The sequence below is a fragment of the Pristiophorus japonicus genome, chromosome 12 (assembly GCF_044704955.1).
Source record: "Pristiophorus japonicus isolate sPriJap1 chromosome 12, sPriJap1.hap1, whole genome shotgun sequence".
Lineage (NCBI taxonomy): Eukaryota > Metazoa > Chordata > Chondrichthyes > Pristiophoridae > Pristiophorus > Pristiophorus japonicus.
The window spans coordinates 69,663,549-69,884,655 of record NC_091988.1 but is presented as its reverse complement, the minus strand read 5'-3'; the positions used below and the strand labels follow the sequence as shown (position 1 = coordinate 69,884,655).

The 221,107-nt window shown below is 48.0% G+C and overlaps 1 protein-coding gene across 3 annotated transcripts; it reads right to left on the bottom strand.

Annotated features, from left to right (window-relative positions):
* Positions 1–8,458: 8,458 nt before the first annotated feature.
* LOC139277320 (cytosolic 10-formyltetrahydrofolate dehydrogenase-like) lies at positions 8,459–216,016 on the bottom strand. Of its 3 annotated transcripts, none has more exons than XM_070895630.1 (23): positions 215,928–216,016; positions 212,995–213,145; positions 209,097–209,331; positions 206,592–206,757; positions 137,967–138,068; positions 135,147–135,236; positions 134,352–134,486; positions 132,984–133,109; positions 125,988–126,079; positions 121,705–121,852; positions 121,023–121,142; positions 119,695–119,822; positions 118,253–118,403; positions 117,328–117,398; positions 115,047–115,152; positions 108,369–108,456; positions 34,646–34,739; positions 27,801–27,900; positions 24,754–24,864; positions 23,205–23,370; positions 22,116–22,221; positions 12,372–12,571; positions 8,459–10,742 (listed from the first exon to the last, which is right to left on the bottom strand). In XM_070895630.1, exons 2-23 carry the CDS (start codon positions 213,119–213,121, stop codon positions 10,687–10,689), a joined length of 2,718 nt encoding a protein of 905 aa, XP_070751731.1. In that variant the 5' UTR covers positions 213,122–213,145; positions 215,928–216,016; the 3' UTR covers positions 8,459–10,686. The 3 variants fall into 3 exon arrangements, with proteins under 3 accessions (XP_070751731.1, XP_070751733.1, XP_070751734.1); XM_070895632.1 differs by having other exon boundaries at positions 24,766–24,864; XM_070895633.1 differs by lacking the exons at positions 8,459–10,742; positions 22,116–22,221 and having other exon boundaries at positions 12,469–12,571.
* Positions 216,017–221,107: the final 5,091 nt, after the last annotated feature.

The following is a 221,107-nucleotide window of genomic DNA, read 5'->3' as shown; positions in this document are numbered from 1 at the left end:
TGCACCCACATAATACAATAGTTATCGACTGATAATTCATTCCTACGAATGAAGAATGGATGTGTATCTTTGTCTGTTACCTGGTTTGTACAGCCATTTGCAATATAATCATACACCTTTGATATAACTGGGTCACGTTTGGTTGCTTGACCAATCTCTTCAGCTGTGACTAGGTTCATCAATGTATGAAAAATAGAACACTTCTTCCCTATCGGGTGTAACTTGTGATGGGGAAGGCAATCTAGACATAACATCAGCATTACTGTGATCAGCTGATCATCTGTATTCAATATCATATGTATATGCTGACAAAATCAAAGCCCATCTCTGCATTCGGGCTGCAGCTAATGTTGGAACTGGGGACTTTGGATGGAGGATTACTGTCAGGGGCTTATGGTTTGTAATGATGGTAAACTTATGACCATACAAGTATTTGTGAACCTTCTTGACCCCAAAAATTAATGCCAAAGCTTCCCTTTCGATTTTGCGCATAATTACTCTCACTGGCACTGAGAGTGCATGAAGCAAAAGCAATTGGTCTCTCCTCCCCACTATGTGGTACATGAGAGATCACTGCCCCAAATCCATACAGAGAGGTGTCACATGCTAGCTTAATCTCCTTAGATATGTCATAGTGAACTAACATGGTACTCTCTACCAATTGGCTTTTAACCTCCTTGAATGCTGTGTCGCATTCTTCTGACCACTTCCAATGGACCTGTTTTTTTCAATAGTTCATTCAGTGGATGTAACACTGTAGCCAAATTTGGTACGAACTTCCCATAATAGTTCAAAAGACCCAAAAATGATCGAAGTTCAGTGACATTCTTGGGAGTAGGTGCATTTCTGATTGCACCCAGCTTTCCCTAGGTTGGATGTAAACCATCGTTGTCCACTTTGTGCTCTAAGTATTCCACTGAGTTTTGAAATAACTCACACTTGCGAGCAGACACTCGTACTCTGTGTTTCTCTAGCGGTTTGAGGACTTCATTCAATATGTTATTATGAATTTGCCTATTTGGTGCTGAAATTAGTATGTTATTTAAATAATATACTATCCCTTCAATGCCTTGCAAAATCTAGTTCATCACCCCTTGGAACATGGCAGGGGCAGAAGACACTCCAAATGGTAGCCTATTAAATTGATATTGGCCTGGATGAGTATTTATCGTCAAGCATGACTTGGACTCCTCATCTAGTTCAAGTTGTAAGTAGGCCTTCGTAAGATCCAATTTTGAGAAGATCTGACCACCTGTCAGTGTTGTGAACTAGTCTTCCACATTTGGCAATGTATTGGGGACATAAACTCCTGGAACCTGGTTTACGGTTACTTTATAATCACCACACAATCTTACCGTACCATCAGATTTAGGTAAAACTACAATAGATGTAGCCCAATTACATAGATCTATCTTAGAGATAATGTTCTCAGTCTCTAGTCTTTTGAATTCTTGCTCAACTTTCTCCTTGAGCGCATATGGTACGGAACGTGGCTTGTAGTAAACCGATCTGGAGTCATTTTGTGCTCTGACAGTCGCCTTGAAGCCTTGGATCGGACTGCCTGTTTCACAGAACACCTTCGGATAATTCTTATTGACAAGATCCTTTGATGCAAATCTCATTTCAACACGAAAAATCTCACTCCAATCTAGCTTCAGTGATCCCAACCAATTTCTTTTTAGTAAGGCAGGCTTGTCTCCTGCCACTACTAATAGAAGCAAGCTCTGAAATTGATCCTTGTATTTAACCGGTACAGTGATATGACCTACCACAGGAATGTTCTCTCCCGAGTAGCCTCGCAGCTCTATCTTGGATTTCTCCAAGGGGAAATGATGCAATTTGTCGAAGGATAGCGACTCCGGTACTACTCTCACGGATGCACCAGAGTCGATTTCCATGGGTATCTTGGTTCCTGCAACATCTATGTGGATTATGATACTTTTCGAATCGTGCTCCTGATGATGTGTAGCTCTAAAACCTCCACGTCCTGTTGTTTTTCTTCCATGCTATGTAGTCTCTGGGGATTTCTATTTATAGTTTTGAAAGTTGGTTTACCCTTCAGCTGGCATGCCTTCGCGAGATGCCCAGTTTTCCTGCCGATGAAACACTCTGCCTTCACATATGGACAACTTTGAGCAATGTGTTGTCCCAGGCACCGATAGCATGACTTCAATGCTCTGTTACCATTGGCAGTTTCTGAGACCTTGGGGCCCAACTGTATTTTACTTTTAACCTGCAGGTGATTCACCTCGGTTGTCTGACGACTGGAAATAGTATGAAATTCTCAGGAATATTGGTCAGTCATGTTCATTGACATAGCTGTCTGACACGCTAAATCAAAAGTTAAGTTAAGCGTTGTCAATAACTTTCTTCTGATCACATCATTTTTCATCCCACAAACAAAACGGTCACGCAATGCTCGGTCCTGAAAGTTTCCGAAATTACAGTGAATAGATAGCTTTTTTGATGATACAATGTACTCACTGATATTTTCTTCGGTTAACTGATCTCGCATTCCGAAATGATAATTTACAGGGGCTCAGGACTGTAGTGCTGTTCTAATTTAGTTAGAATCTGCTTAAGAGTTGTGTCCTTTGGCTTGACAGGCACAAGCACATTTTTCAGGGTTTCATACACCTCGGGCCCTGCTTCAGTTAAGAAAATCGCCCGTTGTCTTTCCGACACCACCCGGTTATGGTTTTCATCATTGGGGACTTTGATGATATTATTTGCGGTGTAAAACAGTTCTAGCCGCTCCACATATGCTCCGAAACATTCACGATCGCGTTGAAACTCCCCCCAAATGCCCTATTATTCCCATAGGCATGGCCATCTGGACTCTGGCAGTTCGGACAAGTGTGCTTGTAATTTACCTTGGATTTGTAGCTGTTAATCAAAACAGAGACGCACTCAAAGTCTCTCTGTCGGTTGACTGAATCCTCCACCAACAAAAATTGCAGCTTTTCCCCCCCGATTATCCCATTCTCATCGCCATTGTTATATCTTCAGTACAACTCACAAACACACATAAGCCTTAAGATGGCAGAACACTCCAAAACTCTAGTCAGGTGACCTGTTCCCTCTTTATTTGTACACAGCACTGACTGCAGTGCCACAGTAGTCAACAGGTGGAGCTATATATATTACAACAGTGAACCAACATGGTGCTCTCTACCAATTGGCTTTTACACTCCTTAAATGCTGTGTCGCATTCTTCTGACCACTTCCAATGGATCTGTTTTTTCAATAGTTCATTCAGTGGATGTAATACTGTAGCTAAATCTGGTAGGAACTTCCCATAATAGTTCAAAAGACCCAAAAATGATCGAAGTTCAGTGACATTCCTGTGAGTGGGTGCATTTCTGATTGCATCCAGCTTTCCCTTGGTTGGATGTAAACCATCTTTGTCTACTCTGCGCCCTAAGTACTCCACTGAGTTTTGAAATAACTCACACTTGCGATCAGTCACTCATACTCTGCTTCTCTACCTATTTGAAGATTTCATTCAATATGTTATTATGAATTTGCCTGTTTGGTGCTGAATTTAGTATGTCATCTAAATAACAAACTACCCTTCAATACCTTGCAAAATCTGGTTCATCATCCCTTGGAATATGGCAGAGGCGGAAGACACTCCAAATGGTAGCCTATTAAATTGATATAGGCCAAGATGAGTATTTATAGTCAAACATGACTTGGACTCCTCATCTAGTTCAAGTTGTAAGTAGGCATTCGTAAGATCTAACTTTGAGAAGATCTGACCACCTGTCAGTGTTGTGAACAAATCTTCTATATTCGGCAATGTATTGGGGAGATTACCCTCTTGAACCTGGTTTACGGTCACTTTATAATCACCACACAACCAGTGGTCCACTGGGTGGAGCTATATATATTACATCCCCTCCTCCAGCGGGCGGGGATAGGGAGGGGCCGGGGGGAAGGGGAGGGGCAGGGGCAAGTGGAGGAGGCAGGGGAGAAGGGGAGGGGCCGAGGGGAGGGGTGGAGGGGGCCGGGATGGGGAGGGGGGAGGGGCCTGGGAGAGGCCGGGGGGGGATGGAGGGGGCTGGGATGGGGAGGGGCCGGGGGGAAGGGACTGGGCGACGAGGGGTGGAGGGGGCCGGGATGGGGAGGGGCCGGGGGGGGGAAGGGGAGGGGCCGGGAGGGTGGAGGGGGCTGGGATGGGGAGGGGCCGGGGGGGAAGGGGAGGGGCCGGGGGGTGGGTGGAGGGGGCTGGGATGGGTTGGGGCCGGGGAGGGGGGGTGGAAGGGGCTGGGGGGAAGGGACTGGGCGGGGAGGGGTGGAGGGGGCCGGGATGGGGCCGGGATGGGGAGGGGGCCGGGGGGGAACGGGAGAGCCAGGGGGGGTTGTGCCAAGCACCTCAGGCACTGCCGCCCCGCTCACATGTATCCGCCGTTAATCACCTGTACCTGCAGTGACCAGCGAGCAATGGTCAATGACGGACCTGCTCTTCAGCCTCACACTGAAGTCTGTTTTACTTTGCCTCCTCCACCTTCCCACCCAGAACCTTCCGGCTCCATTGCCCCTATTGCCAGCACGACTCTGAACCGCTCTCTCCTCCTTTCAGCCGCTCCCTAAAACCTACCTCTTGGACCAAGCACTTTTGGCCACCTGTCCTAATAGCTCCTTATGTGGCTCGGTGTCACATTCTGTCTAATTTACGCTCTTGTGAAGCGCCTTGGATCTTTTTACTCCGTTAAAGGTGCTATATAATTGCAAGTAGTGGTTGGATTGTGCTGCTTGATTCGTGGGGGATTTGAGGTTCACACTTATGCCAATGAGGCTGTGCGGAAACCTCGGCGCAGTATCCACTGCGTTCCGGGCGCCTTTTGCCGACCGTGCCTCTCACAGTAATGCCAGGCAACGTTCTGCCCCGGCGTCTCGCACACATCGCACACCTGCCATCTGGTGCTGGAGCAGTGGTATTACAACACACAGTAAATCCTCTTCAATTGTGATTGTAAGGTTGCATTAGAGGGAGCAGGGTGCGGTGGTGTGGTCCCAGCCTGCAAGACCATCAGCTGGTCTCCAGTCACCTTGGGTAATCCTCGCCACTGGACCAAGACCTAGCTCTGTCAAGCCCGTGTGGTGGCTGGTGTGCAACGGCCACCACACGTTAAAAAAATCCACGCACAGGCATCTTCCACCCTTCAGCATGTAGTTCGGGATCTGGAATATTAGGTCCTTCATTGAAACACCTGTGAACTCATCCTTTTTGGCGTGGAAGCAAGTCATCCTCGCTTCGAGGGACTGCCTATGATGATGATGATTACAACACACCGAAACCACAGGCTTCAAGACCACAAACTCCCCGACGCGCAAAAAGCTCATCATTCGTCTGACGGTTTCATGAAGAAAGTCAGAATCTGTCACCTCGATTTTCTAACCAGTGGAAGATGAAGCATTGTGGGTCATTGCAAGAGGAGCGTCTAGCAGACCCATTTCCCTTAGCAGAGGGGTCAACTAACAGGGGGCATAGATTTAAAGTAATTGATAAGAGGATTAGAGGGGAGTTGAGGGGAAATGTTTTCACCTAGAGGGTGGTGGGGGGTCTGGAACTCACTGCCTGAAAGGGTGGAGAAGGCAAAAACCCTCACCACATATAAAAAGTACTTGGATTTGTATTTCGCCCATCTCCGTCCCTGCCCCAGCTCATCTGCTGCTGAAACCCTCATCCGTGCCTTTGTTACCTCTAGGCTTGACTATTCCAGTGCACTCCTGGCTGGCCTCCCACATTCTACCCTGCATAAACTAGAGGTGATCCAAAACTCAGCAGCCCGTGTCCTAACTCGCACCAAGTCCCGTTCACCCATCACCCCTGTGCTCGCTGACCTACATTGGCTCCCGGTTAAGCAACGCCTCGATTTCAAAATTCTCATCCTTGTTTTCAAATCCCTCCATGGCCCTCACCCCTCCCTATCTCTGTAATCTCCTCCAGCCCCACAACCCTCCGAGATGTCTGCGCTCCTCTAATTCTGCCCTCTCCCGCACCCCTGATTATAATCGCTCAGCCATAGGTGGCCGTGCCTTCAGCTGCCTGGTCCCAAGCTCTGGAACTCCCTCCCTAAACCTCTCCGCCTCTCTACCTCTCTTTCCTTCTTCAAGATGCTTCTTAAAACCTACCTCTTTGGTCACCCACGCTAATTTCTACTTATGCGGCTCGGTGTGAAATTTTTTATCTCATAATACTCCTGTGAAGCGCCTTGGGACGTTTCACTACGTTAAAGGCGCTATATAAATACAAGTTGTTAGATATGCACTTGAAGTGCCGTAACCTACAAGGCTGCGGATCAAGAGCTGGAAAGTGGGATGAGGCTGGATAGCTCTTTGTCGGCCGGCACGGACACGATGGGCCGAAATGGCCTCCTTCCGTGCTGTAAACTTCTATGCTTTCTAAGATTGTATGATCTATGTGTGTGTGTGCTGCAGCAGTGTGTCATTCTGAGATCAGCCTCATAACTGCAAGTACATGCGTTTCCAACACTGCCAGTACCTGTGATCGGGAGCTCGGCCATCGCGGGGAGAGGGAAATGTAATGTTGCTGCACTAATTAAAGGGCTGCTGCAGCTTAAAGGGACAGTCCTTACAGTAAACGAGGGGAAACCTTCATCCACTGGAACCCTTCCCAACTCTCGTAAAGCAACGTGCATTTACACAGCGCTTTTCACAACCTCAAGACCTCCCAAAGTTCTTTTTGGAGTGGAGTCACTGCTGTAATGTGGGAAATGCGGCAGCCAATTTGCACACAGCAAGATCCCACAAACAGCAATGTGATAATGACCCAGATAAATTTTGTATTTTGTTATGTTGATTGAGGGATAAATATTAAATCGGGACACCGGGGATAACTCCCCTGCTCTTTCTCAAAATAGAGCAATGGGATCTTTTACGTCCACCTGAGAGAGCAGATGGGGCCTCGGTTTAATATCTCATCTGAAAGACGGCACCTCCGACAGTTCAACACTCCCTCAGTACTGCTCCTCCGACAGTGTATCACTCCCTCAGTACTGCCCCTCCGACAGTACGGCGCTCCCTCAGTACTGCCTCTCTGACAGTGCGGCACTCCCTCAGTACTGCCCCTCCGACAATGCGGCGCTCCCTCAGTACTGCCCCTCTGACAATGCGGCGCTCCCTCAGTACTGCCCCTCTGACAGTGCGGCACTCCCTCAATACTGCCCCTCCGATAGTGCAGCTCTCTCTCTGTACTGCCTCTCCGACAGTGCGGCACTCCCTCAATACTGCCCCTCCGACAGTGCAGCTCTCCCTCAGTACTGCCTCTCCGAAAGTGCAGCGCTCCCTCAGTACTACCCCTCTGACAGTGCAGCGTTCCCTCAGTACTGCACTGGAGTGTCAGCTTAGATTATGAGCTCAGCTCTTTAGAGTGGGACTTGAACCCACAATCTTCTAACTGAGAGGCGAGAGTGCTGTCCACTAAGTCACGGCTCACTCTTGTCTTGCTATCATACAAATGATCACATGGGACTGTGAGAACAATCTATAACCCCTTCATTCCCGTCCAATCCCCACACTGGGCTGTGCCTGTACTCACCAGCAGGGGGCAGAGCGAGTCACTCCAAGTCAAGCAATAATCGTTCCCAAGGCAACGTTTGACGACAATTAGCGGCATTTACTCTGTTTGTGATCGGCTGGTGTCGAGCTGGAGGTTACCTTGGGCCAAGAGCAGTGGGAAGCAGTGACCTTGTGTGAGAGGCAGAACATGTTGTACATTAACCGCAGTGATTGCCGTGTTGGAGTCAGTCCAACCACCAAACCCATTCACAGGCCTCAGCTGGCAATTTGCCTCCCCCACCTCCCGTCCTCTTCCCCTGAAGGTGCCAACTCCTGCTGGGCCCAACTCCTTCCCCCAGTCACCCCACCAGAGCTGCTCGACCATGGTGTGATCACGGTCACTCCTGAGCAAACCCTCCCCCAAAACACCCAGCACACCCCCATCCAACCACCCCGTTCAACCACCCTTCCCCATCCACCCATCCATACCACAATTCCGTCTCCCCTGCCCCAATCACTATTAAACACAGTCTAAAGCTCCCTCTACACTGTCCCATCAAACACTCCCAGGGCAGGTACAGCACAGGGTCAGATACAGAGTAAAGCTCCCTCTACACTGTCCCATCAAACACTCCCGGGGCAGGTACAGCACGGGTTAGATACGGAGTAAAGCTCCCTCTACACTGTCCCATCAAACATTCCCAGGGCAAGGTTGCTGATCAGCACTCTGGGAAAGATTGAATGAGATTGGGAGAGGGTGCGAGGAATCTTGATTTGAATACAGTGAGGATGGAGGGAGAGGTTGGATGACGGGATTTTGTAAATTTAAGAGAAACAAGCAAGAGAAATTGAGCACGAGAGAGCGAGATTGGAGGGAACAGTTGAGATAATTCCAAGCATTTCTAACCTTTAATAAATTAAATGTACATCATTTCTGATTCAACAGCATTTATTCAGCATATATTAAACTTCACTTACATATCATATTTGCCAATCGCGACTGCAAAGTGCAAAAGATGGATCGTGGCGAGGGGCTGAGATCATCGAAATGTAAATACATTTCTACACATGACCCATACCCTCCAATGTGAAAGCAGGAGAGGAGAAAGAGTTTTGTAAATCCTCTGATACTGAGTGTAATGTATTTGCTTCATGGGTTCATTGCTAAAGAATTCATAGCAACACATAGCTATTAAGAATTAGTTGGTTTATTAACAAAGGTTTAACTATCACACTACACATTACCAGTTCATCCACCAGGCTCACAACCATCTGTCTCATCGTGGATCCCCTGAACCCAACTGGCTGAGGTTTTATTGAGTCTTGTGAGCACCACGTGATGGGCTAAGCCACTCCCAACTCAACAGCTCTACAAACCTGTGAGCATCCTCACAGGCGCATACATTACACAGCACTGGTGAGTTCAGAGAAACTGTCGCGAGATACGAACGGCCAGTTTATTTGGGGTAAGGAACACGGATTGACCCCTCTTTCTATATATAGGAAGATGTTGATGATGGCTTGGAGTTTGGCCTCTGAGTATGCACAGACACAAGTGTCGTCCGCATACTGTAGTTCGATGACAGAGGATGCGACGACCTTGGATCTGGCCTGGAGGCGACGAAGTTTGAACAGGTTTCCACTGATTCTATAGTTTAGTTCCACTCCAGCGGGGGAGTTTGTTGAGCGTGAGATGGAGCATTGCAGTGAGGAAGATCGAGAACATCGTTGATGCGATGACACAGCCTTGCTTGAGCCCGGTCTGGATGCGGATTGGGTCTGTGATGGACCCGTTGGTCAGGATCATGGCCCGCATGTCGTCGTGGAGCAGGCAGAGGATGGTGAAAAACTGTTGGGGGCAGCCGAAATGGAGGAGGACGCTCCATAGTGCCTTGCGGTTAACAGTGTCAAAGAAGGTCATGTAAAAGGGTCGGTGCTGGACCCTGCATTTCTCTTGTAGTTGTCGGGTGGTGAAGATCATGTTCGTTGTACCCCGTAGTGGGTGGAATCCGCATTGTGACTCCGGGAGGAGCTCTTCAGCCACAGGGAGAAGACGATTGAGAACGATTCTTGCGATGACTTTCCCAGTGGCTGACAGCAGAGAGATTCCTCTGTTGTTGCTACAGTCGGACTTGTCCCCTTTTTTGAAGATGGTCATAATTACTGCATCTCTGAGATCCCCTGGCATGCTCTCCTCCCTCCAGATGAGAGAGATGAGGTCATGCATTCGTGCCAATAGTGGTTCTCCACCATTCTTTAGGCAGAGTCAGCATGGATTTATGAAGGGGAAATCATGTTTGACAAATTTGCTGGAATTCTTTGAGGATGTAACGAACAGGGTGGATAAAGGGGAACCAGTGGATGTGGTGTATTTGGACTTCCAGAAATCATTTGACAAGGTGCCACATAAAAGATTACTGCACAAGATAAAAGTTCACGGAGTTGGAGGTAATATATTGGCATAGATAGAGGATTGGCTAACTAACAGAAAACAGAGAGTCGGGGTGAATGGGTTGGTAACTAGTGGGGTGCCGCAGGGATCAATGCTGGGAAACCAACTATTTACAATCTATATTAATGACTTGGAAGAAGGGACTGAGTGTAAAGTAGCCAAGTTTGCTGATGATCCAAAGATGGGAGGAAAAGCAATGTGTGAGGAGGACACAAAAAAATCTGCAAAAGGACATAGACAGGCTAAGTAAGTGGGCAAAAATTTGGCAGATGGACTATAATGTTGGAAAGTGTGAGGTCATGCAGTTTGGCAGAAAAAAATCAAAGAGCAAGTTATTATTTAAATGGAGAAAAATTCTCATTGATTGTAAAATGCAAATGATTTAAGTTGAGAGTTTCTTGTTCCAGATCAGAAGCAATGATTACAACAGTCGTGTCTTTCATAGAATGGTAAAGCACAGAAGGAGGCCATTCGGCCCATCGAGCCTGCACCGGCTCTTTCGAAGAGCAACCCCGTCAGTCCCACTCGCCCGTTCCGTCTGTGATTGTAGCTCGGTGGGCGAACGCCTGGGGAATGGGAGCAGAAAGATCATTTGTTGATTATTGGCAAATGTCCACCTGATTATTTGTTACATTCGAGAAAACCTCATGGTCGGTGAGTCTCCAGGGCAAACGATCTTGGCTTCCTTTCCCGCTCGCGCTCCTCTGCTAATACTCCACGGTCACTGTTTTGGTCCTCAGATACTCGTTCAAAGCTTCCTGCCCTGTGGGGTAAGGGAGCAGCAGTTAGTGCACTGTAACCAGCGGCTGGTGTGTGGGCAAGAGCGATGCCACCTCATCCTAACCCCCTTCCACCACCAATTGGAGGAGGTTATTCAGCCTTTCGAGCCTGTTCCACCATTCAATTAGATCATGAATGATCTGTGTCTTAACTCCATCCACCCGCCTTGGTTCCGTAACCCGTAAGACCCTCTTCCCCCCTCAATCATTGTGGGTGGGAGGTGGATCTAGCTACAGGGAGGGGGAGGGGGCTGGGTACAACCATCCAAGTAGCCAGTCATTTGAGACAATGAAGGGGTAAATATCCCTGAGGTTGCTCTCAATCGCCCCCCTCGGCCCCCCCACCGATCCTCTGCCTCCCCGCAGCTTCCCAGCCCCCTCCCCACGACCCCCCCACTGCCCCGTAACTTTAATGGAAGAAACCCCGGGAAATATCAATTCTTGCAGGGCTTCCCTAGATTTTCCACCGACGTTCCGCGGGACGATTCCATCCCCTACCCCTCATGGAGATTCACCGCCTGAGTGTCTCCAGGCTATTCGATTGTGTGTGGCATCACAGTGGAGTTTGAGCTCGTTCTTGCCGGCCACCACACACAACCCAGCCGGAGTCACTGGTTAAACTATCCCCTTGGCCAGGCGATCTCAGACAGCACCTCCCAAACCCACGAACTCTACCACCGAGGACAAGGGCAGCAGGTGCATGGGAACACCACCACCTCCATGTTCCCCTCCAAGTCACACACCAGCCGCACTTGGAAATATATCGGCCGTTCCTTCATCGTTACTGGGTCAAAATCCTGGAACTCCCTCCCTAACAGTACTGTGGGAGCACCTTCACCACACGGACTGCAGCGGATCAAGAGCCACCTTCTCAAGGGGCAATTAGGGATGGGCAATAAATGCTGAGCCTTGTCAGCGACGCCCACATCCCGATAACAAATATTTAAACAGGTTGCGTTGTACCTACCGCAGCTCAAATCCCTCCATGGCCTCGCCCCTCCCTATTTCTGAAACCTCCTCCAGCCCCACAACCCTCCGAGATCTCTGCGCTCCTCCAATTTTGCTCACTTGTGCACATTGATTTCCATCGCTCCACCATCGGTGGCCGTGCCTGGGCCCCAGGCTCTGGAACTCCCTCCCTAACCCTCTCCCCCTCTCCACCATCGGCGGCCGTGCGTGGGTCCCAAGCTCTGGAACTCCCTCCCTAACCCTCTCCCCCTCTCCACCATCGGCGGCCGTGTGTGGGTCCCAAGCTCTGGAACTCCCTCCCTAACCTCTCCCCCTCTCTCTCCTCATGAAAGACACTCCTTAAAACCTCCCTGTTTGACCGAGCTTTTGGTCGCCTGCCCTAATATCTCCTTTTGTGGCTCAGGTGTCAAATTTCGTTTGATAAATGCTGCTGTAAAGCACCTTGGGACGTTTTACTCTGTGAAAGGCGCTATATAAATGCACCTCGTTGTTCTTTCCCTGGGCCGAGCTCCGCTGAGTTGAGACAAAGCGAGGATGGAAGCTGAGACCGGCCATGGTGTGTTGGGCCGGGAGCCCTGGGGGGAAGCACTGTGACCCAGCGAGCCAGGAGCGGGGCCTGGCAGTCTCCCGCGCCGATGTCCTACCTAAGTCCTTGCCGAAGCCGGATTGCTTGAAGCCCCCGAACGGCGCTGCCACGTCGGTCTTGTTGTATGTGTTGATGAAGACGGTGCCGGCCTGAAGTTTCTCGCTGACGTACAGGGCTTTGCCGATATCGCGGGTGAACACGCCCGAGGCCAGCCCAAACTCCGTGTCGTTGGCCCGTTTCAGCACGCCATCGAGATCCCTGTGCAAAAAACACACGGTCAATACCGTTCTTCCAACAGTCGGATCATTACAGAAAATTACATCGAGTGTACAGCACAGAAACAGGCCATTCGGCCCATCCGGTCCGTGCTGGGGTTTATGTTCCACTCCAGCCTCCTCCCACCCCTCTTCATCTCACCTCATCAACATATCCTCCTATTCCTTTCTCCCTCATGTGTTTATCCAGCTTCCCCTTAAATGCATCTCTGCTATTCGCCTCAACCACTCCCTGTGGCAGTGGGTTCCACATCCTCACCACTCTCCGGGTAAGGATGTTTCTCCTGAATTCCCAGTTGGATTTATTGGTGATGATCTTATATTGTTGGCCCCGAGTTCTAGTTTCTCCCACAAGTGGAAGAATCTTCATATCACTAAAGGTCTGCACGGGAGAGTGAAAGGTGTCTCCTGGCTCGGTGAGTAACTGTACTGCCCCCGGGGCTCAGAGCCACCCAGACACACAAGGAGGTTATGGTAAACCTTTATAAACACCTGCTTAGGCCCCAGCTGGATTACTGTGGCCAATTCTGGGCACCGCTCTGTAGGAAGGATATGAAGGCCTTGGGGAGGGTGCAGAGGAGATTTACGAGAATGGTCCCAGGGCTGAGGGACTTCAGTGATGTGGAGAGACTGGAGAAGCTGGGGTCATTCTCCTAAGAGCAGAGAAGGTTAAGGGGAGATTTAATAGAGGTGTTCAAAATCAGGAGGGGTTTTGATAGAGTAAATAAGGAGACACTGTTTCCAGTAGCAGGAGGGTCAGTAACCAGAGGACACAGATTGAAGGTAATTTATGAACCAGAGCGGGAGTTGAAGAAACAATTTTTTACGCAGCGAGTTGTTGTGATCTGGAACGCGCTGCCTGAAAGGGCGGTGGGAGCAGATTCAATAATAACTTTCAAAAGGGAATTGGATAAATACTTGAAGGAGGGAAAATTACTGGGCTGTGGGGAAAGAGCGGGGGAGTGGGACTGATTGAATCGCTCTGTCACAGAGCCGGCACAGGCTCGATGGGCCGAATGGCCTCCCTCTGTGCTGTGTGATTCTATGATATCTTCCAATCCCACTGACCCATCTGCTGAGATGTTAAACCGAGGCCCCTTCTGCTCTCTCAGGTGGACGTAAAAGATCCCATGGCACTATTTTGAAGAAGAGCAGGGGAGTTATCCCCGGTGTCCTGGCCGATATTTATCCCTCAATCAACATCACTAAAACAGATTACCTGGTCATTATCACATTGCTGTCTGTGGGAGCTTGCTGTGCGCAAATTGGCTGCTGTGTTTCCCACATTACAACAGTGACTACACTTCAAAATGGACTTCATTGGCTATAAAGCACTTTGGGACATCACTAAATCCCAGATTTTAAGGATGGGTTTTGTTATGTATAGAAGAACTCCACGAGGCTGAGTACTGTGAGCTAAACTTAGTGTGACCTTAGTCTTCTTTATTACAACTCCAGAGTGTCTAAACAACATGGCAGCCAACCTTTTATACTGGCCCTGCATGTGTGTGCAGGTGACCATTAGGACTCCAACAGTCACGCCCTCTGGTGGTAAGTGTTACATAGTTACATACATAACATCACTCCCCCCGCAAAGTCTTTGGTACAAGTTATTTACAAGTTGAGGTGATCCGGTGCCCTTCGCTCCCTGGTTGATCGTCTAAGTTCAAACCCTGGCGTATGTGAGTTGGCCGAACCATTGCTGCACTGCACCGCAGCTGGTCTGACCGGACTCTCAGGAAAGGTGGGTTTATCCTCGTGATTGACAGCGAGGTCGATTGCTGGTTGGGTGTGTGTTGGTGGATCGTCGATGGTGATGTCCTCTTCAAGTCGTTCCTGGTTGTTGGTAAATCGCAATTTGGTCTGATCTAAATGCTTTCTGCACGTTTGGCCATTTAACAGTTTGATTATAAACACCTTGGCCAAAACAGTGCCAGCAACCCACTTGGGACCATGACCGTAATTCAGGACAAACACCGGGTCGTTAACATCAATGTCACGTGAAACAGCCGCGCGATCATGGTACATGTTCTGCCGGTGTCACCGGGTTTCCTCGTGATCATTAAGATCCGGGTGGACTAGGGAGAGCCTGGTTTTGAGGGATCTCTTCATTAACAATTCTGCCGGGGGAACCCTGATGAGCGATTGGGGTCGCATCCGGTAACTGAGCAGAATGAGAGACAAGCGGGTCTGCAGGGAGCCGTCTGATACGCGTTTCATGTTCTGTTTGATTGTTTGGACTGCCCGCTCTGCTTGACCGTTAGACACGGGCTTAAACGGAGCAGACCTGACATGTTGATGCCATTGCGGGTCATAAACTCGTTGAATTCCGAGCTGGTGAAACACGGTCCATTGTCACTGACAAAGACATCGGGCAAGCCATGGGTGGTGAACATGGCCCGGAGGATTTCAATGGTGGCTGTGGTCGTGCTGGATGACATGATTGTACATTAAATCCATTTGGAGTAAGCGTCCATAACTACTAAAAACATCTTTCCTAGAAAGGGGCTGGCAAAATCTACGTGGATCCTGGACCACGGTTTGGAGGGCCATGACCACAGACTCAGTGGAGCCTCCCTTGGTGCATTGCTCAGTTGCGAGCAAGTGTTGCACTGACGCACGCATAACGTCAATGCCGGGCCACCAAACATCCGACCTGGCAATTGCCTTCATCATGACAATGCCTGGGTGGGTACTGTGTAGGTTGCATATAAACGTTTCCCTGCCTTTTTTTGGCAAAACCAAGCGATCACCCCATAAGAGACAATCCGACTGGATGGACATTTCGTCTTTGCGTCGGTGGAACGGCTTAATTTCATCTTGCATTTCCCTGGGAACGGCCGACCAGTTCGCATTTAGGATGCAACTCTTTACTAATGATAGTACAGGATCCTGGCTGGTCCAGGTCCTGATCTGGCGAGCTGTGATGGGTGACCCTCGCTCTCAAAAGCATCCATTTCAACCCCAGTGGTGGGTAATGGTAGCCAGCTGAGAGCATCGGCGCAGTTTCCAGTGCCTGGTCTGTGGTGGATAACATAGTGATAAGCGGATAATGTTAGTGCCCATCTTTGATGCGAGACGAAGCATTGGTATTTATACCTTTGCTCTCTGAAAACAGCGAAATGTGCAGCTTGTGGTCTGTTTCAAGCTCAAACCAATGTCCAAATAGGTGTTGGTGCATTTTCTTAACCCCATTATACCTCTTTCTCGACCATACTATAGGCTCTCTCAGCCTTAGACAGACTTCTAGACACGTATGCAACTGGTTGGAGGTTGCCTGATACATTGGCTTGCTGTAACACACAGCCGACCTCATACGATGAGGCATCACAAGCTAGCACTAAACGTTTACATGGGTCATAGTGTACAAGTAACTTATTTGAACAGAGCAGGTTCCTGGCCTTCTCAAAGGCTGTGTCTTGAGATTTGCCCCAAACCCAGTCATCACCCTTACGTAGCAACATGTGCAAAGGCTCTAACAATGTGTTCAACCCGGGTAGAAAGTTACCGAAATAGTTGAGGAGTCCCAGGAACGAACGCAGCTCCGTCACATTCTGTGGTCTGGATGTATTCTTGATGGCCTCTGTCTTTGAGTCCATGGGCCTGATGCCGTCTGCTGCAATCTTTCTCTCCAAAAATTCGACTTCTGGCGCCAGGAAAACACACTTGGAGCATTTCAGCCTGAGTCCCACTCTGTCTAGACGACTTAAAACCTCTTCCAGGTTGTGTAGATGTTCGATGGTGTCACGACCAGTGATCAGGATGTCATCTTGAAACACAACGGTGCGATGAACAGATTTCAGCAAACTCTCCATGTTTCTCTGGAAAATGGCTGCAGCCGAGCGAATCTCGAAAGGGCACCTGTGGTATATAAACAGCCCTTTGTGTGTGTTGATGCACGTCAGTCTTTTCGAAGATTCAGCTAGCTCCTGTGTCATGTAGGCGGAGATTAGGTCCAACTTGGTGAACGACTCCCTCCCCCCCCCGCAGCTAACATTGCAAACAGGTCATCCGTCTTGGGCAGCAGGTACTGGTCCTGTAGTGAGACTCAGTTAATCGTTACCTTGTAGTCTCCGGAGATTCTGACCGTGGCATCGCTTTTCAACATCGGAAAAAGTGGACTGGCCCACTCGTTGAACTCGACTGACGATATGATTCCTTCGAGTTGGAGTCTGTCCAGTTCGATCTCAACTTTCTTCCTCACCATGTACGGAACCGCCCAAGCCTTGTGATGGACGGGTCATGCATTGGGGCCTAGATGGATCTGTACCTTGGCGCCTGTGAAGTTGCCGATGCCTGGTTTGAATAGCGAGGAAAACTTGCTCAGCACTTGAGCATACAAGGCGTCATCCACTGAAGATAGTGCTTTGATGTCATTCCAATTCCATCTAATCTTTTCTAACCAGCTTCTGCCGAACAGCGTTGGGCCATTGCCTGGAACAATCCACAATGATAGGTCATGCACAGCTCCATCATACGATACCTTCATTGCCGCACTTCCAATGACTGGTATGAGCTCTTTGGTGTAGGTACGCAGCTTTGCATTAATCGGGCTCAGTTTGGGCCTTTGTGCTTTATTGCCCCACAGTTTCTCGAAAGCCTTCTGGCTCATTATTGACTGACTCGCACCAGTGTCCAACTCCATGGATACTGGAACTCCATTTAATTTGACTTTCAGCATTATGGGAGGGCTCTTGGTGGTGAAGGTATGTACCCCATACACTTCTTCCTCGAGTAGAGTTGCCTGTGCTGTGTGATCCGCGCCGGATCGATCATCCTCTGCTACATGGTATGTTTGCAGCGTGTTTGCACATTTGCTGGAGGTGCCCCATTGTTGTGCAGTCTTTGCACACGTAGTGCTTGAATCGACATTGATGGGCCTGATGATTACCCCCGCAGCGCCAACACGGTGCTAATGGATTCACATTCACCCTGATGGCAGACTCTGAGTCATCACAGGTCTTGCAGCTGCAGACGTATAGGTCCTGCCATATGCAGTTCGGCCTGCTAGCGACGTCATTTTATGCACAGTACTTGCCGGTGAGCTTCGATGTTGGGAAGGTATCTGTTTGGTGTTATCAACCGTGGCCATGCATGCCTGGGCGATCGCGATGGCCCTGCTCAGGTCGAGGGTTTCGGCAGCCAGCAGCTTTCAAAGAATGACCTCGTGGCTGATGCCTCGCATGAAAAAGTCCCGCAGCATTTGCTCCAGCGCAGCTCCAAAATTATCCTGGGCCCCGGAGCGATGGTGCGTATAAAAACGATATCTGGCCATGAGGATACTCTCCTTCGGCTTGAGGTGGTTCCGAACCAGCGAGCACAACTCTGTATATTCCTTCTCCGTTGGTTTTGTCTGTGTGAGCAGATTCTTGATGAGGCTGAATATTTTAGGCCCACAGATGGTGAGGAGAACCGCCCTGTGCTTGGCCGCATTAGTGTCTCCTTCCAGCTCATTGGCCACGAAATACTGGTCGAGACACTCGACAAAGGCTTCCCAATCATCACCCTCTACGAATCTCTCTAATATTCCAACGGCAGCCATGGTTGCGTGAAGGTTCGTATTCTGTTACTCGTCGCCAACTGTTATGTATAGAAGAACTCCACGAGGCTGAGTACTGTGAGCTAAACTTAATGTGACCTTAGTCTTCTTTATTACAACTCCAGAGTGCCTAAACAACATGGCAGCCAACCTTTTATACTAGCCCTGCATGGGGTGTGCAGGTGACCATTAGGACTCCAACAGTCGCACCCTCTGGTGGCAAGTATTATATAGTTACATACATAACAGTTTTATAGAAGGAGACCTTTAGGGGATGCTGCACTGTCGGAGGGGCAGTACTGAGGGAGTGCTGCACTGTCAGAGGGACAGTACTAAGGAAGCGCCGCACTGTCGGAGGGGCATTACTGAGGGAGCGCTGCACTGTCGGAGGGGCAGTACTGGGAGAGTCATCATCATAGGCAGTCCCTCGAAATCGAGGAAGACTTGCTTCCACTCTAAAAGTGAGTTCTTAGGTGACTGAACAGTCCAATACGGGAATTAAAGTCTCTGTCACAGGTGGGACAGACAGTGGTTGAAGAAAAGGGTGGTTGGGGAGTCTGGTTTGCTGCACGCTCCTTCCGCTGCCTGTGCTTGGTTTCTGCATGCTCTCGGCGACGAGACTCGAGGTGCTCAGCGCCCTCCCGGATGCACTTCCTCCACTTAGGGCGGTCTTTGGCCAGGGACTCCCAGGTGTCGGTGGGGATGTTGCACTTTATCAAGGAGGCTTTGAAGGTGTCCTTGAAACGTTTCCTCTGCCACCTTGGGCTTGCTTGTCGTGTATGAGTTCTGAGTAGAGCGCTTGCTTTGGGAGTCTTGTGTCAGGCATGTGAACAACGTGGCCCGCCCAACAGAGCTGGTCGAGTGTGATCGGTGCTTCGATGCTGGGGATGTTGGCCTGATCGAGGACGCTAACGTTGGTGCGTCTGTCCACCCAGGGGATTGCAGGATCTTGCGGAGACATCGTTGGTGGTATTTTTCCAGCGATTTGATGTTCTACTGCATATGGTCCATGTCTCTGAGTCATACAGGAGGGCGGGTCCCACTACAGCCCTGTAGACCATGAGTTTGATGGCAGATTTGAGGGCCTGGTCTTTGAACACGCTTTTCCTCAGGCGGCCAAAGGCTGCGCTGGGGCACTGGAGGTGGTGTTGAACCTTGTTGTCGATGTCTGCCCTTGCTGATAATAGGCTCCCGAGGTATAGAAAGTGGTCCACGTTGACCAGGGCCCCGCCGTGGATCTTGATGACTGGAGGGCAGTGCTGTGCGGTGGGGTAAGGTTGGTGGAGGACCTTTGTCTTACGGATGTTTAGTGTAAGGCCCATGCTTTCGTACGCCTCGGTGAAGACGTTGACTATGACTTGGAGTTCAGTCTCTGAATTTGCACGGACTCAGGCGTCGTCCATGTACTGTAGCTCAATGACAGAGGATGGAACAGTCTTGGATCTGGCTTGGAGACGACGAAGGTTGAACAGGTTCCCACTGGTTCTGTCGTTTAGTTCCACTCAAGCGGGGAGCTTGTTGAGCATGAGATGGAGCATTGCAGCAAGGAAGATCGAGAAGATTGTTGGCACATTGACGCAGCCCTGTTTGACTCCGGTCCGGACGTGGATTGGGTCTGTGATGGATCCGTTGGTCAGGATCGCGGCCTGCATATCGTGTGGAGCAGGCGGAGGATGGAGCAGCTGAAACGGAGGAGGACGCTCCATACTCCCTTGCGGTTAACAGTGTCAAAGGCCTTTGTAAGGTCAAAGAAGGCCATGTACAAGGGTTGGTGCTGTTCCCTGCATTTCTCTTGTAGCTGTCGCGCCGTAAAAATCAGGTCCGTTGTACCCTATGGTGGACGAAATCCGCACTGTGACTTCGGGAGGAGATCCTCAGCCACAGGGAGAAGACGGTTGAGGAGGACTCTAGCGACGACTTTCCCAGTGGCTGATAACCTTGCTGCAGTCGGACTTGTCCCTTTTTTTAAACACGGTTACGATTACTGCATCTCTGAGATCTCCCGGCATGCTCTCCTCCTTCCAGATGAGAGAGATGAGGTCGTGTATTCGCACCAATAGTGCCTCTCCACCATACTTTAGTGCCTCAGCGGGGATTCCACCCGCTCCCGTTGCCTTGTTGTTCATGAGCTGGCGGATGGCCTTTTCTACCTCGTGCAGGGCTGGGGTTTTGCTGAGATGGTGGCGGGTCGCATGCTGCGGGATGGAGTCGAGGTCACTCGAGTCAAAGGCAGAATCTCGATTAAGGAGATCTTTGAAGTGCTCCTTCCAGCAGATCCTGACTGCCTCAGTGTCCTTGATGGGTTTTTCCCACTTCTTGGCCAGCAGTGGGGTGGGGCCTTGAGTGCTTGGGCCGGAGGTGGACTTAACTGCGGTGAAGGATTTAGAGTTAGGGTTAGGGTTATTGGCCAGCTGCTGACACTCTTGTGCTTTCTTCACCCACAATCTATTCTTTAGGTCGCGGGTTTTTTGTTGGACCTCGGCCTTAATCCGTCTGTAAAGCTGCTTTGCTGCTCCCAAGTTGGATTGTTATTTTAGCTTCATTTTTCTGATTTTTTAGTTCTTGGATCTCCTGGGGGAGTGCTGCAATGGCTGAGGGGCAGTACTGAGGGAGTGCTGCAATGGCTGAGGGGCAGTACTGAGGGAGCGCTGCACTGTCGGAGGGGCAGTACTGAGGGAGCGCCGCACTGTCGGAGGGGCAATACTGAGGGAGCGCCGCACTGTCGGAGGGGCAGTACTGAGGGAGTGCTGCACTGTCGGAGGGGCAGTACTGAGGGAGCGCCGCACTGTCAGAAGGGCAGTACTGAGGGAGCGCTGCACTGTCGGAGGGGCGGTACTGAGGGAGTGCTGCACTGTCGGAGGGGCAGTACTGAGGGAGTGCTGCACTGTCGGAGGGGCAGTACTGAGGGAGTGCTGCACTGTCGGAGGGGCAGTACTGAGGGAGCGCCGCACTGTCGGAGGGGCAGTACTGAGGGAGCGCCGCACTGTCGGAGGGGCAGTACTGAGGGAGCGCTGCACTGTCGGAGGGGCAGTACTGAGGGAGCGCTGCGCTGTTGGAGGGGCAGTACTGAGGGAGCGCCGCACTGTCGGAGGGGCAGTACTGAGGGAGCGCCGCACTGTCGGAGGGGCAGTACTGAGGGAGCGCTGCACTGTCGGAGGGGCAGTACTGAGGGAGCGCTGCACTGTCGGAGGGGCAGTACTGAGGGAGCGCCGCACTGTCGGAGGGGCAGTACTGAGGGAGCGCCGCACTGTCGGAAGGGCAGTACTGAGGGAGCACTGCACTGTCGGAGGGGCAGTACTGAGGGAGCGCCGCACTGTCGGAGGGGCAGTACTGAGGGAGTGCTGCACTGTCGGAGGGGCAGTACTGAGGGAGCGCCGCACTGTCGGAGGGGCTGTACTGAGGGAGCGCCGCACTGTCGGAGGGGCAGTACTGAGGGAGCGCTGCACTGTCGGAGGGGCCTTCTTTTGGATGAGATGTTAAACCGAGGCCCGGTCTGCCCTCTCAGGTGGACGTAAAAGTTCCCATGGCACTATTTTGAAGAAGAGCATGGGAGTTCTCCCCTGTGTCCTGGCCGATATTTATCCCTCAATCAACATGACTAAAATAGATTATCTGGTTATTATCACATTGCTGTGTATGGGAGCTTGCTGTGCATAAATTAGGTGCCGTGTTTCCCACATTACAACAGTGACTAAACTTGAAAAAGTACTTCATTGGCTGTAAAGCACTTTGGGACATCCTGAGGTTGTGTAAGGCGCTATAGAAATACAAGTTCTCCTGCTAACCTACCTCAAGGGATCCCGAGACGCAACGACCCGTGACCCCAATCATACACTAAGTGGCTGACTTGCCCCGGGACAGTAAGCTGTGCCTGAAGAGGTTTAATGGCCGTGGTTATTTACACAGAACTTCATTCTCCATCCTGCCCTGAGCTTTCTGCAACGATCCAGAGTCTCATTAACGGTAGCGGGTGTTTGAGGGAACCTACCCGTTTTGGAACTTGGAGATGATCATGATGGGCCCAAAGGATTCCTCCTTCGCAATGAACATCTCGTCTTGGACATCGATAAACACGGTCGGCTCAAAGAAAAACCCTGCAATGGAAACAGCACGTGACAGGGCAACGGTACGTGAAATATACTGTACCTGCCCCGGGAGTGTGTGATGGGACAGTGTAGAGGGAGCTTTACTCTGTATCTAACCCGTGCTGTATCTGCCCTGCAAGTGTTTGATGGGATAGTGTAGAGGGAGCTTTACTCTGTATCTAACCCGTGCTGTACCTGCCCTGGGAGTGTTTGATGGGACAGTGTAGAGGGAGGTTTACTCTGTATCTAACCCCGTGCTGTACCTACCCTGGGAGTGTTTGATGGGACAGTGTAGAGGGAGCTTTACTCTGTATCTAACCCCGTGCTGTATCTGCCCTGGGAGTGTTTGATGGGACAGTGTAGAGGGAGGTTTACTCTGTATCTAACCCGTGCTGTATCTGCCCCGGGAGTGTGTGATGGGACAGTGTAGAGGGAGCTTTACTCTGTATCTAACCCGTGCTGTACCTGCCCTGGGAGTGTTTGATGGGACAGTGTAGAGGGAGCTTTACTCTGTATCTAACCCGTGCTGTACCTGCCCCGGGAGTGTTTGATGGGACAGTGTAGAGGGAGCTTTACTCTGTATCTAACCCGTGCTGTACCTGCCCCGGGAGTGTTTGATGGGACAGTGTAGAGGGAGCTTTAATCTGTATCTAACCCGTGCTGTACCTGCCCCGGGAGTGTTTGATGGGACAGTGTAGTGGGAACTTGACATGTAATTGCCGGAGATGTGCGAAATGGAAAGCGTACCAATCCACAGAGCTGAAATTGAGATATTCCATTCCTGATGACTCTCGGGTTAAATTTTTACGTTACTGTAACTCAACTCTCTCCTTGTTGATCTCACAGTCTGGGGAAATCATAGCTGTGGTTGTGAAAGGCACTATATAAATGCAAGTTCATCCTTTTCTTTCTCACTCAACACTCAATCAGACTACGAGGGCCTGGGATACTGAGATTGGTGTCCGTGTGAACTCAGGGCTGGGATCACCTACCAGGCCTGGGAACCTGCTTCCCTCCATAGGCCAGAGTGGCCCCTTCCTTCACCCCCGTAGCACAATACTCAATTAGCTTGTCCAGGTGGGCCTTATGATTCTGGGGCCCATGGTCCGTAGACCTGTCCAAGGGGTCACCAATCTTCATTTTCTTCACCTCTTCTATCTGTGAGGAAATGAAAACAAGAAAGAAATAGAGAAAGGAATTGCATTTATATAGCATCTTAGAGAGCATACGGGGTTGAGTTTTATATCTCATCTGAAAGATGGCCCCTCCAACAGTGCAGTGCTCCCTCAGTACTGCCCCTCCGACTGCCCATCCGATAGTGCAGCGCTCCCTCAGTACTGCCCTCCGACAGTGTAGCACTCCCTCAGTACTGCCCCTCCGACAGTGCAGCACTCCCTCAGTATTGCCCCGCCGACAGTGCAGCACTCCCTCAGTACTGCCCTCCGACAGTGCAGCACTCCCTCAGTACTGCCCCTCCGACAGTGCAGCACTCCCTCAGTACTGCCCTCCGACAGTGCAGCACTCCCTCAGTACTACCCCTCCGACAGTGCAGCGCTCCCTCAGTACTGCCCTCCGACAGTGCAGCACTCCCTCAGTACTACCCCTCCGACAGTGCAGCACTCCCTCAGTACTGCCCCTCCGACAGTGCAGCGCTCCCTCAGTACTGCCCGCCGACAGTGCAGCACTCCCTCAGTACTGACCCTCTGACAGTGCAGCTCTCCCTCTGTACTGCCCCTCCGGCAGTGCAGCACTCCCTCACTATTCCGCCTCTGACAGTGCAGCACTCCCTCAGTACTGCCCCTCCGACAGAGCAGCGCTCCCTCAGTACTGACCCTCTGACAGTGCAGCACTCCCTCAGTACTGCCCCTCCGACAGTGCGGCACTCCCTCAGTACTGCCCCTCCGACAGCGCGGCGCTCCCTCAGTACTGCCCCTCCGACACTGCAGTGCTCCCTCAGTACTGACCTTCCGACAGTGCGGCACTCCCTCAGTACTGACCTTCCGACAGCGCGGCGCTCCCTTAGTACTGCCCCTTCGACACTGCAGCGCTCCCTCAGTACTGCCCCACCAACTGCCCCTCCGATAGTCCAACGCTCCCTCAGTACTGCCCTCCGACAGTGCAGCACTCCCTCAGTACTGCCCCATTGACAGTGCAGCACTCCCTCAGTACTGCCCCTCCGACACTGCAGCGCTCCCTCAGTACTGCTCCTCCGACAGTGCGGCGCTCCCTCAATACTGCCCCTCCGACAGTGCGCCGCTCCCTCAGTACTGCCCCTCCGACAGTGCGCCGCTCCCTCAGTAATGCCCCTCCGACAGTGCGGCACTCCCTCAGTACTGCACTGCGAGTGTCGGCCTGGAATCTGGGCTCAAGTCTCTGGAGTGGGGCTTTAGAATGCAAAAGCGCCTGGCTCAGAGGCGAGAGTGTTACCCACTGAGCCAAGGCTGACAGGGAGTTGGGTTTGATAGGCTGCACGGGTCAGTCTGCCTCCGCACTGCCATACGTGCACATGTATCTGATGCTGAATGTCCTTCAGACACGTACTGCCAGACTCACCACTTTGTGGAGAAACTGATCGTGGATAGATTCTTCGACAAACAGCCGTCCTGCAGCAATGCAGTTCTCTCCCTTATTGAAGAACACAGCCCCCATCCCCTGGGAAGACAAAGCAAGGGTTAAATGTACGTAACATTATTGGTTCTCGGGGTGCAGATGGGATTCATTGCTCAGCCCCAGCTGCCCCGAGGACATTAAGTGCCGACCACATAGTGTGGGATTGGAGTCACCTATAGGCCCAGACCGGGTAAGGACGGCAGGTATCCTTCCCCAAAGGGACATCAGTGAACAGCTTCATGGTCACTGTTACTGACCCCAGATTTTCATTTCCAGATTTATTGAGTTCCATTTCATAATCTGTCCAACTGCCATTCGACCTCAGATCCTCTCCCCCTGTTCTCTCTCCCCTCCTCTCCCCCTGTCTCCCTCCTCTCCCCCTCCTCTCCCCCATCTCCCTCCTCTCCCCCTGTCTCCCTCCTCTCCCCTGTCCCCTCTTCTCCCCCTGTCCCCTCCTCTCCCCCTGTCTCCCTCCTCTCCCCCTGTCTCCCTCCTCTCCCCCTGTCCCCTCCTCTCCCCCATCCCTCTCCTCTCCCCCTGTCTCCCTCTTCTCCCCTGTCCCTCTCCTCTCCCCCTGTCTCCCTCCTCTTCCCCGTCCCTCTCCTCTCCCCCTGTCTCCCTCCTCTCCCCGTGTCCCCTCCTCTCCCCCGTCCCTCTCCTCTCCCCCTGTCTCCCTCCTCTCCCCCGTCCCTCTCCTCTCCCCCTCCTCTCCCCCTGTCTCCCTCCTCTCCCCCTGTCTCCCTCCTCTCTCCCTCCTCTCCCCCTGTCCCCTCCTCTCCCCCTCCTCTCCCCCTATCTCCCTCCTCTCTCCCCTCCTCTCCCCCTGTCCCCTCCTCTCCCCCTGTCCCCTCCTCTCCCCCTCCTCGCCCCCTGTGCCCCTCCTCTCCCCCTGTTCCCCTCCTCTTCCCTGTCCCCCTCCCCTCCCCCTGTCCCCCTCCTCTTCTCCTCTCCCCCTCCTCTCCCCCTGTCCCCCTCCTCTCCCCCTGTCCCTCTCCTCGCCCCCTCCTCTCCCCCTGTCCCCCTCCTCTCTCCCCTCCTCTTCTCCTTTCCCCCCGGTCCCCCTCCTCTCCCCCGGTCTCCCTCCTCTCCCCCTGTCCCCCTCCCCTCCCCCTGTCCCCCTCCTCTTCTCCTCTCCCCCTCCTCTCCCCCTGTCCCCCTCCTCTCCCCCTCCTCTCCCCCTGCCCCCCTCCTCTTCCCCTGTCCCCCTCCTCTCTCCCCTCCTCTTCTCCTCTCCCCCCGGTCCCCCTCCTCTCCCCCTGTCTCCCTCCTCTCCCCCTATCCCCCTCCTCGCCCCCTCCTCGCCCCCCTCCTCTCCCCCTCCTCGCCCCCAGTCCCCCTCCTCTCCCCCTGCACCCTCCTCTCCCCCTGACCCCCACCTCTCCCCCCTCCTCTCTCCCTGTCCCCTCGAGCAGTGGGTGTCTGACGAGACTCCCAGCAAAGGCAATGAGCGGTGCGTCATCAAAGGAGATGGATAAATATTCTGCGTGTACTTGGTGTTCCCCAGGGTCGGTGTTGGGACCACTGCTCTGGTTGATATATATGAGTGACCTGGTCTTGGGTATACAGGGCATCATTTCAAAGTTTGCAGATGATGCATCAGAAGTTTACATACATACAAAATTTACATCAGAAATGTAGGAAACAGTGAGGATGACAGTAACAGAGTTCAGGAGGACACAGACAGACTGGTGAATTAGGCCGACATGTGGCCGATGTCATTTAACACAATAAGTTTGAAGTGATATATTTTGGTAGAAAGAATGAGGAGAGGCAGTATACACTGAAGGGTATAATTTTAAGGGGGTTGCAGGACAGCTTGATTCGCTGTTAGAAAGTATATAGGATCCTGAACTTTATTAATAGAGGAACAGCGTACAACAGCAAGGAAGTTATGCTAAACCTTTATAAAACACTGGTTAGAATTCATAAGAACATAAGAAATAGGAGCAGGAGTCGGCCATATGGCCCCTCGAGCCTGCTCCACCATTTATTAAGATCTTCGACCTCAACTCAGCTTTCCTGCCTGATCCCCATATCCCTTGATCCCGACAGCCTTGAATATACTCAACGATTCAGCATCCACAGCCCTCTGGGGCAGAGAATTCCAAAGATTCACAACCCTCTGAGTGAAGAAATTCTCCTCATCTCAGTCCTAAATGGCCACCCCTTATCCTGAGACTGTGCCCCCTGGTTCTCGATTCTCCAGCCGGGGGAAACAACCTCTCAGCATCTGCCCTGCCAATCCCCCTCAGAATCTTGTGTATGTCAATGAGATCACCTCTCATTCTTCTAAACTTCAGAGAGTATAGGCCCAGATTCCTCCATCTTTCAGCTGGAGTATTGTGTCCAAATCTGGGCACCACACTTTAGGAAGGTTGTTCATGCGTTGGAGATGGTGCAGAGAAGATTTACGAGAATGGTCCCAGGGATGAGGGGCTTCAGTTACTGGAGAGACTGGAGAAGCTGGGGTTGGAGCAGAGAAGGTTAAGGGGAGATTTAATAGAGGTGTTCAAAATGATGCGGGGTTTTGATAGAGTAAATAAGGAGACATTGTTTGCAGTGTCAGGAGGGTCGGTAACCAGAGGGCACAGAGTGAAGGTAATCACAAAAGAACCAGAGGGGGAGTGGAGGAGAATTTGTTTAGCAGCGAGTTGTTGTGATCTGGAACGCGCTGCCTGAAAGGGCGGTGGGAGCAGATTCAATAATAACTTTGAAAGCACAGGAGGCCATTCGGCCCGTCGAGCACCTCAGCCAGTCCCGCTGCCCCGCCCTTTCCCTGTAGCCCTGCGAAATTCTTTTCCTTCAGGTACTTAACCAACATCCCTCCCCAGTGACTTCAATACAGAGTACGGTCGGACAGGGTGTAAAACCAGCGTTGCACCCCGTCCCGTGGCTTCCTGATGGGGGCAGGTTGGGTTACAATGACATCCAATTGTTTCCAACGCTTCAGAGCACAGATTCTGGGCGTTCCTCCTCACCATGCGCACTGCCTTGTCTAGGTCGCAGTCGCTGAAGATAATCAGCGGCGATTTCCCTCCCAGCTCCAGAGACACTTTCTTCACGTTCACCACCGCACAGCTACAGGGAAACAAGTGCACAATTTACAATACAGGGCCAGCCCACGTCAATGTTAAAATTCTCATCCTCGTGTTCAAATCCCTCCGCACCCCTCCCTATCTCTGTAACCTCCTCCAGCTCCACAACCCACCCCCGACCTCTCTGTAACCTCCTCCAGCCCTGCAACCCCCAACACCACATCTCTGTAACCTCCTCGAGCCCCACAACTCCTCCCTATCTCTGTAACCTCCTCCTGCCCTGCACCCCTCCCTATCTCTGTAACCTCCTCCTGCCCTGCACCCCTCCCTATCTCTGTAACCTCCTCCAGCCCCGCAACCCCTGTCATGTATTCAACTATCATTGTAACCCATGTATAAGCTGACCTAATTTGTACACCTTGAGAACATTGACCACAAGGGGCGAACTTGTGGGAAACACTCCTAACCTGGACTTTCAGGTGACCACCCACCTTCATCACTTGAGGTCTTGGTAATAAAAGTAACTGGTCACAGAGTGACCTTCTCTCAAGTATGGGCCTCGTGTGCATTTATACTGTATAATAAGGACATATCATTGGCGACGAGAAACTGGGATTTAAACCACGCGAGCATGGCCACTAGCAGCACAGAAGAGAGGTAATGTGTTGGTGATAATTGGTACGACTTTATTGAGAGACTACAGCAAAGTTTTGTCACTAAGGAATGGTGGGGACAGGATTCGGCCGACAAACGCAGGGCTCATCTCCTGACGGTTTGTGGATCCAGGACGTACTCCATGATGAAGGACCTTCTAGCGCCAGAGAAGCCGGCAGACAAGACGTTCGAAGAGCTCAGTAAGTTGATCGGGGAACACCTTAAACCAGCGAGCAGCATGCACATGGCGAGACACCGGTTTTACACGCACCGGCGGCGAGAAGGGCAAAGCGTTCCAGACTTCGTGGCAGATCTCTGGCGACTGGCGAGCCTATATAAGTTCCCAGATGCATGCAGAGCGGAGATGCTGCGAGAATCTTTTATTGAGGGCATCGGGCATGCTGGGGTTTTCAGGAAACTGATTGAGACCAAAGACTTGACCTTGGAAGCGGCGGCTCTGATAGCCCAGACATTTATCTCAAGGGAGGAAGAGACCAGAATGATGTATGACAAAAATCTTGGCTCAAATGCGTCAGACGACAAAATTGTTAACGAGGCAGACGCCCCAGCATGTAGTTGAACCCAAAGGGGGAAGCCATGATGGTCAGTCGTGGATTGCTGGGCCTCACACTCTTTCTCTCGCCTCTGAGAGGCAATAGGGAACAGAGAGACAACTTTCTGGAGTCCATTTATTTCCTTGGGATCTCTGGGCAGCCTGGTCTGTTCTCAGCAGGTGTATGTTCTGCTGGGCCTATTAGGGGAGAGTGGGTCAGTATTCTGGGGCACCCTGAAACTCAGCAGACACTGAACCACAGATGTCTGGGGATGTACCGGGACTGGGCTCGTGAACACCGACCCCTCTCTCCACACGCACAATCTGTGGGGTATATATAAAATGTGACCCACTTCCCCACCGGAATCATGTGGCGTTGATACCCTTGCCCCACTCTCCCAGGTTCTGAGGGGGATTGACGGTCGATGCTGAGAGGTTGTTTCCCTCTGGTGGGGGAATCTAGAAACATAGAAACATAGAAAATAGGTGCAGGAGTAGGCCATTCGGCCCTTCGAGCCTGTACCACCATTCAATAAGATCATGGCTGGTCATTCACCTCAGTACCCCTTTCCTGCTTTCTCTCCATACCCCTTGATCCCTTTAGCCATCAGGGCCATATCTAACTCCCTCTTGAATATATCCAATGAACTGGCATCAAAAACTCTCTGCGGTAGAGAATTCCAGATGTTAAACAACTCTCTGAGTGATGAAGTTTCTTCTCATCTCGGTCCTAAATGGCTTACCCCTTATCCTTAGACTGTGACCCCTGGTTCTGGACTTCCCCAACATTGGGAACATACTTACTGCATCTGTCCAGTCCCGTCAGAATTTTATATGTTTCTATGAGATCCCCTCTCGTTCTTCTAAACTCCAGTGAATACAAGCCCAGTTGATCCAATCTTTCTTGATATGTCAGTCCCGCCATCCCGGGAATCAGTCTGGTGAACCTTCGCTGTACTCCCTCAATAGCAAGAATGTCCTTCCTCAGATTAGGAGACCAAAACTGAACACAATATTCCAGGTGAGGGCTCACCAAGGCCCTGTACAACTGCATTAAGACCTCCCTGCTCCTATACTCAAATCCCCTAGCTATGAAGGCCAACATACCATTTGCCTTCTTCACTGCCTGCTGTACCTGCATGCCAACTTTCAATGACTGATGAACCATGACACCCAGGTCTCCTAATATGCTGCCATTCAGATAATATTCTGCCTTCATGTTTTTGCCACCAAAGTGGATAACCTCACATTTATCCACATTATACTGCATCTGCCATGCATTTGCCCACTCACCTAACCTGTCCAAGTCACCCTGCAGCCTCTTAGCATCCTTCTCACAGCTCACACCGCCACCCAGCTTAGTGTCGTCTGCAAACTTGGAGATATTACACTCAATTCCTTCATCTAAATCATTGATGTATACTGTAAATAGCTGGGGTCCCAGCACTGAGCCCTGCGGCACCCCACTAGTCACTGCCTGCCATTCTGAGAAGGACCCGTTTGTCCCGACCCTCTGCTTCATGTCTGCCAACCAGTTCTCTATCCACGTCAGTATATTACCCCCAATATCATGTGCTTTAATTTTGCACACTCATCTCTTGTGTGGGACCTTGTCAAAAGCCTTTTAAAAGTCCAAATACACCACATCCACTTGTTCCCCCTTGTCCACTCTACTTGTTACATCCTCAAAAAATTCCAGAAGATTTGTCAAGCATGATTTCCCTTTCATAAATCCATGTTGACTTGGACCGATCCTGTCACTGCTTTCCAAATGCGCTGCTATTTCATCTTTAATAATTTATTCCAACATTTTCCCCACTACTGATGTCAGGCTAACCAGTCTATAATTCCCTGTTTTCACTCTCCCTCCTTTTTTAAAAAGTGGTGTTACATTAGCTACCCTGCAGTCCATAGGAACTGATCCAGAGTTGATAGACTATTGGAAAATGATCACCAATGCATTGACTATTTCTAGGGCCACTTCCTTAAGTACTCTGGGATGCAGACTATCAGGCCCTGGTGATTTATTGCCCTTCAATCCCATCAATTTCCCTAACACAATTTCCTGACTAATAAGGATTTCCTTCAGTTCCTCCTTCTCGCTAGACCCTCGGTCCCTTAGTATTTCCAGAAGGTTATATATATATGCCTTCGTGAAGACAGACCCAAAGTATTTGTTCAATTGATCTGCCATTTCCTTGTTCCCCATGATAAATTCACCTGATTCTGACTGCAAGGGGCCTACGTTTGTTTTCACTGATCTTTTCCTCTTCACATATCTATAGAAGCTTTTGCAGTCAATTTTTATGTTCCCAGCAAGCTTCCTCTCATGCTCTATTTTCTCCCTCCTAATTAAATCCTTTGTCCTCCTCTGCTAAATTCTAAATTTCTCCCAGTCCTCAGGTTTGCTGCTTTTTCTGGCCAATTTATATGCCTCTTCCTTGGATTTAACACTATCCCCAATTTCCCTTGTTAGCCACAGTTGGGTCACCTTCCCCGTTTTAATTTTACTCCAGACAGAGATGTACAATTGTTGAAGTTCATCCATGTGACTTTAAATGTTTGCCATTTCCTATCCACCGTCAACCCTTTAAGTATCATTCGCCAGTCTATTCTAGCCAATTCATGTCTCATACCATCGAAGTTATCTTTCCTTAAGTTCAGGACCCTAGTCTCTGAATTAACTGTGTCACTCTCCATCTTAATAAAGAATTCTACCATATTATGGTCACTCTTCCCCAAGGGGCCTCGCACAACAAGATTGCTAATTAGTCCTTTCTCATTACACATCACCCAGTCTAGGATGGCCAGCGTTCTAGTTGGTTCTCGACATATTGGTCTAGAAAACCATCCCTAATACACTCCAGGAAATCCTCCTCCAACGTATTGCTACCAGTTTGGTTAGCCCAATCTATATGTAGATTAAAGTCGCCCATGATAACTGCTGTACCTTTATTGCACGCATCCCTAATTTCTTGTTTGATGCTGTCCCCAACGTCACTACTACTGTTTGGTGGTCTGTACACAACTCCCACTAGCGTTTTCTGCCCTTTAATATTCCGCAGCTCTACCCATACAGATTCCACATCTTCCAAGCTAATGTCCTTCCTTACTATTGCGTTAATTTCCTCTTTAACCAGCATAAGAACATAAGAACATAAGAATTAGGAACAGAAGTAGGCCATCTAGCCCCTCGAGCCTGCTCCGCCATTCAATAAGATCATGGCTGATCTGGCCGTGGACTCAGCTCCACTTACCCGCCCGCTCCCCATAACAGTTAATTCCCTTATTGGTTAAAAATCTATCTATCTGTGATTTGAATACATTCAATGAGCTAGCCTCAACTGCTTCCTTGGGCAGAGAATTCCACAGATTCACAACCCTCTGGGAGAAGAAATTCCTTCTCAACTTGGTTTTAAATTGGCTCCCCCGTATTTTGAGACTGTGCCCCCTAGTTCTAGTCTCCCCGACCAGTGGAAACAATCTCTCTGCCTCTATCTTGTCTATCCCTTTCTATTAGATCACCCCTCATCCTTCTGAACTCCAACGAGTAAAGACCCAGTCTACTCAATCTATCATCATAAGGTAACCCCCTCATCTCCGGAATCAGCCTAGTGAATCATCTCTGTACCCCCTCCAAAGCTAGTATATCCTTCCTTAAGTAAGGCGACCAAAACTGTACGCAGTACTCCAGGTGCGGCCTCACCAATACCCGATACAGTTGCAGCAGGACCTCCCTGCTTTTATACTCCATCCCTCTCGCAATGAAGGCCAACATTGCATTCGCTACCCCACCTCCTTTTCCTTTCTGTCTATCCTTCCTGAACGTTGAATACCCCTGGATGTTGAGTTCCCAGCCTTGGTCACCCTGGAGCCATGTCTCCGTAATCCCAATTATATCATATTCATTAGTTCCTGCCTGCGCAGTTAATTTGTCCGCCTTATTACGAATACCCCTCGCATTGAGGCACAGAGCCTTCAGGCTTGTCTTTTAACACACTTTGTCCCTTTAGAATTTTGCTGTAATGTGGCCCTTTTTGATTTTTGCCTTGGGTTTCTCTGCCCTCCACTTTTACTTTTCTTCTTTCTATCTTTTGCTTCTGCCCCCATTCTACTTCCCTCTGTCTCCCTGCATTGGTTCCCATCCCCCTGCCATATTAGTTTTACCCCTCCCCAACAGCACTAGCAAACACTGCCCCTAGGACATTGGTTCCAGTCCTGCCCAGGTGCAAACCGTCCGGTTTGTACTGGTTCCATCTCCCCAGAACCGGTTCCAATGTCCCAGGAATTTGAATCCCTCCCTCCTGCACCACTCCTCAAGCCACGAATACATCTTAGCTATCCTGCGATTCCTACTCTGACTAGCACGTGGCACTGGTAGCAATCCTGAGATTATGACCTTTGAGGTCCTACTTTTTAATTTAACTCCTAGCTCCCTAAACTCAGCTTGTCGGATCTAATCCCATTTTTTACCTATATTGTTGGTACCTATATGTACCACAACAACTGGCTGTTCACCCTCCCCTTTCAGAATGCACTGCAGCCGCTCCGAGACATCCTTGACCCTTGCACCAGGGAGGCAACATACCATCCTGGAGTCTCGCTTGCGGCCGCAGAAACGCCTATCTATTCTCCTTGCAATTGAATCCCCTATCACTATCGCTCTCCCACTCTTTTTCCTGCCCTCCTGTGCAGCAGAGCCAGCCACAGTGCCATGGACTTGGCTGCTGCTGCCTTCCATTGATGAGTCATCTCCCCCAACAATACCAAGGTGGTGTATCTGTTTTGGATGGAGATGCCCACAGGGGGCCCCTGCACTACCTTCCTTCCACTGCTCTTCCTGATGGTCACCCATTCCCTATCTGCCTGAGTAACCTTTATCTGCGGTGTGACCAACTCTCTAAACGTGCTATTCACGACATCCTCAGCATCGCGGATGCTCCAGAGTGAATCCATGCGCAGCTCCAGTGCCGCAATGTGGTCTGTCAGGAGCTGCAGCTGGATGCACTTCCCGCACATGTAGAACCAGGGGGCACAGTCTCAGGATTAGGGATCGGCGATTTAGGACTGAGATGAGGAGAAATGTCTTCACTCAGAGGGTGGTGAATCTTTGGGATTCTCTGCCCACAGACGGCTGTGGATGCTCAGTCGATGAGTATATTCAAGGCTGAGATCGCTAGATTTTTGAACTCTAGGTCAATCGAGGGATATGGGGATCAGGCGGGAAAGTGGAGTTGAGGTCGAAGATCAGCCATGATCTTATTGAATGGTGGAGCAGGCTCGAGGGGCCGAATGGCCGACTCCTGCTCCTAATTCTTGTGTCCTGATGTACTTATTCACTACACCTTTCCTTATATTGACCGGGGCAGGGCCGGAACTCTGGGAGCACTGCGCGGCTAGACAAGCTTGCATCCTAAAGGGAACTGTGGTCCAGTAACAGAACCACGACACCACAAACCGACTTCACTGGCTGTGAGGTGCTTTGGGATTTCTGGAGATGGGGAAAGGTGCTATCGAAATGAAAGTCTTTCTGTCGTTAATGAAGTAAAGATGATTTGTTGGTCACAATCTGTTACTTCACCTTTTCATGATGTGTTTGCCGACTGGAGTTGATCCGGTGAAGCCAAGCTTTCTCACATCCGGATGGTCAGCTATTCTCTGTCCAATCAGTGAACCTGCCACACAACAATAATCTCTCAGTCCAAGCCCAAAGCAGAACCAAACCCCACCACATCGCGACAGCGACACCAGGCACCAGGGTCAGAACTGGTCACTGGCCCAGGGGGCTTCACATTGGATTCAAGCTCGGTTTATTTTTAACTGTTTTGAGCAGCTGACCAGCTCCACGTATCTCTGTTGTGAGGCTCCCGTCGTTTGTCAAGCTACTTCCCATGGATTGGGTGGCTGTCTGTGTGTGAGAGCGTGAGCTGGATGTATGAGTGTGTGTGAGTGTGTGTGAGACAGTGAGAGTGTGTGTGAGTGTGTGTGAGAGTGTGTGAGAGTGTGTGTGAGTGTGTGTGAGAGAGTGTGAGACAGTGAGAGTGTGTGTGCGAGTGTGTGAGTGTGTGTGAGTGTGTGTGAGACAGTGAGAGTGTGTGTGAGTGTGTGTGAGAGTGTGAGAGTGTGTGAGAGTGTGAGAGTGTGTGAGAGTGTGTGAGAGAATGTGTGCGTGTGTAAGAGTGTGTGTGAGACAGTGAGAGTGTGTGTGAGTGTGCGTGAGAGTGTGAGAGTTTGTGAGAGAGTGTGTATGTGAGAGTATGTGTGAGAGTATGTTAGAGTGTGTGTGAGAGTGTGTGAGAGTATGAGAGAATGTGTGAGTGTGTAAGAGTGTGTGTGAGTGTGTGAGAGTGTGCTGGGCTTGTGAGCATGTGAGAGTGTGTGAGAGAATGTGTGTTAGGTGTGTCAGAGAGTGTGTGAGAGTGTGTGGGAGAGTGTGAGAGTGTGAGGGAGAGTGTGAGAGTGTGTGGGAGAGAGTGTGTGAGAGTATGAGGGAGAGTGTGAGAGTGTGTGTGAGAGTGTGTGGGATAGAGTGTGTGGGATAGAGTGTGTGAGAGTGTGTGAGAGTGGGTGAGAGTGTGTGAGAGAGTGTGTGAGTGTGAGACAGTGTGAGAGAGTGTGTGCTAGGTGTGTCAGTGAGTGTGAGAGAATGTGAGAGAATGTGAGAGTGTGAGAGTGTGTGTGTGAGAGTGTGTGTGTGAGAGTGTGTGTGTGAGAGAGTGTGTGTGAGAGAGTGTGTGTGAGAGAGTGTATGTGAGTGTGTGTGTGAGAGTGTGTGCGGGTGTTTGTGAGTGTGTGTCAATGTGTGTGAGAGTGCGTGAGAGTATGTGTGTGAGTGTGTGTGAGTGTGAGAGAGAGTGTGAGTGAGTGTGTGAGAGTGTGAGAGTGGGTGAGAGTGGGTGAGAGAGTATGTGAGAGTGTGATGAGAGTGTGTGAGATTGTGAGAGTGTGAGACAGTATGAGAGAGTGTGTGCTAGGTGTGTCAGAAAGTGTGTGAGAGTGTGTGAGAGAGTGTGTGAATGTGTGTGAGAGTGTGAGAGTGTGCGATTGTTTGTGAGAGTGTGCAATTGTGTGCGATTGTGTGTGAGAGTGTGTGAGAGTGCGTGAGAGAGCGTGAGAGAGCGTGAGAGTGCGTGAGAGTGCGTGAGAGTGCGTGAGTAAGTATGTGAGTCAGTGTGTGGGATTGTGTGAGAGAGTGTGAGAGAGTGTGAGAGAGTGTGATGAGAGAATGTGAGATTGTGAGAGTGTGTGAGAGTGTGAAACAGTGTGAGAGAGTGTGTGCTGGGTGTGTCAGAGAGTGAGTGAGAGTATGTGAGAGTGTGTATGAGAGTTTGTGAGAGTGTGCTGGGCATGTGAGAGTGTGTGTGAGAGAATGTATGTTAGGTGTGTGAGAGAGTGTGACAGAGTGTGAGAGAGTGTGTGTGAGAGAGTGTGAGAGAGTGTGAGAGAGTCTGCGTGCGAGAGTGTGAGAGTGTGTATGAGAGTGTGAGAGTGTGTGAGAGTGTGTGAGGGTGTGTGCTGGGTGTGTGAGAGTGTGTGAGAGAGAGTGTGAGTGTGCAAGAGTGTGTGAGAGTGAGAGAGTATGAGAGAGTGCATGTGAGAGTGTGTATGTGTGTGATTATGTGAGACTGTGTGAGGGGTGGGCTTGGAGTGTGAGAGTGTGTGAGAGTTTGTGAGGGTGTGTGCTGGGTGTATGAGAGTGTGTGAGAGAGAGTGTGAGTGTGTGAGAGTGTGTGAGGGTGTGTGCTGGGTGTGTGAGAGTGTGTGAGAGAGGGTGTGAGTGTGCAAGAGTGTGTGAGAGTGTGTGAGAGAGAATTTGTGAGGCTGTGTGTGAGCGTGTGAGGCTGTGTGTGAGTGTGTGAGAGTGTGTAAGCGAGAGTGCGTGAGTGTGTGAGGCTGTGTGACAGTGTGTGAGGAAGTGTGAGAATGTGTGAGAGAGTGTGAGAGAGTGTGTGAGAGTGTGTGAGAGTGTGTGAGAGAGTGTGATGAGAGTGTGTGAGAGTATGTGAGAGTGTGTGAGAATGTGTGAGAGTGTGTATGAGAGTGTGTGAGAGTGTGAGAGAATGTGTGAGTGTGTAAGAGTGTGAGTGAGTGTGTGAGAGTGTGCTGGGCATGTGAGCATGTGAGAGTGTGTGAGAGAATGTGTGTTAGGTGTATGAGAGAGTGTGTGAGAGTGTGTGGGAGAGTGTGAGAGACTGTGGGAGAGTGTGGGAGAGAGTGTGTGAGAGTGTGTGAGAGTATGTGAGAGTGTGTGAGAGTGTGTGAGAGTGTGTGAGAGTGTGTGAGAGTGTGTGTGAGTGTGTGAGAGTGCGAGAGTGTGAGAGTGTGAGAGTGTGAGAGTGTGCGATTGTGTGTGAGAGCGTGCGATTGTGTGTGAGAGTGTGAGAGTGTGCGATTTTTTGTGAGAGTGTGCGAGAGTGCGTGAGAGTGTGATGAGAGTGCGTGAGAGTGTGAGAAAGTATGTGAGTGAGTGTGTGAGAGAGTGTGAGAGAGTGTGAGAGAGTGTGAGATAGTGTGATGAGAGTGTGATGAGAGTGTGTGAGAGTGTGTGAGAGTGTGAGAGTGTGTGAGAGTGCGTGAGAGAGTGTGAGAGAGTATGAGAGAGTGCATGTGAGAGTGTGTATATGTGTGATTATGTGAGGCTGTGTGAGGGGTGAGCTTGGAGTGCGTGAGAGTTTGTGAGGGTGTGTGCTGGGTGTATGAGAGTGTGTGAGAGAGAGTGTGAGTGTGTGAGAGTGTGTGAGGGTGTATGCTGGGTGTGTGAGAGTGTGTGAGAGAGAGTGTGAGTGTGCGAGAGTGTGTGAGAGTGTGTGAGAGAGAATTTGTGAGGCTGTGTGTGAGTGTGTGAGAGTTTGTGTGAGCGTGCAAGAGTGTGTGAGTGTTTGTGAGGGTGTGTGAGGGTGAGTGAGGGAGTGTGTGTGAGAGTGTGTAAGAGAGAGTGCGTGAGTGTGTGAGGCTGTGTGACAGTGTGTGAGGAAGTGTGAGAATGTGTGAGAGAGTGTGTGAGAGTGTGTGAGAGTGTGTGAGAGAGTGTGATGAGAGTGTGTGAGAGTATGTGAGAGTGTGTGAGAGTGTGTGAGAGTGTGTATGAGAGTGTGTGAGAGTGTGAGAGAATGTGTGAGTGTGTAAGAGTGTGAGTGAGTGTGTGAGAGTGTGCTGGGCATGTGAGCATGTGAGACTGTGTGAGAGAATGTGTGTCAGGTGTGTCAGAGAGTGTGTGAGAGTGTGAGAGACTGTGGGAGAGTGTGGGAGAGAGTGTTTGAGAGTGTGTGAGAGTGTGTGAGAGTGTGAGAGTGTGTGAAAGTGTGTGAGAGTGTGTGAGAGTGTGTGAGAGTGTGTATGAGAGTGTGTATGAGAGTGTGTGAGAGTGTGTGGGAGAGTGTGTGGGAGAATGTGTGAGTGTGTGAGAGTGTGTGAGAGAGTGTGTCAGAGTATGTGAGAGTGTGTGAGAGTGTGTGAGAGTGTGTGAGAGTGTGAGAGAGTGTGATGAGAGTATGTGAGATTGTGAGAGTGTGTGAGAGTGTGTGAGAGTGTGAGAGTGTGAGAGTGTGCGATTGTGTGTGAGAGTGTGCGATTGTGTGTGAGAGTGTGAGAGTGTGCGATTTTTTGTGAGTGTGCGAGAGTGCGTGAGAGTGTGAGTGAGTGTGAGAGAGTGTGAGATAGTGTGATGAGAGTGCGTGAGAGTGCGTGAGAGTGTGTGAGAGTGTGTGAGAGTGTGTATGAGAGTGTGTATGTGAGTGTGTGAGAGTGTGTGAGAGAGTGTGAGAGAGTATGAGAGAGTGCATGTGAGAGTGGGTATGTGTGTGATTATGTGAGACTGTGTGAGGGGTGAGCTTGGAGTGCGTGAGAGTTTGTGAGGGTGTGTGCTGGGTGTATGAGAGTGTGTGAGAGAGAGTGTGAGTGTGTGAGAGTGTGTGAGGGTGTATGCTGGGTGTGTGAGAGTGTGAGAGAGACAGTGTGAGTGTGCGAGAGTGTGTGAGAGTGTGTGAGAGAGAATTTGTGAGGCTGTGTGTGAGTGTGTGAGGCTGTGTGTGTGTGTGAGAGTTTGTGTGAGTGTGCAAGAGTGTGTGAGTGTTTGTGAGGGTGTGTGAGGGTGAGTGAGGGAGTGTATGTGAGTGTGTGTGAGAGTGTGTAAGAGAGAGTGCGTGAGTGTGTGAGGCTGTGTGACAGTGTGTGAGGAAGTGTGAGAATGTGTGAGAGTGTGTGAGAGTGTGTGAGAGAGTGTGATGAGAGTGTGTGAGAGTGTGAGAGTGTGTGAGAGTGTGTATGAGAGTGTGTGAGAGTGTGAGAGAATGTGTGAGTGTGTAAGAGTGTGAGTGAGTGTGTGATAGTGTGCTGGGCATGTGAGCATGTGAGAGTGTGTGAGAGAATGTGTGTTAGGTGTGTCAGAGAGTGTGTGAGAGTGTGAGAGACTGTGGGAGAGTGTGGGAGAGAGTGTGTGAGAGTGTGTGAGAGTGTGTGAGAGTGTGAGAGTGTGTGAGAGTGTGTGAGAGTGTGTGAGAGAGTGTGAGAGTGTGTATAAGAGTGTGTATGAGAGTGTGTGAGAGTGTGTGGGAGAGTGGGTGGGAGAGTGTGTGAGAGTGTGTGAGAGTGTGTGAGAGAGTATGTGAGAGTATGTGAGAGTGTGTGAGAGTGTGTGAGAGTGTGTGAGAGTGTGAGAGAGTGTGATGAGAGTATGTGAGATTGTGAGAGTGTGTGAGAGTGTGTGAGAGTGTGTGTGAGTGTGTGAGAGTGCGAGAGTGTGAGAGTGTGAGAGTGTGCGATTGTGTGTGAGAGTGTGCGATTGTGTGTGAGAGTGTGAGAGTGTGCGATTTTTTGTGAGAGTGTGCGAGAGTGCGTGAGAGTGTGATGAGAGTGCATGAGATTGCGTGAGAGTGTGAGAAAGTATGTGAGTGAGTGTGTGAGAGAGTGTGAGAGATTGTGAGAGAGTGTGAGATAGTGTGATGAGAGTGTGATGAGAGTGTGTGAGAGTGTGTGAGAGTGTGAGAGTGCGTGAGAGTGCGTGAGAGTGTGTGAGAGTGTGTGAGAGTGTGTATGAGAGTGTGTCTGTGAGTGTGTGAGAGTGTGTGAGAGAGTGTGAGAGAGTATGAGAGAGTGCATGTGAGAGTGTGTATGTGTGTGATTATGTGAGACTGTGTGAGGGGTGAGCTTGGAGTGCGTGAGAGTTTGAGAGGGTGTGTGCTGGGTGTATGAGAGTGTGTGAGAGAGAGTGTGAGTGTGTGAGAGTGTGTGAGGGTGTATGCTGGGTGTGTGAGAGTGTGAGAGAGGAGTGTGAGTGTGCGAGAGTGTGTGAGAGTGTGTGAGAGAGAATTTGTGAGGCTGTGTGTGAGTGTGTGAGGCTGTGTGTGAGTGTGTGAGAGTTTGTGTGAGCGTGCAAGGGTGTGTGAGTGTTTGTGAGGGTGTGTGAGGGTGAGTGAGAGAGTGTGAGAGTGTGTATAAGAGTGTGTATGAGAGTGTGTGAGAGTGTGTGGGAGAGTGGGTGGGAGAGTGTGTGAGAGTGTGTGAGAGTGTGTGAGAGAGTATGTGAGAGTATGTGAGAGTGTGTGAGAGTGTGTGAGAGTGTGTGAGAGTGTGAGAGAGTGTGATGAGAGTATGTGAGATTGTGAGAGTGTGTGAGAGTGTGTGAGAGTGTGTGTGAGTGTGTGAGAGTGCGAGAGTGTGAGAGTGTGAGAGTGTGCGATTGTGTGTGAGAGTGTGCGATTGTGTGTGAGAGTGTGAGAGTGTGCGATTTTTTGTGAGAGTGTGCGAGAGTGCGTGAGAGTGTGATGAGAGTGCATGAGATTGCGTGAGAGTGTGAGAAAGTATGTGAGTGAGTGTGTGAGAGAGTGTGAGAGATTGTGAGAGAGTGTGAGATAGTGTGATGAGAGTGTGATGAGAGTGTGTGAGAGTGTGTGAGAGTGTGAGAGTGCGTGAGAGTGCGTGAGAGTGTGTGAGAGTGTGTGAGAGTGTGTATGAGAGTGTGTCTGTGAGTGTGTGAGAGTGTGTGAGAGAGTGTGAGAGAGTATGAGAGAGTGCATGTGAGAGTGTGTATGTGTGTGATTATGTGAGACTGTGTGAGGGGTGAGCTTGGAGTGCGTGAGAGTTTGAGAGGGTGTGTGCTGGGTGTATGAGAGTGTGTGAGAGAGAGTGTGAGTGTGTGAGAGTGTGTGAGGGTGTATGCTGGGTGTGTGAGAGTGTGAGAGAGGAGTGTGAGTGTGCGAGAGTGTGTGAGAGTGTGTGAGAGAGAATTTGTGAGGCTGTGTGTGAGTGTGTGAGGCTGTGTGTGAGTGTGTGAGAGTTTGTGTGAGCGTGCAAGGGTGTGTGAGTGTTTGTGAGGGTGTGTGAGGGTGAGTGAGGGAGTGTATGTGAGTGTATGTGCGAGTGTGTAAGAGAGAGTGCATGAGTGTGTGAGGGTGTGTGACAGTGTGTGAGGAAGTGTGAGAATGTGTGAGAGAGTGTGTGAGAGTGTGTGAGAGAGTGTGATGAGAGTGTGTGAGAGTATGTGAGAGTGTGTGAGAGTGTGTGAGAGTGTGTATGAGAGTGTGTGAGAGTGTGAGAGAATGTGTGAGTGTGTAAGAGTGTGAGTGAGTGTGTGAGAGTGTGCTGGGCATGTGAGCATGTGAGAGTGTGTGAGAGAATGTGTGTTAGGTGTGTCAGAGAGTGTGTGAGAGTGTGAGAGACTGTGGGAGAGTGTGGGAGAGAGTGTGTGAGAGTATGTGAGAGTGTGTGAGAGTGTGAGAGTGTGTGAAAGTGTGTGAGAGTGTGTGAGAGTGTGTGAGAGTGTGTATGAGAGTGTGTATGAGAGTGTGTGAGAGTGTGTGGGAGAGTGTGTGAGAGTGCGTGAGAGTGCGTGAGAGTGCGTGAGTAAGTATGTGAGTCAGTGTGTGGGAGTGTGTGAGAGAGTGTGAGAGAGTGTGAGAGAGTGTGATGAGAGTATGTGAGATTGTGAGAGTGTGAAACAGTGTGAGAGAGTGTGTGCTGGGTGTGTCAGAGAGTGAGTGAGAGTGTGTGAGAGTGTGTATGAGAGTGTGTGAGAGTGTGCTGGGCATGTGAGCATGTGAGAGTGTGTGTGAGAGAATGTATGTTAGGTGTGTGAGAGAGTGTGACAGAGTGTGAGAGTGTGTGTGAGAGAGTGTGAGAGAGTGTGAGAGAGTGCGTGCGAGAGTGTGAGAGTGTGTATGAGAGTGTGAGAGTGTGTGAGAGTGTGTGAGGGTGTGCGCTGGGTGTGTGAGAGTGTGTGAGAGAGAGTGTGAGTGTGCAAGAGTGTGTGAGAGTGTGAGAGAGTATGAGAGAGTGCATGTGAGAGTGTGTATGTGTGTGATTATGTGAGACTGTGTGAGGGGTGGGCTTGGAGTGTGAGAGTGTGTGAGAGTTTGTGAGGGTGTGTGCTGGGTGTATGAGAGTGTGTGAGAGAGAGTGTGAGTGTGTGAGAGTGTGTGAGGGTGTGTGCTGGGTGTGTGAGAGTGTGTGAGAGAGAGTGTGAGTGTGCGAGAGTGTGTGAGAGTGTGTGAGAGAGAATTTGTGAGGCTGTGTGTGAGCGTGTGAGGCTGTGTGTGAGTGTGTGAGAGTGTGTAAGAGAGAATGCGTGAGTGTGTGAGGCTGTGTGACAGTGTGTGAGGAAGTGTGAGAATGTGTGAGAGAGTGTGAGAGAGTGTGTGAGAGTGTGTGAGAGTGTGTGAGAGAGTGTGATGAGAGTGTGTGAGAGTATGTGAGAGTGTGTGAGAATGTGTGAGAGTGTGTATGAGAGTGTGTGAGAGTGTGAGAGAATGTGTGAGTGTGTAAGAGTGTGAGTGAGTGTGTGAGAGTGTGCTGGGCATGTGAGCATGTGGGAGTGTGTGAGAGAATGTGTGTTAGGTGTGTGAGAGAGTGTGTGAGAGTGTGTGGGAGAGTGTGAGAGACTGTGGGAGAGTGTGGGAGAGAGTGTGTGAGAGTGTGTGAGAGTATGTGAGAGTGTGTGAGAGTGTGTGTGAGTGTGTGAGAGTGCGAGAGTGTGAGAGTGTGAGAGTGTGAGAGTGTGAGAGTGTGCGATTGTGTGTGAGAGTGTGCGATTGTGTGTGAGTGTGAGAGTGTGCGATTTTTTGTGAGAGTGTGCGAGAGTGCGTGAGATTGCGTGAGAGTGTGAGAAAGTATGTGAATGAGTGTGTGAGAGAGTATGAGAGAGTGTGAGAGAGTGTGAGAGAGTGTGAGATAGTGTGATGAGAGTGTGATGAGAGTGTGTGAGAGTGTGTGAGAGTGTGAGAGTGTGTGAGAGTGCGTGAGAGTATGTGAGAGTGTGTGAGAGTGTGTATGAAAGTGTGTATGTGAGTGTGTGAGAGTGTGTGAGAGAGTGTGAGAGAGTATGAGAGAGTGCATGTGAGAGTGTGTATGTGTGTGATTATGTGAGACTGTGTGAGGGGTGAGCTTGGAGTGCGTGAGAGTTTGTGAGGGTGTGTGCTGGGTGTATGAGAGTGTGTGAGAGAGAGTGTGAGTGTGTGAGAGTGTTTGAGGGTGTATGCTGGGTGTGTGAGAGTGTGTGAGAGAGAGTGTGAGTGTGCGAGAGTGTGTGAGTGTGTGTGAGAGAGAATTTGTGAGGCTGTGTGTGAGTGTGTGAGAGTTTGTGTGAGCGTGCAAGAGTGTGTGAGTGTTTGTGAGGGTGTGTGAGGGTGAGTGAGGGAGTGTATGTGAGTGTGTGTGAGAGTGTGTAAGAGAGAGTGCGTGAGTGTGTGAGGCTGTGTGACAGTGTGTGAAGAAGTGTGAGAATGTGTGAGAGAGTGTGTGAGAGTGTGTGAGAGTGTGTGAGAGAGTGTGATGAGAGTGTGTGAGAGTATGTGAGAGTGTGTGAGAGTGTGTGAGAGAGTGTGAGAGAGTATGAGAGAGTGCATGTGAGAGTGTGTATGTGTGTGATTATGTGAGACTGTGTGAGGGGTGAGCTTGGAGTGCGTGAGAGTTTGTGAGGGTGTGTGCTGGGTGTATGAGAGTGTGTGAGAGAGAGTGTGAGTGTGTGAGAGTGTGTGAGGGTGTATGCTGGGTGTGTGAGAGTGTGTGAGAGAGAGTGTGAGTGTGCGAGAGTGTGTGAGAGTGTGTGAGAGAGAATTTGTGAGGCTGTGTGTGAGTGTGTGAGAGTTTGTGTGAGCGTGCAAGAGTGTGCGAGTGTTTGTGAGGGTGTGTGAGGGTGAGTGAGGGAGTGTATGTGAGTGTGTGTGAGAGTGTGTAAGAGAGAGTGCGTGAGTGTGTGAGGCTGTGTGACAGTGTGTGAGGAAGTGTGAGAATGTGTGAGAGAGTGTGTGAGAGTGTGTGAGAGTGTGTGAGAGAGTGTGATGAGAGTGTGTGAGAGTATGTGAGAGTGTGTGAGAGTATGTGAGAGTGTGTATGAGAGTGTGTGAGAGTGTGAGAGAATGTGTGAGTGTGTAAGAGTGTGAGTGAGTGTGTGAGAGTGTGCTGGGCATGTGAGCATGTGAGAGTGTGTGAGAGAATGTGTGTTAGGTGTGTCAGAGAGTGTGTGAGAGTGTGAGAGACTGTGGGAGAGTGTGGGAGAGAGTGTGTGAGAGTGTGTGAGAGTGTGTGAGAGTGTGTGAGAGTGTGAGAGTGTGTGAAAGTGTGTGAGAGTGTGTGAGAGAGTGTATGAGAGTGTGTATGAGAGTGTGTATGAGAGTGTGAGAGTGTGTGGGAGAGTGGGTGGGAGGTGGGAGAGTGTGAGAGAGTGTGTGAGAGTGTGTGAGAGAGTGTGTGAGAGTATGTGAGAGTGTGTGAGAGTGTGTGAGAGTGTGTGAGAGTGTGAGAGAGTGTGAGAGAGTGTGATGAGAGTATGTGAGATTGTGAGAGTGTGTGAGAGTGTGCGATTGTGTGTGAGAGTGTGCGATTGTGTACGAGAGTGTGAGAGTGTGCGATTTTTTGTGAGAGTGTGTGAGAGTGCGTGAGAGTGTGATCAGAGTGCGTGAGATTGCGTGAGAGTGTGAGAAAGTATGTGAGTGAGTGTGTGAGAGAGTGTGAGAGAGTGTGAAAGAGTGTGAGAGAGTGTGAGATAGTGTGATGAGAGTGTGATGAGAGTGTGTGAGAGTGTGTGAGAGTGTGTGAGAGTGTGAGAGTGCGTGAGAGTGCGTGAGAGTGTGATGAGAGTGTGTGAGAGTGTGTATGAGAGTGTGTATGTGAGTGTGTGAGAGTGTGTGAGAGATTGTGAGAGCGTATGAGAGAGTGCATGTGAGAGTGTGTATGTGTGTGATTATGTGAGACTGTGTGAGGGGTGAGCTTGGAGGGCGTGAGAGTTTGTGAGGGTGTGTGCTGGGTGTATGAGAGTGTGTGAGAGAGAGTGTGAGTGTATGAGAGTGTGTGAGGGTGTATGCTGGGTGTGTGAGAGTGTGAGAGAGAGAGTGTGAGTGTGCGAGAGTGTGTGAGAGAGAATTTGTGAGGCTGTGTGTGAGTGTGTGAGGCTGTGTGTGAGTGTGTGAGAGTTTGTGTGAGCATGCAAGAGTGTGTGAGTGTTTGTGAGGGTGTGTGAGGGTGAGTGAGGGAGTGTATGTGAGTGTGTGTGAGAGTGTGTAAGAGAGAGTGCGTGAGTGTGTGAGGCTGTGTGACAGTGTGTGAGGAAGTGTGAGAATGTGTGAGAGAGTGTGTGAGAGTGTGAGAGTGTGTGAGAGAGTGTGATGAGAGTGTGTGAGAGTATGTGAGAGTGTGTGAGAGTGTGTGAGAGAGTGTATCAGAGTGTGTGAGAGTGTGAGAGAATGTGTGAGTGTGTAAGAGTGTGAGTGAGTGTGTGAGAGTGTGCTGGGCATGTGAGCATGTGAGAGTGTGTGAGAGAATGTGTGTTAGGTGTGTCAGAGAGTGTGTGAGAGTGTGAGAGACTGTGGGAGATTGTGGGAGAGAGTGTGTGAGTGTGTGTGAAAGTGTGTGAGAGTGTGTGAGAGTGTGAGAGTTTGTGAGAGTGTGTGAGAGTGTGTGAGAGTGTGTAGGAGAGTGTGTATGAGAGTGTGTATGAGAGTGTGTGAGAGTGTGTGGGAGAGTGGGTGGGAGAGTGTGTGAGAGTGTGTGAGAGAGTGTGTGAGAGAGTGTGTGAGAGTGTGTGAGAGTGTGTGAGAGTGTGAGAGAGTGTGATGAGAGTATGTGAGATTGTGAGAGTGTGTGAGAGTGTGTGAGAGTGTGTGAGAGTGTGTGTGAGTGTGTGAGAGTGCGAGAGTGTGAGAGTGTGAGAGTGTGAGAGTGTGCGATTGTGTGTGAGAGTGTGCGATTGTGTGTGAGAGTGTGAGAGTGTGCGATTTTTTGTGAGAGTGTGCGAGAGTGCGTGAGAGTGTGATGAGAGTGCATGAGATTGCGTGAGAGTGTGAGAAAGTATGTGAGTGAGAGTGTGAGAGAGTGTGAGAGAGTGTGAGAGAGTGTGAGAGAGTGTGATGAGAGTGTGATGAGAGTGTGTGAGAGTGTGTGAGAGTGTGAGAGTGTGTGAGAGTGTGAGAGAGTATGAGAGAGTGCATGTGAGAGTGTGTATGTGTGTGATTATGTGAGACTGTGTGAGGGGTGGGCTTGGAGTGTGAGAGTGTGTGAGAGTTTGTGAGGGTGTGTGCTGGGTGTATGTGAGTGTGTGAGAGAGAGTGTGAGTGTGTGAGAGTGTGTGAGGGTGTATGCTGGTTGTGTGAGAGTATGTGAGAGAGAGTGTGAGTGTGCGAGAGTGTGTGAGAGTGTGTGAGAGAGCATTTTTGAGGCTGTGTTTGAGTGTGTGAGGCTGTGTGTGAGTGTGTGAGAATTTGTGTGAGCGTGCAAGAGTGTGTGAGTGTTTGTGAGGGTGTGTGAGGGTGAGTGAGGGAGTGTATGTGAGTGTGTGTGAGAGTGTGTAAGAGAGAGTGCGTGAGTGTGTGAGGCTGTGTGACAGTGTGTGATGAAGTGTGAGAATGTGTGAGAGAGTGTGTGAGAGTGTGTGAGAGTGTGTGAGAGAGTGTGATGATAGTGTGTGAGAGTATGTGAGAGTGTGTGAGAGTGTGTGAGAGTGTGTATGAGAGTGTGTGAGAGTATGAGAGAATGTGTGAGTGTGTAAGAGTGTGAGTGAGTGTGTGAGAGTGTGCTGGGCATGTGAGCATGTGAGAGTGTGTGAGAGAATGTGTGTTAGGTGTGTGAGAGAGTGTGAGAGAGTGTGTGTGAGAGAGTGTGAGAGAGTGTGAGAGAGTGTGCGTGCGAGAGTGTGAGAGTGTGTATGAGAGTATTAGAGTGTGTGAGAGTGTGTGAGAGTGTGTGAGAGAGTGTGTGAGAGAGTGTGTGTGAGAGTGTGTGAGAGAGTGTGAGAGAGTGTAAGATTGTGAGAGAATGTGAGAGAGTGTGAGAGAGTGTGAGAGAGTATGAGAGAGTGCATGTGAGAGTGTGTATGTGTGTGATTATGTGAGACTGTGTGAGGGGTGGGCTTGGAGTGCGTGAGAGTGTGTGAGAGTTTGTGAGGGTGTGTGCTGAGTGTATGAGAGAGTGTGAGAGAGAGTGTGAGTATGTGAGAGTGTTTGAGGGTGTGTGCTGGGTGTGTGAGAGTGTGTGAGAGAGAGTGTGAGTGTGCGAGAGTGTGTGAGAGAGAATTTGTGAGGCTGTGTGTGAGTGTGTGAGGCTGTGTGTGAGTGTGTGAGAGTTTGTGTCAGCGTGCAAGAGTGTGTGAGTGTTTGTGAGAGTGTGTGAGGGTGTGTGAGGGTGAGTGAGGGTGAGTGAGGGAGTGTATGTGAGTGTGTGTGAGAGTGTGTAAGAGAGAGTGCGTGAGTTGTGAGGCTGTGTGAGAGTGCGTGAGGAAGTGTGAGAATGTGTGAGAGAGTGTGTGAGAGTGTGTGAGAGTGTGTGAGAGAGTGTGATGAGAGTGTGTGAGAGTATGTGAGAGTGTGTGAGAGTGTGTGAGAGTGTGTATGAGAGTGTGTGAGAGTGTGAGAGAATGTGTGAGAGTGTGCTGGGCATGTCAGCATGTGAGAGTGTGTGAGAGAATGTGTGTTAGGTGTGTCAGAGAGTGTGTGAGAGTGTGTGGGAGAGTGTGAGAGACTGTGGGAGAGTGTGGGAGAGGGTATGTGAGAGTGTGTGAGAGTGTGTGAGAGTATGTGAGAGTGTGTGAGAGTGTGTGAGAGTGTGTGAGAGTGTGAGAGAGTGTGATGAGAGTATGTGAGATTGTGAGAGTGTGTGAGAGTGTGTGAGAGTGTGTGAGAGTGTGTGAGTGTGTGAGAGTGTGTGAGAGTGCGTGTGAGTGTGCGATTGTGTGTGAGAGTGTGCGATTGTGTGTGAGAGTGTGCGATTGTGTGTGGGAGTGTGAGAGTGTGCGATGTTTTGTGAGAGTGTGCGAGAGTGCGTGAGAGTGTGATGAGATTGCGTGAGAATGCATGAGTGTGCGAGAAAGTATGTGAGTGAGTGTGTGAGAGAGTGTGAGAGAGTGTGAGAGAGTGTGAGAGACTGTGAGAGAGTGTGATGAGAGTGTGATGACAGTGTGTGAGAGTGTGTGAGAGAGTGTGTGAATGTGTGTGAGAGTGTGAGAGTGTGCGATTGTTTGTGAGAGTGTGCAATTGTGTGCGATTGTGTGTGAGAGTGTGTGAGAGTGCGTGAGAGAGCGTGAGAGTGCGTGAGTAAGTATGTGAGTCAGTGTGTGAGAGAGTGTGAGAGAGTGTGAGAGAGTGTGATGAGAGTATGTGAGATTGTGAGAGCGTGTGAGAGTGTGTGAGAGTGTGTATGAGAGTGTGTGAGAGTGTGCTGGGCATGTGAGCATGTGAGAGTGTGTGAGAGAATGTATGTTAGGTGTATGAGAGTGTGTGAGAGAGAGTGTGAGTGTGTGAGAGTGTGTGAGGGTGTGTGCTGGTAGTGTGAGAGTGTGTGAGAGAGAGTGTGAGTGTGCGAGAGTGTGTGAGAGTGTGTGAGAGAGAATTTGTGAGGCTGTGTGTGAGTGTGTGAGGCTGTGTGTGAGTGTGTGAGAGTTTGTGTGAGCGTGCAAGAGTGTGTGAGTGTTTGTGAGAGTGTGTGAGGGTGTGTGAGGGTGAGTGAGGGAGTGTATGTGAGTGTGTGTGAGAGTGTGTAAGAGAGAGTGCGTGAGTGTGTGAGGCTGTGTGACAGTGTGTGAGGAAGTGTGAGAATGTGTGAGAGAGTGTGAGAGAGTGTGTGAGAGTGTGTGAGAGTGTGTGAGAGAGTGTGATGAGAGTGTGTGAGAGTATGTGAGAGTGTGTGAGAATGTATGAGAGTGTGTAAGAGTGTGAGTGAGTGTGTGAGAGTGTGCTGGGCATGTGAGCATGTGAGAGTGTGTGAGAGAATGTGTGTTAGGTGTGTGAGAGAGTGTGTGAGAGTGTGTGGGAGAGTGTGAGAGACTGTGGGAGAGTGTGGGAGAGAGTGTGTGAGAGTGTGTGAGAGTGTGTGAGAGTATGTGAGAGTGTGAGAGAGTGTGATGAGAGTATGTGAGATTGTGAGAGTGTGTGAGAGTGTGTGTGAGTGTGTGAGAGTGCGAGAGTGTGAGAGTGTGAGAATGTGCGATTGTGTGTGAGAGTGTGCGATTGTGTGTGAGAGTGAGAGTGTGCGATTTTTTGTGAGAGTGTGCGAGAGTGCGTGAGAGTGTGATGAGAGTGCGTGAGATTGCGTGAGAGTGTGAGAAAGTATGTGAGTGAGTGTGTGAGAGAGTGTGAGAGAGTGTGAGAGAGTGTGTGAGAGAGTGTGAGAGAGTGTGAGATAGTGTGATGAGAGTGTGATGAGAGTGTGGGAGAGTGTGAGAGTGTGTGAGAGTGCGTGAGAGTGTGTGAGAGTGTGTGAGAGTGTGTATGAGAGTGTGTATGCGAGTGTGTGAGAGTGTGTATGAGAGTGTGTATGCGAGTGTGTGAGAGTGTGTGAGAGAGTGTGAGAGAGTGTAAGATTGTGAGAGAGTGTGAGAGAATGTGAGAGAGTATGAGAGAGTGCATGTGAGAGTGTGTATGTGTGTGATTATGTGAGACTGTGTGAGGTGTGAGCTTGGAGTGCGTGAGAGTTTGTGAGGGTGTGTGCAGGGTGTATGAGAATGTGTGAGAGAGAGTGTGAGTGTGTGAGAGTGTGTGAGGGTGTATGCTGTGTGTGTGAGAGTGTGTGAGAGGGAGTGTGAGTGTGCGAGAGTGTGTGAGAGTGTGTGAGAGAGAATTTGTGAGGCTGTGTGTGAGTGTGTGAGGCTGTGTGTGAGTGTGTGAGAGTTTGTGTGAGCGTGCAAGAGTGTGTGAGTGTTTGTGAGAGTGTGTGAGGGTGTGTGAGGGTGAGTGAGGGAGTGTATGTGAGTGTGTGTGAGAGTGTGTAAGAGAGAGTGCGTGAGTGTGTGAGGCTGTGTGACAGTGTGTGAGGAAGTGTGAGAATGTGTGAGAGAGTGTGTGAGAGTGTGTGAGAGTGTGTGAGAGAGTGTGATGAGAGTGTGTGAGAGTATGTGAGAGTGTGTGAGAGTCTGTGAGAGTGTGTGAGAGTCTGTGAGAGTGTGTATGAAAGTGTGTGAGAGTGTGAGAGAATGTGTGAGTGTGTAAGAGTGTGAGTGAGTGTGTGAGAGCATGTGAGAGTGTGTGAGAGAATGTGTGTTAGGTGTGTGAGAGAGTGTGAGAGAGTGTGTGAGAGAGTGTGAGAGAGCGTGAGAGTGTGAGAGAGTGTGCGTGCGAGAGTGTGAGAGTGTGTATGAGAGTGTTAGAGTGTGTGAGAGTGTGTGAGTGTGTGTGAGAGAGTGTGTGAGAGAGTGTGTGTGAGAGTGTGTGAGAGAGTGTGAGAGAGTGTAAGATTGTGAGAGAGTGTGAGAGAGTGTGAGAGAGTGTGAGAGAGTGTGTGAGAGTGTGTGAGTGTGTGAGAGAGTGTGATGAGAGTGTGTGAGAGTATGTGAGGCTGTGTGAGAGTGTGTGAGAGTGTGTATGAAAGTGTGTGAGAGTTTGTGTGAGCGAGCAAGAGTGTGTGAGTGTTTGTGAGAGTGTGTGAGGGTGTGTGAGGGTGAGTGAGGGAGTGTATGTGAGTGTGTGTGAGAGTGTGTAAGAGAGAGTGCGTGAGTGTGTGAGGCTGTGTGACAGTGTGTGAGGAAGTGTGAGAATGTGTGAGAGAGTGTGTGAGAGTGTGTGAGAGTGTGTGAGAGTGTGTGAGAGAGTGTGATGAGAGTGTGTGAGAGTATGTGAGAGTGTGTGAGAGTCTGTGAGAGTGTGTGAGAGTCTGTGAGAGTGTGTATGAAAGTGTGTGAGAGTGTGAGAGAATGTGTGAGTGTGTAAGAATATGAGTGAGTGTGTGAGAGCATGTGAGAGTGTGTGAGAGAATGTGTGTTAGGTGTGTGAGAGAGTGTGAGAGAGTGTGTGTGAGAGAGTGTGAGAGAGTGTGAGAGAGTGTGCGTGCGAGAGTGTGAGAGTGTGTATGAGAGTGTTAGAGTGTGTGAGAGTGTGTGAGAGTGTGTGAGAAAGTGTGTGAGAGAGTGTGTGTGAGAGTGTGTAAGAGAGTGTGAGAGAGTGTAAGATTGTGAGAGAGTATGAGAGAGTGTGAGAGAGTGTGAGAGAGTGTGAGAGAGTGTGAGAGAGTGTGAGAGAGTATGAGAGAGTGCATGTGAGAGTGTGTATGTGTGTGATTATGTGAGACTGTGTGAGGGGTGGGCTTGGAGTGTGAGAGTGTGTGAGAGTTTGTGAGGATGTGTGCTGGGTGTATGAGAGTGTGTGAGAGAGAGTGTGAGTGTGTGAGAGTGTGTGAGGGTGTGTGCTGGGTGTGTGAGAGTGTGTGAGAGAGAGTGTGAGTGTGCGAGAGTGTGTGAGAGAGAATTTGTGAGGCTGTGTGTGAGTGTGTGAGGCTGTGAGTGAGTGTGTGAGATTTTGTGAGGGTGTGTGCTGGGTGTATGAGAGTGTGTGAGAGAGAGTGTGAGAATGTGTGAGAATGTGTGAGGGTGTGTGCTGGGTTTGTGAGAGTGTGTGAGAGAGAGTGTGAGTGTGCGAGAGTGTGTGACAGAGAATTTGTGAGGCTGTGTGTGAGTGTGTGAGGCTGTGTGTGAGTGTGTGTGAGTTTGTGTGAGCGTGCAAGAGTGTGTGAGAGTGTGTGAGAGTGTGTGAGGGTGTGTGAGGGTGTGTGAGGGTGAGTGAGGGTGAGTGAGGGAGTGTATGTGAGTGTGTGTGAGAGTGTGTAAGAGAGAGTGCGTGAGTGGTGAGGCTGTGTGAGAGGGTGTGAGAGAATGTGTGTTAGGTGTGTCAGAGAGTGTGTGAGAGTGTGTGGGAGAGTGTGAGAGACTGTGGGAGAGTGTGGGAGAGGGTATGTGAGCGTGTGTGAGAGTGTGTGAGAGTATGTGAGAGTGTGTGAGAGTGTGTGAGAGTGTGTGAGAGTGTGTCAGAGTGTGAGAGAGTATGATGAGAGTATGTGAGATTGTGAGAGTGTGTGAGAGTGTGTGAGTGTGTGTGAGTGTGTGAGAGTGTGTGAGAGTGTGTGAGAGTGCGTGTGAGTGTGTGAGAATGTGTGAGAGTGTGAGAATGTGCGATTGTGTGTGAGAGTGTGCGATTGTGTGTGAGAGTGTGAGAGTGTGCGATGTTTTGTGAGAGTGTGCGAGAATGCATGAGAGTGTGATGAGAGTGCGTGAGAATGCGTGAGTGTGCGAGAAAGTATGTGAGTGAGTGTGTGAGAGAGTGTGAGAGAGTGTGAGAGAGTGTGAGAGACTGTGAGAGAGTGTGAGAGTGTGCGATTGTGTGTGAGAGTGTGCGATTGTGTGTGAGAGTGTGCGGGAGAGTGTGAGAGACTGTGGGAGAGTGTGGGAGAGAGTGTGTGAGAGTGTGTGAGAGTGTGTGAAAGTATGTGAGAGTGTGTGAGAGTGTGATGAGAGTATGTGAGATTGTGAGAGTGTGTGAGAGTGTGTGAGAGTGTGTGTGAGTGTGTGAGAGTGCGAGAGTGTGAGAGTGTGAGAGTGTGCGATTGTGTGTGAGATTGTGCGATTGTGTGTGAGAGTGTGAGAGTGTGCGATTTTTTGTGAGAGTGTGCAAGAGTGCGTGAGAGTGTGATGAGAGTGCGTGAGATTGCGTCAGAGTGTGAGAAAGTATGTGAGTGAGTGTGTGAGAGAGTGTGAGAGAGTGTGAGAGAGTGTGAGATAGTGTGATGAGAGTGTGATGAGAGTGTGGGAGAGTGTGAGAGTGTGTGAGAGTGCGTGAGAGTGTGTGAGAGTGTGTGAGAGTGTGTATGAGAGTGTGTATGCGAGTGTGTGAGAGTGTGTTAGAGAGTGTGAGAGAGTGTAAGATTGTGAGAGAGTGTGAGAGAATGTGAGAGAGTATGAGAGAGTGCATGTGAGAGTGTGTATATGTGTGATTATGTGAGACTGTGTGAGGGGTGAGCTTGGAGTGCGTGAGAGTTTGTGAGGGTGTGTGCTGGGTGTATGAGAGTGTGTGAGAGAGAGTGTGAGTGTGTGAGAGTGTGTGAGGGTGTATGCTGTGTGTGTGAGAGTGTGTGAGAGGGAGTGTGAGTGTGCGAGAGTGTGTGAGAGTGTGTGAGAGAGAATTTGTGAGACTGTGTGTGAGTGTGTGAGGCTGTGTGTGAGTGTGTGAGAGTTTGTGTGAGCGTGCAAGAGTGTGTGAGTGTTTGTGAGAGTGTGTGAGGGTGTGTGAGGGCGAGTGAGGGAGTGTATGTGAGTGTGTGTGAGAGTGTGTAAGAGAGAGTGCGTGAGTGTGTGAGGCTGTGTGACAGTGTGTGAGGAAGTGTGAGAATGTGTGAGAGAGTGTGTGAGAGTGTGTGAGAGTGTGTGAGAGTGTGTGAGAGAGTGTGATGAGAGTGTGTGAGAGTATGTGAGAGTGTGTGAGAGTGTGTGAGAGTGTGTATGAAAGTGTGTGAGAGTGTGAGAGAATGTGTGAGTGTGTAAGAGTGTGAGTGAGTGTGTGAGAGCATGTGAGAGTGTGTGAGAGAATGTGTGTTAGGTGTGTGAGAGAGTGTGAGAGAGTGTGTGTGAGAGAGTGTGAGAGTGTGTGAGAGAGTGTGCGTGCGAGAGTGTGAGAGTGTGTATGAGAGTGTTAGAGTGTGTGAGAGTGTGTGAGAGTGTGTGAGAGTGTGTGAGAGAGTGTGTGTGAGAGTGTGTGAGAGAGTGTGAGAGAGTGTAAGATTGTGAGAGAGTGTGAGAGAGTGTGTGAGAGTGTGTGAGAGTGTGTGAGAGAGTGTGAGAGAGTGTGATGAGAGTGTGTGAGAGTATGTGAGGCTGTGTGAGAGTGTGTGAGAGTGTGTATGAAAGTGTGAGAGTTTGTGTGAGCGTGCAAGAGTGTGTGAGTGTTTGTGAGAGTGTGTGAGGGTGTGTGAGGGTGAGTGAGGGAGTGTATGTGAGTGTGTGTGAGAGTGTGTAAGAGAGAGTGCGTGAGTGTGTGAGGCTGTGTGACAGTGTGTGAGGAAGTGTGAGAATGTGTGAGAGAGTGTGTGAGAGTGTGTGAGAGTGTGTGAGAGAGTGTGATGAGAGTGTGTGAGAGTATGTGAGAGTGTGTGACAGTGTGTGAGAGTGTATATGAAAGTGTGTGAGAGTGTGAGAGAATGTGTGAGTGTGTAAGAGTGTGAGTGAGTGTGTGAGAGCATGTGAGAGTGTGTGAGAGAATGTGTGTTAGGTGTGTGAGAGAGTGTGAGAGAGTGTGTGTGAGAGAGTGTGAGAGAGTGTGAGAGAGTGTGCGTGCGAGAGTGTGAGAGTGTGTATGAGAGTGTTATAGTGTGTGAGAGTGTGTGAGAGTGTGTGAGAGAGTGTGTGAGAGAGTGTGTGTGAGAGAGTGTGAGAGAGTGTAAGATTGTGAGAGAGTGTGAGAGAGTGTGAGAGAGTGTGTGAGAGAGTGTGTGAGAGAGTGTGTGTGAGAGAGTGTGAGAGAGTGTAAGATTGTGAGAGAGTGTGAGAGAGTGTGAGAGAGTGTGTGAGAGAGTGTGTGTGAGAGAGTGTGAGAGAGTGTAAGATTGTGAGAGAGTGTGAGAGAGTGTGAGAGAGTGTGAGAGAGTGTGAGAGAGTATGAGAGAGTGCATGTGAGAGTGTGTATGTGTGTGATTATGTGAGACTGTGTGAGTGGTGGGCGTGGAGTGTGAGAGTGTGTGAGAGTTTGTGAGGGTGTGTGCTGGGTGTATGAGAGTGTGTGAGAGAGAGTGTGAGTGTGTGAGAGTGTGTGAGGGTGTGTGCTGGGTGTGTGAGAGAGAGTGTGAGTGTGCGAGAGTGTGTGAGAGAGAATTTGTGAGGCTGTGTGTGAGTGTGTGAGGCTGTGTGTGAGTGTGTGAGAGTTTGTGAGGATGTGTGCTGGGTGTGTGAGAGAGAGTGTGAGTGTGCGAGAGTGTGTGAGAGAGAATTTGTGAGGCTGTGTGTGAGTGTGTGAGGCTGTGTGTGAGTGTGTGAGAGTTTGTGAGGGTGTGTGCTGGGTGTATGAGAGTGTGTGAGAGAGAGTGTGAGAATGTGTGAGAGTGTGTGAGGGTGTGTGCTGGGTTTGTGAGAGTGTGTGAGAGAGAGTGTGAGTGTGCGAGAGTGTGTGACAGAGAATTTGTGAGGCTGTGTGTGAGTGTGTGAGGCTGTGTGTGAGTGTGTGTGAGTTTGTGTGAGCGTGCAAGAGTGTGTGAGAGTGTGTGAGAGTGTGTGAGGGTGTGTGAGGGTGTGTGAGGGTGAGTGAGGGAGTGTATGTGAGTGTGTGTGAGAGTGTGTAAGAGAGAGTGCGTGAGTGGTGAGGCTGTGTGAGAGTGTGTGAGGAAGTGTGAGAATGTGTGAGAGAGTGTGTGAGAGTGTGTGAGAGAGTGTGATGAGAGTGTGTGAGAGAATGTGAGAGTGTGTGAGAGTGTGTGAGAGTGTGTATGAGAGTGTGTGAGAGTGTGAGAGAATGTGTGAGAGTGTGCTGGGCATGTGAGCATGTGAGAGTGTGTGAGAGAATGTGTGTTAGGTGTGTCAGAGAGTGTGTGAGAGTGTGTGGGAGAGTGTGAGAGACTGTGGGAGAGTGTGTGAGAGTGTGTGAGAGTGTGTATGAGAGTGTGTATGCGAGTGTGTGAGAGTGTGTTAGAGAGTGTGAGAGAGTGTAAGATTGTGAGAGAGTGTGAGAGAATGTGAGAGAGTATGAGAGAGTGCATGTGAGAGTGTGTATGTGTGTGATTATGTGAGACTGTGTGAGGGGTGAGCTTGGAGTGCGTGAGAGTTTGTGAGGGTGTGTGCTGGGTGTATGAGAGTGTGTGAGAGAGAGTGTGAGTGTGTGAGAGTGTGTGAGGGTGTATGCTGTGTGTGTGAGAGTGTGTGAGAGGGAGTGTGAGTGTGCGAGAGTGTGTGAGAGTGTGTGAGAGAGAATTTGTGAGACTGTGTGTGAGTGTGTGAGGCTGTGTGTGAGTGTTTGAGAGTTTGTGTGAGCGTGCAAGAGTGTGTGAGTGTTTGTGAGAGTGTGTGAGGGTGTGTGAGGGCGAGTGAGGGAGTGTATGTGAGTGTGTGTGAGAGTGTGTAAGAGAGAGTGCGTGAGTGTGTGAGGCTGTGTGACAGTGTGTGAGGAAGTGTGAGAATGTGTGAGAGAGTGTGTGAGAGTGTGTAAGAGTGTGTGAGAGTGTGTGAGAGAGTGTGATGAGAGTGTGTGAGAGTATGTGAGAGTGTGTGAGAGTGTGTGAGAGTGTGTATGAAAGTGTGTGAGAGTGTGAGAGAATGTGTGAGTGTGTAAGAGTGTGAGTGAGTGTGTGAGAGCATGTGAGAGTGTGTGAGAGAATGTGTGTTAGGTGTGTGAGAGAGTGTGAGAGAGTGTGTGTGAGAGAGTGTGAGAGTGTGTGAGAGAGTGTGCGTGCGAGAGTGTGAGAGTGTGTATGAGAGTGTTAGAGTGTGTGAGAGTGTGTGAGAGTGTGTGAGAGAGTGTGTGATAGAGTGTGTGTGAGAGTGTGTGAGAGAGTGTGAGAGAGTGTAAGATTGTGAGAGAGTGTGAGAGAGTGTGAGAGAGTGTGTGAGAGTGTGTGAGAGTGTGTGAGAGAGTGTGAGAGAGTGTGATGAGAGTGTGTGAGAGTATGTGAGGCTGTGTGAGAGTGTGTGAGAGTGTGTATGAAAGTGTGAGAGTTTGTGTGAGCGTGCAAGAGTGTGTGAGTGTTTGTGAGAGTGTGTGAGGGTGTGTGAGGGTGAGTGAGGGAGTGTATGTGAGTGTGTGTGAGAGTGTGCAAGAGAGAGTGCGTGAGTGTGTGAGGCTGTGTGACAGTGTGTGAGGAAGTGTGAGAATGTGTGAGAGAGTGTGTGAGAGTGTGTGAGAGTGTGTGAGAGAGTGTGATGAGAGTGTGTGAGAGTATGTGAGAGTGTGTGACAGTGTGTGAGAGTGTATATGAAAGTGTGTGAGAGTGTGAGAGAATGTGTGAGTGTGTAAGAGTGTGAGTGAGTGTGTGAGAGCATGTGAGAGTGTGTGAGAGAATGTGTGTTAGGTGTGTGAGAGAGTGTGAGAGAGTGTGTGTGAGAGAGTGTGAGAGAGTGTGAGAGAGTGTGCGTGCGAGAGTGTGAGTGTGTATGAGAGTGTTATAGTGTGTGAGAGTGTGTGAGAGTGTGTGAGAGAGTGTGTGAGAGAGTGTGTGTGAGAGAGTGTGAGAGAGTGTGAGAGACTGTGAGAGAGTGTGAGAGTGTGCGGGAGAGTGTGAGAGACTGTGGGAGAGTGTGGGAGAGAGTGTGTGAGAGTGTGTGAGAGTGTGTGAAAGTATGTGAGAGTGTGAGAGAGTGTGATGAGAGTATGTGAGATTGTGAGAGTGTGTGAGAGTGTGTGAGAGTGTGTGTGAGTGTGTGAGAGTGCGAGAGTGTGAGAGTGTGAGAGTGTGCGATTGTGTGTGAGATTGTGCGATTGTGTGTGAGAGTGTGAGAGTGTGCGATTTTTTGTGAGAGTGTGCGAGAGTGCGTGAGAGTGTGATGAGAGTGCGTGAGATTGCGTCAGAGTGTGAGAAAGTATGTGAGTGAGTGTGTGAGAGAGTGTGAGAGAGTGTGAGAGAGTGTGAGATAGTGTGATGAGAGTGTGATGAGAGTGTGGGAGAGTGTGAGAGTGTGTGAGAGTGCGTGAGAGTGTGTGAGAGTGTGTGAGAGTGTGTATGAGAGTGTGTATGCGAGTGTGTGAGAGTGTGTTAGAGAGTGTGAGAGAGTGTAAGATTGTGAGAGAGTGTGAGAGAATGTGAGAGAGTATGAGAGAGTGCATGTGAGAGTGTGTATGTGTGTGATTATGTGAGACTGTGTGAGGGGTGAGCTTGGAGTGCGTGAGAGTTTGTGAGGGTGTGTGCTGGGTGTATGAGAGTGTGTGAGAGAGAGTGTGAGTGTGTGAGAGTGTGTGAGGGTGTATGCTGTGTGTGTGAGAGTGTGTGAGAGGGAGTGTGAGTGTGCGAGAGTGTGTGAGAGTGTGTGAGAGAGAATTTGTGAGACTGTGTGTGAGTGTGTGAGGCTGTGTGTGAGTGTGTGAGAGTTTGTGTGAGCGTGCAAGAGTGTGTGAGTGTTTGTGAGAGTGTGTGAGGGTGTGTGAGGGCGAGTGAGGGAGTGTATGTGAGTGTGTGTGAGAGTGTGTAAGAGAGAGTGCGTGAGTGTGTGAGGCTGTGTGACAGTGTGTGAGGAAGTGTGAGAATGTGTGAGAGAGTGTGTGAGAGTGTGTGAGAGTGTGTGAGAGTGTGTGAGAGAGTGTGATGAGAGTGTGTGAGAGTATGTGAGAGTGTGTGAGAGTGTGTGAGAGTGTGTATGAAAGTGTGTGAGAGTGTGAGAGAATGTGTGAGTGTGTAAGAGTGTGAGTGAGTGTGTGAGAGCATGTGAGAGTGTGTGAGAGAATGTGTGTTAGGTGTGTGAGAGAGTGTGAGAGAGTGTGTGTGAGAGAGTGTGAGAGTGTGTGAGAGAGTGTGCGTGCGAGAGTGTGAGAGTGTGTATGAGAGTGTTAGAGTGTGTGAGAGTGTGTGAGAGTGTGTGAGAGAGTGTGTGATAGAGTGTGTGTGAGAGTGTGTGAGAGAGTGTGAGAGAGTGTAAGATTGTGAGAGAGTGTGAGAGAGTGTGAGAGAGTGTGTGAGAGTGTGTGAGAGTGTGTGAGAGAGTGTGAGAGAGTGTGATGAGAGTGTGTGAGAGTATGTGAGGCTGTGTGAGAGTGTGTGAGAGTGTGTATGAAAGTGTGAGAGTTTGTGTGAGCGTGCAAGAGTGTGTGAGTGTTTGTGAGAGTGTGTGAGGGTGTGTGAGGGTGAGTGAGGGAGTGTATGTGAGTGTGTGTGAGAGTGTGTAAGAGAGAGTGCGTGAGTGTGTGAGGCTGTGTGACAGTGTGTGATGAAGTGTGAGAATGTGTGAGAGAGTGTGTGAGAGTGTGTGAGAGTGTGTGAGAGAGTGTGATGAGAGTGTGTGAGAGTATGTGAGAGTGTGTGACAGTGTGTGAGAGTGTATATGAAAGTGTGTGAGAGTGTGAGAGAATGTGTGAGTGTGTAAGAGTGTGAGTGAGTGTGTGAGAGCATGTGAGAGTGTGTGAGAGAATGTGTGTTAGGTGTGTGAGAGAGTGTGAGAGAGTGTGTGTGAGAGAGTGTGAGAGAGTGTGAGAGAGTGTGCGTGCGAGAGTGTGAGTGTGTATGAGAGTGTTATAGTGTGTGAGAGTGTGTGAGAGTGTGTGAGAGAGTGTGTGAGAGAGTGTGTGTGAGAGAGTGTGAGAGAGTGTGAGAGACTGTGAGAGAGTGTGAGAGTGTGCGGGAGAGTGTGAGAGACTGTGGGAGAGTGTGGGAGAGAGTGTGTGAGAGTGTGTGAGAGTGTGTGAAAGTATGTGAGAGTGTGAGAGAGTGTGATGAGAGTATGTGAGATTGTGAGAGTGTGTGAGAGTGTGTGAGAGTGTGTGTGAGTGTGTGAGAGTGCGAGAGTGTGAGAGTGTGAGAGTGTGCGATTGTGTGTGAGATTGTGCGATTGTGTGTGAGAGTGTGAGAGTGTGCGATTTTTTGTGAGAGTGTGCGAGAGTGCGTGAGAGTGTGATGAGAGTGCGTGAGATTGCGTCAGAGTGTGAGAAAGTATGTGAGTGAGTGTGTGAGAGAGTGTGAGAGAGTGTGAGAGAGTGTGAGATAGTGTGATGAGAGTGTGATGAGAGTGTGGGAGAGTGTGAGAGTGTGTGAGAGTGCGTGAGAGTGTGTGAGAGTGTGTGAGAGTGTGTATGAGAGTGTGTATGCGAGTGTGTGAGAGTGTGTTAGAGAGTGTGAGAGAGTGTAAGATTGTGAGAGAGTGTGAGAGAATGTGAGAGAGTATGAGAGAGTGCATGTGAGAGTGTGTATGTGTGTGATTATGTGAGACTGTGTGAGGGGTGAGCTTGGAGTGCGTGAGAGTTTGTGAGGGTGTGTGCTGGGTGTATGAGAGTGTGTGAGAGAGAGTGTGAGTGTGTGAGAGTGTGTGAGGGTGTATGCTGTGTGTGTGAGAGTGTGTGAGAGGGAGTGTGAGTGTGCGAGAGTGTGTGAGAGTGTGTGAGAGAGAATTTGTGAGACTGTGTGTGAGTGTGTGAGGCTGTGTGTGAGTGTGTGAGAGTTTGTGTGAGCGTGCAAGAGTGTGTGAGTGTTTGTGAGAGTGTGTGAGGGTGTGTGAGGGCGAGTGAGGGAGTGTATGTGAGTGTGTGTGAGAGTGTGTAAGAGAGAGTGCGTGAGTGTGTGAGGCTGTGTGACAGTGTGTGAGGAAGTGTGAGAATGTGTGAGAGAGTGTGTGAGAGTGTGTGAGAGCATGTGAGAGTGTGTGAGAGAATGTGTGTTAGGTGTGTGAGAGAGTGTGAGAGAGTGTGTGTGAGAGAGTGTGAGAGTGTGTGAGAGAGTGTGCGTGCGAGAGTGTGAGAGTGTGTATGAGAGTGTTAGAGTGTGTGAGAGTGTGTGAGAGTGTGTGAGAGAGTGTGTGATAGAGTGTGTGTGAGAGTGTGTGAGAGAGTGTGAGAGAGTGTAAGATTGTGAGAGAGTGTGAGAGAGTGTGAGAGAGTGTGTGAGAGTGTGTGAGAGTGTGTGAGAGAGTGTGAGAGAGTGTGATGAGAGTGTGTGAGAGTATGTGAGGCTGTGTGAGAGTGTGTGAGAGTGTGTATGAAAGTGTGAGAGTTTGTGTGAGCGTGCAAGAGTGTGTGAGTGTTTGTGAGAGTGTGTGAGGGTGTGTGAGGGTGAGTGAGGGAGTGTATGTGAGTGTGTGTGAGAGTGTGTAAGAGAGAGTGCGTGAGTGTGTGAGGCTGTGTGACAGTGTGTGATGAAGTGTGAGAATGTGTGAGAGAGTGTGTGAGAGTGTGTGAGAGTGTGTGAGAGAGTGTGATGAGAGTGTGTGAGAGTATGTGAGAGTGTGTGACAGTGTGTGAGAGTGTATATGAAAGTGTGTGAGAGTGTGAGAGAATGTGTGAGTGTGTAAGAGTGTGAGTGAGTGTGTGAGAGCATGTGAGAGTGTGTGAGAGAATGTGTGTTAGGTGTGTGAGAGAGTGTGAGAGAGTGTGTGTGAGAGAGTGTGAGAGAGTGTGAGAGAGTGTGCGTGCGAGAGTGTGAGAGTGTGTATGAGAGTGTTATAGTGTGTGAGAGTGTGTGAGAGTGTGTGAGAGAGTGTGTGAGAGAGTGTGTGTGAGAGAGTGTGAGAGAGTGTAAGATTGTGAGAGAGTGTGAGAGAGTGTGAGAGAGTGTGAGAGAGTGTGAGAGAGTATGAGAGAGTGCATGTGAGAGTGTGTATGTGTGTGATTATGTGAGACTGTGTGAGTGGTGGGCGTGGAGTGTGAGAGTGTGTGAGAGTTTGTGAGGGTGTGTGCTGGGTGTATGAGAGTGTGTGAGAGAGAGTGTGAGTGTGTGAGAGTGTGTGAGGGTGTGTGCTGGGTGTGTGAGAGAGAGTGTGAGTGTGCGAGAGTGTGTGAGAGAGAATTTGTGAGGCTGTGTGTGAGTGTGTGAGGCTGTGTGTGAGTGTGTGAGAGTTTGTGAGGGTGTGTGCTGGGTGTATGAGAGTGTGTGAGAGAGAGTGTGAGAATGTGTGAGAGTGTGTGAGGGTGTGTGCTGGGTTTGTGAGAGTGTGTGAGAGAGAGTGTGAGTGTGTGAGAGTGTGTGAGAGTGTGTGAGAGAGAATTTGTGAGACTGTGTGTGAGTGTGTGAGGCTGTGTGTGAGTGTGTGTGAGTTTGTGTGAGCGTGCAAGAGTGTGTGAGAGTGTGTGAGAGTGTGTGAGGGTGTGTGAGGGTGTGTGAGGGTGAGTGAGGGTGAGTGAGGGAGTGTATGTGAGTGTGTGTGAGAGTGTGTAAGAGAGAGTGCGTGAGTGGTGAGGCTGTGTGAGAGTGTGTGAGGAAGTGTGAGAATGTGTGAGAGAGTGTGTGAGAGTGTGTGAGAGAGTGTGATGAGAGTGTGTGAGAGAATGTGAGAGTGTGTGAGAGTGTGTGAGAGTGTGTATGAGAGTGTGTGAGAGTGTGAGAGAATGTGTGAGAGTGTGCTGGGCATGTGAGCATGTGAGAGTGTGTGAGAGAATGTGTGTTAGGTGTGTCAGAGAGTGTGTGAGAGTGTGTGGGAGAGTGTGAGAGACTGTGGGAGAGTGTGTGAGAGTGTGTGAGAGTGTGTATGAGAGTGTGTATGCGAGTGTGTGAGAGTGTGTTAGAGAGTGTGAGAGAGTGTAAGATTGTGAGAGAGTGTGAGAGAATGTGAGAGAGTATGAGAGAGTGCATGTGAGAGTGTGTATGTGTGTGATTATGTGAGACTGTGTGAGGGGTGAGCTTGGAGTGCGTGAGAGTTTGTGAGGGTGTGTGCTGGGTGTATGAGAGTGTGTGAGAGAGAGTGTGAGTATGTGAGAGTGTGTGAGGGTGTATGCTGTGTGTGTGAGAGTGTGTGAGAGGGAGTGTGAGTGTGCGAGAGTGTGTGAGAGTGTGTGAGAGAGAATTTGTGAGACTGTGTGTGAGTGTGTGAGGCTGTGTGTGAGTGTGTGAGAGTTTGTGTGAGCGTGCAAGAGTGTGTGAGTGTTTGTGAGAGTGTGTGAGGGTGTGTGAGGGCGAGTGAGGGAGTGTATGTGAGTGTGTGTGAGAGTGTGTAAGAGAGAGTGCGTGAGTGTGTGAGGCTGTGTGACAGTGTGTGAGGAAGTGTGAGAATGTGTGAGAGAGTGTGTGAGAGTGTGTGAGAGTGTGTGAGAGTGTGTGAGAGAGTGTGATGAGAGTGTGTGAGAGTATGTGAGAGTGTGTGAGAGTGTGTGAGAGTGTGTATGAAAGTGTGTGAGAGTGTGAGAGAATGTGTGAGTGTGTAAGAGTGTGAGTGAGTGTGTGAGAGCATGTGAGAGTGTGTGAGAGAATGTGTGTTAGGTGTGTGAGAGAGTGTGAGAGAGTGTGTGTGAGAGAGTGTGAGAGTGTGTGAGAGAGTGTGCGTGCGAGAGTGTGAGAGTGTGTATGAGAGTGTTAGAGTGTGTGAGAGTGTGTGAGAGTGTGTGAGAGAGTGTGTGATAGAGTGTGTGTGAGAGTGTGTGAGAGAGTGTGAGAGAGTGTAAGATTGTGAGAGAGTGTGAGAGAGTGTGAGAGAGTGTGTGAGAGTGTGTGAGAGTGTGTGAGAGAGTGTGAGAGAGTGTGATGAGAGTGTGTGAGAGTATGTGAGGCTGTGTGAGAGTGTGTTAGAGTGTGTATGAAAGTGTGAGAGTTTGTGTGAGCGTGCAAGAGTGTGTGAGTGTTTGTGAGAGTGTGTGAGGGTGTGTGAGGGTGAGTGAGGGAGTGTATGTGAGTGTGAGTGAGAGTGTGTAAGAGAGAGTGCGTGAGTGTGTGAGGCTGTGTGACAGTGTGTGAGGAAGTGTGAGAATGTGTGAGAGAGTGTGTGAGAGTGTGTGAGAGTGTGTGAGAGAGTGTGATGAGAGTGTGTGAGAGTATGTGAGAGTGTGTGACAGTGTGTGAGAGTGTATATGAAAGTGTGTGAGAGTGTGAGAGAATGTGTGAGTGTGTAAGAGTGTGAGTGAGTGTGTGAGAGCATGTGAGAGTGTGTGAGAGAATGTGTGTTAGGTGTGTGAGAGAGTGTGAGAGAGTGTGTGTGAGAGAGTGTGAGAGAGTGTGAGAGAGTGTGCGTGCGAGAGTGTGAGAGTGTGTATGAGAGTGTTATAGTGTGTGAGAGTGTGTGAGAGTGTGTGAGAGAGTGTGTGAGAGAGTGTGTGTGAGAGAGTGTGAGAGAGTGTAAGATTGTGAGAGAGTGTGAGAGAGTGTGAGAGAGTGTGAGAGAGTGTGAGAGAGTATGAGAGAGTGCATGTGAGAGTGTGTATGTGTGTGATTATGTGAGACTGTGTGAGTGGTGGGCGTGGAGTGTGAGAGTGTGTGAGAGTTTGTGAGGGTGTGTGCTGGGTGTATGAGAGTGTGTGAGAGAGAGTGTGAGTGTGTGAGAGTGTGTGAGGGTGTGTGCTGGGTGTGTGAGAGAGAGTGTGAGTGTGCGAGAGTGTGTGAGAGAGAATTTGTGAGGCTGTGTGTGAGTGTGTGAGGCTGTGTGTGAGTGTGTGAGAGTTTGTGAGGGTGTGTGCTGGGTGTATGAGAGTGTGTGAGAGAGAGTGTGAGAATGTGTGAGAGTGTGTGAGGGTGTGTGCTGGGTTTGTGAGAGTGTGTGAGAGAGAGTGTGAGTGTGCGAGAGTGTGTGACAGAGAATTTGTGAGGCTGTGTGTGAGTGTGTGAGGCTGTGTGTGAGTGTGTGTGAGTTTGTGTGAGCGTGCAAGAGTGTGTGAGAGTGTGTGAGAGTGTGTGAGGGTGTGTGAGGGTGTGTGAGGGTGAGTGAGGGTGAGTGAGGGAGTGTATGTGAGTGTGTGTGAGAGTGTGTAAGAGAGAGTGCGTGAGTGGTGAGGCTGTGTGAGAGTGTGTGAGGAAGTGTGAGAATGTGTGAGAGAGTGTGTGAGAGTGTGCTGGGCATGTGAGCATGTGAGAGTGTGTGAGAGAATGTGTGTTAGGTGTGTCAGAGAGTGTGTGAGAGTGTGTGGGAGAGTGTGAGAGACTGTGGGAGAGTGTGTGAGAGTGTGTGAGAGTGTGTATGAGAGTGTGTATGCGAGTGTGTGAGAGTGTGTTAGAGAGTGTGAGAGAGTGTAAGATTGTGAGAGAGTGTGAGAGAATGTGAGAGAGTATGAGAGAGTGCATGTGAGAGTGTGTATGTGTGTGATTATGTGAGACTGTGTGAGGGGTGAGCTTGGAGTGCGTGAGAGTTTGTGAGGGTGTGTGCTGGGTGTATGAGAGTGTGTGAGAGAGAGTGTGAGTGTGTGAGAGTGTGTGAGGGTGTATGCTGTGTGTGTGAGAGTGTGTGAGAGGGAGTGTGAGTGTGCGAGAGTGTGTGAGAGTGTGTGAGAGAGAATTTGTGAGACTGTGTGTGAGTGTGTGAGGCTGTGTGTGAGTGTGTGAGAGTTTGTGTGAGCGTGCAAGAGTGTGTGAGTGTTTGTGAGAGTGTGTGAGGGTGTGTGAGGGCGAGTGAGGGAGTGTATGTGAGTGTGTGTGAGAGTGTGTAAGAGAGAGTGCGTGAGTGTGTGAGGCTGTGTGACAGTGTGTGAGGAAGTGTGAGAATGTGTGAGAGAGTGTGTGAGAGTGTGTGAGAGTGTGTGAGAGTGTGTGAGAGAGTGTGATGAGAGTGTGTGAGAGTATGTGAGAGTGTGTGAGAGTGTGTGAGAGTGTATATGAAAGTGTGTGAGAGTGTGAGAGAATGTGTGAGTGTGTAAGAGTGTGAGTGAGTGTGTGAGAGCATGTGAGAGTGTGTGAGAGAATGTGTGTTAGGTGTGTGAGAGAGTGTGAGAGAGTGTGTGTGAGAGAGTGTGAGAGTGTGTGAGAGAGTGTGCGTGCGAGAGTGTGAGAGTGTGTATGAGAGTGTTAGAGTGTGTGAGAGTGTGTGAGAGTGTGTGAGAGAGTGTGTGATAGAGTGTGTGTGAGAGTGTGTGAGAGAGTGTGAGAGAGTGTAAGATTGTGAGAGAGTGTGAGAGAGTGTGTGAGAGTGTGTGAGAGTGTGTGAGAGAGTGTGAGAGTGTGATGAGAGTGTGTGAGAGTATGTGAGGCTGTGTGAGAGTGTGTGAGAGTGTGTATGAAAGTGTGAGAGTTTGTGTGAGCGTGCAAGAGTGTGTGAGTGTTTGTGAGAGTGTGTGAGGGTGTGTGAGGGTGAGTGAGGGAGTGTATGTGAGTGTGTGTGAGAGTGTGTAAGAGAGAGTGCGTGAGTGTGTGAGGCTGTGTGACAGTGTGTGAGGAAGTGTGAGAATGTGTGAGAGAGTGTGTGAGAGTGTGTGAGAGTGTGTGAGAGAGTGTGATGAGAGTGTGTGAGAGTATGTGAGAGTGTGTGACAGTGTGTGAGAGTGTATATGAAAGTGTGTGAGAGTGTGAGAGAATGTGTGAGTGTGTAAGAGTGTGAGTGAGTGTGTGAGAGCATGTGAGAGTGTGTGAGAGAATGTGTGTTAGGTGTGTGAGAGAGTGTGAGAGAGTGTGTGTGAGAGAGTGTGAGAGAGTGTGAGAGTGTGCGTGCGAGAGTGTGAGAGTGTGTATGAGAGTGTTATAGTGTGTGAGAGTGTGTGAGAGTGTGTGAGAGAGTGTGTGAGAGAGTGTGTGTGAGAGAGTGTGAGAGAGTGTAAGATTGTGAGAGAGTGTGAGAGAGTGTGAGAGAGTGTGAGAGAGTATGAGAGAGTGCATGTGAGAGTGTGTATGTGTGTGATTATGTGAGACTGTGTGAGTGGTGGGCGTGGAGTGTGAGAGTGTGTGAGAGTTTGTGAGGGTGTGTGCTGGGTGTATGAGAGTGTGTGAGAGAGAGTGTGAGTGTGTGAGAGTGTGTGAGGGTGTGTGCTGGGTGTGTGAGAGAGAGTGTGAGTGTGCGAGAGTGTGTGAGAGAGAATTTGTGAGGCTGTGTGTGAGTGTGTGAGGCTGTGTGTGAGTGTGTGAGAGTTTGTGAGGGTGTGTGCTGGGTGTATGAGAGTGTGTGAGAGAGAGTGTGAGAATGTGTGAGAGTGTGTGAGGGTGTGTGCTGGGTTTGTGAGAGTGTGTGAGAGAGAGTGTGAGTGTGCGAGAGTGTGTGACAGAGAATTTGTGAGGCTGTGTGTGAGTGTGTGAGGCTGTGTGTGAGTGTGTGTGAGTTTGTGTGAGCGTGCAAGAGTGTGTGAGAGTGTGTGAGAGTGTGTGAGGGTGTGTGAGGGTGTGTGAGGGTGAGTGAGGGTGAGTGAGGGAGTGTATGTGAGTGTGTGTGAGAGTGTGTAAGAGAGAGTGCGTGAGTGGTGAGGCTGTGTGAGAGTGTGTGAGGAAGTGTGAGAATGTGTGAGAGAGTGTGTGAGAGTGTGTGAGAGAGTGTGATGAGAGTGTGTGAGAGAATGTGAGAGTGTGTGAGAGTGTGTGAGAGTGTGTATGAGAGTGTGTGAGAGTGTGAGAGAATGTGTGAGAGTGTGCTGGGCATGTGAGCATGTGAGAGTGTGTGAGAGAATGTGTGTTAGGTGTGTCAGAGAGTGTGTGAGAGTGTGTGGGAGAGTGTGAGAGAGTGTAAGATTGTGAGAGAGTGTGAGAGAATGTGAGAGAGTATGAGAGAGTGCATGTGAGAGTGTGTGACAGTGTGTGAGAGTGTATATGAAAGTGTGTGAGAGTGTGAGAGAATGTGTGAGTGTGTAAGAGTGTGAGTGAGTGTGTGAGAGCATGTGAGAGTGTGTGAGAGAATGTGTGTTAGGTGTGTGAGAGAGTGTGAGAGAGTGTGTGTGAGAGAGTGTGAGAGAGTGTGAGAGAGTGTGCGTGCAAGAGTGTGAGAGTGTGTATAAGAGTGTTATAGTGTGTGAGAGTGTGTGAGAGTGTGTGAGAGAGTGTGTGAGAGAGTGTGTGTGAGAGAGTGTGAGAGAGTGTAAGATTGTGAGAGAGTGTGAGAGAGTGTGAGAGAGTGTGAGAGAGTATGAGAGAGTGCATGTGAGAGTGTGTATGTGTGTGATTATGTGAGACTGTGTGAGTGGTGGGCGTGGAGTGTGAGAGTGTGTGAGAGTTTGTGAGGGTGTGTGCTGGGTGTATGAGAGTGTGTGAGAGAGAGTGTGAGTGTGTGAGAGTGTGTGAGGGTGTGTGTTGGGTGTGTGAGAGAGAGTGTGAGTGTGCGAGAGTGTGTGAGAGAGAATTTGTGAGGCTGTGTGTGAGTGTGTGAGGCTGTGTGTGAGTGTGTGAGAGTTTGTGAGGGTGTGTGCTGGGTGTATGAGAGTGTGTGAGAGAGAGTGTGAGAATGTGTGAGAGTGTGTGAGGGTGTGTGCTGGGTTTGTGAGAGTGTGTGAGAGAGAGTGTGAGTGTGCGAGAGTGTGTGACAGAGAATTTGTGAGGCTGTGTGTGAGTGTGTGAGGCTGTGTGTGAGTGTGTGTGAGTTTGTGTGAGCGTGCAAGAGTGTGTGAGAGTGTGTGAGAGTGTGTGAGGGTGTGTGAGGGTGAGTGAGGGTGAGTGAGGGAGTGTATGTGAGTGTGTGTGAGAGTGTGTAAGAGAGAGTGCGTGAGTGGTGAGGCTGTGTGAGAGTGTGTGAGGAAGTGTGAGAATGTGTGAGAGAGTGTGTGAGAGTGTGTGAGAGAGTGTGATGAGAGTGTGTGAGAGAATGTGAGAGTGTGTGAGAGTGTGTGAGAGTGTGTATGAGAGTGTGTGAGAGTGTGAGAGAATGTGTGAGAGTGTGCTGGGCATGTGAGCATGTGAGAGTGTGTGAGAGAATGTGTGTTAGGTGTGTCAGAGAGTGTGTGAGAGTGTGTGGGAGAGTGTGAGAGACTGTGGGAGAGTGTGGGAGAGAGTATGTGAGAGTGTGTGAGAGTGTGTGAGAGTATGAGAGAGTGTGAGAGAGTGTGATGAGAGTATGTGAGATTGTGAGAGTGTGTGAGAGTGTGTGAGAGTGTGTGAGAGTGTGTGTGAGTGTGTGAGAGTGTGAGAATGTGAGAGTGTGAGAGTGTGCGATTGTGTGTGAGAGTGTGCGATTGTGTGTGAGAGTGTGCGATTTTTTGTGAGAGTGTGCGAGAGTGTGTGAGAGTGTGATGAGAGTGCGTGAGATTGCGTGAGAGTGTGAGAAAGTATGTGAGTGAGTGTGTGAGGGAGTGTGAGAGAGTGTGAGAGAGTGTGAGAGAGTGTGAGATAGTGTGATGAGAGTGTGATGAGAGTGTGTGAGAGTGTGTGAGAGTGTGTATGAGAGTGTGTATGCGAGTGTGTGAGAGTGTGTGAGAGAGTGTGAGAGAGTGTAAGATTGTGAGAGAGTGTGAGAGAGTGTGTGAGAGTATGTGAGGCTGTGTGAGAGTGTGTGAGAGTGTGTATGAAAGTGTGAGAGTTTGTGTGAGCGTGCAAGAGTGTGTGAGTGTTTGTGAGAGTGTGTGAGGGTGTGTGAGGGTGAGTGAGGGAGTGTATGTGAGTGTGTGTGAGAGTGTGTAAGAGAGAGTGCGTGAGTGTGTGAGGCTGTGTGACAGTGTGTGAGGAAGTGTGAGAATGTGTGAGAGAGTGTGTGAGAGTGTGTGAGAGTGTGTGAGAGAGTGTGTGAGAGTGTGTGAGAGTATGTGAGAGTGTGTGACAGTGTGTGAGAGTGTATATGAAAGTGTGTGAGAGTGTGAGAGAATGTGTGAGTGTGTAAGAGTGTGAGTGAGTGTGTGAGAGCATGTGAGAGTGTGTGAGAGAATGTGTGTTAGGTGTGTGAGAGAGTGTGAGAGAGTGTGTGTGAGAGAGTGTGAGAGAGTGTGAGAGAGTGTGCGTGCGAGAGTGTGAGAGTGTGTATGAGAGTGTTATAGTGTGTGAGAGTGTGTGAGAGTGTGTGAGAGAGTGTGTGAGAGAGTGTGTGTGAGAGAGTGTGAGAGAGTGTAAGATTGTGAGAGAGTGTGAGAGAGTGTGAGAGAGTGTGAGAGAGTATGAGACAGTGCATGTGAGAGTGTGTATGTGTGTGATTATGTGAGACTGTGTGAGTGGTGGGCGTGGAGTGTGAGAGTGTGTGAGAGTTTGTGAGGGTGTGTGCTGGGTGTATGAGAGTGTGTGAGAGAGAGTGTGAGTGTGTGAGAGTGTGTGAGGGTGTGTGCTGGGTGTGTGAGAGAGAGTGTGAGTGTGCGAGAGTGTGTGAGAGAGAATTTGTGAGGCTGTGTGTGAGTGTGTGAGGCTGTGTGTGAGTGTGTGAGAGTTTGTGAGGGTGTGTGCTGGGTGTATGAGAGTGTGTGAGAGAGAGTGTGAGAATGTGTGAGAGTGTGTGAGGGTGTGTGCTGGGTTTGTGAGAGTGTGTGAGAGAGAGTGTGAGTGTGCGAGAGTGTGTGACAGAGAATTTGTGAGGCTGTGTGTGAGTGTGTGAGGCTGTGTGTGAGTGTGTGTGAGTTTGTGTGAGCGTGCAAGAGTGTGTGAGAGTGTGTGAGAGTGTGTGAGGGTGTGTGAGGGTGTGTGAGGGTGAGTGAGGGTGAGTGAGGGAGTGTATGTGAGTGTGTGAGAGTGTGTGAGGGTGTATGCTGTGTGTGTGAGAGTGTGTGAGAGGGAGTGTGAGTGTGCGAGAGTGTGTGAGAGTGTGTGAGAGAGAATTTGTGAGACTGTGTGTGAGTGTGTGAGGCTGTGTGTGAGTGTGTGAGAGTTTGTGTGAGCGTGCAAGAGTGTGTGAGTGTTTGTGAGAGTGTGTGAGGGTGTGTGAGGGCGAGTGAGGGAGTGTATGTGAGTGTGTGTGAGAGTGTGTAAGAGAGAGTGCGTGAGTGTGTGAGGCTGTGTGACAGTGTGTGAGGAAGTGTGAGAATGTGTGAGAGAGTGTGTGAGAGTGTGTGAGAGTGTGTGAGAGTGTGTGAGAGAGTGTGATGAGAGTGTGTGAGAGTATGTGAGAGTGTGTGAGAGTGTGTGAGAGTGTGTATGAAAGTGTGTGAGAGTGTGAGAGAATGTGTGAGTGTGTAAGAGTGTGAGTGAGCGTGTGAGAGCATGTGAGAGTGTGTGAGAGAATGTGTGTTAGGTGTGTGAGAGAGTGTGAGAGAGTGTGTGTGAGAGAGTGTGAGAGTGTGTGAGAGAGTGTGCGTGCGAGAGTGTGAGAGTGTGTATGAGAGTGTTAGAGTGTGTGAGAGTGTGTGAGAGTGTGTGAGAGTGTGTGGGAGAGTGTGTGGGAGAGTGTGTGAGAGTGTGTGAGAGTGTGTGAGTGAGTGTGAGTGAGTGTGAGAGGATGTGAGAGTGCATGAGAGTGTGTGAGTGAGTGTGTGTGAGTGTGAGAGAGAGTGTGAGTAAGTGTGTGAGAGCGGGTGAGAGTGGGTGAGAGTGTGTGAGAGTGTGTGTGAGTGTGTGAGAGTGTGAGAGTGTGCGATTGTGTGTGAGAGTGTGCGATTGTGTGTGAGAGTGTGAGAGTGTGCGATGTTTTGTGAGAGTGTGCGAGAGTGCGTGAGAGTGTGATGAGATTGCGTGAGAATGCGTGAGTGTGCGAGAAAGTATGTGAGTGAGTGTGTGAGAGAGTGTGAGAGAGTGTGAGAGAGTGTGAGAGACTGTGAGAGAGTGTGATGAGAGTGTGTGAGAGTCTGTGAGAGTGTGAGAGTGTGTGAGAGTGTGTGAGTGTGTGAGAGTGTGTATGAGAGTGTGTATGAGAGTGTGTGAGAAAGTGTGAGAGTATGTGAGAGTGCGTGAGAGTATGTGAGTGAGTGTGTGTGAGTGTGAGAGAGAGTGTGAGTGAGTGTGTGAGAGTGGGTGAGAGAGTGTGTGAGATTGTGTGAGATTGTGAGTGTGTGAGAGTGTGAGACAGTGTGAGAGAGTGTGTGCTAGGTGTGTCAGAAAGTGTGTGAGAGTGTGTGTGAGAGAGTGTGTGAGAGAGTGTGTGAGAGTGTGTGTGAGAGTGTGTGCGCGTGTGTGTGAGAGTGCGTGAAAGTGTGTGAGAGTATGTGTGAGTGTGTGTGAGTGTGAGAGAGAGTGTGAGTGAGTGTGTGAGAGTGGGTGAGAGTGTGTGAGAGAGTGTGATGAGAGTGTGATGAGAGTGTGATAGTATGAGAGTGTGAGAGTGTGAGAGTGCGTGAAAGTGTGTGAGAGTGTAATGAGAGTGTGTGAGAGTGCGAGACAGTGTGAGAGAGTGTGTGCTAGGTGTATCAGAAAGTGTGTGAGAGTTTGTGAGAAAATGTGTGAGAGTGTGTGAATGTGTGTGAATGTGTGTGAGAGTGTGAGAGTGTGCGATTGTTTGTGAGAGTGTGCGATTGAGTGTGCGATTGTGTGTGAGAGTGTGTGAGAGTGTGTGAGAGAGTGTGATGAGAGTGTGTGAGAGTATGTGAGAGTGTGTGAGAGTGTGTGAGAGAGTGTGTGAGAGTGTGTGGGAGAGTGTGTGTGAGAGTGTGTGAGAGTGTGTGAGTGAGTGTGAGAGCATGTGAGAGTGCAAGAGAGTATGTGAGTGAGTGTGTGTGAGTGTGAGAGAGAGTGTGAGTGAGTGTGTGAGAGTGAGTGAGAGTGGGTGAGAGAGTGTGTGAGAGTGTGATGAGAGTGTGTGAGATTGTGAGAGTGTGTGAGAGTATGAGACGGTGTGAGAGAGTGTGTGCTAGGTGTGTCAGAAAGTGTGTGAGAGTGTGTGTAAGAGAGTGTGTGAGAGAGTGTGTGAGAGAGTGTGTGAGAGTGTGTGTGAGAGAGTGTGTGAGAGTGTGTGCGCGTGTGTGTGAGAGTGCGTGAAAGTGTGTGAGAGTGTGTGTGTGAGTGTGTGTGAGTGTGAGAGAGAGTGTGAGTGAGTGTGTGAGAGAGTGTGAGAGAGTGTGATGAGAGTGTGATGAGAGTGTGAGAGTGTGAGAGTGTGAGAGTGCGTGAAAGTGTGTGAGAGTGTGATGAGAGTGTGTGAGAGTGTGAGACAGTGTGAGAGAGTGTGTGCTAGGTGTATCAGAAAGTGTGTGACAGTGTGTGAGAAAGTGTGTGAGAGTGTGTGAATTTGTGTGAATGTATGTGAGAGTGTGAGAGTGTGCGATTGTTTGTGAGAGTGTGCGATTGAGTGTGCGATTGTGTGTGAGAGTGTGTGAGAGTGAGTGAGAGAGTGTGATGAGAGTGTGTGAGAGTATGTTTGAGTGTGTGAGAGTGTGTGAGAGTGTGTATGAGAGTGTGTGAGAGTGTGAGAGAATGTGTGAGTGTGTAAGAGTGTGAGTGAGTGTGTGAGAGTATGTAAGATTTTGAGAGTGTGTGAGAGTGTGTGCGCGTGTGTGTGAGAGTGCGTGAAAGTGTGTGAGAGTATATGTGTGAGTGTGTGTGAGTGTGAGAGAGAGTGTGAGTGAGTGTGTGAGAGTGGGTGAGAGGGTGTGAGAGAGTGTGATGAGAGTGTGATGAGAGTGTGAGAGTGTGAGAGTGCGTGAAAGTGTGTGAGAGAGTGTGATGAGAGTGTGTGAGAGTGTGAGACAGTGTGAGAGAGTGTGTGCTAGGTGTATCAGAAAGTGTGTGACAGTGTGTGAGAAAGTGTGTGAGAGTGTGTGAATTTGTGTGAATGTGTGTGAGAGTGTGCGATTGTTTGTGAGAGTGTGCGATTGAATGTGCGATTGTGTGTGAGAGTGTGTGAGAGTATGTTTGAGTGTGTGAGAGTGTGTGAGAGTGTGTATGAGAGTGTGTGAGAGTGTGAGAGAATGTGTGAGTGTGTAAGAGTGTGAGTGAGTGTGTGAGAGTATGTAAGATTGTGAGAGTGTGTGAGGCTGTGTGTGAGTGTGTGAGAGTTTGTGTGAGCGTGCAAGAGTGTGTGAATGTTTGTGAGAGTGTGTGAGGGTGTGTGAGGGTGAGTGAGGGAGTGTATGTGAGTCTGTGTGAGAGTGTGTAAGAGAGAGTGCGTGAGTGTGTGAGGCTGTGTGACAGTGTGTGAGGAAGTGTGAGAATGTGTGAGAGAGTGTGTGAGAGTGTGTGAGAGTGTGTGAGAGAGTGTGATGAGAGTGTGTGAGAGAATGTGAGAATGTGTGAGAGTGTGTGAGAGTGTGTATGAGAGTGTGTGAGAGTGTGAGAGAATGTGTGAGAGTGTGCTGGGCATGTGAGCATGTGAGAGTGTGTGAGAGAATGTGTGTTAGGTGTGTCAGAGAGTGTGTGAGAGTGTGTGGGAGAGTGTGAGAGACTGTGGGAGAGTGTGGGAGAGAGTATGTGAGAGTGTGTGAGAGTGTGTGAGAGTATGTGAGAGTGTGTGAGAGTGTGTGAGAGTGTGTGAGAGTGTGAGAGAGTGTGAGAATGTGAGAGTGTGAGAGTGTGCGATTGTGTGTGAGAGTGTGCGATTGTGTGTGAGAGTGTGCGATTTTTTGTGAGAGTGTGCGAGAGTGTGTGAGTGTGTGATGAGAGTGCGTGAGATTGCGTTAGAGTGTGAGAAAGTATGTGAGTGAGTGTGTGAGAGAGTGTGAGAGAGTGTGAGATAGTGTGATGAGAGTGTGATGAGAGTGTGTGAGAGTGTGTGAGAGTGTGTATGAGAGTGTGTATGCGAGTGTGTGAGAGTGTGTGAGAGAGTGTGAGAGAGTGTAAGATTGTGAGAGAGTGTGAGAGAGTGTGAGAGAATGTGAGAGAGTATGAGAGAGTGCATGTTAGAGTGTGTATGTGTGTGATTATGTGAGACTGTGTGAGGAGTGGGCTTGGAGTGCGTGAGAGTTTGTGAGGGTGTGTGCTGGGTGTATGAGAGTGTGTGAGAGAGAGTGTGAGTGTGTGAGAGTGTGTGAGGGTGTATGCTGGGTGTGTGAGAGTGTGTGAGAGGGAGTGTGAGTGTGCGAGAGTGTGTGAGAGTGCGTGAGAGAGAATTTGTGAGGCTGTGTGTGAGTGTGTGAGGCTGTGTGTGAGAGTGTGAGAGTTTGTGTGAGCGTGCAAGAGTGTGTGAGTTTTTGTGAGAGTGTGTGAGGGTGTGTGAGGGTGTGTGAGGGTGAGTGAGGGTGAGTGAGGGAGTGTATGTGAGTGTGTGTGAGAGTGTGTAAGAGAGAGTGCGTGAGTGTGTGAGGCTGTGTGACAGTGTGTGAGGAAGTGTGAGAATGTGTGAGAGAGTGTGTGAGAGTGTGTGAGAGTGTGTGAGAGTGTGTGAGAGTGTGTGAGAGAGTGTGATGAGAGTGTGTGAGAGTATGTGAGAGTGTGTGAGAGTGTGTATGAGAGTGTGTGAGAGTGTGCTGGGCGTGTGAGCATGTGAGAGTGTGTGAGAGAGTGTGAGTAAGTGTGTGAGAGCGGGTGAGAGTGTGTGAGAGTGTGTGAGAGTGTGTGTGAGTGTGTGAGAGTGTGAGAGTGTGCGATTGTGTGTGAGAGTGTGCGATTGTGTGTGAGAGTGTGAGAGTGTGCGATGTTTTGTGAGAGTGTGCGAGAGTGCGTGAGAGTGTGATGAGATTGCGTGAGAATGCGTGAGTGTGCGAGAAAGTATGTGAGTGAGTGTGTGAGAGAGTGTGAGAGAGTGTGAGAGAGTGTGAGAGACTGTGAGAGAGTGTGATGAGAGTGTGTGAGAGTGTGTGAGAGTGTGAGAGTGTGTGAGAGTGTGTGAGAGTGTGTGAGAGTGTGTATGAGAGTGTGTATGAGAGTGTGTGAGAGAGTGTGAGAGTATGTGAGAGTGCGTGAGAGTATGTGAGTGAGTGTGTGTGAGTGTGAGAGAGAGTGTGAGTGAGTGTGTGAGAGTGGGTGAGAGAGTGTGTGAGATTGTGTGAGATTGTGAGTGTGTGAGAGTGTGAGACAGTGTGAGAGAGTGTGTGCTAGGTGTGTCAGAAAGTGTGTGAGAGTGTGTGTGAGAGAGTGTGTGAGAGAGTGTGTGAGAGTGTGTGTGAGAGTGTGTGCGCGTGTGTGTGAGAGTGCGTGAAAGTGTGTGAGAGTATGTGTGAGTGTGTGTGAGTGTGAGAGAGAGTGTGAGTGAGTGTGTGAGAGTGGGTGAGAGTGTGTGAGAGAGTGTGATGAGAGTGTGATGAGAGTGTGATAGTATGAGAGTGTGAGAGTGTGAGAGTGCGTGAAAGTGTGTGAGAGTGTAATGAGAGTGTGTGAGAGTGCGAGACAGTGTGAGAGAGTGTGTGCTAGGTGTATCAGAAAGTGTGTGAGAGTTTGTGAGAAAATGTGTGAGAGTGTGTGAATGTGTGTGAATGTGTGTGAGAGTGTGAGAGTGTGCGATTGTTTGTGAGAGTGTGCGATTGAGTGTGCGATTGTGTGTGAGAGTGTGTGAGAGTGTGTGAGAGTGTGTGAGAGAGTGTGATGAGAGTGTGTGAGAGTATGTGAGAGTGTGTGAGAGTGTGTGAGAGAGTGTGTGAGAGTGTGTGCGAGAGTGTGTGTGAGAGTGTGTGAGTGAGTGTGAGTGAGTGTGAGAGCATGTGAGAGTGCAAGAGAGTATGTGAGTGAGTGTGTGTGAGTGTGAGAGAGAGTGTGAGTGAGTGTGTGAGAGTGAGTGAGAGTGGGTGAGAGAGTGTGTGAGAGTGTGATGAGAGTGTGTGAGATTGTGAGAGTGTGTGAGAGTATGAGACGGTGTGAGAGAGTGTGTGCTAGGTGTGTCAGAAAGTGTGTGAGAGTGTGTGTAAGAGAGTGTGTGAGAGAGTGTGTGAGAGAGTGTGTGAGAGTGTGTGTGAGAGAGTGTGTGAGAGTGTGTGCGCGTGTGTGTGAGAGTGCGTGAAAGTGTGTGAGAGTATGTGTGTGAGTGTGTGTGAGTGTGAGAGAGAGTGTGAGTGAGTGTGTGAGAGGGTGTGAGAGAGTGTGATGAGAGTGTGATGAGAGTGTGAGAGTGTGAGAGTGTGAGAGTGCGTGAAAGTGTGTGAGAGTGTGATGAGAGTGTGTGAGAGTGTGAGACAGTGTGAGAGAGTGTGTGCTAGGTGTATCAGAAAGTGTGTGACAGTGTGTGAGAAAGTGTGTGAGAGTGTGTGAATTTGTGTGAATGTATGTGAGAGTGTGAGAGTGTGCGATTGTTTGTGAGAGTGTGCGATTGAGTGTGCGATTGTGTGTGAGAGTGTGTGAGAGTGAGTGAGAGTGTGTATGAGAGTGTGTATGAGAGTGTGTGAGAGAGTGTGAGAGTATGTGAGAGTGCGTGAGAGTATGTGAGTGAGTGTGTGTGAGTGTGAGAGAGAGTGTGAGTGAGTGTGTGAGAGTGGGTGAGAGAGTGTTTGAGATTGTGTGAGATTGTGAGTGTGTGAGAGTGTGAGACAGTGTGAGAGAGTGTGTGCTAGGTGTGTCAGAAAGTGTGTGAGAGTGTGTGTGAGAGAGTGTGTGAGAGAGTGTGTGAGAGAGTGTGTGAGAGTGTGTGTGAGAGTGTGTGCGCGTGTGTGTGAGAGTGCGTGAAAGTGTGTGAGAGTATGTGTGAGTGTGTGTGAGTGTGAGAGAGAGTGTGAGTGAGTGTGTGAGAGTGGGTGAGAGTGTGTGAGAGTGGGTGAGAGTGTGTGAGAGAGTGTGATGAGAGTGTGATGAGAGTGTGATAGTATGAGAGTGTGAGAGTGTGAGAGTGCGTGAAAGTGTGTGAGAGTGTAATGAGAGTGTGTGAGAGTGCGAGACAGTGTGAGAGAGTGTGTGCTAGGTGTATCAGAAAGTGTGTGAGAGTTTGTGAGAAAATGTGTGAGAGTGTGTGAATGTGTGTGAATGTGTGTGAGAGTGTGAGAGTGTGCGATTGTTTGTGAGAGTGTGCGATTGAGTGTGCGATTGTGTGTGAGAGTGTGTGAGAGTGTGTGAGAGAGTGTGATGAGAGTGTGTGAGAGTATGTGAGAGTGTGTGAGAGTGTGTGAGAGAGTGTGTGAGAGTGTGTGCGAGAGTGTGTGTGAGAGTGTGTGAGTGAGTGTGAGAGCATGTGAGAGTGCAAGAGAGTATGTGAGTGAGTGTGTGTGAGTGTGAGAGAGAGTGTGAGTGAGTGTGTGAGAGTGGGTGAGAGAGTGTGTGAGATTGTGTGAGATTGTGAGTGTGTGAGAGTGTGAGACAGTGTGAGAGAGTGTGTGCTAGGTGTGTCAGAAAGTGTGTGAGAGTGTGTGTGAGAGAGTGTGTGAGAGAGTGTGTGAGAGTGTGTGTGAGAGTGTGTGCGCGTGTGTGTGAGAGTGCGTGAAAGTGTGTGAGAGTATGTGTGAGTGTGTGTGAGTGTGAGAGAGAGTGTGAGTGAGTGTGTGAGAGTGGGTGAGAGTGTGTGAGAGTGGGTGAGAGTGTGTGAGAGAGTGTGATGAGAGTGTGATGAGAGTGTGATAGTATGAGAGTGTGAGAGTGTGAGAGTGCGTGAAAGTGTGTGAGAGTGTAATGAGAGTGTGTGAGAGTGCGAGACAGTGTGAGAGAGTGTGTGCTAGGTGTATCAGAAAGTGTGTGAGAGTTTGTGAGAAAATGTGTGAGAGTGTGTGAATGTGTGTGAATGTGTGTGAGAGTGTGAGAGTGTGCGATTGTTTGTGAGAGTGTGCGATTGAGTGTGCGATTGTGTGTGAGAGTGTGTGAGAGTGTGTGAGAGTGTGTGAGAGAGTGTGATGAGAGTGTGTGAGAGTATGTGAGAGTGTGTGAGAGTGTGTGAGAGAGTGTGTGAGAGTGTGTGCGAGAGTGTGTGTGAGAGTGTGTGAGTGAGTGTGAGTGAGTGTGAGAGCATGTGAGAGTGCAAGAGAGTATGTGAGTGAGTGTGTGTGAGTGTGAGAGAGAGTGTGAGTGAGTGTGTGAGAGTGAGTGAGAGTGGGTGAGAGAGTGTGTGAGAGTGTGATGAGAGTGTGTGAGATTGTGAGAGTGTGTGAGAGTATGAGACGGTGTGAGAGAGTGTGTGCTAGGTGTGTCAGAAAGTGTGTGAGAGTGTGTGTAAGAGAGTGTGTGAGAGAGTGTGTGAGAGAGTGTGTGAGAGTGTGTGTGAGAGAGTGTGTGAGAGTGTGTGCGCGTGTGTGTGAGAGTGCGTGAAAGTGTGTGAGAGTATGTGTGTGAGTGTGTGTGAGTGTGAGAGAGAGTGTGAGTGAGTGTGTGAGAGTGGGTGAGAGGGTGTGAGAGAGTGTGATGAGAGTGTGATGAGAGTGTGAGAGTGTGAGAGTGTGAGAGTGTGAGAGTGCGTGAAAGTGTGTGCGAGAGTGTGATGAGAGTTTGTGAGAGTGTGAGACAGTGTGAGAGAGTGTGTGCTAGGTGTATCAGAAAGTGTGTGACAGTGTGTGAGAAAGTGTGTGAGAGTGTGTGAATTTGTGTGAATGTGTGTTAGAGTGTGCGATTGTTTGTGAGAGTGTGCGATTGAATGTGTGATTGTGTGTGAGAGTGTGTGAGAGTGTGTGAGTGTGTGTGAGAGAGTGTAATGAGAGTGTGTGAGAGTATGTTTGAGTGTGTGAGAGTGTGTGAGAGTGTGTATGAGAGTGTGTGAGAGTGTGAGAGAATGTGTGAGTGTGTAAGAGTGTGAGTGAGTGTGTGAGAGTATGTAAGATTGTGAGAGTGTGTGAGGCTGTGTGTGAGTGTGTGAGAGTTTGTGTGAGCGTGCAAGAGTGTGTGAATGTTTGTGAGAGTGTGTGAGGGTGTGTGAGGGTGAGTGAGGGAGTGTATGTGAGTGTGTGTGAGAGTGTGTAAGAGAGAGTGCATGAGTGTGTGAGGCTGTGTGACAGTGTGTGAGGAAGTGTGAGAATGTGTGAGAGAGTGTGTGAGAGTGTGTGAGAGTGTGTGAGAGAGTGTGATGAGAGTGTGTGAGAGTATGTGAGAGTGTGTGAGAGTGTGTGAGAGTGTGTATGAGAGTGTGTGAGAGTGTGAGAGAATGTGTGAGTGTGTAAGAGTGTGAGTGAATGCGTGAGAGTGTGCTGGGCATGTGAGCATGTGAGAGTGTGTGAGAGAATGTGTGTTAGGTGTGTCAGAGAGTGTGTGAGAGTGTGAGAGACTGTGGGAGAGTGTGTGAGAGTATGTGAGAGTGTGTGAGAGTGTGTGAGAGTGTGTGAGAGTGTGAGAGTTTGTGTGAGTGTTTGTGAGATTGTGTTAGGGTGAGAGAGAGTGTGTGTGAGAGAGTGTGTGTGAGAGAGTGTGTGTGAGTGTGTGTGAATGTGTGTGTGAGTGTGTGCGTGAGAGTGTGTGCGGGTGTTTGTGAGTGTGTGTGAATGTGTGTGAGAGTGCGTGAGGGTGTGTGAGAGTGTGATGAGAGTGTGTGAGAGTGTGAGGAGAGTGTGTGAGAGTGTGAGACAGTGTGAGAGAGTGTGTGCTAGGTGTGTCAGAAAGTGTGAGAGTGTGTGAATGTGTGTGAGAGTGTGTGAGAGTGTGAGAGAGTGTGATGAGAGTATGTGAGATTGTGAGAGTGTGTGAGAGTGTGTGAGAGTGTGAAACAGTGTGAAAGAGTGTGTGCTAGGTGTGTCAGAGAGTGAGTGAGAGTGTGTGAGAGTGTGAGAGAGTGTGAGAGAGTGTGTGTATGAGAGTGTGTGAGTGTGTGGGAGAGTGTGGGAAAGTGTGGGAGAGTGTGTGAGAGTGTGTGAGAGTGTGTGTGAGAGTGTGTGCGAGTGTGTGAGAGTGTGTGAGAGTGTGTGTGAGTGTGTGTGAGTGTGTGAGAGAATGTGAGAGAGTGTGAGAGAGTGTGTGAGTGTGTGTGAGTGTGTGCGTGAGAGTGCGTGAGAGTGCGTGAGAGAAAGTATGTGAGTGAGTGTGTGAGAGTGTGTGAGAGAGTATGAGAGAGTGTGATGAGAGTATGTGAGATTGTGAGAGTGTGTGAGAGTGTGTGAGAGTGTGTGTGAGTGTGATGAGAGTATGTGAGAGTGTGTGAGAGTGCGTGAGAGTGTGTGAGAGTATGTGTGTGAGTGTGTGTGAGTGTGAGAGAGAGTGTGAGTGAGTGTGAGTGAGTGTGTGAGAGTGGGTGAGAGTGTGTGAGAGTGTGTGAGATTGTGAGAGTTTGTGAGAGTGTGTGAGAGTGAGTGTGTGTGAGTGTGTGCGCGTGTGTGTGAGAGTGCGTGAAATTGTGTGAGAGTGTGTGTGAGTCTCTGTGAGTGTGTGAGAGAGTGTGTGAGAGTGTGTGAGAGTGTGTGAGAGTGTGTGATGAGAGTGTGATGAGAGTGTGTGAGAGTGTGAGACAGTGTGAGAGAGTGTGTGCTAGGTGTGTCAGAAAGTGTGTGAGAGAGTGTGAGAAAGTGTGTGAGAGTGTGTGAATGTGTGTGAGTGTGAGAGTGTGTGATTGTTTGTGAGAGTGTGCGATTGTGTGTGAGAGTGTGTGAGAGTGTGTGAGAGTGTGAGACAATGTAAGAGTGTGTGTGCTAGGTGTGCCAATGTGTGTGTGAGAGAGTGTAAGAATGTGTGAGAGTGTGTGAGAGAGTGTGTGTGAGAGAGTCAGAGAGTGTGAGAGTGTGTGGGAGTGTGTGAGAGTGTATGAGAGTGTGTGAGATTGTGAGAGTGTGTTAGAGAGTGTGAGAGTGTGTTAGAGTGTGTTAGAGAGTGTGAGAGTGTGTTAGAGAGTGTGAGAGAGTGTGAGAGAGTGTGATGAGAGTGAGTGAGAGTGTGAGAGAGTGTGTGAGAGTGTGTGAGAGTGTGAGAGAGAGTGTGTGAAAGTGTGTGAGAGAGAGTGTGTGTGTGAGAGTGTTTGTGAGAGTCCGTGAGAGTGTGTGAGAGTGCATGAGAATGGGAAAATATGTGAGTGAGTGTGTGAGTGTGTGTCAGAGAGTGAGTGAGAGTGTGAGAGAGTGTGAGAGAGTGTGATGAGAGTATGTGAGATTGTGAGAGTGTGTGAGAGTGTGTGAGAGTGTGAAACAGTGTGAGAGAGCGTGTGCTAAGTGTGTCAGAGAGTGAGTGAGAGTGTGTGAGAGTGTGAGAGAGTGTGAGAGAGTGTGTGAGAGTGTGTGAGAGTGTGTGAGAGTGTGTGAGAGTGTGTGAGATTGTGTGAGAGTGTGTGAGAGTGTGTGAGAGAGTCCGTGTGAGATTGTGAGAGTGTGTGAGAGTGGGAGACAGTGTGAGAGTGTGTGCTAGGTGTGCCAATGATTGTGTGAGAGTGTGTGAGAGTGTGTGAGAATGTGTGAGAGTGTGTGAGAGAGTGTGTGTGAGAGAGTCAGAGAGTGTGAGAGTGTGTATGAGTGTGTGAGTGTGTGTGAGTGTGTGAGAGTGTGTGAGAGTGTGTGAGAGTGTGAGAGTGTCAGAGTGTCAGAGAGTGTCAGAGTGTGAGAGAATGTGAGAATGCGTGAGTGTGTGTGAGAGTGTGTGAGAGTTTGTGTGAGTGTGAGAGAGAGTGTGTTGTGTCTGAGAGAGAGTGTGTGAGTGTCTGAGAGTGTGTGAGAGTGTGAGAGATTGTGTGAAAGTATGTGGGAGAGAGTGTGCGAGAGAGTGTGCGAGAGAGTGTGCGAGAGAGGGTGCGTGAGAGTGTGTGAGAGTGCGTGAGAGTGTGTGTGTGAGAGTGAGAAAATATGTGAGTGAGTGTGTGAGTGTGTGTGAGAGAGTGTGAGAGAGTGTGAGAGTGTGAAACAGTGTGAGAGAGTGTGTGCTAGGTCTGTCATAGAGTGTGTATGAGAATGTGTGAGAGTGTGTGAAAGTGTGTGAGTGTGCGATAGTGTTTGTTAGGTGTGTCAGAGAGTGAGTGAGAGTGTGTGAGAGTGTGAGAGAGTGTGTGTATGAGAGTGTGTTAGAGTGTGTATGAGAGTGTGTGAGAGTGTGAGAGAATGTGTGAGTGTGTAAGAGTGTGTGTGAGTGTGTGAGAGTGTGCTGGGCATGTGAGCATGTGAGAGTGTGTGAGAGAATGTGTGTTCGGTGTGTGAGAGAGTGTGGGAAAGTGTGGGAGAGAGTGTGTGAGAGTGTGTGAGAGTGTGTGAGAGTATGTGAGAGTGTGTGAGAGTGTGTGAGAGAGTGCGTGTGAGATTGTGAGAGTGTGTGAGAGTGTGAGACAGTGTGAGAGTGCATGTGCTAGGTGTGTCAATGAGTGTGTGTGAGAGTGTGTGAGAGTGTGTGAGAATGTGTGAGAGTGTGCGATAGTGTGTGAGAGTGTGTGTGAGAGAGTGTGTGTGAGAGAGTCAGAGTGCGTGAGAGTGCATGTGTGAGTGTGAGAAAGTATGTGAGTCAGTGTGTGGGAGTGTGTGAGAGTGTGTGAGAGTGTGAGAGAGTGTGAGAGAGTGTGAGAGAGTGTGATGAGAGTATGTGAGATTGTGAGAGTGTGTGAGAGTGTGAAACAGTGTGAGAGAGTGTGTGCTGGGTGTGTCAGAGAGTGAGTGAGAGTGTGAGAGTGTGTGTAAGAGTGTGTGTGAGAGTGTGAGAGAATGTGTGAGTGTGTGTGAGCGTGTGTGAGTGTGTGAGAGTGTGCTGGGCATGTGAGAGTGTGTGAGAGAATGTGTGTGAGAGAGTGTGAGAGAGTGTGAGAGAGTGTGAGAGAGTGAGTGTGAGAGAGTGAGTGTGTGAGAGTGTGAGAGTGTGTATGAGAGTGTGTGAGATTGTGAGAGTGTGAGACAGTGTGAGAGAGTGTGTGGTTGGTGTGTCAGAAAGTGTGTGAGAGTGTGTGAGAGTGTGTGAGAGTGTGAGAGTGTGAGATTGTTTGTGAGAGTGTGTGAGAGTGTGTGAGTGTGTGTGAGAGTGTGTGAGAGAGTGTGAGTGAGTGTGTGAGAGTGTGCGAGAGTGTGAGAGTGTGAGAGTGTGAGATTGTTTGTGAGAGTGTGTGAGAGTGTGTGAGAGTGTGTGAGTGTGTGTGAGTGAGTGTGTGAGAGTGTGTGAGAGTGTGTGAGAGTGTGAAACAGTGTGAGAGAGCGTGTGCTAAGTGTGTCAGAGAGTGAGTGAGAGTGTGTGAGAGTGTGAGAGAGTGTGAGAGAGTGTGTGAGAGTGTGTGAGAGTGTGTGAGAGTGTGTGAGAGTGTGTGAGATTGTGTGAGAGTGTGTGAGAGTGTGTGAGAGAGTCCGTGTGAGATTGTGAGAGTGTGTGAGAGTGGGAGACAGTGTGAGAGTGTGTGCTAGGTGTGCCAATGATTGTGTGAGAGTGTGTGAGAGTGTGTGAGAATGTGTGAGAGTGTGTGAGAGAGTGTGTGTGAGAGAGTCAGAGAGTGTGAGAGTGTGTATGAGTGTGTGAGTGTGTGTGAGTGTGTGAGAGTGTGTGAGAGTGTGTGAGAGTGTGAGAGTGTGAGAGTGTCAGAGAGTGTCAGAGTGTGAGAGAATGTGAGAATGCGTGAGTGTGTGTGAGAGTGTGTGAGAGTTTGTGTGAGTGTGTGAGAGAGAGTGTGTTGTGTCTGAGAGAGAGTGTGTGAGTGTCTGAGAGTGTGTGAGAGTGTGAGAGATTGTGTGAAAGTATGTGGGAGAGAGTGTGCGAGAGAGTGTGCGAGAGAGTGTGCGAGAGAGGGTGCGTGAGAGTGTGTGAGAGTGCGTGAGAGTGTGTGTGTGAGAGTGAGAAAATATGTGAGTGAGTGTGTGAGTGTGTGTGAGAGAGTGTGAGAGAGTGTGAGAGTGTGAAACAGTGTGAGAGAGTGTGTGCTAGGTCTGTCATAGAGTGTGTATGAGAATGTGTGAGAGTGTGTGAAAGTGTGTGAGTGTGCGATAGTGTTTGTTAGGTGTGTCAGAGAGTGAGTGAGAGTGTGTGAGAGTGTGAGAGAGAGTGTGTATGAGAGTGTGTTAGAGTGTGTATGAGAGTGTGTGAGAGTGTGAGAGAATGTGTGAGTGTGTAAGAGTGTGTGTGAGTGTGTGAGAGTGTGCTGGGCATGTGAGCATGTGAGAGTGTGTGAGAGAATGTGTGTTCGGTGTGTGAGAGAGTGTGGGAAAGTGTGGGAGAGAGTGTGTGAGAGTGTGTGAGAGTGTGTGAGAGTATGTGAGAGTGTGTGAGAGTGTGTGAGAGAGTGCGTGTGAGATTGTGAGAGTGTGTGAGAGTGTGAGACAGTGTGAGAGTGCATGTGCTAGGTGTGTCAATGAGTGTGTGTGAGAGTGTGTGAGAGTGTGTGAGAATGTGTGAGAGTGTGCGATAGTGTGTGAGAGTGTGTGTGAGAGAGTGTGTGTGAGAGAGTCAGAGTGCGTGAGAGTGCATGTGTGAGTGTGAGAAAGTATGTGAGTCAGTGTGTGGGAGTGTGTGAGAGTGTGTGAGAGTGTGAGAGAGTGTGAGAGAGTGTGAGAGAGTGTGATGAGAGTATGTGAGATTGTGAGAGTGTGTGAGAGTGTGAAACAGTGTGAGAGAGTGTGTGCTGGGTGTGTCAGAGAGTGAGTGAGAGTGTGAGAGTGTGTGTAAGAGTGTGTGTGAAAGTGTGAGAGAATGTGTGAGTGTGTGTGAGCGTGTGTGAGTGTGTGAGAGTGTGCTGGGCATGTGAGAGTGTGTGAGAGAATGTGTGTGAGAGAGTGTGAGAGAGTGTGAGAGAGTGTGAGAGAGTGAGTGTGAGAGAGTGAGTGTGTGAGAGTGTGAGAGTGTGTATGAGAGTGTGTGAGATTGTGAGAGTGTGAGACAGTGTGAGAGAGTGTGTGGTTGGTGTGTCAGAAAGTGTGTGAGAGTGTGTGAGAGTGTGTGAGAGTGTGAGAGTGTGAGATTGTTTGTGAGAGTGTGTGAGAGTGTGTGAGTGTGTGTGAGAGTGTGTGAGAGAGTGTGAGTGAGTGTGTGAGAGTGTGCGAGAGTGTGAGAGTGTGAGAGTGTGAGATTGTTTGTGAGAGTGTGTGAGAGTGTGTGAGAGTGTGTGAGTGTGTGTGAGTGAGTGTGTGAGAGTGTGTGAGAGTGTGTGAGAGTGTGTGAGAGAGTGTGAGAGAATGTGTGAGTGTGTAAGAGTGTGTGTGAGTGTGTGAGAGTGTGTTGGGCATGTGAGCATGTGAGAGTGTGTGAGAGAATGTGTGTTAGGTATGTCAGAGAGTGTGAGAGTGTGTGGGAGAGTGTGAGAGACTGTGGGAGAGTGTGGGAGAGAGTGTGAGAGACTGTGGGAGAGTGTGTGAGAGTGTGTGAGGGTGTGTGAGGGTGTGTGAGTGTGTGTGAGTGTGTGCGTGAGTGTGTGTGCGGGTGTTTGAATGTGTGTGAGAGTGCGTGAGAATATGTGTGTGTGAGTGTGAGAGAGTGTGTGAGAGTGTGTGTGAGAGTGTGTGAGAGTGTGTGAGAGTGTGTGAGAGTGTGTGAGAGTGTGTGTGAGAGTGTGAGAGTGTGTGTGAGAAAGTGTGAGAGAGAGTGTGAGAGAGAGAGTGTGAGAGAGAATGTGAGTGAGTGTGTGAGAGTGTGTGAGAGTGTGTGAGAGAGTGTGAGAGAATGTGTGAGTGTCTAAGAGTGTGTGTGAGTATGTGAGAGTGTGCTGGGCATGTGAGCATGTGAGAGTGTGTGAGAGAATGTGTGTTAGGTGTGTCAGAGAGTGTGAGAGTGTGTGTGAGAGTGTGAGAGACTGTGGGAGAGTGTGGGAGAGAGTGTGAGAGACTGTGGGAGAGTGTGGGAGAGTGTGTGAGAGTATGTGAGAGTGTGTGAGAGTGTGTGAGAATGTGTGAGGGTATGTGAGGGTGTGTGAGAGTGTGTGAGAGAGAGAGTGTGTGTGAGTGTGTGTGAGTGTGTGCATGAGTGTGTGTGCGGGTGTTTGAATGTGTGTGAGAGTATGTGTGTGTGAGTGTGAGAGAGTGTGTGACAGTGTGTGTGAAAGTATGTGAGTGTGTGAGAATGTGTGAGAGTGTGTGAGAGTGTGTGTGAGTGTGTGTGAGGTGAGTGAGAGAGTGTGTGTGAGAGTGTCTGAGAGAGTGTGTGAGAGTGTCTGTGTGTGTGAGAGTGTGAGAGAGAGTGTGTGAGAGTGTGTGAGAGAGAGTGTGTGTGAGTGTGTGCGAGAGAATGTTTGTGAGAGTGTTTATGAGAGTGTTTGTGAGAGTGTGTGAGAGTGTGTGAGAGTGCGTGAGAGTGCGAGAAAGTGTGTGAGAGTGTGTGAGAGTGTGATGAGTGTATGTGAGATTGTGAGAGTGTGTGAGAGTGAGTGGGAGTGTGAGAGAGTGTGTGAGAGTGTGATGAGAGTATGTGAGATTGTGAGAGAGTGTGAAACAGTGTGAGAGAGTGTGTGCTAGGTGTGTCAGAGAGTGAGTGAGAGTGTGTGAGAGTGTGTGAGAGAGTGTGAGAGTGTATGTGAGATTGTGAGATTGTGTGAGAGCGTGTGAGACTGTGTGAGAGTGTGTGAGAGTGTGTGAGGGTGTGTGAGGGTGTGTGAGAGTGTGTGAGAGAGAGAGTGTGTGTGAGTGTGTGTGTGAGAGTGTGTGAGAGAGTGTGAGAGAGTGTGAGAGAGTGTGAGAGAGTATGAGAGAGTGCATGTGAGAGTGTGTATGTGTGTGATTATGTGAGACTGTGTGAGGGGTGGGCTTGGAGTGTGAGAGTGTGTGAGAGTTTGTGAGGGTGTGTGCTGTGTGTATGAGAGTGTGTGAGAGAGAGTGTGAGTATGTGAGAGTGTGTGAGGGTGTGTGCTGGGTGTGTGAGAGTGTGTGAGAGAGAGTGTGAGTGTGCGAGAGTGTGTGAGAGAGAATTTGTGAGGCTGTGTGTGAGTGTGTGAGGCTGTGTGTGAGTGTGTGAGAGTTTGTGTGAATGTGCAAGAGTGTGTGAGTGTTTGTGAGAGTGTGTGAGGGTGTGTGAGGGTGAGTGAGGGAGTGTATGTGAGTATGTGTGAGAGTGTGTAAGAGAGAGAGCGTGAGTGTGTGAGGCTGTGTGACAGTGTGTGAGCAAGTGTGAGAATGTGTGAGAGAGTGTGTGAGAGTGTGTGAGAGTGTGTGAGAGTGTGTGAGAGTGTGCTAAGAGTGTGTGAGAGTATGTGAGAGTGTGTGAGAGTGTGTGAGAGTGTGTATGAGAGTGTGTGAGAGTTTGATAGAATGTGTGAGTGTGTAAGAGTGTGAGTGAGTGTGTGAGAGTGTGCTGGGCGTGTGAGCATGTGAGAGTGTGTGAGAGTGTGTGGGAGAGTGTGTGGGAGAGTGTGTGGGAGAGTGTGTGAGAGTGTGTGAGAGTGTGTGAGTGAGTGTGAGTGAGTGTGAGAGCATGTGAGAGTGCATGAGAGCATGTGAGTGAGTGTGTGTGAGTGTGAGAGAGAGTGTAAGTGTGTGAGAGTGGGTGAGAGTGGGTGAGAGTGTGTGAGAGTGTGTGTGAGTGTGTGAGAGTGTGAGAGTGTGCGATTGTGTGTGAGAGTGTGCGATTGTGTGTGAGAGTGTGAGAGTGTGCGATGTTTTGTGAGAGTGTGCGAGAGTGCGTGAGAGTGTGATGAGATTGCGTGAGAATGCGTGAGTGTGCGAGAAAGTATGTGAGTGAGTGTGTGAGAGAGTGTGAGAGAGTGTGAGAGAGTGTGAGAGACTGTGAGAGAGTGTGATGAGAGTGTGATGAGTGTGTGAGAGTGTATGAGAGTGTGAGAGTGTGTGAGAGTGTGTGAGAGTGTGTATGAGAGTGTGTATGAGAGTGTGTGAGAGTGTGTGGGAGAGTGGATGGGAGAGTGTGTGAGAGTGTGTGAGAGTGTGTGAGAGAGTGTGAGAGTATGTGAGAGTGCGTGAGAGTATGTGAGTGAGTGTGTGTGAGTGAGTGTGTGAGAGTGGGTGAGAGTGGGTGAGAGAGTGTGTGAGATTGTGTGAGATTGTGAGTGTGTGAGAGTGTGAGACAGTGTGAGAGAGTGTGTGCTAGGTGTGTCAGAAAGTGTGTGAGAGTGTGTGTGAGAGAGTGAGAGAGTGTGTGAGAGAGTGTGTGAGAGTGTGTGTGAGAGTGTGTGCGCGCGTGTGTGAGGGTGCGTGAAAGTGTGTGAGAGTTATGTGAGAGTTATGTGTGAGTGTGTGTGAGTGTGAGAGAGAGTGTGAGTGAGTGTGTGAGAGTGGGTGAGAGTGTGTGAGAGAGTGTGATGAGAGTGTGATGAGAGTGTGATAGTATGAGAGTGTGAGAGTGTGAGAGTGCGTGAAAGTGTGTGAGAGTGTAATGAGAGTGTGTGAAAGTGCGAGACAGTGTGAGAGAGTGTGTGCTAGGTGTATCAGAAAGTGTGTGAGAGTTTGTGAGAAAATGTGTGAGAGTGTGTGAATGTGTGTGAATGTGTGTGAGAGTGTGAGAGTGTGCGATTGTTTGTGAGAGTGTGCGATTGAGTGTGCGATTGTGTGTGAGAGTGTGTGAGAGTGTGTGAGAGAGTGTGATGAGAGTGTGTGAGAGTATGTGAGAGTGTGTGAGAGTGTGTGAGAGAGTGTGTGAGAGTGTGTGGGAGAGTGTGTGTGAGAGTGTGTGAGTGAGTGTGAGAGCATGTGAGAGTGCATGAGAGTATGTGAGTGAGTGTGTGTGAGTGTGAGAGAGAGTGTGAGTGAGTGTGTGAGAGTGAGTGAGAGTGCGTGAGAGAGTGTGTGAGAGTGTGATGAGAGTGTGTGAGATTGTGAGAGTGTGTGAGAGTATGAGACGGTGTGAGAGAGTGTGTGCTAGGTGTGTCAGAAAGTGTGTGAGAGTGTGTGTAAGAGAGTGTGTGAGAGAGTGTGTGAGAGTGTGTGTGAGAGAGTGTGTGAGAGTGTGTGCGCGTGTGTGTGAGAGTGCGTGAAAGTGTGTGAGAGTATGTGTGTGAGTGTGTGTGAGTGTGAGAGAGAGTGTGAGTGAGTGTGTGAGAGTGGGTGAGAGGGTGTGAGAGAGTGTGATGAGAGTGTGATGAGAGTGTGAGAGTGTGAGAGTGTGAGAGTGTGAGAGTGCGTGAAAGTGTGAGAGTGTGATGAGAGTGTGTGAGAGTGTGAGACAGTGTGAGAGAGTGTGTGCTAGGTGTATCAGAAAGTGTGTGACAGTGTGTGAGAAAGTGTGTGAGAGTGTGTGAATTTGTGTGAATGTGTGTGAGAGTGTGAGAGTGTGCGATTGTTTGTGAGAGTGTGCGATTGAGTGTGCGATTGTGTGTGAGAGTGTGTGAGAGTGTGTGAGAGTGAGTGAGAGAGTGTGATGAGAGTGTGTGAGAGTATGTTTGAGTGTGTGAGAGTGTGTGAGAGTGTGTATGAGAGTGTGTGAGAGTGGGAGAGAATGTGTGAGTGTGTAAGAGTGTGAGTGAGTGTGTGAGAATATGTAAGATTGTGAGAGTGTGTGAGAGTGTGTGCGCGTGTGTGTGAGAGTGCGTGAAAGTGTGTGAGAGTATGTGTGTGAGTGTGTGTGAGTGTGTGTGAGTGTGAGAGAGAGTGTGAGTGAGTGTGTGAGAGTGGGTGAGAGGGTGTGAGAGAGTGTGATGAGAGTGTGATGAGAGTGTGAGAGTGTGAGAGTGTGAGAGTGTGAGAGTGCGTGAAAGTGTGTGAGAGTGTGATGAGAGTGTGTGAGAGTGTGAGACAGTGTGAGAGAGTGTGTGCTAGGTGTATCAGAAAGTGTGTGACAGTGTGTGAGAAAGTGTGTGAGAGTGTGTGAATTTGTGTGAATGTGTGTGAGAGTGTGAGAGTGTGCGATTGTTTGTGAGAGTGTGCGATTGAGTGTGCGATTGTGTGTGAGAGTATGTTTGAGTGTGTGAGAGTGTGTGAGAGTGTGTATGAGAGTGTGTGAGAGTGTGAGAGAATGTGTGAGTGTGTAAGAGTGTGAGTGAGTTTGTGAGAGTATGTAAGATTGTGAGAGTGTGTGAGGCTGTGTGTGAGTGTGTGAGAGTTTGTGTGAGCGTGCAAGAGTGTGTGAGTGTTTGTGAGAGTGTGTGAGGGTGTGTGAGGGTGAGTGAGGGAGTGTATGTGAGTGTGTATGAGAGTGTGTAAGAGAGAGTGCGTGAGTGTGTGAGGCTGTGTGACAGTGTGTGAGGAAGTGTGAGAATGTGTGAGAGAGTGTGTGAGAGTGTGTGAGAGTGTGTGAGAGTGTGTATGAGAGTGTGTGAGAGTGTGAGAGAATGTGTGAGTATGTAAGAGTGTGAGTGAATGTGTGAGAGTGTGCTGGGCATGTGAGCATGTGAGAGTGTGTGAAAGAATGTGTGTTAGGTGTGTCAGAGAGTGTGTGAGAGTGTGAGAGATTGTGGGAGAGTGTGGGAGAGAGTGTGTGAGAGTGTGTGAGAGTGTGTGAGAGTATGTGAGAGTTTGTGCGAGTGTTTGTGAGATTGTGTTAGGGTGAGAGAGTGTGTGTGTGAGAGAGTGTGTGTGAGAGAGTGTGTGTGAGTGTGTGTGAATGTGTGTGTGAGTGTGTGCGTCAGAGTGTGTGCGGGTGTTTGTGAGTGTGTGTGAATGTGTGTGAGAGTGCGTGAGGGTGTGTGAGAGTGTGATGAGAGTGTGTGAGAGTGTGAGGAGAGTGTGTGAGAGTGTGAGACAATGTGAGAGAGTGTGTGCTAGGTGTGTCAGAAAGTGTGAGAGTGTGTGAATGTGTGTGAGAGTGTGTGAGAGTGTGAGAGAGTGTGATGAGAGTATGTGAGATTGTGAGAGTGTGTGAGAGTGTGTGAGAGTGTGAAACAGTGTGAGAGAGTGTGTGCTAGGTGTGTCAGAGAGTGAGTGAGAGTGTGAGAGAGTGTGAGAGAGTGTGAGTGTGTATGGGAGTGTGTGAGTGTGTGGGAGAGTGTGGGAGAGTGTGTGAGAGTATGCGAGAGTGTGTGAGAGTGTGTGAGAGTGTGTGAGAGTGTGTGAGAGTGTGTGAGAGTGTGTGTGAGAGTGTGTGTGAGTGTGTGAGAGTGTGTGAGAGTGTGTGAGAGTGTGTGTGAGTGTGTGTGAGTGTGTGAGAGAATGTGAGAGAGTGTGAGAGAGTGTATGAGTGTGTGTGAGTGTGTGCGTGAGAGTGCGTGAGAGTGCGTGAGAGTGCGTGTGAGAAAGTGTGTGAGAGAGTGTGAGAGAGTGTGATGAGAGTATGTGAGATTGTGAGAGTGTGTGAGAGTGTGTGTGAGTGTGATGAGAGTATGTGAGAGTGTGTGAGAGTGCGTGAGAGTGTGTGAGAGTATGTGTGTGAGTGTGTGTGAGTGTGAGAGAGAGTGTGAGTGAGTGTGAGTGAGTGTGTGAGAGTGGGTGAGAGAGTGTGTGAGAGTGTGATGAGAGTGTGTGAGATTGTGAGAGTGTGTGAGAGTGTGTGAGAGTGAGTGTGTGTGAGTGTGTGTGAGTGTGTGTGAGTGTGTGCGCGTGTGTGTGAGAGTGCGTGAAAGTGTGTGAGAGTATGTGTGTGAGTCTCTGTGAGTGTGAGAGAGAGTGTGTGAGAGTGTGTGAGATTGAGTGAGAGAGTGTGATGAGAGTGTGATGAGAGTGTGTGAGAGTGTGAGACAGTGTGAGAGAGTGTGTGCTAGGTGTGTCAGAAAGTGTGTGAGAGAGTGTGAGAAAGTGTGTGAGAGTGTGTGAATGTGTGTGAGTGTGAGAGTGTGTGATTGTTTGTGAGAGTGTGCGATTGTGTGTGAGAGTGTGTGAGAGTGTGTGAGAGAGTGCGTGTGAGATTGTGAGAGTGTGTGACAGTGTGAGACAGTGTGAGAGTGTGTGTGCTACGTGTGCCAATGAGTGTGTGAGAGAGTGTGAGAATGTGTGAGAGTGTGTGAGAGAGTGTGTGTGAGAGAGTCAGAGAGTGTGAGAGTGTGTGGGAGTGTGTGAGAGTGTATGAGAGTGTGTGAGATTGTGAGAGTGTGTTAGAGAGTGTGAGAGTGTGTTAGAGTGTGTTAGAGAGTGTGAGAGTGTGTTAGAGAGTGTGAGAGAGTGTGAGAGAGTGTGATGAGAGTGAGTGAGAGTGTGAGAGAGTGTGTGAGAGTGTGTGAGAGTGTGTGAGAGTGTAAGAGAGAGTGTGTGAAAGTGTGTGAGAGAGAGTGTGTGTGTGAGAGTGTTTGTGAGAGTCCGTGAGAGTGTGTGAGAGTGCATGAGAATGGGAAAATATGTGAGTGAGTGTGTGAGTGTGTGTCAGAGAGTGAGTGAGAGTGTGAGAGAGTGTGAGAGAGTGTGAGAGAGTGTGATGAGAGTATGTGAGATTGTGAGAGTGTGTGAGAGTGTGAAACAGTGTGAGAGAGCGTGTGCTAAGTGTGTCAGAGAGTGAGTGAGAGTGTGTGAGAGTGTGAGAGAGTGTGTGAGAGTGTGTGAGAGTGTGTGAGATTGTGTGAGAGTGTGTGAGAGTATGTGAGAGAGTCCGTGTGAGATTGTGAGAGTGTGTGAGAGTGGGAGACAGTGTGAGAGTGTGTGCTAGGTGTGCCAATGATTGTGTGAGAGTGTGTGAGAGTGTGTGAGAATGTGTGAGAGTGTGTGAGAGAGTGTGTGTGAGAGAGTCAGAGAGTGTGAGAGTGTGTATGAGTGTGTGAGTGTGTGTGAGTGTGTGAGAGTGTGTGAGAGTGTGTGAGAGTGTGTGAGAGTGTGAGAGTGTCAGAGAGTGTCAGAGTGTGAGAGAATGTGAGAATGCGTGAGTGTGTGTGAGAGTGTGTGAGAGTTTGTGTGTGTGTGAGAGAGAGTGTGTTGTGTCTGAGAGAGAGTGTGTGAGTGTCTGAGAGTGTGTGAGAGTGTGAGAGATTGTGTGAAAGTATGTGGGAGAGAGTGTGCGAGAGAGTGTGCGAGAGAGTGTGCGAGAGAGGGTGCGTGAGAGTGTGTGAGAGTGCGTGAGAGTGTGTGTGTGAGAGTGAGAAAATATGTGAGTGAGTGTGTGAGTGTGTGTGAGAGAGTGTGAGAGAGTGTGAGAGTGTGAAACAGTGTGAGAGAGTGTGTGCTAGGTCTGTCATAGAGTGTGTATGAGAATGTGTGAGAGTGTGTGAAAGTGTGTGAGTGTGTGATAGTGTTTGTTTGGTGTGTCAGAGAGTGAGTGAGAGTGTGTGAGAGTGTGAGAGAGAGTGTGTATGAGAGTGTGTTAGAGTGTGTATGAGAGTGTGTGAGAGTGTGAGAGAATGTGTGAGTGTGTAAGAGTGTGTGTGAGTGTGTGAGAGTGTGCTGGGCATGTGAGCATGTGAGAGTGTGTGAGAGAATGTGTGTTAGGTGTGTGAGAGAGTGTGAGAGAGTGTGGGAAAGTGTGGGAGAGAGTGTGTGAGAGTGTGTGAGAGTGTGTGAGAGTATGTGAGAGTGTGTGAGAGTGTGTGAGAGAGTGCGTGTGAGATTGTGAGAGTGTGTGTGAGAGTGTGAGACAGTGTGAGAGTGTATGTGCTAGGTGTGTCAATGAGTGTGTGTGAGAGTGTGTGAGAGTGTGTGAGAATGTGTGAGAGTGTGCGATAGTGTGTGAGAGTGTGTGTGAGAGAGTGTGTGTGAGAGAGTCAGAGTGCGTGAGAGTGCGTGTGTGAGTGTGAGAAAGTATGTGAGTCAGTGTGTGGGAGTGTGTGAGAGTGTGTGAGAGTGTGAGAGAGTGTGAGAGAGTGTGAGAGAGTGTGAGAGAGTGTGATGAGAGTATGTGAGATTGTGAGAGTGTGTGAGAGTGTGAAACAGTGTGAGAGAGTGTGTGCTGGGTGTGTCAGAGAGTGAGTGAGAGTGTGTGTGAGAGTGTGTGTGAGAGTGTGAGAGAATGTGTGAGTGTGTGTGAGCGTGTGTGAGTGTGTGAGAGTGTGCTGGTCATGTGAGAGTGTGTGAGAGAATGTGTGTGAGAGAGTGTGAGAGAGTGAGTGTGAGAGAGTGAGTGTGTGAGAGTGTGAGAGTGTGTATGGGAGTGTGTGAGATTGTGAGAGAGTGTGAGAGAGTGTGATGAGAGTATGTGAGATTGTGAGAGAGTGTGAGTGTGAGATTGTTTGTGAGAGTGTGTGAGAGTGTGTGAGAGTGTGTGAGTGAGAGTGTGAGAGAGAGAGTGTGAGAGAGAGTGTGAGTGAGTGTGTGAGAGTGTGTGAGAGAGTGTGAGAGAATGTGTGAGTGTCTAAGAGTGTGTGTGAGTATGTGAGAGTGTGCTGGGCATGTGAGCATGTGAGAGTGTGTGAGAGAATGTGTGTTAGGTGTGTCAGAGAGTGTGAGAGTGTGTGTGAGAGTGTGAGAGACTGTGGGAGAGTGTGGGAGAGAGTGTGAGAGACTGTGGGAGAGTGTGGGAGAGTGTGTGAGAGTATGTGAGAGTGTGATGAGAGTGTGTGAGAATGTGTGAGGGTATGTGAGGGTGTGTGAGAGTGTGTGAGAGTGTGTGAGAGAGAGAGTGTGTGTGAGTGTGTGTGAGTGTGTGCATGAGTGTGTGTGCGGGTGTTTGAATGTGTGTGAGAGTATGTGTGTGTGAGTGTGAGAGAGTGTGTGACAGTGTGTGTGAAAGTATGTGAGTGTGTGAGAATGTGTGAGAGTGTGTGAGAGTGTGTGTGAGTGTGTGTGAGGTGAGTGAGAGAGTGTGTGTGAGAGTGTCTGAGAGAGTGTGTGAGAGTGTCTGTGTGTGTGAGAGTGTGAGAGAGAGTGTGTGAGAGTGTGTGAGAGAGAGTGTGTGTGAGTGTGTGCGAGAGAATGTTTGTGAGAGTGTTTGTGAGAGTGTTTGTGAGAGTGTGTGAGAGTGTGTGAGAGTGTGTGAGAGTGCGAGAAAGTGTGTGAGAGTGTGTGAGAGTGTGATGAGTGTATGTGAGATTGTGAGAGTGTGTGAGAGTGAGTGGGAGTGTGAGAGAGTGTGTGAGAGTGTGATGAGAGTATGTGAGATTGTGAGAGAGTGTGAAACAGTGTGAGAGAGTGTGTGCTAGGTGTGTCAGAGAGTGCGTGAGAGTGTGTGAGAGTGTGTGAGAGAGTGTGAGAGTGTATGTGAGATTGTGAGATTGTGTGAGAGTGTGTGAGAGTGTGTGAGAGTGTGTGAGGGTGTGTGAGGGTGTGTGAGAGTGTGTGAGAGAGAGAGTGTGTGTGAGTGTGTGTGTGAGAGTGTGTGAGAGAGTGTGAGAGAGTGTGAGAGAGTGTGAGAGAGTGTGAGAGAGTATGAGAGAGTGCATGTGAGAGTGTGTATGTGTGTGATTATGTGAGACTGTGTGAGGGGTGGGCTTGGAGTGTGAGAGTGTGTGAGAGTTTGTGAGGGTGTGTGCTGTGTGTATGAGAGTGTGTGAGAGAGAGTGTGAGTATGTGAGAGTGTGTGAGGGTGTGTGCTGGGTGTGTGAGAGTGTGTGAGAGAGAGTGTGAGTGTGCGAGAGTGTGTGAGAGAGAATTTGTGAGGCTGTGTGTGAGTGTGTGAGGCTGTGTGTGAGTGTGTGAGAGTTTGTGTGAATGTGCAAGAGTGTGTGAGTGTTTGTGAGAGTGTGTGAGGGTGTGTGAGGGTGAGTGAGGGAGTGTATGTGAGTGTGTGTGAGAGTGTGTAAGAGAGAGAGCGTGAGTGTGTGAGGCTGTGTGACAGTGTGTGAGGAAGTGTGAGAATGTGTGAGAGAGTGTGTGAGAGTGTGTGAGAGTGTGTGAGAGTGTGTGAGTGTGTAAGAGTGTGAGTACGTGTGTGAGACTGTGCTGGGCATGTGAGCATGTGAGAGTGTGTGAGAGAATGTGTGTTAGGTGTGTCAGAGAGTGTGTGAGAGTGTGAGAGACTGTGGGAGAGTGTGGGAGAGAGTGTGTGAGAGTGTGTGAGAGTGTGTGAGAGTATGTGAGAGTGTGTGAGAGTGTGTGAGAGTGTGAGAGAGTGTGATGAGAGTATGTGAGATTGTGAGAGAGTGTGAGTGTGAGATTGTTTGTGAGAGTGTGTGAGAGTGTGTGAGTGTGTGTGAGAGTGTGTGAGAGAGTGTGAGAGTGTGTGTGAGAGAGTGTGAGAGAGAGTGTGAGAGAGAGAGTGTGAGAGAGAGTGTGAGTGAGTGTGTGAGAGTGTGTGAGAGTGTGTGAGAGAGTGTGAGAGAATGTGTGAGTGTGTAAGAGTGTGTGTGAGTGTGTGAGAGTGTGCTGGGCATGTGAGCATGTGAGAGTGTGTGAGAGAATGTGTGTTAGGTATGTCAGAGAGTGTGAGAGTGTGTGTGAGAGTTTGAGAGACTGTGGGAGAGTGTGGGAGAGAGTGTGAGAGACTGTGGGAGAGTGTGGGAGAGTGTGTGAGAGTATGTGAGAGTGTGTGAGAGTGTGTGAGAATGTGTGAGGGTATGTGAGGGTGTGTGAGAGTGTGTGAGAGAGAGAGTGTGTGTGAGTGTGTGTGTGTGTGTGAGTGTGTGTGCGGGTGTTTGAATGTGTGTGAGAGTATGTGTGTGTGAGTGTGAGAGAGTGTGTGAGAGTGTGTGTGAAAGTGTGTGAGTGTGTGAGAATGTGTGAGAGTGTGTGAGAGTGTGTGTGAGTGTGTGAGTGTGTGTAAGGTGAGTGAGAGAGTGTGTGTGAGAGTGTCTGAGAGAGTGTGTAAGAGTGTCTGAGTGTGTGAGGTGTGAGAGAGAGTGTGTGAGAGAGAGTGTGTGTGAGTGTGTGCGAGAGAGTGTTTGTGAGAGTGTTTGTGAGAGTGTTTGAGATTGTGTGAGAGTGTGTGAGAGTGCGTGAGAGTGCGAGAAAGTGTGTGAGAGTGTGTGAGAGTGTGATGAGTGTATGTGAGATTGTGAGAGTGTGTGAGAGTGTGTGAGAGTGTGAAACAGTGTGAGAGAGTGTGTGCTAGGTGTGTCAGAGAGTGAGTGGGAGTGTGTGAGAGTGTGTGAGAGTAGAGGAGTGTATGTGAGATTGTGAGATTGTGTGAGAGTGTGTGAGAGTGTGTGAGAGTGTGTGTGATTATGTGAGACTGTGTGAGGGGTGGGCTTGGAGTGTGAGAGTGTGTGAGAGTTTGTGAGAGTGTGTGCTGTGTGTATGAGAGTGTGTGAGAGAGAGTGTGAGTGTGTGAGAGTGTGTGAGGGTGTGTGCTGGGTGTGTGAGAGTGTGTGAGAGAGAGTGTGAGTGTGCGAGAGTGTGTGAGAGAGAATTTGTGAGGCTGTGTGTGAGTGTGTGAGGCTGTGTGTGAGTGTGTGAGAGTTTGTGTGAGCGTGCAAGAATGTGTGAGTGTTTGTGAGAGTGTGTGAGGGTGTGTGAGGGTGAGTGAGGGAGTGTATGTGAGTGTGTGTGAGAGTGTGTAAGAGAGAGAGCGTGAGTGTGTGAGGCTGTGTGACAGTGTGTGAGGAAGTGTGAGAATGTGTGAGAGAGTGTGTGAGAGTGTGTGAGAGTGTGTGAGAGTATGTGAGAGTGTGTGAGAGTGTGTGAGAGTGTGTATGAGAGTGTGTGAGATTGTGAGAGAATGTGTGAGTGTGTAAGAGTGTGAGCGAGTGTGTGAGACTGTGCTGGGCATGTGAGAGTGTGTGAGAGAATGTGTGTTAGGTGTGTCAGAGAGTGTGTGAGAGTGTGAGAGACTGTGGGAGAGAGTGTGTGAGAGTGTGTGAGAGTATGCGAGAGCGTGTGAGAGTGTGTGAGAGTGTGAGAGAGTGTGAGAGAGTGTGATGAGAGTATGTGAGATTGTGAGAGTGTGTGAGTGTGAGATTGTTTGTGAGAGTGTGTGAGAGTGTGTGAGTGTGTGTGAGAGTGTGTGAGAGTGTGTGAGAGAGTGTGAGAGTGTGTGTGAGAGAGTGTGAGAGAGAGTGTGAGAGAGTGTGAGAGAGAGTGTGAGTGAGTGTGTGAGATTGTGTGAGAGTGTGTGAGAGTGTGTGAGAGAGTGTGAGAGAATGTGTGAGTGTGTAAGAGTGTGTGTGAGTGTGTGAGAGTGTGCTGGGCATGTGAGCATGTGAGAGTGTGTGAGAGAATGTGTGTTAGGTGTGTCAGAGAGTGTGAGAGTGTGTGGGAGAGTGTGAGAGACTGTAGGAGAGTGTGGGAGAGAGTGTGAGAGACTGTGGGAGAGTGTGGGAGAGTGTGTGAGAGTTGTGAGAATATGTGAGAGTGTGTGAAAGTGTGTGAGAGTGTGTGAGAGTGTGTGAGGGTGTGTGAGGGTGTGTGAGAGTGTGTGAGAGAGAGAGTGTGTGTGAGTGTGTGTGTGTGTGTGAGTGTGTGTGAGTGTGTGTGTGAGTGTGTGTGAGTGTGTGCGTGAGTGTGTGTGCGGGTGTTTGTATGTGTGAGAGTATGTATGTGTGAGTGTGAGAGAGTGTGTGAGAGTGTGTGTGAGTGTGTGAGAGTGTGTGAGAGTGTGTGTGAGTGTGTGTGTGAGTGTGTGTGAGGTGAGTGAAAGAGTGTGTGTGAGAGTGTCTGAGAGAGAGTGTGTGAGAGTGTCTGAGTGTGTGAGAGTGTGAGAGAGAGTGTGTGAGAGAGAGTATGTGTGAGTGTGTGCGAGAGAGTGTTTGTGAGAGTGTTTGTGAGAGTGTTTGTGAGAGAGTGTGAGAGTGTGTGAGAGTGTGATGAGTGTATGTGAGATTGTGAGAGTGTGTTAGAGTGTGTGAGAGTGTGAAACAGTGTGAGAGAGGTGTACTAGGTGTGTCAGAGAGTGAGTGGGAGTGTGTGAGAGTGTGTGAGAGTGTGTGAGAGTGTGATGAGAGTATGTGAGATTGTGAGAGAGTGTGAAACAGTGTGAGAGAGTGTGTGCTAGGTGTGTCAGAGAGTGAGTGAGAGTGTGTGAGAGTGTGAAACAGTGTGAGAGAGTGTGTGCTAGGTGTGTCAGAGAGTGAGTGAGAGTGTGTGAGAGTGTGTGAGAGTGTGTGAGAGTGTGATGAGAGTATGTGAGATTGTGAGAGTGTGTGAGAGTGTGAAACAGTGTGAGAGAGTGTGTGCTAGGTGTGTCAGAGAGTGAGTGAGAGTGTGTGAGTGTGTGAGAGAGTGTGAGAGTGTGTTAGAGTGTGTATGAGAGTGTGTGAGTGCGTGGGAGAGTGTGGGAGAGTGTGTGAGAATATGTGAGAGTGTGTGAGAGTGTGTGAGAGTGTGTGTGAGAGTGTGTGTGAGTGTGTGAGAGTGTGTGAGAGTGTGTGAATGTGTGTGAGAGTGTGTGTGAGTGTGAGAGAGTGTGAGAGTGTGTGAGAGTGTGTGTGAGTGTGTGAGTGAGTGTGAGTGAGTATTGTGAGAGTGTGTGAGAGAGTGTGAGAGAGTGTGATAAGAGTATGTGAGATTGTGAGAGTGTGTGAGAGTGCGTGTGAGTGTGATGAGAGTATGTGGGATTGTGAGAGTGTGTGAGAGTGCGTGAGAGTGTGTGAGAGTGTGTGAGAGTGTGTGAGAGTGCGTGAGAGTGTGTGAGAGTGCGTGAGAGTGTGTGAGAGTATGTGTGTGAGTGTGTGTGAGTGTGAGAGAGAGTGTGAGTGAGTGTGAGTGAGTGTGTGAGAGTGTGTGAGAGAGTGTCTGAGAGTGTGATGAGAGTGTGTGAGATTGTGAGAGTGTGTGAAAGTGTGTGAGAGTGAGTGTGTGTGAGTGTGTGCGCGTGTGTGTGAATGTGTGTGAGAGTGTGTGTGTGAGTGTGTGTGAGTGTGAGAGACAGTGTGTGAGAGTGTGTGAGAGTGTGTGATGAGAGTGTGATGAGAGTGTGTGAGAGTGTGAGACAGTGTGAGAGAGTGTGTGAATGTGTGTGAATGTGTGTGAGAGAGGGAGAGTATGCGATTGTTTGTGAGAGTGTGTGAGAGTGTGTGAGACAGTGCGTGTGAGATTGTGAGAGCGTGTGAGAGTGTGAGACAGTGTGAGAGTGTGTGTGCTAGATATGCCAATGAGTGTGTGAGAGAGTGTGTGAGAGTGTGTAAGAATGTGTGAGAGTGTGTGAGAGAGTGTGTGTGAGAGAGTCAGAGAGTGTGAGAGTGTGTGGGAGTATGTGAGAGTGTGTGAGTGTGTGAGAGTGTGTGAGAGTGTGTGAGAGTGTATGAGAGTGTGTGTGATTGTGAGAGTGTGTTAGAGAGTGTGAGAGTGTGTTAGAGAGTGTGTTAGAGAGTGTGAGTGTGTGTTAGAGAGTGTGAGAGAGTGTGATGAGAGTATGCGAGAGTGGGTGAGAGAGTGTGTGAGAGTGTGATGAGAGTGTGTGAGATTGTGAGAGTGTGTGAAAGTGTGTGAGAGTGAGTGTGTGTGAGTGTGTGCGCGTGTGTGTGAAAGTGTGTGAGAGTATGTGTGTGAGTGTGTGTGAGTGTGAGAGACAGTGTGTGAGAGTGTGTGAGGGTGTGTGAGGGTGTGTGAGGGTGTGTGAGAGTGTGTGAGAGTGTGTGTGTGTGTGAGAGTGTGTGAGAGAGTGTGAGAGAGTGTAAGATTGTGAGAGAGTGTGAGAGAGTGTGAGAGAGTGTGAGAGAGTATGAGAGAGTGCATGTGAGAGTGTGTATGTGTGTGATTATGTGAGACTGTGTGAGGGGTGGGCTTGGAGTGTGAGAGTGTGTGAGAGTTTGTGAGAGTGTGTGCTGTGTGTATGAGAGTGTGTGAGAGAGAGTGTGAGTGTGTGAGAGTGTGTGAGGGTGTGTGCTGGGTGTGTGAGAGTGTGTGAGAGAGAGTGTGAGTGTGCGAGAGTGTGTGAGAGAGAATTTGTGAGGCTGTGTGTGAGTGTGTGAGGCTGTGTGTGAGTGTGTGAGAGTTTGTGTGAGCGTGCAAGAATGTGTGAGTGTTTGTGAGAGTGTGTGAGGGTGTGTGAGGGTGAGTGAGGGAGTGTATGTGAGTGTGTGTGAGAGTGTGTAAGAGAGAGAGCGTGAGTGTGTGAGGCTGTGTGACAGTGTGTGAGGAAGTGTGAGAATGTGTGAGAGAGTGTGTGAGAGTGTGTGAGAGTGTGTGAGAGTATGTGAGAGTGTGTGAGAGTGTGTGAGAGTGTGTATGAGAGTGTGTGAGAGTGTGAGAGAATGTGTGAGTGTGTAAGAGTGTGAGCGAGTGTGTGAGACTGTGCTGGGCATGTGAGAGTGTGTGAGAGAATGTGTGTTAGGTGTGTCAGAGAGTGTGTGAGAGTGTGAGAGACTGTGGGAGAGAGTGTGTGAGAGTGTGTGAGAGTATGCGAGAGCGTGTGAGAGTGTGTGAGAGTGTGAGAGAGTGTGAGAGAGTGTGATGAGAGTATGTGAGATTGTGAGAGTGTGTGAGTGTGAGATTGTTTGTGAGAGTGTGTGAGAGTGTGTGAGTGTGTGTGAGAGTGTGTGAGAGTGTGTGAGAGAGTGTGAGAGTGTGTGTGAGAGAGTGTGAGAGAGAGTGTGAGAGAGTGTGAGAGAGAGTGTGAGTGAGTGTGTGAGATTGTGTGAGAGTGTGTGAGAGTGTGTGAGAGAGTGTGAGAGAATGTGTGAGTGTGTAAGAGTGTGTGTGAGTGTGTGAGAGTGTGCTGGGCATGTGAGCATGTGAGAGTGTGTGAGAGAATGTGTGTTAGGTGTGTCAGAGAGTGTGAGAGTGTGTGGGAGAGTGTGAGAGACTGTAGGAGAGTGTGGGAGAGAGTGTGAGAGACTGTGGGAGAGTGTGGGAGAGTGTGTGAGAGTTGTGAGAATATGTGAGAGTGTGTGAAAGTGTGTGAGAGTGTGTGAGAGTGTGTGAGGGTGTGTGAGGGTGTGTGAGAGTGTGTGAGAGAGAGAGTGTGTGTGAGTGTGTGTGTGTGTGTGAGTGTGTGTGAGTGTGTGTGTGAGTGTGTGTGAGTGTGTGCGTGAGTGTGTGTGCGGGTGTTTGTATGTGTGAGAGTATGTATGTGTGAGTGTGAGAGAGTGTGTGAGAGTGTGTGTGAGTGTGTGAGAGTGTGTGAGAGTGTGTGTGAGTGTGTGTGTGAGTGTGTGTGAGGTGAGTGAAAGAGTGTGTGTGAGAGTGTCTGAGAGAGAGTGTGTGAGAGTGTCTGAGTGTGTGAGAGTGTGAGAGAGAGTGTGTGAGAGAGAGTATGTGTGAGTGTGTGCGAGAGAGTGTTTGTGAGAGTGTTTGTGAGAGTGTTTGTGAGAGAGTGTGAGAGTGTGTGAGAGTGTGATGAGTGTATGTGAGATTGTGAGAGTGTGTTAGAGTGTGTGAGAGTGTGAAACAGTGTGAGAGAGGTGTACTAGGTGTGTCAGAGAGTGAGTGGGAGTGTGTGAGAGTGTGTGAGAGTGTGTGAGAGTGTGATGAGAGTATGTGAGATTGTGAGAGAGTGTGAAACAGTGTGTGAAAGTGTGTGCTAGGTGTGTCAGAGAGTGAGTGAGAGTGTGTGAGAGTGTGAAACAGTGTGAGAGAGTGTGTGCTAGGTGTGTCAGAGAGTGAGTGAGAGTGTGTGAGAGTGTGTGAGAGTGTGTGAGAGTGTGATGAGAGTATGTGAGATTGTGAGAGTGTGTGAGAGTGTGAAACAGTGTGAGAGAGTGTGTGCTAGGTGTGTCAGAGAGTGAGTGAGAGTGTGTGAGTGTGTGAGAGAGTGTGAGAGTGTGTTAGAGTGTGTATGAGAGTGTGTGAGTGCGTGGGAGAGTGTGGGAGAGTGTGTGAGAATATGTGAGAGTGTGTGAGAGTGTGTGAGAGTGTGTGTGAGAGTGTGTGTGAGTGTGTGAGAGTGTGTGAGAGTGTGTGAATGTGTGTGAGAGTGTGTGTGAGTGTGAGAGAGTGTGAGAGTGTGTGAGAGTGTGTGTGAGTGTGTGAGTGAGTGTGAGTGAGTATTGTGAGAGTGTGTGAGAGAGTGTGAGAGAGTGTGATAAGAGTATGTGAGATTGTGAGAGTGTGTGAGAGTGCGTGTGAGTGTGATGAGAGTATGTGGGATTGTGAGAGTGTGTGAGAGTGCGTGAGAGTGTGTGAGAGTATGTGTGTGAGTGTGTGTGAGTGTGAGAGAGAGTGTGAGTGAGTGTGAGTGAGTGTGTGAGAGTGTGTGAGAGAGTGTCCGAGAGTGTGATGAGAGTGTGTGAGATTGTGAGAGTGTGTGAAAGTGTGTGAGAGTGAGTGTGTGTGAGTGTGTGCGCGTGTGTGTGAAAGTGTGTGAGAGTGTGTGTGTGAGTGTGTGTGAGTGTGAGAGACAGTGTGTGAGAGTGTGTGAGAGTGTGTGATGAGAGTGTGATGAGAGTGTGTGAGAGTGTGAGACAGTGTGAGAGAGTGTGTGAATGTGTGTGAATGTGTGTGAGAGAGGGAGAGTATGCGATTGTTTGTGAGAGTGTGTGAGAGTGTGTGAGACAGTGCGTGTGAGATTGTGAGAGCGTGTGAGAGTGTGAGACAGTGTGAGAGTGTGTGTGCTAGATATGCCAATGAGTGTGTGAGAGAGTGTGTGAGAGTGTGTAAGAATGTGTGAGAGTGTGTGAGAGAGTGTGTGTGAGAGAGTCAGAGAGTGTGAGAGTGTGTGGGAGTATGTGAGAGTGTGTGAGTGTGTGAGAGTGTGTGAGAGTGTGTGAGAGTGTATGAGAGTGTGTGTGATTGTGAGAGTGTGTTAGAGAGTGTGAGAGTGTGTTAGAGAGTGTGTTAGAGAGTGTGAGTGTGTGTTAGAGAGTGTGAGAGAGTGTGATGAGAGTATGCGAGAGTGGGTGAGAGAGTGTGTGAGAGTGTGATGAGAGTGTGTGAGATTGTGAGAGTGTGTGAAAGTGTGTGAGAGTGAGTGTGTGTGAGTGTGTGCGCGTGTGTGTGAAAGTGTGTGAGAGTATGTGTGTGAGTGTGTGTGAGTGTGAGAGACAGTGTGTGAGAGTGTGTGAGGGTGTGTGAGGGTGTGTGAGGGTGTGTGAGAGTGTTTGTGAGAGTCCGTGAGAGTGTGTAAATATGTGAGTGAGTGTGTGAGTGTGTGTCAGAGAGTGAGTGAGAGTGTGAGAGAGTGTGAGAGTTTGAGAGAGTGTGATGAGAGTATATGAGATTGTGAGAGTGTGTGAGAGTGTGTGAGTGTGAAACAGTGTGAGAGAGTGTGTGCTAGGTGTGTCAGAGAGTGAGTGAGAGTGTGTGAGTGTGTGAGAGAGTGTGAGAGTGTGTTAGAGTGTGTATGAGAGTGTGTGAGTGCGTGGGAGAGTGTGGGAGAGTGTGTGAGAATATGTGAGAGTGTGTGAGAGTGTGTGAGAGTGTGTGTGAGAGTGTGTGTGAGTGTGTGAGAGTGTGTGAGAGTGTGTGAATGTGTGTGAGAGTGTGTGTGAGTGTGAGAGAGTGTGAGAGTGTGTGAGAGTGTGTGTGAGTGTGTGAGTGAGTGTGAGTGAGTATTGTGAGAGTGTGTGAGAGAGTGTGAGAGAGTGTGATAAGAGTATGTGAGATTGTGAGAGTGTGTGAGAGTGCGTGTGAGTGTGATGAGAGTATGTGGGATTGTGAGAGTGTGTGAGAGTGCGTGAGAGTGTGTGAGAGTATGTGTGTGAGTGTGTGTGAGTGTGAGAGAGAGTGTGAGTGAGTGTGAGTGAGTGTGTGAGAGTGTGTGAGAGAGTGTCCGAGAGTGTGATGAGAGTGTGTGAGATTGTGAGAGTGTGTGAAAGTGTGTGAGAGTGAGTGTGTGTGAGTGTGTGCGCGTGTGTGTGAAAGTGTGTGAGAGTGTGTGTGTGAGTGTGTGTGAGTGTGAGAGACAGTGTGTGAGAGTGTGTGAGAGTGTGTGATGAGAGTGTGATGAGAGTGTGTGAGAGTGTGAGACAGTGTGAGAGAGTGTGTGAATGTGTGTGAATGTGTGTGAGAGAGGGAGAGTATGCGATTGTTTGTGAGAGTGTGTGAGAGTGTGTGAGACAGTGCGTGTGAGATTGTGAGAGCGTGTGAGAGTGTGAGACAGTGTGAGAGTGTGTGTGCTAGATATGCCAATGAGTGTGTGAGAGAGTGTGTGAGAGTGTGTAAGAATGTGTGAGAGTGTGTGAGAGAGTGTGTGTGAGAGAGTCAGAGAGTGTGAGAGTGTGTGGGAGTATGTGAGAGTGTGTGAGTGTGTGAGAGTGTGTGAGAGTGTGTGAGAGTGTATGAGAGTGTGTGTGATTGTGAGAGTGTGTTAGAGAGTGTGAGAGTGTGTTAGAGAGTGTGTTAGAGAGTGTGAGTGTGTGTTAGAGAGTGTGAGAGAGTGTGATGAGAGTATGCGAGAGTGGGTGAGAGAGTGTGTGAGAGTGTGATGAGAGTGTGTGAGATTGTGAGAGTGTGTGAAAGTGTGTGAGAGTGAGTGTGTGTGAGTGTGTGCGCGTGTGTGTGAAAGTGTGTGAGAGTATGTGTGTGAGTGTGTGTGAGTGTGAGAGACAGTGTGTGAGAGTGTGTGAGGGTGTGTGAGGGTGTGTGAGGGTGTGTGAGAGTGTTTGTGAGAGTCCGTGAGAGTGTGTAAATATGTGAGTGAGTGTGTGAGTGTGTGTCAGAGAGTGAGTGAGAGTGTGAGAGAGTGTGAGAGTTTGAGAGAGTGTGATGAGAGTATATGAGATTGTGAGAGTGTGTGAGAGTGTGTGAGTGTGAAACAGTGTGAGAGAGTGTGTGCTAGGTGTGTCAGAGAGTGTGTGAGAGTGTGTGAGAGTGTGTGAGATTGTGTGAGAGTGTGTGAGAGTGTGTGAGAGAGTGCGTGTGAGATTGTGAGAGTGTGTGAGAGTGGTAGACAGTGTGAGAGTGTGTGCTAGGTGTGCCAATGATTGTGTGAGAGTGTGTGAGAGTGTGTGAGAATGTGTGAGAGTGTGTGAGAGAGTGTGTGTGAGAGAGTCAGAGAGTGTGAGAGTGTGTGGGAGTGTGTGAGTGTGTGTGAGTGTGTGTGTGAGTGTATGAGAGTGTGTGAGAGTGTGTGAGAGTATGTGAGAGTGTGTGTGAGTGTGTGAGAGAGAGTGTGTTGTGAGTTTCTGAGAGAGAGTGTGTGAGTGTCTGAGAGTGTGTGAGAGTATGTGAGAGTGTGAGAGAGTGTGTGAAAGTGTGTGGGAGAGAGTGTGCGAGAGAGAATGCGAGAGAGTGTGCGTGAGAGTGTATGTGAGAGTGTGTGAGAGTGTGTGAAAGTGCGTGAGAGTGTGTGTGTGAGAGTGAGAAAATATGTGAGTGAGTGTGTGAGAGAGAGTGTGAGAGAGTGTGAGAGTGTGAAACAGTGTGAGAGAGTGTGTGCTAGGTGTGTCATAGAGTGTGTATGAGAATGTGTGAGAGTGTGTGAAAGTGTGTGAGTGTGCGATAGTGTGTGTTATGTGTGTCAGAGAGTGAGTGAGAGTGTGTGAGAGTGTGAGAGAGAGTGTGTATGAGAGTGTGTTAGAGTGTGTATGAGAGTGTGTGAGAGTGTGTGAGAGTGTAAGAGAATGTGTGAGTGTGTAAGAGTGTGATGTGAGTGTGTGAGAGTGTGCTGGGCATGTGAGCATGTGAGAGTGTGTGAGAGAATGTGTGTTAGGTGTGTCAGAGAGTGTGTGAGAGTGTGGGAGAGTGTGGGAGAGAGTGTGTGAGAGTGTGTGAGAGTATGTGAGAGTATGTGAGAGTGTGTGAGAGTGTGTGAGAGTATGTGAGAGTGTGTGAGAGTGTGTGAGAGTGTGTGAGAGTATGTGAGAGTGTGTGAGAGTGTGTGAGAGTGTGAGAGTTTGTGTGAGTGTTTGTGAGATTGTGTGAGGGTGAGAGAGAGTGTGTGTGAGAGAGTGTGTGTGAGAGAGTGTGTGTGACTGTGTGTGAATGTGTGTGTGAGTGTGTGCGTGAGAGTGTGTGCGGGTGTTTGTGAGTGTGTGTGAATGTGTGTGAGAGTGCGTGAGAGTGTGTGAGAGTGTGATGAGAGTGTGTGAGAGTGTGAGGAGAGTGTGTGAGAGTGTGAGACAGTGTGAGAGAGTGTGTGCTAGGTGTGTCAGAAAGTGTGTGAGAGTGTGTGAGAGAGTGTGTGTGAATGTGTGTGAGAGTGTGAGATTGTTTGTGAGAGTGTACGATTGTGTGCGATTGTGTGTGAGAGTGTGTGAGAGTGTGTGCGAGTGTGTGAGAGAGTGTGTGAGAGTGTGTGAGAGTGTGTGAGAGTGTGTGTGCGAGTGTGTGAGAGTGTGAGAGTGTGTGTGAGAGAGTCAGAGATTGTGGGAGTGTGTGAGTGTGTGTGAGTTTGTGTGAGTGTGTGAGTTTGTGTGAGTGTGTGAGAGAGTGTGAGAGAGTGTGAGAGAATTTGTGAGAGTGCATGTGAGAGTGTGTGTGTGTGTGTGAGTATGTGAGACTGTGTGAGGGGTGGGCTTGGTGTGTGAGAGTGTGTGAGAGTTTGTGAGGGTGTGTGCTGGGTGTATGAGAGTGTGTGAGAGAAGTGTGAGTGTGTGAGAGTGTGTGAGGGTGTGTGCTGGGTGTGTGAGAGTTTGTGAGAGAGAGTGTGAGTGTGCGAGAGTGTGTGAGAGTGTGTGAGAGAGAATTTGTGAGAATGTTGAGAGTGTGTGAGGCTGTGTGGCAATGTGTGAGAGTTTGTGTGAGCATGCAAGTGTGTGTGAGTGTTTGTGAGAGTGTGTGAGGGTGTGTGAGGGAGTGTATGTGAGGGTGTGTGAGAGTGTGTAAGAGAGAGTGCGTGAGTGTGTGAGGCTGTGTGAGTGTGTGTGAGAGTGTTTAAGAGAGAGTATGTGAGAGTGTGAGGATGTGTGAGAATGTGTGAGAGTGTGTGAGAGTGTGTGAGAGTGTGTGTGAGAGTGTGTGAGAGTGTGTGAGAGTGTATGAGAGTGTGTGGGATTGTGAGAGTGTGTTAGAGAGTGTGTTAGAGAGTGTGAGAGTGTGTTAGAGAGTGTGAGAGAGTGTGAGAGAGTGTGATGAGAGTATGTGAGAGTGTGTGAGAGTGTCTGAGAGAGAGTGTGTGAGAGTGTGTTAGTGTGTGTGAGAGTGTGAGAGTGTGTGAAAGTGTGTGAGAGAGAGTGTGTGTGTGAGAGTGTTTGTGAGAGTCCGTGAGAGTGTGTGAGAGTGCGTGAGAATGAGAAAATATGTGAGTGAGTGTGTGAATGTGTGTCAGAGAGTGAGTGAGAGTGTGAGAGAGTGTGAGAGAGTGTGATGAGAGTATATGAGATTGTGAGAGTGTGTGAGAGTGTGAAACAGTGTGAGAGAGTGTGTGCTAGGTGTGTCAGAGAGTGTGTGAGAGTGTGTGAGAGTGTGTGAGAGTGTGTGAGATTGTGTGAGAGTGTGTGAGAGAGTGCGTGTGAGATTGTGAGAGTGTGTGAGAGTGGGAGACAGTGTGAGAGTGTGTGCTAGGTGTGCCAATGATTGTGTGAGAGTGTGTGAGAATGTGTGAGAGTGTGTGAGAGAGTGTGTGTGAGAGAGTCAGAGAGTGTGAGAGTGTGTGTGAGTGTGTGCGTGTGTGTTTGTGTGTGAGTGTGTGAGTGTGTGTGAGTGTGTGAGTGTGTGAGTGTGTGAATGTGTGTGTGAGTGTGTATGTGAGAGTAAGTGTGTGTGTGTGTGTGTGAGTGTGTGAGTGTGTGTGTGAGTGTGTGAGTGTGTATGTGAGAGTGAGTGTGTGTGTGTGTGTGTGTGAGTGTGTGAGTGTGTATGAGAGAGTGTGTGAGTGTGTGTGTGAGTATGTGAGAGTGTATGAGTGTGTGAGTGTGTATGAGAGAGTGTGTGAGTGTGTGAGTGTGTGTGTGAGTATGTGAGAGTGTATGAGAGTGTGTGTGAGTGTGTGAGTGTACGCTGTGTGCCATACTGCCAGCCTACCTGCCCCTGGGAGGATGTTCATGACGCCCTTCGGAAATCCCGCCATGGCTGTCAGCTCCGCGAATTTTAGCGCCGTCAGGGGAGTAACCTTTGGGAATGAATCAGACGAGCCCTGCGTCATTAAACATCCCTGAGGTGCCTCACACACCCTGCACACCCCACCCACCGGCCACAACCCAAGGGCCAAATCACCTACACACCCAGCCTGCCCACTGGCTTCAGACAAAACCCGCACCTTATCCCCAGACCTTGCCCAGAGGCCTCACCCTCGGGCCTCATCCAGTCTGGTAATCTGGGCCCCTCACCCCAAATCCTCAGTCAGCCACGTTGCCAGCGAACATCACCCAGATGCCCTGACAAGCTGTGTACCCAGCTGTGGCACACCGTGACCCCCCAGCAAGGAAAGCCGCCTGTGATTAAGCCCGCTCACTTCGAAGGAAATTTGGGGACAATCTGTCATAAATCTGTGTCCACTTTTCAGCCTCTATGTGGCCAATTGGAACGCTTCAATGATCCTTATGGGGAACGGTAGCACAGCTTATGTTACGAGACCAGTAATCCAGAGGCCTAGACTAATGATCCAGAGACACAAGTTCAAATCCCACCACAGCAACTGGGCAATAATTAAATTACTCTGGAATAAAAAGCTCGTGTCAGTAACGGTGACGGTGAAACTGGATTGTCGGAAAAACTCAACTGGTTCACTGGTGTCCTTTAGGGAAGGAAATCTGCCGTCCTTACCCGGTCCGGGCCTATATGTGCCTCCAGACCCACAGCAATGTGGTTGACCCTTAACTGCCCTCTGAAATGGCCCAGCAAACCTATGGCAGAGTCAGCACTGTGGGAGCACCTTCACCACACGGACTGCAACGGTTTAAGAAGGCAGCTCACCACCATCTTCTCAAGGGGGATTAGGGGATGGGCAATAAATGCTGGCCTTGCCAGTGACACCCACATCCCATGCATGAATAAATTAAATAAAAAACTACTGGGCCCCGTTACCTCACTGAGAGCTGGGCTCAGGAACAACACCCTTTCACTCATATATTGGAGGTTCTGAAGTCAATTGTCTCCACAGTGCCAGAGATTCAACCCTGTGGCCTTTGGGGGCATTTCCAAGCCAGTTATTCCATATCCCATGTTGGTCATTGGCTGTCTGTTCTTACAGGGCAGTAACAGCAAGTCTGCCGTGTGTTTGTAAAGTTGTCAGGTGGAAGGTTTACACACTTTCACAAAAGGCACAGGAAGAGGCCATGAACTAAAAATGGTTTAAAACAAACTTTTGGGACTGCCTGAGCGGGAAAATGGGCGCCAGCCTGGGGCAGGTGGTGACTCATCACCGATTAAAAACAATCTCTGCGGTCAGGAGCTAGACATGGTTATACATCGAGACAAAGGGATTGATACAATCTAGCAGAAGAGCCCCTGGATTGATTGGCCAGAGGGGGAAACAAGTTCCCTATGGAGATTACAAGTCTACGAGAAACCAGGACAACAAAGGATCCCACAAGGCGTTATCTTTTGCCCTGTCGACTCCGAGTGCAAATTGTGATTATCCAAACTGATCACCACAGCCATCTGTAAAGTCCTGTCCCCTCAGTACAGATTCACACGAGGCATGTAGTGAAGTCAAGGTCACTCTGGACCTGCACCTTTATTTCACAGCTCTGGAATGCTGCACTTGCCTGAGACCTGTCCTTGTATACCTGTCTCTTGCAAGTGCACCCCTGGTGGTAAGGTATGCTGGTGATTACAGGTCATATCTTATTACAGTCATGTATAGCATGTTAGGATACAGTTATATATAATAATGTAAGATACATGACATCACCCTCCCCCAAGGTCTTATTGTCTTTATAGGTTCAGTCTCTCAGGTGATCTACGCTCTCGCGTGGAGCGTCTGAGTTGTGGTTCAGTTGTTTGCCTTGGTGTCTGTTTTTCTTTGGGTGTGGTTGCTGGTATCTCGCCTGGGCTGTTTGTTTCGATTGGTGTGATTGTTGTTGACTCGCCTGGGCTGTCTGTTGGGATTGCCCTTTCCTCAGGTTGTTCCCTCTGTCTGTCCACAAGGTGTGGTGCGAGTTCCACATTGTAGTCTGCCTCTGATTCCGCAGTGTTTTTGGTAAATCTGCTTTTGACTTGGTCTACATGCCTCCGGCAGGTTTTGCCATTGTCCATTTGTACTACCAGTAGCCTGTTTCCTTCCTTGCCCGTTACTGTCCCTGCAAGCCATTTGGGACCCCTGCCATAGTTTAATACAAACACTTTGTCCCTATCTCATTCCATCTCCCCCTCGAATTTCTGTCATGGTACTCAGTCAGCTTACGGCGCGTTGCCTCAATGATTTTGTGCATGTCTGGGAGGATTAATGAGAGCCTTGTTTTTAAAGTCCTTTTCATCAACAGTTGCTTGGGGGGGGATCCCAGTCAATGAGTGCGGATGAGATCTGTATGACAGCAGCAGTCACGACAGGCGACCCTGCAACGTGGGACCTTGGATTTTAAGCATGCCTTGTTTAATGATTTGCACTGCTCTCTCCACCTGGCCGTTGGAGGTCAGCTTGAACGGTGCCATCTTGACGTGATTTATGCCGTGGTCAATTATAAAGTCTTGGAATTCTGCGCTGGTGAAGCACGGACCATTGTCTCTGACCAATATGTCAGGGATTCCGTGCGTTGCAAAAATGGTTGCGAGGCTCTCCATAGTGGTGGAGGTTGTGCTCGAGTTTAAAATGGTGCATTCGATCCACTTTGAAAATGCATCTACAACTACGAGGAACATTTTGCCCATGAATGGGCCCGCATAGTCTACGTGCACCCGCGACCACGGTTTGGTAGGCCAGGGCCAGGGGTTCAGTGGAGCCTCCCTGGGGGCATTGCTGAGTTGGGCACAAATGGTGCACCTTCGGACACAGAGCTCCAAGTCCGCGTCAATACCAGGCCACCAGATGTGGGATCTGGCTATGGCCTTCATGAGAACGATCCCCGGGTGCTCGCGGTGGAGCTCCCGGACAAATGCCTCTCTGCCTCGCAGAGGCAGGACTACTCAGCTGCCCCACATCAGGCAGTCTGCTTGTAGTGATAGCTCATGCATGCGCCTGTGAAAGGGTTTTAATTCCTCGGGGCAGGCATCGCGAGCCTCTGCCCAGTCACCGATTAGGGCACACCTTTTTACTGAGGATAACGTGGGGTCGCTGGCCGTCCAGGCTCTGATTTGGCGAGCCGTCATGGGCGAACCTGTGGACTCAAAGGCATTGATTGTCATGACTATCTCACAGTCGTATTCGTCAGACCCTTCCGTGGTCGCCAGGGGTAGCCTGCTGAGCGCGTCGGCACAGTTGTCTGTGCCTGGTCTGTGCCTTATGGTATAGTCGTAGGACGCCAGCATGAGTGCCCACCGTTGAATTCGCGCCGAGGCGTTGCCGTTTATTGCCTTGCTCTCGGATAGGAGAGACGTGAGGGGCTTGTGGTCGGTTTCTAACGCGAACTTGGCCCCAAAAAGGTATTGGTGCATATTTTTGACACCGTACACACACGCGAGTGCCTCCTTCTCTACCATTCCGTACCCGCGCTCCGCCCGCGAAAGTGACCTGGAGGCATAAGCTATGGGTTGTAATTTGCTCGCACTATTGACATGTTGTAAAACGCACCCGACCCCATACGCTGACGCATCGCATGTGAGAACTAGCTTTTTACCTGGGTCAAAGAAAGTCAAAACACTGTTGGAACATAGAAGGTTGCATGCCTTATTGAAGTCACGTTCCTGGGCGTCTCCCCAAAACCAATCGCACCCCTTTCTGAGTAGCACGTGGAGAGGCTCCGGCAGCGTGCTTAAGTTCTGCATAAAGTTCCCAAAGTAATTGAGTAGCCTGAGAAAGGCACGCAGTTCTAAGACATTCCGGGGCCTGGGTGCCAGGCGAATTGCTTCTGTTTTGGACTCTGTTGGGCGGAATCCATCAGCGGCAATCCTTCTGCCCAAAAATTCAACCTTCGATGCGAGAAACAGGCACTTGAATTTCTTGACTCGTAGGCCTACCCGATCCAACCGCTTTAGTACTTCCTCCAAATTACGGAGATGGGAGTCGGTGTCCCTGCCCGTGATAAGTATGTCGTCTTGAAATACAACCGTCCCCGGGATGGACTTGAGCAGACTCTCCATGTTGCGCTGGAATATGGCAGCTGCCGACCTGATGCCGAATGGGCATCGATTGTACATGAAAAGGCCTCGATGTGTGTTAATGGTGGTGAGTAGCTCGGATTCCTCGGTCAATTCTTGCGTCATATACGCAGATGTGAGGTCTAATTTTGAGAAAAGTTTACCTCCAGCCAATGTGGGCAAATAAGTCCTTTGCTGGGCAGCGGGTACTGGTCCTGTAGGGAGACTCTGTTTATGGTAGATTTGTAATCCCCACAGATTCATACGGTCCATCAGGCTTCATGACTGGGACGATGGGACTTGCCCAGTCGCTAAATTCCACAGGTGATATAATGCCTTCCCGCAGAAGCCTGTCTAGTTCGTGTTCAATCTTTTCCCTCATCACATAGGGTACAGCTCTGGCCTTGTGATGGACCGGTCTAGCATCCTGTGTGATGTAGATTTTGACTTTGGCCCCTTTGAAAGTGCCCACACCTGGCTGAAAGAGATGTTCAAATCGCTTTATAACTGTTGAGCAGGAGGTCCGTTCCTCTAATGACATGGCATGGACATCATCCCATTTCCAGCTTACTTTTGCCAGCCAGCTTCTCCCCAGCAGTGCTGGGGGGTCTCCGGGGACAATCCACAGGGGAAGTCGGTTCACTGTCCCTTTGTGTGTGACAGAGAGCATGGCGCTGCCGAGGACTGGTACGATTTCTTTGGTATAGGTCCTTAGAGTTTTGGTCTGTCTCTTTTATGCGGCCACAGTTGTTCAAATTGTTGAGCGCCTATGAGAGATTGACTCGCTCCCGTATCCAGCTCCATGTTGACAGATGTCCCGGGTACTGTCCCCACCATCTTCTGGTCCGCTTTCCGATCCATCCAATTCGTATACCAGCCGAGCTGCCATTTTTTTGCACATGCGGGCCAAATGCCCTGTATATTCACAATTTCTGCAAACAGCCTGCTGAAATTGACATACCCTTGCCGAGTGCCCACCCCCACACCTCCAGCACAGACCTGTTCCATTGTTCAAAGAGTTTCCAAAGAATGAGCTGCGTCTGGCTGATCTCTCTTGAGCTTCTCTCAGTTTGTAGTTGATTGATCGCATTGTGGGTTGATGAGGTGTGAATGGCCGTTCCTGTGGCCCTTGATGGCTTCTGCCTGCTGTTGAGAACCTGTTCTCCCGGTTTTGTCTGTGTGTGGGGGTAGCAGCTTGTTTAGTGCTGTGAACTTCTTGTTCCAATATTTCGTTAGTTGTCGTATCTGCATTGTAAATCAACCTCGTTTCTTCTTCCCCTGCCAAGAATGTCTGTGCAACTCGTGCTGCTGCCTCTAAGGTCAGGTTCTTGGTCTCTATGAGCTTTCGGAATATGCCTGCGTGGCCTATTCCTTCAATGAAAAAGTCTCTCAGCATTTCTCTCCTCAGTTCATCGGAGAACTCACATAAACTAGCCAACCTCCGAAGTTCCGCCACGAAGTCGGGTATGCTCTGGCCCACACAGCGTCTGTTGTTGTAGAACCTGTGTCTGGCCATGTGTAAGCTGCTCGCTGGCTTCAGGTGGTCTCTCACCAGTGTGCTCAATTCTTCAAACGACTTGCTTGCTGGTTTCTCGGGTGCCAACAGATCCTTCATTAAAGCGTATGTTTTCGAGCCACAGCTGGTCAAGAGATGGGCTCTTCCTCTTGTCTGCCGTATTGTCGCCTAACCAGTCTTTGGTTACAAAGCTTTGCTGGAGTCTTTCTATAAAGTCCTCCCAATTGTCTCCCGCATTGAACTTTTCATCTGATCCGTTGTTCGCCATTCTGTGGATTCTGTAATCCCGTAACCCGTTGCCACTGTAAAGTCCTGTCCCCTCAGTACAGATTCACACGAGGCATGTAGTGAAGTCAAGGTCACTCTGGACCTGCACCTTTATTTCACAGCTCTGGAATGCTGCACTTGCCTGAGACCTGTCCTTATATACCTGTCTCTTGCAAGTGCACCCCTGGTGGTAAGGTATGCTGGTGGTTACAGGTCATATCTTATTACAGTCATGTATAGCATGTTAGGATACAGTTATATATAATAATGTAAGATACATGACACCATCCAAACTGATCACCACAAAACATCGAGACCGATCCAGACGCGTTAACGGAAAACCCAGCCCAGCAGGAGATATACTCATGAAACGGATATATATGTACGAGCTGAGAACAGCAGCTCAACGGGACAGAAGGAAGAAAACAACGGAACGAGAAGAACAGAGCAGACCATCAGGATGAGAAGGAGGGAACATCGGAGAGGAACAACCGGTCAAGGAACCATCGACCACGAGCCTACAATCGACAACAACAGCAACTAACTGGACGGGTGATTGTATGTCTTCGGTCAATTCTCTCAGAAGTCATGTCCTGTAATTTTTAATTGGCTTTTGTGCAATAAAAGTAACAGTTGGGTTATACCTAAACTTTGCGATATGTGGAGTCCTTTCCTGTAATTCCCGAGGTCTATGACTCAAAGTAGAGTTGAAAACGAACACCCTACAGAGGTGGCCAACTTGCCTGTGCCGGTTTCAGAACCACGGTGTTACCAGCAGCGAGACAGGCTGCGGTCTTCCACGCCAACATCATCAACGGGTAGTTCCACGGGATCACAATGCCGCACACCCTGTTTCAATAGAAAGCCAAGAGTGTATCACAGCTCTGTATCATTGTACAAATCTCACAATTAACCAATATAAACTTCAGTGTCAGCCGTGCCTCAGAGGGTAGCACACTCACCTTGGAGTCAGAAGGCCGTGGGCTCAAGCCCCACCCCAGAGACTTGAGCCCCATAATCCAGACCAACACTCCCAGTACAGTGCTGAGGGAGCGCCGCACTGTCAGAGGGGCAGTACTGAGGGAGTGCTGCACTGTCGGAGGGGCAGTACTGAGGGAGCACTGCACTGTCGAAGGGGCAGTGCTGAGGGAGCACTGCACTGTCGGAGGGACAGTACTGAGGGAGCGTTGCACTGTCAGAGGGGCAGTACTGAGGGAGCACTGCACTGTCAGAGGGGCAGTACTGAGGGAGTGCTGCACCATCGGAGGGGCAGTGCTGAGGGAGCGCCACACTGTCGGAGGGGCAGTGCTGAGGGAGCGCTGCACTGTCGGAGGGGCAGTTCTGAGGGAGCGCTGCACTGTCGGAGGGGCAGTACTGAGGGAGTGCTGCACTGTCGGAGGGGCAGTACTGAGGGAGCGGCGCACTATCGGAGGGGCAGTATTGAGGGAGCGCGGCACTGTCGGAGGGACAGTACTGAGGGAGTACTGCACTGTCGGAGGGGCAGTACTGAGGAAGCACTGCACTATCGGAAGGGCAGTATTGAGGGAGCGCTGCACTGTCGGAGGGGCAGTACTGAGGGAAAGCTGCTCTTTTGGGAGGGAGGGGGCCTACCTTCGGATGAGATGTTAAACGTATGCATTTTCAGGTGGACATAAAAAGTCCCATGGCAACATTTCGAAGAAGAGCAGGGGAGTTCTCCCCGGTGTCCTGGTCAATATTGATCGCTCAATCAACATCACTAAAACAGATTCTCTGGTCATTATCACATTGCTGTGTGTGGGAGCTTGCGGCCGCGTTTCCTACTTTACAACTGTAACTAAAGTTCTAAAATACTTAATTGGCTGTGAAGTGCTTTTGGATGTCCAGAGGTCGCTAGATACAAAACAAAACTTTCTTCTTTCTTTCAGTATATATAGTGGGCGATGTTCGTGTAGTGGTTCTGTCACTGGATGAGTGATCCAGAGGCTCGGAATTATAATTCAGAGAACGTACATTGCAACATACACAATTCTTACAGGGCTTGACAGGGTAGATGCAGGGCGGATGTTTCCCCCTGGCTGGGGAGTCGAGAACCAGGGGTCACAGTCCCAGGATAAGGGATTGGCCATTTAGGACTGGGATGAGGAGAAACTTCTTCGCTCAGAGGGTGGTGAATCTTTGGAATTCTCTGTCCCAGAGGGCTGTGGAGGTTCAGTCTGAGTATATTCAAGATAATAGATCGATAGATTTTTGGATATTAAAGGAATCAAGGGATATGGGGATAGTGCAGGAAAGTGGAGTTGAGATCGAAGATCAGCCATGATCTCACTGAATGGCGGAGCAGGCTCGAGGGGCCGAATGGCCGACTCCTGCTCCAAATTCTTAAATCCCAAGTACAGTTTGAAAATTTGAATCATTTCAATAAAAACCTGGTATCAGTAAAAGTGAGATTATCAGATTGTCGTTAGAAACCCAAGGGGTTTATATTGGAGTTATGTGTAGGCCCAAACCAGGTAAGGCCAGCTGGTTCCCTTCCCTGAAGGACATCAGTGAACCAGTTGGGTTTTGCCTCAGTTTCATGGCTATTTACCTGATGCCAGGAATTTATTGAATTCACTTTAACAATTTACTGCAGTGGGATTTGAACTCATGACCTCTAAGCTACTGGGGATCGGACGGAAAGTGGAGTTGAGGTCGAAGATCAGCCATGATCTCATTGAATGGCGGAGTAGGCTCGAAGGGCCGAATGGCCGACTCCTGCTCCCAGTACTTATGTTCTTATGTACTATAGTACCAATGAGGTAGAGAGTTGGTAGAGGGGAGAGTTCAAGGGGGAGGGCTTGCTGCCTTCATGATCAGCCAGCATTAATCAGTTTGGCATAGATTGCGGGTTTTTGTGAACCCCTGTTCACTGTGCATTGTGTTCTGGGCCCCTTCACTGCCCATTGCTACAGCGGCACTGGGCTGAAGTTACACACTAGGCCGCACATTTCTCCTCCCCATGAAAATAAAAAATCAATGTTCAAGTGTAGGTCAAACTCTTACCCAATCGGCTCCCTCTTAGTAAAGGTTAAGTTGCGATTAGGCCGAGCTTGGTTAATGGGGATGGTGCAGCCCTACAGAGAGAGGGATAGGCAGCATTAGTGAGTCAACAAACCCTTTCCCTTCACATAGTGGGATAGGTGTACAGGTGTGTGCAAGTGTACAGGTGTTTGCAGGTACACAGGTGTGTGCTGGTGCACAGATGTTTGCAGGGGTACAGGTTTGTGCATGTGTATCGGTGTGTGCAGGTGTACAGGAGTGTCCAGGTGTACGGGGTGTACAGGCGTGTGCATGTGTACAGGTATGTGCAGGTGTACAGGTGTGTGCAGGTGTACAGGGGTGTACAGGCGTGTGCATATGTACAGGTGTGTGCAGGTGTACATGTATGTGCAGGTGTACAGGTGTGTGCAGGTGTACAGGTGTGTGCAGGTGTATGCAGGTATACAGGCATGTGCAGGTGTACAGGCGTGTGCATGTGTACAGGTGTATGCAGGTGTACAGACATGTGCATGTGTTCGGTGTGTGTATGTGTACAGCGTGTACAGGTATGCACATGTGTACAGGTATGTGCAGGTGTACAGGGGTGTACAGGCGTGTGCATTTGTACAGGTATGTGCAGGTGTACAGGTGTGTGCATGTGTACAGGACTGTGCAAGTGTACAGGTGTGTGCTGGTGTACAGGGGTGTACAGGTGTGTGCATGTGTACAGGTGTGTGCAGGTGTACAAATGTGTACAGGTGTGTACAGGCATGTGCATCAGTCCAGGTGTGTGCATGTGTACAGGTGTGTACAGGTGTACAGGGGTGTACAGGTGTGTGCATGTGTACAGGTATGTACAGAGGTGTACAGGTGTATGCAGGTGTTTTGTGAACCATGCGTGGGTCTGCAGAAGGTGGTTGAGGAGCTGCCGGTGAAGACTGCCACAAACCTGAATCTTGTCGCACCATCCGGCGAAGTAGCGGAATGTCTGGATGGACATGCCCACGTGGGTTTTCAGCGCCAGTGTGTAAACGGCTCCCGAGTCGATGGCTTCAATTGTCGCCAGTTCCTCCTGGTGCTGCTCCATCAGGTCCGCCAGCCTACAGGCCCCAAGAATTCAGATCCCACAATCAATCTAAATTCAATTCAGGCAGCGAGCTCCATCCGAGAGTGCAGGATTTAACACACTGCTTGAAATAACATGCGTCTACATCTCAAAACACCTGGGCCGAGCTAATCGATGCCGCCTTGACGCGGGTTTTCCCACTCGCCAGCTTCCTCCTGTCCTCTCCTCTCCCGCGGAGTATAGCCGCTCTCGGACGCCCGACCCGAGGGACCATTCTCCAATTCTAAGTTTGGACACTAAGAATGCCTTAGCACTTCCCTGTGCTCGCGGACCTACAGTGGCTCCCAATCCGACAACACTTCGAATTTAACATTTTCATCTTTGTTTTCAAATCCTCTGCCTCTCCCTATCTCTGTAGCCTCCTCCAGCCCCACAAACCTCTTGCCCATCCCTGATTTTAATCGCTCCACGATTGGCGGCCATTCCTTCAGTTCCCTGGGTCCCAACTCTGGAATTCCCTCCCTAAACCTCTCCACCTCTCCACCTCTCTCTCCTCCTTTAAGACGCTCCTTAAAACCAACTCCTTTGACCAAGCTTTTGGTCTCCTGATTTAATATCTCCTTAAATGGCTTGGTGTCAAATTTTGATTGATAATCGCTCCTGTGAAGCATATTGGGCCATTTTATTCTGTTAAAGGTGCTATATAAATGCAAGGTGCTGTTGTTTTGTCGCTGTATCTAACCCCGTGCTGTACCTGCCCTGGGAGTGTTTGATGGGACAGTGTAGAGGGAGCTTTACTCTGTATCTAACCCGTGCTGTACCTGCCCTGGGAGTGTTTGATGGGGCAATGTAGAGGGAGCTTTACTCTGTATCTAACCCGTGCTGTACTTGCCCTGGGAGTGTTTGATGGGACAGTGTAGAGGGAGCTTTACTCTGTATCTCAGCCATGCTGTACCTGCCCTGGGAGTGTTTGATGGGACAGTGTAGAGGGAGCTTTACTCTGTATCTAACCTGTGCTGTACCTGCCCTGAGAGTGTTTGATGGGACAGTGTAGAGGGAGCTTTACTCTGGGAGTGACTGATTCTGATTGATGTTCGATTCTCCAATATTTCCATCCCCCCGCAAGGGGACTATATGGGATATTCCTGAGCCTATTTCTATAGTATTGCAGAACCTTGCGTACTGTATCCATTGGAAGCGACAGTCTGTTGGTACTTCGAGCTGTGATTGAAGCCAGTCTCTAGTTTTTGTCTGTGTTTATTATTGATGCGAGGTGCTGATTCTGTCTCTTTAAACGGACGATGTATTCTTGCTTCAGTACTGACCTGTAGATCAGTCGGCCTCGGTCCCTGGGGTTCATCCTCCCCCATTCCCCGGTCTCAAACGCCTCCTTCGCTGCTGCCACAGCCCTGTCCACGTCAGATACCTGGGCCAAGGACACACGGCAGATCACCTGGGAGAGGAAACAGTGAGAGAGTGAGGGGGAGAGAGGGAACCAGGGAGTGAGAGAGAGAGGGGGAAAGGGGAGGGGGAGAGAGAGAGAGAGAGCGAGAGAGAGAGAGAGAGGGGGCGGAGAGAGAGAGGGGGAGAAAAGAGAGAGGGAGGGAGAGAGAGAGAGAGAGCGAGAGAGAGAGAGAGAGAGAGGGGGTGGAGAGAGAGAGAGGGAGGGAGAGAGAGAGAGAGAGAGGAAGAGGGGGGGAGAGAGATAGATAGAGAGGGGGAGAAAGGGGGGAGGAGAGAGAGAGATAGATAGATAAAGAGAGAGAGACAGAGAGAGGGGGGAGAGAGAGAGAGAGGGGGAGAGAGAGAGAGGGGGGAAAGGGGAGAGAGAGAGAGAGAGAGGGGGGGAGAGAGAGGGGGAGAGAGAGAGAGAGATAGATAGAGAGAGAGAAAGATAGAGAGAGGGGGGAGAGAGAGAGAGGGAGAGAGAGAGGGGGGAGAGAGAGTGAGGGAGGGGGAGAGGGAGAAATAGAGAGAGAGAGAGAAGGGGGGACGGGGGGGAGAGAGAACCAGGGAATGAAAGACAGTGTGGGAGAGAGAGATAGATAGAGAGAGAGAGGGAGAGAGAGAGAGAGAGAGAGGGAACCAGGGAGTGAGAGAGAATGTGAGTGTGAGAGAGAGAGAGATAGAGGCCCAGGGAATGAGAGAGTGAGTGAGAGAGGAGAGCGAGAGAAAGAAGAGATAGAGGCCCAGGAAATGAGAATGAGAGAGAGAGAGAGTGGGAGACCCAGGGAATGAGTGAGAGAGAGAGAGTCAGAGAGAGAGAGGGAGTGTGTGTATGAGAGAGAGAGAGAGAGAGAGAGACGGAATGTGTGTGTGTAAGAGAGAAGAGAGAGAGAGAGGCAGGCCCAGGGAATGAGAGAGAGAGAGTAGGAGGGGCAAGGAATGAGGGAGAGAGAAAGAGAGAGAGAGAGTGAGTGTGAGAGGGAGAGAGAGAGAGATAAAGGCGCAGGGAATGAGAGAGCGAGTGAGAGTAAGAGAAATGGAGAGATAGACTGAGGGAGAGAGGGATAGAGCGAGGGAAAGAGTGAGAGAGAGAATGAGACAGTGAGCGAGAGATAGGTGCAGGGAATGAGAGAGCGTCAGGGAACATCGCTCTCTCACTAGAAGCGGTTTCACTGGAGATCGTGCACCAAACATAAGCAGAACTCACGGAGCCATCTGTTGGGTTGATGGAGTTATACCACTTCCCTCCTTCCGCATCTACAAACTGCCCGTTGATGAAGGCTTGGTGTGGCATTCGGAGACTCAGGTTATTGACGTTCATCTCAAACTGTAATGTAATTCAAAAAACAGGAGCCATTTTCAGTCAAAGCTGATCATCCTGGAACATGGAAAAAGATAGCAAACATGTGTTTGGTTAGTTGGGTGTCCAACAGGAGAGTGGGATTAGACTGGGTGGGATAATAAAGGGTGCGGGGAGTGAGGGGCAGAGTGGGATTAGACTGGGTGGGATATTAAAGGGTGCGGGGAGTGAGGGGCAGAGTGGGATTAGACTGGGTGGGATATTAAAGGGTACGGGGAGTGAGGGGGAGAGTGGGATTAGACTGGGTGGGATATTAAAGGATGCGGGGAGTGAGGGGCAGAGTGGGATTAGACTGGGTGTGATCTTAAAGAGTGCGGGGAGTGAGGGGGAGAGTGGGATTAGACTGGGGAATATTAAAGGGTGCGGGGAGTGAGGGGGAGAGTGGGATTCGGACAGAGAGAGTCACAAACTGGCTGAGACAGTGATCTTATCTTGTTTTGTTCTTATGTTCTGGAGGTAATTCTACTTTTAGAAATGAGGTTAATCTTTCATGTTTAATGTATGGATTATCAATGCAAAATCTGCATACATAGTCTATCACCAGCTCCTCTTCCTCATCTTCCCCTCGAAGTTTTCTCACGAGCATCTGAATGAAGTCCTCGAATGTGGTGGCCATGTAGACATCTTCATTCTGCAGCTGAAGACCAGCACACTTCAGCTTGATCTCTTCCACCAGTCTGCGGGCAACAACAACACAGAAGGTACCGACATTTTTCTGGCGATCTTGAAGCCTGGAGTCGGACGCCCGATTTACAGCCCCCCTCCCCTCCCCCCCCCCACCCCGATTTTACAACTCGCTGAAGTCAATGAAGAGTAAAATCAAGCTCATCCGCTGCTGAAACCCTCATCCATGTCTCTGTTACCTCCAGACTTGACTATTCCAACGCACTCCTGGCTGGCCTCCCACATTCTACCCTGTGTAAATGAAAGGTGATCCAAAACTCGGCTGGCAGTGTCCTAACTCGCACCAAGTCCCGCTCACCCATCACCCCCTGTGCTCACTGACCTACATTGGCCTCCAGTTAAGCAACGCCTCGATTTCAAAATTCTCATCCTTATTTTCAAATCCCTCCATGGCCTTGCCCCTCCCTATCTCTGTAATCTCCTCCAAACCCACAACCCCGCCCCAACCGCAGAGATGTCTGCGCTCCTCTAATTCTGCCGTCTTGAGAATCCCTGATTATAATCGCTCAACCATTGGTGGCCAAGCCTTCTGTTGCCTCGGCCCCAAGCTCTGGAACTCCCGACCTAAACCTCTCCACCTCTCTACCTCTCTTTTCTCTTTCAAGACGCTCCTTAAAACCTATCACTCACCTGCGCTAATTTCTACTTCTGTGGCTCGATGTCAAATTTTTATCGCATAATACTCCTGTGAAGCGCCTTGGGACATTTGGTTACACTAAAGGTGCGATATAAATACAAGTTGTTGTTGTTATTGAGTTAAATAAGCGTCCAACTCAAAACTGTCACAATCCCGTCGAGTGGGTTGTTAAAATGGGTCGGGGGCAGTGGAGGGGGACGCTTACTATCTGTCTCGGTTTGGAACAAGAGGAATGCACAATGGCTCCTTCTTTCTATTGTGCTTGTGTTCAACTCCCTCCATGGCCTCGCCCCTCCCTATCTCTGTAATCTCCTCCAGCCCCACAGCCCTCCGAGATCTCGGCACTCCTCCAATTCTGCCCTCTTGCCTGTCCCCGATTTCCATCACTCCACCATTGGTGGCCGTGCCTCCAGCTGCTGAGGCCCCAAGCTCTGGAACTCCCTCCCTAAACCTTTCTGCCTCTCTACCTCTCTCTCCTCCTTTAAGATGCCGCTTAAAACCTCCCTCTTTGCCTGCCCTAATATCTCCTTATGTGGCTCGGTGTCAAATTCAGCCTGATTTATGCTGCTGTGAAGCGCCTTGGGATGTTTTACTATGTTAAAGGCGCTATATAAATGCAGGGTGTTGTTGTGCGTTGAACACCAGTTCAAGGACTCTCAGAACTGCACTCGAGCCAAGAATGTGTTTCACTGCATTCCTCTACTGACGGTGCAGTTGATGGTTCAGATTATAATTAACCAGTAAACGTAAGACTCCGATCAATGATTCAGCAAGGAGCAAAGGAGCTGTTAACCTTACTGTTTATAACTCTCCTGTATCAGTGTTGCATCTTTCGATTCCGTGTGTCTGAGAGTTGTACTTCACCACGCTCGATGTTGGGAATCTCCTTCCAGCTATAATTGGTCCATTATACTTTATTCATTTGGTGGTGAGCTTTGCTGGCAAGCCCAGCATTTATTCCCCATCCCTGAGTTGCCCTGAGCAGGTGGGGGTGGGCCTTCTTCTTCAACCGCTGGTAGCGGGTTTGATACAGTCTCACTTGGCCACTTCAGAGGGCAGTTCAAAGAAGGTGAGCAGCACCCTCACCTCTGAGTCAGAAGGTCGTGGGTTCAAGTCCCACTCCAGCACAAAAATCTCGGCTGACACACCCAGTGCAGTACTGAGGGGGCGCTGCACTGTCGGAGGGGCAGTACTGAGGGAGCGCGGCACTGTCGGAGGGGCAGTACTGAGGGAGCGCGGCACTGTCGGAGGGGCAGTACTGAGGGAGCACTGCTCTGTCGGAGGGGCAGTACTGAGGGAACGCGGCACTGTCGGAGGGGCAGTACTGAGGGAGCACTGCTCTGTCGGAGGGGCAGTACTGAGGGAGCGCTGCACTGTTGAAGGGGCAGTACTGAGGGAGTGCTGCACTGTTGGAGAGGCAGTACTGAGGGAGCGCTGCACAGTCGGAGGGGCAGTACTGAGGGAGTGCTGCACTGTCAGAGGGGCAGTGCTGAGGGAGTGCTGCACTGTTGGAGGGGCAGTATTGAGGGAGCACTGCACTGTCAGAGGGGCAGTACTGAGGAAGCGGTGCTCTGTTGGAGGGGCAGTACTGAGGGAGCGCTGCACTGTCGGAGGGGCAGTACTGAGGGAGTGCGGCACTGTCAGACGGGTAGTACTGAGGGAGTGCTGCACTGTTGGATGGACAGTACTGAGGGAGCACTGCTCTGTCGGAGGGGCAGTACTGAGGGAGCGCTGCACTGTTGAAGGGGCAGTACTGAGGGAGTGCTGCACTGTTGGAGAGGCAGTACTGAGGGAGCGCTGCACAGTCGGAGGGGCAGTACTGAGGGAGTGCTGCACTGTCAGAGGGGCAGTGCTGAGGGAGTGCTGCACTGTTGGAGGGGCAGTATTGAGGGAGCACTGCACTGTCGGAGGGGCAGTACTGAGGGAGCGGTGCTCTGTTGGAGGGGCAGTACTGAGGGAGTGCTGCACTGTCGGAGGGGCAGTACTGAGGGAGCGCGGCACTGTCAGAGGGGCAGTACTGAGGGAGCGCTGCTCTGTTGGAGGGGCAGTACTGAGGGAGCGCTGCACTGTTGAAGGGGCAGTACTGAGGGAGTGCTGCACTGTTGGAGAGGCAGTACTGAGGGAGCGCTGCACTGTCGGAGGGGCAGTACTGAGGGAGTGCTGCACTGTCAGAGGGGCAGTGCTGAGGGAGTGCTGCACTGTTGGAGGGGCAGTTTTGAGGGAGTACCGCACTGTCGGAGGGGCAGTACTGAGGGAGCGGTGCTCTGTTGGAGGGGCAGTACTGAGGGAGTGCTGCACTGTCGGAGGGGCAGTACTGAGGGAGTGCTGCACTATCGAAGGGGCAGTACTGAGGGAGTGCTGCACTGTCAGAAGTGCCGTCTTTTGGATGAGATGTTAAACCGAGACCCCGTCTGCTCTCTCAGATGGATGTAAAAGATCCCAGTGTTACTATTTCAAAGAAATAGTGGGGCCAATATTTATTCCTCAATCAACATCACTAAAACTGATTATTTGGTCATAATCACATTGCTGTTTGAGGGAGCTTGCTGTGCGCTAATTGTCTGCCGCGTTTCCCACCTTACAACAGTGACTACACTTCAAAGGTAGTTCATTGGCTGTAAAGCGCTTTGGGACGGCCCGAGGCCATGAAAGTCTTTCTTTCTTTAACCAAACTCTACCTACAATGGTGAGCCCATGGTCCAGGTTCTCTCCTAAACCTGAAGAGTGTATTTGCCCCGGTTCGCACAGCTGTGCTTTGTTTCAATGCAAACTGCGGCACTTTATGTTTAAAGTCGACATGCCCTGCTCAATGCAACCGCGGTGACATTACTCAATGTACCAGAGCTGAACAGGACAGGAACATCTAACAACACAACTGCTGCTGGTGGCTGTGATTACATCGAGTGTACGGCACAGAAACAGTCCATTCGGCCTATCGGGTCCGTGCCGGTGTTTATGCTCCACACCAGCCTCTTCCCACCCCTCTTCATTTCACTTTATCACCATATCCTTCTATTCCTTTCTCCCTCGTGTGTTTATCCAGCTTCCCCTTAAACACATCGCTGCTATTGGCCTCAACCACTCCCTGTGGCAGCGAGTTCTACATTCTCACCACTCTCTGGGTAAAGAAGTTTCTCCTGAATTCTCAATTGGTGATGGTCTTATATTGATCGCCCCTAGTTCTGCTCTCGTCCACAAGTGGAAAGATCTTCTCTACGTCTATCCTATCGAATCTTTTCATTATCTTAAAGACCTCCATCAGGTCACCCCTGAGCCTTCTCCTTTCCAGAGAAAAGTGCCCCAGCCGGTTCAGTGTTTCCTGATAGTTAGACCCTCTCATTGCTGGTATCATTTTAGTATTGGGCCACCAGTTTTGGCAAAGGAGTTTTGCACCAGGAGCCATTTGTAAAATTGTTTCCCCACAACTCTGAGTCTTGGAGGAGTGCAAAGGTCACCGAACACCTGCAGTAACTCTGGGGCAGGGATATTACCTGACCACATCCATCGAAGCTGCTCCTGACTTGAAAAAATCAGTTGATGCCACAATTTCTGCGACGTTGGAGAGGATGCTCTTCCAGACAGCCTGGTCCAATCAAAACATACAACACATTAAAGGCTGGGAGGAGATACAGAACGCAGCATCAACCAGCAGCAGAGTGATCAACCAGCAGAATTTTCTCACTGATCGAGCTGAATTTCGAACATATTTTTAACTCTTTTGCTTAATTTTGTGCCTTTGACATTAGGATTTCAGTGCTGGGAATCGGAGGTAACCAGTGCACTTCACTGTCCCATCAAACACTCCCAGGGCAGGTACAGCACGGGTTAGATACAGAGTAAAGCTCCCTCTACACTGTCCCATCAAACACTCCCAGGCAGGTATGGTATGAGGTTAGATACAGAGTAAAGTGCCCTCTACACTGCCCCATCAAACACTCCCAGGGCAAGTACGGTACGGGGTTAGATACAGAGTAAAGCTCCCTCTATACTATCCCATCAAACACTCCCAGGGTATAAAAACATAAGAAATAGGACAGGAGTAGGACATTTGTCCCCTTGAGCCTGCTCCGCATTCAATAAGATCATGGCTGATCTGATCTTGAGCTCAGCTCCAACTCCCTGTCCACTTCCCATAACCCTTGAGTCCCCTGTCTACGTCCGCCTTAAATATTCAATGACCCAGCCTCCCCATCTCTCTGGGGCAGTGAATTCCAAAGATTTACAACCTTCTGAAAGAAGAAATTCCTCCTCATCTCAGTTTTAAATGGATGACCCCTTATTCTGAAACGATGCCCTCTAATTTTAGATTCCCCCACGAGGGAAAATATCTTCTCTGCATTGATCCTGTCGGGCCCCCTCAGTATCATATATGTTTCAAAAAGACCACCTCTCATTCTTCTGAGCTCCAATGTGTATCAGCCCAATCTGCTCAACCTTTCGCTTTAAGACAACCCCCTAATCTCTGGAATCAACCTCATGAACCTTCTCTAAACTGTCTCCAATGCAAGTATATCTCTCCTTAAATAAGGCGAACAAAACTGTCCACAGTACTCTCGATGTGGCCTCACCAATACCCTGTACAGTTGTAGCAGGACTTCTCTGCTTTTATACTCTATCCCCCTTGCAATAAAGGCCAACATTCCATTTGCCTTCCTGATTACTTGCTGTACCTGCATACTAAATATTTGTGTTTCATGCACAAGGACCCCCAGGTCCCTCTTTTCTGCAGCATCTTGTAATTTCTCTCCATTTAAATAATAATTTGCTTTTTTATTTTTCCTGATAAAGTGGATAACCTCACACTTTCCCACATTATACTCCATGTGCCAGATGTTTGCCCACTCACTTAGCCTGTATCCCTTTGCAGATTTTTTGTGTCCTCCTCACAATTTGCTTTCCCACCCATCTTTATAACATCAGCAAACTTGGCTACATTACACTCAGTCCCTTCATCTAAGTCATTAATATAGATTGTAAATAGTTGAAGCCCCAGCACCGACCTCTGTGGCACCCCACTAGTTACAGTTTACCAACTGAAAAATGACCCATTTATCTCTGTTTTCTGTTAGTTAGCCAATCCTCTATCCATGCTAATATATTACCCCCAACCCCGTGAACTTTTATCTTGTGCAGTAACTTTTTTTGTGGCACCTTATCGAATGCCTTCTGCAAATCCAAATACACCACACCCACTGGTTTCCCCCTCGTTACATCCTCAAAGAACTCCAGCAAATTTGTCAAACATGATTTCCCTTTCATAAAACCATGTTGACTCTGCTTGATTGAGTCATGCTTTTCCAAATGTCCCACTACTGCTTCCTTAATAATGGACTCCAGCATTTTCCCAACGACAGATGTTAGGCTAACTGGTCTATAGTTTCCTGCTTTTTGTCTGCCTCCTTTTTAAAATAGGGACATTACATTTGCAGTTTTCCAATCCGCTGGAACTGCTCCTGAATCCAGGGAATTTTGGTTGATTACAACCAATGCATTCACTATCTCTGTAGCCACTTCTTTTAAGACCCTAGGATGTAAGCCATCAGGTCCAGGGGATTTATCCACCTTTAATCCTATTATATTACGGAGTACTACTTCATTAGTGATAGTGATTGTATTAAGTTCCTCAATCCCTATTGCCCCTTGATTATCCATTATTGGGATGTTTTTTGTGTCTTCTACTGTGAAGACCGATACAAAATATTTGTTCAACGTCTCTGCCATCTCCCTGTTCCCCATTATTAATTCCCCAGTCTCATCCTCCAGGGGACCAACATTTACTTTAGCCACTCTTATCATCTGTTTTTATATTTTGTGCTAGTTTACTGTCATAATCTATCTTCCCTCCCTTTATCATTTTTTTAGTAATTCTTTGCTGGCTTTTAAAAGTTTCCCAATCCCCTGGCCTCCCACTAGCCTTGGCCACATTGTATGCCTTTGTTTTCAATTTGATACCATCCCTTATTTCCTTAGTTAGCCACAGATGGTTATCCCTTCCCTTACAGTTTTTCCTTCTCATTGGGATATATTTATGTTGCGAATTATGGAATATCTCCTTAAATATCTCCCACTGCTCATCAACTGTCCCATACTTTAATCTATTTTCCCAGTCCACTTTAGCCAATTCTGCCCTCATACCTTTGTAGTCTCCTTTATTTAAGCTTAGGACACTGGTTTGAGAACCAACTTTCTCACCCTCCAGCTGAATTTGAAATTCAACCATATTATGGTCACTCATTGCTAGAGGATTCTTTACTCGGAGATTGTTTATTAATCCTGTCTCATTACCCAAGACTAGATCTAAGATAGACTGCTCCCTGGTTGGTTCCACAACGTACTGTTCAAGGAAACTATCCCGGATACACTCTATGAACTCTTCCTCAAGGCTGCCCTGGCCAATTTGCTTTGTCCAATCAATATGAAGGTTAAAATCGCCCATGATTATTGCCGTTCCTTTATTACAAGACTCCATTATTTCTTGATTTATACTGCGTCCAACAGTGTAGCTACTGGTGGGGGCCTATAGACTACACCCACCAGCAATTTTTTCCCCTTAATATTCCTTATCTCCACCCAAACTGATTCAATATCTTGTTCTTCTGAGCCAATATCATTTCTCACTAAGGCACTGATCCCATCCTTTATTAACAGTGCTTCCGAATTGTCAAATACCCCTGAATATTTACTTCCCAGTCATGGTCACCTTGCAACCACATCTCTGTAATGGCTATCAGATCAAACCCATTTGTATCTATTTGTGCCGTCAACTCACCTATTTTGTTATGAATGCTACGTGCATTCAGATAAAGAGCTTTCCAATGTGTTTTTTTACAATTTTTTCCTGTTTTGACCCTACTTCCTGATTCATCTTTATGCTTATACACTCTGTCCCTTCCTGTCACACTTTGGTTTTCATTTCCCCCAGTGCTACCCAGATCTATTGCCTTCTCCTTGTCATTTGACTTTTTAAATTTTCGCTCAGCTGAATCCTCACCCTATTAATTAGTTTAAAGCCCTCTCGATGGGCTCAATTTTCCCCAGTATTTGCGCCGTTTTTTTTGGAGCAGGCTGCTTTTTCTGTCCTAACTTAAAAATCCCTCATTTCCCCAATCAATTTGCACCAGCATAACTCAGTTAGTTACAAATTTTTTTAATCAGTTTTTTTTCAGCCAAAGGGGGCGTAACCAGCCACCTACGCCACTTCTGGCCATTTAGGGAAGTTTGGCCAGCTGAGAGTTACTCCAGTTCTGATTTGGCCAGCGTATGTGGCCTGTCCTGAAAAACCTTCCCTAGAGTTAAGGAAATCGGTGGAGGCAAGAAAAGTGGCGCAGCAGATGCCTGGACACACGGAAAGAATTGAAAAACACAGAGCAGCAATTTACCTCCAACCCCGCCCAAAGGCTGTCCGGTCCCAGGTTCACACACACAGTCCGGTCCCATTCTCAGTCCCAGGTTCACACACACAGTCCGGTCCCATTCTCAGTCCCAGGTTCACACACACAGTCCGGTCCCATTCTCAGTCCCCGGTTCACACACACAGTCCGTTCCATTCTCAGTCCCAGGTTCACACACACAGTCCGGTCCCATTCTCAGTCCCAGGTTCACACACACAGTCCGGTCCCATTCTCAGTTCCAGGTTCACACACACAGTCCGGTCCCATTCTCAGTTTCCGGTTCACACACACAGTCCGGTCCCATTCTCAGTCCCCGGTTCACACACACAGTCCGGTCCCATTCTCAGTCCCCGGTTCACACACACAGTCCGGTCCCATTCTCGGACCCCGGTTCACACACACAGTCCGGTCCCATTCTCAGTCCCAGGTTCACACACACAGTCCGGTCCCATTCTCAGTCCCCGGTTCACACACACAGTCTGGTCCCATTCTCAGTCCCCGGTTCACACCCACAGTCCGGTCCCATTCTCAGTCTCCGGTTCACACACACAGTCTGGTCCCATTCTCAGTCCCCGGTTCACACACACAGTCCGGTCCCATTCTCAGTCTCCGGTTCACACACACAGTCCGGTCCCATTCTCAGTCCCCGGTTCACACACACAGTCCGGTCCCATTCTCGGACCCCGGTTCACACACACAGTCCGGTCCCATTCTCAGTCCCCGGTTCACACACACAGTCCGGTCCCATTCTCAGTCCCCGGTTCACACACACAGTCCGGTCCCATTCTCGGACCCCGGTTCACACACACAGTCCGGTCCCATTCTCAGTCCCCGGTTCACACACACAGTCCGGTCCCATTCTCAGTCCCTGGTTCACACACACAGTCCAGTCCTATTTTCGGTCCCAGGTTCACGGAGAGAGAAAGAGAGAGAGAGAGAGAGAGAGAGAAACCGGTGACCGAGAAGCCCGAACAGCCTTCAGTGGGGTTGGCGGTAAGTTGGTGCTATGTATTTTTCAATTATTTTAATGTGTTGGGAGGTGGCTGTATGTTTCACCTTGCAGCCTCAGCTCGCATTGTGTCCCTGGTTACCATGGTAGCCTGATCTTTTTGGTGCAGATCAAGACTCCACCCGCCTCGAGTTAGGCCACGCCAATATGAAGAGATGCAATGGGGAAACTTACAACACTTTTTTTTTGGTGTACTTGGGCCCCAAAAAATCGGACGTAATTCTTCAAGTCCACCAAAAAAAAGTTTTGGGGAAAATTGAGCCCTACAGCCCTAATTATTTGATTCGCCAGAACCCTAGTCCCAGCACGGTCCCATTGGAGCCCATCCCAACGGAACAGCTCCCTCTTACCCCAGTATTGGTGCCAGTGTCCCACGAACCAAAACCCACATCAGTCTTTGAGCCACATGTTTAACTCTCTGATCTTATTTACCCTATGCAAATTTGTTTGTGGCTCGAGTAGTAATCCAGAGATTATTACCTTTGTGGTTCTGCTTTTTAATTTGGCCCCTAGCTGCTCATACTCTCTCAGCAGAACCTTCTTGACTGTCCTATCTATGTCGTTGGTACACACATAGACCATTACAACTGGATCTTCCCCCTCACACTCCAAGTTCCTCTGCAGCCCTAAGGAGATGCCCTTAACCCTGGCACCGGGCAGGTAAAACAGCCTTTAGGACTCACGCTCTCGGCTGCAGAGAACTGTATCTATCCCCAGAATGATACTGTCCCCTACCACTACAAAGTAAAGCTCCCTCTACACTGTCCCATTAAACACACCCAGAGCAGGTACAGCACGGGGTTAGATACAGAGTAAAGCTCCCTCTACACTATCCCATTAAACACACCCAGAGCAGGGACAGCACGGGGTTAGATACAGAGTAAAGATCCCTCGACACTGTCCCATCAAACACTCCCAGGGCAGATACAGCACGGGGTTAGATACAGAGTAAAGCTCCCTCTACACTGTCCCATCAATCACTCCCAGGGCAGGTACAGCACGGGTTAGATACAGAGTAAAGCTCCCTCTACACTGTCCCATCAAACACTCCCAGGGCAGGTACAGCACGGGTTAGATACAGAGGAAAGCTCCCTCTACACTGTCCCATCAAACACTCCCAGGGCAGGTACAGCACGGGGTTAGATACAGAGTAAAGCTCCCTCTATACTGTCCCATCAAACACTCCCAGGGCAGGTACAGTACGGGTTAGATACAGAGGAAAGCTCCCTCTACACTGTCCCATCAAACACTCCCAGGGCAGGTACAGCACGGGGTTAGATACAGAGTAAAGCTCCCTCTATACTGTCCCATCAAACACTCCCAGGGCAGGTACAGTACGGGTTAGATACAGCTTCCCCTTAAATGTATCTCTGCTATTGGCCTCAGCCACTCCCTGTGGCAGCGAGTTCCACATTCTCACCACTCTCTGGGTAAAGAGGTTTCTCTGAATTCCCTGTTGGACATGATGCTACTTAGGGGGAGAAACTGCATAGCGCCCCATTTGAGGGACACTAAATATGAACGCGCGGGAAATCAAGCGCGACCAGTTCCCTCGGAGCACTAAAGCCGGCAGGAGGGGCGGTCGCGGTACAACGTTACAAAATTTCCCGAGCAGCGCTGCCGGGATCGGAGTCTCCCACCCTCCCGTAAAGGGAAGGGCCATGGCTGCAGGTTCTGCAATGAAAAGCTGTCCCTCGTTGGCAATGGCAACCGCGAGCCCCCACGATCAGCCGAGTGCAGGGCTGATCGATGGCGGCCATCACGCCCTTTATACAGCGCTCCCTGAGCGCCCGGCCTCCATAGCAATGCCTCCCTAGCAACGCCTCGGTGTTGTCGCCCGGCGATGCTGCAGGGGGCGGAACCCAAGCTCGGGTCCGAGGCGAGGTGCAGCACGATGACATCACGATCTCCGGGCGCAGGGGATGGGGAGCTCGGGGTTACCGGCACCGTAAACCTCGACGGGAAGTCCGCGGGCGTCGGTACTCTCGCCGCGCCCGGTCGCGGAGCCCATAGCGCCCCGTCATCGCCCCCCGGAGGCACTGACGGGAGGCGCAAAGGAGGCAAATTTCTAGCCCTGAATCACTTACTCTGACTTCCTCTTTGACTTTCTTCTCCTCTTCGGTCAACTCCAAAGAAGAACTTTCAGAGGAAGAGAAGTACTTGGAGGCTGGGATCATTTTGCCGTCTTCAAACTGGACATTCTTCACCAAAACCTGAAAGGAAAGCACACGCTTTGAGGAATCATCACCCCAATATGATATTGGAGGGAAATAGAAACATAGAAACATAGAAAAATAGTTGCAGGAGTAGGCCATTTGGCCCTTCGAGCCTGCACCACCATTCAATAAGATCATGGCTGATCATTCACCTCAGTACTCCTTTCCTGCTTTCTCTCCATACCCCTTGATCCCTTTAGCCGTAAGGGCCATATCTAACTCCCTCTTGAATATATCCAATAAACTGTTATCAACAACTCTCTGTGGCAGAGAATTCCACAGGTTAACAACTCTCTGAGTGAAGATGTTTCTCCTCATCTCAGTCCTAAATGGCCTATCCCTTATCCTAAGACTATGTCCCCTGGTTCTGGACTTCCCCAACATCGGGAACATTCTTCCCGCATTCAACCTGTCCAGTCCCGTCAGAATCTTATATGGTTCTATGAGATCCCCTCTCATCCTTCTAAACTCCAGTGTATAAAGGCCCAGTTGACCCAGTCTCTCCTCACATGTCAGTCCCGCCATCCCGGGAATCAGTCTGGTGAACCTTCGCTGCACTCCCTCAATAGCAAGAACGTCCTTCCTCAGACTCGGAGACCAAAACTGTACACAATATTCCAGGTGAGGCCTCACTAAGGTGCAACATGGGCGGGGACACAATACTCGCGATATCATTTTATCCGCCCGTTATACACCTCGCCCGATTATTGATTTCCACTGAGTAGATTGGGCCTATGCTTTCTGGAGTTTAGAAGAATGAGAGGTGATCTCATTGAAACATAAGATTCTGAGGGGGATTGACAGGGTAGATGCTGAGAGGTTGATACCCTCTGACTGGAGAGTCTAGAATTAGGGAGCACAGTCTCAGGATAAGGGGTCGGCCATTTAGGACTGAGATGAGGAGGAACTTCTTCACTCAGAGGGTTGTGAATCTTTGGAATTCTGTGCCCCAGAGGGCTGTGGATGCTGAGTCATGTTGAAGACTGGACGCGGGGGGAATCGAGGGATATGGGGATCGGGCGGAAAAGTGAAGTTGAGGTCAAAGATCAGCCATGATCTGATTGAATGGCAGAGCAGGCCCGAGGGGCCATATGGCCGACTCTTGCTCCTAATTCTTATGTTCTTATGAATTTTATCCCTAGTGTGTAACATTTATAGTTCTTCTTGCCTTAATCAGACAATGCAGCAGAGAGGTTTCCGATAACGCAGAATTCAGTGTTTGCATCAAAGGTTTGTTACCGTTTTACCATCATTCCCAAACAGGACCAGGCCATTTCTGCCAACGATGGCGGGTGTGTGAGCACCAGGAATGTCCAGGGTCTTCCCCTGGGGAGGAGGGCTCTCCGTTAGCGTCGAGCCAAAAAACGTCAGCTTCTGAAATAAAGGTGAAAAGATGACGTCATGTTTTGCTGCATATCCCTCCTCCCGACTACCCGTCACTGCTGATTGGTGCAGGCCTCCCTCGTCAGTTGGTGTCACTCTCCCCGTGAATCAGAAGGTTGTGGGTTCAAGCCCCACTTCAGCCTGTAACCCAGACTAACACTGAGGGAGCGCAGCACTGTCAGAGGTTGCTGTATCCTTCAGATGAAACATATAAATTCAGGCCCCGTATAAATGTCCAGGTGGATGTTAAAGGTCCCACGGGCATTATTGGAAGAAGAGCAGGGGAGTTCTCCTGGTGTCCTGGGGCCTCAACCAACATCACTCAAAGCAGATCATCTACTGATGAATTTCATGAACTTGTGGGATCTTGCTGTGTGCAAATTGTCTGCCATGATTGCCGGCAAAACAAGTGAGCACACTTCAAAAGTAATTGGTTGGTTGTGAAGTGTTTAGGGACGTCCTGGGGATAAGTGAGAGGTTTTATTTCCTCCATCAACCATTTTGATTCCCTTCCTCTTAAAATGATGGTTGAGTGACGATCTCCTTAAAGAGCAAGGGAGCCCAGTACAGTGCTCCCATTGCCCACCGACCCGCTCCCGGTCACCCATGAGTTGGATTATTACCATTGCTGTTATTCCGCTCAACACTTACTTGTCCATTGACCTCTGACCAGGCTCCAGGGACGTTATCGTTGCCTCGGATCCAGTTGTGAATGGCCTCCGCTGGTTGATCCCAGTTAATCTGAACAGCAATGCAATGAATCAGTCAGTTGTCCGCGGGGCGGCTAATCGCCCTCACCCACCCGTGTCCCAACTCGCACCGAGTCCCGCTCACCCATCACCCCCTGTGTCCTCACTTGCACTGAGTCCCGCTCACCCATCACCCCCCGTGTCCCAACTCACACCAAGTCCCGCTCACCCATCACCCCCCGTGTCCCAACTCGCACTGAGTCCCGCTCACCCATCACCCCCCGTGTCCCAACTCACACCAAGTCCCGCTCACCCATCACCCCCCGTGTCCCAACTCACACTGAGTCCCGCTCACCCATCACCCCCCGTGTCCCAACTCACACTGAGTCCCACTCACCCATCACCCCCTGTGTCCCAACTCACACTGAGTCCCGCTCACCCATCACCCCCCGTGTCCCAACTCACACTGAGTCCCACTCACCCATCACCCGCCCGTGTACTAACTTGCACCGAGTCCCACTCACCCATCACCCGCCCGTATCCGAACTTGCACTGAGTCCCGCTCACCAATCACCCCCTGTGTCCCAACTCGCACCAAGTCCCGCTCACACATCACCCCCTGTGTCCCAACTCGCACCGAGTCCCGCTCACCAATCACCCCCTGTGTCCTCACTTGCACTGAGTCCCGCTCACCCATCACCCCCTGTGTACCCACTCGCACCAAGTCCCGCTCACACATCACCCCCTGTGTCCCAACTCACACTGAGTCCCGCTCACCAATCACCCCCTGTGTCCTCACTTGCACTGAGTCCCGCTCACCCATCACCCCCTGTGTCCCAACTCGCACCAAGTCCCACTCACACATCACCCCCTGTGTCCCAACTCACACTGAGTCCCGCTCACCAATCACTCCCTGTGTCCTCACTTGCACTGAGTCCCGCTCACCCATCACCCCCTGTGTCCCAACTCGCATCGAGTCCCGTTCACCTATCACACCCCGTGTCCTAACTCGCATTGAGTCCCGCTCACACATCACCCCCTGTGTCCCAACTCGCACTGAGTCCCGCTCACCCATCATCCCCTGTGTCCCAACTCACACTGAGTCCCGCTCACCCATCACCCCCTGTGTCCTAACTCGCACTGAGTCCCGCTCAACCATCACACCCCGTGTCCTAACTCGCACTGAGTCCCGCTCACACATCACCCACCGAGTCTTGCTCACCCATCATCCCCTGTGTTCGCTGACTGACATTGGTTAAGCAATGCCTCGATTTCAAAATACCCATTCTTATTTTCAAACCCCTCCATGGCCTCGCCCCTCCCTATCTCTGTAATCTCCTCCAGCCCCACAACCTCCCAAGATGTCTGCGCTCCTCTAATTCTGCCCTCTTGAGCATCCCTGATTATAATCACTCAACCATTGGTGGCTGTGCCTTCTGTTGCCGAGACCCCAAGCTCTGGAACTCCCTCCCTAAACCTCTCCGTCTCTCTACCTCTCTTTCCTCCTTCAAAACGTTTCATAAAACCTATCTCATCACGTGCGCTAATTTCTACTTATGCAGCTCGGTGTCAAATTTTTCATCTCATAACACTCCTGTGATGCACCTTGGGATGTTTTACCACGTTAAAGGCGCTATATAAATACAAGTTGTTGTTGCGTCACTGACTGCATCTCTACTGATTTTAATCCAGCTCCCTCACACTGTCACTCAGCAAACCCTCTCCCCCAGCGCCCTGTGTTATTGACTATATCTCTACTGATTTTAATCCAGCTCCCTCACACTGTCACTCAGCAAACCCTCTCCCCCAGCGCCCTGTGTTATTGACTGTATCTCTACTGATTTTAATCCAGCTCCCTCACACTGTCACTCAGTAACCCCTCTCCCCCAGCACACTGTGTTACTGACTGTATCTCTACTGATTTTAATCCAGTTCCCTCACACTGTCACTCAGTAACCCCTCTCCCCCAGCGCCCTGTGTTATTGACTGTATCTCTACTGATTTTAATCCAGCTCCCTCACAGTCACTCAGTAGCCCCTTCCCCCAGCGCCCTGTGTTACTGACTATCTCTACTGATTTTAATCCAGCTCCCTCACACTGTCACTCAGCAAACCCTCTCCCCAGCACCCTGTGTTATTGACTATATCTCTACTGATTTTAATCCAGCTCCCTCACACTGTCACTCAGCAAACCCTCTCCCCCAGCGCCCTGTGTTATTGACTATATCTCTACTGATTTTAATCCAGCTCCCTCACACTGTCACTCAGTAACCCCCCCCCCCAGCACACTGTGTTACTGACTGTATCTCTACTGATTTTAATCCAGTTCCCTCACACTGTCACTCAGCAAACCCTCTCCCCAGCACCCTGTGTTACTGACTATCTCTACTGATTTTAATCCAGCTCCCTCACACTGTCACTCAGCAACCCCTCTCCCCCAGCACCCTGTGTTATTGACTGCATCTCTACTGATTTTAATCCAGCTCCCTCACACTGTCACTCAGTAGCCCCTCCCCCCAGCGCCCTGTGTTATTGACTGTATCTCTACTGATTTTAATCCAGCTCCCTCACAGTCACTCAGTAGCCCCTCCCCCCAGCACACTGTGTTACTGACTGTATCTCTACTGATTTTAATCCAGCTCCCTCACACTGTCACTCAGTAACCCTTCCCAGTCAGTTTTCTCGAATGATTTCAGCGCTAGCAGTTTTTCCAACACAAAAGAAAACAAGGGAAAATAACACAATTGGGCTTTAACAGTTTCTAACTAAAAAGGATTCATTACCTTTGCATTTTCTTTCTTCTGAATTCCCTCGTATGTGACTCCGTCTGTTGGCTGTGTGATTCTTGTGGCTTTCCCAGCGGCGATGAGCTGCACAGATTCCACCTGTGAGCCAGTCAAACACAGGTTACATATTGTCCATGCCAACTATCGGACTAATGCTGATACCCTCTGTCTCAGGACAGCCAAGGTCAACCCTAGGTGTCTGCCTGGCTCAGTGGGTAGCACTCTCGCCTCTGCGTCAGAAGGACAAAGGAATATAGGAACAGGAGGAGGCCATTCAGCCCCTCGAGCATATTCCGCCATTCAATGAGTTCATGGCTGAACATGCAACTTCAGTACCCCATTCCTGCTTTCTCACCATACACCTTGATCCCCTTAGTAGTAAGGACTACATCTAACTCCTTTTTGAATATATTAAGTGAATTGGCCTCAACAACATCCTGTGGTAGAGAATTCCACAGGTTCACCACTCTCTGGGTGAAGAAGTTTCTCCTCATCTCAGTCCTAAATGGATTACCCCTTATCCTTAGACTGTGACCCCTGGTTCTGGACTTCCCCAACATTGGGAACATTCTTCCTGCATCTAACCTGTCTAAACCCATCAGAATTTTAAATGTTTCTATGAGATCCCCTCTCATTCTTCTGAATTCCAGTGAATACAAGCCCAGTTGATCCAGTCTTTCTTGATATGTCAGTCCCACCATCCCGGGAATCAGTCTGGTGAACCTTAGCTGCACTCCCTCAATAGCAAGAATGTCCTTCCTCAAGCTACAAGACCAAAACTGTACACAATACTCCAGGTGAGCCCTCACCAAGGCCCTGTACAACTGCAGTAACACCTCCCTGCCCCTGTACTCAAATCCCCTTGCTATGAAGGCCAACATGCCATTTGCTTTCTTAACTGCCTGCTGTACCTGCATGCCAACCTTCAATGACTGATGTACCATGACACCCAGGTCTCGTTGCACCTCCCCTTTTCCTAATCTGTCACCATTCAGATAATAGTCTGTCTCTCTGTTTTTACCACCAAAGTGGATAACCTCACATTTATCCACATTATACTTCATCTGCCATGCATTTGCCCACTCACCTAACCTATCCAAATCACTCTGCATCTTCCTCGCAGCTCACACTGCCACCCAACTTAGTGTCATCCGCAAATTTGGAGATATTACATTTAATCCCCTCATCTAAATCACTAATGTACAATGTAAACAGCTGGGGCCCCAGCACAGAACCTTGCGGTACCCCACTAGTCACTGCCTGCCATTCTGAAAAGTCCCCATTTACTCATACTCTTTGCTTCCTGTCTGCCAACCAGTTCTCAATCCACGTCAGCACACTACCCCCAATCCCATGTGCTTTAACTTTGCACATTAATCTCTTATGTGGGACTTTGTCGAAAGCCTTCTGAAAGTCCAAATATACCACATCAATTGGTTCGCCCTTGTCCACTCTAGTGGAAACATCCTCAAAAAATTCCAAAAGATTTGTCAAGCATGATTTCCCTTTCAGAAATCCATGCTGACTTGGACCTATCATGTCACCTCTTTCCAAATGCGCTGCTATGACATCCTTAATAATTGATTCCACCATTTTACCCACTACCGATGTCAGGCTGACCTATTTTCTCTCTCTCTCCTGGAGTAGTTCTCAGAAGGGGACAATTGGGAAGCCTTCGTGGAGAGACTTGACCAATAATTCGTGGCCAACGAGCTGGAAGGGGACGAGAACGCTGCCAAGCGACCCTCCCTACCGTCTGCGGGGCAACAACCTATGGCCTCATGAAGAATCTTCTAGCTCCGGTAAAACCAACAACTAAATCCTATGAAGAATTGTGTATGCTGGTCCGGGAGCACCTAAATCCTAAGGAAAGCGTTTTGATGGTGAGCTATCGGTTCTACACGTGTCAATGGTCGGAGGGCCAGGAAATGGCGAGCTACATCGCCAAACTAAGGCGCCTCGCAGGACATTGTGAATTTGATGGATTCCTAGAACAAATGCTCAGAGAATTTTTTGTGCTTGGCTATTGAAACTCCGAATCTGAGCAAAGCCATAACGATAGCCCAGGCATTATGTCCAGCAGCGACAACACCAAACAAATTTTGCAGCATAAAGAGGTTTCGGCCAGTACTGTGCACAAAGCAACGTCATTTTCAAGCAGAAATATACACGACAGACTGGCTGCTGCATGACCTCAGATGCCCCAGAGTCCGCCATCAATCGTTAATGCGAGGCAGTTAACACCCGGTTGGCGTTGTGGAGGTGATCATCGGGCCCATCAATGCCGCTTCAAACACTATACATGCAGCGGCTGCAGAACAATGGGACACCTCCAACGAATGTGCAGGCGAGCTGCAAACCCTGGAAACCCTGCAAACCACCACCACGTTGCAGAGGAAGATCGATCTGTGGATCAGACTGAATCGTAGACTCGAACCAAGGAGGCAGAAGTGTACGGTGTACACATCTTCACCACGAAATGTCCACCAATAATGTTAAAAGTTGAACTGAACAGAATTCTAGTATCCATGGAACTGGACACGGATGTGAGTCAGTCCAAAATGAGCAAAAAGGCCTTCGACAGGCTGTGGTGCAACAAGGCACACAGGCCCAAGCTCAGCCCCATTCACACCAAACTAAGAACGAACACCAAGGAACTGATCTCTGTAATTGGCGGTGCAGAAGTCAAAATCTCCTATGATGGAGCAGTGCACGAACTCCCACTGTGGATTGTGCCAGGGGATGGCCCCACACTGTTCGGCAGAAGCTGGCTGGGAAAAATCCGCTGGAACTGGGACGACATCCGAGCGCTTTCGTCTGTCGACGACGCCTCATGTGCCCAGGTTCTGAGCAGATTTCCATCGTTGTTCAAGCCAGACATTGGGAGCTTCTCGGGGGCGAAAGTGAAGATCTATTTGGTTCCGGTTACGTGACCCATCCACCACAAGGCACGGGCAGTATCATATATGATGCGAGAGAAAGTCGAGATTGAGCTGGACGCCTGCAGCTAGAAGGCATCATCACGCCGGTGGAATTCAACAAGTGGGTCAGTCCGATTGTCTCAGTACTTAAAGGTGACGGCACGGTCAGAATTTGTAGGGATTATAAAGTAACGATTAACCGTTTTTCGTTACAGGACCAGTACCCGCTACCCAAGGCAGACGACCTATTTGCGACCCTGGCTGGAGGGAAGACATTCACCAAGTTGGACCTGACTTCGGCCTACATGACGCAGGAGCTGGAGGAATCTTCAAAAGGCCTCACCTGCATCAACACACACAAAGGTCTGTTCATCTATAACAGATGCCCGTTCGGGATTCGGCCGGCCGCAGCAATCTTCCAACGGAACATGGAGAGCCTGCCAAAGTCGGTCCCTCGCACCGTGGTCTTCCAGGAGGACATACTAGTCACAGGTTAGGACACCATTGAGCTCTTGAAGAATCTGGAAGATTCTTAGACAGTTGGATCGCGTGGGGCTCAGGTTGAAATGCTCGAAGTGTGTTTTCCTTGTTCCAGAGTTCGAGTTCTTGGGAAGAAGAATCGCAGCAAAAGCCATCAAAACAGAGGCCATCAAGAACGTGCCGAGACCACAGAACGTGACTGCGGTCTTTCCTGGGACTCCTCAACTATTTCGGTAATTTCCTACCCGAGTTAAGCACCTTGCTAGAACCCCTACATGTGCTGCTACACAAGGGAGATGACTGGGTATGGGGGAATTCACAAGAGACTGTCTTTGGGAAAGCCAGAAATCCATTCTGTTCAAACAAACTGCTTGTCCTGTATAACCCATGTAAACAATTAGTGCTAGCTTGCGATGCGTCGTCATACGGGGTCAGGTGTGTGTTACAACAGACTAGCGAATCGGAGATTTTTCAACCGGTCGCTTATGCATCCAGGAGTCTGTCCAAGGCCGAAAGGGCCTTCAGCATGATTGAAAAAGAGTCTCTGGCGTGCGTTTACGGGGTGAAAAAAATGCACCTGTACTTGTTTGGCCTCAAGTTTGAGCTGGAAACTGACCACAAGTCGCTCATATCGCTATTCTGAGAGCAAAGGGATTAACACCAATGCCTCTGCCCGCATCCAAAGGGCGTCACGCTGTCGGCATACTATGTAATCTGCCACAGACTGGGCACAGAGAACTGTGCTGATGCCCTCAGTCGGCTACCATTGCCCATCACCGGGGTGGAAATGGCACAGCCTGTGGACTTGCTCACGGTAATGGATGCAGTCGAAAATGAAAAGTTACCCTTTACGGCCCGCCAGATCAGACCCTGGACCAGCCAGGATCCTTTACTGTCCTTGGTAAAAAAAACTGTGTCCTCCATGGGAGCTGGTCCAGTTTTGTGGTCCCATATTCCTGGAAAATGGAAGGATCTTGCCCATGCACAAGCCCATGCAGATTCACAGATGAGGTCATGTTGCATGAAGTGAGGGAAAGGAAGGCTGTTCTGTTTGGCACTGAAGAGCACCCTCCCCAGAAAGGAGTGGTCCAACAAGCCTAGCAGCAAATACCTGACATGGTGGGCCCAGTGGAGATGCAGGAGGCAATTAAGCCGTTTCATAGGCACAAAGACGAAATGTCCTTGCAGGCGGACTGTCTGTTGTGGGGTAATCGTGTGGTCTTGCCCAAGAAAGGCAGAGAAACATTAATTTGTGATCTACACAGCACCCACCCAGGCATTGTAATGATGAAAGCCATTGTCAGATCCCCTGTGTGGTGACTGGCATCGACTCATGTGTGCGCCAGTGCAACACTTGCACTCAGCTGAGCAATGCACCCAGAGAGGCACCGCTAAGTTTGTGGTCGTGGCCCTCCAAACTGTGGTCGAGGATCCACGTGGACTCTGTGGGCTTTTTTCTAGGCAAAATGTTCTTGGTTGTCATGGATGCTTACTCAAAATGGATTGAGTGTGTAATAATGTCTGTAAGCACATCCACTGCCACCATCGAAAGCCTACGAGCCATGTTTGCCACACACGGCCTGCCTGATGTCCTAGTCAGCGACAATGGGCCGTGTTTCACCAGTGCTGATTTCAAGGAATTCATGACCGCAATGGGATCAAGCACATCACATCTGCCCCGTTCAAGCCTGCATCCAACGGCCAGGCAGAACGGGCAGTTCAGACCATCAAGCAAAGTTTGAAACGCATGTCAGAAGGCTCCCTGCAGACCCGGCTGTCCTGAGTACTGCCCAGCTACCGCACCAGACCCCACTCGCTCACCGGGGTTTCCCCAGCCGAGCTGCTCATGAAAAGGGTGCTCAAAACAAGGCTCTCTCTTGTCCACCCTGATCTCCATGATCACGTCTAGGGCAGGCGGCATCAACAAAGTATGTACCATGACTGCGCAAATTTGTCACGCGATATTGAGGTCAATGATCCTGTGTTTGTACTCAATTATGGACATGGTCCCAAATGGCTCGCTGGCATGGTCATAGCCAAAGAAGGGAGTAGGGTATTTTAGGTCAAATTGGCCAATGGACTAACATGCAGAAAACATTTGGACCAAATCAAATTGCGATTCACCAACAGCTATGAACAACCCGAAAAAGACACCACCAACTTTGATCGTCCAACACACACACAAGTGGCAACCGACATCATGGTTGACCATGAAGCCGAACTCACCATCCCCAGCAGCCCGACAAGGCCTGTTGCCCAGCAGCCTGTGAAGAACCAACCAACTCACCCACACCTGCATTTGTACCGAGATGATCGACAAGGGAGCGAAAAGTCCCAGATCGTCTCACCCTGTAAATAAGTGTACTATTGACTTTACAAGGGAGTGATGTTATGTATGTAACCCTTGGCAACCTGTATTACCACCACCACCAGAGGGCCTACCTGTTGGCTTCCCAAGGGATCCCAATGTCCCTTGCAAGCACGGTATATAAGCAGGCCACCCACCTGGTACCTGCAATCTGGAGTCTTATTAAAGGAGCTAAGGTCACACTTACTCATTGCTCACAGTACTCAGCTTCATCCTTTATTATAAACTTATCAGCTTTCTATGCCATCATCAAAGTCATTAATAAATACTATGAATAGTTGAGGCCCCAACACAGATTCCTGCGGGACCCCACTAGTCACATCCTGTCAATGTGAGTACCTGCCCATTATCCCGACTCTCTGTCCCCTGCCGCTCAGACAAATTCATAACCAGGTCAATAATTTACCCTCAATTCCGTGGGCTTCTAACTTCTACATTTAACAAGCTCTGATGAGGGACTTTATTCATTGTCTTCTGAAAATCCAACATTCCCTGTCCACTACTTTTGTCAACTCCTCAAAAAATTTAATCAGGTTTGTCGGGCATGACCGACCTTTCACAAATCCCTGCTGCTCTCTCTGATCAGCTGAACATTTTTGAGGTGTTCAGTCACCGTATCCTTAATGATAGACTCTAGCAATGTCCCCACTATAGATGTTAGGCCAACTGGTCGATAATTCCCTGGTTTCCCTCTCTCACCATTCTTAAATAGCGGAGAGATTATGTGCAATATTCCCATCTAAAGGAACGGTTCCTGAATCGAGAGAACTTTGAAAGATTATAGTTAAGGCAGGGATCGGTGCTGGGGCTTCAACTATTTACAATCTATATTAAAGACTGGGATGAGGGGACCGAGTGTAATGTAGTCAGGTTTGCTGATGATACAAAGATGGGTGGGAAAGCAAGTTGTGAGGAGGACACAAAAATTCTGCAAAGGAGTATAGACAGGTTAAGTGAGTGGGCAAACATTTGGCAGATAAAGTATAATGTGGGAAAGTGTGAGGTTTTCCACTTTGGCAGAAAACATATCAAAGTAAATTATTATTTAAATGGAAAAACATTACTAAATGCTGCAGTACAGAGCCCTGGGGGTCCTTGTGCATGAAACACAAAAAGTTAGTATGTAGGTACAGCAAGTAATCAGGAAGGCAAATGGAATATTGGCCTTTATTGCAAGAGGGATACAACTGTACAGGGTATTGGTGAGGCCACACCGAGAGTACTGCGTACAGTTTTGGTCTCTTTATTTAAGGAGGGATATACTTGCATTGGAGACTATTCAGAGAAGGTTCACTAGATTGATTCCTAAGATGAAGGGTTTGACTTATGAAAATAGGTTGAGTAGGTTGGGCCTGTACTCATTGGAGTTCAGAAAAATGAGAGGTGATCTTATTGAAACATATAAGATAATGAGGGGGCGTGATAGGGTAGATGCAGAGGATGTCTCTACTCATGGGGGAATCTAGAACAAGGAAGCATAGTTTCAGAATAAGGAGTTGCCCATTTAAAACTGAGATGAGGAGGAATTTCTTCTCTCTGAGGGTTGTAAACCTGTGGAATTCTCTGCCCAGAGAGCTTTGGAGGCTGGGTCATTGAATCTATTTAAGCCAGAGATAGACAGGTTTTTGTTTTGAGAAATGAGGGAGTAAAGGGTTATGGGGAGAGGGCAGGGAAGTGGAGCTGAGTCCATGATCAGATCAGCCATGATCTTATTAAATGGCGGAGCACGCTCGAGGGACCAAATGGCCTACTCCTGCTCCTATTTCTTATGTTCTTATGTTCACTTGCAATGTGTTCACCGAACTGGTGCAGGAGAGCAACGACTTGGTGAAGGTGGACTGGATTGGGTGTCAGCAAAATCAAGGTCACTGATTGGAGCGTGGGCAGGTTCAGCAGGAGAGGCAGCAAGCAGCAGAGGAGCGGTGAGGTCGGGGCGAAGGAGTGGTGAAAGATTGCAGACTGACGTGATCGGGGCCCAGGAGAGGCGAGGGCCTGGGGCAGCACGGGCCAGCCCACACTCAAAATGTGTACACAATAGGTCCGTGCAGCAGGGCTAGTCTCCGGTGTCTTGGTTAATCCTTGCCACTGGACCAAGACCGAGCTCTGTCAAGCCCGTGTGGTGGCTGGTGTGCAACGGCCACCACACATTAAAAAAATCCAGGCACTGCCATCTTCCACCCTTCAATATGCAGTTCGGGACATGGAGTGTCAGGTCCCTCATTGAAACACCTGTGAACTCATCGCTTTTTGGTGTGGAAGCAAGTCATCCTCAATACGAGGGACCGCCTAAGATGAAGAAGCTCACCCACTTCCTTTAAACCCTGGGATGGAGATCATCTGGTCCTGGGGATTTGTCACTCCTTAGTGCCATTACTTTCTTCATTACTGTTAATTTGCTTATGTTCATTTTATCGAGTCCCTGTCCCTGATTCAGTATTAGTTTCTTTGGGATGTTCGGCATGCTTTCCTCCTCGTCTACTGTAAATACCGACGCAAAGTAATTATTCAACATGTCCACCATTTCCCCATTGTCAGTGACAATATCACCACTTTCAGTAATTAAGGGGCCAGCATCGCTCCTGACCACCCTCTGTATCCAAATGTAACTGTAAAACTTCTTTGTGCTGATTCTGACATCCCTTGCGAGTTTCTTTTCATGCTCCCATTGTGTAACTCTTACTCTCTGTTTTGTGCCCCTTTGTTGTTCTTTGCATCTCTCCCATTGGCCAGGATCGGTGCTGGTTTTTGCGTGTGTGTGTGTGTGTGTGTTAGTTTCATGCTGTCCCTCACCTCTTCCGTTGTCCATGGCTGTTTTATTCAGCAAGTTGAGCTCTTGCCCCTAAGGGCTATGAACTGGCTCTGTATCACATTCAATTATTTTTGAACATCTCCCACTGATCTTCTGCCGATTTACCCATGAACAGATTTACCCCGTTGAAGTCGGCCTTACCCAAGTCTAGAATCTTAGCAGCTGTTTCGTGTTTCTCCCTTTCAAATGCTACAAAACTTGAGAGCATAATCCAGGCTGACAATCCCAGTGCAGTACTGAGGGAGTGCTGCACTGTAGGAAGGGCAGTATTGAGGGAGTGCAGCACTGTCAGAGGGTCAGTAGTGAGGGAAATCCGCACTGTCAGAGGGGCAGTACTGAGGGAGCGCTGCACTGCCGGAGGGGCAGGACTGAGGGAATGCTGCACTGCCGGAGGGGCAGTACTGAGGGAGGGCTGCATTGTTGGAGGCACAGTACTGAGGGAGTGCTGCACTGTCGGAGGGGCAGTGCTGAGGGAGAGACACAATGCCGGAGGGGCAGTACTGAGGGAGGGCTGCATTGTTGGAGGCACAGTACTGAGGGAGTGCTGCACTGCCGGAGGGGCAGTACTGAGGGAGCGGTGCACTGTTGGAGGCACAGTACTGAGGGAGTGCTGCACTGCCGGAGGGGCAGTACTGAGGGAGCGCTGCAAAGTCGGTCGGATGAGACGTTAAGCTGAGGTCCCGTCTGCTCTCTCAGGTGGGTGTAAAAGATCCCATGGCACTATTTCAAAGAAGAGTAGGGGAGTTCTCCCTGGTGTCCGGGACCAATAATTATCGCTCAACCAACGTCACTAAAAATAGATTTTGTTGACATTGTCACATTGCTTTTGTGGGAGCTTGCTGAGTGAAAATTGACTGCTGCGTTTCCAACATTACAACAGACCTCAGTCTCTCAGTGTATCTATCAATCTGCCTGTCTCTCAGTGTATCGATCAATCTGCCTGTCTCTCAATGTATCTATCAATCTGCCTGGCTCTCAATGTATCTATCAATCTGCCTGTCTCTCAGTGTATCGATCAATCTGCTAGTCTCTCAGTGTATCGATCAATCTGCCTATCTCTCAGTGTATCGATCAATCTGCCTGTCTCTCAATGTATCGATCAATCTGCCTGTCTCTCAGTGTATCTATCAATCTGCCTGTCTCTCAGTGCATCGACCAATCCGCTTGTCTCTCAGTGTATCTATCAATCTGCCTGTGTGTCTCTCAGTGTATCTATCAATCTGCCTGTCTCTCCGTGTATCTATCATTCGGCCTGTCTCTCAGTGTATCTATCAATCTGCCTGTGTGTCTCTCAGTGTATCTATCCATCTGCCTTTCTCTCAGTGTATCTATCAATCTGCCAGTGTGTCTCTCAGTGTATCTAGAAATCTGTCTGTGTGTCTCTCAGTGTATCTATCAATCTGCCTGGCTCTCAGTGTATCGATCAATCTGCCTATCTCTCAGTGTATCGATCAATCTACCTGTCTCTCAGTGTATCTATCAATCTGCCTGTCTCAGAGTGTATCGATCAATCTGCCTGTCTCTCAGTGTATCTATCAATCTGCCTGTCTCTCAGTGCATCTACCAATCTGCTTGACTCTCAGTGTATCTATCAATCTGCCTGCGAGCCTCTCAGTGTATCTATCAATCTGCCTGTGTGTCGCTCAGTGTATCGATCAAACAGCCTGTGTGTCTCTCATTGTATCTATCAGTCTACCTGTGTGTCTCTCAGTGTATCGATCAATCTGCCTGTGTGTCTCTCAGTGTATCTAGCAATCTTCCTGTGTGTCTCTCAGTGTATCTATCAATCTGACTGTTTCTCAGTGTATCTATCAATCTGCCTGTGTGTCTCAGTGTATCTATCAATCTGCCTGTTTCTCAATGTATCTAACACTCTGCCTGTGTGTCTCTCAGTTTATCTATCAATGTGCCGTGTGTTTCGCAGTGTATCTATCAATCTGCCTGTCTCTCGATATATCTATCAATCTGCCTGTCTCTCAGTGTATCAATCAATCTGCCTGTGTGACTCTCACTGTATCTAACAATCTGCCTGTCTGTTTCTCAGTGTATCTAGCAATCTGCCTGTGTGTCACTCAGTGTATATATCAATCTGCCTGTCTCTCAGTGTATCCATCAATCTGCCTGTGTGCCTCTCCGTGTATCTATCAATCTGCCTGTGTGTCCCTCAGTGCATCTATCAATCTGCCTGTGTGTCTCTCAGATTATCAATCAAACCGCCCGTGTGTCTCTCAGTGTATCTATCAATCTGCCCGTGTGTCTCTCAGTGTATCTATCAATCTGTCTGTCTCTCAGTGTATCTATCAATCGGCCGATCTCTCAGTGTATCTGTGAATCTGCCTGTGTGTCTCTCAGTGTATCGATCAATCAGCCTGTGTGTCTCTCAGTGTATCTATCAATCTGCCTGTGTGTCTCTCAGTGTATCGATCAAACTGCCTGTGTGTCCCTCAGTGCATCTATCAATCTGCCAGTGTGTCTCTCAGTCTATCTATCAATCCGCCCGTGAGTCTCTCAGTGTATCTATCAATCTGCCCGTGTGTCTCTCAGTGTATCTATCAATCTGCCTGTCTCTCACTGTATCTATCAATCTGCCTGTGTGTCTCTCAGTGTATGTATCAATCTGCCTGTCTCTCAGTGTATTTATCAATCTGCCTGTCTGTCTCTCAGTGTATCTAACAATCTGCCTGTCTCTCAGTGTATCTATCAATCTGCCTGTCTGTCTCTCAGTGTATCTATCAATCTGTCTGTCTCTCAGTGTATCTATCAATCTCCCTGTCTCTCAGTGTATCTATCAATCTGCTTGTCTCTCAGTGCATCTATCAATCTGCCGATGTGTCTCTCAGTGTATCGATCAATCTGCCTGTCTCTCAGTGTATTTATCAATCTGCCTGTCTCTCAATGTCTCTATCAATCTGCCTGTGTCTCTCTCAGCGTATCTATCAATCTGCCTGTCTTTCAGAGTATCGAACAAACTGCCTGTGTGTCTCTCAGTGTATCTATCAATCTGCCTGACTCTCAGTGTATCTACCCAGCAGCTTGTGTGTCACTCAGTGTATATATCAATATGCCTTTCACTCAGTGTATCTATCAATCTGCCTGTGTGCCTCTCAGTGTATCTATCAATCTGCCTGTGTGTCCCTCAGTGCATCTATCAATCTGCCAATGTGTCTCTCAGTCTATCTATCAATCCGCCCGTGAGTCTCTCAGTGTATCTATCAATCTGCCTGTGTGTCTCTTAGTGTATCTATCAATCGGTCTGTCTCTCAGTGTATCTATCAATCTGCATGTCTCTCACTGTATCTATCAGTCTGCCTGTGTGTCGCTCAGTATATCGATCAAACAGCCTGTGTGTCTCTCATTGTATCTATCAATCCGTCTGTGTGTCTCTCAGTGTATCTATCAATCTGCCTGTGTGTCTCTCAGTGTATCGATCAATCTGCCTGTCTCTCAGTGTATCTATCAATCTGCCTATGTGTCTCTCAGTGTATCTATCACTCTGCCTATGTGTCTCGCAGTGTATCTATCAATCTGCTTGTCTCTCAGTGTATATATCAATTTGCCTATGTGTCTTTCACTGTATCTATCAATCTGCCTGTCTCTCTGTGTATCTATCAATCTGCCTGTGTGTCACTCAGTGTATATATCAATCTGCCTTTCTCTCAGTGTATCTATCAATCTGCCAGTGTGTCTCTCAGTGTATCTATCAATCTGTCTGTCTCTCAGTGTATCTATCAATCGGCATGTCTCTCAGTGTATCTATCAATCTGCCTGTGTGTCTCTCAGTGTATCTATCAATCTGTCTGTTTCTCAGTGTATCTATCAATCGGCATGTCTCTCAGTGTATCGATCAATCTGCCTGTGTGTCTCTCAGTGTATCTATCAATCTGCCTGTGTGTCTCAGTGTATCTATCAATCTGCCTATTTCTCACTGTATCTAACACTCTGCCTGTGTGTCTCTCAGTTTATCTATCAATGTGCCGTGTGTTTCGCAGTGTACTATCAATCTGCCTGTCTCTCGATATATCTATCAATCTGCCTGTCTCTCAGTGTATCAATCACTCTGCGTGTGTGACTCTCAGTTTATCTAACAATCTGCCTGTCTGTCTCTCAGTGTATCTAACAATCTGCCTGTGTGTCACTCAGTGTATATATCAATCTGCCTGTCTCTCAGTGTATCCATTAATCTGCCTGTGTGCCTCTCCGTGTATCTATCAATCTGCCTGTGTGTCCCTCAGTGCATCTATCAATCTGCCTGTGTGTCTCTCAGATTATCAATCAATCCGCCCGTGTGTCTCTCAGTGTATCTATCAATCTGCCCGTGTGTCTCTCAGTGTATATATCAATCTGCCTGTGTGTCCCTCAGTGCATCTATCAATCTGCCTGTGTGTCTCTCAGATTATCAATCAATCTGCCTGTGTGTCTCTCAGTGTATCGATCAATCTGCCTGTGTGTCTCTCAGTGTATCTATCAATCTGCCTGTGTGTCTCTCAGTGTATCGATCAATCTGCCTGTGTGTCCCTCAGTGCATCTATCAATCTGCCAGTGTGTCTCTCAGTCTATCTATCAATCCGCCCGTGAGTCTCTCAGTGTATCTATCAATCTGCCCGTGTGTCTCTCAGTGTATCTATCAATCTGCCAGTCTCTCACTGTATCTATCAATCTGCCTGTGTGTCTCTCAGTGTATGTATCAATCTGCCTGTCTCTCAGTGTATTTATCAATCTGCCTGTCTGTCTCTCAGTGTATCTATCAATCTGCCTGTCTCTCAGTGTATCTATCAATCTCCCTGTCTCTCAGTGTATCTATCAATCTGCTTGTCTCTCAGTGCATCTATCAATCTGCCTATGTGTCTCTCAGTGTATCGATCAATCTGCCTGTCTCTCAGTGTATTCATCAATCTGCCTGTCTCTCAATGTCTCTATCAATCTGCCTGTGTGTCTCTCAGCATATCTATCAATCTGCCTGTCTTTCAGAGTATCGAACAAACTGCCTGTGTGTCTCTCAGTGTATCTATTAATCTGCCTGATTCTCAGTGTATCTACCCAGCAGCTTGTGTGTCACTCAGTGTATATATCAATATGCCTTTCACTCAGTGTATCTATCATTCTGCCTGTGTGCCTCTCAGTGTATCTATCAATCTGCCTGTGTGTCCCTCAGTGCACCTATCAATCTGCCAGTGTGTCTCTCAGTCTATCTATCAATCTGCCCGTGAGTCCCTCAGTGTATCTATCAATCTTCTCGTGTGTCTCTTAGTGTATCTATCAATCTGTCTGTCTCTCAGTGTATCTATAAATCTGCATGTCTCTCACTGTATCTATCAATCTGCCTGTGTGTCGTTCAGTATATCGATCAAACAGCCTGTGTGTCTCTCATTGTATCTATCAATATGTCTGTGTGTCTCTCAGTGAATCTATCAATCTGCCTGTGTGTCTCTCAGTGTATCGATCAATCTGCCTGCCTCTCAGTGTATCTATCAATCTGCCTATGTGTCTCTCAGTGTATCTATCAATCTGCCTATGTGTCTCTCGGTGTATCTATCAATCTGCCTGTCTCTCAGTGTATCTATCAATCTGCCTATGTGTCTCTCAGTGTATCTATCAATCTGCCTGTGTCTCTCAGTGTATCTATCAATCTCCCTGTCTCTCACTGTATCTATCAATCTGCTTGTCTCTCAGTGTATCTATCAATCTGCCTATGTGGCTCTCACTGTATCTATCAATCTGCCTGTCTCTCAATGTCTCTATCAATCTGCCTGTGTGTCTCTCAGTGTATCTATCAATCTGCCTGTCTCTCAGTGCATCTATCAATCTGCCTGTGTGTCTCTCAGTGTATCTATCAATCTGCCTGTGTGTCTCTCAGTGTATCTATCAATCTGCCTGTCTCTCAGTGTATCTATCAATCTGCCTGTGTGTCCCACAGTGCATCTATCAATCTGCCAATGTGTCTCTCAGTCTATCTATCAAACTGCCCGTGAGTCTCTCAGTGTATCTATCAATCTGCCCGTGTGTCTCTTAGTGTATCTATCAATCGGTCTGTCTCTCAGTGTATCTATCAATCTGCATGTCTCTCACTGTATCTATCAATCTGCCTGTGTGTCGCTCAGTATATCGATCAAACAGCCTGTGTGTCTCTCATTGTATCTATCAATCTGTCTGTGTGTCTCTCAGTGTATCTATCAATCTGCCTGTGTGTCTCTGTGTATCGATCAATCTGCCTGTCTCTCAGTGTATCTATCAATCTGCCTATGTGTCTCTCAGTGTATCTATCAATCTGCCTATGTGTCTCTCAGTGTATCTATCAATCTGCCTGTCTCTCAGTGTATCTATCAATCTGCCTATGTGTCTCTCAGTGTATCTATCAATCTCCCTGTCTCTCAGTGTATCTATCAATCTGCTTGTCTCTCAGTGTATCTATCAATCTGCCTCTGTGTCTCTCACTGTATCTATCAATCTGCCTGTCTCTCAATGTCTCTATCAATCTGCCTGTGTGTCTCTCAGTGCATCTATCAATCTGCCTGTCTCTCAGTGTATCTATCAATCTGCCTGTGTGACTCTCAGTGTATCTATCAATCTGCCTGTGTGTCTCTCAGTGAATCTATCAATCTGCCTGTCTCTCAGTTTATCTATCAATCTGCCTGTGTGTCCCACAGTGCATCTATCAATCTGCCAGTGTGTCTCTCAGTCTATCTATCAATCTGCCCGTGAGTCTCTCAGTGTATCTATCAATCTGCCCGTGTGTCTCTTAGTGTATCTATCAATCTGTCTGTCTCTCAGTGTATCTATCAATCTGCATGTCTCTCACTGTATCTATCAATCTGCCTGTGTGTCGCTCAGTATATCGATCAACATAGAAACATAGAAACATAGAAAATAGGTGCAGGAGCAGGCCATTCAGCCCTTCTAGCCTGCACCGCCATTCAATGAGTTCATGGCTGAACATGAAACTTCAGTACCCCCTTCCTGCTTTCTCGCCATAACCCTTGATCCCCCGAGTAGTAAGGACTTCATCTAACTCCCTTTTGAATATATTTAGTGAATTGGCCTCAACTACTTTCTGTGGTAGAGAATTCCACAGGTTCACCACTCTCTGGGTGAAGAAGTTTCTCCTCATCTCGGTCCTAAATGGCTTACCCCTTATCCTCAGACTGTGACCCCTGGTTCTGGACTTCCCCAACATTGGGAACATTCTTTCTGCATCTAACCTGTCTAAACCCGTCAGAATTTTAAACGTTTCTATGAGGTCCCCTCTCATTCTTCTGAACTCCAGTGAATACAAGCCCAATTGATCCAATCTTTCTTGATAGGTCAGTCCCGCCATCCCGGGAATCAGTCTGGTGAACCTTCGCTGCACTCCCTCAATAGCAAGAATGTCCTTCCTCAAGTTAGGAGACCAAAACTGTACACAATACTCCAGGTGTGGCCTCACCAAGGCCCTGTACAACTGTAGCAACACCTCCCTGCCCCTGTATTCAAATCCCCTCGCTATGAAGGCCAACATGCCATTTGCTTTCTTAACCGCCTGCTGTACCTGCATGCCAACCTTCAATGACTGATGTACCATGACACCCAGGTCTCGTTGCACCTTCCCTTTTCCTAATCTGTCACCATTCAGATAATAGTCTGTCTCTCTGTTTTTACCACCAAAGTGGATAACCTCACATTTATCCACATTATACTTCATCTGCCATGCATTTGCCCACTCACCTAACCTATCCAAGTCACTCTGCAGCCTAATAGCATCCTCCTCGCAGCTCACACTGCCACCCAACTTAGTATCATCTGCAAATTTGGAGATACTGCATTTAATCCCCTCGTCTAAATCATTAATGTACAATGTAAACAGCTGGGGCCCCAGCACAGAACCTTGCGGCACTCCACTAGTCACTGCCTGCCATTCTGAAAAGTACCCGTTTACTCCTACTCTTTGCTTCCTGTCTGACAACCAGTTCTCAATCCACGTCAGCACACTACCCCCAATCCCATGTGCTTTAACTTTGCACATTAATCTCTTGTGTGGGACCTTGTCGAAAGCCTTCTGAAAGTCCAAATATACCACATCAACTGGTTCTCCTTTGTCCACTTTACTGGAAACATCCTCAAAAAATTCCAGAAGATTTGTCAAGCATGATTTCCCTTTCACAAATCCATGCTGACTTGGACCTATCATGTCACCATTTTCCAGATGCACTGCTATGACATCCTTAATAATTGATTCCATCATTTTACCCACTACTGAGGTCAGGCTGACCGGTCTATAATTCCCTGTTTTCTCTCTCCCTCCTTTTTTAAAAAGTGGGGTTACATTGGCTACCCTCCACTCCATAGGAACTGATCCAGAGTCAATGGAATGTTGGAAAATGACTGTCAATGCATCCGCTATTTCCAAGGCCACCTCCTTAAGTACTCTAGGATGCAGGCCATCAGGCCCTGGGGATTTATCTGCCTTCAATCCCATCAATTTCCCCAACACAATTTCCCGACTAATAAAGATTTCCCTCAGTTCCTCTTCCTTACTAGACCCTCTGACCCCTTTTATATCCGGAAGGTTGTTTGTATCCTCCTTAGTGAATACCGAACCAAAGTACTTGTTCAATTGATCCGCCATTTCTTTGTTCCCCGTTATGACTTCCCCTGATTCTGACTGCAGGGGACCTACGTTTGTCTTCACCAACCTTTTTCTCTTTACATACCTATAGAAACTTTTGCAATCCGCCTTAATGTTCCCTGCAAGCTTCTTCTCGTACTCCATTTTCCCTGTCCTAATCAAACCCTTTGTCCTCCTCTGCTGAGTTCTAAATTTCTCCCAGTCCCCAGGTTCGCTGCTATTTCTGGCCAATTTGTATGCCACTTCCTTGGCTTTAATACTATCCCTGATTTCCCTAGATAGCCACGGTTGAGCCACCTTCCCCTTTTTATTTTTACGCCAGACAGGAATGTACAATTGTTGTACTTCATCCATGCGGTCTCTAAATGTCTGCCATTGCCCATCCACAGTCAACCCCCTAAGTATCATTCGCCAATCTATCCTAGCCAATTCTCGCCTCATACCTTCAAAGTTACCCTTCTTTAAGTTCTGGACCATGGTCTCTGAATTTACTGTTTCATTCTCCATCCTAATGCAGAATTCCACCATATTATGGTCACTCTTCCCCAAGGGGCCTCGCACAATGAGATTGCTAATTAATCCTCTCTCATTACACAACACCCAGTCTAAGATGGCCTCCCCCCTAGTTGGTTCCTCAACATATTGGTCTAGAAAACCATCCCTTATGCACTCCAGGAAATCCTCCTCCACCGTATTGCTTCCAGTTTGGCTAGCCCAATCTATGTGCATATTAAAGTCACCCATTATAACTGCTACACCTTTATTGCATGCACCCCTAATTTCCTGTTTGATGCCCTCCCCAACATCCCTATTACTGTTTGGAGGTCTGTACACAACTCCTACTAACGTTTTTTGCCCTTTGGTGTTCTGCAGCTCTACCCATATAGATTCCACATCATCCAAGCTAATGTCTTTCCTAACTATTGCATTAATCTCCTCTTTAACCAGCAATGCTACCCCACCTCCTTTTCCTTTTATTCTATCCTTCCTGAATGTTGAATACCCCTGAATGTTGAGTTCCCAGCCCTGATCATCCTGGAGCCACGTCTCCGTAATCAAACAGCCTGTGTGTCACTCATTGTATCTATCAATCTGTCTGTGTGTCTCTCAGTGTATCTATCAATCTGCCTGTGTGTCTCTCAGTGTATCGATCAATCTGCCTGTCTCTCAGTGTATCTATCAATCTGCCTATGTGTCTCTCAGTGTATCTATCAATCTGCCTATGTGTCTCTCAGTGTATCTATCAATCTGCCTGTCTCTCAGTGTATCTATCAATCTGCCTATGTGTCTCTCAATGTATCTATCAATCTGCCTATGTGTCTCTCAGTGTACCTATCAATCTCCCTGTCTCTCAGTGTATCTATCAATCTGCTTGTCTCTCAGTGTATCTATCAATCTGCCTATGTGTCTCTCAGTGTATCTATCAATCTGCCTGTCTCTCAGTGCATCTATCAATCTGCCTGTGTGTCTCTCAGTGTATCTATCAATCTGCCTGTGTGTCTCTCAGTGTATCTATCAATCCGCCTGCCTCTCAGTGTATCATTCAATATGCCTGTGTGTCTCTCAGTGTATCTATCAATCTGCCTGTCTTTCAGAGTATCGAACAAACTGCCTGTGTGTCTCTCAGTGTATATATCAATCTGCCTGTCTTTCAGAGTATCGAACAAACTGCCTGTGTGTCTCTCAGTGTATATATCAATCTGCCTTTCTCTCAGTGTATCTATCAATCTGCCAGTGTGTCTCTCAGTGTATCTATCAACATGCCTGTGTGTCTCTCAGTGTATCTATCAATCTGCCTGTCTTGCAGAGTATCGAACAAACTGCCTGTGTGTCTCTCAGTGTATCTATCAATCGGCATGTCTCTCAGTGTATCTATCAATCTGCCTGTGTGTCTCTCATTGTATCGATCAATCTGCCTGTCTCTCAGTGTATCTATCAACCTCTCTGTCTCTCAGTGTATCTAAGAATCTGCCTGTGTGTCTCTCACTGTATCTGTCAATCTGCCTGTCTCTCAGTGTATCTATCAATCTGCCTGTGTTTCTCAGTGTATCTATCAATCTGTCTGTCTCTAAGTGTATCTATCATTCGGCCTGTCTCTCAGTGTATCTATCAATCTGCCTGTGTGTCTCTCAGTGTATCGATCAATCTGCCTGTGTGTCTCCCAGTGTATCGATCAATCTGCATGTGTGTCTCTCAGTGCATCTATCAATCTGCCTGTGTGTCTCTCAGTGTATCTATCAATCTGCCTGGCTCTCAGTGTATCGATCAATCTGCCTATCTCTCAGTGTATCGATCAATCTGCCTGTCTCTCAGTGTACCTATCAATCTGCCTGTCTCAGAGTGTATCGATCAATCTGCCAGTCTCTCAGTATATCTATCAATCTGCCTGTCTCTCAGTGCCTCTACCAATCTGCTTGTCTCTCAGTGTATCTATCAATCTGCCTGTGTGCCTCTCAGTGTATCTATCAATCTGCCTGTGTGTCGCTCAGTGTATCGATCAAACAGCCTGTGTGTCTCTCATTGTATCTATCAGTCTACCTGTGTGTCTCTCAGTGTATCGATCAATCTGCCTGTGTGTCTCTCAGTGTATCGAGCAATCTTCCTGTGTGTCTCTCAGTGTATCTATCAATCTGACTGTTTCTCAGTGCATCTATCAACCTGCCTGTTTCTCACTGTATCTAACACTCTGCCTGTGTGTCTCTCAGTGTATCTATCAATCTGCCTGTCTCTCAGTGTATCTATCAACCTGCCTATGTGTCTCTCAGTGTATCTATCAATCTGCCTATGTGTCTCTCAGTGTATCTATCAATCTGCCTGTCTCTCAGTATATCGATCAAACAGCCTGTGTGTCTCTCATTGTATCTATCAATCTGTCTGTGTGTCTCTCAGTGTATCTATCAATCTGCCTATGTGTCTCTCAGTGTATCTATCAATCTCCCTGTCTCTCAGTGTATCTATCAATCTGCCTGTCTCTCAGTGTATCTATCAACCTGCCTATGTGTCTCTCAGTGTATCTATCAATCTGCCTATGTGTCTCTCAGTGTATCTATCAATCTGCCTGTCTCTCAGTTTATCGATCAAACAGCCTGTGTGTCTCTCATTGTATCTATCAATCTGTCTGTGTGTCTCTCAGTGTATCTATCAATCTGCCTATGTGTCTCTCAGTGTATCTATCAATCTCCCTGTCTCTCAGTGTATCTATCAATCTGCTTGTCTCTCAGTGTATCTATCAATATGCCTGTGTGTCTCTCAGTGTATCTATCAATCTGCCTGTCTTTCAGAGTATCGAACAAACTGCCTGTGTGTCTCTCAGTGTATATATCAATCTGCCTGTCTTTCAGAGTATCGAACAAACTGCCTGTGTGTCTCTCAGTGTATATATCAATCTGCCTTTCTCTCAGTGTATCTATCAATCTGCCAGTGTGTCTCTCAGTGTAGCTATCAATATGCCTGTGTGTCTCTCAGTGTATCTATCAATCGTCCTGTCTTTCAGAGTATCGAACAAACTGCCTGTGTGTCTCTCAGTGTATATATCAATCTGCCTTTCTCTCAGTGTATCTATCAATCTGCCAGTGTGTCTCTCAGTGTATCGATCAATCTGCCTGTCTCACAGTGTATCTATCAATCTCTCTGTCTCTCAGTGTATCTAAGAATCTGCCTGTGTGTCTCTCAGTGTATCTATCAATCTGCCTGTCTTTCAGAGTATCGAACAAACTGCCTGTGTGTCTCTCAGTGTATATATCAATCTGCCTGTCTTTCAGAGTATCGAACAAACTGCCTGTCTGTCTCTCAGTGTATCTATCAATCGGCATGTCTCTCAGTGTATCTATCAATCTGCCTGTGTGTCTCTCAGTGTATCGATCAATCTGCCTGTCTCACAGTGTATCTATCAATCTCTCTGTCTCTCAGTGTATCTAAGAATCTGCCTGTGTGTCTCTCAGTGTATCTATCAATCTGCCTGTCTCTCAGTGTTTCTATCAATCTGCCTGTGTGTCTCTCAGTGTATCTATCAATCTGCCTGTCTCTCCGTGTATCTATCAATCTGCCTGTGTGTCTCTCAGTGTATCTATCAATCTGCCTGTCGCTCAGTGTATCTAACACTCTGCCTGTGTGTCTCTCAGTTTATCTATCAATGTGCCGTGTGTTTTGCAGTGTATCTATCAATCTGCCTGTCTCTCAATATACCTATCAATCTGCCTGTCTCTCAGTGTATCAATCAATCTGCGTGTGTGACTCTCAGTGTATCTAACAATCTGCCTGTGTGTCTCTCAGCGTATCTATCAATCTGCCTGTCTCTCAGTGTATCTATCAATCTGCCTGTGTGTCTCTCAGTGTATCTATCAATCTGCCTGTCTCTCCGTGTATCTATCATTCGGCCTGTCTCTCAGTGTATCTATCAATCTGCCTGTGTGTCTCTCAGTGTATCTATCAATCTGCCTTTCTCTCAGTGTATCTATCAATCTGCCAGTGTGTCTCTCAGTGTATCTATCAATCTGTCTGTCTCTAAGTGTATCTATCATTCGGCCTGTCTCTCAGTGTATCTATCAATCTGCCTGTGTGTCTCTCAGTGTATCGATCAATCTGCCTGTGTGTCTCCCAGTGTATCGATCAATCTGCCTGTGTGTCTCTCAGTGCATCTATCAATCTGCCTGTGTGTCTCTCAGTGTATCTATCAACCTGCCTGGCTCTCAGTGTATCGATCAATCTGCCTATCTCTCAGTGTATCGATCAATCTGCCTGTCTCTCAGTGTACCTATCAATCTGCCTGTCTCAGAGTGTATCGATCAATCTGCCAGTCTCTCAGTATATCTATCAATCTGCCTGTCTCTCAGTGCATCTACCAAACTGCTTGTCCGTCAGTGTATCTATCAATCTGCCTGTGTGCCTCTCAGTGTATCTATCAATCTGCCTGTGTGTCGCTCAGTGTATCGATCAAACAGCCTGTGTGTCTCTCATTGTATCTATCAGTCTACCTGTGTGTCTCTCAGTGTATCGATCAATCTGCCTGTGTGTCTCTCAGTGTATCTAGCAATCTTCCTGTGTGTCTCTCAGTGTATCTATCAATCTGACTGTTTCTCAGTGTATCTATCAATCTGCCTGTGTGTCTCAGTGTATCTATCAATCTGCCTGTTTCTCACTGTATCTAACACTCTGCCTGTGTGTCTCTCAGTTTATCTATCAATGTGCCGTGTGTTTCGCAGTGTATCTATCAATCTGCCTGTCTCTCGATATATCTATCAATCTGCCTGTCTCTCAGTGTATCAATCAATCTGCCTGTGTGACTCTCAGTGTATCTAGCAATCTGCCTGTGTGTCACTCAGTGTATATATCAATCTGCCTGTCTCTCAGTGTATCCATCAATCTGCCTGTGTGCCTCTCCGTGTATCTATCAATCTGCCTGTGTGTCCCTCAGTGCATCTATCAATCTGCCTGTGTGTCTCTCAGATTATCAATCAATCCGCCCGTGTGTCTCTCAGTGTATCTATCAATCTGCCCGTGTGTCTCTCAGTGTATCTATCAATCTGTCTGTCTCTCAGTGTATCTATCAATCGGCCTATCTCTCAATGTATCTGTGAATCTGCCTGTGTGTCTCTCAGTGTATCGATCAATCTGCCTGTGTGTCTCTCAGTGTATCTATCAATCTGCCTGTGTGTCTCTCAGTGTATCGATCAATCTGCCTGTGTGTCCCTCAGTGCATCTATCAATCTGCCAGTGTGTCTCTCAGTCTATCTATCAATCTGCCTGTCTCTCACTGTATCTATCAATCTGCCTGTGTGTCTCTCAGTGTATGTATCAATCTGCCTGTCTCTCAGTGTATTTATCAATCTGCCTGTCTGTCTCTCAGTGTATCTATCAATCTGCCTGTCTCTCAGTGTATCTATCAATCTGCCTGTCTCTCAGTGTATCTATCAATCTGCCTGTCTCTCAGTGTATCTACCAATCTCCCTGTCTCTCAGTGTATCTATCAATCTGCCTGTCTCTCACTGTATCTATCAATCTGCCTATGTGTCTCTCAGTGTATGTATCAATCTGCCTGTCTCTCAGTGTATTTATCAATCTGCCTGTCTTTCAGAGTATCGAACAAACTGCCTGTGTGTCTCTCAGTCTATCTATCAATCTGCCTGACTCTCAGTGTATCTACCCAGCAGCTTGTGTGTCACTCAGTGTATATATCAATATGCCTTTCACTCAGTGTATCTATCAATCTGCCTGTGTGCCTCTCAGTGTATCTATCAATCTGCCTGTGTGTCCCTCAGTGCATCTATCAATCTGCCAGTGTGTCTCTCAGTCTATCTATCAATCCGCCCGTGACTCTCTCAGTGTATCTATCAATCTGCCTGTGTGTCTCTTAGTGTATCTATCAATCGGTCTGTCTCTCAGTGTATCTATCAATCTGCATGTCTCTCACTGTATCTATCAATCTGCCTGTGTGTCGCTCAGTATATCGATCAAACAGCCTGTGTGTCTCTCATTGTATCTATCAATCTGTCTGTGTGTCTCTCAGTGTATCTATCAATCTGCCTGTGTGTCTCTCAGTGTATCGGTCAATCTGCCTGTCTCTCAGTGTATCTATCAATCTGCCTATGTGTCTCTCAGTGTATCTATCAATCTGCCTATGTGTCTCTCAGTGTATCTATCAATCTGCCTGTCTCTCAGTGTATCTGTCAATCTGCCTATGTGTCTCTCAGTGTATCGATCAATCTGCCTATGTGTCTCTCAGTGTATCTATCAATCTCCCTGTCTCTCAGTGTATCTATCAATCTGCTTGTCTCTCAGTGTATCTATCAATTTGCCTCTGTGTCTCTCACTGTATCTATCAATCTGCCTGTCTCTCAATGTCTCTATCAATCTGCCTGTGTGTCTCTCAGTGTATCTATCAATCTGCCTGTCTCTCAGTGCATCTACCAATCTGCTTGTCTCTCAGTGTATCTATCAATCTGCCTGTGTGTCTCTCAGTGTATCTATCAATCTGCCTTTCTCTCAGTGTATCTATCAATCTGCCAGTGTGTCTCTCAGTGTATCTATCAATCTGTCTGTCTCTAAGTGTATCTATCATTCGGCCTGTCTCTCAGTGTATCTATCAATCTGCCTGTGTGTCTCTCAGTGTATCGATCAATCTGCCTGTGTCTCCCAGTGTATCGATCAATCTGCCTGTGTGTCTCTCAGTGCATCTATCAATCTGCCTGTGTGTCTCTCAGTGTATCTATCAATCTGCCTGGCTCTCAGTGTATCGATCAATCTGCCTATCTCTCAGCATATCGATCAATCTGCCTGTCTCTCATTGTATCTATCAATCTGTCTGTCTCTCAGTGTATCTATCAATCGGCATGTCTCTCAGTGTATCTATCAATCTGCCTGTGTGTCTCTCAGTGCATCGATCAATCTGCCTGTCTCTCAGTGTATCTATCAATCTCTCTGTCTCTCAGTGTATCTAAGAATCTGCCTGTGTGTCTCTCAGTGTATCTATCAATCTGCCTGTCTCTCAGTTTATCTATCAATCTGCCTGTGTGTCTCTCAGTGTATCTTTCAATCTGCCTGTCGCTCAGTGTATCTAACACTCTGCCTGTGTGTCTCTCAGTTTATCTATCAATGTGCCGTGTGTTTCGCAGTGTATCTATCAATCTGCCTGTCTCTCGATATACCTATCAATCTGCCTGTCTCTCAGTGTATCAATCACTCTGCGTGTGTGACTCTCAGTGTATCTAACAATCTGCCTGTCTGTCTCTCAGTGTATCTAGCAATCTGCCTGTGTGTCACTCAGTGTATATATCAATCTGCCTGTCTCTCAGTGTATCCATCAATCTGCCTCTGTGCCTCTCCGTGTATCTATCAATCTGCCTGTGTGTCCCTCAGTGCATCTATCAATCTGCCAGTGTGTCTCTCAGATTATCAATCAATCCGCCCGTGTGTCTCTCAGTGTATCTATCAATCTGTCTGTCTCTCAGTGTATCTATAAATCGGCATGTCTCTCAGTGTATCTATCAATCTGCCTGTGTGTCTCTCAGTGTATCTATCAATCTGTCTGTCTCTCAGTGTATCTATCAATCGGCATGTCTCTCAGTGTATCTATCAGTCTACCTGTGTATCTCTCAGTGTATCGATCAATCTGCCTGTGTGTCTCTCAGTGTATCTAGCAATCTGCCTGTGTGTCTCTCAGTTTATCTATCAATGTGCCGTGTGTTTCGCAGTGTACTATCAATCTGCCTGTCTCTCGATATATCTATCAATCTGCCTGTCTCTCAGTGTATCCATCAATCTGCCTGTGTGCCTCTCCGTGTATCTATCAATCTGCCTGTGTGTCCCTCAGTGCATCTATCAATCTGCCTGTATGTCTCTCAGATTATCAATCAATCCGCCCGTGTGTCTCTCAGTGTATCTATGAATCTGCCCGTGTGTCTCTCAGTGTATCTATCAATCTGTCTGTCTCTCAGTGTATCTATCAATCGGCCTATCTCTCAGTGTATCTGTGAATCTGCCTGTCTCTCAGTGTATCTATCAATCTCCCTGTCTCTCAGTGTATCTATGAATCTGCTTGTCTCTCAGTGCATCTATCAATCTGCCTATGTGTCTCTCAGCGTAATTATCAATCTGCCTGACTCTCAGTGTATCTACCCAGCAGCTTGTGTGTCACTCAGTGTATATATCAATATGCCTTTCACTCAGTGTATCTATCAATCTTCTCGTGTGTCTCTTAGTGTATCTATCAATCTGTCTGTCTCTCAGTGTATCTATCAATCTGCATGTCTCTCACTGTATCTATCAATCTGCCTGTGTGTCGTTAAGTATATCGATCAAACAGCCTGTGTGTCTCTCATTGTATCTATCAATATGTCTGTGTGTCTCTCGGTGAATCTATTAATCTGCCTGTGTGTCTCTCAGTGTATCTAGCAATCTTCCTGTGTGTCTCTCAGTGTATCTATCAATCTGACTGTTTCTCAGTGTATCTATCAATCTGCCTATGTGTCTCTCAATGTATCTATCAATCTGCCTCTGTGTCTCTCAGTGTATCTATCAATCTCCCTGTCTCTCAGTGTATCTACCAATCTGCTTGTCTCTCAGTGTATCTATCAATCTGCCTATGTGTCTCTCACTTTATTTATCTATCTGCCTGTCTCTCAATGTCTCTATCAATCTGCCTGTGTGTCTCTCAGTGTATCTATCAATCTGCCTGTCTCTCAGTGTATCTATCAATCTGCCTTTGTGTCTCTCAGTGTATCTATCAATCTGCCTGTGTGTCTCTCAGTGTATCGATCAATCTGCCTGTGTGTCCCTCAGTGCATCTATCAATCTGCCAGTGTGTCTCTCAGTCTATCTATCAATCCGCCCGTGAGTCTCTCAGTGTATCTGTCAATCTACCCGTGTGTCTCTCAGTGTATCTATCAATCTGCCTGTCTCTCACTGTATCTATCAATCTGCCTGTGTGTCTCTCAGTGTATGTATCAATCTGCCTGTCTCTCAGTGTATTTATCAATCTGCCTGTCTGTCTCTCAGTGTATCTATCAATCTCCCTGTCTCTCAGTGTATCTATCAATCTGCTTGTCTCTCAGTGCATCTATCAATCTGCCTATGTGTCTCTCAGTGTATCGATCAATCTGCCTGTCTCTCAGTATATTTATAAATCTGCCTGTCTCTCAATGTCTCTATCAATCTGCCTGTGTGTCTCTCAGCGTATCTATCAATCTGCCTGTCTTTCAGAGTATCGAACAAACTGCCTGTGTGTCTCTCAGTCTATCTATCAATCTGCCTGACTCTCAGTGTATCTACCTAGCAGCTTGTGTGTCACTCAGTGTATATATCAATATGCCTTTCACTAAGTGTATCTATCAATCTGCCTGTGTGCCTCTCAGTGTATCTATCAATCTGCCTGTGTGTCCCTCAGTGCATCTATCAATCTGCCAGTGTGTCTCTCAGTCTATCTATCAATCTGCCCATGAGTCTCTCAGTGTATCTATCAATCTTCTCGTGTGTCTCTTAGTGTATCTATCAATCTGTCTGTCTCTCAGTGTATCTATCAATCTGCATGTCTCTCACTGTATCTATCAATCTGCCTGTGTGTCGTTCAGTATATCGATCAAACAGCCTGTGTGTCTCTCATTGTATCTATCAATATGTCTGTGTGTCTCTCAGTGAATCTATCAATCTGCCTGTGTGTCTCTCAGTGTATCGATCAATCTGCCTGTCTCTCAGTGTATCTATCAATCTCTCTGTCTCTCAGTGTATCTATCAATCGGCCTATCTCTCAGTGTATCTGTGAATCTGCCTATGTGTCTCTCAGTGTATCGATCAATCTGCCTGTCTCTCAGTATATTTATAAATCTGCCTGTCTCTCAATGTCTCTATCAATCTGCCTGTCTGTCTCTCAGTGTATCTATCAATCTGCCTGTCTCTCAGTGTATCTATCAATCTGCCTGTCTCTCAGTGTATCTATCAATCTGCCTGTCTCTCAGTGTATCTACCAATCTCCCTGTCTCTCAGTGTATCTATCAATCTGCCTGTCTCTCACTGTATCTATCAATCTGCCTATGTGTCTCTCAGTGTATGTATCAATCTGCCTGTCTCTCAGTGTATTTATCAATCTGCCTGTCTTTCAGAGTATCGAACAAACTGCCTGTGTGTCTCTCAGTCTATCTATCAATCTGCCTGACTCTCAGTGTATCTACCCAGCAGCTTGTGTGTCACTCAGTGTATATATCAATATGCCTTTCACTCAGTGTATCTATCAATCTGCCTGTGTGCCTCTCAGTGTATCTATCAATCTGCCTGTGTGTCCCTCAGTGCATCTATCAATCTGCCAGTGTGTCTCTCAGTCTATCTATCAATCTGCCCGTGAGTCTCTCAGTGTATCTATCAATCTTCTCGTGTGTCTCTTAGTGTATCTATCAATCTGTCTGTCTCTCAGTGTATCTATCAATCTGCATGTCTCTCACTGTATCTATCAATCTGCCTGTGTGTCGTTCAGTATATCGATCAAACAGCCTGTGTGTCTCTCATTGTATCTATCAATATGTCTGTGTGTCTCTCAGTGAATCTATCAATCTGCCTGTGTGTCTCTCAGTGTATCGATCAATCTGCCTGTCTCTCAGTGTATCTATCAATCTGCCTATGTGTCTCTCAGTGTATCTATCAATCTGCCTGTCTCTCAGTGTATCTATCAATCTGCCTATGTGTCTCTCAGTGTATCTATCAATCTGCCTATGTGTCTCTCAGTGTATCTATCAATCTCCCTGTCTCTCAGTGTATCTACCAATCTGCTTGTCTCTCAGTGTAACTATCAACCTGCCTATGTGTCTCTCACTGTATTTATCAATCTGCCTGTCTCTCAATGTCTCTATCAATCTGCCTGTGTGTCTCTCAGTGTATCTATCAATCTGCCTGTCTCTCAGTGTATCTATCAATCTGCCTGTGTGTCTCTCAGTGTTTCTATCAATCTGCCTTTGTGTCTCTCAGTGTATCTATCAATCTGCCTGTCTCTCAGTGTATCTATCAATCTGCCTGTGTGTCCCACAGTGCATGTATCAATCTGCCAGTGTGTCTCTCAGTCTATCTATCAATCTGCCCGTGACTCTCTCAGTGTATCTATCAATCTGCCCGTGTGTCTCTTAGTGTATCTATCAATCTGTCTGTCTCTCAGTGCATCTATCAATCTGTGTGTCTCTCAGTGTATCTATCAATCTGCCAGTGTGTCTCTCAGTGTATCGATCAATCTGCCTATGTGTCTCTCAGTGTATCTATCAATCTGCCTCTGAGTCTCTCAGTGTATCTATCAATCTCCCTGTCTCTCAGTGTATCTATCAATCTGCTTGTCTCTCAGTGTATCTATCAATCTGCCTGTGTGTCTCTCAGTGTATCTATCAATCTGCCTGTGTGTCTCTCAGTGTATCTATCAATCCGCCTGTCTCTCAGTGTATCTATCAATATGCCTGTGTGTCTCTCAGTGTATCTATCAATCTGCCTGTCTTTCAGAGTATCGAACAAACTGCCTGTGTGTCTCTCAGTGTATCTATCAATCTGTCTGTCTCTCAGTGTATCTATCAATCGGCCTATCTCTCAGTGTATCTGTGAATCTGCCTGTCTCTCAGTGTATCTATCAATCTCCCTGTCTCTCAGTGTATCTATGAATCTGCTTGTCTCTCAGTGCATCTATCAATCTGCCTATGTGTCTCTCAGCGTAATTATCAATCTGCCTGACTCTCAGTGTATCTACCCAGCAGCTTGTGTGTCACTCAGTGTATATATCAATATGCCTTTCACTCAGTGTATCTATCAATCTTCTCGTGTGTCTCTTAGTGTATCTATCAATCTGTCTGTCTCTCAGTGTATCTATCAATCTGCATGTCTCTCACTGTATCTATCAATCTGCCTGTGTGTCGTTAAGTATATCGATCAAACAGCCTGTGTGTCTCTCATTGTATCTATCAATATGTCTGTGTGTCTCTCGGTGAATCTATTAATCTGCCTGTGTGTCTCTCAGTGTATCTAGCAATCTTCCTGTGTGTCTCTCAGTGTATCTATCAATCTGACTGTTTCTCAGTGTATCTATCAATCTGCCTATGTGTCTCTCAATGTATCTATCAATCTGCCTCTGTGTCTCTCAGTGTATCTATCAATCTCCCTGTCTCTCAGTGTATCTACCAATCTGCTTGTCTCTCAGTGTATCTATCAATCTGCCTATGTGTCTCTCACTTTATTTATCAATCTGCCTGTCTCTCAATGTCTCTATCAATCTGCCTGTGTGTCTCTCAGTGTATCTATCAATCTGCCTGTCTCTCAGTGTATCTATCAATCTGCCTTTGTGTCTCTCAGTGTATCTATCAATCTGCCTGTGTGTCTCTCAGTGTATCGATCAATCTGCCTGTGTGTCCCTCAGTGCATCTATCAATCTGCCAGTGTGTCTCTCAGTCTATCTATCAATCCGCCCGTGAGTCTCTCAGTGTATCTGTCAATCTACCCGTGTGTCTCTCAGTGTATCTATCAATCTGCCTGTCTCTCACTGTATCTATCAATCTGCCTGTGTGTCTCTCAGTGTATGTATCAATCTGCCTGTCTCTCAGTGTATTTATCAATCTGCCTGTCTGTCTCTCAGTGTATCTATCAATCTCCCTGTCTCTCAGTGTATCTATCAATCTGCTTGTCTCTCAGTGCATCTATCAATCTGCCTATGTGTCTCTCAGTGTATCGATCAATCTGCCTGTCTCTCAGTATATTTATAAATCTGCCTGTCTCTCAATGTCTCTATCAATCTGCCTGTGTGTCTCTCAGCGTATCTATCAATCTGCCTGTCTTTCAGAGTATCGAACAAACTGCCTGTGTGTCTCTCAGTCTATCTATCAATCTGCCTGACTCTCAGTGTATCTACCCAGCAGCTTGTGTGTCACTCAGTGTATATATCAATATGCCTTTCACTAAGTGTATCTATCAATCTGCCTGTGTGCCTCTCAGTGTATCTATCAATCTGCCTGTGTGTCCCTCAGTGCATCTATCAATCTGCCAGTGTGTCTCTCAGTCTATCTATCAATCTGCCCGTGAGTCTCTCAGTGTATCTATCAATCTTCTCGTGTGTCTCTTAGTGTATCTATCAATCTGTCTGTCTCTCAGTGTATCTATCAATCTGCATGTCTCTCACTGTATCTATCAATCTGCCTGTGTGTCGTTCAGTATATCGATCAAACAGCCTGTGTGTCTCTCATTGTATCTATCAATATGTCTGTGTGTCTCTCAGTGAATCTATCAATCTGCCTGTGTGTCTCTCAGTGTATCGATCAATCTGCCTGTCTCTCAGTGTATCTATCAATCTCTCTGTCTCTCAGTGTATCTATCAATCGGCCTATCTCTCAGTGTATCTGTGAATCTGCCTATGTGTCTCTCAGTGTATCGATCAATCTGCCTGTCTCTCAGTATATTTATAAATCTGCCTGTCTCTCAATGTCTCTATCAATCTGCCTGTCTGTCTCTCAGTGTATCTATCAATCTGCCTGTCTCTCAGTGTATCTATCAATCTGCCTGTCTCTCAGTGTATCTATCAATCTGCCTGTCTCTCAGTGTATCTACCAATCTCCCTGTCTCTCAGTGTATCTATCAATCTGCCTGTCTCTCACTGTATCTATCAATCTGCCTATGTGTCTCTCAGTGTATGTATCAATCTGCCTGTCTCTCAGTGTATTTATCAATCTGCCTGTCTTTCAGAGTATCGAACAAACTGCCTGTGTGTCTCTCAGTCTATCTATCAATCTGCCTGACTCTCAGTGTATCTACCCAGCAGCTTGTGTGTCACTCAGTGTATATATCAATATGCCTTTCACTCAGTGTATCTATCAATCTGCCTGTGTGCCTCTCAGTGTATCTATCAATCTGCCTGTGTGTCCCTCAGTGCATCTATCAATCTGCCAGTGTGTCTCTCAGTCTATCTATCAATCTGCCCGTGAGTCTCTCAGTGTATCTATCAATCTTCTCGTGTGTCTCTTAGTGTATCTATCAATCTGTCTGTCTCTCAGTGTATCTATCAATCTGCATGTCTCTCACTGTATCTATCAATCTGCCTGTGTGTCGTTCAGTATATCGATCAAACAGCCTGTGTGTCTCTCATTGTATCTATCAATATGTCTGTGTGTCTCTCAGTGAATCTATCAATCTGCCTGTGTGTCTCTCAGTGTATCGATCAATCTGCCTGTCTCTCAGTGTATCTATCAATCTGCCTATGTGTCTCTCAGTGTATCTATCAATCTGCCTGTCTCTCAGTGTATCTATCAATCTGCCTATGTGTCTCTCAGTGTATCTATCAATCTGCCTATGTGTCTCTCAGTGTATCTATCAATCTCCCTGTCTCTCAGTGTATCTACCAATCTGCTTGTCTCTCAGTGTAACTATCAACCTGCCTATGTGTCTCTCACTGTATTTATCAATCTGCCTGTCTCTCAATGTCTCTATCAATCTGCCTGTGTGTCTCTCAGTGTATCTATCAATCTGCCTGTCTCTCAGTGTATCTATCAATCTGCCTGTGTGTCTCTCAGTGTTTCTATCAATCTGCCTTTGTGTCTCTCAGTGTATCTATCAATCTGCCTGTCTCTCAGTGTATCTATCAATCTGCCTGTGTGTCCCACAGTGCATGTATCAATCTGCCAGTGTGTCTCTCAGTCTATCTATCAATCTGCCCGTGACTCTCTCAGTGTATCTATCAATCTGCCCGTGTGTCTCTTAGTGTATCTATCAATCTGTCTGTCTCTCAGTGCATCTATCAATCTGTGTGTCTCTCAGTGTATCTATCAATCTGCCAGTGTGTCTCTCAGTGTATCGATCAATCTGCCTATGTGTCTCTCAGTGTATCTATCAATCTGCCTCTGAGTCTCTCAGTGTATCTATCAATCTCCCTGTCTCTCAGTGTATCTATCAATCTGCTTGTCTCTCAGTGTATCTATCAATCTGCCTGTGTGTCTCTCAGTGTATCTATCAATCTGCCTGTGTGTCTCTCAGTGTATCTATCAATCCGCCTGTCTCTCAGTGTATCTATCAATATGCCTGTGTGTCTCTCAGTGTATCTATCAATCTGCCTGTCTTTCAGAGTATCGAACAAACTGCCTGTGTGTCTCTCAGTGTATATATCAATCTGCCTGTCTTTCAGAGTATCGAACAAACTGCCTGTGTGTCTCTCAGTGTATATATCAATCTGCCTTTCTCTCAATGTATCTATCAATTTGCCAGTGTGTCTCTCAGTGTATCTATCAATATGCCTGTGTGTCTCTCAGTGTATCTGTCAATCTGCCTGTCTTTCAGAGTATCGAACAAACTGCCTGTGTGTCTCTCAGTGTATATTTCAATCTGCATTTCTCTCAGTGTATCTATCAATCGGCATGTCTCTCAGTGTATCTATCAATCTGCCTGTGTGTCTCTCAGTGTATCGATCAATCTGCCTGTCTCTCAGTGTATCTATCAATCTCTCTGTCTCTCAGTGTATCTAAGAATCTGCCTGTGTGTCTCTCAGTGTATCTATCAAACTGCCTGTCTCTCAGTGTATCTATCAATCTGCCTGTGTGTCTCTCAGTGTATCTATCAATCTGCCTGTCTCTCCGTGTATCTATCATTCGGCCTGTCTCTCAGTGTATCTATCAATCTGCCTGTGTGCCTCTCAGTGTATCGATCAATCTGCCTGTGTGTCGCTCAGTGTATCGATCAAACAGCCTGTGTGTCTCTCATTGTATCTATCAGTCTACCTGTGTGTCTCTCAGTGTATCGATCAATCTGCCTGTGTGTCTCTCAGTGTATCTAGCAATCTTCCTGTGTGTCTCTCAGTGTATCTATCAATCTGACTGTTTCTCAGTGTATCTATCAATCTGGCTGTGTGTCTCAGTGTATCTCTCAATCTGCCTGTTTCTCACTGTATCTAACACTCTGCCTGTGTGTCTCTCAGTTTATCTATCAATGTGCCGTGTGTTTCGCAGTGTATCTATCAATCTGCCTGTCTCTCGATATATCTATCAATCTGCCTGTCTCTCAGTGTATCGATCAATCTGCCTGTGTGACTCTCAGTGTATCTAACAATCTGCCTGTCTGTCTCTCAGTGTATCTAGCAATCTGCCTGTGTCTCACTCAGTGTATATATCAATCTGCCTGTCTCTCAGTGTATCCATCAATCTGCCTGTGTGCCTCTCCGTGTATCTATCAATCTGCCTGTGTGTCCCTCAGTGCATCTATCAATCTGCCTGTGTGTCTCTCAGATTATCAATCAATCCGCCCGTGTGTCTCTCAATGTATCGATCAATCTGCCTGTGTGTCCCTCAGTGCATCTATCAATCTGCCAGTGTGTCTCTCAGTCTATCTATCAATCCGCCCGTGTGTCTCTCAGTGTATCTATCAATCTGCCTGTCTCTCACTGTATCTATCAATCTGCCTGTGTGTCTCTCAGTGTATGTATCAATCTGCCTGTCTCTCAGTGTATTTATCAATCTGCCTGTCTGTCTCTCAGTGTATCTATCAATCTGCCTGTCTCTCAGTGTATCTATCAATCTCCCTGTCTCTCAGTGTATCTATCAATCTGCTTGTCTCTCAGTGCATCTATCAATCTGCCTATGTGTCTCTCAGTGTATCGATCAATCTGCCTGTCTCTCAGTGTATCTATCAATCTCTCTGTCTCTCAGTGTATCTATCAATCGGCCTATCTCTCAGTGTATCTGTGAATCTGCCTGTGTGTCTCTCAGTGTATCGATCAATCTGCCTGTGTGTCTCTCAGTGTATCTATCAATCTGCCTGTGTGTCTCTCAGTGTATCGATCAATCTGCCTGTGTGTCCCTCAGTGCATCTATCAATCTGCCAGTGTGTCTCTCAGTCTATCTATCAATCCGCCCGTGTGTCTCTCAGTGTATCTATCAATCTGCCTGTCTCTCACTGTATCTATCAATCCGCCTGTGTGTCTCTCAGTGTATCTATCAATCTGCCTGTCTCTCACTGTATCTATCAATCTGCCAGTGTGTCTCTCAGTGTATGTATCAATCTGCCTGTCTCTCAGTGTATTTATCAATCTGCCTGTCTCTCTCTCAGTGTATCTATCAATCTGCCTGTCTCTCAGTGTATCTATCAATCTCCCTGTCTCTCAGTGTATCTATCAATCTGCTTGTCTCTCAGTGCATCTATCAATCTGCCTATGTGTCTCTCAGTGTATCGATCAATCTGCCTGTCTCTCAGTGTATCTATCAATCTGTCTGTCTCTCAGTGTATCTATCAATCGGCCTATCTCTCAGTGTATCTGTGAATCTGCCTGTGTGTCTCTCAGTGTATCGATCAATCTGCCTGTGTGTCTCTCAGTGTATCTATCAATCTGCCTGTGTGTCTCTCAGTGTATCGATCAATCTGCCTGTGTGTCCCTCAGTGCATCTATCAATCTGCCAGTGTGTCTCTCAGTCTATCTATCAATCCGCCCGTGTGTCTCTCAGTGTATCTATCAATCTGCCTGTCTCTCAGTGTATCTATCAATCTGCCTGTGTGTCTCTCAGTGTATGTATCAATCTGCCTGTCTCTCAGTGTATTTATCAATCTGCCTGTCTGTCTCTCAGTGTATCTATCAATCTGCCTGTCTCTCAGTGTATCTATCAATCTCCCTGTCTCTCAGTGTATCTATCAATCTGCTTGTCTCTCAGTGCATCTATCAATCTGCCTATGTGTCTCTCAGTGTATCGATCAATCTGCCTGTCTCTCAGTGTATTTATCAATCTGCCTGTCTCTCAATGTCTCTATCAATCTGCCTGTGTGTCTCTCAGCGTATCTATCAATCTGCCTGTCTTTCAGAGTATCGAACAAACTGCCTGTGTGTCTCTCAGTGTATCTATCAATCTGCCTGACTCTCAGTGTATCTACCCAGCAGCTTGTGTGTCACTCAGTGTATATATCAATATGCCTTTCATTCAGTGTATCTATCAATCTGCCTGCGTGCCTCTCAGTGTATCTATCAATCTGCCAGTGTGTCTCTCAGTCTATCTATCAATCCACCTGTGAGTCTCTCAGTGTATCTATCAATCTGCCTGTGTGTCTCTTAGTGTATCTATCAATCGGCCTATCTCTCAGTGTATCTGTGAATCTGCCTGTGTGTCTCTCAGTGTATCGATCAATCTGCCTGTGTGTCTCTCAGTGACTCTATCAATCTGCCTGTGTGTCTCTCAGTGTATCGATCAATCTGCCTGTATGTCCCTCAGTGCATCTATCAATCTGTCTGTGTGTCTCTCAGATTATCAATCAATCCGCCCGTGTGTCTCTCAGTGTATCGATCAATCTGCCTGTGTGTCCCTCAGTGCATCTATCAATCTGCCAGTGTGTCTCTCAGTCTATCTATCAATCCGCCCGTGTGTCTCTCAGAGTATCTATCAATCTGCCTGTCTCTCACTGTATCTATCAATCTGCCTGTGTGTCTCTCAGTGTATGTATCAATCTGCCTGTCTCTCAGTGTATTTATCAATCTGCCTGTCTCTCTCTCAGTGTATCTATCAATCTGCCTGTCTCTCAGTGTATCTATCAATCTCCCTGTCTCTCAGTGTATCTATCAATCTGCTTGTCTCTCAGTGCATCTATCAATCTGCCTATGTGTCTCTCAGTGTATCGATCAATCTGCCTGTCTCTCAGTGTATCTATCAATCTGTCTGTCTCTCAGTGTATCTATCAATCGGCCTATCTCTCAGTGTATCTGTGAATCTGCCTGTGTGTCTCTCAGTGTATAGATCAATCTGCCTGTGTGTCTCTCAGTGTATCTATCAATCTGCCTGTGTGTCTCTCAGTGTATCGATCAATCTGCCTGTGTGTCCCTCAGTGCATCTATCAATCTGCCAGTGTGTCTCTCAGTCTATCTATCAATCCGCCCGTGTGTCTCTCAGTTTATCTATCAATCTGCCTGTCTCTCACTGTATCTATCAATCTGCCTGTGTGTCTCTCAGTGTATGTATCAATCTGCCTGTCTCTCAGTGTATTTATCAATCTGCCTGTCTGTCTCTCAGTGTATCTATCAATCTGCCTGTCTCTCAGTGTATCTATCAATCTCCCTGTCTCTCAGTGTATCTATCAATCTGCTTGTCTCTCAGTGCATCTATCAATCTGCCTATGTGTCTCTCAGTGTATCGATCAAGCTGCCTGTCTCTCAGTGTATTTATCAATCTGCCTGTCTCTCAATGTCTCTATCAATCTGCCTGTGTGTCTCTCAGCGTATCTATCAATCTGCCTGTCTTTCAGAGTATCGAACAAACTGCCTGTGTGTCTCAGTGTATCTATCAATCTGCCTGACTCTCAGTGTATCTACCCAGCAGCTTGTGTGTCACTCAGTGTATATATCAATATGCCTTTCACTCAGTGTATCTATCAATCTGCCTGCGTGCCTCTCAGTGTATCTATCAATCTGCCTGTGTGTCCCTCAGTGTATCTATCAATCTGCCAGTGTGTCTCTCAGTCTATCTATCAATCCGCCTGTGAGTCTCTCAGTGTATCTATCAATCTGCCTGTGTGTCTCTTAGTGTATCTATCAATCGGTCTGTCTCTCAGTGTATCTATCAATCTGCATGTCTCTCACTGTATCTATCAATCTGCCTGTGTGTCGTTCAGTATATCGATCAAACAGCCTGTGTGTCTCTCATTGTATCTATCAATATGTCTGTGTGTCTCTCAGTGAATCTATCAATCTGCCTATGTGTCTCTCAGTGTATCGATCAATCTGCCTGTCTCTCAGTGTATCTATCAATCTGCCTATGTGTCTCTCAGTGTATCTATCAATCTGCCTGTCTCTCAGTGTATCTATCAATCTGCCTATGTGTCTCTCAGTGTATCTATCAATCTGCCTATGTGTCTCTCAGTGTATCTATCAATCTCCCTGTCTCTCAGTGTATCTACCAATCTGCTTGTCTCTCAGTGTATCTATCAACCTGCCTATGTGTCTCTCACTGTATTTATCAATCTGCCTGTCTCTCAATGTCTCTATCAATCTGCCTGTGTGTCTCTCAGTGTATCTATCAATCTGCCTGTCTCTCAGTGTATCTATCAATCTGCCTGTGTGTCTCTCAGTGTTTCTATCAATCTGCCTTTGTGTCTCTCAGTGTATCTATCAATCTGCCTGTCTCTCAGTGTATCTATCAATCTGCCTGTGTGTCCCACAGTGCATCTATCAATCTGCCAGTGTGTCTCTCAGTCTATCTATCAATCTGCCCGTGACTCTCTCAGTGTATCTATCAATCTGCCCGTGTGTCTCTTAGTGTATCTATCAATCTGTCTGTCTCTCAGTGTATCTATCAATCTGTGTGTCTCTCAGTGTATCTATCAATCTGCCTGTGTGTCTCTCAGTGTATCGATCAATCTGCCTATGTGTCTCTCAGTGTATCTATCAATCTGCCTATGTGTCTCTCAGTGAATCTATCAATCTCCCTGTCTCTCAGTGTATCTATCAATCTGCTTGTCTCTCAGTGTATCTATCAATCTGCCTATGTGTCTCTCAGTGCATCTATCAATCTGCCTGTGTGTCTCTCAGTGTATCTATCAATCTGCCTGTGTGTCTCTCTGTGTATCTATCAATCCGCCTGTCTCTCAGTGTATCTATCAATATGCCTGTGTGTCTCTCAGTGTATCTGTCAATCTGCCTGTCTTTCAGAGTTTCGAACAAACTGCCTGTGTGTCTCTCAGTGTATATATCAATCTGCCTGTCTTTCAGAGTATCGAACAAACTGCCTGTGTGTCTCTCAGTGTATATATCAATCTGCCTTTCTCTCAGTGTATCTATCAATCTGCCAGTGTGTCTCTCAGTGTATCTATCAATATGCCTGTGTGTCTCTCAGTGTATCTATCAATCTGCCTGTCTTTCAGAGTATCGAACAAACTGCCTGTGTGTCTCTCAGTGTATATTTCAATCTGCCTTTCTCTCAGTGTATCTATCAATCTGCCAGTGTGTCTCTCAGTGTATCTATCAATCTGTCTGTCTCTCAGTGTATCTATCAATCGGCATGTCTCTCAGTGTATCTATCAATCTGCCTGTCTTTCAGAGTATCGAACAAACTGCCTGTGTGTCTCTCAGTGTATATTTCAATCTGCCTTTCTCTCAGTGTATCTATCAATCTGCCAGTGTGTCTCTCAGTGTATCTATCAATCTGTCTGTCTCTCAGTGTATCGATCAATCTGCCTGTCTCTCAGTGTATCTATCAATCTGCCTGTCTCTCAGTGTATCTATCAATCTGCCTGTGTGTCTCTCAGTGTATCTATCAATCTGCCTGTCTCTCCGTGTATCTATCATTCGGCCTGTCTCTCAGTGTATCTATCAATCTGCCTGTGTGTCTCTCAGTGTATCTATCAATCTGCCTTTCTCTCAGTGTATCTATCAATCTGCCAGTGTGTCTCTCAGTGTATCTATCAATCTGTCTGTCTCTAAGTGTATCTATCATTCGGCCTGTCTCTCAGTGTATCTATCAATCTGCCTGTGTGTCTCTCAGTGTATCGATCAATCTGCCTGTGTGTCTCCCAGTGTATCGATCAATCTGCCTGTGTGTCTCTCAGTGCATCTATCAATCTGCCTGTGTGTCTCTCAGTGTATCTATCAATCTGCCTGGCTCTCAGTTCATCGATCAATCTGCCTATCTCTCAGTGTATCGATCAATCTGCCTGTCTCTCAGTGTATCTATCAATCTGCCTGTCTCAGAGTGTATCGATCAATCTGCCTGTCTCTCAGTGTATCTATCAATCTGCCTGTCTCACAGTGCATCTACCAATCTGATTGTCTCTCAGTGTATCTATCAATCTGCCTGTGTGCCTCTCAGTGTATCTATCAATCTGCCTGTGTGTCGCTCAGTGTATCGATCAAACAGCCTGTGTGTCTCTCATTGTATCTATCAGTCTACCTGTGTGTCTCTCAGTGTATCGATCAATCTGCCTGTGTGTCTCTCAGTGTATCTAGCAATCTTCCTGTGTGTCTCTCAGTGTATCTATCAATCTGACTGTTTCTCAGTGTATCTATCAATCTGCCTGTGTCTCTCAGTGTATCTATCAATCTGTCTGTTTCTCACTGTATCTAACACTCTGCCTGTGTGTCTCTCAGTTTATCTATCAATGTGCCGTGTGTTTCGCAGTGTATCTATCAATCTGCCTGTCTCTCGATATATCTATCAATCTGCCTGTCTCTCAGTGTATCGATCAATCTGCCTGTGTGACTCTCAGTGTATCTAACAATCTGTCTGTCTGTCTCTCAGTGTATCTAGCAATCTGCCTGTGTGTCACTCAGTGTATATATCAATCTGCCTGTCTCTCAGTGTATCCATCAATCTGCCTGTGTGCCTCTCCGTGTATCTATCAATCTGCCTGTGTGTCCCTCAGTGCATCTATCAATCTGCCTGTGTGTCTCTCAGATAATCAATCAATCCGCCCGTGTGTCTCTCAGTGTATCTATCAATCTGTCTGTCTCTCAGTGTATCTATCAATCGGCCTATCTCTCAGTGTATCTGTGAATCTGCCTGTGTGTCTCTCAGTGTATCGATCAATCTGCCTGTGTGTCTCTCAGTGTATCCATCAATCTGCCTGTGTGTCTCTCAGTGTATCGATCAATCTGCCTGTGTGTCCCTCAGTGCATCTATCAATCTGCCAGTGTGTCTCTCAGTCTATCTATCAATCCGCCCGTGTGTCTCTCAGTGTATCTATCAATCTGCCTGTCTCTCACTGTATCTATCAATCTGCCTGTGTGTCTCTCAGTGTATGTATCAATCTGCCTGTCTCTCAGTGTATTTATCAATCTGCCTGTCTGTCTCTCAGTGTATCTATCAATCTGCCTGTCTCTCAGTGTATCTATCAATCTCCCTGTCTCTCAGTGTATCTATCAATCTGCTTGTCTCTCAGTGCATCTATCAATCTGCCTATGTGTCTCTCAGTGTATCGATCAATCTGCCTGTCTCTCAGTGTATTTAATCAATCTGCCTGTCTCTCAATGTCTCTATCAATCTGCCTGTGTGTCTCTCAGCGTATCTATCAATCTGCCTGTCTTTCAGAGTATCGAACAAACTGCCTGTGTGTCTCAGTGTATCTATCAATCTGCCTGACTCTCAGTGTATCTACCCAGCAGCTTGTGTGTCACTCAGTGTATATATCAATATGCCTTTCACTCAGTGTATCTATCAATCTGCCTGCGTGCCTCTCAGTGTATCTATCAATCTGCCTGTGTGTCCCTCAGTGTATCTATCAATCTGCCAGTGTGTCTCTCAGTCTATCTATCAATCCGCCTGTGAGTCTCTCAGTGTATCTATCAATCTGCCTGTGTGTCTCTTAGTGTATCTATCAATCGGTCTGTCTCTCAGTGTATCTATCAATCTGCATGTCTCTCACTGTATCTATCAATCTGCCTGTGTGTCGTTCAGTATATCGATCAAACAGCCTGTGTGTCTCTCATTGTATCTATCAATATGTCTGTGTGTCTCTCAGTGAATCTATCAATCTGCCTATGTGTCTCTCAGTGTATCGATCAATCTGCCTGTCTCTCAGTGTATCTATCAATCTGCCTATGTGTCTCTCAGTGTATCTATCAATCTGCCTGTCTCTCAGTGTATCTATCAATCTGCCTATGTGTCTCTCAGTGTATCTATCAATCTGCCTATGTGTCTCTCAGTGTATCTATCAATCTCCCTGTCTCTCAGTGTATCTACCAATCTGCTTGTCTCTCAGTGTATCTATCAACCTGCCTATGTGTCTCTCACTGTATTTATCAATCTGCCTGTCTCTCAATGTCTCTATCAATCTGCCTGTGTGTCTCTCAGTGTATCTATCAATCTGCCTGTCTCTCAGTGTATCTATCAATCTGCCTGTGTGTCTCTCAGTGTTTCTATCAATCTGCCTTTGTGTCTCTCAGTGTATCTATCAATCTGCCTGTCTCTCAGTGTATCTATCAATCTGCTGTGTGTCCCACAGTGCATCTATCAATCTGCCAGTGTGTCTCTCAGTCTATCTATCAATCTGCCCGTGACTCTCTCAGTGTATCTATCAATCTGCCCGTGTGTCTCTTAGTGTATCTATCAATCTGTCTGTCTCTCAGTGTATCTATCAATCTGTGTGTCTCTCAGTGTATCTATCAATCTGCCTGTGTGTCTCTCAGTGTATCGATCAATCTGCCTATGTGTCTCTCAGTGTATCTATCAATCTGCCTATGTGTCTCTCAGTGAATCTATCAATCTCCCTGTCTCTCAGTGTATCTATCAATCTGCTTGTCTCTCAGTGTATCTATCAATCTGCCTATGTGTCTCTCAGTGCATCTATCAATCTGCCTGTGTGTCTCTCAGTGTATCTATCAATCTGCCTGTGTGTCTCTCAGTGTATCTATCAATCCGCCTGTCTCTCAGTGTATCTATCAATATGCCTGTGTGTCTCTCAGTGTATCTGTCAATCTGCCTGTCTTTCAGAGTTTCGAACAAACTGCCTGTGTGTCTCTCAGTGTATATATCAATCTGCCTGTCTTTCAGAGTATCGAACAAACTGCCTGTGTGTCTCTCAGTGTATATATCAATCTGCCTTTCTCTCAGTGTATCTATCAATCTGCCAGTGTGTCTCTCAGTGTATCTATCAATATGCCTGTGTGTCTCTCAGTGTATCTATCAATCTGCCTGTCTTTCAGAGTATCGAACAAACTGCCTGTGTGTCTCTCAGTGTATATTTCAATCTGCCTTTCTCTCAGTGTATCTATCAATCTGCCAGTGTGTCTCTCAGTGTATCTATCAATCTGTCTGTCTCTCAGTGTATCTATCAATATGCCTGTGTGTCTCTCAGTGTATCTGTCAATCTGCCTGTCTTTCAGAGTTTCGAACAAACTGCCTGTGTGTCTCTCAGTGTATATATCAATCTGCCTGTCTTTCAGAGTATCGAACAAACTGCCTGTGTGTCTCTCAGTGTATATATCAATCTGCCTTTCTCTCAGTGTATCTATCAATCTGCCAGTGTGTCTCTCAGTGTATCTATCAATATGCCTGTGTGTCTCTCAGTGTATCTATCAATCTGCCTGTCTTTCAGAGTATCGAACAAACTGCCTGTGTGTCTCTCAGTGTATATTTCAATCTGCCTTTCTCTCAGTGTATCTATCAATCTGCCAGTGTGTCTCTCAGTGTATCTATCAATCTGTCTGTCTCTCAGTGTATCGATCAATCTGCCTGTCTCTCAGTGTATCTATCAATCTCTCTGTCTCTCAGTGTATCTAAGAATCTGCCTGTGTTTCTCTCAGTGTATCTATCAATCTGCCTGTCTCTCAGTGTATCTATCAATCTGCCTGTGTGTCTCTCAGTGTATCTATCAATCTGCCTGTCTCTCCGTGTATCTATCATTCGGCCTGTCTCTCAGTGTATCTATCAATCTGCCTGTGTGTCTCTCAGTGTATCTATCAATCTGCCTTTCTCTCAGTGTATCTATCAATCTGCCAGTGTGTCTCTCAGTGTATCTATCAATCTGTCTGTCTCTAAGTGTATCTATCATTCGGCCTGTCTCTCAGTGTATCTATCAATCTGCCTGTGTGTCTCTCAGTGTATCGATCAATCTGCCTGTGTGTCTCCCAGTGTATCGATCAATCTGCCTGTGTGTCTCTCAGTGCATCTATCAATCTGCCTGTGTGTCTCTCAGTGTATCTATCAATCTGCCTGGCTCTCAGTTCATCGATCAATCTGCCTATCTCTCAGTGTATCGATCAATCTGCCTGTCTCTCAGTGTATCTATCAATCTGCCTGTCTCAGAGTGTATCGATCAATCTGCCTGTCTCTCAGTGTATCTATCAATCTGCCTGTCTCACAGTGCATCTACCAATCTGATTGTCTCTCAGTGTATCTATCAATCTGCCTGTGTGCCTCTCAGTGTATCTATCAATCTGCCTGTGTGTCGCTCAGTGTATCGATCAAACAGCCTGTGTGTCTCTCATTGTATCTATCAGTCTACCTGTGTGTCTCTCAGTGTATCGATCAATCTGCCTGTGTGTCTCTCAGTGTATCTAGCAATCTTCCTGTGTGTCTCTCAGTGTATCTATCAATCTGACTGTTTCTCAGTGTATCTATCAATCTGCCTGTGTGTCTCAGTGTATCTATCAATCTGTCTGTTTCTCACTGTATCTAACACTCTGCCTGTGTGTCTCTCAGTTTATCTATCAATGTGCCGTGTGTTTCGCAGTGTATCTATCAATCTGCCTGTCTCTCGATATATCTATCAATCTGCCTGTCTCTCAGTGTATCGATCAATCTGCCTGTGTGACTCTCAGTGTATCTAACAATCTGTCTGTCTGTCTCTCAGTGTATCTAGCAATCTGCCTGTGTGTCACTCAGTGTATATATCAATCTGCCTGTCTCTCAGTGTATCCATCAATCTGCCTGTGTGCCTCTCCGTGTATCTATCAATCTGCCTGTGTGTCCCTCAGTGCATCTATCAATCTGCCTGTGTGTCTCTCAGATTATCAATCAATCCGCCCGTGTGTCTCTCAGTGTATCTATCAATCTGTCTGTCTCTCAGTGTATCTATCAATCGGCCTATCTCTCAGTGTATCTGTGAATCTGCCTGTGTGTCTCTCAGTGTATCGATCAATCTGCCTGTGTGTCTCTCAGTGTATCCATCAATCTGCCTGTGTGTCTCTCAGTGTATCGATCAATCTGCCTGTGTGTCCCTCAGTGCATCTATCAATCTGCCAGTGTGTCTCTCAGTCTATCTATCAATCCGCCCGTGTGTCTCTCAGTGTATCTATCAATCTGCCTGTCTCTCACTGTATCTATCAATCTGCCTGTGTGTCTCTCAGTGTATGTATCAATCTGCCTGTCTCTCAGTGTATTTATCAATCTGCCTGTCTGTCTCTCAGTGTATCTATCAATCTGCCTGTCTCTCAGTGTATCTATCAATCTCCCTGTCTCTCAGTGTAGCTATCAATCTGCTTGTCTCTCAGTGCATCTATCAATCTGCCTGTGTGTCTCTCAGTGTATCGATCAATCTGCCTGTCTCTCAGTGTATTTATCAATCTGCCTGTCTCTCAATGTCTCTATCAATCTGCCTGTGTGTCTCTCAGCGTATCTATCAATCTGCCTGTCTTTCAGAGTATCGAACAAACTGCCTGTGTGTCTCTCAGTGTATCTATCAATCTGCCTGACTCTCAGTGTATCTACCCAGCAGCTTGTGTGTCACTCAGTGTATATATCAATATGCCTTTCACTCAGTGTATCTATCAATCTGCCTGTGTGCCTCTCAGTGTATCTATCAATCTGCCTGTGTGTCCCTCAGTGTATCTATCAATCTGCCAGTGTGTCTCTCAGTCTATCTATCAATCCGCCTGTGAGTCTCTCAGTGTATCTATCAATCTGCCTGTGTGTCTCTTAGTGTATCTATCAATCGGTTTGTCTCTCAGTGTATCTATCAATCTGCATGTCTCTCACTGTATCTATCAATCTGCCTATGTGTCTCTCAGTGTATCTATCAATCTGCCTGTGTGTCTCTCAGTGTATCGATCAATCTGCCTGTCTCTCAGTGTATCTATCAATCTGCCTATGTGTCTCTCAGTGTATCTATCAATCTGCCTATGTGTCTCCCAGTGTATCTATCAATCTGCCTGTCTCTCAGTGTATCTATCAATCTGCCTATGTGTCTCTCAGTGTATCTATCAATCTGCCTGTCTCTCAGTGCATCTATCAATCTGCCTGTGTGTCTCTCAGTGTATCTATCAATCTGCCTGTGTGTCTCTCAGTGTATCTATCAATCCGCCTGTCTCTCAGTGTATCTATCAATATGCCTGTGTGTCTCTCAGTGTATCTATCAATCTGCCTGTCTTTCAGAGTATCGAACAAACTGCCTGTGTGTCTCTCAGTGTATATATCAATCTGCCTGTCTTTCAGAGTATCGAACAAACTGCCTGTGTGTCTCTCAGTGTGTATATCAATCTGCCTTTCTCTCAGTGTATCTATCAATCTGCCAGTGTGTCTCTCAGTGTATCTATCAATATGCCTGTGTGTCTCTCAGTGTATCTATCAATCTGCCTGTCTTTCAGAGTATCGAACATATTGCCTGTGTGTCTCTCAGTGTATATTTCAATCTGCCTTTCTCTCAGTGTATCTATCAATCTGCCAGTGTGTCTCTCAGTGTATCTATCAATCTGTCTGTCTCTCAGTGTATCTATCAATCGGCATGTCTCTCAGTGTACCTATCAATCTGCCTGTGTGTCTCTCAGTGTATCGATCAATCTGCCTGTCTCTCAGTGTATCTATCAATCTCTCTGTCTCTCAGTGTATCTAAGAATCTGCCTGTGTGTCTCTCAGTGTATCTATCAATCTGCCTGTCTCTCAGTGTATCTATCAATCTGCCAGTGTGTCTCTCAGTGTATCTATCAATCTGTCTGTCTCTAAGTGTATCTATCATTCGGCCTGTCTCTCAGTGTATCTATCAATCTGCCTGTGTGTCTCTCAGTGTATCGATCAATCTGCCTGTGTGTCTCCCAGTGTATCGATCAATCTGCCTGTGTGTCTCTCAGTGCATCTATCAATCTGCCTGTGTGTCTCTCAGTGTATCTATCAATCTGCCTGGCTCTCAGTTCATCGATCAATCTGCCTATCTATCAGTGTATCGATCAATCTGCCTGTCTCTCAGTTTATCTATCAATCTGCCTGTCTCAGAGTGTATCGATTAATCTGCCTGTCTCTCATTGTATCTATCAATCTGCCTGTCTCTCAGTGCATCTACCAATCTGCTTGTCTCTCAGTGTATCTATCAATCTGCCTGTGTGTCGCTCAGTGTATCGATCAAACAGCCTGTGTGTCTCTCATTGTATCTATCAGTCTACCTGTGTGTCTCTCATTGTATTGATCAATCTGCCTGTGTGTCTCTCAGTGTATCTAGCAATCTTCCTGTGTGTCTCTCAGTGTATCTATCAAACTGACTGTTTCTCAGTGTATCTATCAATCTGCCTGTGTGTCTCAGTGTATCTATCAATCTGCCTGTCTCTCAGTTTATCTATCAATCTGCCTGTCTCAGAGTGTATCGATTAATCTGCCTGTCTCTCATTGTATCTATCAATCTGCCTGTCTCTCAGTGCATCTACCAATCTGCTTGTCTCTCAGTGTATCTATCAATCTGCCTGTGTGTCGCTCAGTGTATCGATCAAACAGCCTGTGTGTCTCTCATTGTATCTATCAGTCTACCTGTGTGTCTCTCAGTGTATCGATCAATCTGCCTGTGTGTCTCTCAGTGTATCTAGCAATCTTCCTGTGTGTCTCTCAGTGTATCTATCAATCTGACTGTTTCTCAGTGTATCTATCAATCTGCCTGTGTGTCTCAGTGTATCTATCAATCTGCCTGTTTCTCACTGTATCTAACACTCTCCATGTGTGTCTCTCAGTTTATCTATCAATGTGCCGTGTGTTTCGCAGTGTATCTATCAATCTGCCTGTCTCTCGATATATCTATCAATCTGCCTGTCTCTCAGTGTATCGATCAATCTGCCTTTGTGACTCTCAGTGTATCTAACAATCTGCCTGTCTGTCTCTCAGTGTATCTAGCAATCTGCCTGTGTGTCACTCAGTGTATATATCAATCTGCCTGTCTCTCAGTGTATCCTTCAATCTGCCTGTGTGCCTCTCCGTGTATCTATCAATCTGCCTGTGTGTCCCTCAGAGCATCTATCAATCTGCCTGTGTGTCTCTCAGAATATCAATCAATCCGCCCGTGTGTCTCTCAGTGTATCTATCAATCTGTCTGTCTCTCAGTGTATCTATCAATCGGCCTATCTCTCAGTGTATCTGTGAATCTGCCTGTGTGTCTCTCAGTGTATCGATCAATCTGCCTGTGTGTCTCTCAGTGACTCTATAAATCTGCCTGTGTGTCTCTCAGTGTATCGATCAATCTGCCTGTGTGTCCCTCAGTGCATCTATCAATCTGCCAGTGTGTCTCTCAGATTATCAATCAATCCGCCCGTGTGTCTCTCAGTGTATCTATCAATCTGTCTGTCTCTCAGTGTATCTATCAATCGGCCTATCTCTCAGTGTATCTGTGAATCTGCCTGTGTGTCTTCAGTGTATCGATCAATCTGCCTGTGTGTCTCTCAGTGACTCTATCAATCCGCCCGTGAGTCTCTCAGTGTATCTATCAATCTGCCCGTGTGTCTCTCAGTGTATCTATCAATCTGCCTGTCTCTCACTGTATCTATCAATCTGCCTGTGTGTCTCTCAGTGTATGTATCAATCTGCCTGTCTCTCAGTGTATTTATCAATCTGCCTGTCTGTCTCTCAGTGTATCTATCAATCTGCCTGTCTCTCAGTGTATCTATCAATCTCCCTGTCTCTCAGTGTATCTATCAATCTGCCTGTGTGTCTATTAGTGTATCTATCAATCGGTCTGTCTCTCAGTGTATCTATCAATCTGCATGTCTCTCACTGTATCTATCAATCTGCCTGTGTGTCGCTCAGTATATCGATCAAACAGCCTGTGTTTCTCTCATTGTATCTATCAATCTGTCTGTGTGTCTCTCAGTGTATCTATTAATCTGCCTGTGTGTCTCTCAGTGTATCGATCAATCTGCCTGTCTCTCAGTGTATCTATCAATCTGCCTATGTGTCTCTCAGTGTATCTATCAATCTGCCTATGTGTCTCTCAGTGTATCTATCAATCTGCCTGTCTCTCAGTGTATCTATCAATCTGCCTATGTGTCTCTCAGTGTATCTATCAATCTGCCTATGTGTCTCTCAGTGTATCTATCAATCGGCCGATCTCTCAGTGTATCTGTGATTCTGCCTGTGTGTCTCTCAGTGTATCGATCAATCTGCCTGTGTGTCTCTCAGTGTATCTATCAATCTGCCTGTGTGTCTCTCAGTGTATCGATCAATCTGCCTGTGTGTCCCTCAGTGCATCTATCAATCTGCCAGTGTGTCTCTCAGTCTATCTATCAATCCGCCCGTGAGTCTCTCAGTGCATCTATCAATCTGCCCGTGTGTCTCTCAGTGTATCTATCAATCTGCCTGTCTCTCACTGTATCTATCAATCTGCCTGTGTGTCTCTCAGTGTATGTATCAATCTGCCTGGCTCTCAGTGTATTTATCAATCTGCCTGTCTGTCTCTCAGTGTATCTATCAATCTGCCTGTCTCTCAGTGTATCCATCAATCTGCCTGTGTGCCTCTCCGTGTATCTATCAATCTGCCTGTGTGTCCCTCAGTGCATCTATCAATCTGCCTGTGTGTCTCTCAGATTATCAATCATTCCGCCCGTGTGTCTCTCAGTGTATCTATCAATCTGTCTGTCTCTCAGTGTATCTATCAATCGGCCTATCTCTCAGTATATCTGTGAATCTGCCTGTGTGTCTCTCAGTGTATCGATTAATCTGCCTGTGTGTCTCTCAGTGTATCTATCAATCTGCCTGTCTCTCAGTGTATCTATCAATCTGCCTGTCTCAGAGTGTATCGATCAATCTGCCTGTCTCTCAGTGTATCTATCAATCTGCCTGTCTCACAGTGCATCTACCAATCTGCTTGTCTCTCAGTGAATCTATCAATCTGCCTGTGTGCCTCTCAGTGTATCTATCAATCTGCCTGCGTGTCGCTCAGTGTATCGATCAAACAGCCTGTGTGTCTCTCATTGTATCTATCAGCCTACCTGTGTGTCTCTCAGTGTATCGATCAATCTTCCTGTGTGTCTCTCAGTGTATCTATCAAACTGACTGTTTCTCAGTGTATCTATCAATCTGCCTGTGTGTCTCAGTGTATCTATCAATCTGCCTGTTTCTCAGTGTATCTAACACTCTGCCTGTGTGTCTCTCAGTTTATCTATCAATGTGCCGTGTGTTTCGCAGTGTATCTATCAATCTGCCTGTCTCTCGATATATCTATCAATCTGCCTGTCTCTCAATGTATCGATCAATCTGCCTGTGTGACTCTCAGTGTATCTAACAATCTGCCTGTCTGTCTCTCAGTGTATTTAGCAATCTGCCTCTGTGTCACTCAGTGTATATATCAATCTGCCTGTCTCTCAGTGTATCCATCAATCTGCCTGTGTGCCTCTCCGTGTATCTATCAATCTGCCTGTGTGTCCCTCAGTGCATCTATCAATCTGCCTGTGTGTCTCTCAGATTATCAATCATTCCGCCCGTGTGTCTCTCAGTGTATCTATCAATCTGTCTGTCTCTCAGTGTATCTATCAATCGGCCTATCTCTCAGTGTATCTGTGAATCTGCCTGTGTGTCTCTCAGTGTATCGATTAATCTGCCTGTGTGTCTCTCAGTGTATCTATCAATCTGCCTGTGTGTCTCTCAGTGTATCGATCAAACTGCCTGTGTGTCCCTCAGTGCATCTATCAATCTGCCAGTGTGTCTCTCAGTCTATCTATCAATCCGCCCGTGTGTCTCTCAGTGTATCTATCAATCTGCCTGTCTCTCACTGTATCTATCAATCTGCCTGTGTGTCTCTCAGTGTATGTATCAATCTGCCTGTCTCTCAGTGTATTTATCAATCTGCCTGTCTGTCTCTCAGTGTATCTATCAATCGGCCTATCTCTCAGTGTATCTGTGAATCTGCCTGTGTGTCTCTCAGTGTATCGATCAATCTGCCTGTGTGTCTCTCAGTGTATCTATCAATCTGCCTGTGTGTCTCTCAGTGTATCGATCAATCTGCCTGTGTGTCCCTCAGTGCATCTATCAATCTGCCAGTGTGTCTCTCAGTCTATCTATCAATCCGCCCGTGTGTCTCTCAGTGTATCTATCAATCTGCCTGTCTCTCACTGTATCTATCAATCTGCCTGTGTGTCTCTCAGTGTATGTATCAATCTGCCTGTCTCTCAGTGTATTTATCAATCTGCCTGTCTGTCTCTCAGTGTATCTATCAATCTGCCTGTCTCTCAGTGTATCTATCAATCTCCCTGTCTCTCAGTGTATCTATCAATCTGCTTGTCTCTCAGTGCATCTATCAATCTGCCCATGTGTCTCTCAGTGTATCGATCAATCTGCCTGTCTCTCAGTGTATTTATCAATCTGCCTGTCTCTCAATGTCTCTATCAATCTGCCTGTGTGTCTCTCAGCGTATCTATCAATCTGCCTGTCTTTCAAAGTATCGAACAAACTGCCTGTGTGTCTCTCAGTGTATCTATCAATCTGCCTGACTCTCAGTGTATCTACCCAACAGCTTGTGTGTCACTCAGTGTATATATCAATATGCCTTTCACTCAGTGTATCTATCAATCTGCCTGTGTGCCTCTCAGTGTATCTATCAATCTGCCTGTGTGTCCCTCAGTGTATCTATCAATCTGCCAGTGTGTCTCTCAGTCTATCTATCAATCCGCCTGTGAGTCTCTCAGTGTATCTATCAATCTGCCTGTGTGTCTCTTAGTGTATCTATCAATCGGTCTGTCTCTCAGTGTATCCATCAATCTGCATGTCTCTCACTGTATCTATCAATCTGCCTGTGTGTCGCTCAGTATATCGATCAAACAGCCTGTGTTTCTATCATTGTATCTATCAATCTGTCTGTGTGTCTCTCAGTGTATCGATCAATCTGCCTGTCTCTCAGTGTATCTATCAATCTGCCTTTGTGTCTCTCAGTGTATCTATCAATCTGCCTGTGTGTCCCTCAGTGCATCTATCAATCTGCCAGTGTGTCTCTCAGTCTATCTATCAATCCGCCCGTGTGTCTCTCAGTGTATCTATCAATCTGCCTGTCTCTCACTGTATCTATCAATCTGCCTGTGTGTCTCTCAGTGTATGTATCAATCTGCCTGTCTCTCAGTGTATTTATCAATCTGCCTGTCTGTCTCTCAGTGTATCTATCAATCTGCCTGTCTCTCAGTGTATCTATCAATCTCCCTGTCTCTCAGTGTATCTATCAATCTGCTTGTCTCTCAGTGCATCTATCAATCTGCCCATGTGTCTCTCAGTGTATCGATCAATCTGCCTGTCTCTCAGTGTATTTATCAATCTGCCTGTCTCTCAATGTCTCTATCAATCTGCCTGTGTGTCTCTCAGCGTATCTATCAATCTGCCTGTCTTTCAAAGTATCGAACAAACTGCCTGTGTGTCTCTCAGTGTATCTATCAATCTGCCTGACTCTCAGTGTATCTACCCAACAGCTTGTGTGTCACTCAGTGTATATATCAATATGCCTTTCACTCAGTGTATCTATCAATCTGCCTGTGTGCCTCTCAGTGTATCTATCAATCTGCCTGTGTGTCCCTCAGTGGATCTATCAATCTGCCAGTGTGTCTCTCAGTCTATCTATCAATCCGCCTGTGAGTCTCTCAGTGTATCTATCAATCTGCCTGTGTGTCTCTTAGTGTATCTATCAATCAGTCTGTCTCTCAGTGTATCCATCAATCTGCATGTCTCTCACTGTATCTATCAATCTGCCTGTGTGTCGCTCAGTATATCGATCAAACAGCCTGTGTTTCTATCATTGTATCTATCAATCTGTCTGTGTGTCTCTCAGTGTATCGATCAATCTGCCTGTCTCTCAGTGTATCTATCAATCTGCCTTTGTGTCTCTCAGTGTATCTATCAATCTGCCTATGTGTCTCTCAGTGTATCTATCAATGTGCCTGTCTCTCAGTGTATCTATCAATCTGCCTATGTGTCTCTCAGTGTATGTATCAATCTGCCTGTCTCTCAGTGCATCTATCAATCTGCCTGTGTGTCTCTCAGTGTATCTATCAATCTGCCTGTGTGTCTCTCAGTGTATCTATCAATCCGCCTGTCTCTCAGTGTATCTATCAATATGCCTGTGTGTCTCTCAGTGTATCTATCAATCTGCCTGTCTTTCAGAGTATCGAACAAACTGCCTGTGTGTCTCTCAGTGTATATATCAATCTGCCTGTCTTTCAGAGTATCGAACAAACTGCCTGTGTGTCTCTCAGTGTATATATCAATCTGCCTTTCTCTCAGTGTATCTATCAATCTGCCAGTGTGTCTCTCAGTGTATCTATCAATATGCCTGTGTGTCTCTCAGTGTATCTATCAATCTGCCTGTCTTTCAGAGTATCGAACATATTGCCTGTGTGTCTCTCAGTGTATATTTCAATCTGCCTTTCTCTCAGTGTATCTATCAATCTGCCAGTGTGTCTCTCAGTGTATCTATCAATCTGTCTGTCTCTCAGTGTATCTATCAATCGGCATGTCTCTCAGTGTATCTATCAATCTGCCTGTGTGTCTCTCAGTGTATCGATCAATCTGCCTGTCTCTCAGTGTACCTATCAATCTCTCTGTCTCTCAGTGTATCTAAGAATCTGCCTGTGTGTCTCTCAGTGTATCTATCAATCTGCCTGTCTCTCAGTGTATCTATCAATCTGCCTGTGTGTCTCTCAGTGTATCTATCAATCTGCCTGTCTCTCCGTGTATCTATCATTCGGCCTGTCTCTCAGTGTATCTATCAATCTGTCTGTCTCTAAGTGTATCTATCATTCGGCCTGTCTCTCAATGTATCTATCAATCTGCCTGTGTGTCTCTCAGTGTATCGATCAATCTGCCTGTGTGTCTCCCAGTGTATCGATCAATCTGCCTGTGTGTCTCTCAGTGCATCTATCAATCTGCCTGTGTGTCTCTCAGTGTATCTATCAATCTGCCTGGCTCTCAGTTCATCGATCAATCTGCCTATCTCTCAGTGTATCGATCAATCTGCCTGTCTCTCAGTGTATCTATCAATCTGCCTGTCTCAGAGTGTATCGATCAATCTGCCTGTCTCTCATTGTATCTATCAATCTGCCTGTCTCTCAGTGTATCTATCAATCTACCTATGTGTCTCTCAGTGTACCTATCAATCTCCCTGTCTCACAGTGTATCTATCAATTTGCCTGTCTCTCAGTGTATCTATCAATATGCCTGTGTGTCTCTCAGTGTATATATCAATCTGCCTTTCTCTCAGTGTATCTATCAATCTGCCAGTGTGTCTCTCAGTGTATCTATCAATCTGTCGGTCTCTCAGTGTATCTATCAATCTGCCTGCGTGTCTCAGTGTATCTGTCAATCTGCCTGTTTCTCTCTGTATCTAACACTCTGCCTGTGTGTCTCTCAGTTTATCTATCAATGTGCCGTGTGTTTCGCAGTGTGTCTATCAATCTGCCTGTCTCTCACTGTATCTATCAATCTGCCTGTGTGTCTCTCAGTGTATGTATCAATCTGCCTGTCTCTCAGTGTATTTATCAATCTGCCTGTCTGTCTCTCAGTGTATCTATCAATCTGCCTGTCTCTCAGTGTATCTATCAATCTCCCTGTCTCTCAGTGTAGCTATCAATCTGCTTGTCTCTCAGTGCATCTATCAATCTGCCTATGTGTCTCTCAGTGTATCGATCAATTTGCCTGTCTCGCAGTGTATTTATCAATCTGCCTGTCTCTCAATGTCTCTATCAATCTGCCTGTGTGTCTCTCAGCGTATCTATCAATCTGCCTGTCTTTCAAAGTATCGAACAAACTGCCTGTGTGTCTCTCAGTGTATCTATCAATCTGCCTGACTCTCAGTGTATCTACCCAGCAGCTTGTGTGTCACTCAGTGTATATATCAATATGCCTTTCACTCAGTGTATCTATCAATCTGCCTGTGTGCCTCTCAGTGTATCTATCAATCTGCCTGTGTGTCCCTCAGTGTATCTATCAATCTGCCAGTGTGTCTCTCAGTCTATCTATCAATCCGCCTGTGAGTCTCTCAGTGTATCTATCAATCTGCCTGTGTGTCTCTTAGTGTATCTATCAATCGGTCTGTCTCTCAGTGTATCTATCAATCTGCATGTCTCTCACTGTATCTATCAATCTGCCTGTGTGTCGCTCAGTATATCGATCAAACAGCCTGTGTTTCTCTCATTGTATCTATCAATATGTCTGTATGTCTCTCAGTGTATCTATTAATTTGCCTGTGTATCTCTCAGTGTATCGATCAATCTGCCTGTCTCTCAGTGTATCTATCAATCTGCCTATGTGTCTCTCAGTGTATCTATCAATCTGCCTATGTGTCTCTCAGTGTATCTATCAATCTGCCTGTCTCTCAGTGTATCGATCAATCTGCCTTTGTGTCCCTCAGTGCATCTATCAATCTGCCAGTGTGTCTCTCAGTCTATCTATCAATCCGCCCGTGAGTCTCTCAGTGTATCTATCAATCTGCCCGTGTGTCTCTCAGTGTATCTATCAATCTGCCTGTCTCTCACTGTATCTATCAATCTGCCTGTGTGTCTCTCAGTGTATGTATCAATCTGCCTGTCTCTCAGTGTATTTATCAATCTGCCTGTCTGTCTCTCAGTGTATCTATCAATCTGCCTGTCTCTCAGTGTATCTATCAATCTGCATGTCTCTCACTGTATCTATCAATCTGCCTGTGTGTCGCTCAGTATATCGATCAAACAGCCTGTGTGTCTCTCATTGTATCTATCAATCTGTCTGTGTGTCTCTCAGTGTATCTATCAATCTGCCTGTGTGTCACTCAGTGTATCGATCAATCTGCCTGTCTCTCAGTGTGTCTATCAATCTGCCTATGTGTCTCTCAGTGTATCTATCAATCTGCGTATGTGTCTCTCAGTGTATCTATCAATCTGCCTGTCTCTCAGTGTATCTATCAATCTGCCTATGTGTCTCTCAGTGTATCTATCAATCTGCCTATGTGTCTCTCAGTGTATCTATCAATCTCCCTGTCTCTCATTGTATCTATCAATCTGCTTGTCTCTCAGTGCATCTATCAATCTGCCTATGTGTCTCTCAGTGTATCGATCAATCTGCCTGTCTCTCAGTGTATTTATCAATCTGCCCGTCTCTCAATGTCTCTATCAATCTGCCTGTGTGTCTCTCAACGTATCTATCAATCTGCCTGTCTTTCAGCGCATCGAACAAACTGCCTGTGTGTCTCTCAGTGTAGCTATCAATCTGCCTGACTCTCAGTGTATCTACCCAGCAGCTTGTGTGTCACTCAGTGTATATATCAATATGCCTTTCACTCAGTGTATCTATCAATCTGCCTGTGTGTCCCTCAGTGCATCTATTAATCTGCCAGTGTGTCTCTCAGTGTATCTATCAATCTGCCCGTGAGTCCCTCAGTGTATCTATCAATCTTCTCGTGTGTCTCTTAGTGTATCTATCAATCTGTCTGTCTCTCAGTGTATCTATAAATCTGCATGTCTCTCACTGTATCTATCAATCTGCCTGTGTGTCGTTCAGTATATCGATCAAACAGCCTGTGTGTCTCTCATTGTATCTATCAATATGTCTGTGTGTCTCTCATTGAATCTATCAATCTGCCTGTGTGTCTCTCAGTGTATCTATCAATCTGCCCGTGTGTGTCTTAGTGTATCTATCAATCTGTCTGTCTCTCAGTGTATCTATCAATCTGCCTGTGTGTCCCTCAGTGCATCTATCAATCTGCCAGTGTGTCTCTCAGTCTATCTATCAATCCGCCCGTGAGTCTCTCAGTGTATCTATCAATCTGCCCGTGTGTCTCTTAGTGTATCTATCAATCGGTCTGTCTCTCAGTGTATCTATCAATCTGCATGTCTCTCACTGTATCTATCAATCTGCCTGTGTGTCGCTCAGTATATCGATCAAACAGCCTGTGTGTCTCTCATTGTATCTATCAATCTGTCTGTGTGTCTCTCAGTGTATCTATCAATCTGCCTGTGTGTCTCTCAGTGTATCGATCAAGCTGCCTGTCTCTCAGTGTATCTATCAATCTGCCTATGTGTCTCTCAGTGTATCTATCAATCTGCCGATGTGTCTCTCAGTGTATCTATCAATCTGCCTGTCTCTCAGTGTATCTATCAATCTGCCTATGTGTCTCTCAGTGTATCTATCAATCTGCCTATGTGTCTCTCAGTGCATCGATCAATCTGCCTGTCTCTCAGTGTATCTATCAATATGCCTATGTGTCTCTCAGTGTATCTATCAATCTGCCTATGTGTCTCTCAGTGTATCTATCAATCTGCCTATGTGTCTCTCAGTGTATCTATCAATCGGCCTATCTCTCAGTGTATCTGTGATTCTGCCTGTGTGTCTCTCAGTGTATCGATCAATCTGCCTGTGTGTCTCTCAGTGTATCTATCAATCTGCCTGTCTGTCTCTCAGTGTATCGATCAATCTGCCTGTGTGTCCCTCAGTGCATCTATCAATCTGCCAGTGTGTCTCTCAGTCTATCTATCAATCCGCCCGTGAGTCTCTCAGTGTATCTATCAATCTGCCCGTGTGTCTCTCAGTGTATCTATCAATCTGCCTGTCTCTCACTGTATCTATCAATCTGCCTGTGTGTCTCTCAGTGTATGTATCAATCTGCCTGTCTCTCAGTGTATCTATCAATCTGCATGTCTCTCACTGTATCTATCAATCTGCATGTCTCTCACTGTATCTATCAATCTGCCTGTGTGTCGCTCAGTATATCGATCAAACAGCCTGTGTGTCTCTCATTGTATCTATCAATCTGTCTCTGTGTCTCTCAGTGTATCTATCAATCTGCCTGTGTGTCACTCAGTGTATCGATCAATCTGCCTGTCTCTCAGTGTATCTATCAATCTGCCTATGTGTCTCTCAGTGTATCTATCAATCTGCGTATGTGTCTCTCAGTGTATCTATCAATCTGCCTGTCTCTCAGTGTATCTATCAATCTGCCTATGTGTCTCTCAGTGTATCTATTAATCTGCCTATGTGTCTCTCAGTGTATCTATCAATCTCCCTGTCTCTCATTGTATCTATCAATCTGCTTGTCTCTCAGTGCATCTATCAATCTGCCTATGTGTCTCTCAGTGTATCGATCAATCTGCCTGTCTCTCAGTGTATTTATCAATCTGCCCGTCTCTCAATGTCTCTATCAATCTGCCTGTGTGTCTCTCAACGTATCTATCAATCTGCCTGTCTTTCAGAGCATCGAACAAACTGCCTGTGTGTCTCTCAGTGTAGCTATCAATCTGCCTGACTCTCAGTGTATCTACCCAGCAGCTTGTGTGTCACTCAGTGTATATATCAATATGCCTTTCACTCAGTGTATCTATCAATCTGCCTGTGTGCCTCTTAGTGTATCTATCAATCTGCCTGTGTGTCCCTCAGTGCATCTATCAATCTGCCAGTGTGTCTCTCAGTGTATCTATCAATCTGCCCGTGAGTCCCTCAGTGTATCTATCAATCTTCTCGTGTGTCTCTTAGTGTATCTATCAATCTGTCTGTCTCTCAGTGTATCTATAAATCTGCATGTCTCTCACTGTATCTATCAATCTGCCTGTGTGTCGTTCAGTATATCGATCAAACAGCCTGTGTGTCTCTCATTGTATCTATCAATATGTCTGTGTGTCTCTCATTGAATCTATCAATCTGCCTGTGTGTCTCTCAGTGTATCTATCAATCTGCCCGTGTGTGTCTTAGTGTATCTATCAATCTGTCTGTCTCTCAGTGTATCTATCAATCTGCCTGTGTGTCCCTCAGTGCATCTATCAATCTGCCAGTGTGTCTCTCAGTCTATCTATCAATCCGCCCGTGAGTCTCTCAGTGTATCTATCAATCTGCCCGTGTGTCTCTTAGTGTATCTATCAATCGGTCTGTCTCTCAGTGTATCTATCAATCTGCATGTCTCTCACTGTATCTATCAATCTGCCTGTGTGTCGCTCAGTATATCGATCAAACAGCCTGTGTGTCTCTCATTGTATCTATCAATCTGTCTGTGTGTCTCTCAGTGTATCTATCAATCTGCCTGTGTGTCTCTCAGTGTATCGATCAAGCTGCCTGTCTCTCAGTGTATCTATCAATCTGCCTATGTGTCTCTCAGTGTATCTATCAATCTGCCTATGTGTCTCTCAGTGTATCTATCAATCTGCCTGTCTCTCAGTGTATCTATCAATCTGCCTATGTGTCTCTCAGTGTATCTATCAATCTGCCTATGTGTCTCTCAGTGTATCGATCAATCTGCCTGTCTCTCAGTGTATCTATCAATATGCCTATGTGTCTCTCAGTGTATCTATCAATCTGCCGATGTGTCTCTCAGTGTATCTATCAATCTGCCTGTCTCTCAGTGTATCTATCAATATACCTGTGTGTCTCTCAGTGTACCTATCAATCTGCCTGTCTCTCAGTGTATCTACCCAGCTGCTTGTGTTTCTCTCTGTGTATCTATCAATCTGCCTGTGTGTCACTCAGTGTATATATCAATCTGCCTTTCTCTCAGTGTATCTATCAATCTGCCAGTGTGTCTCTCAGTGTATCTATCAATCTGTCTGTCTCTCAGTGTATCTATCAATCGGCATGTCTCTCAGTGTATCTATCAATCTGCCTGTGTGTCTCTCAGTGTATCTATCAATCTGTCTGTCTCTCAGTGTATCTATCAATCGGCATGTCTCTCAGTGTATCTATCAGTCTACCTGTGTGTCTCTCACTGTATCGATCAATCTGCCTGTGTGTCTCTCAGTGTATCTAGCAATCTGCCTGTGTGTCTCTCAGTGTATCTAGCAATCTGACTGTTTCTCAGTATATCTATCAATCTGCCTGTGTGTCTCAGTGTATCTATCAATCTGCCTGTTTCTCACTGTATCTAACACTCTGCCTGTGTGTCTCTCAGTTTATCTATCAATGTGCCGTGTGTTTCGCAGTGTACTATCAATCTGCCTGTCTCTCGATATATCTATCAATCTGCCTGTCTCTCAGTGTATCTATCAATCTGCCAGTGTGTCTCTCAGTGTATCAATCAATCTGTCTGTCTCTCAGTGTATCTATCAATCGGCATGTCTCTCAGTGTATCTATCAATCTGCCTGTGTGTCTCTCAGTGTATCGATCAATCTGCCTGTCTCTCAGTGTATCTATCAATCTCTCTGTCTCTCAGTGTATCTAAGAATCTGCCTGTGTGTCTCTCAGTGTATCTATCAATCTGCCTGTCTCTCAGTGTATCTATCAATCTGCCTGTGTGTCTCTCAGTGTATCTATCAATCTGCCTGTCTCTCCGTGTATCTATCATTCGGCCTGTCTCTCAGTGTATCTATCAATCTGCCTGTGTGTCTCTCAGTGTATCTATCAATCTGCCTTTCTCTCAGTGTATCTATCAATCTGCCAGTGTGTCTCTCAGTGTATCTATCAATCTGTCTGTCTCTAAATGTATCTATCATTCGGCCTGTCTCTCAGTGTATCTATCAATCTGCCTGTGTGTCTCTCAGTGTATCGATCAATCTGCCTGTGTGTCTCCCAGTGTATCGATCAATCTGCCTCTGTGTCTCTCAGTGCATCTATCAATCTGCCTGTGTGTCTCTCAGTGTATCTATCAATCTGCCTGGCTCTCAGTGTATCGATCAATCTGCCTATCTCTCAGTGTATCGATCAATCTGCCTGTCTCTCAGTGTACCTATCAATCTGCCTGTCTCAGATTGTATCGATCAATCTGCCAGTCTCTCAGTATATCTATCAATCTGCCTGTCTCTCAGTGCATCTAGCAATCTGCTTGTCTCTCAGTGTATCTATCAATCTGCCTGTGTGCCTCTCAGTGTATCTATCAATCTGCCTGTGTGTCGCTCAGTGTATCGATCAAACAGCCTGTGTGTCTCTCATTGTATCTATCAGTCTACCTGTGTGTCTCTCAGTGTATCGATAAATCTGCCTGTGTGTCTCTCAGTGTATCTAGCAATCTTCCTGTGTGTCTCTCAGTGCATCTATCAATCTGACTGTTTCTCAGTGTATCTATCAATCTTCCTGTTTCTCACTGTATCTAACACTCTGCCTGTGTGTCTCTCAGTGTATCTATCAATCTGCCTGTCTCTCAGTGTATCTATCAATCTGCCTAAGTGTATCTCAGTGTATCTATCAATCTGCCTATGTGTCTCTCAGTGTATCTCTCAATCGGCCTCTCTCTCAATGTATCTGTGATTCTGCCTGTGTGTCTCTCAGTGTATCGATCAATCTGCCTGTGTGTCTCTCAGTGTATCTATCAATCTGCCTGTGTGTCTCTCAGTGTATCGATCAATCTGCCTGTGTGTCCCACAGTGCATCTATCAATCTGCCAGTGTGTCTCTCAGTCTATCTATCAATCCGCCCGTGAGTCTCTCAGTGTATCTATCAATCTGCCCGTGTGTCTCTCAGTTTATCTATCAATCTGCCTGTCTCTCACTGTATCTTTCAATCTGCTTGTGTGTCTCTCAGTGTATGTATCAATCTGCCTGTCTCTCAGTGTATTTATCAATCTGCCTGTCTGTCTCTCAGTGTATCTATCAATCTGCCTGTCTCTCAGTGTATCTATCAATCTCCCTGTCTCTCAGTGTATCTATCAATCTGCTTGTCTCTCAGTGCATCTATCAATCTGCCTATGTGTCTCTCAGTATATCGATCAATCTGCCTGTCTCTCAGTATATTTATCAATCTGCCTGTCTCTCAATGTCTCTATCAATCTGCCTGTGTGTCTCTCAGCGTATCTATCAATCTGCCTGTCTTTCAGAGTATCGAACAAACTGCCTGTGTGTCTCTCAGTGTATCTATCAATCTGCCTGACTCTCAGTGTATCTACCCAGCAGCTTGTGTGTCACTCAGTGTATATATCAATATGCCTTTCACTCAGTGTATCTATCAATCTGCCTGTGTGACTCTCAGTGTATCTATCAATCTGCCTGTGTGTCCCTCAGTGCATCTATCAATCTGCCAGTGTGTCTCTCAGTCTATCTATCAATCCGCCCGTGAGTCTCTCAGTGTATCTATCAATCTGCCTGTGTGTCTCTTAGTGTATCTATCAATCGGTCTGTCTCTCAGTGTATCTATCAATCTGCATGTCTCTCACTGTATCTATCAATCTGCCTGTGTGTCGCTCAGTATATCGATCAAACAGCCTGTGTGTCTCTCATTGTATCTATCAATCTGTCTGTGTGTCTCTCAGTGTATCTATCAATCTGCCTGTGTGTCTCTCAGTGTATCGATCAATCTGCCTGTCTCTCAGTGTATCTATCAATCTGCCTATGTGTCTCTCAGTGTATCTATCAATCTGCCTATGTGTCTCTCAGTGTATCTATCAATCTGCCTGTCTCTCAGTGTATCTATCAATCTGCCTATGTGTCTCTCAATGTATCTATCAATCTGCCTATGTGTCTCTCAGTGTATCTATCAATCTCCCTGTCTCTCACTGTATCTATCAATCTGCCTGTCTCTCAATGTCTCTATCAATCTGCCTGTGTGTATCTCAGTGTATCTATCAATCTGCCTGTCTCTCAGTGCATCTATCAATCTGCCTGTGTGTCTCTCAGTGTATCTAACAATCTGCCTGTCTGTCTCTCAGTGTATCTAGCAATCTGCCTGTGTGTCACTCAGTGTATATATCAATCTGCCTGTCTCTCAGTGTATCCATCAATCTGCCTGTGTGCCTCTCCGTGTATCTATCAATCTGCCCGTGTGTCTCTCAGTGTATCTATCAATCTGTCTGTCTCTCAGTGTATCTATCAATCGGCATATCTCTCAGTGTATCTGTGAATCTGCCTGTGTGTCTCTCAGTGTATCGATCAATCTGCCTGTGTTTCTCTCAGTGTATCTATCAATCTGCCTGTGTGTCTCTCAGTGTATCGATCAATCTGCCTGTGTGTCCCTCAGTGCATCTATCAATCTGCCAGTGTGTCTCTCAGTCTATCTATCAATCCGCCCGTGAGTCTCTCAGTGTATCTATCAATCTGCCAGTGTGTCTCTCAGTGTATCTATCAATCTGCCTATGTGTCTCTCAGTGTATCTATCAATCTGCCTGTCTCTCAGTGTATCTATCAATCTGCCTATGTGTCTCTCAGTGTATCTATCAATCTGCCTATGTGTCTCTCAGTGTATCTATCAATCTCCCTGTCTCTCAGTGTATCTATCAATCTGCTTGTCTCTCAGTGTATCTATCAATCTGCCTATGTGTCTCTCAGTGTATCTATCAATCTGCCTGTCTCTCAGTGCATCTATCAATCTGCCTGTGTGTCTCTCAGTGTATCTATCAATCTGCCTGTGTGTCTCTCAGTGTATCTATCAATCCGCCTGTCTCTCAGTGTATCTATCAATCTGTCTGTCTCTCAGTGTATCTATCAATCGGCCTATCTCTCAGTGTATCTGTGAAACTGCCTGTGTGTCTCTCAGTGTATCGATCAATCTGCCTGTGTGTTCTCAGTTTATCTATCAATCCGCCCGTGAGTCTCTCAGTGTATCTATCAATCTGCCTGTGTGTCTCTCAGTGTATCTATCAATCTGGCTGTCTCTCACTGTATCTATCAATCTGCCTGTGTGTCTCTCAGTGTATGTATCAATCTGCCTGTCTCTCAGTGTATTTATCAATCTGCCTGTCTGTCTCTCAGTGTATCTATCAATCTGCCTGTCTCTCAGTGTATCTATCAATCTCCCTGTCTCTCAGTGTATCTATCAATCTGCTTGTCTCTCAGTTCATCTATCAATCTGCCTCTGTGTCTCTCAGTGTACCTATCAATCTGCCTGTGTGTCTCTCAATGTATCTATCAATCTGCCTGTCTTTCAGAGTATCGAACAAACTGCCTGTGTGTCTCTCAGTGTATCTATCAATCTGCCTGACTCTCAGTGTATCTACCCAGCAGCTTGTGTGTCACTCAGTGTATATATCAATATGCCTTTCACTCAGTGTATCCATCAATCTGCCTGTGTGCCTCTCAGTGTATCTATCAATCTGCCTGTGTGTCCCTCAGTGCATCTATCAATCTGCCAGTGTGTCTCACAGTCTATCTATCAATCTGCCCGTGAATCTCTCAGTGTATCTATCAATCTTCTCGTGTGTCTCTTAGTGTATCTATCAATCTGTCTGTCTCTCAGTGTATCTATCAATCTGCATGTCTCTCACTGTATCTATCAATATGCCTGTGTGTCGTTCAGTATATCGATCAAACAGCCTGTGTGTCTCTCATTGTATCTATCAATATGTCTGTGTGTCTCTCAGTGAATCTATCAATCTGCCTTTGTGTCTCTCAGTGTATCGATCAATCTGCCTGTCTCTCAGTGTATCTATCAATCGGCCTATGTGCCTCTCAGTGTATCTATCAATCTGCCTGTGTGTCTCTCAGTGTATCTATCAATCTGCCTGTCTCTCAGTGTATCTATCAATCTGCCTATGTGTCTCTCAGTCTATCTATCAATCTGCCTATGTGTCTCTCAGTGTATCGATCAATCTCCCTGTCTCTCAGTGTATCTATCAATCTGCTTGTCTCTCAGTGTATCTATCAATCTGCTTGTCTCTCAGTGTATCTATCAATCTGCCTATGTGTCTCTCACTGTATCTATCAATCTGCCTGTCTCTCAATGTCTCTATCAATCTGCCTCTGTGTCTCTCAGTGTATCTATCAATCTGCCTGTCTCTCAATGTATCTATCAATCTGCCTGTGTGTCTCTCAATGTATCTATCAATCTGCCTGTGTGTCTCTCAGTGTATCTATCAATCTGCCTGTCTCTCAGTGTATCTATCAATCTGCCTGTGTGTCCCACAGTGCATCTATCAATCTGCCAGTGTGTCTCTCAGTCTATCTATCAATCTGCCCGTGAGTCTCTCAGTGTATCTATCAATCTGCCCGTGTGTCTCTTAGTGTATCTATCAATCTGTCTGTCTCTCAGTGTATCTATCAATCTGCATGTCTCTCACTGTATCTATCAATCTGCCTGTGTGTCGCTCAGTATATCGATCAAACAGCCTGTGTGTCTCTCATTGTATCTATCAATCTGTCTGTGTGTCTCTCAGTGTATCTATCAATCTGCCTATGTGTCTCTCAGTGTATCTATCAATCTCCCTGTCTCTCAGTGTATCTATCAACCTGCTTGTCTCTCAGTGTATCTATCAATCTGCCTATGTGTCTCTCAGTGTATCTATCAATCTGCCTGTCTCTCAGTGCATCTATCAATCTGCCTGTGTGTCTCTCAGTGTATCTATCAATCTGCCTGTGTGTCTCTCAGTGTATCTATCAAACCGCCTGTCTCTCAGTGTATCTATCAATATGCCTGTGTGTCTCTCAGTGTATCTATCAATCTGCCTGTCTTTCAGAGTATCGAACAAACTGCCTGTGTGTCTCTCAGTGTATATATCAATCTGCCTGTCTTTCAGAGTATCGAACAAACTGCCTGTGTGTCTCTCAGTGTATATATCAATCTGCCTTTCTCTCAGTGTATCTATCAATCTGCCAGTGTGTCTCTCAGTGTATCTATCAATATGCCTGTGTGTCTCTCAGTGTATCTATCAATCTACCTGTCTTTCAGAGTATCGAACAAACTGCCTGTGTGTCTCTCAGTGTATATATCAATCTGCCTTTCTCTCAGTGTATCTATCAATCTGCCAGTGTGTCTCTCAGTATATCTATCAATCTGTCTGTCTCTCAGTGTATCTATCAATCGGCATGTCTCTCAGTGTATCTATCAATCTGCCTGTGTGTCTCTCAGTGTATCGATCAATCTGCCTGTCTCTCAGTGTATCTATCAATCTCTCTGTCTCTCAGTGTATCTAAGAATCTGCCTGTGTGTCTCTCAGTGTATCTATCAATCTGCCTGTCTCTCAGTGTTTCTATCAATCTGCCTGTGTGTCTCTCAGTGTATCTATCAATCTGCCTGTCTCTCCGTGTATCTATCAATCTGCCTGTGTGTCTCTCAGTGTATCTATCAATCTGCCTGTCGCTCAGTGTATCTAACACTCTGCCTGTGTGTCTCTCAGTTTATCTATCAATGTGCCGTGTGTTTTGCAGTGTATCTATCAATCTGCCTGTCTCTCAATATACCTATCAATCTGCCTGTCTCTCAGTGTATCAATCAATCTGCGTGTGTGACTCTCAGTGTATCTAACAATCTGCCTGTCTGTCTCTCAGTGCATCTATCAATCTGCCAGTGTGTCTCTCAGATTATCAATCAATCCGCCCGTGTGTCTCTCAGTGTATCTATCAATCTGCCCGTGTGTCTCTCAGTGTATCTATCAATCTGTCTGTCTCTCAGTGTATCTATCAATCGGTCTATCTCTCAGTGTATCTGTGAATCTGCCTGTGTGTCTCTCAGTGTATATATCAATCTGCCTTTCTCTCAGTGTATCTATCAATCTGCCAGTGTGTCTCTCAGTGTATCTATCAATCTGTCTGTCTCTCAGTGTATCTATCAATCGGCATGTCTCTCAGTGTATCTATCAATCTGCCTGTGTGTCTCTCAGTGTATCGATTAATCTGCCTTTCTCTCAGTGTATCGATCAATCTCTCTGTCTCTCAGTGTATCTAAAAATCTGCCTGTGTGTCTCTCAGTGTATCTATCAATCTGCCTGTCTCTCAGTGTATCTATCAATCTGCCTGTGTGTCTCTCAGTGTATCTATCAATCTGCCTGTCTCTCAATGTATCTATCAATCTGCCTGTGTGTCTCTCAGTGTATCTATCAATCTGCCTGTCTCTCCGTGTATCTATCAATCTGCCTGTGTGTCTCTCAGTGTATCTATCAATCTGCCTGTCGCTCAGTGTATCTAACACTCTGCCTGTGTGTCTCTCAATTTATCTATCAATGTGCCGTGTGTTTCGCAGTGTATCTATCAATCTGCCTGTCTCTCGATATACCTATCAATCTGCCTGTCTCTCAGTGTATCAATCAATCTGCGTGTGTGACTCTCAGTGTATCTAACAATCTGCCTCTCTGTCTCTCAGTGCATCTATCAATCTGCCAGTGTGTCTCTCAGATTATCAATCAATCCGCCCGTGTGTCTCTCAGTGTATCTATCAATCTGCCCGTGTGTCTCTCAGTGTATCTATCAATCTGTCTGTCTCTCAGTGTATCTATCAATCGGTCTATCTCTCAGTGTATCTGTGAATCTGCCTGTGTGTCTCTCAGTGTATCGATCAATCTGCCTGTGTGTCTCTCAGTGTATCTAACAATCTGCCTGTGTGTCTCTTAGTGTATCTGTCAATCTGTCTGTCTCTCAGTGTATCTATCAATCTGCCTGTCTCTCACTGTATCTATCAATCTGCCTGTGTGTCTCTCAGTGTATCGATCAATCTGCCTGTCTCTCAGTGTATCTATCAATCTCCCTGTCTCTCAATGTACCTATCCATCTGACTGTGTGTCTCTCAGTGCATCTATCAATCTGCCTGTGTATTTCTCAGTGTATCTATTGATCTGCCTATGTGTCTCTCAGTGTATCTAACAATCTGCATGTGTGTCTCTCAGTGTATCTATCGATCTGCCTGTGTGTCTCTCAATGTATCTAACATTCTGCCTGTGTGTCTCTCAATGTATCTAACAATCTGCCTGTGTGTCTCTCAGTGTATCTATCGATCTTCCTGGGTGTCTCTCAATGTATCTAACAATCTGCCTGTGTGACTCTCAGTGTATCTATCAATTTGCCTGTCTCTCAGTGTATCTATCAATCTGCCCGTGTGTCTCCCAGTGTATCTATCAATCTGCCTGTGTGTCTCTCAGTGTATCTATCAATGTGCCTGTGTGTCTCTCAGTGTATCTATCAATCTGCCTGTGTGTCTTTCAGTGTATCCATCAATCTGCCTGTTTCTCAGTGTATCTAACAATCTCTCTCTGTGTCTTTCAGTGTATCTATCAATCTGCCTGTGTGTCTCTCATTGTATATATCAATCTGCCTGTCTCTCAGTGTATCTATCAATCTGCCTGTGTCTCTCTCAGTGTATCTATCAATCTGCCTGTGTGTCTTTCAGTGTATCTATCAATCTGCTTGTGTGTCTCTCAGTGTATCTATCAATCTGCCTGTGTGTCTTTCAGTGTATCCATCAATCTGCCTGTCTCTCAGTGTATCTATCAATCTGCCTGTGTGTCTCTCAGTTTATCTATCAATCTGCCTGTTTCTCAGTGTATCTAACAATCTCTCTATGTGTCTTTCAGTGTTTCTATCAATCTGCCCGTGTGTCTATCATTGTATATATCAATCTGCCTGTCTTTCAGTGTATCTATCAATCTGCTTGTGTGTCTCTCAGTGTATCTATCAATCTGCCTATGTGTCTCTCAGTGTATCTATCAATCTGCCTGTGAGTCTCTCAGTGTGTATATCAATCTGCCTGTCTCTCAGTGTATCTCACAATCTGCCTGTGTGTCTCTCAGTGTATCTATTGATCTTCCTGGGTGTCTCTCAGTGTATCTAAAAATCTGCCTGTGTGACTCTCAGTGTATCTATCAATTTGCCTGTCTCTCAGTGTATCTATCAATCTGCCCGTGTGTCTCCCAGTGTATCTATCAATGTGCCTGTGTGTCTCTCAGTGTATCTATCAATCTGCCTGTGTGTCTTTCAGTGTATCCATCAATCTGCCTGTTTCTCAGTGTATCTAACAATCTCTCTCTGTGTCTTTCAGTGTATCTATCAATCTGCCTGTGTGTCTCTCATTGTATATATCAATCTGCCTGTCTCTCAGTGTATCTATCAATCTGCCTGTGTCTCTCTCAGTGTATCTATCAATCTGCCTGTGTGTCTTTCAGTGTATCTATCAATCTGCTTGTGTGTCTCTCAGTGTATCTATCAATCTGCCTGTGTGTCTTTCAGTGTATCTATCAATCTGCTTGTGTGTCTCTCAGTGTATCTATCAATCTGCCTGTGTGTCTTTCAGTGTATCCATCAATCTGCCTGTCTCTCAGTGTATCTATCAATCTGCCTGTGTGTCTCTCAGTTTATCTATCAATCTGCCTGTTTCTCAGTGTATCTAACAATCTCTCTATGTGTCTTTCAGTGTATCTATCAATCTGCCCGTGTGTCTATCATTGTATATATCAATCTGCCTGTCTTTCAGTGTATCTATCAATCTGCTTGTGTGTCTCTCAGTGTATCTATCAATCTGCCTATGTGTCTCTCAGTGTATCTATCAATCTGCCTGTGAGGCTCTCAGTGTGTATATCAATCTGCCTGTCTCTCAGTGTATCTCACAATCTGCCTGTGTGTCTCTCAGTGTACCTAACACTCTGCTTGTGTGTCTCTCAGTTGTGTCTATCAATCTGCCGTTGCGTCTCTCAGTGTATCTATCAATCTGTTGTTTGTCTCTCTCAGTGTCTCTCTGTCTCTCTCGATCCCTCGGATAACTTTGCGCTAACAACGAGGATTGAGTCTGCATCGTGTGATTCTGTGCATCACATGAGCCGTACCATGCCTGTTATTCCTTCCGGGAAGAGGAAGCGCTTGTACAAGGTATTGATGGTATCATCGGGAAGCACTTCACACGCCTTCTGCATGAGAATAGGGCCTGTGTCCAACCCATCGTCTGCCCAGAAAATACTGAACCCTCCTTTCTTATCTCCGTGTATCAGAGTCCTGCGGAAAAATAAATAAATCAGATGTAAGAACAGAAGAATTAGGAGCAGGAGTTGGCCATTCGGCCCCTCGAACCTGCTCCACCATTCAATGAGATCACGGCTGATCATCGACCTCAACTCCACTTTCCCACCCAATATCTATATCCCTTGATTCCTCGAGAGTCCAAAAACCTATCGATCACAGCCTTGAATATACTCAACGATTTAGCATCCATACCCCTCTGGTGCAGAGAATTCCAAATATTCACCACCCTCTGAGTGAAGAAATCTCTCCTCATCTCTGTCTTAAATGGTCGACCCCTTATCCTGAGACTGTGACCCCTAGTTCTAGACTCTCCAGCCAGAGGAAACATCGTCCCTGCATCTACCCTGTCAGTGCCCCTCAGAATCTTATATGTTTGAATGCGATCACATCTCATTCTTCTAAACTCCAGAGAGTATAGGTCCATTCTACACAATCTCTCCTCATAGGTCAGCCCTCTCATCACAGGAATCAATCTCCAAGGCAAGTATATCCTTCCTGAGATAAGGAGACCAAAACTGTGCACAGTACTCCAGGTGTGGTCTCACCAAATCACTAGATTGTGTGAGTGTGTGTGTGTGTGTGTGAGTGCCTGTGTGTGTGTGTGTGTGTGTGTGTGAGTACGTGTGTGTAAGTGTGTGTGTGTGAGTGTCGGGTGTGTGAGTGTGTGTGCGTGTGTGTGTCGGGTATGTGTGTGTGTGTGTGTGTGTGTGCATGTATATGTCGGCTGTGTGAGTGTGTGTGTGTACGTGTGTGCATCGGGTGTGTGTGTGCGTGTGTGTGTCGGGTGTATGTGTGTGTGTGTCGGGTGTGTGTGCGTGAGTGTGTGTGTGTGTGTTGGGTGAGAGTGTGTGAGTGTGTGTGTATGGGTGTGAGTGTGTGTGAGTGTGTGTGTGTGTGTGTGTGTGAGTGTGTTGGGTGAGTGTGTGTGTGTGCATGTGTGTGTCGGATGTATGTGTGTGTGTGTGTAAGTGTGTGTGTGTGTGAGTGTGTGTGTCCGTGAGTGTGTCTGGTGAGTGTGAGTGTGCATGAGTGTGCGTGAGTGTGTGTGTGTGTGTGTGTGTGTGTGTGTGTGAATGTGTGTGTGTGTGTGTGTGTGCGTGCATATGTCGGGTGTGTGTGTGTGTGTGTGTTGGGTGTGTGTGAGTGTGTGTGTGTGTGTGTGTGTGTATGTCATGTGTGTGTGTGTGTGTGTGTTGGGTGAGTGTGTGTGTGTGTGCATGTGTGTGTCGGGTGTGTGTGTGTTGTGTATATGTGTGTTGGGTGAGTGTGTTATGTGTGTGTGTCTTGTGTGTGTGTGCATGTGTGAGTGTGTGTATTGGGTGAGTGTGTGTGTGTGTCGGGTGTGTGTGTGTGTGTGAGTGTGAGTGTGTGTGTTGGGTGAGTGTGTGTGTGTGTCGGGTGTGTGTGTGTGTGTGTGTGTGTGTGTTTTGGGTGAGAGTGTGTGTGTGAAGTTCATATACTTGAAACGGAAAATTCACAGGGCTGTGGGGAAAGAGCGGGGGGAGTGGGACTGATTGGATCGCTCTTTCACAGAGCCGGCACAGGCTTGATGGGCCGAATGGCCTCCTTCTGTGCTGTAAGATTTTAAGTATTATCCAATTCCCTTTTGAAAGTTACTATTGAATCTGCTTCCACCGTCCTTTCAGGCAGCGCGTTCCAGATCACAACAACTCGCTGCGTAAAAACATTCTCCTCATCTCCCCTTTGGTTCTTTTGCCAATTACTTTCAATCTGTGGCCCCCAGTTAGCGACCCTCCTGGAAACAGTGTCTTCTTATTTACTCTATCAAAACCCGTCATGATTTTGAACACCTCTATTCAATCTCCTCTTAACCTTCTCTGTTCTAAGGAGAACAACCCCAGCTTCTCCAGTCTCTCCACGTAACATAGAAAGATAGAGACATAGGAAATAGGTGCAGGAGTAGGCCATTCGGCCCTTCGAGCCTGCACCACTATTCAATAAGATCATGGCTGACCATTCCCTCAGTACCCCTTTCCTGCTTTCTCTCCATACCCCTTGATCTCTTTAGCCATAAGGACCATAGCCAACTCTCTCTTGAATATATCTAACGAACTGGCATCAACAACTCTCTGCGGAAGAGAATTCCACAGGTTAACAACTCTCTGAGTGACTGAAGTCCCTTATCCCTGGGACCATTCTAGTAAATCTCCTGCACCCTGCCGAAGACATTCACATCCTTCCTACAAGGCGGTGCCCAGAATTGGACACAATATGCCAGCTGGGGCCTAACCAGCGATTTATAAAGGTTTACCATAAAGGTTCACTCCCCTAATATTCCGGGTTGCACTTACCAGTTGATCGCCGAGGCTCCCCTGTGCCTAGGCAGCAGCGACGGATGGTAGACGATGGAACCGTGCTTGGGGAAGTCAATCACTTCCATCGGAATGAACTGGGAGCAGAAAGGCATCACGTTCAGCTCCGCTCCAAGGCTCGAGTACTCGCTCACCACCTCCGTGATCGCCTTCCCTTTCACGCGCCAGCGGGCGTACTTGAACACGCGGGTGCCATCCTTCGCTCCTTCCGCAGCTGATGGGGAAATGTCGCAGAGGTTATTCGAGGCAGGACTCATCCTCAGCCACAGGCCGGTTGTGGCGATTTCTACCTGGCACGCAGCTCCCTCGGAGCACATGGAGAAACACCGCCCCCTGGTGTGGTAGATAGATCGTACAGCACAGAAACAGGCCATTCGGCCCAACTGCTCCGTGCCGGTGTTTATGCTCCACTCGAGCCTCCTCCCCCCTTCTTCATCTCACCCCATTAACATATCCTTCTATTCCTTTCTCACTCATGTGTTTATCCAGCTTCCCCTTAAATGTTTCTCTGCTATTCGCCTCAACCACTCCCTGTGGCAGCGAGTTCCACATCCTCACCATTCTCTGGGTAAAGAAGTTTCCACTGAATTCCTGATTGGATTAATTAGTGACCATCTTATATTGATGGCCCCTAGTTATGGTCTCTCCCTACAATTGGGAACATCTTCTCTGCATCTACCCTATCGAACCCTTTCATACTTTACAGATCTCTGTGAGCTCACCCCTTCGGCTGTCCTTTCCTAGAGAAAAGAGACCTAGCCTGTTCAAGTCCTTTTTATTTATTCTCAGGATGTTGGCGTCGCTGACAAGGCTCAGCATTTATTGCCCATCCCTAATTGCCCCTTGAGGAGTTGGTGGTGAGCCGCCTTCTTGAACCGCTGCAGTCCATGTGGTGAAGGTATCCCACAGTGCTGTTAGGGAGAGAGTTCCAGGATTCTGACCCAGTGACGATGAAGGAACGCCGATATATTTCCAAGTCAGGATGGTGTGTGACTTGGAGGGGAACGTGGAGGTGGTGGTGTTCCCATACACCTACTGCCCTTGTCCTTCTAGGTGGTAGAGGTAACTGATCATTATCACATTGCTGTACTTGGGTTCTTGTTGTAAGCAAATTGGCTGTCACGTTTCTGACATTACAACAGTGACATCACTTCAAAAAGTATTTCATTGGTTGTGAAGTACTTGGTGACATCCTGAGGTCATTTAAAATGCGATATCAATGAAAGTTCCTCTTTCATTGCATGGGGCGACCTGCCCAGCCCATGTCAGGACAGGACTGAGACTCCCACAGACCCATTTCATGTCGAACCCTTACCGGCACAAACAGAAACCCACATCCCATGTCTGGCTGAACGTAAACCAAGGTGCAAGTACAAAGGGCAATATGCCAAGCGCCTGTACCACCCATTGCCCTGGCACTCGCTAATGCTCTTCGAGCCTTGGCATCATCTTATCATAGATATATTGTTAGGGTAATTGGCTTCTTAAAGTTCAATGTCCATGGTACCTTTAGACAAACCGTACCAAGCAAGAGACCGTAACCACCCCCCCCAACCCCTAAAGACCACCCCCCTAGAGACCACACACAGCCCCAGAGACCAGCCCCCGTCAAAGACCCCCCCTTGTGACACACCACCTCAGAGACCCCACGCCCCCAGAGACCCCACCCCTCCAGAAACCTGACCCCCCCAGAGCCCATCCACCCAAGAGACATCCCTCCAGAGACCACCCCCCCAGAGACCACCCCCCCAAGAGACCACACACCCGAGACACCTCCCCGAGAAACAAACCTCCAGAGACCACCGTCCCAGAGACCACCGCCCCAGAGACCCGCCCCCGAGACCACACCCCAAGACCAGCCCTCCCCCCAGAGACCACCCACTCCAGACCACACACCCCAGAGACCACCCCCCAGAGACCATCGTCCCAGAGACCACCCCCCCCAGAGACCACCCCCTCCAGACCACACACCCCAGAGACCACCCCCCCAGAGACCACACCCCCAAGAGACCACATACCCGAGACCACACCCCGACCACACCCCCCAAAGACCACACACCCTAGAGACCACCCCCCCAGAGACCACACCCTCAAGAGACCACGCCCCCGAGATCACACCCCTGAGACCACACACCCCCAGTGACCACGCCCCTAGAGACCCCCCCCAAGAGACCACCCCCCCAGAGACACACACCCCCAGAGACCACCCCCCCAAGTGACCACACACCCGAGGCATCCCCCCGAGAAACACACCTCCAGAGACCACCTCCCCCAGAGACCATCCCCCCAGAGACCACACCCCCGAGACCACACCCCGAGACCACACCCCCCCCAGAGACCACCCCCCCAGACCACACACCCCAGAGACCACCCCCCAGAGACCACGCCCCCAAGACCACACCCCTGAGACCACCCTCCCCAGAGACCACGCCCTCAGACCACACCCTCCCAAAACCGACACCCCCGGAGACCCCAACCACCAGAGACCACACCCCTCAGAGATCACACCCCCCAGAGACCACACCCCCCTCCCCAGAGACCACATCCCCCAGAGACCACAGCCCCCAGAGACCACCCCCCCGAGAGACCACACCCCCCCAGAGACCACATCCCCCAGAGACACATCCCCAGATACCCCAACCCCCAGAGACCACACCCTCTTGGAGACCTCAACTCCCAGAGACACACTCCCCCAGAGACCACTCCCCCCAGAGGCCACCTCTCCCAGAGACCACAATCCCAGAGACCCCAACCCCCAGAGACACACACCCAGAGACACACTCCCCCAGAGACCACTGCCTCCAGAGACCCCAACCCCCAGAGACCACACCCCCTCAAAAACCCCAAGCCCCAGAGACCACACACCCAGAGACCACACCCCCCAGAGACCCCAACCCCCAAAGACCACACCCCCTCAGAGACCCCAAGCCCCAGAGACCACACCCCCTCAGAGACCCCAACCCCCAGAGACCCTAACCCCCAGAGACCCCAACCCCCAGAGACCCCAACCCCCAGAGACCACTGCCCCCAGAGGCCACCTCTCCCAGAGGCCACCTCCCCCAAAGACCCAAACCCCCAGAGACCACCCCACAGAGACCACAAACCCACAGAGGCCACCTCCGCCAGAGACCACACCACCAGAGACCCCAACCACCAGAGACCACACCTCCAAGAGACCACACCCCAGAGACCACACCCCAGAGACCACACCCGCAGAGACCCCAACCACCAGAGACCACACCCCTGAGACCACCCCCCAGAGACCATACACCCACAGAGGCCACCTCCCCCAGAGACCACACCCCCAGAGACCCCAACCACCAGAGACCATACCCCAGAGACCATACCCCAGAGACCATACCCCAGAGACCACACCCCAGAGACCACACCCGCAGAGACCCCAACCACCAGGGACCATACCTCAGAGACCATACCCCAGAGACCACCACCCCCAGAGACCACCCCCCCCAGAGATCACACCACCAAGACCACACCCCAGAGACCACACCCCTGAGATCACACCCGCAGAGACCCCAACCACCAGAGACCACACCCCTGAGACCACACCTCCAAGAGACCACACCCCTGAGACAACACCCCCCCAGAGACCACACCACCGAGACCACACCCCCAGAGACCCCAACCAACAGAGACCACACCCCTGAGACCACACCCCCAAGAGACCCCAAACCCCAGAGACCACTCCCCCAGAGACCCCAACCCCCAGAGACACATCCCCAGAGACCCAACCCCTCCTCCCAGAGACACACTCCCCCAGAGACACCCCCCCCCAGAGACCCCACCCCCCATAGACCCCACCTCCCCAGGGACCACACACCCCTCACCCCACTCCCCACCCCCATGTGATTGTACCCACCCAGAAGATCCTCTTTGCCATCTTTGTCCGGGATCGTGAATATTCCGACAATCTCGTGTCCCGCCTTTTTGAGTTCCTTGTACACCTCTTGGCCGAAGAGGCTCTGTCCAATCACAGCGATCTTCATCCTGCCTCACCAGCGAGCACAGACCTGCCAACACGGACATGAAGCAAACATCTGAAACTCCAACAGCAGCGCGACAAGGGAACACGTCATTCCTCCACACCATCTCCTAACCCCACAAAGCCCAGGCTCATCCCAGGTTTGAATCAGTGAGGCTCTTACAGAACTTCTCTCATAGTCCTGGACAGGGTACAGGAACAAACCTGCTCATCTGATAGACAACCATTGCTCATCCGAGCCTCCAACCTCTGGCTCTATATCTGTGCTACTTCCCTCCATGCTTATTTCCTCTTTTATTCTAGTGGTTCTAGAACTCTCTCCGTAAACCTCTCCACCTCTCTCTTCTCCTTTAAGTCGCTCCTTCAAACCGACCTCTTTGGCTATGCTTTTGGTCATCTGTCCTAATATCATCTTATGTGGCTCAGTGTCTAATTTTGTTTGATTATCACTCTTGTGAAGCACCTTGGGACATTTTACGATGTTAAAGGCACTATATAAATGCAAAATGTTGTTGTTCAATCTACGCTTCAAATCTGCTAAGCTTCACAATCTGCTGAAATGAAACCCCATTTTACATTTCATAGCAAGAGGTATAGAATATAAAAGTCTAGTTGCAGTAGTGTAATGGTAATAAGACCCTGTATTGGAGGACTGTGTGCAGTTTGAGGTTCCATATTAAAGGATGGATGTTGAGGCGATAGAGAGGGTAAAAAGCAGATTATTTTTTTCATTCATTCTGGGGATGTAAGTGTCGCTGCCAAGGCCGGCATTTATTGCCCATCCCTAATTGCCCCTTGAGAAGGTGGTGGTGAGCCGCCTTCTTGAACCGCTGCAGTCCGTGTGGTGAAGGTACTCCCACAGTGCTGTTAGGGAGGGAGTTCCAGGATTTTGACCCAGTGACGATGAAGGTACGGCGATATATTTCCAAGTCGAGTTGGTGTGTGACTTGGGAGGGGAACGTGGAGCTGGTGGTGTTCCCATGCGCCTGCTGCCCTAGGAGATAGAGGTCGCGGGTTTGGGAGGTGCTGTCGAAGAAGCCTTGGCGAGTTGCTGCAGTGCATCTTGTCGATGGTGCACACTGCAGCCACGGTGCGCCGGTGGTGGAGGGAGTGAATGTTTAAGATGCTGGATGGGGTGCCAATCAAGCGGGCTGCTTTGTCCTGGATGGTATTGAGTTTCTTGAATGTTGTTGGAGCTGCACTCATCCAGGCAAGTGGAGAGAACTGCATCACACTACTGACTTGTGCCTTGTAGATGGTGGACAGGAAAACAGTTGGTTCAAACTTTTGTTGGTGTTTCTCCAAATTCTGTGCAAAGAGGGCGTCTACTGGGTCAAGCCCCTTACACTGGCCAATCAGACACATGCATTACACAAGCCCCCGATTGGAATATTTGTGGAAGGTGGAGATTGGCCAAACTTTCTGGCGGTCACTGACCTTGGAGTCACCTGAGTGGCCAGGACACAGGCCAGTTAACCCCTGCACAAGGAACTGCAAGTCACCCGGCTCATTCAGCAATCCAGCAAAATAAAAGTAATATTCAACACTATTCGAATGTGAGATTCAGCACTGCTCCCATAAAGTCTATGGAAGGTCAAGAGTCACCGATAATTCACTGGTGTAAAGTCCTGTCCCTGCAGTACAGGCTCACACGAGGCACATGCTGAAGTCAAGGTCACTCAGGACCTGCACCTTTATTTCACAGCTCTCGAATGCCGCACTTGCCTGAGACCTGCCTTTATATACCTGTGTGGAACAGGTATGCAGTGTCTCCTGCAAGTGCACCCCTGGTGGTAAGGTATGCTTGTGGTTTTCAGGTCATATCTAGTTACAGTCATGTATAGCATGGTAAGATACAGTTATATACAGTAGTGTGAGATACATGACATCACCCTCCCCCAAGGTCTTATTGTCTTTATAGATTCAGTCTCTCAGGTGGTCTACGCTCTCGCGTGGAGCGTCTTAGTTGTGGTTCAGTTGTTTTCCTTGGTGCCTGTTTTTCTTTTGGTGTGATTGCTGGTATCTCGCCCGGGCTGTCTGTTTCGTGAGATACATGACAACTGGGAACTCTCACTTACAGTTAAAAATAGCAACAGATTATTTTCAAATGAGGTCGGAACGGGAGGATCGACTTCAAACCAAGACTTGAAATGAAGTTTTAAAAAACTTTTGGTAGCAAAGTTTGCAAAGTTTGTGTAACACGGCCAAAGAAGCAAAAACCCCGACTTTCCGTCAAACTGGAGTTTCCTGGAGTGGAGCCAATCCCAGGAGAGTCAGTGTGAGCTGGTTCAGCATGATCACTGGCAGGGGTGGCCATCGATCTCAGTCAGAGTGAAAGTTCCGCCACTTCCTGAAACCCGCACAAAGTTTGCATCAATATTCCAGGAAGGCACAAGGGACAAGAGTCCCTAGATTTAGTAAATGGGTCACTTCAGATCGAAATATAGAGAAGGTGGAGAGGCCGCTCCGGCTTAAATCAGCTGCCACTATGATTGAAATTATGTTTACACGGAATCAGAGTTTGTAATTTGTCCGTATCAACTTTAAAACCAGCCGAGATTTGCCCTTCTATTTGAGCCCAGTAAGTCGCAATATTAACTGTCCCGGGACCACTTTCCCCAAAGTTTTAAACGGTCCAATATTCCACTAGCTGCATGCAACAAATTAATTACTGCCCGAAATGTCAATGATTTCTTGCAGCTCCCAGTTTCTGCTTAAAGGTTCAAACAGAAAGAGACAGAGAGCCAAGTGTAAAACACTGACACTCAACTCGCTCCAAACTCCGATTTCAGGTTTTCGATGGGACTTACCAAGAAACACCCGTGTCCTTGCTCCCTGGGAGTTTGCAAACACTGCTGTCCGCCCTGTGTGCGAGTGTGTGTGTACCCACCGAATGGCTCCGCTCTCGGAAAGGGGAGAGAGAATGAGGCAGAATTGGGTCTTGGGGAATCAGGAGCAGAGGATTGGTTTGGCATCGAACCAGAGCCATTCCACAGGGCAAAGGAAGCGTCAGATAATGTTCAAAGTCAGTGTGCCAGCGAGCCAGTGATGACAGTAACTGGATTGTATTTTCATAAAAATGATTTCCCCCTGCAGTTCAGTATTGGAACTTCTACCTTGCTATCAAGATCATTGGTTCGAAACATAGAAAATAGGTGCAGGAGTAGGCCATTCGGCCCTTCGAGCCTACACGCCATTCAAAAAGATCATGGCTGATCATTCCCTCAGTACCCCTTTCCTGCTTTCTCTCCATACCCCTTGATCCCTTTAGCCATAAGGGCCATATCTAACTCCCTCTTGAATATATCCAACGATATATTCCACAGGCTTACAACTCTCTGAGTGAAGAAATTTCTCATCTCGGTCTTAAATGGCTTATCCCTTATCCTTAGACTGTGACCCCTGGTTCTGGACTTCCCCAACATCGGGAACATTCTTCCTGCATCTAACCTGTCCAATTTTGTCAGAATTTTATATGTTTCTATGAGATACATAGAAACATAGAAACATAGAAAATAGGTGCAGGAGTAGGCCATTCAGCCCTTCGAGCCTGCACCACTATTCAATATGATCATGGCTGATCATGCATTTCAGTACCCCATTTCTGCTTTCTCTCCATACCCCTTGATCCCTTTAGCTGAGAGGGCCACATCCAACTCCCTTTTGAATATATCTAACAAACTGGCCTCAACAACTTTGTGGTAGAGAATTCCACATGCCCACAACTCTAAGTGAAGAAGTTTCTACTCATGAGTGCTGGAAATCGGAGACAAACAGAAAATGCTAGGAATACTCGGCAGGTCAGACAGCAATCGTGGAGACACAGATTTAATGCTTCAGGTAGATGACCTTTTGACAGAACAGGGGGAAACTGATAAAAGGTAATTAATCCGAGACATTAACGGTTTCTCTCTCTCGATGAGATCCCCTCTCATTTTTCTAAACTCCAGTGAATCTAGGCCAGTCGATCCAGTCCCTCCTCATATGTCAGTCCTGCCATCCTGGGCATCAGTCTGGTGAACCTTCGCTGCACTCCCTCAATAGCAAGCATGTCCTTCCTCAGATTAGGAGACCAAAACTGAACACAATATTCCAGGTGAGGCCTCACCAAGGCCCTGTCCAGCTGCAACAAGACATCCCTGCAACTATACTCAAATTCCCTAGCTATGAAGGCTAACATACCATTCACCGCCTGCTGTACCTGCCTACCAACCTTCAATGACTGATGTACCATGACACTCAGGTCTCATTGCACCTCCCATTTTCCTAATCTGCCCCCATTCAGAAATAGTTTATAGGAGATTGTGGGTTTCAGTCCCACTCCAGAGACTTGAGCACAAAATCCAGGCTGACATCCCGGTGCAGAGCTGAGGGAGCGCCGCAGTGTCGGAGGGGCCAGTACTGAGGGAGCACCGCACTGTCAGAGCGGCAGTACTGAGGGAGCGCCGCATTGTTGGAGGAGCAGTACTGAGGGAGCGCTGCACTGTCGGAGGGGCAGTACTGAGGGAGCGCCGCACTGTCGGATGTGCAGTACTGAGAGAGTGCCGCACTTTCGGGGAAAGTACTGAGGGAGTAGTTTTGCCCTTGGTGGTTTCGAATCACCCTCCTTACAACAGTTCTAGACACCAGAATTATAGCGGTGAACAGAAATACACAGTTATAGACAGATCATTTGGTCTCAACCGTCACAATGCGTTTATTCAAGTTAAAGCACACACATGCACCCATTAAAACACACCCTGGTGGTGTAAAACAAACAGACACAGTACAACACGCAACACTGGCCCATCTGAACAGGCCCCTAACGCAAAGTACTCACGACTAAGACACCCCTGCTCGGACTCAAAAATGCACCACCGAATCTGTCCAACAGAATTGTGTGTACGCATATAATCCATGCAAAAACCTCCCCACTAAACCCCTAAGGCTTGGTTGGGACACACGACACCCCTTCACACTATGTGGTGGTTTTAAAGATGTGTGGGCTGGGATAAATGCTCACAAATTACCCCTCTGGCTTACTCACTGCTCCTCCCAATGAGGCGTATCTTCTGGTTCTGTACCAATCTGTGGTATTCAAGGTCAGCTTCCCAGTCAAAATAGCGAGGCACTCTTTGCTCGTAGATGGTGTTTTTTCTCTCCATCCCAGGCGGAGTGCTCAGTCCTTGTGTGTTGAACGATGCAAGCAGGCGTAGAAGAGGGGAAAGAGAGAGAGAGATGGCAGCCGAAACCTGCCACTCTTATACCTGCAAAATGCTTCTTCTCGTGGCAAAAGTTCAACTGTCCTTTGCCTGAGGCAGTATAACTAAAAAAAAAACATAGCCCTGAAATTCCCATGTTCCGGGCCCGTACGAAGTTTCTACGGCCCCGGGAAGGCATTGGAAAAGCCGGTTTACAGCGCGTAATGCGCATGCGCTGAAAACCGGCTTTTCCGATCTGTCAAGTTTCTGGCTTGACAGATCCTCAGTATCTCGGGAGCGAGGACATTTGCAGGGCAAGAATTCCGATATTTACGAATATCTTGCCCAGCAAAATGTCCTTTAAAATCTTGCGCCTGAAAAAGCAGGCGTATAGCCTACTTTTACAGCCGCACGTGTTTAAAAATACACAAAACATTTTAAAATAAAGTTATAAAACCCTCCCCACTACGGTAAGTTTATTTTAAGGCTTAATTTAAAAAAACTTCAAAAAAAGTCGGAATTTTTTTTTTATAACAACTTTAATTTCAATGAATGATAAATTTATTGTTTATTTTCTATTTTTATTGTCTTTTGTGTGTTTGGGAGGGGCGGGGCAGTGGGGGGGTTCTCATTCATAGTAATAGGAGTTCCGGACTTACGGATCTCCTATTACTATGAATGAGAATCTACACTACACGGAGCAGGCTCGAGGGGCTAGATGGCCTACTCCTGTTCCTAATTCTTATGATTGGCTGCTGCCTCCAGCTCTTGGAATGCACGTCCCCACGTGCACGCGTTGCGATGCGCAGACATGAGAGGCTTCTGGCTTGGAGGTTCCAACGGGTGCAGCAGCAACAGGTAAGTGCACATCTTTTTTCTCTTTTTCTGTCATTTGCCTGCGGGAAGAGCGCGACCGGAATTTAAGGGCCCATGTCTTCAGCCTATTCCTTTGTTACTGGCTGTTCCTCGATAAGGTCCCGACAAGTCTCTGTGGTCGAAGAGCTTCCTTTGTGCCTTGAACACCGACCAATCTTGTTGATCTCTCACTGATTACATGACAAAGGGCCCCATCCATCCACCATCTTCCTGCCATTTCAGCCATTGATTCCTGCCCATCTGATGTGTTTTCCTGTGGGTCATGTTTGGACCTGTCCCATATCAGGCTGCCTGCCCTTGTGCAGTAACAGCCAAATCAAAGCAATGTCCAAAACTTTAAGTCCAAAAGTTTATGCATTTGCTGTTGATGTTCTCGTCGAATTCTTACAGTCTCCCCTTTGATATTTCAAGAATCCTTCTGGAATATCAAACGTCCGCTGGTGAAAACACATCGTGGCCTCCAACCAAACCTATATACTTTATTGTTAAACACCCCAAATACATCCCTTAAAATTCAACACAAACACATTGGTACAACATATTTATAGAGAAAAACATTCAGGTTCAACCTTTAAACCGGACGGTCTGCACCTGGGCAGGACCGGAACCAATGTTCTAGGGGGAGTGTTTGCTAGTGCTGTTGGGGAGGAGTTAAACTAATATGGCAGGGGGATGGGAACCAATGCAGGGAGACAGAGGGAAACAAAAAATAGACAAAAGCAAAGGACAGAAAGGAGATGAGTAAAAGTGGAGGGCAGAGAAACCCAAGGCAAAGAACAAAAAGGGCCACTGTACAGCAAAATTCTAAAAGGACAAAGGGTGTTAAAAAAACAAGCCTGAAGGCTTTGTGTCTTAATGCAGGAGTATCCGTAATAAGGTGGATGAATTAACTGTGCAAATAGATGTTTACAAATATGATGTGATTGGGATTACAGAGACGTGGCTCCAGGATGATCAAGGCTGGGAACTCAATATTCAGGGGTATTCAACATTCAGGAAGGATAGAATAAAAGGAAAAGGAGGTGGGGTAGCATTGCTGGTTAAGGAGGAGATTAATGCAATAGTTAGGAAGGACATTAGCTTGGATGATGTGGAATCTATATGGATACAGCTGCAGAACACCAAAGGGCAAAAAACGTGTACAGACCTCCAAACAATAGTAGTGATGTTGGGGAGGGCATCAAACAGGAAATTAGGGGTGCATGCAATAAAGGTGCAGCAGTTAATAATGGGTGACTTTAATATGCACATAGATTGGGCTAACCAAACTGGAAGCAATACGGTGGAGGAGGATTTCCTGGAGTGCATAAGGGATGGTTTTCTAGACCAATATGTCGAGGAACCAACTAGCGGGGAGGCCATCTTAGACTGGGTGTTGTGTAATGAGAGAGGATTAATTAGCAATCTCGTTGTGCGAGGCCCATTGAGGAAGAGTGACCATAATATGGTGGAATTCTGCATTAGGATGGAGAATGAAATAGTTAATTCAGAGACCATGGTCCAGAACTTAAAGAAGGGTAACTTTGAAGGTATGAGGCGTGAATTGGCTAGGATAGATTGGCGAATGATACTTAAGGGGTTGACTGTGGATGGGCAATGGCAGACATTTAGAGACCGCATGGATGAACTACAACAATTGTACATTCCTGTCTGGCGTAAAAATAAAAAAGGGAAGGTGGCTCAACCGTGGCTATCAAGGAAAATCAGGGATAGTATTCAAGCCAAGGAAGTGGCATACAAATTGGCCAGAAATAGCAGTGAACCCGGCGACTGGGAGATATTTAGAACTCAGCAGAGGAGGACAAAGGGTTTGATTAGGGCAGGGAAAATGGAGTACGAGAAGAAGCTTGCAGGGAACATTAAGACGGATTGCAAAAGTTTCGATAGATATGTAAAGAGAAAAAGGTTAGTAAAGACAAACGTAGGTCCCCTGC

Excerpts from the sequence above, each read along its gene's own strand:
- LOC139277320 (XM_070895630.1), bottom strand. The coding sequence starts at position 213,121 with ATGAAGATCGCTGTGATTGGACAGAGCCTCTTCGGCCAAGAGGTGTAC. Across the intron at positions 138,069-206,591 it reads CGGAAGGAATAACAGGCATG|GTGGAATCTGTGCAGCTCAT; the intron begins GTACGGCTCATG and ends ACTGGCTCACAG. Across the intron at positions 118,404-119,694 it reads CGAGGCCGACTGATCTACAG|GCTGGCGGACCTGATGGAGC; the intron begins GTCAGTACTGAA and ends TGGGGCCTGTAG.